Source organism: Astatotilapia calliptera, chromosome 14, assembly GCF_900246225.1.
Source record: "Astatotilapia calliptera chromosome 14, fAstCal1.2, whole genome shotgun sequence".
Taxonomy (NCBI): Eukaryota; Metazoa; Chordata; class Actinopteri; order Cichliformes; family Cichlidae; genus Astatotilapia; species Astatotilapia calliptera.
Genome location: NC_039315.1, coordinates 21470792 through 21759149, shown reverse-complemented (window position 1 = coordinate 21759149; position 288358 = coordinate 21470792). Strand labels below are relative to the sequence as shown.

The window sequence follows — 288358 nt, the reverse complement described above, 5'->3', positions numbered from 1 at the left end:
GTGTTTTCACATTTTTTCCCCGAGTAGATCCCAAGTATCACACGCCTTCACTATACTTTGTAAATGTAGTAGTATATAAGTTGAATAGTGTAAATTGTCGGTAGGTGTTAGGATGCCATGTCATCAGGGACGAGGAATGGAAGTTTTTTATTTGCTTTAAAACCAAAAGTTATTAAAATAGAAATTCAAATATGTTTATGTGTCGGTTTTCAGTTTTTAAATTGCTTCTGGCGATGACAGATATCAGAAATAATACCGGCTTTTGACTGGGGTGCTGTTGGTTAAGATGACAGAAAGACTACAACAGCCTCATGTCACATGAGTGTCTGCTGAGGTTTAGAAGAATCCTCAGACCTGGTGCTCTCTCCCCTCCTGTGCGCTCTCTCTCCAGTAAGCGCAAGCAGTCATGTGTCTCAAACTCATGTGAGGGAGATTTGAGGCCCAAGCTCCTGTACACAGAAAGCTTTTTATTATGAGCCAAAGATGAGGGTCTCCCTCAGAGAAAACTGCCACAGGTCTTGCACTGTACTCATTGTGCTTCTTACACTCACCTAAAGGTTATTAAAGCCTTCAAGATGGAAGATTATCTCAAGTAAATACGCTACGTACAACCTTTTCTTGAAATATTTATGACTGCGTCTCACTTTTATGAATCTAAGAAAAAACTCACCCAGCTCTGTTATGGGATTTGGTAATGAGCTACAGTTTTCTCATGCAACAGATGTAATAAATCACTCGCTGTTCTGTGCATTTACCAAGATAAACAACTTCGACCTTTTTATCTTTGTCTCCCATTTTTCTATGCCATGCTGCCAGTGTAGCAGAGCTAACTTCACAAGCCTAGATCATGTACACATAAGAGGAAAAACCTTTAGGGTTTTGTTTCTTTGTCTTTGACTTCAGATAATTTTCAGTCTTTTGAACTTTCGTGGATTATGTTGAACTGCAGACTTACACTATTGCTGCCTTTCTATGAGCCTAAAAGGCCCCTAAGTAGTACCTATTTTGAGGAGTGAGGTTAAATATTAGCAAAGATACAATATTTGCAAACAGCTACACAGAGACATAAGTAGAAACACCCAAAGATACCTGATCTGATCTGTTGTAAAGAGATACTTAAGTTTTCTAGTGGGGCTTTTTCAAACATCCTCTATAATGTACTTGCCCAGAAAGCAGTGTGTTTGAGAAGGCCAGGGGCATAATTTTCTGCTCGACATACTCCAATGGCCGACCTGTTTCAACAAGCATCTGCCCCTAGATAAGTCCTTGAGCAAACCTTTCTGCCTCCCACCTGTTCTGCATCTGACCTTGTGGTCTGATCCATCTGTTCAAAAACAAAAAACAAAAACCCAAAACACTGCTGTGGGACTCAAAACCCTTTTTCTTGGCATCTTCTCTTGGATGCCACGATGAGTAGACCAGTTTGATTTATGGTTATTCCACAGTGTGGAAGTGTCTTGATTTTATTCTGCGGCTGCGCAGCTGAATCTGATGGTTCTTCAGCAGAAATTATGGATGGGAAAATGTGTGTGGATACAAGATTCCAACAGGGCTTATCAAATTAATTTGACCCTCAGGAATTTTTTTTTACAGACAGTTTCACAAGCAGGCACGCACAGACTCCAGAGCCATGTTTCTTTCTCCCATTCTGCCTCTTTTCCATCTGTCCCTGCTTGTCTTGTAATGGAATGGAAAAAAAAATTGTGTGTCTGAAGTATCGGATGCAGGTGAAATATGTAAAGAACGCATCCATAAATACACCCAAAATGAGAAAATGGTAACATTGTTTATGTTTGCTGATAAGGTGACAGCTTTGATAGACCATTGTTATACTGATCTGTCGAAAATTTCACGATGTGCTTTAATAAAGTATGAAAAATTTAAAATGCATCACAGTGACAACAAGCAATAATATTATATGTGTGTGTGTCACTTTGTGTGCACGTCTTTCAGGTCAGGAGAGGTTTGGCAACATGACCCGTGTGTATTACCGTGAAGCCATGGGTGCATTCATCGTGTTTGATGTCACACGGCCTGCCTCCTTTGAGGCTGTCACAAAGTGGAAAGAGGATTTGGATTCCAAACTGACACTTGCCAACGGGAAGCATGTAGCCACTGTTCTTCTGGCCAACAAATGTGACCAGGGTCGGGATGTACTGACCAATAACGGAATAAAGATGGAGCAGTTCTGCCAGGAGAACGGCTTTGTGGGATGGTTTGAGACTTCTGCTAAGGTGAGAAAGATGACAAACAGACACACACACGAATACACGTACACACACAGTGTTTTAACTACAAGGAAACAAAGAGCAGCCTTCAACAGAGCTCTGAGGTTCAATCCCCGTGTGTCAGCAAGTCTCCTCAGAGGTCCTTGGGAAGCAGCTGACTCCTTGACTCTATCAGACCTAGCACCTGATTACCCTGTGGAGATGCCACCACAGAGGCACATTCAGGATGTGAAGAGATCCTTTAAAAGTGCTGAGTTTAACAGTCCCAGTCTGTTCAGTATTTGCATATCAATCACAGAGCCCTGCTGCTTTTGCACAAGAGTCTCACAGTCGACGTTCCTTCTGTGTTATTCCAGGTCAGCTGCACTTGCATCAGGTGCTCTGTTATCCAGACAGGATGTCCAGGAGTGTTGAGGGAATATACTGGCACACTTTTTTCCACTGACTGCACAAACCATAAAAAAGTGCTTATTCTTAAGCTTACAGAGACTGTGATGCAATTTATAAAAATTATATTTTTAACCAAAACGTAACTTTCAGCTAAAATACCTAAACTGCTTACAAAATATAGTTTGTTACGTTTGCTATATTCAGTCAGTCTGAAGCCTTTGTAACAAAATTTTAGACTGGACTGACAGCATAGCAATAATATTTAAAGATGAACAGAAGAAATGGGATAATATATTTAAATACTGAGCACAAATAAGAAATAAAAGACAGTAAAAGTTTGATTCAAGGCTCACTCATGACGACAGAAAATAAAAATGCGGTGGGTGCAACACACAGTGACACAGTAACACACTCAGACCTGAGTATGGCTGCTAGGAATCTCACAGCTGGGTGGTAAGAGGAGAAAATAGACTGAGGTGTGAGAAAGCTTAGCCATATACGGCACTGAAAGTTCAAATAAAACTTAACAAAAACAATCAGCCACTTAACCATATACAAAATCTGTTCTCACTTTTGTTTCTTTATACAAATATTTGTACAAATCTGTGAGGTCCACAGCTGCCACAGGCCCGAAATAGATTATACTCAGTATTCTCAGCAAAGCATTATTGTCCTCTATAGTTTTAGTTGTTGTATAAATGCCATTTATACCATTAGAAAACAAAATACAATCTCTAAAATATTGTAATTGTATAAAAAGAAAAGAAAAAAAAGACCACCAAACAAGTTAATGAAGCTTTATAAAAACAATGACGATAACATCTACAACAATAATTGTTTCAGGGGAAGAATGATTAAAAAAAACACACAGAGATAAACTGAGTATTAACTTTGCTCAAAGCCTGACATTGCAAAACAGTCGCACCTAATAAATCATCTGTCATCTTTTTTTTCACTAACCATAAATATAAATAATAATCCATCACAAATGTTAAGTAGTTCAGAGCTTAATGCCTCGAATGTTAATTGGAAACACTATATTTTACTCAGCTGATAACTGACTTTTTTGGAGCTCAGTAAACTCCAAAATTTGCAACAACAGTTTTTATTGTGAAAAACTCTGCGGAAGGAAAGAAGTGAAGCTGGCACATGATATATAATACATTTTACTTGAGCGGCACACTGCTAGATCATCAGGATATTAAAATATTAAGCACACGACTGCTGCTGCTGTAGACTTTACATGTAAGAAAATTGCATCTTTCTCATCTTTTTTCACGCTCAGCAGAACTTTTGAGTTGTATTCCTGTGGGTGGAGAAGCTTTGTAGATGATGACTTTCCTTAGAGGATCATTTAGCTGGAATGTTAAACTAGGCATCCCAATTCCTATATGAAGAAACTTTTTGGTATCATTTGTTTTATTCATCAAACTAAGGTAAAATTCCTCCTAACTAAACTTTGATAACCGGATCATGAAAAAAAGGGAAAAATGCAGCTTATTTAAATTTATATTGAAAGAGTAGCAGGGCAGGGTGAGAGACACTTCTGGAAGTTATTTCTGTTTTTATTAGAGACCTCATTTGACTACGATGACATTTCCTTTCTGAGCTACTGCAGTATCCATCAATCACACACTGTGTCATCACTGAGTTCATCTAGGTTTTTTAATTCTTTCTAAGATTAGGATAGAAAGACTCTAATGTTGAGAATTTATATAAATTAGAATTCAGGCCTGCATAATGCAGGTCTTTCTTGCATATGTAAGTGTTCCATACTGTGCAAATTGATCATTCCAGTTTTTACCTATTCCAGTATTTTTGCAATCATCTCCGATTGTTTGGGCTTTCTCTGTTTTCTCTGTATTATTGTAGAGTATTTACTTTGCAATACAAAGTGCCTTGAGGTGACTGTTGTTGGTATATGGTGCTGTATAAATATATTACATTGAAAAATATATATATTTTTAGTGTAATCACAGGTCTCATTAGGTTTTGCTGTGGATGCTTTCGTCGTCATTTTTTTGTGTGTAAAAGAGAGATGCATTGTCATTTGTCAGTGTGTCAGACCAGAGGCAACCACTCAGAGTAAATGCAAAAATCTCTTTCCAGCTTGTGTTCACATCATTATCATTCCTGCTGACTGTTTTGTTGTGTTTCTTCCACCTCTTCAGTTTAGTGACGGACCATTTGATTCACTCAATTAACTCCACAGGTTTTTCTTCCTGCAGGCGCTTTTTTCTATCTTGTTTAGTGCCTTATAACATTGATTGATCTTCTACCTTTTCATATTCTTTGTCTTTCTTTCCCCCCTCTCCTCTATCCCCCCCCCCCCCTTTTTTTTTTCTCCACTCTCTGCTTTCAGGAAAACATAAACATCGATGAAGCAGCCAACTGCTTGGTGAAGCACATCATTGCCAGTGAGAAAGACATGCTCCAGTCAGAAGTCCCAGACACCATCACGCCTCAATTAGAAAAGGACAAAGGTGGGACATGCTCCTCGTGCTTCAGATCCCAGTAGGACCTGGTAGTTGGATTCTCATTACACACAGTGTTCAGTTTGTGTGTGAGAAAGAGAACAAGGAAGAGCTCCTTTTGGCTCCTTTCGAGGTAGACGGTGTGGGTGCCAACTCCTTTCCAATCTTTAAGCTTGGGTGGGTTGGGTGTGGGGTTTGAGTGGACAGAGAGGCAGCTGGCTCAGGAAATGGATGGATTTGAGCAGAGGCATAAAGAGAGATGGGTGCAGCTGTGTGCTCTTGTCAAAGACAAGGTCACCCTCTGGGTGACTTCAGGCCTCGACACTGCCACTTCGGCTACCATGGAGACGGAGTTAATGAACACATGCACAGAAAGGTTGTGGCAAATCACAGAATATCTGTGCTGGAGGTGTGTGGAAGTAATCACTATATGGAAGCCATGGTCGCTGCTCCTCTTTCTCTCTTCTTACTGTCGTCTCTGTTCTTTTCCTCTGCTCTCATTTTTCTCCTCTGCTTGTTTGTAATTCCTAACCCGTACCTGACGGCACGTTTGGTTTGTCACATTTTTCATGCTTCTTTCACAAGCAAGCAGAGAAAGCAAGTTAAGAATTTTTTCTCACCGACTCTCTCCCAAGCAATTCCTTCTCAATGCTAATAAGACCACAGCCACATTACATGGCTCCTTCAAATATGGCTTCATTTATTTTTAACTTTTCATGTTCATCCACTATTTCCAGTGAAGCACTGTAAAGCAGATTATTGCAATTAAAGTGCCTTTTTTAAAGCATTTTATTTAATATCTGCAGTAGAGATATTCACTATATATTATTTACAAGCCCTCTTAATGGTGCACATTTCTCTTTCTGTTCAGCCCTAATTAAGAATTGAACTCATTTCAATTTCAGCACTTTTAAAAATAATGCTGAATGTGTGTTAATGCCCATTGTATCCCTTATTTCTATCCAGTGGTTTTCTATTAAATTTCTATCCCACTGTGATTTCTTTTATTTGTAATGTTTGTAATTATGGGATGAATGCAAACATGTATACAACTATGTACATATTATATACAGCAAACTGAGGCAGATTATACAGTAGAACCAAAGATGTATCCAGTTTTCAAAATGTTCATGTGAATAAACCGTGGCTTTACTGACGACTAGCTGTTTGTCTTCTTATTATAACATTAAAAAGTCTGTATACAACAACAAACATGGTTTAACATTCATTCTATGCACTATGATCAAGGTATAAATGACTGGATCCTAACAATTCAATAAATTAAGGATCGTGAGGGAGATGTCAGTTAAGAAGTCTGCTCATATGCTTCGCCGTGCAGTCCTGGGAGGAGGTATAACCAGACAATACAGGTTTCTGGGTTAGGTGGCAGTAACCTCTTGTTGGCAAAACAAGAAGCCTGGGCTGTGTCTAAGCAGCACATCTGACAAACCATCACTGTCAGCCTGCAGCAGTGTTTTGCTGACTATTCACACAGCCAGTGTCCTCTGGTCTGATGTGAAAAAGGGTAAATATTTGCTGTGCCACAAGAAGAATCACTCATCAGCACTGGTGATACTTGTCTTTACTGACAACAGTGGACATTGAGACTCCCCCCATCCTGCTCCACAAGGCTCTATCCTTCCTCTAATGGAATACAAAAAAAGGCATGTAGAAGAGAATTTGGTGAACGAAGTGCAAATAAAGTCACTCGGCCCAGATCAGGAGGCCTTTAAAGGCCAAGCTTAATGTAGTTTTTCTTTGTGTTTATTCTTTAAAATGGCAGATACTACAATGATTGACATGAAACCAGTTATTCAGAGTATCTGGAATCAGAGCATGCTGTAATAGATCACCGTGCACTGATTCCACCGGAGCCTATCCCAGCTGAAGTCCTATCAGGTCGCCATCTGAAATTAAATATAACAGCATGACAAACCTGGTGTCAAGCAACTCCAGGATTTAACTGATGATACAAATTTGTGATTGCATTTACTCCCCTTTGTATCATGTCTTGTAGTAAATGAAAAAGAGAATTATTGGTCATGCAAAAACCACACCTGTACTTTGTGTGTCATTCAGTTCTTTTGGTTTTAACAGTTTCATGCATTATGCTCATCTAACAGAAAAAGAATATTTTCCCAGACATCTAATGCAGATTTTATACTAGAAAAACTGGGTTTACATTTACAGAACAGCAGCTAAGGCGGGGCTTCATAGGACAGCAAGAAAAAAGAACAGAACTTCCTTTAAAACATCAACTAATGAGTTTATATGCCATTTGACTACATGATTAATTAAAGCTGATGTACATTCTTTGTTGTTCATTTGTACTGCACAAGGAACTGAACTCTGACAGCAGTTTTCAACAGCATAGCATTTTAAATTCACATGTTTAGTGTATCAAATCAAATCAGGATCACTGATGCAGTTCAAGCATACCTCATAACTATGCTTTGAATTGTATTTTTCACACTTTAACAGGAGATCACAGACATTTCTTTTGGAGCAGGGATTTTCTCACTGTTTATGTAACACCCTGTGATAAGATTTCACAGTGAAAAGTTCAAACTGGTACATAATAGTTCTCGTGCATTGTTTTTGACCCATCATGTGACTGCTGCATACACAGAGGATTCCAATCCTCAGAGACGTTAAAGAAACAGTTTTTAATCAGATTACAGCATCTGGTCAACAATGGGCAAAGAAGGGCACTGATAAGAGAACCCTCAAAACAGAGGCGTTTTTATAAGTGGCAGTCACTGACATTTCCTCAACTTTTCTTGCTTTTTTCACTACTTTTTGAATTTTCTGGGGCCATTTTAACTACTGGTAGAATGATGTGAAACCTGGATGCTACAGAGATAGCACACATAGTTAAACTCCAGGATGTTATCATCAACATGTGCCATTGTCAGATGGTTTGCTGTGTCACCCAACACAGTCTCAAGAGCTTGGAGGAGATTCCAGGAGTCAGAAAGTTACTCTAGGAGAGCTGGACAAGGCTGTAGAAGATCCTTAGCACGACCGCTATCTGCTCCTTTGTGCAAGAGGAACAGGATGAGTACTGCCAGAGCTAAAAAAAATAACCTCCTGCAGTCCACTGTTGTGAATGTCTCTAACCAAACAATGAGAAACAGACTGCATGAGGGTGGCCCGAGGCCTGATGTCTTTAAGTCCTGTGCTCACTGCCCACAACTGCAGAGCCCACAACTGGTATTTGAAATAGAATACTACAATTGGCAGGTCCACAGTGTGCCACAGATGAGGACAGGCTCACCTTTAGCATGTGGCAGACGTAAAAGTGAGAAGCCGTGGAGAACGTTATTCTCCCTTTAGCATTGTTCAGCATGATTGGTTTGGTGGTGGGTAAGTGATGATCTGGGGATATCCATGGAGGGACACAAAGACCTCTACAGGCTAGGCAACAGAACCCTGACTCCTAAGTAAAGCGCTATACAAATACAGGCCATTTACCATGAGGAAGAACACCTCTGGACATTATGTTTCAGACCATCTGATGCTACCAGGCTGCGCCTTATTTCCTGATTACTGCATGCTGCATGTGACTGTATGGGAGTTGTTCTAACCCACTTTAACCCCCTTGGCCATGTAGCTTGTGAAACATTTGCTTATATCTTATTAAATTCAACCGGAAAGCCAAAAGAGCAAAAAGGGAACATTTTACTAGAGCTCACAACACAAGTTGTTTGGTGACTTATTTCTAAATGAGCCTTTAACCCCACAAATCTAAGCAACCATAGAGTTGATGTTTGTGGTTATTTTTCATGAATTCATTTTTCAGCACTTTTCTCCTGAAACTCACTGTCTAATTATCTCCCTCTAAAGATAACATTTTGAGCCTCGTTTAACACTGTGGTTTCTTCTAATCCTTGGGAGACAAAGACGCCGTCTGTTGTCTAGCGCTTCTCTCTCCATTGCATATTGGTTTAGAGGTTAGGCCACGCGCTGCAGGAAGATGGTGTCACTTTCTAATTTTCAATAATTAGATCGGATTTTCAGCGTTGATGTAATAATTTGAGAGAGAAACCACGAGGAAGCGGAGGGGAGAGGTTAGGCGCAGGGTAGAGTTGTGTGCGAATTTTTTTCTTTTCTTCTGACTCAGAAGCCAACCCCTTCTCTGTACACCCACACTCTCTCTCTTCTCTCTCTCACACAGTCAAACGCACACATGCCCAGATGATCAGAAGATTTCACAGCTTTATCTCTCGCTTTCTGCTAGTCTCTAAGGCAACAAGCTACCAAGAAAGTCATAGCTTTGTTTCTCTTTACAGACTGACTCTGCCCTTGTAGTTCTCCTCTATTTCTTTTCCAATGTTACACAAAAAGGAAAAAGTAGAGGGAATAAGGAGGAAGGGATGAGGAGGAAATGGGCTGCATGTGATTTCAGGTTGGCGTAAAGTCTCTCTTTAGTCGTGTTATTTACACACTCACTAACACAAACATGCACGCTCTATTTTCACACCAATACACCAACCTGCTTCAAAAAAGTAGTGATGCTGTGTCAACTGCATGCAAAACGAGAACGCAAGAAGTTGCATAACATATATACGTATACAATTTCTAAACGGAGATTGATTTATATAGTTAGTTTGTTAGTTTTGCAAAACGTGCTCGTTCTGGATTAATTGCTGGAAAATGTTTGGGCATGTTTGCCACCGTGTTACATCACTTCTTTTGTTAGCAAACCTCTGTAAACATTTGGGAATTAAGTTGAAGTTTTGAAAGCAAAACATTTTCCCATTCTTACTTGATTTCAGCTGCTCAACAGTTTCAGACGTCCTTTTTGGTGTTTTCCAGTTGGTAATGTTCCAACTGTTTTCAGTGAATGACAGGTGAGGTCTGACTCTTCTGCTACAGAGCCATGCTGCTGTCAGCAGGATAATGAGCAGAATGTTTTTTGGTGTTGCATGCATTAATGCACACATATATTGTCATGGATAGTCCAAAGGATCCACAATTTGGACCCTGAGATTTTTTTTTTTTTTTTTGGGGGGGGGGCGGTATTTTATTTTGTTTTACTTTATTATTGTTAAGTGTTTGTATTGTAGCCTCTAGCTTAAGTTTACAGGAATTTCTTCTTCGGCTTGCAAAGCAACAAATCCCACAGAGGTGTAAAAAACTGATGTGCATTCAACTTGGCAACGTGTTGTCAGGTGAAAAATCACCCTCAAGAGATAAAGGATATTCATACTGTATACAGTATAAGTATAAATAAATTATAAATGCTGCAATAAAGCAGCCACAGAAAAAATACAGGCATAGAGCTCAGTTGTAGTGCTACTACATAATCGATAAACACTGAGAGAGGTGTTGGAAGTGGAGGCTGTGGCAGGCTTACTTTGGCTGTGAATTAAACACACAGTAAAAGAAAATCAATAGTAGGAGCCAGGAGAGACTCTGGATGAATGAAAATAGTGGCTGCACCTCCAGCTCTGATCTTTGTGTGTTTCTCTCTCTCTCTCTCTCTCTCTCTGTGTGTGTGTGTGTGTGTGTGTGTGTGTGTGTGTGTGTGTGTGTGTGTGTGTGTGTGTGTGTGTGTGTGTGTGTGTGCCCGTGTCTGTGTGACCTCACAGTAGCAAAAGTTTCAGTGAATTTAAAATATAGTGCTATGTGGACTCTCAAAGACTTGCTCCGAATGACTAATCATTCACAACCAGTTCAGCCTGAGAGTGAATCTGATTCAATACTAGACTTAGTGCACTCTCCCTGTGTCTCTCTGTCTCACACACACACACACACACACGCACACACACACACACACACACACACACACACACACACACACACACACGCACACACACACACACACACACGCACACACACACAATTGATTAAACTTGAGGATTTGTTTACACATCATAGGATAGCAGATCCTATTTGAAATGTCTGCATGAGGTTTGTCTGCGCTTTTCCTCGCCAGCACTCGTTTCAGTGCTTTTAGAATTGATGGCATTTTTAAGGAGCTGTTTTGTTTGCTCTTCAGAAGAGCATTCGTATGTCAGTGAAAATCAGAGGATGGCCTCTTAGAAAATTGTCATTTGTGCAGCAAATGAGCTGAATTGATTCATCTGACATGGTTGCGTTAAACCGAAGCTATGAAATGAGTCAAGCAGTTGGGGAGAAAGCTTTTGTCTGCACACAGGGTAAAACAGTGGTAACGTGGAGAAATGCATTTTCTGTCTGTAGCAGTGGAGCTGGCTTACTTGTTGGTCAACTGCATCATCGGTCCACAACAGCATACTCAGACAAATTGCTGCACTCACTACACAATTACCTGGCAGCATGTTTTGGAAAATGTTGGGCTTCACATTGTTGCTCTGCTCCCTTTGTTGAGATAAGAAGTAAAGGCCACTTAAATGACAATGCACACAAGCACAGCCAGAAGTACTGTAGGAATTTTTAGTTTGTGTGACTTTGCAGCTGGTGAAATACAGAAACAAAGCGTCTAATATCGAGCCAGCTAGGCCAAAAATAAATAATGCATAGATAAAGTTATCCATGCCGACCAGTCTGTAACTGAATAGAAAGCTTGTTCAGACTGCAAACAACTGCCCACCGAAGGCTTCTTTTGTTAGAGTCATAAACCTGGACACTTACAGAGGCCACAGAGCTCTGTCTTAGCAAGACAAGTGCTCAGATTGTGAGTACAGCAAGCACCACATCAGCCAGTGAGCAGGTCACCTCTATACATGTTATGAAATATGAGATTTTTTTATACTGTCACACCAATCTCTTTTAGCCTCCTTAGACCCAAACTCTTTCATGGCTCGCATTTTTAATTTCTCTTTGATATTTGGGCATATTGGGACCCGATGAATGTAAAAACAAAGAATTACCTGTTTTTTGGGGGGTTTTTTCCCTGATTTTTGTTTCTAAGAAACTATGAGGATATTCGTTTAAAATTTCGATCGAACAGTAGCAGTATAATGTCCTCATAAGTGGATATCAGGCCCTTGTAGAACAAAATTGACTATTTTGGTTTAAATAACCCAAAATGTGATGTCCACATATGTGGATGCCAGGTACTAGGAGGTTAAACATCACCATTTATTGTTTTACAATCTGTGGCTTGAAACAACAAATATTACTTTTGCTGGTCTCTTCTCAGACAGCTTACTATGCAACTGGATCAGTGCCTGGTTTGGAAAGCTGACAATTTTCTCTAAGATGCAAATTCTGTCTGCGATCCATCCTAACTCAGAGATCACCAGAGGGACTGACAGAGCCTTTGTGTTTAAAAAAAAGAGAAGCTTTGTAAAGTTGCTCAGAGATTAGGTTGGTCAACCCACACCAAGAAAAAAATGAGGTCCTTCTTGTGCTGATTCAGCATTGTCCTCATGTTTCTACCTACGTTTCCCTTTGATACTCCATAGTCAGGTAGAATGGCCTCTCTCTACAGCCCACACATGCGTAAATGTATAAGGCGATGCTGCCTTTGTAGATTACTGACTTCTTCTGGGTATTTTGTTGCCTTTATTCCCAGCATACACTGTTTCTCACGCGGAGAAGAAGATTTATGGGAGAAAATAACGCTTTCAAGGATATTTGTTTCTCATCCAGAAGTGCATTAGTGGAGTGATGACGTGTCCGACGTGTCTCATTAATCCCGGAAAAACAAAATAAAAGAGAGAATAAAAGGGCCCCTGATGGTTCTTGCTAAAAATAAATGCATTGTACATGCATGGCTGCATTTTAAGAGGCATTAGTGGTGTTCAAGACAAGTAAGTTATATATTGCCTTTCCCTGAGATAGATTTGCCATCACTGCATATGGTTCTGTTACGCAGAATTTACTACTCCACAGGCAGTCCGAAATCAGCACCTTGGACAGCAACCAAGAAACATGGGGCTGTCTGATAGTGATGCTAGTACATGTATTATGCTGTTATGATGTATTAATTTTAAGTATAATAGCAATTTAGTATATAAATAAAGTGTTTTTGTTCCTTAAAGTTCTGAAATGTCTTTAATTTATGTCAGAATAGATTTATTGCTTTTCTCTTATAATTGCAGGAAGTTAATTGCTGCTGCTGCTTATTGTCCATCAGATTCTTCTCTCTGCTGCTGCATTTGTCATTCAGTTTTTGCATCTCAGTGTGTGTGTGTGTGTGTGTGTGTGTGTGTGTAGCTGCAAAGTGTTTGCTGTCTGTCTTTGCCTTGGCAGGGAAAAGACTAGGTGGAAAATTGGTCAGCAGTGCCCTTCCTCTCTGTGCCAACTGTGTCTCCTCTAGTGGATGTGTACAGAACAGCATGTGGACAAAATCTCCACATTAATGTCACCTTGTGCATATGTGTGTGTGTGTGTGTGTGTGTGTGTGTGTGTGTGTGTGTGTGTGTGTGTGTGTGTGTGTGTGTGTGTGTGTCTGTCTGTCTGTCTGTGTTTGTGTGTCTGTCCATATTTTTACATGCATGAAAAACTCTGTTTATAGTTGTACTCTGGAGTCACTGTGTATGTCTGCAGACAGAGTTCAACAGCTGCGGTCCTCTCTGGTGCCTTACAGCGCTATCTAGCAGTGCATGTGCAGCACTGCATACCAACAAGCACACTCCCAACTCATGGATTAATCTAACGACGCAAAAATGCAGGCATACACAAACAGAAAGGAAGCCATGTTAATAAAAGGGTTATGGCTGTAAAGGTTAGGGAATTGAGCAAAACAAAGAAAAGAAAAGGACATTGAAAAGATTCTTGCATATTGCACTTTTAGCACTTGACATGTATATCTGATATTTCAACCTAAATTCTTAAAGCATGGAAATGACTCACTTGATCTTCTTAAAGGTAGCAGACAGAGTACAAGGAAGCGCAGATGTTGATGTGATAGAAGGTGGACTGCATGGATGGACGGATGGATGGCGAGTGGGAGGATAGAAAGGAGGGAGGTAGGTGGATGAGAGGTAAGTTGCCAGCCAGCGTGGGAGTTTGAGGCCATGTTTAAGAGTTGTGTCTGTAAGCAAACGTGTGTGAGTGCATGTATGTGTGTTTGTGTGCGTATGTGTGCGATTTCGCTCTGTGTGGGCGAGCGAGCATGGGACGAAGCGATGGCTCACAGAGAGGCAGTTGTCATGGCAACAGAGGATGTCGTCTTGTTCTGCGAGATCTCAGCTGTCCCAGAATCAAACAGACCTCACTCCTCTCTTTTCTCTCTCTGCAATACTTAATCTGTTTCTCCTGTTTTTGAATACTTTATTTTTATTTTAAAAAAAATGCCAAAACACCCACTCTCTCCTTTCTTCCTTGCCCTCCTCTTATCCCCTTCTCTCTTCTGTGACGTTCTCTATATCCCTTTTTCGCTGCCTCTTGCCCCATTTCCCTGCATTCTACAGTCACTAGTTCTCCTCCTCCCACTCACTTTCACTCCTCCTCTCCCACATAGCCGTAACAGATATAAATAGAGGTAATAAATTGCAGTGAATGTGCTGGGGTGTGCATTTATGTGTGTGTGTGTGCGCTCGTGTGTGTACTGAACTCTATACATGTTGCACACATGACACATTAATTTACAGCCATGCTGATTTCCAATTACCAAACAAAAAACAACAGCAGCAAAAAATAAAATAAAATAAAATAAATACTGATGGAACTTTACTCAATCTTAAATTTCACTGGTTTTTCACTAAGGGGCAAAAATACTGCACATATAACAGTAACAATTTAAAGAACAAAAAAACATCAAAATGCTGTTGGGTTTCCTTACACAAACATAAAAATACCACACATACATAAATTATTAATATTATATATATTGGTAATAACTTTATACCAATTTTGTGAGAACTTGGTGGAGACCAAAACAGAGCTGAAAAAAGACTGATTGTGATGTGTGTATTGATTGCACCATGATTTTGTGTAAAGGGACAACTGGAAATTGGTACATTTGGCTCCTCCCTTATTTCCCAAATTTCCACCCCAGTAGAGGATGCATTCATTTGATATAACACAGATGTGAGATGCCCTCACCTTTATTTGGACTTGGGATTTTTGTGTGTCCTTCCAAGTGTCATTTTTTTGTATGAACAAAAGAATCCACGTGGGTTGCCATTATCACACCAGAGGCAACTATTATTGCCCTCAGACCAGCCAGAAAAGCCATTTAAGTGCATACATGCATGCTGACTGTATCAGCTTAAAGACTAATGTTACACAAACTACACTTCAGTATTCACTTTTAATGATTCACTGGTTTATAATTATACTATATAAACTGAAAGAACACACATACATAAAAAACAGGGGTGGGAGAGCTACAGGGAGTGAGAAACATAGTGGATCATGGTCATATGATCTGTACTGTGAATTACATTTAAGGTCAAGGACTGTACCTTGGTCAGTTAAAAGATCGAATCTCTTCAAAGCCTTATCTTTTATAACTGATTTGTAAAATATTTGTATGTGGATCTGTTACTTGTATCCACATTAAGATGAATGTTTCAGTTTTTCATGATAACCTGAATGTGACAACTCTGAAAGTCCACAAAAGTCCTCTCACAATTGTGCAATGGCACAATTAGAATAATACTGCACTCTGTATACAACAGGATTCTTTTGATAAAAATCACAAAAGGTAAAAACATTCAAAGGAACTTGTGTATCTTTAACAGCATAATTGAGCATTGTGATTGGGTGGCGAGAAGCCAATAAGAGCAAGAGGGGGCAAACTAAGGAGTCACAGAGTCAGACAGCAATTGAAAATTATGTTAATTTATTTAAAATAAATATTAAATTCCTGCCCACTAAAACACGAATCTTATCAAAAAATAACAAATAAAGGTTTTTTTTTTTTTTTTTTTTTTGTTTTTTTTTGGGGGGGGGGGGGGGGGGTGTTACTGCCCAAGGCAGTAAAAATACAAAAATAATGAAAATAAAATTGCACAATGTCCCAGAGTAAAACCCATCTCAGCAGCTCAGCAGTGTAACAGCAGTACGCTCAGTCTTTCATGTTCAGTTCTCTATCTTTCTAAATCATCTATTACTGTTGGCTCTGTCTCCTCCTCTTGGCCAGATGCTCATCCTGAAGAAACAACTCCATGACCTCCATTTCCAATTGAAGATTTCCATTTTCTGTGGCCATTAAGCTGTGCCTCTCTGCCAACCCCTTGCTTTGCTAGTACGGTGGCCTCCTGTCTCCATTTAAACACAGTAGACTAAGCATTTGTGAACTGTTTTGTTAACTTGGAAGATGTGTGTACGAAGTAAAATGCCAAAAATTTTTAAAAATGTAAAACATGCAAAAAAGTCCACACCAATAAAACCAAACAATAAATCACGGGATAAAATACAAAAATTGCCTCTGCTGGGTGACACGCATAACTGCAACTGTGCAAAGAAAAGGTCTCTAGGAAGGTGCGGATGTGATCAGATTCCTCTCTTAGCCTTAAAGTACAAGCACAAAATAGATCATAAAATAATTAATCAGTATATAAATGACGACTAATTAATGTTAGACATTATTAATTAGTCATGATATTAATTACTAATAAAGTAGTGCAGCCACCATGACAGTAAGTTCATTTTTATACCACTCTATTCATCTTTCATTTACACTGTATTTAGTTACACAGCGTTTTTATTGAAAAGTTTTGGGAGACATCCACATCCTTGCCACATGAGCTACATCCTATGACAGCTGGGACAGACTCTCTTCTATCCAATCCTTCTAATCTCTTCTAAAAAAAAAATGGATGAATGTACTTAGGAAGCAAGACAAATAAATACTTCTGTACAACCTGTTTCCCACATTTACTTTTCCCTGGTGGCTCTTACCTTATGTATTTCTTAATCACCTCTCAGTCCTTTACTCACACACAGAGGCAAGTAATATGCCATGTGATTTATGGTTTTATTAGCATCAGTATGTGTCCCTGGGTGTGGAAATAAGGTGGAAAAACAGAGCAAACAAATGAGCCCAGCTGAGACCTGACCCTACACTCATCTGTCCATATCCATTGGGGGAAAGAGATAGGAGAGATAATAGAAAGGCATTAGAAGATAAATGTGAAATATATGACAATTTCTAATCAGAGCTTATCAACACAAGACAGGAATTCCCAAGATTTATCTTAAAAAGACAGCGCTGCCAACTGAGGTGGTTTCAGGTTGCCATTTATGTCCCAAGGTCACTCTGTCTAAAAGGTTAGAGGTCGTACCTGAAGACTGGAATATGACCACATCACGTCTATCAGTACTTACAAGTGTTAAGCATTTCATTGAAATCAACATGTACATAATGAATGTGTATCCATACCATTATCGTAACTGCCTACACAATATCATGGTCAATGTTTTCGATCAGCTACAAACAGAAAAAAAAAAGCTGCATTAATGTGAGTATTTAACCCTGTAGGAGAGGCTAGTAAAGAGAAATCAGTGAAATGGAGCCGCAAGCTGTGAGCAGTTCTAGAAGAATAGTGAAGCTGAGGTGTGATGAGGATGTGACGAAGAGATAGTGATGATGATGATAAATGGAAAGGGGAAGAGAGAGTACCATTGGGGGAAGGTTGGATGTGCTTTGAGAGCTCCAGTGTGTTGGTATGGCCTCTCCACACATCTGTCTCCTCATCCCATGGGGGGGGGCATTGCAAAAGCAGTTGCAACAGGGCATGTGTGTCCTCACCTCTCCCCTCCAAACACAAACATCTGGCTCATCACACAGGCCATATGCCTTGTAAGCCCTTACTCATCTCTATCCTCCTGCCTCACTTTCATGTCCTTTTCTCTTTCTGTCCCCCATCTCGTTGCCTTTGATGAAGTGCCAGGAGCTGGCACATGCTCTTTCTCCACAGCTTTATGGGCACACTGTCTCCCTCCGTAACTGTCCACACTTACACACACACACACACACACACACACACACACTGAGGAGACAAATTAGCTGTCTAATATGGTTTTAAGGACCTTTAAAGCATTTATTAGAGTTGGATGTCTCGAGACCACTTTTACGTGGTCTTGGTCTTGTCTTGGTCTCGCTGTCTCAGATCGACATAGTGGTCGGGAGATTTGGAGTCGACAGTATCCATGACACACAATGTAATGTTCGATAATGTGTCATGCACAAAAGCTTCAGCTCTAAAAGCCGTGCTTAGAGAATGCTTTCTAGTGAATCAGGAGAGTCGACTCCCATTGAGCGAGAGCCAGCTTCTCACGTCATTTTTTTTCGCTGCTCAGCTCTCACACAGTGGCTCAGCTATGCTCCAGTCCCTCCATATTGTGGCCAATCACATGCGAGGATATAGGATAATATCATTATGTGAAAAACTGAGATGGTGAGAAATGCGACAGTCAAGTGGAGCGTCTGTCTGTCCTCTCAGTAAGTGAGTGAGACAGTAGACAGCGGTGAGGAGGGCAGCAAAAACACATAAATATGCCTCACACCCGTAAACGAAGCAGCATCTGGCTGCAGTTTAAAGACTTTCTTGTCTCTGTCTCGGTCTTGGTCTTGACTCGGTCTGTCTTGGTCTTGTCTTGGTCTCGATACCCTCTGGTCTTGGTATTGTCTTGGTGTTAGTTTAGGTGGTCTTGACTACAAGTCTAGCATTTATCTCTTACTGCAGGTAGCAGCATGCCCTAATCATTGTCTCACTGACAGATGAGAGAATACTACTTATCACTATAGTTAACTAACTAATGTAGACCACATTAACAACAACAGTCTCTTCCACATCGATATAAAGCAACAGCTTGAAGATAAAGAGGTTGGTAGAATTAAAAACATGAGGCTTCTTTATCAGTAACTCAATTTGCAGAGTAAAATCTGTTATGCTGTTTTTCACTCAGTACGGATTTACTCAGTTGCTAGATTTTGTTGTATACTCACAAGGATACATCTACATGTCCTTTTATACTTTTCAAAAATATATTATGATGTTTATGTGAGACATCACATTAACATCAAATTTATTTGTTAGCTGAATTTATTGAACATGTTTTTATCAAGGCAGTGTCCTCACTTGACTTCTTTGTCTTTCATCCCCTCAGAGTCACAGCTCATTGCTGCAACCAAACAGCTAGATCAGGGGTGTCAAACATAAGGCCCGGGGGCTAGAATAGGGCTACCAAAGTCTCCAATTTGGCCCACTGGACGACTTTGGAAAATGTGAAGGAGGGGGTAAATTCGAGACTTTGAAATGTATTGTCACAAGTCCAGCACCTTTTCCTACTGATAAAGACACTACTTCATGGCCATTCATAATAACCAGATGAATTAGGTAATAGATAAACAACTAAATTACAGAAAATGACTTTTACAGAGGGTTTAAAGTAAAAGAAAAAAATCTGTCAGTTAACAAAAAATTCAGTGCTTGTTCCACCAGGAGTTAACAGATATTTTTTTTCTGTAATTTTACACATTTATTTCTTGTTGGTTGGGCCCAAAGCAGCATCTTTATCATGTAGAAAAAAATGAGATGTATTGATAAAATTGCACTTATATTAACATATTTCCAGTAATACATACATAGTTAAACTTCTTTACACCAACAGAAGGTTGATGTAAAACGTGGTCAGACTCACTTAAGATCAAATCAGGCTGTACTTGGTTGACATTCTTGCTCTAAATAAAGCAGGGTTTTTTCCGACCCGGGACCTGTGATTCGATGTGAACACGTTTCCTGTTATTTTCCACAAATCCTCACCCAGTTGTGTGTTGTGAGCCCATTTTTAATGAATTTAAGAGGAAAAGCGGATTGGTTATATAACTGAGAGTTTTGTGAATGAACAAAGACAGTAAGCTCAGTGCATGGGATCACTCAAACAGATGAGTAACAACAGTGAGCTCACTGACGGTCACAAGTTCGTCTCCAAAACAGAACACTTCTGTGTTAATGTGCTTAACGGTGTCCAAAAACATTGTCGGTTTGTGGGCTGAAGTGTTTTAATACCAACATACTGTATGCCGTTCTGCTGCTGAAATGTCAGGCAGACTAACTTCATCTGATCATGCAGAAATACACATTGCACCTGCTTGTTAGTTTTTGTAGTTACTGGTGGCCAGTTTTACTCTCCGTGGGTTTTGCTTTTCCGTAGTTACTTTTAGAATGGCTCATCAGTTGTATGCATGGACTGCAAAGTTCACATCTAATTAAAAAAAAACAAAACAACAACAACAACAAAATTGGCTCACAAAAATGGTATAATCAGTGTGAGCTTTAAATATCATATGTGTGAGAGCTTTTCACACCTGAAATTAGCTCTCCTCCTGTAATGCCTGATGGAATAAATTATACCACTCAGATGAACAAACATGCAGACACATATTTATCAGCAGGCAGATGGACATGAAGGGAAAAATGAAGATGTGCTTGAGCACACACATCTCTTATATATCTCAGGAATCGATCTAAGCCATGTACCTGTCTAAAAGAGGATTTAAACCACAAGTCTACAAGCAGTCTGTCACGCTGCACTGCCCAGCACACAGACGTGGGCACACACACAAACACTCAAACTGTCTATTCTTTACCATCATCCACATTCATCCATAATGCATGAAGCCTGTGTCTGGTTATTGGAAGTAGAGAGAGAGAGAGAGAGAGCGTGTTTATCCTATCCTGTGGGTGTGAGCCTGTGCGTGTTTGACAGAAAAAGGCAGCATAACAAGAAGAAAAAGTTTCACTCGTCTTAAACGAGAACTAGATATACCTCTACTACGTTCACATGCACTCTCTCTGGCTCTCTGTTGCGCACACAATCTTTCAGTGACTGCTTCCTCCTTTTGTCCTGTCACTCCACCTGTCTCCTGCAGCGGTTTCCCTGGGGACCCAGCCAGCAGTGACCACTAGAAAATAGATTATATCCTTAACACTTTCCCTGCCAGTGACTCAAGACCTCCCAGAATTTTCTTGTTCAATACGTACACATAGGCACATTGAAAGAAATTTAGAGTTTTAACACCACTGCATGGTGTGAAATTACTCATTGCCAGAATATGTTGTCATCGATGGGGATAGTGTTAACCAGCCACGATGAGAAGATGGGAAGAAAACTGAGATTGAGAGAAGAGCGAGCAACATGGCTGAGATGGAGGGACAGGATGAAGCAGGCTAAGTGTAGGGGAAAAGGTATAAAGGAAATATCAGGTGAAAAGAGGAGCAAGAAGAGTCCTCAATGAAGAAGTGGTAAAGGTCTTAAATGGTTCATTAAAACTAGCCTGAACTGTGTTAAAATTGGGGAAAGACGAATGTGCGAATGAGAGAGAATGAGCAGAAGAAAAGTGAGGATAAGGGAATAGTCAATACTGAAAGTGTAAAGTTAAGGAACCATAATGTGGTCACTTTACCTTGTGATACTAAAGAGCTCCACTGTCATTTGTAATATTGCTTTAGGGCTACCAGTATTATAGCTAAAAATGTAAAGTTTGAGGGAAACAGGCCACGCAGCCATTAAACATTAAACAAAAAAACATTTATATAGATGAACCATGATGTGGACGCATCTTTCACGCTCTCCCTCCCTTATCTTCCCTGCTGCTGCTTCTATGTCTTTGTCTAGTCTAGTCTCGTCTAACTCTAACCCTAAAAGAGTTTCTCAGCCTTGGTCTCTAAAACCTAAAGAATTATGGATTTGATCAACTGGTCCCGTAATGAGATTCACACCTTCCTGGGCTTGGGAGAGCCCGATTGTCCTGTGGAGACGTTTGCTGCCGGACACTCGATGGTCGGTTGCGTTGTGTGTCTGGCGACACTCTCGATGGAGGACATTGAATGACATCTACCAATTCAGAACCACAATAACAAAGTTCTGGCTGATTGGAGCTGACTCGGACCTGGCTTATCTAAGAACAAGAAGCGGCTACAGCTGTTCAAAACCCCATAAGGCTGGCCGACATGTAGATGTTGGGCAGGACTGTGAGTACTCAGACTGTATTTTGAACGCAATATGGATAAGATCTTGGAGAAGAAGAACAGGAATTGAGAGAATTGGTGACCAGTGATGGACACTAGACCAACTGTTAAAATTGGATGCAGTTGTTCGCGCTAAACCCAAACATTCACCATCTTCACTCATGCGGCTATCCCACTGGCGCCAGCTGAAGGCCTGCCAAGGTCGAAGCTGACTGGAACAACAAAAATTCTCCATGATAACAGGACTGTTGTCAGAACTCGTTGTACCTCCTTCAAGGCCACCTGGGTCCACTGGAGACTGTTGATCTTTGCTTAACGTGGAGACACTTTCTCTCAGCTGAACACGGGATACACACCCACACACACACGAAACATGTAGACTGATACTGATACGCCCTCACTATCACCACCCCTCCCCCGAATCCAACGCCTCCACCCATGCTTACCTCCCGTCCGATTTGGACAGCGGATCAGCTGGAGGCGCGATTGAAGATTGCAGCGGTCCCAGATCAGCTGTACACACTGGAATATTCTCCCATGTTGCTTGTCTGCGTTTTGTTGTGTTATGGTGTGTTGATATCTGTGCATTCCTGGATTATCCTTTTGTGTTACACATTTCAATGTTTTTTTTTCCCTTGCTACGTAGCCTGACCTGTCTCCCAAAGTGATGTTTGTGTATTTTATGTATGGTCGGCAAGGTCTGTCATCTCGGTTGTGGGCAACTGCAACTGACAAATAAAGGCTATCTCATCATCTCATCTCGAAAAGTCAGGAGATCATCAAAAAAAGATGAATCTTATCCTGAAAACTTTTAATAATTTGTACAAAATGAATGACAAACATGCAGATAACACCTACAATATACAATACAATATACAAGACTACACTGAGAGACAGACAGAATATAACACATGGAACTCAATGCTAAACATGAGACACAAATCCTGAAACACAAATAAACAGAAACATGGAATCCCAACAGTAATAATAATAATAATCATAGCACCCAAAAAACACAACAATCATTCAAAAATAACCAAAACATCAGAACTCAAAATACTGATCCAGAACCGTGACAGACATTTAAGGCAACAGTAAACATTAAACTGTTTGCCCATCATATGTATGAAAAATGGATGAAGCAACTTTCAGAAATTCGTTTCTGGACTATTATTTTGAAGGCTCGCGTGTGGTTTTTGGTTGTTACTATGTTGATTTTTTTAAACTGCTCTGTTATTGAGTGAAGACGGGCTGATGCTGCTGCTAGCTACTGTAGCTTGCATGTTAATTCTAGCTGCATCTATATTAGTGAAAACTGAACAGCTGACTCCAGCATTACAATTGGATGTAGTAGCAACTCTTCAACCGCAAAGTAACTCTGCTATTTAAAGTAGACTCCAAATGTGACCATAGTTTACAAATAAGTATTATCCAGTTTTGAAGAAGAGTTGGAATTAGCTTTCAAAACCACAAACTCATCAGGAAAATGCTTACCGACTCCAGTGATACAGTGGCTAGCACTGCTTAATGGCAAGCAGGTCCTGGGTTTGAATTCAGAAATTGCCTGGGACTTTTCTGTGAAGGGTTTGCATGTTCTCCCCATGCAGTTAGTGGGGTTAGGTTAATGTGTGAATCTAAATTGCCCATGAGCATTAATGGTTGTCTGTCTCTCTGTATTAACGCTACTGCCAACCTGTCCAACCTCTCACCCTGTGGATGGCAGCTGGGATAAGTTCCCCAGTAACCCGAATTAGATATGCAGAAGCGAATAGATAGATGGATGACTAAAATCCAGTGAGGAATGGGTATTTTTGTCATGGTTTGTGTAGGATTGATCCCAATTTTCCATTGGAACAAATGCAAGTTTAAGACACTTTGCAATTTTTGCAGTTTTAAAGACCTGGAGTCTTTATTTCATATCCAGTCTATGGCTCATCATAATATGTATTATGTTTTGCAAGCATTTAAAGATAGCGTGACTAATTAAGAATGACAATCAATGTCTATTGTATTGAATGTACAGAATAGATTTATAAGAGAAATGAGAAGTAGCTTAAATATAAAAGAAAAGGCATGATGTGCTTGTAAATGGGTATGTGCGTTTGTCTCTATGCATCCATTTTTGTTCAAGTGAGTGAAAGTAGGTTTCTTGACATTTTACTTATACTGACATTAAAGACTTGTCTGACATTTAAATTTCCCATTGATTTTTGCAGACAACTCCACCGCTGCTGTACAATAAGACTGATCACCCACCTCAGTATGTGCTTTTGCTCTTAAATGCATGACAGCGATTATGTATACCTACAAAAGGCCAGAACCAGATATAAGAGTGACCTAATATGTAACGTTTATTGTTGCTTCTGCTTGTTAATGTTTTCAATCCAGTTGCATACATGCGTGTGTTCATCATACTGGTGAATGATATTCAAACTACTTATTGCTTTCAAGATCATACCCTTAACTTAAGTTAAGAAGAAGAAAATACAGTTTTAGTTTGACAGAAGGATGAGGAAAGCATCTACAGAGTTTGAGCAGAACAGCATTAGATGAAGCAGAATATGATGGTGAACATGGTCACATAAACTGGCTAAGAGGACATTGTATGCACTTTGCTCTGTGGAAAAGTGCCTACATGCAGAATGTCATGCTCAGCGTGCTACTGCTGGACCACACAGCACTGGTGGTTTATAAATGCAATTAGTGCCAGAGCTCCTTGAGCTGGTGATTTACTTTGCAGTGGTTTAACAACACCTGAAGCCATATGTTGTGGACACAGGCATGAATCACTGTAAGAAATGTGTAGCACTTTCCATTGATCACCCTTTGGTGACGAGTCAGTTCAGACAGTTGGGAGGCTTCAGGTTGGAACCTATCAGCGATTTTAGAATGAATGAGCATGTTAATGTTGGGGATTTATTCATCTATGTGGGTTTCATGAAGCAGACACTACTGTACATCCAACAGATGCTCACTTGTTTTTTTGAAGATGTTATACACCTGGGTTATTTTGTGAAGTTCAAATAATATACATTAGAATTCGTTCATATCTATAGACTATTCATATGTTTGTTAATCTTCCTGTATTCTTCGGCCATTTTCTCAGCAAGAATAACTAACATGCTGCTGCAAATTCAGCAGTGTCAGCGTCTATATCAGAGAGCTGTCAGCATTCCTGTATTTAGATGCTGCTACCAGATAAACCCAAACCAGGAAAATGCTAACAAACTGAATGATTCTCATGGAAGTATGTTAGTATTAAAAAATGAATAAAAAAAATAACAATGATGAGGGAATCCATTATTAAATCTAGGCTGAGTAGTCAGTTAAGTGATTGGTGAAATCTATACATTATTTGTTTAGGTAATACTTAGTTTCATGTATGAACTAGTCTCCACTCATGCACAAAAAAAAGACAAATATTATTATTTTATTTAAGTTTTCTGAAACAGATGCCATGTGATGGTATATACCACAGGATTTATTCTATAGCAACACTCGAGCTACTTTTTTTTTTTTTTGTCGTACTCTGCTTTTTTTTCTTTCTTCAATTAAACTGACACAGAAATACTCCATTAATCTGATACATTGTATTGTTCACCAGCAGAGATCAATCACTGGTTGCTGGAGGAGCAGCGAAGTTATATGAAAAAGATGGTGAGACCTTGGGTTACTCTGTGCTTTTTTTAAAAATTCTTTTTTTCTTTCTTCTTTTTAGCTTCAGATGTAATGATAAAGGTGAGTCAGCCTACATGGACAAAACTATGCACTAATTGCTGCAAACCATTTTGTTCAGAGTGGGTAACAAACCAAACCAAAAAGAAGATCAACATTTTTCTCTGCTGTATAATTGGGCTTCCACAAAACAACATTTAAATTTAAATTTAAAACCATGCTTAAAGTAGAGTACACGTGTTTTTTTTTCTTATTTAAATATGTTTACAGAGCACTGACAATTCACATTTAAACATCTGTGTTTAAATTTTAAGTTACATATTAAATAAGGGGAAACTGAAAAGCTGCTAAGTGATTGGCTGAGTCTTACAAAAAGTTCATATTTTTCACACAACTTACGAATATTTAATCCCTGCAAGGCAGCTTCAAGTCTTTGGCATCACATTGTTACTGTAGAAAATGAATTCCCAGAATTTCCTGAAAAACAGGACCTCAGTGTGCTCAGTTGTAGTAACACTTCCCGTGTCCACCCACGTGAATATTCATGTAATAACTGGGTATGCAGTCCTTTACTATTTCATTTCTGTGGATCATTCATACTTCTAGCTTCACATTTAAACATTTCGTTGCTGAGTTTGTAAAAGGATCCCTGTACACGAAGAAATAACCAGACATTTAGTTTCGTAGTACAAGTAAAAGTATTAACTGCATTTCTTTTTTTTGTTTTGTTTTTTGCAGCAGCTGTCATACTCTCCTCCCGCTGCGCTCTATATATCCACCCAGATGGCAGCAAAGACTTTAAATGCTGCAGACTTCCTCATTTGATCATAATGCATATCATTATGTATCAGCAATGAAAATACCACCTGAAGTAATCCATCCATCATCCACCCATTCATCCATCTGCTCATCTAATTCATGGTTGAGCTGGAGCCCATCCCATAATGTGTTTTTCTAAAGTTATGTCACTACACTGTAATGTGAGACATTTTATTGCCTCAGCATCTGAAAATAAAGTGGTTGTGAATGTTGGTGGATTATTGTTTTTACTGTCGCTGGTTTGACATCAAACACCTCAGGCTTTCTCCTAGCAGGAGTGCAATGAATGGTCACTGGGACAAAGTACTCCATGGTGTTGTCTTTGAGCTAGAAACCTTTTCCTCCTGGACAACTCCATAGTTGCATTGCTGGGGGAAGAAGGAGCACTGAAGCTCTCACTTGTATTGTTATATTTTCCCAAAGTCACTGGTGGGAAGTGTTTATGGTTTTATCACAGTGATATCAGTGGCTTTCTTGGCCTAAGAACACACCTCTGTATGTGTCTCATATCACTGTACTTCCAAAGGCACAAGCACAGGCTTGTACTTAGGGATTGCACGAAAGAGTAGGATGAAATATATATATTTCTATCTCTACATTTCTGTAGGCAAATGGTTAACAATAATTACAATACTTAAATTAATGCAAACATAAAATATTATTAGAGATAAAATTTGTCATTTAAGTATATCTTTTACAGATCAAGCAAATGAATCAATAGCAGTAATTACTTATTAATTTATCATTTTAGTAAAAAGATAAAGGTGCCTAAAAGACCTTCAGTGCTTTTTTTTTAAACTCCTAAAACAAAATCCATCTTTTCTTTCACCAGAAAAACGGCAGCTGAGCATCCATACTTACACTGGTTAGTGTTCAGAGCCCAAATCCCTCATATTTTCTATATTTTCAGACATTGTAATATTTTGTATCACTGAACAAAAAAAAAAAAAGAGTCTCTTTTCTTTTTTTTCCCCTCTCAAAACAAAACCCATTCTTCTCTCATTTACTGTGGAATTGAGGCCACACAGTGGCATTATATCCACTGACAGTAAACAAAGAGATTGTCCATTACCTGGCCACAATGGCCCAGCTGGTTTCTGGCTGAAAATATATTTTTACAAGTATTTTTTTTACAGCCCGCTAATAAGAATGTTGCCAGCTGTGATATTTGTGGGAAGACAGTCTGCTACAGTCATAATACCACAAATCTGATCAAATATAATCAGAAGAAAGGGCACAGCAAACTGTTACCAAGCAGAGAGCAAGAAGAAGCCACAGTAGGACCAAAATGAATTTAATTTAAATTCAGTAATTTATATTTCTAAGAAATAAAAGAATATCCAGGGCTGAATGGGAAACTACTGCAATCACTTATCAGATAGTTTGCAATGACACTTTTCATTTTTGCATGTCAACCATCTCTAATTTCATCCTGTTATTTTACATTCTAATTACCAATAAATGAAAAACCCTCACACCCCTGCAGCATTGCGTTTAGTTTAAAAAACCCTCCTGACTATACACCACTGAAAAGCAATTTGATCCTGTTGTATTCAATATAATGTGAGACTAGCCACTGATGGGGGGACTTTGGAGCTGACTTTAACTAGTGTGCACTCTGGTTTTTTGCACTTGTACTGCCTCTGTGAATGTCTGATAATCAGGCAAATTATCAGACATTGTTGTTTCCTCTGCACCACGTCAGATTCACATACACTAAATGCTGCTAGTCATGACTCTGACATATTCTTTCCTTTTGCTCTACCCCTGATGAGTCCACTCAGAAATGGCTCTTCCTCAGTGAGCACCTACGGAAGTAAGCGATGTAAGTCACATGCAGAATTATACAAATACAATTGTTGGGCATCACATGCTTTTAAATGGGAATCCATCCATCTTCTGCCATTTGTCCAGGTTTGGGTAGCAGGTGCAGCAGCCTAAGCAGAGACTTGCAGACTTCCCTCTTGAAGCACATCACCTAGAAGGCATCCAGGTGGCAGTCTAGTCAGATGCCTAAACCACCTCAGCTGGCTTCTTTTGATATGGAGTAGTGGCTCCATTCTGATCCCTTCTGCAATGACCCACCTCCTCACCATGGCTAAGTTTAAAATTAAAATATAAAATTCTCAAATAGAATTTGTAAAAAAAAAAAAAAAAGTGTCCTGCAAAAAGGGCGTCTGTCAAATAAGAATGTTTGAGCACTAATTAGGTCTATCTTTGCTCATCCCCTGCTGGCCAATTTAAAGAATGCAGGTTTATGGCCCTTCTGCACTGAGCACACTTCTCAGACCAAGAAGTGTTGTCCATAACCTTTGTTCTTTGTGTAAATGCTAAAAATCAGTGTTTCATTATAGCAGTCTTGTGAGCTAACTGATTAATTTACTCTAAACACAGTATACAGTCTTAACATCACACTACCTAGAAAGCTTACCTGTAAATATGTATGGAGGGTGACCTGAACAGTGTGCACTGCACTCTACCATCTACCATCTGCCTCATCAATCTTTGACTGCCCCCCCCCCCCCCCCCCCCCCTCTCTCTCTCTCTCTGGGGCATTTTATGATCAAGTGATTGTTTAACTTCAGGTTAAACATTGTAGATGCAGGTGTTTCTGTATAGAGAGATGCCGCTACTTGTAATTTCAATTACACCATTACATGTGAAAATTATATTTACAAGCCTCGCCTGTTCAGTTCCATTTAGTTATACATGGCTCATCTTTTGAAGCATTTACTTGCAGCTGATGTCAATTATTATTCATGAAACCTTGAAAAGCTAAGATTTGTAATTTTTTATTCTGCAACCCACAGACCGACTCCACAGACCAGGAAACAGAATCCTTTATAGGTGATTGATTTGCTCACTTCACAGGAAACAGTTGGACCTTTCTTAGTGGTAAAAGGACAGATGTTACTAATAACAGCAATGACCTATTCAACTGTTCCAGCACATGTTTTTCACATTAGACTTCGAGTAGGGGAGGCACAGGTGTATTAATGAGGCCTCGCTACATTTGCTTTGGGGCGGTCTGGCTTTTTTTTTCAGTGCTGGGCCACTGTTGAGGCTTACTGGGTCAATTAGTGGAACTTTGCCATCATTGGTTACAGCTGTGCTTTATATCTTTTACTGAAGAACAAGCACGTTGAAAAATCTAAACTGTAATAACTGTATTGTTTTCACTAGTGATGTTGACAAGAGGATATTTAGATCTAGATTGTGAAGAGCAATGAAAACACAGCAAGCATACACTCTGTATGATGTGGCTCCAAAATGACTTGGTATTTGTCTGTTATTTGTTGCCAATAGCTACATGTAATACTGCATTCAATTACTTAGTCTTGTAGCTTTGGGTGAGTCGCAAGATGCACAAACTGCCATCATATACAGTGGGCCAAAAAAGTATTTAGTCAGCCACCGATTGTGCAAGTTCCCCCACGTAAAATGATGACAGAGGTCAGTAATTTGCACCAGAGGTACACTTCAACTGTGAGAGACAGAATGTGAAAGAAAAATCCATGAATCCACATGGTAGGATTTGTAAAGAATTTATTCGTAAATCAGGGTGGAAAATAAGTATTTGGTCAATAACAAAAATACAACTCAATACTTTGTAACATAACCTTTGTTGGCAATAACAGAGGTCAAACGTTTACTATAGGTCTTTACCAGGTTTGCACACACAGTAGCTGGTATTTTGGCCCATTCCTCCATGCAGATCTTCTCGAGAGCAGTGATGTTTTGGGGCTGTCGCCGAGCAACACGGACTTTCAACTCCCGCCACAGATTTTCTATGGGGTTGAGGTCTGGAGACTGGCTAGGCCACTCCAGGACTTTCAAATGCTTCTTACGGAGCCACTCCTTTGTTGCCCGGGCAGTGTGTTTTGGATCATTGTCATGTTGGAAGACCCAGCCTCGTTTCATCTTCAAAGTTCACTGATGGAAGGAGGTTTTGGCTCAAAATCTCACGATACATGGCCCCATTCATTCTGTCCTTAACACGGATCAGTCGTCCTGTCCCCTTGGCAGAAAAACAGCCCCATAGCATGATGTTTCCACCCCCATGCTTCACAGTAGGTATGGTGTTCTTGGGATGCAACTCAGTATTCTTCTTCCTCCAAACACGACGAGTTGAGTTTATACCAAAAAGTTCTACTTTGGTTTCATCTGACCACATGACATTCTCCCAATCCTCTGCTGTATCATCCATGTGCTCTCTGGCAAACTTCAGACGGGCCTGGACATGCACTGGCTTCAGCAGCGGAACACGTCTGGCACTGCGGGATTTGATTCCCTGCCGTTGTAGTGTGTTACTGATGGTGACCTTTGTTACTTTGGTCCCAGCTCTCTGCAGGTCATTCACCAGGTCCCCCCGTGTGGTTCTGGGATCTTTGCTCACCGTTCTCATGATCATTTTGACCCCACGGGATGAGATCTTGCGTGGAGCCCCAGATCAAGGGAGATTATCAGTGGTCTTGTATGTCTTCCATTTTCTGATGATTGCTCCCACAGTTGATTTTTTCACACCAAGCTGCTTGCCTATTGTAGATTCACTCTTCCCAGTCTGGTGCAGGTCTACAATACTTTTCCTGGTGTCCTTCGAAAGCTCTTTGGTCTTGGCCATGGCGGAGTTTGGAGTCTGACTGTTTGAGGCTGTGGACAGGTGTCTTTTATACAGATGATGAGTTCAAACAGGTGCCATTCATACAGGTAATGAGTGGGGGACAGAACAGCTTCTTACAGAAGACGTTACAGGTCTGTGAGAGCCAGAGATTTTCCTTGTTTGAGGTGACCAAATACTTATTTTCCACCCTGATTTACGAATAAATTCTTTACAAATCCTACCATGTGGATTCATGGATTTTTTTTTCACATTCTGTCTCTCACAGTTGAAGTGTACCTCTGGTGCAAATTACTGACCTCTGTCATCATTTTAAGTGGGGGAACTTGCACAATCGGTGGCTGACTAAATACTTTTTTGCCCCACTGTAAATGACTGCAACTCAGAGACAGACTCCAAAACCTAATTATGTCAATCACTTAGACTCATGGTTACACAGTCACTTACACTGCTCAGTCTCCCAGAAACCTTTCTTGGTGATGTCTGCATAGCACTATTTATGTGTAACATCTAATCATGGTTTTTAGATGGAGCTTCTTTATTAAATGGCAAACTCTCGCATGACATCCAGCAGCATCCTTGAATTTACTAACTAATCAAAATTCAGTTCAAGATATGTTCATTTCCTTTTTAAGAATCACGTAGCCCGAAGCAGCTTTTGAGACATTTTCTTTATTTATCCTGAATAAAATCTTTTCAACACAGAGTAAAAAGCAATGCCCTTCATGTAAGTTCAATTAAATGCTTTTTTTTCTTTTCATTTTACCTAGTTTTGTTGCCATTTCAAATGAAACTGCCATTAATACTTTGACTGCTTTACCTTAGGCAGTTTTTGTGACATACTTTTCACATTGACCTGTTGGATTAATGCCAAGAAATAAAAATAAGCCCCATAAATGTCCTCAATTCTTTATTTCACTTGGTTTTTGCTTAGGGATATGGTTAGATTATTATTAGGAGAATTCATGAGATTTGAGGCCTGTACTTATCAATTTACAGATCCTTCTTTGATAAATCAGTAGCTTTAATAGCACTTTTTTTTTACATAAACCAGGAGAATATGATACATCCAATCAAACATTTCTCTGGAATGAAAGGTCAACCTACTTTAAGAGGATCACATGGATTAAGCAACAGTAATTATACCAGTTAAATTGTCTTTGTTGTAGCAAGAGACTTTTACATGAGGAAACGTCCCAACTGCATGCCAAACTGTCCCTTCAAAGCATATGTTACACTGCTGTAGCCCATTTTCTGCTGTAACTGAGAACAAACACCAAAAACAACAACAAAAATAACCTTTGACAGTCCCTAACATATTAATAGTACCACTATAACAATCGAAAAATATGGCTGGGAGCTGAGAGGCAAACAAAATTACTTAAAAGAGTAAGATGTGCAGTGGAATAGAACAAAACTAAAAAACACTAATTCAGAGAAAAAAGCGATATTTGTTGGATTTCTTTCTTAAGTACAAATTCTTGGAAAGAGCTCATGTGTCCATTAGTCATGTGAATGATAAAATGCATTATGGCTGCTTTCATCTTCCTTATCTGATTGTGTTTGTTTTGTGACTGTAGTGTCTTTGAGTTTTAATTTGTCTGTGCATGGTCCCACATTTCCATATTGGAGTGACTGGGTGCAGCTGTAGTGTGTTAGACCAGTTCTAATAAGCAGGGCACAGCAAGTCCCGGATCATAGGCTTTAGATAATTGTCTCCTTCCTATGCGGGTGTCCAACGAAGTAGAAAGGCTGCAGCACAAAATGACCCACTAGTGAACAAACAAACGTACACACCCACAAATGCTGTCAAATATGCGACGGTACAAAGCTTACTAATACAGCCCGACATTCAGGCACATAAGCTATTCAAACCGGATGAAAGAATATGGGAATTAAAGGTTTACAGTTGAGAGAACACACACGTCTGATCCATTTCATTTACTAACTGTTCAGATTTTCCAAATTGTACTTCAGGTTTAGTTTAGAGTCTCTGAAGGCACATCGGAGTCATCTAATTAATATGTAGAAATGCTAAGTCAAAATTTATAGTTGACTTTACTGTTAGCTTGACTTTTTCTTAAGGGTCAGATTATGAGCCGTAGCATGAAGTAACAGTACGGCACAGTAAAAAAAGCACACTACAGATGTGATGATTGCTTTGAGACTGTTGATGGAGAAGTATCGAGAAGGCCAGAGGATGTTGCAGTGCAGAGAGAAACTATGATGCATGACGAAGTCAGGAGTGCCAAAGAAGTATGTGAAGATGGTGTGGGACATGTATGAGTACAGCAAGACAGTCATGAAGTGTGCGGTAAGGGTGGGGGTGGGATTACATCAGGGATCAGATCTGCACTCCTTTATTTGCAATAGTGATGGACAGGTTCACAGATGAGGTCTCTGTGGATTATAATGTTTGCAGATGACACTGTGATATGTGCTGAGAGCACTGAGCAGGTGGAAGAGGGGATGGAGAGGTGGAGGTATGCTCTGGAAAGAAGACAGAATACAGATGAATGAGAAGGAGACAGGTGGAAATATGAACGTCTAAGGAGAAGCTGTAGTAAAAGTGGATGGGGGCAACCATTGAAAGCAACAGACATTACGTAATAGAGATGAAGAAGAGAGTGCAGGTGGGGTAGAGTGGATGAAGGTGAGTGTGAGGGATTATAGGGAAGGCTTAGGAGTTGGTAGTGAGACCTGCTGGTCAGAAAAACTAATAGGAAGCAAACCCTGACAGGCTCTTGAATTTAGATTATGTATGAGTCATTTCCAGTCAGCCAGTCTGCCAAACTGACTGTCTAATTGACGAAAGCAACGGACTCATTATTTTGTTTTGGTTTTCAGGCTTTTCGCTGCATTTTTTTCTCTGACTTTGTCTTTAACACTGCCCCTCTTTTTCTCAGTCAGTTTCCCCTTCTGTTTCATTTCCTCTCTTCCTGCTCTTCCATCTCTCCCCCATCATTTTTCAGTCTGTTTTTCTGTCGGATATTCCCTGCTGCCCCACAATCCATCAGTGTGAGCGTGACTAAATTGAACCGTTGACATTTCTAAAGTTGACAAATGTCCTACTAAAATAACACGGAATCATTCAGCCTTTCACCCGCACGAGACCACTTTTTTTCCCACTGTCACACATTTGCTTCTCCTCTCATACAAAAACCACTGTACACAACGGATTACACCTCTGAGGGTTCATTATGTGCATATTAGAAAAAGTGCTAACACAGTTGCTTTCTTGTGTAACAGTCATTATCCTCCTGATTACATTGGACCGGTGAAAGCGTTCACCCGTGTGAATTCGCTCACTAGCTCACCAGTGTAATAAGGTAGGTAATAATATGGCATATATTATTCTGATAAATCCCTACAAAACCAGCCATTTAAAACACATTCTCAGCCGCTGAAACGTTCAGGCGCTTTGAAGGGTAAGTAAATAATTTGTACAGTTCAAATTTTGGCACATCTAATAAGGATTTCATTGTAGCAGTAATTGTAGTAGTATTAGTAGTAATATTGTAGTTATATTAGACCATGTAGTCAATGAAAAACCTAGACACCAAAAATCCAAGTTTACATCTTAACAACGTTACTTTTGCGTTCAATTGATCCTTTATTGGTTGCAAATTTTCTTATTTCAGAAAGAAAATAAGAAAATCTTGATTTTTTCATTATTTCATGTTAGCAGGCAATCCACACAGTGCCACCAGACAAGACTGCTGTTAGGACCAAATGGAATATAACCAAGTACATTTACTCAAGTAATTTACAGATGTGTACTTTATTTAAATATTTCTAATACTACTTTCTGCTTTTACTTAAATGCTTACTCAAGTTTCTACATATTTTAAAGCTTTATTTTGTTATTCATTTTCAAAATAACTTGCATTAACATAGCTCAAGCTATGAAGCATCCAATAATCCAATAATATAACATGTATGATTCTGAAAACTGCCATCCTGAGAATGTTTCCCATACGTACTTTGAATATATTTTAGTTATGCAACTTCTGCTTTACTTCAGTAGGTTTGTAACTTGTATATAAGTTAAATCTCTAAATACATTGGAAAACTATAAAAACTGTTATCCAACATGTATATAGATTATGCCCAGTGTTCCCCGTGGTCTTTGTTCTTCTGCCACAGCATTTAATAAATCCTAGAAACGCCTCTGTACAGGCCTTTAAGTTCAAGTCGTTCATTTACACACATTTAGAGAAACAAGCAATAGCGACGCTGAGAAAAGTGACACTGACAGTGGCACGGTGACATCTAGTGGTGAATGATGGTTTGACATGAAAGCAGCATAATTCATACAATCACAAATCATCAAATGTGTAAAGAGCAGATTTCATGAAATCTGGTACTGTGTCAGATGTTTTACAGCTTAAATGTTATGAGATGTTATCACTTTGTATTATTATACTGATATTATCATAGGGCAGTAAACACTGAAAGCCTAAAGAAAGATTTTTCCGTGCAAAGTCAGTGACATGTATGGAGGGTCTAAATAAGAATTTAAGCGCTCTTTAGGATGAATGTAGTTCCATCAGCAAAAAAGAATACTTACAATACTCTACTGCCAGATTATTATTGACATTACAATAAAAAATACACTCTACATGTTCCAATTTCTGGTCTGACCTTAACACACAGAGTATGGTTTTGTTAGCCAGAAAAATAAATTCCAATCTTTCACACTCATTGCCACGTAAAAAAGAGCTCTCTGTTTCAGCTTGATGGCAAATAATTTGCCAATCTGCCTCCTGGCCAGGCTTTTGGATTTCAGTCTCAACTCGTTAGCATGTTTGGCCCGAGAACCAGGATTTACAAATTCTTCTTGCATCGAATTGGCTCTTAGGCCAGGACACCTACGTCACCCAGAATCCCCAGGAGTGGCCATTACTCAAAACTATTCATACAACATAGATGCTCGGTAGAATGGGAAAATGATTTCAACATTGCTGAGAGTGAACAGCTGCAACCTTCTGCTGCTGGACGATGACAGATTTCCTTTCCTCTCTTTATCTCGCTCACTTCCTTTTGCGTTACTCTCTCTTCTCTAATTTTGTCAGTTTGATGTCGCTTTTCTTTCACTTCTCGCATTTGACTTGTTTTTCCCGACCCTGACTTCTAACTTTAGCCTTTTTCTCCCTTCACTTTACTGTGATTTCTTACCCCTCTTTACATACCGGTACACACACACACACATACTGTACATACACAATTACACACAAGGGAACCCGACTCTGAAAATACATCTCCAAGAATAATGGCTGAAGAATTTTATTAGGGCCCTTTCACATTTCATGTGGAAAAGAATTCTAACATGCTGTTCGCTAACATAGTGTGTGTAGCACTCGGTCTGTATGTATGGTTATTTCGTCCAAATGTCACCAGGAGAGTGGATATACAGAAAATATGCTCTAGAGCTGTCACTTGTGAGGAAATGTCACAGTCAGAAGTGGAATTTCTGTTATTTTAAGGCTTGAAAATTAGCATTTAGGGTGAGCTTCTCCCATTGCAGAATTTTGCTCATGACAAGCTGCGGTGTCTCTAAACAACCAAAGAAATGTGGAAACCAACGGGTAGATGGAGAAGCGTGGAGATTGAATGACCTGTGGCATTCACTGGGGGAAAAAAAGAAAGAGAAAAAATTGGGAGGCTGTGTGCTCGAATGCACCCTCGAGTGAGAACACACATGAACTCACTATACAAAAACCACCATATAGGGTATAAATTTGAGAGAATTTAACTCCTCCTCTTGCTTGTCTGTGTTTGTGAATGCACATGTCAATGTGTGAACATGCATGTGCGTGTACTCTCACTCTCTCTGTCTGCATGTACCGGTGTGTGTATGTGTGTGCTTTAGAGGAGCCACATCTGGAAACAATAGAGAAGGAGATGCTGTCACTTTCCCTTTACCTCAGGCTTTCGAGTGTGTTCTTAAAGAAACACTCAGTTCACTCACAGTAAATTACAGGAAGGCAATCTGAGCTTCAGACTTAGATATTTGGACTCTCTCGCTTGCCGACGCACACACAGATGCTCTCGGGCACATACACACATTCATTCAGACAGTCTAACATGCCCAGAATTAATCAGTTTCTCCAGATGTAATTTTACCCCTGCACCAGTAAATTGCAGCCTTGCTTGTATTAAGTGTAATTGTAAAGCCAAATTACAGCAAATTTTGAAGTGAGAGTCTGTGTGTGCTTCTGCAAATACTCCTGTGTGTGCTGTAAACGTGTGCGTGTGTTGGAGGGGTTGAAAGTTCATAGCTGATAAGATGTGATTGATGGTAAAGTCGTGTTTACACAGCATAATCACTATGTTTACACTGTGGATTCAAATGGAATTTAGTGGATATAGAGCATTACTTATCCTAACCCAGAGTGAATGTTAAAAAGAAACGCAAACTCGATAAAAGACCTAATAGGGTTGCGTGCCGGCAAATAATTGCGCAAATTGTAAATGCACTTGTGTCTGAAAGACCATTAAAATTGAATTTGCCTCATTAGACAAGAGGTGGCAGCATTGTTCAACCCAGTAAGTAAACACATCCCAGAGGACGTGCAAGGATGTTATACTGCATGGGCCAAAAGCAAAACAGTAAAGCAGTTATCCATGGGTTCACTCATTCACACTACTTTTAAGTGGCCTTTATGAGTCATGGACTGTCTGTTTGTTTATACAAAACTACAATTTTATATGATAACAATCTTACATTTTAAATGTCTTACCATTACAATAGTATGCTCACTAACTGCACTCTATGACCAAACTCTACTCTTCTGTACATAACACTTACTTTTTTTAAGTTAATTTATTCACAACAGACGGGAAAGCATTTTTCAGTCACCTCAAATATAAAATTCTGCTTTGGTTATTCGAGTGATGACGATTTGAAAATAGGAAATATTTACCGTTTTACTTCTTTTGGAATATTTGTCTGTAATTTGAGTATCTTTGTGTTCAGGTAAAGGTTTACCTTTAAGCTTTAAAGAAACTGGAGGGCAATTTTCATTTTTTTTTCCGATGTGCAACGAAAAATGTCACTACAATGAAATCAACACTCATCAAAGTCAGAGGCACACATATACCCCGTCAGCATGTCAGAAAACAATTTTTTTTATTCTTCTGATACAAAACTGTTTTAAATAACAAACACATTTTAAAATTTGTTGTCATTTTTTTTACAAGGATAAATTAGCAATTTCATTATAAAACATTGACGATACTGACTTTTCAACACAGGGGTCAGTCCAGACCTTAAAGGCTGCGATCAGTGCTGGTGAACTGTCATTCATTCATATCGGGGTTTCTGGCAAACATTTAACAAATCGGTATAATCAGTGGTTCTCAATCTTTATTAAGCTTGACACATACGCACTGGGTTTCAAGGCACATTCTGTGATTGTTTGGAAATGTTACCTGAAGCTCAGTGTGGTCATAGGGTAGACCGCCAAAACATTCGCAGGGAAACTACATTAGCTCAGAGGGGAGGTGGTCAGAGGTTAATTTAATTCACTTTGAGTGAATGTAATGTTTGTTTGACTTTGGAAATGTAATAAATGTGCCAGGCTGCGCTGGTTTAAGAAACTTGAGGGGGTTCTAGGTTTCACCACAACCATTAAAAGTTGTCTCTTAATGTTAAAAAATGGCTCATATTTAACATATTTTGGGGCAATTGAATCCCCACAATGATTTTCTGTCCAATTCTAAACATTAAGCCAAAAACAGGGGTACGTGTGAGGCACTACAGTTACAGAGGACACACAGGAAGACAAAGCTCCAGGTCTTATATATTTCAACTGTTTGAAACAGACATTTCCTTATTCTTCTCAAATATGGAAGGCAAAATGTGACAGATATCACATATACTACAGATATAAAGGCTTGCAGAACTGCAAGAATGTTGCTGGGAAGATTGTCATGCAAATATACGGGACACAGGAGAAAATATCAGAATTTGGTAAATACAGCTCCAATCCAACTTGAGAGACAATAACTTGTTTTAGTCATCCATGAAAATGTGAAATACAATGAGCAATAATCTCTTCCTTTGAGGGTTTGATTGTCTGGGAAATTAGCCTTATAAAAAACACAGTCTAGGCAGAGAGACGGAGAGAGAGACATGATGTGACATTTATAGAGAAAGAAAATATACACACCAACAGACCAGAAAAGAAAAGCACACAAAAGAAGATGTTTGATTCCTGATACTGACCAAAATATAGTCATAAGTGAGCTGATGAACAAGATTTGTGGACAGAGAACCACGAGTACACTTTTATGTACAAAGGTTTTGGACAGTTTAGATGTTCAGATGAAGAGTAATGTCAAAATATCATGTCAGGCATTTACTGGTCCTACATTCAATCTGCAGCAGCACAACGAGAATCAGGAAGGACTCTCATCAGTGGCTAAAAGAATTGCTCTAACCTCCACATATCTGTGCCATTCAGGGATAATGTGATTAAACAGGAGGAATAAAAGAATTAAAATCCATCTAAGGACTCAGGTATGACACGTATCTTCATGCAGCATATACTGGGCGTAACTATACTTATGACAACTGGTGCTGTTTTAGCCCACAAATATGCCCCTTTGGGGCCCATGTGGGGTCATTGCGGACCCGTAGAACCCACAAGGAGGTCAGTGCAGGTTTTTTGTAGGTACACCAACTATAGCTTGCCCACAAAAAAAACACATGGGGATTCAAAAGGGCAAATCTGCTATGGGCCCAATATAAGCTAGCCATCATGGGCTACACCTGGGTTATTTTCTGGTCAGCCATCACTGGGATACCCACAGAATTCCCTTTTTTGGGACCCAAAGGGGCAAATGTCCCATTGGCCCCACATGGGCTTACTTACATTTACCTCACATTTGGGGGGGGTTGTGTGTTTTGTGGGCCACAGCGCGTAAAACTGCTGTGGGCCCTGCGTGGGCACACCCACATGGGGTCCGTGGAATAGCCGTGGTTGCTCTGTCCACACAGTTTACCCACAGCTACAGTCCACAATTCACCCTCTGTGGGTCCACACCTAATACAGACCGCTTGTCTTCACTTTACTTTTATTGCCAAACATTTTGACAGTGATATCTGTGTGAGCACATGCATGTCTCTGTGACGGCCCTTTGCTGTTGCGTAATGTGTATTATGGCAAGTGATTGTCTAATAACCTCAAATTCTCTAACCGTAACCCTGCCATAGAGACAATATTTGGGTAAGAACAGAGAGAATAATTTAATTTCCTGAATTTCATGGCGACTTGAGAGCATATACGGATTTCCAGGAAAACTATACACATCACTGGAAGTTAGCCGAGCTCCTCGTAGAAAAGCACAAATTCCTTCATTTCCCAGGACATCTTAGCAATTACAAATTTATGGGGCAATAAAAGTCACAGCTGGTATTACCAGGATTCATTGCGGTGTGGTGACTACCTCAAAATGTTTTCTTTTCTTTGCACCTACATCTGACCAAACTCTCCCCATCAATGAGGCTGTGCATATAAATGTGTTGTATAATGATTCACTTTCAGTCTTACCAATGCTTTCCCAACCCTTCACATATTATATCTCTATAGTGCATAAAACAGCTTAGAGCTGGTTTCCCAAAAAATTCTGAGAATAAAATTAACTGTTCTCTTGAACTGAAAAAAGTATAGTTCCCCAAAAAAGCAGAAAAATATAACCAAATAAGGCAGTGTATCAGATTCTCAGTACACTTTGTCTGATACGCTCAATGTGGAGGGGGTTTTAAAGGTATCGGGTGCTTCTTGGAAACTTCAGCCCACACCTATATGATACCTGCTCCAGTGTAAAATTTAAAACTTGAAGGAGACCCTAAAAGGACACAATGGCGTTAGGGTTATTTGTATTCAGCAGGTTCAGTCTCTTCTGCTGAGGCTCTGGAGAAAAGAGCGACAGAGAGGTAGACGTGGTGCTGTACAGCTTATTGGTGTCCGGTCTGCTTGATGATGCTTTAGTTCTGCCTTTTCCATCTCTCTTTTTCCTTAATTTGTTTTGCTTTCTCCAGCTCTCTGAGCAAAGGAAGTCTATCAAGGTAGAGAGGCTATTGTTGCTACTAATGTATGACTCTCATCTTGTCTCCTTCATAGAGGCACATGGTCAAGGACTGTCTTTACTTTGATGATGCAATTACATCCAGAGGCTGTTTTGGTGATATTCCTGCAACGTTCCTGTGCCACATTTGCAATCTCCGTCTCATCTATTGATTATCTGACCTCCTTCATTCGTCAGAGTGAGTTTCTGTACATGAGAGAGAAACAAGCAGAACTCCATTCCTGTCCATTCTCTCCTTCTTTCTCCTCAGACCACCGTCTCATTGCCTTTCCCTGGTTTGATCCAGCTCTCGCCCGGTGCCCTCTTGCCACCTCGGCTCGCTCTGCTGTCCCTGAGCAGGCGCGCAGAGCAGCGCTGCCAGGTGTGGAGGGTTTTTGCTGACCAGATCCACATGCCCGACGTGATGCCCACAAGCAGTGACATGAAGATTCGAAGCATCTCTGATGCCACATATGAGTCCTGGGTGCTGGCCCTGAACTCCCCCCAGTTAGAGAGTTGGTAAAGATAACAGCCAATAACGGTGGATGCTGGAACGGTGTAAAGAACAGAAAACACTCCAATCTTCACCATTAAACGCTCCAGCTTGTCTGTTTTGGCACCGTCCTTCTGCAGATTGGAGCGAATCTTGAAAAGAGCCACAAGGCCAGCACAGATGAACAGAGTGCCTGAGGAGGAGGGAGGAGGACATGTGAGGACCACCAGATTGAAAATTGTAATGAGAAACTGAGTATGTTAAAGAAACGCTGAGGAAGAAGAACAAAGTAGAAAATAAGGAAACCCAACATAAGCAGATGAATGAATACCAATATTATGCTTTAATTACCTATAAGCAGGTACGTGGCCAGTGGTGCAACCACAAAGCCTGTGAGTGCTTCCTGCTGCTGGTTGCCAACATAGCAGAGCCCAGTCAGGTCATCTGCATCCACCAGTCTCATGATGAGGATGACAATGGTTTTAACTGCTGGAATGGCCCATGCAGCTATGTGGAAATAGGAGCTGTGCATTTCTATAGCCTCATGGCCCCACTTTAGTCCTGCAGCCAAGAACCAGGTGAGGGTCAGGATTACCCACCTGGAAGAGAGAGCAGACAAAGGAGCGATATAAGCAACACATTTTCCTCATGGGTACACTTATCAGATTATCTTTTTCTTTTTATAGTGAATAGAAATCATCTGTTTCTAGAAACTAAGATACTTAGAAAAAACCATAGGCTCCTGATTACTGTTGGAACGACACATAATTTTTCATTTATGTAACTTTTTCATAACCAATCAGGTGGATATGGCCAGTCCTCAATTATAATTAAGTTATCCTGACACCGGCTAGCCATGAGTTGCATAATACAGGGTTATGATCATATTTTAGGAGAGAGTGAAGTCATTGGTCTGTTGCTTTTCCAAATAAGGAAGAGTGTAGGCAAACAGGAAAGCAGGGCCCAAGCAAAAAGGAAGAAAAACAGCTGTAACAGCAGTGTTTCCATTGCAGGACAGATTTAAGAAGTGTCACTTTTACCTTTGCATGTGTCGGAAATGAACCCAAATGGTACATGGGTTATGAGACAGGGCAGTAAGACTTTAAGGAAAACAGGATGCAAGTCTCATATTCCAATTGTTCTAGCAAAAGGCATTCCCAGCTGCTGATGACAATGATTAAACTGGGGAAAAGAGATGAAGGATTTATAAAAACTCAGTGTTTATTTGCACTAACCAGAGAGAGGACGCCATGCCAAAGAAATAAAGGAGGAGGAAGACTATGGAACAGCCGGTGCTCTTTAATCCTTCTTGTACCAGAATTGGCACTGCTGCAGCATCCAGATCGCAGGAAACACGTTCCCTCCCAAGAGTCAGTCGTACCTGTTAAATGACATAGAACAGAAAGGGAAAAGAGGTGAGGCTGAATTAATCCCAGAATAAAGTAAAAAGAGAACGAATCGTCTTTCTTTCTAAATGCAAAGAGGCAGAGCTGGAGATTACTGAATTATCTCAACGCAGTGATGAATCAAAAAGGGCTTTTAGTATTTAATCACTGATGTAACATTTTGAAAACTCAAAAACAAACTGTACTCTTGTTGGATTATGTTCAACTGCTGGCCCTGGTACTCTACAACATTTTTATAAAATATAAAAAATAATCAATATCCAAAAACTGGTCCATAAGGTGCTCATCTGATTATTTTTGATGAAATAGCTTTATTGATTTGCTCACAACAAGTGAAATTAAATAGATCAAAATTATTACTAAACCTCCTGCTTACCAGGTAGGCTACGCTGTACAGGTTACAGCACATGGAGAGAAAGATGATGGGCCTTTCTGGGTAGGAGAAACGCTGAGAATCCAAGAGAAAGGTCAGGACTGTCAGAGTGGTTGAGAGGAAGCACAGCACAGCCCACACTGCCATCCACGCATCCGTGAACACTTTGGCCCCTCGCCTGTAGAGCCCGCTATCGTAGCCGCACTGCAGCGTACAGCTTTCAGTCTGTTTAAGCCAAGTATATTGGTCAGGTGCAGATCCCAGGGCGTGACACTCCTCTTGGTGGGGAGGATGGCGGACGGGCTGGTATGGAGGGTCTTCATCCCCTGGACCCTCCATACACATGTGGTTGTGGTCGTTTTGAGGTGGGAAGAGGCTGCAATTGAGCTCCTGGGCAGAAAACATAATGGGTAATGTCAGTAATGGATTTAAACGTTTCTTGGTTTTCCACATTGCTAAACTATATCCTGAACTTCTATTTTTTTAAGACATGCATGATGTCTTTGATGGTGATACGACTCACCTCAGGCCATATGAAGCCAAACTCGTGGAGCACGGGGAGGCATTTTTTCTTGACCGACAGACACATGCTGCCACATGGACCAATAGGGATGGGAACCTTGTCTGTGCACATTGGCACATAAACTGAGCACAAGAAGAACTGTTGGAAAGTGGAGATAAAGAAATACATGTTTAACATGTGATCCTTTGTGAATGTAATCAAGTTTGGCAAACTATGTTTTCTGTGATGAGATTTAAAATCATGGAGCAGGGAGTGACTGCAAAGCAACTTTTGATAGAAAAAGCAATGTCACACAGACAATATATTAGTCTAATACTAATATACTGGCACATATGCACTTCTCTTTGGGGAGATTGTTCACAATACTCTCATCGATGTCTGCAGTTGTGTTAGGGAACCACAGCCAAGTAGGTGCATGGTCAAGTTGTGTCTAATTTGTCAAACACATTGCCGGAAGTTCAGGAACAATGGCCACTCATCATTTTCCTGTTCAGCATAACTCAAACATAAGGTATGGGCAGAAAAATGAAGGACAACCAACATAAAGCTTCTTACTTAAGGTGTTGGTCCATTACATGGCTGTCAGAAGTGCTTCAATAAGCCTTGGCACTGATTCTTCAAGTGGAGGCATGGAAACTACTCTTCTAAAGGATTTTCACTCATTGGTTATTTTTAATGATGCTAATGGGGAATGCTGTCTAAAACATCTGTCCAGAATCTCCACAGATGTTCACCTGGGTTGGCACCAAGTGACTCTAAACCCCCAGTATATTATTCAAATCATTTTCACTCTAATCAAATTATTCAGATACCCTTTCTTCACTTGAAAAGGCCAATACTATCAAGATAGAAGTGTTTCATCATAATATAAAGGGGATCCCTCGGAACAACTCTGAGTTGGAGTGACCCTTCCCTCCAAGGCCTCTTCAGAAGCAGGACAAAAGCTAATGCGCCACACCCAACAACAGTTAATAATTTATAAAATGAATACAAGTTGAACTGTAGTGAAATAAGAGCCAGCATGATATCATCTGTAAATGCTTGTTTATTTTCAACCACAATAATCATTATCATTCAACTTGGCCCTTTTATAGTCCAGCTCAAGTGGGCCTCTTTGGGGTCCACCCGACAGCTCGAGAACCACGGCTCAAAAGGGGACAAGTGGACGCTAATGATGCCAGCAGCACTCCTCCCATAGAATTCTCAAAGCAGTGAACTCTAGAGGGCTTTTTCATCCTCTGTGAAGTATAAGGAATATATATGAATATGTATATATGAATATCAGAAGTTTTTGCCCATTAAAAACTGGCACTAGTATTGGCCCCAAACCCCACTAGCAGGCTCCAATTCCAATTCATCTAGAGCAGGGGTGTCAAACTCAAATACACAGTGGGCCAAAATTCAAAACCGAAACAAAGTCGCGGGCTAAGGTTAATATTTATTGAAATATATTTATTCCTCCAGATATAAGAATGAAGCTTTTCTTATGGACTCAAACACGTTTTGCTGAAAAACTGAATATGGAACAAGCAAAGCTTAATACTAAACAATATATATATTAGCTGTATAATACTAGTAGGCCAGCTCTAATAGTCATTTGTATGGCTTCGCCAAATTTGGCCCGCAGGCCAGAGTTTGACACCTATGATCTAGAGAAAGTGAAAGCAACAGTATACTTAAGCCAGTTTCAATTAAACACTGAAATTGCAGTAGGAGCGCAACAGTTATCCAATCTTATGTCATAATTTTTAAGACTTTGATCCACTTCAATCAAACTGTGAAGCACAAGGTAAATTGTGTCATTTGTGTGGTGTATTTTAGAGGAGTGAAAACAGTGCTGTGGCCCTGCAGGCTTTCTGTATATTACAACTGGATTACAGCTGCTAACTGTACAGTACTCCCACATGTGTCTCCTCCAGCTACTTGCATATACATCTCGCTATCCTGCTGCTTTTTCTGCTCCGACTTTCATTACATTGCATCACCTCTTCTATTAGTAGCTCTCTATTTTCACCTCTAATAAGGAATGCCACATCTTGAGTCAAGACAGAGAGAGTCAACACTAACCTGCTCCAAGGTTACGCATACAAATCCGTACCATCAAAAACAATCTGTGATGATTACAGCAGCGAGGGCATGTGCCGTGTAATGCTGCATGATCCCCCTGATCTAAGCCTGAGTTTTATTCTGTCCCATGGCAATAGTTTTGAAATAGATATCTAAGTCAGTGTTATAAAGATAGTGAACAGTCTGGAGTCACATTTGACTGTGTGCAGACATTCTGGCAGCAGTGAGGGAAGAAGTACTCTGGGGTTACAGAGGGTAGCAATTTTAAGTGATTTCATGCATTTATAGTGAAATCTGTTTGAAGCCAGAGTGTAAAATTGTACCAGGCTCATGATATGAAAACACACAGAAGCAGAAAGTGCATTTCACTCAGCTACCATGAGATAACGGAAACAAGCTCTAGGCACTTGGAGTGGTTAAAAAAAAAAGTGCTGGAGTAAAAGGTTTGATGCTGTTTTTCCATTTGAAAAATATCAAAATATGTATTGGGCCACAGCAGGAACTACATGTTACAGAACTGCAGCCTTGATCCAGTTATAAACAAATCGCAGCTTGAAATTGGCCCTTGAACGGAGCCCAAATGAAACATGAATCCAACAAGGGTGTCAAGGTTGGGAAATAAATATCAGGGAAATGTTATACAACTCTTAGTGTCTGTGAGAATTTACTGGCGGGGAAAAGTTAAAATTGTTGCCTCTGTGCACTGAAGCATGTTTGAGATATAAACAAATTTAATATACATTGAATGACTGAGCTACTGTTCTGCTACATATCTACAAGCAGACAATGTTGACTTGTCTTCTGATAATGAATCAGCGACTCGTTACCACGGCAATATCAAAATCACTAATCCGAGTCTAAGAAAACGTCCTTTAAACTCTCAGCTTATTACACTGTTCCCTGCTCAGCATCTGGGTTGTCATGTAGTTTCACTGGTCTGGCCCAAAGTGGCCTTTATGTGGCCAACAATGTAAAATGAGTTTGACATCCCTGTTATAGTGTTTCTCACCAAAAACAGAGAATGTCTGCTCTTGAATTTTATTGAAGACCTGCCATCCTGAATAATTGTGACTTGATAAAATGCAGTCAACCCAGATGTTGTAATATTGTCTTGGTTTGACTAAAGCATTCAAAGAAGTTCATGAGACATACAACACATGTTATACTTCAAATAATTCTCACGGTGGGCTCTGCATACTCAAGCGGTGACAGTAACCTCACATATTCTGGGTGTTTTCCCTGACTCTTGGTAACCTGAGTCCTGTCACTTCACTGCGAAAAGCTACTCCGGTTACTACTCAGGAAGCCTCCCATTAGAGCAAATGTTAAATGATACGGTTCCTCTTTCTCCTTTCTCCCTCTTTAGCATCTGTGTGTGTGTGTGAGAGAGAAACTGGGTTGTCAGCTAAACTCACTGGACAATTTACAACTGGAGGAGGACAGTTTGGCTTCATACTGCAGTTGCTTCTTGTTCTGTGTGGTTGTCTAGTACACACTGTATGCTTCTTAAGCAGTGTATTAATTTAACATGCCAAAATATTTTTTTACCCCTATTTCCCAACAGCTGCACACAGCAATAAGTCACTCTAACGCTGTAATAAAATCACATGCCACTCCAGACAGGGCAGTGGACTTAAAATAAGGACCGAGGGAGGAAAAAAGCACTTGGAAAGGTGTGGGCTTGGTTTCATGTCAGTGTACGGGGATGTCTAGACGATCTGGACATGCTTGCATGCCTTTGAAACTGGGCGTCTCTAAATAAAAGGAATAAAAGCAAATTATAGAAAAATGTAAACACCACTTGTCCACACTGAAACTTGCCATCTCTAAAAGAAATCTCTGATGTGCCACCAGCTGCTCCAATAATTGAAAATGAAATGACACATAATTGGTCCAATCTTTTTCTTTTTTCCTTACATGGTGCAGGAGTCAAACAAGCAGCATTTGTTTTATGACACTGAGGGCATCATTGTTAACAAGACAGTGCAGTATATAGCACTAAAGACTCAGCTGTTGCTGTGAGGGGCATGAACTCAGAATGTCAACAGACAGAGGGGGCATTTTCAATGAATTTAGCATGACAGCCTGGCACAACAGGAAAGGAAGGAAGGCACGGAGCCCCCAACTCCCGCCCGATCCTCTTGACTTCGTGGGAATCAACCCATGTTATGGCCCTCATTATCACCGGGGCCATCAGTCTGATCAGTTCGCGGTGCTGCAGCTCTGTCATGCGCTTTGAGACAAACACACTGCTTTCTCTCTTTGACGCACGCAAATAAATATAGCGGAGATTCCAGACTGAGCCATGCTTTTTTTAGACCAGGCTTGTTCCTAAATTTGTGCACGTTAATGGTGTATTATTATCATCATCATTATTATTATATTTGCATGCTGGTTATTCTACTTTGTTGTGGTGGCTTGACATCAGTCGCTACGATTTGCATGGGTCCACTACCTTGAGTTGACTTGAGCAGCCGTACTGAATGAGCGGCGTGAACGTGGTCAGTTGCAGCTCTGCGTCCGACTGCAGAACGTTGCCGACCAGGTTGGGCATCTTGGTGACGTTGTAACCGAGACCCTGGCACATGCTGATCCGGATCGGGTCGCAGGTCATCTCCTCCACCTCATCGCCAAAAGCCCTGACCAAGCAGAGCGGAGCGACCAATCCGGATAAGAGAAGCACTGCTGACCCCGTGAGCGACACCATCATCCCGGGCATGGTCACCCTGATATTGAGCGGCTGCCCCTCTGTAAATGTTGCCACAGTTATTATCTCGTCAAACACAGTCGGGTTAAGTCGCCCTGGAACCTAGAGCGGCGTTTGTAGTCCAGCTGGAGCGGAGTGCGTGTTCGTCCGTGCGCTCTGGGAGCTACACAATCCCACTCTGAGCCATTCAATAGATTCAAATATCCTGAACGCAGCAGTGGATCATTGCGATATCAAAAGCGCGTGTTTTCAATTAAAATAACGTGCGCACTTGCAGTTTGAGAAACAAACAAACAAAACTGCATCTTGATAAATCCTCAAGTCCTTCTTATGACGTCTCCCGTCAGTAACTCCGTGTGGGAAAGCGCAGCGGACCGACAAAACATACAGCGGGACTGATTTTATGCCTACTGCTTCCAAGCGTCCAGCATTAAACTTTATTGTGTCTGTGAAGGGAGACTATTTTCCTCGTCCAGAGAAAAGCCGACCAATCCAAGCACAGGAGTTGGGTTTCCCTGACCAACCCCTGGCCAGGTGGGCGGGATCCAAGAGAAAAATAGAAGAGCGAGCTTCATCCACTCCCCTCTCCCCTTTATACTCTCTACCCCCTCTCGCTCTTTCCTTTCCTTCAGCATTTTGCCTTCTCCCGACTCATTTCCTTTTTCATGGTTTTCTTTTCTTTTCTCATTCTTCTCACTGTGTTTCCTCTCCGTTCCCCCTAAAAAGAAAATGAGAAGCATTCCCCAGCTAATTCTGACAATATCCAGAACGTGTATTTTGACCGGCTGATGTGGTCTACATATAATTTTATTGGCTGTATTTTTAGAAAATATGCATCTGAAAAGTAGATTTAGTGTGTGTGTGTGTGTGTGTGTGTGTGTGTGTGTGTGTGTGTGTGTGTGTGTGTGTGTGTGTGTGTGTGTGTGTGTGTTTATATTTAAAGTCCTTAATTGTCTTTTAAGGGCATCTGGCACGTCACCACAGGTTCCACTCCCCTTCTCTAAAGGCTTGTCAGCTCTAAGTGCTCATGACATTGTAATTGAAAATAGGGCCTTAAGTGATGCTGAAGCATTGGAAATCTGTTTTGCATTGCAGTGAATGCACATACTGGACAGGTTTTGTTTGCAAGTGGCACCCAGGGATAAGGTTTCTTTTTCTTCTTTTTTTTTACAGCATGATACTAGCGGTGAAGAGTGTTGCTTTGGATTTTCTGTGTTGTTAAGTGGCCTTGGGTGAGAAAGGGCTTGGATATGCTTGCAAATATTTTGGGAGAAAAGATGCTTGATGTGTGTGTTCTTCAAAGTAACATGCAGAGTTATGACAGCTTAAAGAATATCTCAGATGTAATCCAACTCAGAAAATTCAGATGCAATTGCAGACTAGCAGATATGCAGTACTCGGGCTTTTCTGCAAAGTTATGATTCTCTAGTTAAATTCCATCTATGTGCAAGGACTGCTGTAGTTCTGTCATTTAAATATGTACCACGTCCAAGCATTATTTATCAAGGTTCAGGAGTTAACCTATTGAAACAACTGAATACACACCCTTTCATGGACACAAATAAAAAAGTTCGCCCTGACCCCAAATATGTGTCTGTTTAAGCTCTACTATCTACGCACACAAAGTAAACATTATCAACAAAAACTGGAACACACAGGACGAGAAAAGAACAGTAAAATTGCACAGATAGCTAATTGTGATATAATTTGACTTGAAACTTGAACTAGAAACACTTTTACACATCAGACCGTTTCTATCATATTTTATGAGATTTCCTGTCTATATCAGAGAGTTGCACAAATGCTGAAAACATGTCCAAATCAGCAGCAGTCAAGTTGACTGGTGTCATTGTGCTGCTATTCTGGCTCCCTCTTAGATCACCCCATGATAGTTTTGCAAATCCAGTGTGAAAACTGATTGCCAGCACCAATGACCTCCCCAACCAACCACCCCAACCCCCAACGCAGAAACACTCACACATTCAGAGGGGCACATATTCGCATATGCACCTTCCCCCTCTATTGCTCTTCGTCTGAACCCGAGGTCAAGACCTGAAGTAATTAGCACCGAGCTGAAACAATAGCGTGTGCCTTGGAGCTGATGGCTATCTGGGGAGTGGCTTGTGTGCATGAAAGTGTGTGTGCATGGATTCAAAAGAATGAAGTGAATGCATGGGAACTTAAAACGAAGCAAACTTGGGACCAAAGTTCTTGAGCAAAGCTTAATTTAGGAAATTGTGATAGTTCAAAATGAGACTGCTGGAAAAAGTAAGTATCCGTGAAAGCAGAGAAAAGTGGCATCAGCACACACACACACACACACACACACACACACACACACACACACACACACACACACACACACACACACACACACACACACACACACACACACACACACACACACCACCTCCCTCACCTTCCCAACAGAGTGTGAATAGCAGAAGTGAGCATGTAGCATGTTTGAATGGATGAACTAATGACTATTACACTGGGTAGATAATGACCACAGTTACCCTTTAAGCCGTAAAACTAACACATCAGACATTACACACCTACACATTCCTGAACTGACATTCAGCTGCTCAGCAAAAAAAAAAAGTAGTCCCATTTAAATATGTTTATACATGTAACTTGTATTTAAAAGAAACAGATGTGCATTATAAATATTAATACAGCTGACTGATTGCATGGGACGCAGATGTTCTGGCTGTTCATAATAAATTATTTTAGTACTTTGATAGTAGTTTTTATGAATCCACATGGAGGGTATTTTTCGAGCCATCCTGCGTCTTAGCGCAAACCACGTTCTAACCAAACCAGCAATCAGCTTTGAAAGGAAATAGGTCTGCCAATACTTTGGTCAGGCTAAGCATAACATCAACATTTACACTGAGTAGTTAATTTATAGTGACTGTACAGAAAGCAGGATTTGAAGGCTGCAGAGGTGGGACCTGGTCGAGTAAATATGTAATCAAAATCTATTAAATGCTTGTGTGGATGTGGGAAGGTGAAGAATTTCAGCCATTCAGGTCACCAGTGGCAGAAGTCGCTTCAACAACAGCATAACAGCGCAGTTCCGTTTGGTGTGTTTTTACTGATTTTGTAACAAGAAAGAATAAACCTTTAAAATGACTTTCTCAAACATACCGCATATGGTCTGTGTGCGGTTTGTTTTGCAATCCAGTAATGCTGATTTCCACTGCTGAAGGCCAAGCAAAAATAGTCAGGGCTTTCTAATTATCAATGCCACACAGTTTTCTCCAAGACAGCGTTCATGTGACTCTTTTTGCATGCTGATGCCAACAGAAAGGACTCGGTGGTGTGGTTCTCATCCCCAAATTACCCACCCCTGCTAACATTTTGATGGTTTAATGCCTAAAGAGCCCTGCCTTTGGAAGGACATGTGCCCCGGTTGGCCCGAGTTCAAACTTCCCTGAGGTCTTAACTTCCCCTAATCCCTACTCTGCACCACTGCCACCTTTGTTACTTCCACAATAACAAAAAAGTACATGTGCAGAATTATAGACACCACAGGAGGTAAGCTGGTTGGGCAAATATAATAACTGAAATGCCTCACCCACTCCCACTCCTACCAGTTTAATTCAGCTTTAGTCTTTGGTTAATAAAGGGAGAAGTGAGGGAGAAGAGACAAATTAAAGAGATGTCTTGACAGAGTCGAGTCTCTGCATCTTTTGTTGCGGTGACTGCTGGTTTTAAAATGGTTGTGCCAATGCTGAGCTGATTTATGATTACTGGTAATGAAGCTTCACTTGAGATGACAGCTGCTAAAATCAGATACAGTCTGTGAGTGGGCAGGGCACCTGCATCTGTCCTAATGATTTAATAGCAGATGTTCAGAGTGAATTAGATTTTGTTACTTACTTCCTCCATGGTTGCTCTGTTTATTTTCTGGGGGGGAAAGCACATTATAGCAGCTACACTCTCCTTTCATTTTTGTCCAAAAGACGCACCATTATACCACATGAAACCTTTAAAACAGCACTAAATACAAAATGCTTTTCCCTAAAAAATATATATTCATATACTAAAGACATCTGAGATTTGTCACAACCCTGTGAAGGCCAACTGGGTCTTACTGTGGGAATGTAACCATTCTAACCTTTCAGCTTGGCAGGCGGAGTGAAAAGCACTACCCTGAGGACAGAAAGAGAGACACAAGTGTGTATCTGTCACCAGATAGCATCTTATGGCTCCATGCCCGATCCCTTAGTCCTTGAAGTGTGGTATTAATAGGCCTGCCAACTCCTTGGAATGGTGTGAGTGTGCATAACTGAAAATGTTCGACATAGACTAGTGTGCTGCTAATGATGTGCGGCTTTGCTTCCATGAATTTAGCATTTTAAACTCCTTTGCATGCGAAAGTTTGTGTAGGGTTGGTGCTACATGTTGATGATGCTGAAGTGAGTGGTTATGTCAGTATGGGGTTCGGGGCGTTTGACAGAAGAATGTTTTTTTTACCAATTTTTTTCTTTTTCCTTACAAGTGATCTGTCCCCCGTAGGATAGTAGGTTCACATTACTCCATTGTATAATGCTATATACCACACATTCTCTTTCATCAGCGCTCCTCCATCGTAATCTAGCCCCTGACTCCAGCTCTTTACTGCCACTACCAGCCTCCTTTCAAGCTGTCAGTCTTCTCCTCCTCCTCTTTTTAGGACTGAAGTCACAAAGCTTGCAAATGACATCAAAATTTAGATGAAAAAAAATAATACTCATAATTTTAGGTCTGATATGAACAGTTTATATGTTGAAATGTTCGGTAAAACGTTTGGAGAATCATGTTCTCGGTCTTTTGGGTTGTGTGGAAGAGAAAATGTTCAGTAAATCAACAAGATCAGAAAGGGACCCTTCTAATGTTAAAATCCTGAGCTTTACAGCAAACGAAACAAGTTTACAGTCAGTTACAGTGTTGCCAATATTCAAGTTCATTGCAACAAAGTAATATGTCAGCCAGGGCAACTATATGGCTCCTTCACATAATGGATTGCATTTATATAGTGCTTTTCGAGACCCTCAAAGCACTTTACAATTCCACTATTCATGTAAAATACTCTCATTATCTCAGTTTAAAATGACATGGCCATGAATTTAATGTGATTTGTCATTTGACACTGAGGTTTTTCTCATGTCTTCTTGGCAGGATATTGGCATATATGCTGTGTGCCTGACTTATTTGCACTGTAAACAGTGGCACATGTGACCTAAATAGGGAAAAGAAATACAATCAAAATGATAAAATACGAGATTTATTTACATTTTTTTTAAATTTATACATATTATAAAAACAGCTCAGCTGTAAGGCCTCTTATAGGCAACAAGATTTATGGCAGTTTTTCCTTAAAAATTCTGTTTTTCTTCTTATCTGAGCATGGGACGTGTATATAATAATACCCTACATAAAATATTGTCATTAACTTCTGCATAAAGACTTGACCCTCACTGGCAGGATACCACTGCACACCGGGAAGTGTCTTGTCTATTCATCTTAAATTCTTAAGCCACTTTTCTGAGTGGTGACTTTAGCCCAAGGCGGCCCTGTTTGGCTTGTTTGGTGACAAGCAACAGAGTGCTGATAGATGGTTCCTGTCCGTGGCTGTAAATCGGCCTCTTGTTGGAAAGTTAACCCCTGTAACCCTGCTTGTCTGTAACAGCAGACTCCTCTCTCACAGCCCAGGGCAGCTGATGAGCTTTTCCCAGAAGTCCGATGAGCAGGTGGTAGCGGTCCAGTTGGGATGCGGACGGATGTGCTCTCTTCTTAAAAATGTCCCCATTTCTGTATATGACTGCGTGGGTGAGTATTTGGCTCAGAAGAGAAAGAGAGGGAGAAAAAAAAAGAGTAAAAAAAAATCAGCTCCTATCTTCGGAACATCTGTGCAAGCAAATGAATGCAGCTCCCTGTGATTACAGCAGTGCCGTAATAATGGATGAAAAAACATGTGTCTGTGCAGAGCATGTCAGGAGAGGTCAGCTAAGTAGGCCGGGCAAACCAATTAGGTTGCTGTTGCTGCTGAATGTGTTTCTTTGTGTTATGACTGTGTCTTTATGGTCATTATTAATTAGAAGGGAGATATATTGTGCAAACGCTTAATTCTGATGAACTGTGAACACATTCGTGCTCACAGAGAATTAGGGAGTAGTTCACCTCCTCCTCCTGACCTTTTGCAGACACAGCTGTTTCTCCTCTCCTCTGGCTGGTGACTGGGATGAGTTTTATTAATGTCCTGTAACTAAGTAACTACATAATATGGATCTCTGTGGCCCTGCTCAGTGACTGATTTATCTCCCTGCTTGCTGGGAGTGGGTGGGTCTGACTTTACAGTATTTCATGTATGAAGAGCGACATGCCTTTTTGATGAGCTGAGTAACTTCAGCATTTGTTAACTAACTGTATTCTAAAATATATTTGAGTATTGCTGCAATTTGTCCACTGCTTCTAAGTAAAGCAATCATTTTTGTGGTATGGCGATTTTTGGCAAGTGCGAGTGTTCAATCGAACACGACAAAAACCAAGCACGACTGTATGTCTGTGTGTGTGTGTGTGTGTGTGTGTCTGTGTGTGTGTCTGTGTGTCTGTGTGTGCGTGTGTGCGTGTGTTCTTGGCACACTATTCATTCATGAACTGTAGAACCACCATGACACCATAAGATGACTGCATACACCATGAGCACGTCCAATAATACCTTTTGGGTAGTTTGTGCATGTTCCCTCCGACTATTGACATTTGTGAGTCAAGGAAGAGCAGACAGAGTGATGAGTGGTTTAAAGACTCAGAGCACACACAGTAACTCACAAACACACATAAGCACACGAGTTTGGAAGAAAAATATGTGATAAGAGCAGGCGTGTGCTCGTTCTGACTATGAAGTGGAAATGTTCTGTCAATTGTTGTGTCGAAGGGCTGACATCCAACGTGCAGCTGTGCACCGGAACAGAGGTGGGGAGCGGGAGAGAGCAAAGGAGAGACTGATTTATTATGCTTAGAGGAGGAAGGTGGACACCCTGTTTTTCCAATACAGTGGGAGATATGCAGAGAGGAAAGCAGGAGCGACTTCAGAGAGCTGGAAGCGGATACAACTGCGGTGTGCACTCACAGAGAGACAAAAAGAGAAAGCAAAGAGAAGACGAATCTGTGTTTATTTCTATAACCAACTGAAAGAATAACTGTAACACAGTCATAAAAGGAATCGTTGTTTTAGTTGTTGAGTGCTCAGTGTTCTGGTTTCTACAGCAAACACACCATCATCTGCTTCTCCCTTAGTTTGTTATTCATAGACCTCTGCGCTGACTTCCTTGGCACCTGTCTCTTCCCCATCTTGTTGCTCCGCTCCCTTAAATAGAACTCGTGTCTCCAGAGGAAGAGTAAACACTAGCCCTGTCGTGGGAATACAGACAAGCACAAATACACACACAAGCATATAGCAATGTACTCATTGTTTATATCTGAGCACACATGGGGTGAGTAAATCACAAGATCAATTGTTTAGAAGTGGAAAGTGCAAGAAAAACAACAATGTAAGATAAAATGTGTATTTTATGATGCAAAATACTTCTGTTGGATATTTATATGTCAGCGTTTAGTTTGATCTGGCCTCAGTGTTTTGGACCCAAAGCAAAGATGCACTGCCTCTGGGTATGTAGGAGGAAAAGGCCATTACGCTTGTGTAGGCTGAGGCACTCCCCTGCATGTGTGCCTTTGTGATAATATGAAAACACTCATAAACAATCTGCAGCTTCAGGCATGTTTAAGTTCCACACTTTCCTGAACTTTTCTAGGTCATTTTACAGCAACACCAAAAATGTTTAATGTTAGGAATGGTGATAAGTCATTGTTGTTCCAAACTACAAGGATAAAATTGGTTTAGGAAAAAAAATAGCAAGGAGTGTTTCGAAAATAATGATTTGTAAAACGTTACATATTAACCCGGTGGGCTGTTTGTCCTGCCCACCAGGTCGTGCCGCCCCAGACTTAAGTACGAACTGTTCAGTGCTACAGAGAGCTGAACTGGTCCTAGCCTGAAGAACTGTGGTGTAATCACTGGAAACACTGTGAATGCTGACTGTTGATGTTCACTAGACAATATTGGCGCATCTTTTTAAAACCAAATGTGTGCGTCTATATCTGTGTGCATACACTGGTTCCATAACGGTTCCACCTTATTATGTACACACACGGGTTGTGGTTAGAGTGTTTCTCTTTTACATGTCTGACAAGAGTTAAAGAAGCAGCACACAGCCAGACTGTTTGATATGTGGAGTGCCTGCTAGACACAGTCCCCTCCCTCACAGTGTTGCTCTCACATAAACACAAACAGTTTTCATTCAACAGTCAGATTCCTGTTTTCGTGCCGCTCATTCAGTCTCTGGACAAGAATAACCTGAAAAGAATTCACATTCTGACACGCCCCGTCTCGGTACTGATGATATTGTCTTTTGATGCTTTTACACTCATACCTGCGTTTCAAATTCTCCACCACAGAAACCGTATAAAGCATTCAAAAGATCACAACCGTATAAAAAATGCATCTGCGGCTCTTTCTCGTTTTTAGTCAGTACCTGAGTGTGTAATGCCTCTGTGTACAGTGTAAGCGAACGTCAGTTTTGATACCTGATGTGGGTTTGTGGTCATACGTCATCCAGCATATGGTGAGTGTGAGAGTGAGTGTGTGCTTGCAAAATGCTTTATACAAACGGCTTATTCATCTTTGTTGCAATAGTGGGTGCCCGCCATAGCATTCTCACCATACCACGTCTGCTCAGTCCAGTTGTGTGTTTATGTGTCCCCTCTTTGTCTCACGGCTGCTAGCTTTACTGCAGACAGTGGCTGACAGACATAATCTTGCATGCACACTGAACCTTTCTCTGAAGACACACACACAGAGAGACACACACGCGTGCACGGACTGGAAGACAAATGATCCTTGCTGACACACAGACAGAGATGTAGACAAGCTGCTTTTCCGTTTGAATGCTCAGCCAAACCGCAAGCCGCAATTACACTTGTCCCTGTCTGTTTGACTGCGGCAGAGATAGCGTGCTGTGTATTCACTCTGTGGCAGAAGATGATGACAGACAACGTAGATGTCATGGTCTTCTTTAAAACTAATTGTAATGGTAAAAAAGATCAGTTACAGTACTACAAAACTAATTCTCAACAATATATGCATTTTTTTTGACCAGAGTAAACACAAAAACTTGGTCTTCTCCCTTTTTTTCACTCTCTCAGCATAAATCTATGTGTCACAGTGAGGAGGCTCTGTGGAATGTGTTGTATATGCTTTATAGAGCAGCGTTTCCTGGAATTAATTGGCAACGTTTTTAGAGGAGCATAACGCAGGTGCAGAGGAATTTTGGCTGAACTGGTAAAAATTTGTCAGAATAAATTGACGGAATTACAAGTGGAGTAAAACAAACTATGTGAGCAAATGGTGCGCAATAATTCATGCAGGATTTAGAAAGAGCTCAAATCCACTGGCTTTACATGACCGTTAAAGCTCTGAAATATCAACCACCGTTTTTTGGGGATAAATTATAATGAAGTTTCATAACAGCATAGCAAGGCATGTCAGCTCCCTGCCAGACACTTCCTTAGTTTCATATGTTAATGTCATGTGTTTTAAATATCAGTCATAAAGCTTTCTTTCCCCAAAAACTCCTTTCCTTCTCTTCTCTCCGTTTTCCTGTTTTTTTTCCTCGGGGTTTCCGACCCCTGACCCTCGTGAGGTCACTCATGGCAAATCATCAGATTGTTTTCCTGGCTGCTGTCAGCATCTCCCATGAATTTATTTTTTCCACTTCCCCCCCTTCAAGGTTTTAAAAAAAACAACTATATACATTTCAGGATGTGAAGTCTTTACTTTTGAAACTGTCAGTCGACAGTTGAGGATGAAAGGGTGAATCTGTACGCGTGTGTGCATGCAGTGTGTGTTGCTGCGTGTGCAAAAGTCCAGGGGGATTTTTGGCCGCAGATGTAAAAGTCATTTCTGGGCTATTTCTCTCTGGATTCTTTGTCTTTCCTCCATCGCTTTCAGACTTTATTCCCTTCCTACCAAGTTTGCTCTCATTTTGTTCTGTGTCAATTTGTCCCTGTTTGTCACTCATATTTCCATTAGCATCTCCACCTAACTTACTTTCTCTCTTTTCATAAATCCTCATTTAATTATTATTGGCTTACTTTCCCTTTTTCCCTTCGTTCTTTTAATGGCCGACTAACCCCCCCTCATCTCTGTTTTTTCTTCTTTTTCCCCCTCCTCTACTCTACTCTCCCTCTCCAAGGCCTAGTATAAGTGTATATATCTGGCAGAGTGTTTTATTGCACTGTCAGGGGGCTGGGGAGGACTAATTTCACCCATAAAAGCAGCTCGGAACAAGAAAAAAGGGGCGGCAAACGGGGATTGGGGGCAAATTTATTGGAACAGTTTGTTTTTTTAAACTGTGAACAGCTATTATTTTCCTTCTCCTCTTTCCCTTTTCTTTCCATCCTGGCAGCGGAGCGTAGTTTTCGCTCTCGCTCGCTCGCTCTTGCTTCTGCGCACACAATGAAACACTGAGACATGCTTGTGAACTAATACTGTACAATCAAAAGGTGTCTGGGAACACGAAGAAATACAAAGATTTGATTATACATTAAGATAACCACACACACACATGCACAGACTCTTTGGTGTGGTTTGGGGATGATGTGTTTGTTTGTCTTACTGAGTGCTACCGCTACCACAGACCACAGTGTATTTTGTGAGGGCAAGCCATTTTGTCTCACTGCAATTTGGCAGACAGCCTGCAATTGTCAGCTCAATGCACACAGATGTGTGTGAATATGTGTGTTTATGTGTGTATTCCCTTAGTCTGGTTCCCATAACTTAGCCCAGCCATAAGTTAAGCTTCCAAAGGAAACCCACACCCACTGAACCAGCTAAAGAACTAAAGAAAGCCATTATTAGTTGCGACAATACATCATATATGCAATATCTTGATATATATGGAAGTTAAAGGGGAACTACTATGCACGTTTCCAGCTCTATATTTTTCCACTGGACTGGCTCTCCATGGCTCACAGTTTAAAAAATGTCACACTTATCTTACACTTGGCCTTGGGGCAGCTCGTAAGTTCAACCAATGTCTGAAACAGTTTGAGCTCCATTTCCTCCATGGCACGCCTCCCTGAAAGCCCACATTGTTCTGATTGACTTATAATATTCTGTAAACATAGCCTGCATTACCTCATTACATGTTTGTGTGAAACAATGGGGGAAATGTGCTAAAATGACAACTTAATTAAGAAACTTTCAGTGTTTGGATTAACCAAAGGTAGCACGATGGGTAAAAAGTTCCTGCCGTCACTAAATAACTGCACAGTATCTCCCCGCAATGCAGATCAGCTGCACAATCCTGCACTGGGTGGGTTTTGGGGGGAAAATTTGATTTAGATGCTTGAAGATTTTGTCATCATGATTCATGTTCGATCTCCTTAGTTAAGATGTTAAACTATAACATTACACAGCCTCAGCCCACTGGCCAAGAGTCATGACTTTTCTGGCCTCAGGAGGACTCAAACAAAACATCTGTTGTCTTTGTGCTGAAACAGTAAATTCTGTCATTTTTGTTATTGGTTGTTATGTTGACTTGTGTTTTTCAGCTTGTAGATGTGGATAAAAGTATTTGGCCACAGCTCTTAATCTTTAAATTCAGGTCTTTCCAGTCCCATTGCTATAGGTGAATAACATCAAGCAACCATCCATGCTGTGTGCCTTTACAAACATTTGTCAAAGGAGTCGTTAAGAAGAGCTCACTGAATTCAAGCATGGTACTGTAATAAGACGCCATCATTCCAACGAATCAGTTTGAGAAATTTCTTCCCTTCCAGATATTCCACCATCAAGTGTAAGGGGTGTTATTGCAAAGTGGAAGTGTTTAGAAACCACAGCAGCTCAGCCATGAAGTGTCAGACCACATTAAGTTACATAGCAGCGTCGCCAAGTGCCGAGGCACAAAGTGTGTGAATAGTCACCATCGCTGTGCTGACTCAGTAATTGCAGGGTTAAAAACCTCCTCTGGCATTAACATCTGCACAAAAACTGTTCACCGGGAACTTCTTGGTTTGAACTTTCATGAATGAGCAGCTCCTGTAAGTATAATGGACAGGAGTACATCCTGGTACATTTGTCCATAAAATAGGGGAAATAATTACTTGAGCCACTGCTGAAGAAACAAACAGTCTCTAATTTTTTAAGGCAGTTTCATTATAATAGTGAAATCTCCAGATCTCAGATGGTTATGTGTGTAAAGCACACCTGCCCACAGAATCAGTGTCTTTTATCCAACCTCTCCATGGGAAAGACCAAAGAGCTGTTAAGGGATGGCAAGGACAAGGTTGTAGACCTGCACCTGGTGTGAGACTGGTCATGTGAAAGGTTGCAGATGATTCCCAAACTAATCATGTGGATTGTTAAAGAACTGAAGGCCATTAGGACCACAGTCCCCATGCACACCATTGATAACACACTACACTATACTGAACAGAAATCTTGCGAGGGTCCCCTTGCTCAATAATGAACATCTACAGGCCTGTCTCAAGTTTGCCAGTGAACATCTAAATGTTTCAGAGAAGGTTTGGGACAAAGTGCAATCATAAACAAACTCCCACCATCTTTGGAGGAAGAGAAATACTAAATATGACTAAAAGAACACCATCCTCGAAGCAAAGCGTGGAAGTGGAACCACTATCAGTACAAGATGACTTCACCACATTGAGGGCCCGATGGACGGGGCCATATACCATATAATCTTGGACGTGAGCCTCGTTCCCTCAGCCAGAACACTGAAGATGGATCATGAATGGGTTTTCCAGGAGAATGACCCAAAATACTGTATACTGCTGAGGTAACAGAGGGGTGCCTAAAGAAGAAGGACATTGAGGTCATGGAGTGGCCTAACCTGATCTCAGCACTATAGAAAATCTGTGGAGGGAGCTGAAACTGTGATTTACTGTTGGATATGGGAGATGAGTGGGCCAAAATCCCTCCTGAGATGTGTGCAAACCTGGTGGCCAGATACCAAGTCTAATAGTAATGCTTTGCTTGAGGAACAAATACTCATTTCATTCACTTTCATGCAAAAAAAACATTACTTTTATGTTTTTTGTGAGTTACAGTTGGTCAAAGAGCCAGAGAGTTTCACTTGCCTCAACCAAGCGACAACCTCCAGCACCAGAAAAAAAAAGCTGACTTGTAAGTGCCAAAGTTTAAATTTCCTGTACTGAACCTGGCTCCAAAAGTGCATCAGTCCCTGCAGACTATAACTTTGAAGTGCCCAACTTTACAACATTGAAAAAACATGTCTACATCATGGAACAAAAATTTGTTTGGTCCTGTTTGAATCCCCACCCCTATAAAAACTCTCCTAGGCATGCAGGGGGAGATCTTCAAGACTTATTTTTTATAACTCATCAACTTTCATACTGGACTTAGGGAGCACTGATTGACAGGCGTTCTATCTGCAAGGCTTCATCTCTGCTAATTGGATCCACTGAATTGGATTTGAATGCATTTGAATGGAACTGCCTGAGAAATATTACAGCCTTCTGTGTGGTGCTCTGTGCAATGAGCCTGTACAGTGTAATGCTGACATGTCCTGAGATCACATAGCTTATAGATAACTGATAACTCACAACGCGAGTCCAAAACGAATGGATGACGTCACTGTTTCTGTGTCCATGTTTTATATCGTCTATGGAATCGAGCAGACATCCTTTACCATGTTTTATAGTTTTGCCGTTACCTAATTAAAGGGCATTGCCAAAGCAGCTCTTGTTGACTGCTATAAAATGATGAAGTGCTTTAAAAATGTTTATTGTTGTGAACATTTAAGTATTCTGTAAGAATCTCATAGTTTATTGTTCTGTAGTAAAAAGAATTTGCTTAAAAAAATTGAGAAATGGGTTTCAGTATATTAGTTATTGGATCAGATATGAAAATAATACCACCCAACCATTATATGACTTTCTGAGGGTGTTTATATTTACCTGGAGGCCTGTTTGGAAGAAACACAGCTCTGTGTACCTTGTAGTATTGGTAACAATAAAATTGCATGCTGAAGTGATTAGTGAGCAAGAGAAAGAAAGCTGTACTGCTTCTCTGCATGTGCCCACTTATGCTGCCACCCAGAAGCATGAGTGCTGTTCTCAATATGCGTGTGTGAGCGTGTGTTTGGGTGGGTAGGAGTTTGGTTCAGTATAAATTGAATTCCTTGTTTCTAACTATATAAACAAGCACATGCAGTTACATTTGCAGTATTTTGTCCTTGGTTTTCCTGATTAGCTAACAGCTAAGTTACAAGGGACTTTATAATGCTGTGGTTTTCAGGCTCGTGTATTACTGAGTGTATAATGCTGGACCAAAGAAATGCAGTGCCTGAATGTGTCTGTGCGTGTTAATGAAGGCAGATTCCTGTTTGAAAGTGTGCAGATTGGGGCTTCATTTGCTATATGTACCATGTTTGTATGTTAATGGTGTCCAGCTTTAAATGCACTTTTTTTTTTATCTCATTCAGTTCAGGTATGTAAACAGATTCATGCTTGACCCTGATCACGGTGTCTTTGTTTTCCCTCAATGCCAGTTTTACAGTTTCATCATGATTCATCCATCCATCCATACATCCATATATACATATATACATTTGTCTGTCCATCCTTTTTCTGCCACACCAAATTGTTCCTGTAGGACATGTCCAAAACACCTCACCTGGTTCATGTCAAAGTAGAAGAAAGAAGATCATCAAGATTTTAGAACAATTTTTATTTTCCTCCCCACTTTCTTTATGTGAAAGTCTTTAGGGAAAAGGTCCTTTTTCTACTTGTGGAAACCCCCACAAAGCACAATGACACACTTTTGTACTGTGTGTATAATTCTTTGAAATATGAAGAATCAAGCTTAATTTTATCCTACAGCAAATTACCTCAAAGCCCGTGCTAAGCCTGCAGTCTACGGACCCACTCATTTTGTATTTCTGAATGTGTGTGTGTGTGTGTGTGTGTGTGTGTGTGTGTGTGTGTGTGTGTGTGTGTGTGTGTGTTTGGGAATGGGAGTGAAAGAGGATATCTTTTGCTGAATAGAGGTTTCAGGAAATGCCGCTATAGGAGCCCGATGTAGCTGGACTGTATAACTTGGTGTTCTCACACACACACCTACGGACACACACACACACACACAGTTTGACAGGCCGGTGTTTTATGGTCACCAGTTGGCTCAACTTAACTTTCCTTTACATGTGCCACTTGTGAACGTGTGTGTGTGCAACGTTTCCCTCTAACACAGGTCCGTGCACAAGTTGTGAGTGTGTGTGCGTGGGTGTGTGCACATGTGTGGCTATGAGGTCATTAGAAGCAATTAGCTGTGGCACTGCAGGGCTAGTTAGGAGGTTGCTGATGGATTGGAAACATCCACAAAGCAAACTCACACTTCTTCAGTTACATCCTCTCTTCTCCGCTCTCCTCTCTCACACAGTCCACACAACAATCACTTGCTGTGCTCTCAGACAAGTTTGTGTGCGTGTGTATGCCTCAGTTCAGGTAAAACTGTGTGTATAGCTGTTGATGTGTGTGTGTGTTTTTGTGTAGCTGTAAGTGGATTTGATTTCAAAGGTATGTCTTAGGCCCATTTGAATCATTAAGTATGATTAGTGGAGAGGGAAGGAGGCCTCCTACTTGCTCTTTACCCACAGAGAGAAAATGTACTACACTGTACTACCAGGTGTGCTTGTGCCAAAAAAATGAAAACAACTCTCTCTCTTTCTCTTTCTCCCTCTCGCTCTCCTGTTTTATGTCTAATGTTTTCCTCTTTCTTACCTCACTTTGTTTTTCATTTTCTCTCCACTTATTTGAAATATGTCAGCTAAAGCTGGTACACTTGATATTTTCGTATGCACACTTCAACCTGTTTTCCATCTACAGTCTACTTAAATTTCTATAAAGTGGTATGTGTGTATAACACACAGATTTGATTAAGGGTCATAAAGGCTACTAACCAAGGCTTACAAGGTTAATCCCCAGGCTCTGAGCGCTAAGAGCTCCAATCACATGAGTAATTTATACTTGCAGAAATATGGACACATTATATGCCCAAACCACTGCATTAGGACCAGTTATATACATAGAAAGAGTTAGTTTTAAGGTAAGGTAGAAAGTTAGCCTTTTGCATATTAACGATTCTTTAAAATCATTAGTCTACTGCCAAGTTCAACTTATTTGATGTCGTACAGTCTGGTTGGCAGAGGAAGAGGAAGTGGAAGAATAACATATGCGTTTACAGTGTCATCTGATACGCTGAAGTGAAAAGGGGTATCTACATCTGGATTCTTCTTATTTTCCCCAGCAATCTTCAGCTGTCTCCAGAATATTTTGGTATTTTCTCTGTGCGATCGACAATCTGAAGCTTACCTATAAGCTTCTGTGATGGAAGGGAGACATCCAGGATGGATGATTTATTTGTTGAAGTTATAAGGACTTTCTGCTCTCAATCCACATCAGTACACTGCTGTAAATCAACAGGCTGGGAACCTGTCCTGCTTGCTCTCCTTTTTCTTGTTTTGATGGAGGTTAGTGTCAGGCTTTCTTCTCTGTCTCTTTTTATTTTTGGTGTAAGTGTCACACACTTCTGGGGGATTTGGTAGGAGCCTCTCAAAGCTGCATGTCAGACAATATTGAGAACCCGCTACACCCCTTTCAAAACTTCAACTCGAATGCTCATCTGCCCGTTTGCTGTGATTGGCCAGCTGTTTGGTGATGACAGAAGATCCTGGCTGTGCCTTTCTGCAGATTTTTGCATTCAAATCCGAACACACAAGGGACAACACACACATGTGTGAACTTTGCCGTGCACTGTACACCCACATAGACTAACCACAGCATCCCGTCCTAAGGGGAAAAAAAGAAAAACACGATGATAATAAAGTAAACATGACTGCTGTTCTGCTGTGTAGGTACATTTACATTTATGCACACAGGTGCTTCTGTATAATGGCTTGTTGCCACAAATGATACAGCAGTAACTCATTGCTTTTAGGCATGTGGACGTGGTCAAGACCAACAGTTAAAGTTCAAACTGAGCATCAGAATGAGGAAGAAAGGTTATTTGAGTAACTTTGAATGGGACATGGTCGTTAATACCAGACGAGCTGGTCTGAGTATTTCAGAAATGCTGACCTACTGGGATTTTCTTGCTCAACAGTCTCTAGGGTTTACAGAGAATGGCCCAAAAAGAGAAAATTTCCAGTGAACAGCAGTTTTCTAGGCCAGAGGTCAGAGGAGTATGGCCAGACTCTTTTGAGCTGATAGAAAGTCAACAGTAACACAAATAACCATTTGGTACAACTGACCTATGCAGACTTACTTAGACTTAGATCCTCCCGCGCCGATCGGCGCATCGGGCGACAAGAGAACGCTATCAAACTCGGTCTGCCGCGACAGACCGAGTTCGATGGCGTTCTCTTGTCGCCCGATGTGCCGATCGGCGCGGGAGGATATTTCTCTCTTGTCGTTTCTGTAGCGGTAAAAAAAATTTATGGGGTCGGGTTGCTAGCCCAACGCCCGACCCTCCTCCTCTCTCATCCTGTCTTGGGACCAGCCATGGCGGAGTTATGCAGAAGAGAATCTTTACATGAAGCAGATGGACAACAGCGGCAGAAGATCACACAAGGTGACACTTCTGTTAGCTAAGGTTGGGAAACTGAGGCTGTAGTTCACGCAGGTTTATCAAAACTGGACAATGGAAGATTGAAATATGCTGCCTGGTCTGATGAGTCTTAACTTTTGCTGTGACATTTGGATGGCAGAAATAGCAAATGATAAATGAATGAATATAGTTGGACCTTATCTCACCTCCAAACAGGGTTTTGTAGAGCCCCACAGGTGTTTGCCTATATATGTATATATATATATATATTTCTCCTAACTGACCCTCAGCCTGGCAAAGCAGTTCATTTCACATTCAAAATGCACTACAACTACCAAAACACTTCATTCAGGTCTCAAATGAACACATTCCTCCAGAACACTAGCAAAGGTTGACAGCCGACAAACACACTTTGTCACCCACAAAACAATGACCTAAAAAACACTAACAACATGTAGCATTACACAGTGTTTTCCTGTGTAAAACAAGGACACATCTCTGTTTATAATTTCAATATATGTTACTGGAATGAATCAGACATCATGTATTTATGTTTATGTATTTTTATTTTTTTGCACTAAGTAATCCCAAAATACAAGAATTTGTATACACACCATCCACTGATACACATACAACAGTAATGCTAATCTACTCGGTCTCCTCCATTTGGCCACAGGTTGTCATCCACATCACATCTTATGTCATCTAGGGCAATACACCTAGGAAAGAATCTTCTGGCTGCCAGAATTGAAGGAGTTGAAAAATTGAAGGAGTAACACCTGTGTAGATGTTCATCTACAATGAGAATCAGCTGTGGCTGGTTAAACTGCATTTTTAGATTTGAAATATGTTTCAATAAAATATTGCTGTCTTTTCAAGTTTTGCATTGTGTTATTGTTTTGACCATGAGTTTAACAGTTTTGAAAACAGTATGTAAGCACATGCAAAATGTCCTGTACGTACAAAGGTTTTTGGCAGTTGTTGTGTCTGAGTGAGAAGATGATTCATGAAATTTGAGAGATGTAGTCATTGAATGCATTTTGAGCCAAAACAATGATAACTGGTCCTCAGTTTAGCCCACATAGACTTCTGTTGTGCTCACTGTGTGAGGAGTTTTGCAAACGTGACCTAAGTATTGGGAAATGTGTCCTAGCGTCTGTAAAAAACTGTAAGCTTAGTATGATTTTTTTCTTTGTTGCTCCCAGGTCACTGTTACCTTCATTCCCTCAGCTATTGGATCACTTAACACCACTTAGACAAATCCTTATGTGGTTGTACATTTTTAGACATTTCACCTTGTTATTCTATTTCTTATTTCACTTTTAATGTATTTATTTATTTATTACCTCATTGTTGTTGACATGTAACAGTTTTTGATTAGTGGTTGTGTGAGTTTGACTGTGAGATTAGGATGTGTGGGTAAGCTGTGAACAAATTCCCATTTTAGGGGGATTTGTAAAGTTAATCTCAATCTGTTTTATGTCTATTGTCACTGTTGTTGTCTTTCTACATTTCTCCCCTTGGAAAATAAAATATTTACTGTTCAAAATGTATTTAAGTAAGTTTCCTGTTGGCTGTTACATGCATTTGGTGCCTTTTCCCCACCCTTTTAACAATTAGCATCATTACACCTAATATACTCCATTCTTTATAATCATCTTCCCACTTTTGTGCTACAGTCCGCTCCACTTCTGCTCTTGCCTGTTCTCCTCGGCTGCGTGTTGTTTCAGTGCCTGGAATTTGTTTTAGGTAAAAAGCCATCGCTTCTCAGCACCACACCACACACCACAAGTAATAGTTGTTTTAAGATGTAATCTGGGGGCACTTAGGCTTGTGTATTTCTGCAGCGAGAATGTTCATGCATGTATGTTTTTTCTGCTGTGGAAGTGTGTGTGTGTTTATGTGTCAACAGCCACAGAACTGTATTCTCAAATTAGTCTGTGGTTTGTCAAAGCTTCAGAAAACAGCTTTTTTTTTCAGGCAGCTGAAAGATGTGTGTTTGTGTGTGTCACTGTGTGTGTACGTGTGTGTGGTGTGCGCCTCTCTGTTGGCTCTATGTGTAAGCCTGATCTGAGCTCGTGTAAAACTGTGAATGCTGAGAAATCAGGCAAGCGCTGAGGTCATATTGTGCTTTTGGCCAATTTCTCCTATCAGTAACAAACCCACACTCACACACACACCTACACACACACGCACACACACACACACACACACACACACACACACACACACACACACACACACACACACACACACGCAGACTCCTTTACCTGAGCTCTCTCTTTGTTTCTCTACCTTTTTGCTTTACCTTTGATCTTCAGACATTTTAGTTTTAAATCTAATCCTTACTCTTTGCATAAATGCACCATTATCAGTAGTTTACAGTAAACCCAATCCCACTGCTGTGGCCAGTTTACAGTCGTCTCTTTTTACTCCCTCCTTTTCTTTCTTCTCAGATGACTTTTTAAAAAATACAAAAAATATTACACAAATAACAAGTCCTAATTTGCTTATTTTATGCCTCTTTTTAGAGACAGTGTGTGGCTTTTTATTGTGGTGTGTGGGTGATTTTGTCTTGCATCTTTGTTTGTTTACTCACAAAAAGAAAGAAGGAGGAGGAAAAGGTGGAGGAGGGAATGGAAAAACTTCAGTTTTATTGCATGTTAACAAACAGATCTGCGTAGTTTACGACTCTTTAATGAAGGAGCGGTGCTGCTGCTCCTGCTGTGTCTCCTCAAGTGACTGTTTTCAGGAGAAGATGAGGGTTTGAGAGAATATAAAAAATAAATAAATAAAAGACCCGGAGCTGTGATTGCAGCGGTGGATGAAGCATGGATATGAAACGAAAGAATTGTGAACGTGTGTGTGTTTATATGTGTGAACATGTGTTTCAGCAGTATCTAATAGCTGCTTCATCTGGTCTTCATTTGGTAATAAATGTTTGGCTGCTTCTGTACTGCTTGCACATGTGTGTTTGTGTGAGAGTGTTTGTCACAGAGAAACCATAAGAAATGTCTGTATTGGATTCTGATGTGTCAGATGTGTCACCAGGTGTGAAGATTTGTCTACTTCCCACATTGCTGTCTGGCTTTTTCTTTCGTTATGTGATCGTAAATAAAGCTAGTTAGAATGAGAAGCTTTTTATTTACTCTGTACAGTTGCTTCCCCCAACTGGAACTCTAAAATCCCCCATCAATGAGCAAAGCATGCCAAATGTTTTGTTGCAGGATGCGAGCAAAGACACGATTCTTTATTTACTTCTGCCAGCTGAGAAGCTGACGAACCAGTGGATTAGTTATACCAGCATCAGTGCATCAGTATACTGGCTCAACATTCAGATTTTAAAATTACAGGAGTTTTTCCACCCTAGAGCATCAAATACTGTCACAAAGTTATAAATGAGGTGGGGGGGGGGGGGGGGGGGGTTCACATCAGTGCCTTTATGCATAAGCTATGGCAATATTGGACATCAATAACCAGTGGTGCTGTTTTATAGTGTCAAACATCTGCATAAGGAAGTTGGAAGGACACCAGTGGCTTTCTGTTTTGAAAAAGTTGCTTCAAGACACTAAAGCAGCTTGTTATGTGATACCGAAGAATGTAACAGCACTGAATAACCCAGGTAAATATTTAAATGGTGCCTGCTTATATTCATTTTCCTTTTTAGATTCTTATAGAGAAGTATTCTAAAATTATGTCACTGAATATTTTGAGGTCTCTCAGAGGTTTGAGCATGGGTATAAACTGTGCAATCTCCTCTACACAGATGCCCACCAGCACAGATGCTTGCAGAGCACAGGACTGGTTCTCAGGCTCTGCAGTAATTTGGGGTCAGAGTTTGGGCCTCTTGTCAATCAGCAGGTCATTAGAGCTCTTTAATGACCCCCTCCTTCGTCTTCTCTTCCTCCTCCTTCTACTGCTCCATTTACTGCTCTCCCTTCGTCTCTGTCCCTCCTACCCCTTCATCCCTGTCCCCTAACTGCACTATATTCTAATGCTTCTTGTTTATTTCTTCTCTTTCCTATATCCTCTTGTGCCATGTTTGATTTACCTCACTCTTGATTCTCTATCTCTTTTTAGAAATCCAGCAGATTATTTTCTAACGCTTTACCTTTGCCTCTCTGTTTCATTCACTACTTCTTTTCCTCCTCTTCTTATTTTGATATCTCCTCCAGGGGCAAGTGAACTGGCTGACATGGTGCAGGCCTGCACTATTTCACGTCTTGGGGTCGATTCCTTGCATTCCCTCAGATAACAAAACAGTCCGAGTCTGTTTTTCTTCTTTTTTATTTGTCATTCCCTGATTTGTCTTCCTCGCTCATTCCCTTCTCCCTGCTCACTTTTTGAACCCACTCTGTTGTCTTTCTTTACATTCCTGCATGCCTCACTCTTATGTCTCTATGACAGTGAATAATTCGGCAGCATCTATCTATTAACTGTGTGTCAGCCTAAGGGCGCTTTATCATTTGTCAAATGACATCACCCAGCAACTGACACTCAAAAAAACAAACAAAAAAAAATGTGCACAAACAAAAACTGTGTTTGGCTTTTTGTGGGTTTTTTTTTTTAATTAATTGATTTTGGATGGAGGCTGAGGACTGTAGTGCCTGGAAAATGTGTTCTTTAGACTGTTTTTGATCTGTGTATTTGATCTTTGTCTGGCTTTCCATCTTTAAAATGCTACATTTGTTTTAGGTTTTTTTAAACTATCTTTTCCAACTTCCACCTGAAAGTATCAAACCATTAAGAATGGTATTCATTGTAACTGATTGTGCAGTTCATTGGTTGCATTCAGAAGATCTCACCCACTCAAGACAAGGGTTGTGATTCTACCAAATACGCCATAGTTTGTTTCAGAAGCATCCCAGAGGCAGCTTCCTGCTCCAAATCCCTAAAACTAGGTTTATATTTTATGGAAGTCAAGCTGCTCAGAGCAGATGAGGAGGGCAGGTAATACGGTCAATTATCCCAGGAAAACACCACGTACGCAACAAGAGCGCCACTTCTGCACCTGGTAAGAAACCGAGCAAACGAAGAAACACAACTGCATTTGAGTCTCGGCGTCATGGACATGCACTGGGAGTATTACCAGGGATATCCTCATCTCAAGTGTTTCCTGACTAGCCCTGACAGTGTATGGCTATAGTTTACTTGATGTACCTACAGTCTTTTCCTAACCCTAACCGCACTGTATTTTCTGCAAATATTATAGAGCTCTGAACGTAAAAAAAAAACTTTGACCATAATCTGGGGTTTTTCCACAACCATCTATTATCAACACTCGTATCGGATGTCAGGGCTTGCTGGAAAAGTATGATAATGATCTCTCAAATCTGATTTGCAATCAGATTTTACACCGATCTCTTCCTCCATGAAGTGTAGCTTTAGTTTACCCCAAATGAGCTCCACTAGTTGAAAGATTTTTATTAAAGGCAGAATCAGAGCTGTTGGAGAAGTTGACGGGATCCTCAAAGAAGCCAGGAGAAACGCCTGCTTGAAAACTGCACTTTTCAGCTCAATTTCAACAACTAACCCAATCCAAGTTTCTCACCTTCAGTACTGAGTGAGGCGGTCTAGACGTTACAAAATGCTAAAACATATTTAGCATTTTGTACTTTGAAGGAGACATCCAATTATCTCTGTAACAATGGGAACATTTATTTTTTAAAAATGAGCACAATTAGAAAAGGGTCAAAGGGACCAGCTTGAGTGTGTGCTGAACAAGCTCTGTTTGTATTCTAAGAGCCCCGCCTCCTATCTCGACAACATGTGGAAGTAATATCAGCACAAATGTGTTTCTCATTAAAGCAGCATCAGCAGCGCGTATGAACATGGTCAGGATACACAGACAAATTAGCCCATTTCCCCCAACATGCACATGCATGCCTAAACACACACACAGCACACACACAACAGCACATGCACCCATGCATTGACACCTAAACACATGCAAGCACATACACTTTTTTATGAGCACATGCCTGCCTAATAAGCACTCAGCAAAAAAGCAACATAATGACTTTAGCTGTGTGTTGCTTAGTGTTCTGTGTTTCCTTGTAGAAGACAAACTAATTAAGCCAGGCTGCTGAAAAAGTGTAGGAATGTGCTTACAGTTTTTTACAGACGCTAGGACACATTTCTCAATACTTAGGTCACGTTTGCAAAACTCCTCACACAGTGAGCACAACAGAAGTCTATGTGGGCTAAACTGAGGACCAGTTATCATTGTTTTGGCACAAAATGCATTCAATGACTACATCTCTCAAATTTCATGAATTATCTTCTCACTCAGACACAACAACTGCCAAAAAGCTTTGTACGTACAGGACATTTTGCATGTGCTTACATACTGTTGTCAAAACTGTTAAACTTATGGCCAAAACAATAACACAATGCAAAACTTGAAAAGACAGCAAAATCCAACAGCAATATTTTATTGAAACATATTTCAAATCTAAAAATGCAGTTTAACCAGCCACAGCTGATTCTCATTGTAGATGAACATCTACACAGGTGTTACTCCTTCAATTTTTCAACTCCTTCAATTCTGGCAGCCAGAAGATTATTTCCTAGGTGTATTGCCCAAGATGACATAAGATGTGATGTGGATGAGAACCTGTGGCCAAATGGAGGAGACCGAGTAGATTAGCATTACTATTGTATGTGTATCAGTGGATGGTGTGTATACAAATTCTTGTATTTTGGGATTACTTAGTGCAAAAAAATAAAAATACATAAACAAATATTAACGAATTCTGCATGATGTCTGATTCATTCCAGTAACATATATTGAAATTATAAACAGAGATGTGTCCTTGGTTTACACAAGAAAACACTGTGTAATGCTACATGTTGTTAGTGTTTTTTAGGTCATTGTTTTGTGGGTGACAAAGTGTGTTTGTCGGCTGTCAACCTTTGCTAGTGTTCTGGAAGAATGAGTTTATTTGAGACCTGAATGAAGTGTTTTGGTAGTTGTAGTGCATTTTGAATGTGAAATGAACTGCTTTGCCAAGCTGACGGTCAGTTAGGAGGATTGTGTGAAGTGTTTTGCAAAAGTGACCTAAGTATTGAGACATGTGTCCTAGCGTCTGTAAAAAACTGTAATTATGTGCTGTTTGTCTACGTGTGTCTGTCAGTGGGGTCATGTAGAACCAGGCATAGCAAGCTTGGTATAAGAAAGATTATGAAAATCAGACTGTTTCAGCTCCACTTATTTCCCCATTGGGTGTGTGGATGAATCTACAGTATGTGTGTGTTGCATTTAAACGGAAGGGATTGGCTTCCTGTGTTCTGATTGGACAAAGTCTGAGGAAAGCCCCCTCTGGTCTCAGTCTCATTCACTGTTGTCACACTTTTCCTCCATAAAAGTGGCTATAAATATTACATGATTTATACTTGTACGTGGACAGAAAGTGCAGTGTGTGTGTGTGTGTGTGTGTGTGTGTAGGTCAGCGAGAGAGAGAGAGAGAGAGAGGGTGTGTTTAGATTCATAACTTTTATTACCTGTTCTTAAAACCTGGAATCTCAGTATAGTAACATTTTATGGTTTTCACATAAAATATGTATATGTTGATACATTTGGTGAAATAATCAGACATATACCATATATGTGTTTATCTATAATTGAACTTGGCTCACTCACTCACTCACTCACTCACTCACTGTGGGCCCTGTCAGAGTCATTGTTGATCCTGGTCCTGCTCTGGGTGAGGGATGTTTGGATATCCTCTGAATAATAGCGAGAGACGAAAGCTTGGGCGGACACTGTAAGTATGTCTGGCGTGGTATTTTTTTGGAAGTACATTTGTACTCTTGCTGAGATGAAATCTTGGCCAGAGCTGCGAAAACAGAAAGACAAAAAAGATTAATGACTGACTAAATGTCCATTTTAGGTAGTGAGACTTTTGAAATCTTAGAGGGGGAAAAAGAAAATAGGCAGACCTGCAAATTGATTCATTTTTTCATATTGTCTTTCCTGGGAGACATTCAAGAAGAATGGAATGAATTCTCATTTTTATACCCAAATTTGATCCGACACATTGAACATAAAACCACTAAAAACTCATTTTTCTTTTTAGGAATGCCTGAAAATTTCAGCATTTTTTGTAGAATAGTATGGAGTGTGTACGGATAGCAAAAAAGCTTGCACATACTGGTGGATTATCAGGGCAACATAAAAAAAATGATTTTGGTAATTTCAAAAAATGCTAAATCAGGGTGTAAAACTTTACATTTATAGGTGGTTTTATGAATTTGTTAAGCTCAATTGTTCCATAAAGCATATGTGAATGTCAGAGGATTGGATGTTCGGTGTCAGATATGTGTGGGGAAAATAAGAGGTTTCTGAAAGTATTTCACAATCACAGCATCCTAAGAATGAAAGTAAGGCTACAAATCACATAGAAATACCGACTGGAACAGTGTGATCAAAAGGCTTAAGGAGCCTGCCTGTAAAGATCAACAACAGAGACAACCTTTCCCGTTAGAGGTCATCTTCTAGGGTACGTCCAGATCGGCCTTAGCACTGCTGCAAAAATATATTACCACTTGGAAGATTCATTAAGAGCACTCCCACTTAGCCTCTCCAATGGACTCCTTCCTCGAAGGGAAGACCGTGAATTTTGTTTATTCAGACAGCACTGCAGAACTCTTACACTGAAATTTGTATACATATGAATGTATACAGGATCAAAAAAACCGAGACAAACAAGAAAACTCTGCAGTAATTTTGAAAGTTATCTGAGTGCTCACTATAATGCCATTGTAGTTGCTCAGTGAAGCTTGGGGAGGAAACCGGTTGAACCTGCTGCAGACGGACTCTGAGAAAGATGAGAGTGTGAAAGAAAAGTGACTATAGAGAGAAAGTTTAAAATGGCCAAATGTTACCCAGCTAGGTGCCTTTTCATAGCATCTAGTAATAGCTAAAAATAGTTTGAAAGTGACCGCCATGCCAACGTTATGATGTTCTTGTTAAACTCAACACAGCAAATGGGACCAACTAAGCTAACCCCAAACCCTCGGCCCCTCAACACTCAGGGTATAAAATGATGACATCACGATGAGCTGTATGGTGGCTTTCCAACATGCTAAGTTTGGCGTGCAACAAACGAGAGAGAATTTAAACATACAGAAACATTTGCAGCTTTAAATACTAGTCTATGTATTTGATGCTCTATTCACAGCCATGTAGTGACCAAATTAGCCCTATTTTTTTCAAAAAAACAAAAAAACAGCTGCATTTAATTCTTTCAATCTGATATTTCTCTCTTTGGCTGTCTTCATTCTACATTGTGTACGATTCAATTTTTTTTTGCTGTGGTGTTTCTGCCGTGTACTGATGAAGTAAAACTTTTTCGCTGGTGTATAAATCCTGAGGCTGTTGTTTGCTGCACTTTTTTTTCTCCATGTTTAATTACCTGTGGACCAGCATGAAAAAATGAGGTGTTCAGGGCTTAACAGAAGCTTAAATTAGAAGAAAATACAAAATGTCACAGCCATCTTTCATCCAATTATTTTGTACTTACTGGGGCAATAAAATTATTTCAGGTTTGTTCACAAGTCAAGATGTTGATACTAAGCCAGGGAAAACAGTTGTGCAATACCTGCTGTGGCTCTCACTTTTTCCAAGTCTGATCGAAGGATCCCGCTGATGTCATTCGGGCTTGGAGGCAGTTTAATAGAAAACCTATGCTGCAAATGGGAGTTGTGGAGTTCATGTCAACAAGAAGACAGCACTGGTTCCATTATCCAAAATACAAATATGATTCATTTCTTTGATCGGTACATGCAACTACAAGAGAGGATACTGACCTAGCATTATTTCACTGGAGCTTCTTATAGTGTCTGCTTATGAAAGAAACCGTAAAGTACAATCAAATGCAAAGTCCTCCATTGCAGCACCATCCTCTGCAGATGTGTTTTGCAGATATTGTCTACAAGGTTGACCTTTACTCTGGAAAACCTCCCAGTTTTCCTTCTCAGAGTTGACTTTACAAATCAAAAAAAGTAGAATTAATCATTTGACCAGTGATGGGAAATGCATGTGAGCAGTTTGACAAAACACAAATGCACACATGCAAATACATACGTGCACACACTTAGCAGGGGCTTTATGGTTGGAGCAGGGGCGCTGGCTTATATATTCAGTCTGCCTGTTTTCCTAATCTTTGATAGTCCCCTGACGCAGGTCTAAGCCTCGTCACTGTATTGGTTCAAAAGGGGTATTAATCACATTTGGGAAACGTGCCCAAATCCTCTTTCCTTCCTCTTCTATTGTTTTGGTCTCCTTCTTTATCTGTTGCTTGTCTTCCTCTTCTGGATTTTGTCTTCTCTTGTCTGAAACGCTTCACTATCAGCCTCTACTGCCTCGTCCAGTTTTTCCGTATCCCAGGCCTTCATGTTTGTAAGCGTGTGTTTGCGTGTAATGTGTGAGCACACATAAGTCTACGCCCCCTCCTCTTCGGGCAGTGTCTTGTACTAAATACAATGCTAAACTCGCAACAATGACACTTTACCCTGCTTCTCTTATAGCCTTCTTATAGCAGGTGGACGGGTGTGTGTGAACAGAAACCGGAGACTGAATTGTATACCTTATGGTCACATTTGTAGAAGCAGAAGTAGAACAAGATCGACAAGCTCATGAAAAAACAAACTGAAGGAAGTGGCTGATGGATATGACAGAGCTCAATAATTGTAAATGAGTACACCAAAATAGAGGAGGGGAGGTGGGTTTTATAGCCCCATCTGTCTAACTGAGTTAATGATCAAACAGATACTGGAGCTGAGTCTCACTTTAAGTCTCCCCCCCTGTCTAACGAGACAGGGGCACTCAGCCCAGACTAATGCAGCTTTTCTTCTTCCTCTTCCTCAGTCTGTTGCTTAATTAGTGGCCAAAGAGAGAGAGAGTGGGGGTGGATTGAATGAAGAAAGAATAGAGAAAGAGATTAAGAGAGCGATAACCTAACTTGTCACGGCTCCACCATTTCTTTGGCCCTGTCCATCAATTCTCACATCTTGTTTTCCTGTACACGACCACAACTTTCACTCTCTTCCTCTGCAGGAACCAGAAGTTTAGGTGGGAAAAAACAATGAGATAGTTTCTTGTAACCAGGAAAAAGTCTGCTTTCACACACAGCACCATGAATAGGGCTTGGCCAATACACAGTTTTAAAGTAAAATAGACATACATGAATACGTTTGCTCTGACAATGGCATTTCTTATTTACGTATGCACTCATTCAAATCATGTGTGACGTTGTGTCAATTACAGATGAGCCTTCTCTTTTGTTAAAAGAAGGATGCTGTTAAATGCCTCAGACTGCTGGTATAGTTCAGGCTGTACACAACTCCACTCGCCCATCAGCTCCGAGTGACAAAAACCTTGTCTTGCTTACTGCAAAGGAAGCAGATATGATTAGCCATTTCAGTTAAATAGCAGGGGAACTATGGAATTATTGGACATTCAAATCACTTGTTTTCAACCGTTTCCCCATTGTGTTCAGCAGGACGTAGCGATAGCAAAACAGCTGGAAGCACTGACGGTGAAAACCTGTGGGGATGTGATTGTTTCCCACAAAGAAACAAGCGGGAATCATTAGGAAATTGATGAGCAGAATCGATAATCCCTTTGATATCAATAAAAAATCAATTCCCTTTTCTGCTCGAGAGGACTTGGAGAGCTTGGCTTGATGATAATTGGGCTAAAATTACTCCACAGCAAGTCATCTGAGTCGGGTCGATTATGTTGTGAGTGGTGGAGCAGGAGGATAAAATGCGAGTCAGCTTTGACTTGGATGTACCTGGGGTAGGGTTTGAGGATGTGGGATTGCAACAATCTAGGTGGAGAATTGTCTGGATTTGGGTGCAGTCTGGGCATTTTAAGAAATCACTGTGCACAGTGGTGACTCCATGGTAGTTCTAACTGAAAGGCAATCCTGGCTTAGGTTGAAAAACACTTTTGTTATAGAAATATCTGCTGTAAAATGACAAAAATTGTCTTTTTTGTTCATTGAGGGGAATTATCTTAAAGGCACTGATTTCGCTAGTGCAGTTGGGTCCAGTAAGTGTTTAAAAAGAAGAAAAAAGTGATCTTTTCTATGGTGAGAGCCAATAGAAATGGATAAAAGAGTAAATCATTTTGGGTAAACTATGATCTCATGATCCAGTCTGCTCCATTCACCCCTTCTCCATCCTTCATCCTCCGATCTCTTTCTCCCCCTACTTTTCCGCTCTGCAGGATATCAATTGGTCAGACCACCTGTTGCTGTTGGCGACGGGGCCCTGACAGGAGAATGTGATTGGACGGCGAGGTCGTTAACCTCTGTGGTGAACCCTGGCAGGAGGGGGTGACGAGGACACACACTGCCATAATAAACACAAACACGTATACGCAGACGATCCCACTGACATGCACAAATACCCCCACACACCAAAATTATACACACCCCAAGGAAACCCAAACAAACACACACACATTTAAAAGCACTTTCCCCTCTCCCTCCCCCGTTCATCCTCCTCCCTTCCTCTGAAGGAGTATTTAGTAAAACAGCGATTGGCTCTATTGAGGACCAGTCTCTTTTCTCCTCTTCTCTTTGTCCTCAGCTGATTGGCAATTTGTCTGGAGATGAATCAGTTTGCTGGTTTCACAGGAGAGGCTGAATGGAATAAATTCCTAAAAGGCAAAGAATTAGAGAGCTAGTTAAGAGAGAGGGGGTAGGACAGAAAGGAGAGGGGAGTTGGGGAATGAGAGAGACATCGAGTGAACTAGAGGAAAAGTGAAAAGGGTGAATGAGAGTGCTGATTTAAATGGTGTATATAGCACTCCAAAGAATTAGAGCAGAGACAGAGTGCTTCGGGCAATTAAAACGGCTCGCTGCACCTCTGGTCCTGTTGTCATGGGTGGAGGGTCCTTTGTAAACCTCAGTGCTCAAACTATGGCTCCAAGGTCTCTGAAAACAAATGATTTTATCTAAACTCTTGAACGACTGTTGGTGGGACTTTTTTTCTTAACTGTAACATTATGTCAAAGCTAGATGGCTTAAACAGAAAGTTACAGTATTGTGCAAAAATCTTGAGTTACTCCTCATTTATACGATGCTAGGAAACTAGGAAAAAGGTGGGTGAGAAAAAGATCTATTGAAACGAGTGCAAATGTACATGGAAATACAGTATAAAGCAGCTTCTGTACAATTCTAATGAATTCAAAGTCACTATTTCACTTTTATTTTTTTGGCTCAGTCCTTGAACTCTTTTAGAAAAGCTTTCTAATTATTTCTCTCAGCAGTCGTCAGGAATAGTTATTCAGGTTTCCTGAAGGACACTCAAAGCTTTTCTTTGGATGCTGGCTGCCTTTCGTTCAGTGTTCTGTCAAGATGATCCCACACTGCTTCAATAATGTTGAAGGCCGGGCTCTGGGGAGGCCAGTCCTTGACTGATACTGTTCCACTGTGTGTTTTTCTATTCAGGTATACTTTTACTTACTTGCCAGCCTGTTTGGGATCATTGTCATGCAAAAACAATGAAGCTGCTGCCAGTCAGGTGCTTTTCAGATGGGATTGCATGGTGGATAATTATCTGACAGTACTTTTCTTCAGTCATATTTACATCAATTTTAACAAGATCCCCGATACCACTTTGCGAAGAAGCATTTTAAAATAGTTTCTTCTCCTGATTTAGTTGCCTTTTTATGTTTAAATGATTCATAGATCAGTGTTAAGTTGCAAACAAACAAAACAAAAATATTCCTTTGAAAATGGTGAGGACAGGACTAAACTGAAAATAAGAAAATGTCTCATAGACCATCAGAAAGCCGGAAGAACTATTGTTCAAGACCACTATAAAAATTACAAAGTCTCCTTAGAAGCAAAACATGAAGAAACAAGGAACTGCACAGGAAGAGTACATTCTGGAAATGTTAAAATTACCAGTACCTTTCCAGCACCAAAGGATTTCTGAGGCATTTTGAAGCTGAAAAGCATCAGAGACAGCAAGTAAGAGAAAAAAAAAGCAAAAACTAATGGCGTATTAGTTAGTGACAATGCTGGATGTGTAAATATAAAACTTCTAACTCTGTTATCACATAACTGATGAAATGAGAAACATGTGCAGTGTAATTTAACATCTAAACAACCTTTCCAGTTGTCCAGTAAATGAATCATCAGCAGATGTCTCATAACTGTGTCTTCATCTTATGTGGAGCCATGGAGCCATGGAGAGGTGGGACACATCCAGGCAGCTATGGTCGTTTTCTTCGTAAAAAAAATGTAACTGGAAAGTAACGTGTAGCCAGCATGTGATTGTAGCTGGAAACAAACCACATGTCAACATGTCAACATCACAAAAGAAAATCCACAATTACACAAGTTATGTTTTTAATTTATAGCCATATTGCAAGGTTCAAATAAAACTTCACAAATGCTTGACTGTCACAATAAGCTACCGACAAATAGTCACACTCATACTCCCATGCACACAGACACAGACACACAAACACTTCCGTTGGGATGTCCCCTATTCTGTTATTTTGGCACAGTTGACAATATAAACCTTCCTAACAGACAAAGGCTCTTCCTGAAAGGCTGTATATGATATCCTCTATCTCTGTTTTACTCACATGCACTCTCACACACACACACACACACACACACAACAGCATAAATGGACGGAGGCATAGATTTCCGCTGGGATGTCGTCTTCTTCTTTGTTTTGCGACAGTTGACACTGCCAAACTTCCCAAGAGACAGTTGCTTTAAGGCTGGACATTACATCATGACACACAAACACGTACAGCAACATTATACTGTACTCATGCACCCACACGACCATGGGTGTTTGAACAGAGTGTGATGTTCAAACTCTCTGTCACTTTGTTTTAATACTGCACAAATGACGTGATACATTTCCTGAAACCTTTCATATTTTCTCATAAGTGTAAACAGAAAACACGACGTGAAACTGGCCCAACCAGTCTCTTGAAATTTGTTTTATTCATGGACGTGGTTTTCAGATCATACAAACATACAGATGAAATTAAAAAATAAATATTTCTGAGGCTTTCTGACACTCAGCCATGTCTTAAAGAAAAGATTTGCTGTTTATAATTTTTAAAAAGCATTTTAAAATTTAAAAAATACCCAAAAATCTGTTGCAGTCACAAACATCCATCCATCCATTCGCTACCGCTTATCCTTTTCAGGGTCGCGGGAGCCAATCCCAGCTGTCATAGGGCGAGAGGCGGGGTACACCCTGGACAGGTCGCCAGTCTGTCGCAAGGCTAACACACAAGGACAGACAACCATTCATACTCACATTCACTCACAGATTCACACCTAGTGGCAATTTGGATTATCCAATTAACCTATCCCCACAAGCTGCATGTCTTTGGATGGTGGGAGGAAGCCGGAGTACCCGGAGGGAACCCACGCAGACACGGGGAGAACATGCAAACTCCACACAGAAAGACCCCGGCCTGATGGTGGAATTGAACTCAGGACCTTCTTGCTGTGTGGCAACAGTGCTAACCACCGTGCCACCATGCTGCCCCCAGTCACAAACATATTTCAGGCATTTTTCACTATAAAGATAGAATGTGATACAGTAAAAATACAGTACTGCAAAGACACAATGTATATCACAACTGATTCTGCATCACCTCTTGTTGCTACACAGGATCTGACCCCATGTTTGATCCTCCCTTTAAAGAGTAACATTATACAATTTACTTTTGGTAGAGCATAGATGTTAGCCTTTATTTTATCTGAGCCTTCTCATTGTGGGGGCCACAGATAAGTAACAGATGTACTCTGTTTTACTCTAGTTTCTACTGATGCTGATGGCATTCAAGAAATTTTAGATCATTTCTCATCTGCTGCAACTCTGTTTGTGAATGTCTCAAAAACAAACTTGCACCCAACCCTGAGAAGAACCATCCACCTGACATACTGCTCACTGGGGCAGTGCAGTCACCTACACCAACTCATCAAACATTGAAGGTGAGAGGAGAATCCTTTCAGCAGCAAAAAGCTTTAGTACATTACATAAATGACTCATGACATCAGAATGGAAAGAAAAATCAAAGTGTATAGCGTGTTTGTTCTTCCACTGTCAACCAGTAAGCTAGCCAGAACTCAACTCAGACACCTGCAGCATGTACAGCAAATAAAGCGGGAAAAGAAAATGCCACATGTTGAAGTGCTTAAATGAGCCGGGACAGTCAGTGTGTTATCCCTTAACACAGCTTCTCAGCTGCGATGGACTGGCTATGTCAGGCCTGTTCTCTACAGAGAGTTCAGCCATGGACAAAGGAAACCAGAGTAACAGAAACTCCACCTTAAAGATTTCCATCATGTGAAGAATTCTGCGATAAATGACGACACCTGTGAGGAGGATGCCTTAGACTGAAATAAATGGTCAATTCAGGCAACCGAAGAAAAGCCACATACAGAGAATGTCAAAGCACTTCCTACCAGCAAAATCAGCACATAGACGCAACCGCTGTGGAAGATACTATTGATCTGTGGGTCTTGTGGACCACAAAAGTTCCTGCCAAAAAATTATATCTCCACACTGTCATCATCGAAAGTGGACTGCTGACGTGGTTGATTAGGAGACTGCGAATGAGTGTGTGCATTTTTCCAGTGAGATACCAAGAAAACAACTCAATCACTGCAGAAAAAAGATAAATGGACTGATACTTACATGCTTTTCTGCTATGACGGACCACTCAGAGCAATTTTCACTACGAGTGTGTTTCACACACGTAGGTTTTTGTAAGCACCTTGTCTAACATTGACACACACTCTCACGGATTCAGGGTTTAGTATCGTGCCAAAGGACACTTTGACATGCAGCCTAGAGGAGCCAGGAATCAAACCTCCAACTGTCCGATTGTTAAGCAACCCACTCTACCCCCTGAGCCACAGCTGCTTCAAAAAAAAGCAAAGCACTCACTCATCAAATCTTTATGTATGTATGTAACCCCCCATGTGGAGAGATATGTGCATGTTTTAACCTTCACACAGAGGATCATCTCAAACCGACAGGTACAGTTCTGTCTCTTTTTGGCAACTCACACAACACCTACTGTCTAACTTTTAGGACACCTGAGAGTTAAGTGTTGAAACTCTAACTACACGTTTCTCCATTGTGGAATTTGATGTTTTTTTTCTGGGGCTCTTTTCTTTGTCTGTGTCTACATAGGAGTGGTAGTAATTGCACAGGTACATTTTTCAGATGTCTGCCAGTAGACCACCTCATTGGGGCTGTCAGCACATACAAGGCATGAAAACATACAGCAAGAATGAGTAAGGATGAGGGAGGAAGGAGAGGACAACAAAATTAGATGGGTACAGTGGCAGGAGAGCAGTACAAAAGGAAAAAGGTCAAGGAAAATACGGAGAAAGATGGAGAGGTGAGATGGACAAGTGACAGACAGCATGGAAGCATAAAAAAGAAGAAAGGGGGAAGAAGAGAGAGAGAAAGGAGAAAGGAAAGACGAGAGAAATAGACAGGGTGATTTAATGGAAACACACTGCTGTCATCAAGGCTAAAGCCCAAGAGATATTATACACATCCCTCATTATATATGGATTAAGCAAAGACAGACACATGGACACACACACACACAGTGCCCACACATATAACGCTTATAGCTGCACACAAAAATGTGCTCAAAAAGTCAAGCACACACATGGAAATGTTCTCATGGTCAAATTGTGATAGCCTGTCCCGATTTTGTTAACCTCTACCCTCTCTGCCTCTGAGGCATGTTTCCTAAAATGGTCAACTGAGCCTATGGAGTTACCCTCCTGTATGGAAAAAAAATCAGCACTTGGAAATCTCATCATTGCTTATCTGTGTTTGTTCAAGACCCTTTAAGGGCCTAGGCTAAGTGATGGTCTTATTATTTTAATTTTGCCTCATGCAGAAAGAAGCACTTCGTAGAGCTTTCAGATTCAAACATACAAAGTCGTGACTCATTGGTTGCCGAGTACATGAAACCGAAGAATGCATGTACAGACAGTCAAAACAAAGTCAGGCAGACAAATAGTCTGGCAAGCACCCAGCATCCCAAAGAAACCAGAGAGCCGACAGCCGACAAAATCCCCGCAGTGAGCTATTCATACTAGACATGCATAACAGTATAGGCTAGGAAGTGTGTCACGTAACTTATTTTTCATTTGAGTATCTTCTTTGGTCTGAAGTTGGGTTTTTGGTGCTGGTTGTTGGACACTGGAACGTTATTTGTAAAAATGGGATCAGTTACTCATTAAAAAAAAATTAGTGGGTTTAATGGTATGGGTTAAATCAAAAACCGAAACTCATCTTTCTCTCTTTCTCTCTCATGTCTGATGTCAAAAATACTAACGAACAGACATTAATGGTTGATTCCTCACAGGCCCTTTGAAGGCAGAAAGTCCTCCCAGGTGTCCAGCAGGCATACGTGTAACAGTGAAGTTGCAAAGAGTAGAGGTAGTGAGTGACTTTAAATGTATGAGGTCAACAGACAGATGGACAAAAAGACAGGACGCCAAGCTAAAAATGGCAAATCTGATGATACCAAGAGTTTCATCAGGAGTAACCAGGATGGACATCAGAGGAACAGCTCAGGCTGAGCAGTTTGGAGGCAAAGTTAGAGAGGGTGGGCTGAGATGGTTTGGACATGTGTGGAGGAGGGATAGTGGATATACTGGACAAAGAATACAGAACATGGAGCTCACAGGCAGGAGGAAAAGAGGAAGCCCACAGAGAAGATTCATGGATGTAGTGAAGGATGACATGCAGAGGCTAGTGTGACAGAGGGATAGGGTGAACTGGGGGCAGACGATAGAAGACGATATTGCCACAGATAAGATAAAACACGGATGTAGCTTCCAGGTCCAAAAAAACAAAAAAACAATGCAGAAGCGCTTTGGTTCTTTGATTCTCCTCAAAGAACATAGATGGTGATAGTTGTGATTGCAAAAAGACTTCCAGTCCTACAACTTGACCTCTGTAAACACTTTCCTGCTAAACTTATGAGCTCAGTAGTTTAAATCAGGGTATATTGAATTAGATTTACAAGATTTTGTAAATCTTGGTCATATTGTGGTTTAAAATGGAGGATTATTCCTGATATGCTCATTGGACAGTGACGTATGAGTGACAAGTCTTTAGCCAATAAGCAAGTGGTTTCACAGCCAACCCTCCTTAGTCACATCTGGTTTTGTCGAAACCAAAATAGTGACGGTGAAAAATGCTCAAATCTTTCATGGAAGCTCTGTCCATCTTTTATGGACATCATATATAGACTTGCAGGCAGGCTGATCTTACTATTTCAAAGTGTGGGCTGAGTTGGACTCCTGTGCTGCCGTGCCAGGGTAACACTGGTAGTCTGCCCAGTCCAAACTAAAAATTAGTTATCCACATAACCCCATGATGAGTGAGCTCTGGAGATCCTTATAGATGGATTTTGTTACCTTTTGGCAGAACAAGTTTAGCTGTCCTGTTGTCAGCCTTTCAGCTGCTAAGCAAACTGCACTGGCTGTGGTTTTATATTTGTCTTAAAGAAAGGTGAATAGTTTAAATCTAGGGCCTAAGAAAACATTGATTCATGTTTTTATTGCAGTATTTAAGATTTGTGGACATTATATCCCAAAACAGGGTCCAAAAATCGGTCCTAATTTTGAGGAACATCGCCCGTGCCAAAAATATAGGATTGTGTAACTGAAGTAAAGAACTATTTTCAGCAACAAGAAAAACATCACAGGTCTGTTTTTCAGTAAAAACATGACAACACAGAAATAACTGAGTCTGCCTGAATCCACAGAAAAAGTTCTTCAAGATGTTTGGAACCACCTGTCTGCCAAGTTCCTTGAAAACGGTGATCAAGTGGAGAAGAAATAGGGGGGGGGGGGGGGGGGGGGGGGGGGGAAGGAACATTTATAGTCAAATCAGGTTTAGATTTTTGAGTTTGCAGCTCTCTAAATCAGGGGTGTCAAACATAAGGCCCTGGGGCCAGAATTGGCCCGGCAACGACGCCACTTTGGCCCACTGGACAGCTTTGGGAAATATGAAGAATTGCATAAATTTCTGATCTTTTTGCTGTATTTTTATAATTTTTACAGCTTGTCCTGCTGATAAATAAAGATAAAGACCTCCTCCATAGTCATTTAAATACACCAATGTAGTTAAGAAACAGATAAACAGTTAAATGACAGAAAAGTTCCTGTTTTTCATTGCCTGGTATCAGTGTTGGGTAAGTTACTTTAAAATAGTAACTTAGTTACATTACTAGTTACTTCTCTCAAAAGTAACTCAGTTACTTCAAGTTACTCGTTACTTTCAAAGTAACTAGTTACTAGAGAAAGTAACTTTGGTTTTACTCAGAATTCTCTTGTTAATGTGTTTCTTCCATAACTTTGCCAGTCTTCTAGCTTGCTTACTTGCCACAGTGCACTGTGCCACCTACCAACAGAAAGGAAAAGATAATGTGCATATTTCCACGAGAGGAATCCCACGCCTGGACCGTCATTGACTGCTGCCATGATTCTAGCCTACGTCACAGCGTCATGTGCGTCTTTTACATCCAACACAAAAACTGCAGTCGTGGTGCTTTCGATTGTACTCAGAACTCGGAAATTCTGCCTTCTGAATAGGAAGATGTAGGTAACACCAGACTGCAGATGAGCTGCATACAGGGCTGGACTGGGACAGAAAATCGTCCCGGGCATTTTGACTAGAGACTGGCCCACCATTATAGCAAAAATCATAAAGCCTTTGAATGAAAACAAACACTGTTGTGACAGTGATGTGCACTGTTCTGATGGTATATATGCATCAATCTATCAATCGTTTGTTGTAAGATTCAGATAATTATTTAATAAAAGCGAGACATTTTAAATGAGAATAAGAAAGAAAAGTATTTCTTTGTGCCCCCCTTCCCCTGTTAATGCCCTACCTGGCCCCCCTGGCAACACTTTGCTAGACCCGCCCCTGCACAGTTACCAGCTGTCAGCTACTTAGAAAAGGATCCTGGTGTTATTTGTCTCTCAGAAACAGTTCATAACTTCAACTCATCCATGTCACCTAAAAGGTAAACCTGTTTCTCCAGCACCTGTTCAGCTCTGATGATCCAGTAAGGACATCTCCTGGTTTCATCTTCATGTTTCCCTCTCACCAGATAACCAAACCATATCATGACCAGCAGGTTTACAGCTGTGGCTCCAGCAAACATCAGCTGATACTAGAAATTAATATTAAATTCTAACAACAGCTGATCAAGCTTAAACGTGCTGCTGTTGTTTAGCGCGACATCCGCTGGTTTCCTCTTTCTGGCGCAAAGTGGGCGATAAACAAACAAGAGAGACGATCAGCTGATCATTGATCAGTTTCATGATTGAAGTAGAAACAGGAGAGGGAGAGAATGAGAGAAGAAGAGGCAGCTGTGCAGCAAAGACACCTCAATAAGAAACGCATAATATTTTCTCTGAATACCAGGCGGGACGGTTGGCAACTCTAATAACTTATGAACAAAATAAGGTTCAACATCATTAACTTCATAGCACCACCCAGCTGTATAGAAACTCCGTCATGCTAGCTAGCACGCAGTACAGAAAAAGTCAGAATAACGAAAATAAACTCCACCTAAACTTGGTTCATATCTGACCCAGAGAGACTCCAGGTCAGAACTTCTTACCTGAAGTTCAGTTCACACTTGGACCGGCGGCCGCCTCGGGTCTCTTTTCCTTCTGCGTCCCCTTTCCTTCATCCACCTGCTGGCCTCCACCACTTGCTAATGTTACTGAATCTGTGGAAGCTCCGCGATGCCACCACACGAAGTAACGAGTAACGACCCCATCTAAATCCCAGTAACGACTAACGCGTTCCTGGTTTTGGCATAATAACTAGTTACCGTGCTCGTTACCACAATAATAACGTAGTTACTGTAACGCATTACTTAATAACGCGTTAGTCCCAACACTGCCTGGTATGGACATTTTAGTTGAAAAAAAGACAATTTTCATCAACCAACAATAACTTTGTTTTATAAATGAACGACGGTCGGGGCAGTGATGTACCAGAGGTTTTTACTGTCATTTAAAACATTTAACACGTATGCTGTTGAACTTGAGCTTCTCTATCTTATGTTAAGATATCTCAGGAATTAAATGTGTAGTTACACGTTTTTTAAGTGGAGTTTCACTTATCCAACACAATTAAGATTCAATGTAAAGTCCCTGCTCTAAATGAACAAATATATAAATATAACCCAGATTATTATGCTTTCTTTTTTAAATCCAGTCTTACTTTTAATGCCTGTACATGCACTGATGTTCCTGACAGTGTGGTGGCAAGAAGTTGGCATCTTACCAACTCAGGTTTAGTGGCACAAAAAGTGAAGCAGTGCTGCAAATAACTGATATTATGTTTAAAAAGTGTTTTGAATTCAAATGTTTCAGAGAAGGAACATGGTATGCAAGCACAGCTCGCTTTTGGCTTAATCTTTATAACTAATAAGAGCCAAAAAGTAAATGTGGGTATAACTCAGCAATTTAAAACTTTAAATGGTCATTAAATGCTGGATGGGTGCAGATGCTAGGTGCAAACAAAGAAACATTTTAAAAGTAAATTGTATATGTGTGGATGTGTCCTGAGTGTTTCCTCTCTCCTCTCATGTTTGCCCTTTGTCGTGTTTCCACCGTGTCTTTGCTGTGTGGGGAGCAGTCAGATCAGATCATCTCTTTCACTGGCTCTTCTCCTGTTTCTCACATTATCATCCATTATCCATCTCTCCTCCGCTCTTTTCAGTCCCTTTGTCATGTGTGCCCGACTCCCCCTTTCTGTCTCAGAGAAACTCTCTCAGATTCTGCAGCGCAACAGCATCTCCCATGTGCACAGTTGCTCCATCTCCTTTTTGCATCCACCTTTTTACTACCTTGCTTTGTTTCTTCCTCCCGCTCACACAGACACACTTAGACGTATGATATCCCTCTCTCTGCCTCTTGCTCCTCTGTAGGAAACAATGCACAGGAATGGGCGTGCAGAGTGTGGAGGGGGGGTAAAGTTGCTTTTCAGAGATGTCAGGGACATCCTGTTACGCACACACACACACACACACACACACACACACACACACACACACACACACACACACACACACACACACAAAGAGGATGTCGGCCGGACAATGGATAGGTCTCAGGAGTCTTAGTGTGGAACGGAGGCCTTACCATACTTTCCACTCCTTATTCCCTGCTCTGTGTTTAAAGATCTTTTTCCACCATATTCCATCTTAAAGCATACATATTCTCTATGTCTTCAACGCCATATTTAAATGACTTTTACATCCCTTACTGTCTGTCTACCATCAATAAAAGTAACAAAGAAGCAGATTTCTGCTACATGCTCATATGTGCGGGTGTGTGTTTGAATACAGGGCAGGTGTACGAGTGTGTGAATGAGTCTTTGTGCAAGCCAGGTAGGCAAGTAAAGCTGAGACAGAGTCAGAAGTGCAGCCATGGGGTGAAGAGTTCAGACAGAGAGTAAGTAAAAAAGCAAAGGGACAGAAAAAAGAGGAAAAATACAAAAACAGTAGAAATGTTTCTGAAAGGTTCGAATGAACATGTTTGTCAGACCATGTGAAAGACATCGGTCTGGACTTTCATAACATTCAGAAGTGGAACGAGAGGATGTTTACTCAAGACGTGAAAATCAAAACAACTGCTGCTGCTGCTCAGTGTCTTTTTGTACATTTTTTAAATGAAACTGCTGTTATTGAATTTGCTCTTCCACTAATTACAAAGAATCCTCACCGAGTTTCTGACTGACTTTGCTGCAGATGAAATTCAATCACATGAAAATTTATTGACTGATTGTAAATCAGGGAAAAGTGAATCTGTACATCAATACATAACTTCACATGTCTGTGTGAAGTTGCGTATTGAAACGTTCCTTTCAGTGACTGACTGTCTCACTATAGTTTAATGAAACACTGTATTTGTTCTCACCCCCAACCAGTCGTTGGAGATGAGCCTGGTGCTGTTTAACACAGGGTCTTTACCTTACAATATAAAGCACCTTGAGTTGTGATTTGTAAATAACATTTAATTGAATTGAATGTAACTTTTTGTTCCTTGATATTAACACTATATGCAGAATAGAACATTTTTATTAGCAACAAGAGACATGCCTATTTTTACCGGTTGATCTTGGTTGTAATTTTCAGTGTTTGTTATATTTGGAAAAAACAAACATTTTCCTTCAATACCCCACAAAAAATGTTCTTTTAATATGGCTCAAGAATGCACATTAAATATCATGTGGGCATTACTGGTTGGGGAAAGTGTGGGAAATTTCAGGGACATTTTTCCTATTTTTTCTTCCCTAAAATGTATTTTTACTCTCACAGCGCTCCACAGATGCGGTTCTTTTTTTTTTCACCACGTTTCCCATTTTTGTCTTTATGTTTTCCCGGGGCACTGAGATAATGGTGGAAACTTAGTGTGAGAGTCATCTAAGCACATGCTACCAAAACACATGATTATTAGGTTTTGTTGGCTTTTTTTTTTTTTTTTCAGATCTAACGCTATGCGCGACAGTATGAGCCACGGATGAATGGAGCAGAGAGATGGGTGAGGAGAATGCAGAGAAAGAGCGTGGAAGAGCAAAAGAGAGCTCGAGAAGGAGCTGTGCCCAGTGCTATTGTCCTGTCTGTCAGTCGCTGGAGGGAAAGAACAAAGAAAACTGGTCGGCTGTGGCGTATCACATGTCTGCCTCACTCTTTCTGACTCTTTGCTCTGTTATTCACTCGCACTCTCAGTATTCACTCCAGGAGATGTGTGACTTCTCTGCATTTGTCCTGTCTTCCAACCTCCCCTCCACAATTCTTCTTCTTTTAGCCTAATCATCTCTCCTGCTGTCTCACTTTGTTTACCCCCTCCGAGATATAAACGTTCTCCTCAGAGGCAGGTGGGGTCAGAGCAGGTGGAAGGCAGGACTATAGGTAGGCACAGGAAGAAAAGAATGAGGAATGGTGGGGGGAGGAGACCCCGGACTACAGCACAGGAAAGTAGGTCGCTGCAAGGCCAGTACATCCCACACCTGTCCCTTGGTGCCAGGGAGGGGCAAATAGGAAGATTGGGGAGATGGAGAGGGACACACCTGTCCCATGAGGAGCTCACCTTTTGGAGAAATGACTGAAAGAGCTGAAAAGAGAAGAAAGGGAAAATGTAGAAAAACACACTCGTCCCCTGACTTTTGATGGGGGATGAGAAAAGCTGTGTGCTATTTGCAACAAAGGAGATAAAAAACAGAAGAGCATAGATGCTGGACAACAAAATTAGTCACTGGTAGCTCTTCACACACATTTTATTTCTCTGCCTTGGTCCACAGACCATCCTGATGATTCTCCCTGTTGTTTACTTCTACCATCTGGTTCCAAGATGGCATCTATATTCATTGGCCACCCAGCACCGTAACATGGAAAAAGTTAAATAATGAAATGTTTAACCAAATGGATCTATTGTTATGGTAACAAATCGGTGCTTGGAGAGACATGTGCTGGACTACTGCTAATTTCCATGACATAACAAACATTCTGCCTCAGCTTTCGGAAGTATAATGGCAAACTGGCCTCTTCTCTTCTCTTCTCACACTAAAAAAAATCTTTGTGGGAGATTTTTTCCCCTGTAAAGTTGAGGGAACATTTGTAGCTTCCAGAAACAGTCCAATAAAAACAGACCTCTGCCTCACTTTCTGTCATCTCTTGCTCCCTTGCTCATTTTCACTCTCTCTCTCTTTCTATTTTCTTTCAGCCCCATATTTCTATCGCAACTTGTCATCCCTTCAAAAAAAAAAAGATCATACCATTCTTGCCTCTCTTATTATGTTGAAACAGGATCACGCTGCTCCAATGTCAAGAAGTTGTACGACTGCTAGTGTGTTCTCATGCCTGGTGTTTATTCACCAAATAAAGATACCTCATAAAGGGAGTTACAAATACAATGAAAATGAAAAAGAATGTGGGACCTTGGCCCACACATTTCCAGTGGCCTTAAAGCTTGATTTGTAGTGCTAGGTTAAATCTACACTGCTGCCATGCCAGAACCATAAACCTTAAACTGCAGTCTACGTCAGCGCCTGATGTGCACCTTTCCAGAAAAGTAACTGTGCATTACACCGATGCAGCCTACAACAAGTGTAACAAGTCCACCTTGTTAGCTATATGCTTTGTAAGCATGTGATCGCAGACAAATGCAGTTAATATGAGAAATATATAACCATCCCCTCAATGATGGTTTGAAAAACATTAAACTGGTTTTCCCTGTGCAGCCCTAAATCACATGCTGGCACCCAGTCATCATGTAGTAACTCCTGTTACAGGCTCTGTTGTCAAGGCAACATGAACGTGAACAACAGCATATTTACAAATAAGTGTCCTTACTATTATTCCTGACTATTCATACTTCTATCATGCTGCTTGATGCTTCACTTGCCCTGTTTGAGGCCATGTGAAGACAAGTCCTCAGCTTCACTGCTTTTTATTGGATATTTTATTACCTGGCAAAGGAACAAGAGCTGAACATTAGCCACTTAGATAACACTGCTGTATTTGCGGTGATGTTATCATCAGTTTGCACCTGCCCTATAAGTACTGTGGAAAAGATAAAGAATAAAAGGTGGTGGTACACAGTTTTGTTGTAGTCATCGACTGCTCAGATGCCCACATTTAAACTCAAAATGCCACAGATGTGATGATAACACAAACATGGCATCACTTAAGAAGCACAAGCTGGTTTAATGTGAGCTGTTTGAGGATTACTACTTTCCTATCTGGTCTTTCTTTGAGGATCACAGCATTTCTTTGTCATGTTAATCCAGTAATTCCCTGCACTCGCTTACTGGGGCTAGATCAGAGGGTACAGCTGGGGACACCTACCTCCGAGTTGATTACTTAGGCCTCTTGTTCAGCTGACATTACACGTGTTTGATGACAAAGGGACCCACATCCCAGAGAGGCTTTAACTGGTTCATGTGTACCTCCCCAGTCATCTCTCACTTTTTCCCTTCATCGTGTCGCGTGCGATTGATAATCAGGCTTCTTCACTCAATGGTTAGAGTCATTCTTCTGAAAACCTGTTAAGATTTCGAAGAATCTTCCTGAGGGACACAAGACAAACAAAAGCGCTAATATGTCACAATGTGTTACATAATGTTTTCTAAATGTGTTTTCATATTGAACTTCTGATGCTTTCTATCAGTGGAAATTAAGATTGATATTCACATTAAGCTTCAGAGGGGAAACCCGTCTAACCTAATTATGTGAGTTTATTATGTCATGCATGACTCCACTTTAATATACAGCATGAGTGTCGAAAATCACTGGCAAACTAGTCATAGCACAATGTACCTTACCTTTTTCTTATTGACCTGCTCATTCCCTCTATCTTTTGTACAGATTACTTAGCTCTGATGAGCGTACACTGCTCTGCTTTAAAAACAAACTGATCTATCAAATAGTTGACTGATCCCAAAGAGGATGAGAGAAGTGAATTTGTTCAAGGAAAAAGAAACTTTTTTTTCATCATCATCATCATCTCTTTTTTTCTGTTCCTTGTCTTCTCCACACCTTCCTCTTTTCTTTTTCTTTAACCGCTTGTCAGTGAGGCATTTTCTCAGTTTCTTTAGCGTTTCTGTTGAACCGAACTCTTCCTTGTAAGGCCTCACTGGTTGTCTGCCACTTTATTTCAGGGGAATCGGTTTGTTTTCTCATGAGTGAGTGGGAAAAAAGGCAGATCTGGTTACAAACTACTTCAAAAAGCCCCACACACAGTACATGGAACGTAGGACATTTGAGTTTTTGTTCACTTTTCAAAACATGGGATGATTATCACATGCTTAATCCACATGGTTTGGGGGGGGGGGGGGGGGGGGGGGGGGTTGAGCTCCTGGACAGATATCATGTCATTGTTATTCACAGAGAATCCAGAAGTGTGCTCACTTTGTAATCACTCCTAAACCACTATATGTTACCAAATCTCTATTAAATCTATATGTGGGTTAAGCTACAATATTATTTTCATAACAAATCGGCTGTAACATTATGATTTCTTATTTTGAGACTTTAGGATCTCCTAGCAGATTTTAGCTCTAATGCAGAATACTAAAACTACCCTATTAGGTTACCAACGCTAGTTTCCATTGTTACTGCCCGTATACTCCCTCATACCACAGCTAAGTAGTGCCAGGCCTGTGGTAAACCCCGAGGAGAGAACAGATTTACAGAGAGAGGTTGGGTAAGGATATTGATTACAGTATATCTTTTTATTTTACCCAAATCAGGAACAAAGACGACAACGGTTTGTTGTTTTTGACACTGCAGGTTTTTCTTTTGGTATGTCTATTACTTTTAAGTGTCATACTTTTAAACATAAGGGAAAGCAAGTTATGCATAAATAAGTATACATGGTTTTATGCTGGCTGATAACATCGCCCCACTGACTCTTTGTTGACAGGAAGCATTCTAGCTTTAACCTTTCACTCCTGCCACTGACCAGATATAATCTTTTGACCCCTCGCACTTTCTTCTTCCTCTTTCCATTTGTTCTGCCACAAAATAGACAATGTGAAAGAAAATTTCCCAGCTGGTGAGAGAAGAATGTATTTGTGTTTTGTTTTTTCTTCTAAAACATTAAATTTATACCATATTCCTCATCAGTTAATAATTATTTCTCTCTATCTAGACAGACTGATAGCTGCTTTACACACATGTCTGGTAATGGTGTCAACTGCCATAAAACATAAAACAGAGCTTTGTTTAAACAGTGTGTGCCCTTCATGTGTGAGTATAGTTTGTTGTTTGCATACACTCATAACTGGAAGCAAGAAGCTTGGATGATTTGTGGGTAGTCAGTTATTTGTGAGTTTCTTGGTGTGTGTTGTCAAAAACTCTGACAGCACTTAATAGGGGGTTTAAGAGGGATTTGGGTCAGAGACGAGGAGATGCTAAAATCAGGTGTAACAGCGCAGCATGTGGAAAAGACTCACTTAGAAGTTAAGTCACATAATAATTTATTTGGTAAGCTCCAGCAGATTTTTCTTTGTGTACAGACTGTTATCAGTTGACTTGTGCTGCTACTCAAATATTCACTGCTCTTAAAAAGAAGGAATGAGCTGATGTTACACAAAATATATGGATGATTTCTAATCTTTAGAGAGTATAAAGCTAGTGTAAAAGGTAAAATGGGTGAAACAACCTTATCATTATAAATACTTTAAAAAAAATGTATGTCTGCTACTCTTAATGTAATCTATCAACAGCACCCTACATGCAACCAGTCTATTATAGTGCATCACTGTAAACTTTACCACAAGACTGCAAACTAACCAGATGAGCCTGCACTGATCTGCCTGGTATTTTCATGCAATGTACTAAATACAAGACATTTCCAAAAACACAATTTAAATAAATGTAAATATATGTGTGTTTACGATGATGTGCAGGGATGATGTTTGACTCCTATTTTGACATCTTAATTTATATGACGGACTGTTCAGAACTCCAAGGCGCTCTCTTTTCAAATATTATTCAAAATGCCTTGATGGTCATGTTTGACCTCGAAAACTCCGATGCATTTCGATGTACAAGTTTTCATCCAGGAGTTAAACACAGTTTCTGAAAACTCTAGATGTTTTCTAGTGGTGTTCCAATAATAACAATCCTCTAGCTAACAGTGGAATATACCACCAGTGGTGCCCACCAAAGGAGGAAACTTTGAAACCTTGACAGGTGAAGGAGTCCAAAGGCATTTTGAATCATATTCAAAATGAGAGCGCTTTGGAGTTCTTTGATTATTAAATCTATATCCATCCAAAGAGCACCTGAAACCAAAACAATTTAAATCCAAGAAGTGCTTCGTCTCTGTTGAGACTGTTCTGCTAGCTTCTGTCTAGTAACTCGGCCCCCACATCCACACACCATCTGCATGGAAACCTTTTCCTCCCAGACAATGGACATAACGTTAGTGCAGATAGGATTGTGGGGAGAGCTTGATTGCTTGACCTATCATGAGATGATGGCCCTTCCATATATCTGACTGACTATTAACACTGTTTTGGCCTGCCTAAAGTTGGTATGGATGTTTGCTACCCACCAGTACCCACCCAGGATTTTAGAGTTAGGGTGTTTTCAAGTGTTTTCAAGCTGTGTTTAACTTAATCAGTGTCACTGATGCCTGATCTGTACAGTTTGTGGAAGAGCAGCCATATAACTAAATATGACTTACTGTCAGTGGAAACAAAAATATAGTAATCCTGGCTAAAAATAATATTTTGGAAATATAATTTTAGAAGAAAAATGTTTCCAACCAGTCTGCAGCACAGAGAACCAAATCATTCTTATATACAAAACAACATTCATCTAAGTTTATCAGAGAAATATGATGGAAAATATGGATGTTTCTGCTCTCCCTTCCTTTCTCTCAGTGGATAAAAGCTAAGACTTAGATAGTTAATACAGAAGAGTCCAGGGTCAGTCTGTCTTTATCTAATTCATCCTCTATGTGTGTGAGTTTGTGTGCATGCCCAAATGAGAAACACTTTATCACAGAGTCGAAATAGCTCACTGTGTGTGAGCACACGGGGTGTATTAGTGTTCCAATTATTTCTGCTGGGAGTGATTAGGCTTCGAGTCTACAGGAATCCAGGGGTCATATAGGTTACCACTCCATACTCCCCTATCCCACGCACAAATACGCACGCACACACACACGCTTATACAAACATTCCTTTCCCCATAACTCAAAGTTTTACCTTTCAAACTGCATTTTCAAATAGTCACTGCAACTCTCAAGATCTAAGAAAAACAAAAGCACGAGGATTAGAGTGGCTACTGTTTCCCTAGCAGCTAATCCTCAGCCCACACTGTGGCAACATTCGGGGGAGGTGGTCTGTTGAGGGGTCAGTGGGCAGGTCAGCAGGTCATGGTCCTGTTTGAGGTGAAGCTATGGGAGAGGATGATTGAAGCACTGACATGAAGGGACTTAAATATACAGCAAAGGGAGAGTGGGGGTGGGTGGGGGCTCTTTTTTTTCTTAACAGAAGAAAAAAGCGTGGGGTAACCCTTACAATTTAATGTTCCTCACTGTACCTCCTGGAGAGAAGACAAACTACTTACTTTGAGATAAGTTAGGTGGAGACAGGGCATGGGGGGGGGGGGTAAAGAAAGACACAAAGACAGATTCAAATGGATGAGAGGAGTGAGAAGGATGTGACGGTGGATAAGGACAAATAAAAGAAGAACAGAATGGCTGACCTTTCGATTACACTGTGGTGCTTTTAAAAAGATCAGAGTGACCAAAACCTGAGATTACAACTTTAACTGCCACTCTGGCCCTGCTTACGTGCCAGCACCTTTTGATTCATAGATTTCTTCTATCTTCTTTCTTGTGTTTCTTTCTCCTTATGCACTCAAACTGACTTGCTTTCAGGTACCTGTGTGTTCACGTGAAGGAGGACAGGTTGTGCAGCAGCTGACTGAGATGACAGCATGCTCTGCATTTATGTGTGGTGAAGATACAGTGGGGAAAAATGATTTGATCTCCTGTTGAATTTGTAAGTTTGCTCACTTACAAAGAAATGACTCTAGTTTTTATAGTAGTTTCATTTTAATGGAGAGAGAGAGAGATGTATCAACCAAGAATTAAAAAAAAAACACTACACATAAAAGTTATGAATTAATTTGCATGTTAGTGAATGAAATAAGCATTTGATCCTAAAGCAAGAAAAACCTTTGTTGCCAAGCACAGCCATAAGACATTTCTTGTAGATGTCACAAGGTTCTCATACACCTCAGGAGGGATTTTGGCCCACTCCTCTTTACCGAAACTCTTTACATCCTTTAGTTTCTTGGCTTGCAGCTTTAGCTCCTTCCACAAAGTTTTCATAACATTGTGTTTTGGTGACTGGCTAAGCCACTCCATGACTTCATTGTGTGACTTTTCTTTGTATTTTGTATTTTGGGCCGTTGTCATGCTGGAAGACCCATCCACGTCCCATCTTCAGTGTTCTGGCTGAACGAAGTTCGCGTCCAAGATTTTATGGCACACGACCCCCATAATTGGACTTTGTGGTGAAGTCATCCAGTACCCTTAGTAGAAAAACAGTCTCGAAGCATAATGTTTCCACTTCCTTGCTTGACTGTGAGGACGGGTTCTTTGGGTCACACTCTGACCCACAGCACTTTCTCCCAAACATTCTCTGAATCATTTAGATGTTTACTGACAAACTTAAGGCGGGTCTGTACATGTGCATGACAAAGTACAACTGCAACAAAAACGTACATTTAATACAGCAGGGTTAAGACCTCTATCAACTTAAAGTTATGTTATTGGTTTGTTTCTTTATAATTTCAAGTATCGATGGTGTTGTGGTAAGAATTAGTACTGTTCGGCTAAGTGAAATGGAGAAAAAAACGGTATATATACACATGCACTAAAGCCTGGGAGCCTCTTAAAAGTAGCGGTGTGATGAGACAGCGATTGAAAATCCAGGTTCTTGTGACTACACAATTGTCCTTGGAACATTGCTGAGTGCACACATATATTCATGTCTGTGGAAGCCAAAAACAAGTAAAGTCATGGTTGCCTTGACTGATGTCATGGTTGCAGTGGGAGTGGTGCCTGCTGACTTTAAAAGAGTTTTGTCCTCTAATCTCTGGGCTATCTGGAGCAATTCAGGGCAACGAATGTTAAAAAAAATATTACCTTAGCTTCCATAGAGACGAGTTAAAAATAAAATCAGTGTTGGCTAAGAAGCGAGGCATAAAATCATCATTCTTGTTCTGTGTTCAAACACAATGTGTCAAGTTATAAATTATAGCCTCCACTTTGAAAAGATCGTCTACTCACGTATCTCATGTCTGTTTGCTTCCACCAGGTGTTGATGATGTACAGCTGTTTTTTTTTTAAAGGCATGAGACAACAATGACTTGTTCGCTGCCTGTTTACTTTAAAGTACACTGCAGGGGTGTTTTAAAAACATGTAAAAACAAAAAATCAGGCTTTTAGTAACAGAAAATGGCCATTAACTAAGCTTTGCTGTATATATATATACACATACTTGATTTTTAAAGCTGAGAAACGTTGCCATACCAAATGTTTAGCATCTTGTATTTCTATGCAACCTTTGGATGAGTTTCCAGCATGAAGTCATAATGATCTGGCCGTGGAGTGAGAGCATTTAAGGGTAGAAGTGTGAACATGTCTCGCCACACACCAGTGGTTAGATTCAAAGACACGGGGTTATAAAATTACAACCTCGTCTGTTTAGCGCATGCAACAACTGTTGCCAGGAAGAACACACACTTAAACTCACACACACGCTCACACAATAAAAACAGTGCAGTTTGATATGTGGTACTAGGTCAGTCCAATCCAAGTTGTATAGTTAGGTCCATGAGTATTTATATAATGATACTACACCACAACAGTAGGTTTTAAATCAGGAATCAAAATGTGATTAAAGTATCAACTGTAAGCTTTAATTGAAGGGAGTTAACAAAAACTTTGCACTAACTTTTTAGGAATTACAGCCATTTTTTATACCTATATAAAAGAAAAAGGATCAAATTCAACCAATAAACAAATTAGCTGTATAATATTTAAACCCTTATTTAAAGACATGTTCATATAAATGCTTAATGCTTCGCATAGATCATTTTCATAGAAATTCATTACCTCTTGGTAATTTTCACATTTTCTTGCTTGAATCATATTTTTGATATATCTTTGTCCCTCCATCACTCTACTGCCATTTTTTTGTTTCTGAGTAATATTTGTCTCTTCAAAGTAAGAAAAAAGTTTGATATCATGTTTGAATCCAGAATCACATGCAAAACCAAAATGGAATTTGGTTATTTATTTAAAAAGTGTCTCTTTTTTTTTAAACATGATTGCTTTTCCTCTGCCTCCAAAATAAAATCAAATATTCCAAGTATGACAGACAGACTTTTTTTTAAAAATTATGTCTTAACAAAATGCAAGTATTGTCAAGAAAGACTGGAGGAATCTTGTCTGGCCATGGATTCAGCTAAGTGACAGCAGAAGTAAGATGAGGTTGTTTTGGGTGTTGTAATCCAACTTTTGGCTGAGGCCCAGTGCTCACCTAACCAAAGTGCCTGGGAGGTGTGAAAGATCAGATGCTTTTATTGGCTAATATTTCACTTAGATACAGGAAAATGTAAGTAATGACTAATACCTTTATACATAAACAAATTTATATAAAAACAAGCTTAAAATGTTCACACGAAGCACACTATTCAAGCCTGGGTGAGAGTGAGTAGATAAAGGAGATGGAGGAGAAAAGACAGGAGCCTCCCACACATTACCTGGAGGCATATTCCCCCTCCTCCCTTTAATTCATTCTGTCATCCACCCTCTCTCCCTGCCTTGTGGCTTTGAGTAGTTGTCACTTTGCCTGTCACATTAGAAAGACAAGAGGGAGGATAAGTAATATAATACATGAAAGCTAATACTGGTGTAGGTCATAGCAGTTTATCAAGTGTCTGTCATCCTGAACGGCAGCTGCTAAAGAAAAAATCCTGTGATTAAAGCTCTTCATGGTGTTGAAGGGAAAATCCTTCACATTAGAGAAATATGCATGCTATTGCTCCCCATCCCTGTATATACTGTTACTTAAATATAAAACAGCTTACCTCACTCCAGTCTCACTGTCAGATATTTCAAAATTTCACAGGAGATGCATCACAAAATGTTATAATATGTATATTACTGGAATAGCAATCAAAGATAATTCCAGTTTACAAAGTAGGTAAGATGTGGTGTCAAAGTCTGCTATTTTTTAAAATTAATTAATTGTGGTAACTAATCATGGATGTGGTGTCATTGCTAAATCTAGGGACATTTGATGCTAAAATAACACAGGCTGACTATACCCAGCACTTTAGCAAAACATGAAACCCCTTTTTAATACCCAGCAATGCTACTGCACAGCAAAACAGTGTCTGCAAACAACTACCATAAGTTAAAGGAAAGTGCTAATTAGCTTTGCTTAGCAACAAGCAGCACCGATCAGTCAAACTCAGCCTAAAAGTAACAACTCTCCACCAGCCTAGAGCTCTAATGAGAAATCGTGCTTTGGGTCATTTTAATTTTGATGTATAGTGTAATTGTAAAGTTTGAGCTAGATTAAACGTGCTGTTGGTGTTTCAGCTGTTTTGCTTCAAATAAATAATAAAAAGTGATTAATCGAACCCGACTGCATATAGTTCATCACTAGAAATCTTTGAAGTGAACTGCACAGACTGGTTTCATTCAGCAAAGCGATTTGATATTTTGATATTTTGTTGTAGACTGCTCACACTTATCTGCAATAATGCTTCAATTTCAAATCATTGTTCTTAAGTTGATCCAGGACGTTTATATGTAATCTGTTACAACAGTAAGTACTTTATCATTCATTCTCATTTCCTCTTACATTTTTAGTTTTATGATCTTTTCTGTTGCTGTAGGATTCCCGGACCTAAGCAAATAGCTCAGGGATTATTCACATTCATCCTGCTGTGACCCGATAGTTTCTATATTTAACAGTGTTGAAAGAAACTTAAGATTAAAAACAAAAACTTATCAAAAGAAGTAGACTGCGAGCTCTTACAGCTAATAACACAAATGTGGTTTATAAATGGGGCCGATGACTGTGTGTGCAGGATAAAAGCAAAAAGAAAAAAGAGAAAGTGAGGGGAGTGAATAAAGAAAGAAACTGGTAGAGGTAGAGAAAGATGAGAGCAGTGGCAAGTCATCTGTGGTTCCCATGGTCCAGAGAATGAGCTGCTTGTGCTCACATGGTTGAATGTGTGTGTGCCATTAGAGTCCCCCCAGAGCGCTGAGACCAAAGGGGTCTCACTGTGACACCTATTATCCCCCGAAACATGACACACCACCAGGGAGGGAGACAAAAACAGAAAAGGCGCTTGAGCCCACATTTCACTTGTGTTATAGCGACTGCTTGCTTGAGCGCGTGTATGCAACTAAACACGCGTGTGCGTTTAAATGTTTCTGCATTTAGCAGCATCTGCTCCGTGTGTTAATGCGCACACATGCTGGCAGAAACTGTGACTGCACACAGACTGAGTTTATGTCTGTGTATGAACTCCCCGTGTGTATATTTCTGTGGTAGATGGTGAAATGCAGCAGATCACTGAACTGTGCCAGGTGTTTGCCTTGGCCACACTTCTAAGGCCCTGACACACATTTTACATAGTCCACGGGGGGAATGTTGTAAGGCTTTGGGGGGCTGTTGGTTTTGTATGCAGAATGAGCACAGTTTAAAGGAAAGGAATGAATTCTTTTCCCTTTCCACTAATTTAACTCACATGATTATACTTAGGTCATGGAACTATTGTAAATGTCTTGATGCATTCTCAATGATCCAGGAAAGTAAATCTCCAAAAGTTGATTCTGTTCATCTGGACATCCAGATGACTTCTTCAGTCTCAGCTGACTGCAGGTTTCCCCAAATCTTATAAATAGTACATTTGCATAATGACTGAAACCAGCCCACTGAGGAACAATGGGCTGGGAGGTCAGTCCCTTAATCTCCCACAAAACGCTACGTCCAGATGAACAGAATCAACTTTTGAAGAACTATTGTAAATGTCTTTTCCTTTCACTTTCAATTAGATTTGGTAATCCTCTTGCATTTAGTTTAAGGTGGATTTTTTTCCATGAGAAGTCTCTGAACAGGACATATTGCACAATGAGACGAGGATAGGAGCAGCAGACACAATGTGAAAATGCTAAAAACAAAAACAACAACAACAAAAAAAAAGAGGCAACTCCTAGAATGGCCACTTGGAACAAGCAAGATATTCATGGTAAAATTCCCAAATTCAGGCTAAAAACATATTTAGAACCAAGTACAACACAATTTGGTTTTTTTTTTTTTAATCTAATGTCCCCCTTTTCATAGCTGTACTCATATGTTTATATATTATCAAAGTTAAAAGTTACAGTTTGGTAGCTGCTTGATAGCTAGTAGCCTGTTTGCTAGTCCTGATGCTTTTTTTGCTATTGGTTGTGCTGTTGTCTGTACAACAAGCCATGTTATTTGTCAGATAATAGCTAGCTGACATTGCTAACATGAATTATTATAGCACCACTGATATAGTACTAATGCTATTATGTACATAGCAGGAATTGTTATTTGTCAGATAACAGTTGTCTAACATTGCTAATGTTAGCTGATGACCTAGCTGTTTCTCCAAACGTGAACAAGTCAAGACTGAAGCACTAATAATGTAAAAATTCATTTCTCAGAGCCCATAAAAGTTATACTTGGCAAATGCATTACTAACCACAAAAATCTGCATACAGCTAAATTATGGTGTGCTATTAACCATGTATGTAATGTTTGCATATGAAAGAACTTATTATTAGACTTAATTAAGTCTATTCAAGCCATGTTTGTGCTTACTTGTGCTCACACCAGTGGGCCTGTCATTAGCTTTGATTGTGTATGTGTTATTTTATGATAGTACTGCAATTTCTGTCTGCAGTGCAAATGAAGTGCAACAAATTGCCTTTTATGGTCACATTATGTTCATTAGCAAAATATCTTACCAAGAAACAGTTTGTCAGTAACTAATAAAAAAATAATAGAGCTTTCTTTGAACAACTTTTACTGCAAAAAATTGCTTCTAAATAAATAGTCACCATAAAAATTGACCCCAAGCTGGCAGAAAATAAGAAAGCATAATACTAATGTTTGACTGAATTGGCCCTTTCACATACATTGTGTAAAATATAGACCATTTTACTTATAACCACATACATGATATCATTAAACCACTACCTGTAGCTGACTTGTCTTCTTCGTGATGCGCAGAGAATCCAGAAAGAAGTAATCAGAGAACACTGCATCCATCACCCAGTTTGTCCAGTTTTGTTATGCTTACTTAACACAAGCAGAATAACGCATTTACAGGACAATATTTATTATACTTATGATCACAAGCAAATTATTGTCTTAGTTCAATTCTCAATACAGAACATGTTAAAGAACAAAATGTGAATTTGCTGTGAATGCATCTGTCTGTCTGCAAACTGCTCTCACTCAATCAGGAAGTGAATGACCAAACTTGGCGCACAGGTACATCTTAGGCCTCTGAAGGTTTTATCTGTGTCACATATGATTTCATCGTGTTACCCAGCAAACCCCTACCAACAAATGGCATTTTGTTAGCAGTTCAACACCTTATAAAAGCATCATTTCGCCTTAATTTAACAACATTAAAATCTAACATTATCTATATAAAATATTATGATGTCATCACATTGCCCAGCATAGCCCGGAGACCAAAGTGACATTTATGAAGCAGAGCAGGACATGGGCATGGATATGTACTATAAATGCTTGAATGTAGATATAGATGAATGTAATGTGGATTAAAAGGAAGATTGGTTTAAGGCGATGCTGAGTATGGAGCAGTGTTTCTTTCATAGCATTTTGGGATGCATATGCAATAACTGTTCCCACCTCCACACTCCAGCCACAAGGCTCTGAAGTTGAAAACACACCCCGTGTTGCTTAAAGGCTTGTGTGTGTGTTTGGGTGGGGTACGGTGGTTGTACAGTAGATATAAGTGGAGGCTGATTGGAGGGGGTCGACTTCAGACATTTTAAACCCTGGCTCCTCTCTTTCTATGGGCCCTATCAGGTTTCCAAAAAAGGCTGCCAGCAACAAAGCAATAGAGAGCCAGAAAAGAGATGGTTCACAAGTCAGAGGGGTGTAGAGTGGTTGCAGGGGTCAGCATAAAGGGGGGTAAAGTAGGTCTGGAGGGAGAGAGAAGAGGAGAAGGGGGGGAGAAAACAAGCAGAAATGGGGCGCAGTAGGAGGCGGGAACATATTTGAAAAAAAAAAAGTGAGGATGTGTAAAATCCTAACAGCGCATAAAGTTAAACTAGAATAAGGAATCGACAAATGAAAGGTAGAAATAGGTTGAAGAAGGCAGAGAGCTAAAAAAAGAAAAGAAGAAAGGTTAGAAATAAAAGAAATTGTGTCCCTTTTTTGAAAGTCAAAGTGCTGCCTGTTCATCCATTTCTTTCCCCCTCTTATTTTTCCTCTGAAGCCATCAAAATAATGGATTGTCACGCTAAATAGCCGGATACAAGAGGGCACAGGGGTTGCCTGAATGGGGGAGAGTTGGGAAGGAGGGGTAATTGTAGGAGGCCAAGAGAGGAGGGTAGTCTGGATAGACAGGGGGCGGACAGACTGATGCATTGGGAATGCTTCAAAGTCAATTTATTCGCTATTAAGGAGCGCAGCCAAAAACAACATGAAAGACGATAATCATTCTGATTCTGAGATTAGGTTTTCATCAGTTTTGCTTTCCAGCTTTGGTTTTGTGGAAAAAAAATGTATCAGGCTATTTTATTTCCTTTTTTTCTGATCGACGATTATGAATTTTTGATAAAGTATTTTTCTCGAGTTTGGCTCAGACATTTGTCATGCAGCACTCTCACTACATTAGAGGCACAAGGTTTTTACAAAACACAGAGACAGTCTTTGGTTTCTATCAGAATTCTACACTTTGTTCTTATGGATACAGCTTGAATAATTTTTCAATATTTTAATCTAAAAATGTGTTTTGACTGTTGCAGATAGTCAGCAGACTTTCTTGGAGCGAATCATTTTTAAAGGATTTATAAACGTTCTGGGTAAGATAGGCTTTGAATGCACAAGATAAAATTTAGTCCATCTGTAGCAACTGAATGTCTGCATATACGAGACAAACCCTCTACCCCACCTTCTTTATTATCTATTATGCGTACATTTCCATTGATTTTCTGCAGGGTGTCCTTATCTATTGTAACACTGCCTGTTATTTGACATTTTGGCTATTTGGGAACTTCTGTTAGCCAAAAATAAATCCCCCGTCCACAAAAAGATCACGTGGTCATAAGAAATTGGTCTCTATTGTCTTCCAGATGTTTCCAAATGCTATCCAGAAACCAAAGACAATATGGTGCTACAAAAAGATATATTTTTCCAGAATAATATTCTGGTGTCAGTTGTGCATTTTTTTTTTCTATATTTTAATTTTATTTATTTATTTAATTATTGGTTCTGCTTTTGCTAGACTTTGTATGGAGTTCTATTCTTTTCACCTTTGATATTACTTGCTTGTGTTTTTTTCCTTCTTTTAAAATCATGAATCACAGGGGTTCTTTGATTTATATTTGATGTATCTCAATATTGCAAAAATCAAGACATCTCAGTTCTGTTTAGTCTCCCCAATACAGTATGGCGTGCATGAGTGTTTTGACATACAGGTTTAGCTGTATAAAGCATAAAGGGAACATGAAAAAGATTGTTTATAAAAATGGTGACATACTGTAAAAGGCTTTAGGTGAGATCGTGTCAATAACACAAAAGATCTAAAGGGGCTATTAAAGTGTGAGATAAGAGAAAAAGTGTTTATTTTGCATCTGGATGGTTTCTGGAGGTTCCTGAAAGTCAATTTGCATTAAATCCATATACGGTGCTGCACCAAAAATTTCATTTTGATTGCTTCAACCGCTAGCAGGTTGCCTCAGTCACCCATAGTTTGCACAGAAGATAGCAACTCGGCTAAAAACAATAGAAGCTAATGGAGACCTTTAAAGTAAAATTTGCACCAACGTTTTCTGTTTCCAATTTACTTTTCACTTTTTAAGTTTTGCTCCAACAGAGTGAAATGGTAAGAGTTTGCAGATAAATTGGGATCTTTCATGCAAACAAAGGGGTGCCTGCAGCAACCTGCTTGTAATCAAAGCAATCACAAGAGTTTTAGTGTAGCACCCTCTTTCCAACTGATTTCACCCAGTGCCAGTGAGCAACCAGTCAAAGTTGGGATCGGGAAACACTCATTTTCCGTCACGACTGGTGGTTTCCAGATGGTCAATAAGTGCTCTTTAGGTCTGTGTCCCGTAGGCTTTAGTTGATTAACTTTTGTTGTTTCGGTTGGTTGTTGGTCAACACAGGAAGGGACGACATTCACGCAGTCAGTCAAAGGCTTTAAGACAGTACTTACATATGTCAGTCATGAGGTTGAGGTTGCATGTTCTCCATGTGTCTGTGTGGGTTTCCTCTGGCATATGTAGAGCATGAACATGGATATTAGGTGGGATGCAAAATGAGAATAGTGCTTAAATATTCAGACGAAAGTCCTTTGTGAATTTATTTGAGAAAAAGGCTGACTGTGTCTTACAGTGTAGTGTCTTTTGAGTGGCCAGTATGAATAGAACACCTCTATATAAATGCCAGGCCATTCCATTCTGTAAAAACAGTATATTTAAATTCATATCATAAACATGCAATGACTGATTGAGTAATCAACTTGGAATAACAAATACTCAACTAGGAAAAACTTTGGATTTGCACAGCCCAGCTACTTTATCAGAGCCCTTTGGCACACTCATCTGAGCGTAATGTCTGCCTACAAATTCATCTTACTCCCAGGGTTCTTTTTTTACATTGTGTTCTTCACATTTGATTTTTTCAGCTTGTGAACACTCAATCAACAGAATAAAAGAGCCAACAACAGAATTTCAACTTGTCAGCATCCTAGCCAGAACGTTAATGGTACCATAATGCTGCAAATAAAAAAATGCTGTGTCCTTCCTAAAAAAAAAATAATTGTGGTTTTCTGCTCTTTCATGCAAATACAGCATTTTATTCTATACCTTTAATAACTTACTAACTTGCATGGATGCATCAGGGGGAATTTAGGGTTCAGACACATCCTTGGGCAAGACCAGGGTGCATCGACATGAGCGAGATCGAATCTGCGTAGATGACCCGTTCTCCCTCGTGAGCCATCCTAAATACATGTACTGAGAGCTGAGAACACTTTGGGCTATTCAGTTTCTACCTTTACTTTTGGAGACTTGTTAATGTTCACAGATGTGGGTGGAAAATTCTCACAGGAACAGTTTAAAGAAAAAAAATTGATTTAAAGGAGACACAAATTACCAACGTTCCCCGCTCTCTCGTTATAAATTCTCTCACAATCTTCCTCCTCATCCTCAGGGCTCCTGATTTCCCCTGGTCTGTTTGCATATAACATGCTTTTGATTTACACCCAGTCCCCTGTGAATGTGAGTGCGGGCCTGTGTGCTCGATGTTTGTTTTTCCTCCGGCCTCGCAGTGAATGCTTGCATGTTTGGGTGCATTTATCTCTATGAATGTACATTTCTCAGCTATTCTCTGGGTTGTGAAACAGGAAGGTGAGCCTGACCACGTCCCATGGTGACGTGCTTTAACAATGTGTATTCTGCTTCCAGAAATTTGTCTCATTGGAGCAGTTGGGAGAGTTGGCCGAACATGCAGTGCATCCTCCCCCGATGCTCTGTTCTGCTATGAGAAAGATGAGATGCTGCAATACCTTTATAATGGATTGATGGTGCCTGCGGGTCTTTCAGTGATTTGAACTACAACCAAACATGGTCTCTGTGCAGACTTTCAAATGAAGATACTCCTTTTTTTTCTGGGCATTTATTCAAACGAGCATTGATTTTTCTATGTAAGGCTATGAAGCAGACCGAAGTCCTCATCAAGCAAAGGTTAGCTCTGACAAAGACCATGTGTGGTTAAAACTCAGCGCTGAAGAATCCACAGAAGAAGTATTAATCTACAGAGAATCTAGGGAGAGCGATCTTTCCCTTTGCCCCAAAACTCTTATCAAGTTTAACACCTGGTGACTTGTTGGTTCACAAAATTTATTGTTGTTTTTCACAGATTTGGATCCCGCTGAGCTTCATCTTTTTAGGGCACGCACACTTACACGAAAAAGCGGGATTTTTACGATCACACTTCAAAAGCGTTTTAGTATTTTCAGCTGTCTTCTTGTGTTTGATATCAAAAACATGGTCCACTCAGACTTAAGAATGGCTGAGAGTGATGCTTTTGCTTATTTATTATATTTGTGTTCATTTTTATGTCTCGAGGCAAGAGTTTGAGTATTATTCAAACAAGAGAATTGGCTTGCCCTTCTCGGAAGTCTTTATAGAGCTTGTTCTGAACCAAAAATTGATAGTAAACCATAGTTTTAAAAAAAACTTATAAGCATTCGCTTTAATGTTGCACGTTTACTGTTCCTTGCAGCAGGAAGGAACAGCTGAGTAAAAAGACTAGAGCTGAGAGTTAGATTTTACTGTGCTACTCTGCAACATTAAAAGTGTTTTGTACTTAACTGCAAATGTTGGCGACTTTATTCGCTATGTCAAGTACAATCGTGACATGGAGAATTGAGAGAGAGAGAAAAAAGAAAGGATCGGGGCTGAACTTTGCAAGCACTAAATATAACAAGAGCATGGGGGTTTTAAAGAAGCTGCCTCCAGCCATGCATGCTTCCTCTTCCTCTGCTCTCTCACTCTCTTGAAGATATCATCAGACCACCAAGACTAAACCTATCAGAGCATCTAGTAAATGTGTAAATCCAATAAAGGAGATAAAAAAAAAAAACATTTTTACAATTATGTCCTAAAACTGAGAGAAAAGAGTTCCTCCTGGTGGCTATTTTAGGACAAGCACAGATATAGTGCAGGTGTGTGTGTTAAGAAGGATAAGCACCAGACTGTTTATAGACCAAGCTGTTTAAATTAGGTTCTGGTCTTTTATGGATGAAATCTTCAGGAAACATGTGACTATTTAAAACACTAGCTGTGCCAATCTGACAAACTCTCATGCTGCATAGCATGGCTTAAATGTTGTATAACTAATAGCAAAAAATGTATGTAATTGTCAAGTATATTTAGGTACATAATTCTGTGCTTTTGTGTGAGAAAGCGCAATTTTTACTACCACAAAAAGTGGCAAAAAGACACTTTGATGAGCAATGTTTGGACTTAATTATGCCATGACAATGTCTCCAATTGCACCAATATATGTCTATATGTGTTTATTCAATGTGAAAAACCAAACAAGAAATAGGACTTATTTTCTGAAGATTAGAGCAAGTTGTTTTTGTTACAAGGACACTTGTATGGTGGGATTCTCAGAGTCATCTCCCCCAGACGATGTCCTTGCCTTACAAGGTTTCCCGCATCCACAATTCCATAAACCACATAAAGATCCGAGTATCTCTTTCTACAATCACTGCACCGTCTTGTAAAACTTGTTCTCAAAGTAAAGAAACACCACACTCCATTAAAAACATCTGATGAGGAAGATTAAAACAACGAATCTGCAGATAAATATTTTATACTATTTACGTCCTCTACTATATGTTATTAGCTCAAATCTAACCAATTCAAACTCCTCATGTTCATTGTTCATAAAAGAAATCCATACATGCACAAATTAGAGCTCAAAGTTCTTTTTGAGCTTGAGAAACCACAATCACCCCTCTCAACACTCACATGAGTGCACACAGACTTCCCCCTTGGGTATTTGCATACATGCGCATGAGCCTTTTCACACGATAAATGCAAGCAGTGGCAAACAAAAGTATGGGTGCAAATGCATTAGGGCAGTCATGCAAACAAAGGCTTGTGCACTGCAAACAAGTGCACATTCCCTGTCAGTCTGTTAGACGAACGTTCTCCCTTGGCCTCCCCCTTGGACATAAGTACACACACAGCAAGGGAGTGTTTGTGCAAACTCTGTCCTCTCTGGTCTATTTCTGAGGCGATGAGAAAATGATCAAAGCTATGTGACCAGACTCCAGGAATGACCTTCTAACTGTCTCAGGTGTCAATTATTGCACACATACTGCACGCACACCTTCGTTCACTAAGACAAACGTACGTGCAAGACAGATGCAAGCTCATGCACAGGGCTTCAATCTGATAAACTCTTCTAACATATGGAAACAAAATTCTCTGGTGGGTGCGTTTTTTGTTTTTTTTTCCACATTAGTGTCTGTACACCATGTCCCTCCTCAAATCCCTCAACATGTCTGGGATGTAGAGATAAATTTAAGATGAGGTTGTTGCAGGGACCCTTTGGTGTCAAGTATCCCCTGCTTGCAGAGCATTTTTCTTCGCATCTTTCTTCACTTTCAGTTGCTAATTATGTCCCCTTTAGCCCATGTAACACAAAAGCATACTTTTTTAAAACGGTAAAAGACAGCTTTCTCCCTCCTTAACTTATCACTAAGCAGTAAAAGTTAATTGCATAGTAGCTATAGAACACTGCCATCAACTGTGTTGCCTTCATATAGATTCTTGCTCCCAGAAGAGATGAAACTTCACCCAGCAACAGAAAGGGGAAAACACTTGCTGTGAAAAGAGGGTGAAGGGGGGTATGACTGAAGAAAATATGTTGTTGGCAGAGCACAGCTTAGTCAATATTATGCAGCAACAGCTACTGCCATGGTGCCATGATGAAGGGATGGCATACATCCATGCACTTCACACGCACAAAAACACACACCAAACAGCAATCATCTATGTAAAACTATAACCGACATATTAGGATTTCCCTATAAGTAAATTCGGCTCATCTACTAGCTTCTGGTCAACTGATTTGATAAAAAAAATACTAGCTCTATTTTTTTGTTTTTGTTTTTGTTTGAGGGTTGTTTTTTTTGGGGGGGGGTTTAGATTTTTCATAATTAAAGACTGGTTAAAAAGTTGAGTATGGAATGCGGTACATTTCTTACCCTCATTGGCTGCCATCTTGGCTATGTAGCTAGTTCATCATTTCAACTTGATAAGGTACCAAGAACAAAACAATAACACACATTTTTCAGGTTGTGCTAGTTTTCGTTTTACTCATATTAATAAAGGCAAGAACAAGCCAATACTCAATACACAGCTTATGGCTGCGCAGTTGTTGTATGCACTACAGAGCAATCCACAACACACATTACTAATACTTCTGGTAGTCTTTGATGTTCAGCTTTTGCAGAAACATGAAGCTGCCAAGTATCTGCAGCCAACTGGGCATCCCACCAGCCATTCCTTGATACTAGTTGCTCACTGGTCTCTCACACTATCTCCCCTCATAGAGTCTTCCCACAAGAGTGATCACCTGTCTGAGTGTTTCAGGCCGCAAACCAGTGTCTACTCCACACCTACCCTAGACAGATAGATGGCTACATAGATAGATAGGTAATATAGTCTTCTCTCTATATGTTTGCATGCATGAGTGTGCGAATGTAAAGGTCAAATCTTAAGCAGTACTATAAATATTCAAAGGAGATGTGACTCTAGTCAATGTCTGCTCAAATTTCGCTTATGCACACACACACACACTCACACACGCTCATACATATACACACAAATGCACACTGCTTTAGATATTGGGTTATTGCCTAGTTAAAAAAGCCCTCGCCAAGAGCTCCATTGGTGGATCATCATTACAGAGGGGTGTTAATAGTTCTATTGAGCTAGAAGCCAACTATTTCTCACAATACTTCACGTTCTTTCAAATCTCTGATGATAACTAATGGCTCAACCAAACCAGGCCCACACATTTGCACCAGCAATGCTTTTATCCTCCGACTAAGAAATATCTTCATTAATGCACACTCAAATAGCCCGTACTGGATTCCAGCAGTTTCAGAAACCTGCCACTAGAATTTTCAAAATGCAGAATGAGATTCTTTACTCACAAATATGGACAAAAAAAATATGGACATTCTCATTTAATGAAACACTAAAAAAAAGTTTTTCAGTTTACGAATTTGGCTTAAAAGTGACAGATTGTTGTCCGGGTCACAATTTTCCTCATCTATTTCTCTATCTCCTCCTTGCTTTCTCCTTTTATGTTAGTGTTATTTTCCCTCTCTCAGGCACCAGCCCATGGGTCACAAAGCACAGAGGTGATAAATGCTTCCAGGTCACCTCTCCTGTCTCTGGAGGTCAGAGAGAGAGGGTTTCTGCAGTGACAGCAACATGATCAGTCAGCCTCAGCACCAGAGCTGAACCTCCTGACCTGCTTGGTCCCTCACTGCGACCGCTCCAACAGCCTCGTTATGTTTCTTCTCTGAGCACCATCTACAAAACATATCTAACTTAGGGTTCTCGATGTGGAGCCCATTTCCCTCAGTGGCTCTCAGTAAGGTTGTGTGCAGGCAGCACTGAATGAAAAAGAAACTGCCGTATATTTCCTGTAGCTAGTGTAAAGAAATACAACAGTTGTATCACTATTTATTAAAAAACAATAAACTCCTACAGAAATTACACCGAAATCACAATCATTTGACATTTCCAGTTCCCCAAAACATTTCTATGTGGTTTCAAATGTGAATAAAAACAGACTGATCTGTTGATGATGCAAATCTCATAGACCCATATTTTATTCAGAACAGAAACACAGAAAACATATCTATTGTTCACATGAGAAAATGTATCATTTTAAGAAGTAATCCCTTTGAGTTGGATGGAACAACAAGCATCAGAAACATTGGAACAAGGCCATGTTTTTCACTGTGTAGCAATAGTCTGTAAAGATCTGGGAAATGAGGAGACCAGCTGATGGACTTTTGACAGAGGACTGTTGTCCCACTCCTGTCTGACTTAGGATTCTAGCAGCTCAACAGTCCTGGATCTACTTATCTCATGTTTGCTTCATGATGCGCCAGATGTTTTTAGTTGGTGGTTTCAGTTTCGTGTGGCTTGTTGAAATATGCAAGGCCTTCCCTTAAAAGGATGTTGTGTGGATGTCAGTATATGTTGCTCTTAAACCTGTATATACCTTTCAGCATTGATGGTGCCTTTCCAGATATGCCAGCTGCTAATTCCATAGGCACTAATGCACCACTGTACCATCAGAGGTGCAGGCGTTTGGACTGTTAACAAACTGGATGGTGCCTCCTCCCTTTAGTTTCCATGTGTTCCAAAAAGAATTTCAGATTTCATTCATCTGACCACAGAACAGTTTTCTACCTTGCCTTAGTCCATTTGAAATTAGCAGAGACGTGGACTGACAGCCTAACCTCAAGAAATGAACAGATTGCCGAACCTCTACCCATGTTGAAAACCTGCCTCTCTAAGATGCTCTTTTTATACCCAATCACGTTAATGACTTGTTGACCATTAACCCGATCAGTTGTGAGATGTTCCTCCAGCTGTTTCTTTTTAGTACCACTTACCTTTCCAGCCTTGTGTTACTCCAGTTCCAACTATTTTTGTTGAGGTTTGTTATTGGCATCAAATTCAAAATGAGCTCATATTTTTATGAACGTGAAGTGTCATTTTAAACCTTTGAAATGTTTTCCATCTTCTATTGGAACTGGGGTTTAAATTGGCAAGTAAAAATATAAACTAAAAGTAACACTTGTAAACATAAGACAGAAGACCTAAACAGACCACAGACTGAGTGACTAACTAGTAGGTCCTTTATAGGCATGATGGGAAATGAGAGCCATTGGTACAGCCTACAGCCTCAAATGTATGTCGGCTTGTTTATTTAAAAAGCCGACACCAAAAAAAGTGCAAGGCTAGAATGAAACAGCTGGTCTTTTAGTAAAGGGACAGACATTAAGTCACCAACTTATTAGTGTTTTGTGACAGTTTATTTACATCAGCAATATCTGCAAACATACAAACATTTTCTTGTCCAATCAGAATACTTGATTTCTGGTATTACTTGACAATACCTACAAATTGCTGTAGTATTTTGGGCACATTTATGAGCACATTACGATTACTGATACTCCAATGCAATTCTAAAGTACATTTTAAAAGTACAGTTTTGAGCTGAGTTAAGCTGTCTACATTATTCTACGTTGTTTGCCTTGCTACACTGCACTCTCTGTGTATTTAGCAAACATTACCAATCCTCCTCAAGCTGATCAGCTCCCCTCTCCTGCTGTGAATTGATGCCTTTGTGCTCCAGCTCCCTCCACTAAAACTAATCTAGTTGACTTTCATAACTAGTATAATCTGATTATAAGTCCCACACAGAACAATGTGGCAGAGGTCACAAACCACTTGCTGAGAAATGCCACAGGCCTGTGTTCTGACTGAGAGCATTCTCCATTAAGCAGTAGATTACACGCTCTGCTGCGTCACTGGAAAAACACAAAAGTCTGCTTAGATTCTTTATGATGATCATAACTCCTCTCTTTGCCCTGACTCCTAATGTGTCTATAAAGACTTGTGCTTTATAAACAAAGGGAAAACTGGATAGTTTTGCTTTCCTTGTAGGCTAGTGTGTAGTACTATTAAGTGGTTTTTGTTCATTAAACAGAACAATGGAGAAGGGAATAAACTTTTTCCTATATACACCAAGACATTTTGTTTTCTAATTGTTGTCTATTCGGTGGTTAGTTTTACCATAAAATAGTAATTTCACTTCATGCTGAACTTAAGTACCTCATATTCTTTTTCAGTACTTCAGATTGACTAATGTTTATGTTTAAACCAACTCTGACATGTGGTGTGTTTCTCTTACAATCACCAGAGAGGAAGGTCCTCCCTGGTTTGTTTGGGTTAGGCAGCAGAGGAATGAGAGGAGGGAGGACAGAGATGGGGCGGAGTGGGAGGTGAGGGGATGATGACAGGGGAAAGGGGGTGTGAGTGAGCGGGGACAATGCTCTGAATTTTAAAAAGGGGAAAAGAAAAACATGGGTGAGAAAGGGAGTGGAGGCTTGGCGAAGAGAAAGGAGAAAGGGTTGGTAAAGGAAAGAGAAGAGAAAGGTGGTAGTAGGAGAGAATGGGACAAGTGGGAGGGGGTGAGATGGCAGAGGAAAGGATGTTTCTGGGAGGATGGGAGTAGAAGAGGAAAGACTGGAGAAAGGGAAGAGTTGAGTCTTTGCAAAGAGTGAATAAAAAATGAAGGAATGGAAGGAAAAAATTGGGAAAGTTAGTGGGGAGAAAATGGAAAACAGGAGGAGGAAGGCACGGACCTTGGGGTTACATTCCTGAAGTGCAACGAGCCTGGTGCTGCTCTGCTGCGCAATGTAAACACAGGGCAGAGACGTGGACTGACAGCCTGTCACAGTGACTCATGATGAGAGAAAGTGAGAGAAAATCTGCTTCTGGAGAAATGAGAACGATAATGGGAGCAATAAAATGTAAAAAATACTGCCTGCCACTAGTACTACCCCCCAGCCTCCTGGCAGTAGTATCTTTAGGTGGGACAAATTCAGTGAAAAAAGGAATAAAGCACCTGGTGCTGTAGCAGCAGAAGACCACACCAAATGCCACTCTTATCAACCGATAACAACAAACTGTGGCTCAGCAAAATTGGCCAACAGAAGATTGGTCAAAAATGTTGGCTGGTATGATGAGTCTCAATTTCTGCTGCAACCGTTGGATGGCAGAGTCTGAAACTGTTATAAACAAAATGAAAGCATGGATCCATCCTGCCGTGTACAAACAAAGTGCTGTAATGTTGTGAAGAATAATTTCTTGGCACACTTTGGGCCTGTTAGTACCAACTGAGAATCACTGCTGACCTTCTGTATATATGTGCGAACACAGCGTACCCATCTCCTGACGTCTGCTCCAGCAGGAGAAAATGCACTCACAAAGCTGAATCATCTCAAACTGGTTTCTTTAAGATGACAGTGAGATCACTCTACTCAAATGACTTCAATAGTCAATAGATCACAATCAAATAGAGCATCTTCCAGGCAGTGTGATGATAGATTCACATCATAGATAGCATCTGATAAAGCTACAGAAGCTGTGTGATGCTACCATGTCATAACAGACCAAAAATCTCAGAGGAATGTTTGGAGCACTTTGCTGAAACTTTGCCATCAAAAATTAAGGAATTCCTGAGGGCTCAAGGGGGTCCAATGTGGTACTAGCAAGGTGTAACTTATAAAATGGCCACTAAGTATATAGTACTGTGTAAAGGTTTTAGGCAGGTGAGAAAAAATGATGCAAACAAAGAATGCTTTTAAAACGGCAGTATTAATCATTTATTTTCATCAATCAACAAAATGAAGTGAATGAACCAAAGTGAAATCTAAATTAAATCAGTATTTGGTATGACCAGCATCCATTCTTCTAGGTACACTTGCACACAGTTTTTGAAGAAACTCGGCTGGTGGTTGTTTCAAGCATCTTGGAGAACTAACCACTGATCTTCTGTGGATGTAGGCTTCCTCACATCCTTCTGTCTCTTCATGTAATCCCAGACACACTCGATGATGTGGGGGGCACACGATCACTTCCATTACTTCCTGTTCTTCTTCATGCTGAAGATAGTTCTTAATGACTTTGGCTGTATGATTGGGGTTGTCGTCCTGCTGCAGAATAAATTTGGGGCCAATAAACAATCATTTATATTTCTGAAAGTGTTCTTTGTTTGCAGCGTTTTCTCCCTCCCGCACCTGCCTAAAACTTTTGCACAGCGCTGTAGGTACAAACTTGGTGTATATACAAAAAGACAGTTCAGTGTGACGTGTACACCATATTCACTTGCATCTCCTCTCTCAAAGACTTAATAGTGAGGGAATTACCCTATTTATGGCATGTCCAGTCTACTCTACAACACCTTTCTTGTACTGGGAAGGAAAGTGCAGACACTGATATAATTACACATTAAACACTGTTTCCTTCTTAGGCAGAAGGAAGTTAACTTTGTTTCACAGGCTATCTTAAGACAAGTGTGCTTGGGATCATGAGGTATTTCAGTAACATCCAAATGCACTTGTACACATAAACCTGAAAAAACAATCATATACGTGAGCAAGAGTCAGCTCAATTTTGTGGTGCTCGTACTACATCTAGTGGCAGTTTGACTACATTGCAGCTGAAGGTGAACTTGGAGGTTTAAAGCTGCGTGTGGTGTAGTGAAGTGCGAGTGTAACTCTTCCCACAACTTCAGTTAAATTACATAACTTTTATTGGTTGAAAAGGGACACAGACAGAATTTGAAACTCTAAAAACAAAAAGAAAAGATAAATTAGGCACCGAACAAGAGTGTTTCAAGCAAATTTAGGAAATGAAAACACCCTTTAGAGAATTTTTGGTAATTCCAGGGAATGGGGAATAACAGACAGGCTCCTCTTACCAAAAACTGTAAATAGCACAAACATTTTACCGATAAATATCTTCAAGGAAGTAAAAGTTAGACTGAAATAAATATTATGCTTAATAGCATACAAAAGGTTACATGTGATAACCTGAGAACAGTCACCTGAGAAAACGTCAGAATTGTGGAGAAGACCGCAATATCCCCCATTAGGGAACGTTTAACGGCCATTTAAATAAAATACAGAAAAAACACATTTCCCTTGTATTGAACATTGCACCTTACAAGGAAATCTGAAAATACTGGAACTTACTGCACAATACACAAAATTTGCTTAAAATTACAAGTTAATCTGCACAAAATGTTCTGAATTCCAGCTTTTCTTCATCCACATTTTTTCCAGTACATGTCAGTTATTATTTCTGACCCCAATGTAGTACTATTCTATTAAAAAATAAACAAAAACAAAAAAAATCAACACTAAGATGACTGAACTTTTCTTTTTTGTTTATTAAAATAAAAAAAATATATAGTATTTACACTGTTGTTTAAAAATCTAGGGAAAAAAACATTAAAAATTGGCTACAGAAGAAATGTACAGGAGGGGATTTTAAAGTGCAGCAATGACAGTATTTTCTTTTTTTTAAATGACTCATAGTCCACAAGTGACCATTGTAGCGAGTGTGCCAGGTTCTTCCCGCAGTGGTTGGTGTAACAACAAAGTACACATATACATAGTATACAAATACAAACATACATATGTATAATTCTTCTAACTTCTTGTTTTTCGTCTATCGTCACACGGCGTCAGGAGGTATTTCTGTCACAGTTTTCCAGTATTCGACAACAACCTAACCGCACACCGCTGATAAAGTCTGTTTTTTTGCTTTTACATAGTGAAGTCAGCCATTCTCACTTTACTGACGCACTTTGCTTCACCAGTAAAAGAACAAGATATGATACTTCCTCAAACGCTAAAAGTCACAAGTGTTGAGTGTGAAATGTTAATAGCATGTAGTTCCTGGTGATGGGTCACTCACTCTTGGCGAGGCCTGGTGAGGTTATTCCTATTTTGCGTGGAACCAGCTGATCACAGTGTGTAATTGACACAGAGGAGACGATATCTGTCCCTCTAGATCCTTGAACGTGGGTTTAATGTTGTCCTTCACTGGTTCACCCCTCAAGCAGCTTCTTTTTCTCCATTTTTTTCACAAAGTGATATTTCCACCCTGGATTAAATAAAACACAGAAGGAAATAATTAGGCAGAAGGAAAAAACAAGGAAAGCGAAAGCACTATCTGTTCTAATCTACAAGCAGAAATCAAAAGTACAATTTTGATTTCTATGAAAAGTTACACAGATTACTGTGTAATCAAAGTATTATGACTACACTATTATAGACAATTAAACACTTACTTACGCCTCATTTGTATTTACTCTCTCTAGCCTCATACTGCCTCCTGAAAAACAACACAGAGCCTGCCATGAGTTTCTGCACATTTTGAGTTATTCATTCTCTTATTTTCATGTCCCTGCAGTTTTACACATGTGTGCAATTTCTGTGCTCACCTGTCCGTCTTCTCCAGCACAAAACACCTGCAATCATGACCACCACCACCAGTATACAAATGGCTGTCATAATTACTATATCAGTGCTGCGTTGATCCTGATGAGCACCTATCAATGAGAACAAATGTATCAGAATCAAGATTATTACAAAGAACCCCACATGACAAGTATTATGAAATACAGAAAAAAAGAGTTATTATATTTAATTACCCTGAAGAACTAAAACAAAAAAGTGAACTGAACTAAAAACAAGGCATGTCTGCCTTTTCTTTTCCATGCTGGGGAACTTAAAGATCAACTTAAACTATTTCATGAAAATGAACTGCCGAATGTTTTAACTGAATCGTTTTCCTTAAATCTGAATTAAACTGAATTCATTTCACAGAACTAACATAAGTACAAACCCCACTGTATGATTAAACTGTATGATTCTTGATTCAGGAAAACGTTTATAGCACACTCTTAGCATATGCAGAAAAGACTCGTTAATCTTTCTTTTTACATTGGGCACAGCAGTAATACTACACTACTACTGCTGTCAGTGCTGATATTGTGATGTTATCAACCCAGCAACCACAATGTATTCACAGTGTCACAGCTTCACTATTTTAACATGAAGGTAAATTAAAAACCACCAAGCAACTGATCAGAAAAGAAAAGGGAACAATCATTATAATTTAATATGTCAAAACATGACATATAGTAAAACTGCAAAGCTCTAAAAAACCTGGAACTTCCCCCACGCACCCACTCTGTTGTTGTATTAATAAACATATAGTAGGCTCAAACAAATTTTACATTTCCATAATACCTCAGTTTAAGAATAAATACAGCACGTAATTTTTATCACGTCAGTCTCAGCAGTAATTTGAGTTTGATTCTGCAGGAAATGCTTTGCTATTCAGTCACTTTCATTCGTCTTGCTGAAAAATGTAATCTAGTAGCCTCACATAAGTTTTAAAAATCTCAAAAATCACAAAAACTCAACCTAAACTGTTCTGTGTCAGCCACACAAATGCTGACAGAATAAGAGGATGTTGCTATGAAATAAAACAATAAAGGGGATATATGCCAAGAGATTTCCACTGGCTTTCAAACTTCCCAAAACTTGTCCAGTAGCTAATTGTGGGAACTACTTTGATAAAGAAATAATTGTCTTTTCTAAGATGAACAGGCTACTCACAGACTGAGAACTCATCCGAAGTGACGTCACCCACGGAGCAGCTGAACTTTATCTCCCCATTCGAGCAGTTATAACTCACAGCGGTGGTAATGTTATACAGAAATGTACTTGGATTTGGGGAAGAGACAGACTTCACATGTTGCCATATCTGCCTGATGGTCTCATTAGTGCTGGTAACTATAGCCTGAACTATCATGCTGGATTCTGGGTATCCATTATTTGATGTACACGTTGTCTGGCAATTCTGGGTTTCCTCGCTGCAGACTGGAGGACTGAATAAAGGCCTGCTGTACTTTGCTAGAAGAAAGACACAAGGAAAGTGATATCAGCCTGGTGTTTCCAACATGTACAAAGGGACTGGCGTATATATGAATATAAACAAAGAAAACAGCTGTTTTCTTTGTTTATATTTATATTACATGCACATACTTTACACTATTGTAACGCTTCATCTTAAAGGTCTATTCACACTGACAGTCATATAAAAATGAACTTCATGAGATGAATTGAAGACATAAATACCTGTGACACTGAGGGTTATTGAGTCTTCATTAATATGCTGCTCGTCTTTGTACCGAATGTGACATTTGTATTCTCCACTGTGTGAGACCTTTAGGTTATCCATGAACACAGATGAAGTGTTGCGATCAAACTTTGTGTTGTTCCACGTTGCTGGTACTTTTTTAGATTCATAATAACCATTAACAAAGACGTTGTCTCTTTGGAGGTAAAGTAAGTCAATGTTCTTTACTGATTTACCAGAGCAGTGAAAAGTCACATTTCCACCGACCTCCCCTTTGAGAATAGCAGCACCTCCTGTTAAAAAAAAAACAAAAAACACAAAAACAAAAAAGGAACAGGGATGAAGTTTTAGGGCATATATCTTTTATTAAAGAAAATATCTAAAGGGAGAAATGAATGCAAACAGTTTCTATTTTAGGGCAGACATGTGTTTCCATGCGGTTTTGTTTAAGCTCCTGCAGAGTTCCGCTGCATGACGCGGTAGGCTAATTTCACTTCTTCATAAGCCCCTTTGTCTTTCCTTTTTGTGCAGAATACACGGAGAGAACTTTTTTGTTTTTCCTGTTTTGAAGTGTGAGTGTTTTTGACTGATTATCTACCAACTCGTAAGAAAACATCTCTGGCTTTAGCTTCCAGATATTCAGATTTTTCTACTAATTGCATTTTCCAGCAGTTCTGGGCTGGACTGGTAGCTGGAAACTGAACAGGGGGCATTAAAGGGACTAAGACAGGAAAGCTATAATATTCTGAAGGAAGACATAGAAAATAGTTTGGAAAATGGGGTTCCTTGCTTTCTTGGTGAGAGTCAGATGAGAAGAAATAGTCAACACTCGTGTTTATACACTAAATTTGAAGCTAAACCCAAAAACCCATTAGCTTAGCTTGTGTTAGCATAGGGTGCTGCTGTAATGGCTGGTCCAGTCATGTGGATGGCAGCTTCCTATTCATTACAAAGATGTGCGAATAGCATTGATCTACATATTCACCTTTTACAAAGAAAGGAAATCTCCTAAAAAGTTTAACTTCTTCATAAGACCACTCCATCAAACTAAGAAAAAATTAAAGTTATGTAAATCTGAGTTGGGGGAGCACACGTTTTGCTTTCTTTCCTTAGCTAGTGATGTGCAACCAAGCATAATACTGTCATATCACACATTCTTATTCATGTAATAAACAACTGGTTTCTATGTTTAACCACAATGAACGAGTGCTGCTGGCAGAACTGCTCACCTGTGACAGTGAAGGGCCAAGTCAGTGTCAGAACAAGAGATAGCAGCAGATCAAGGGAAAACCTTTGAGTTCTAGGAACACAGAAAATGGTGAATCATTAAAGTGGCACGCGGAGATAAAGAATCACACACACTTTTTTTTGCATCAGTGCCTAAAGATGGCTGAGATAGCTGACAGTAACAACAACCAGGAAATAACTGAGACAGTTCAGTAAACAACATCTGTGGCCAAGCAATGATCGTAAAACACAGATAATGAACTTGGGCCAGATTTGCTCTCTTCTGTCACCAACTTCTTGAAGCTAAAATGATCACTTCTCTTTTCAGTTCAAGTAACAACACAAGCGCACACATGAGATCAGTGGGAAGGCTACAAACTCATGTCTGGATCCATAAGCTTTCACATTAACCTTACACTGATGCCCATAACTAGCTAATATAAATAATTAATAATATAATATTTAAGTAACAGGAGATATATAGGAGGAAACTGCTTTTAAAATTAGAACACCAGAAAATTACATTCCAAAATTTACTTCCTAGTAATCCTTTTGGGCCTTACTTACTGTAAGTCTTACAAGTCCAGTCACAACAGTGGCACATGGATATGTATCAGAGCAACAGTTAATAACAGGAACATGTGACTGGGTGTTAAAATATCAAAAGTGCCCTAACCACACGCTGCCTTGTGCTGAAATCATGATAGGAATGAATAGAAAATCGGAGCATTACTTACAGGAAACGATACCGGCTCCAGGTGGACGCCTGTTAGAAAGACAAACTGGTTAATCACTGAAATGAAATGTAGTGTGAGATGCCATCAAGTGGCACATGTACACCTGAACACTCAAAAATAACTTGCATGCAGTGATTTCTCACCATTTACATTTGTCAGGAGAATGATAGTTTTGTCTTAAAATATCATTAATGCTACACAAGGGCGATATCAAACACCCAGTCCTGAAACCCACCCAATCCTACCCTTTCAGTGAACTAGAATCTTATTTGAAACATTTGACTGGCTCTTTACAGTCATGTTTTGGGGGAAAACAGGCTGTCTCATCCTGAAAGAACACACCCAAATGGTTTTCAGTATACAAGAAGCAAAAGGAAAGTCCCAGTCAGTATAAGAGAGGGCTTGTTCTAAAAGGGTGTATTCCTGTACCTGCTAGGAGAAAACAACATTCTAGTTTTCTTTTACTACGCATTTGGTATCATAGGAACCAAATGCTAACCACATAAGCACATAGCTTATTACATATCCTCCCCTGTCTTATATAAATTTGGAAAAATAAAAAATGAAATATAATAAACAAATAGATCAGTTTGTTTCGTCCAACAAGAAGCACAGACTTTATTTGTTTTTGATGAACTAGTTTCACTTGAAATTGTTTCTAAAACTATTCATGAGGAAGTGATCTTTTTTTTATGTGACTTTGCTGGCAGTGATCAGAAATCTCAGGAAATTCCCACTTGGAAAATCAAATCGGGATTGTTTCAGTTGTAGGATATGGTGTAGTAGGATAAAGCACAAAAAAAAAAATCACATATGCTTCTCTCCACATTGTCAGTAAATATCTAAAGTGAAGGTGTTTTAAAGAGGCTGACCAGTGGAAACACCCCTACCCTTCACGAGTGGCCATTTAGCAGCAGTGACTGTCATAAGTTGAAACAAAAACAGAGGGAAATCCCAAAGGTCAAGTAACTGCATGGTGTATTTGGTTTCAGGAATACTGATACAAAATGAACTGTGGAAGTGATACTAATGCAGATGGATTTCTTTTTTTTAAATCAAGGACTCAAATTAAGTGACAATTTTATCCAACTCTGATGTGGCCATTGGGGGAGGGTGGTTACATTTCCCTAATGAGACATGTGAGAGTAAGCTGTGAATAGCATTTTGTTTGATATAATGTTACATAAAATAATTTACAGATCTTTGATGTTAAAACAACAGGGCACACCTCCAAACTCTAATGCAAATTACAGTACTTACAAGTATATTTAAAAATAGAATTTCTGATTCTGTGTTGCAAATCAATCTGTGAATGTATTTTGTTTTCCTTTTTTCATTATTGTATTTGCAACTTCTGCTTTATCACTACACTGCTGTGCAAACTGAACAGCATTAATCAGCAAGGCTTTGCAGTACATGGGAATTCCCCTGACGTAATGATTGGAGAGAACACTCATTCTGCTGAGCTATTCTCATACACACATACTCTCCTCTAAACCCCTTTTGTCTTACAAATTAAAAACCTCACACCTGGTTCACACAATCAGCTGAATTCATCCAAATGGAGTTTCACGACTCATCTTCTTTTTAGATTTTTTAATCTAAATGATACTAAACAACAAGCCAGACTGTAAAGGATTCTGTGGAGTGCCTCTGTTTGTCTTCTAATGCTGACACTTTCTGCATTTGACCTTTGTTTTTCCCAGAGACAGCCAAAACACAAAAGTTACTTTCTCTTTCCTTTCTCATTCTCTTAATTATTTGGGTTCATGCATGGTGGACACACTGTTTCATACTAAAGTCGTTTTCCTAGAAAGGCTGTACAGTCACACAGACATTCAGTCGTGCTGAAAAAATATCTACATATAACAATTTAAGATAAGATAAGATAACTCTTTATTGTCATTGCACAGTCATACATAGTACAGTAGTACAATGAATTGGATTTCGATATATGTATATGAATGTCTATCTGTTTATCTGTGTTAAACGCTCAGGATTTTTTCCTCTGCTTTCTCTTTGAGAGCACATCTATACTAGTCGTTACCATTACCGTCACAATTTATACTCCAGAGCTTAAACACATTTCCTGAGAAGCATTCATCCCTCTATACAGCCATCCATTTTCTTCCGGTTATCAGCTGGTTACAAAGAGTTGTATTAGCAGTATATTTTTTCTGTCCTTGATGCAGTTTCCACTTTACCATGCCATTTTTGTTCTTTTCCATCCATCCAGCTATCCACCTATCTTTCACTTTTCCGGGGGACAGGTCGCGGGGGCAGCAGCCCTAAGAGGACGCCGAGACCTCCCTCTTTCCCCAGCCACCTCCTCCAGTTTATCCGGGGGAACACCGGGGCGTTCCCAGGCCAGCCGAGAGTTTCTGTCCTGGGTCTACCCTTGAGCCCCTCTCGGACGGCTGAACTCCTCACCGTATCTCTAAGGGAGAAGCCACCCTCCTTTCGAAGAAAGCCTATTTTTGCCATTGTATCCGTGATCTCAGTATTAGTTTCAGTTGAACACTTAAAGTTTTAACTTGTATAAGGATTCAGCTCAAGCTACAACCGAACTGTTAATTTGTTCACTGCTCCTGAGGCAAGCTAGAATAAAGCAATGTAAACACCGAGACCCTGACACACATGCCTGCACACTCCGCTTCTCTGTCACTTTCACATAGCCTCGATTGTTTACACAGCAGCTTACATTATTGAGTGACTCACATTATTATTATCATCTAGCATAAGCATGAACGATGATGGTAGCCCGAATCAATTCAAACACTGTTTAAGTATGTGACATTATCAAACTTCAAATGACGCAAACACTCACCATCATGCCGCCGTGCTCTCTGTGTTAAAATGAATCGCTAAATCAATCGCTAAATCCTTCAACTAGTCTGGTATGCTGAGGGGGCGGGGGGAGGAGGAGCCACATCTCAGTTCCTTTTTCATATGCTAGTAACAACTGATAGCAGTTGTTACTAGCATAAAGGCTAAAGGCATGATCACTGACTGTTTTGAAAATGTAGTTAACGATAACTAGAAAATCTAAATCAAATCGTTGCCTCTTTCACTTGGCAAAATCAACAAGCCTTATAAAGAATTACACAGCTGTGAAGATTTTGATTGTGTGTGTGTGGGTGTGTGTGTGTCTGTGCGTGCCTGCTTTTTTATGTGGTAATACAATCAGCCTAAAACACTTCCGTATGCATCAATTTCTGGCTCATCTGAACATGTGACAGAAATTCTTCTGAAGAAATCCCAAATAGTTCTCCTGGTAACAGACTGTATAAATGAGAAATAAAGAAACTAAAGAGCAAAGTTAACCTTAGTTTATTAGCCCTTTTAAGGTATTGTTCTGGCATCGACTTTATCTGCTCCACTACATGCCAGGAACTAGAGATGGCACGATACCACTTTTTTATGTCCGATACCGATACCGATATCATAAATTTGGATATCTGCCGATACCGATATGAATCCGATATAGTGTTTTTTAATCAACAAAACTGTTTTTTAAAATATCTTGCTGCATTTTGCAAGTCTGCAAGTTCATACTTAAGTTTAAAACAACAACTACACTAAAGCTATTTTGTTATACCTGCATACAAAAAAAATATTTCATAGTTCAGCAATACTGATCAATCTAATAAACTTAGACCTACACCATCCTCCCTATTCTGGTATTTTAAAGAGTACTTAGCGTAAATATTAAGCAACCTAACTAATAGGGTTCCAACTCCCAGCAACAACAAAAATAAATAAATAAAAAATAGGGAACCACCCCTCACGCGCCACCTCATGATGCTTAATCGACGTAATCAACCTTAATTTGATGCAGTGTGAAAAAAAAATGCACAGAAATCAATTATTTTTCAAGAAATATTAAATAGATTCAACATCTTTCTTCAACAAAATTGCAGACTGCACAGATGGTACCTTCCCAAAGGAAAAAGCACTATAGCTTACTAGGGTATTAGACTTAATAGTCACTATATACAGTAATTGACTTCTATTCATTTTACATCAAATTAAAACTTTGTGTGTCAGATAATTATTTATTAAAAGCTAGACATTTTAAATGAGAATAAGAAAGAAAAGTATGTCTTTGTGCCCCCTTTTCCCTGTTAATGCCCTATCAGCCCCCCTGGCTAAACTTTGCTAGATCCGCCCCTGCACAGTTACGTCAGCTGTAGAAAAAGATCCTGGTGTAGAAAGTAATATTAAATAAATTCTAACAACAGCTGATCAAGCTTAAACGTGCTGCTGTTGTTCAGCCGCTGGTTTCCTCTTTCTGGTGCAAAGTGGGCCAAAAACAAAGATGGACTCACGACAGAAAAGCCGATCAGCTGATCATTTAAGCAGCCGGAGAGCGAGAGGCAGTCGCTCGTTAAGCTTAACGCAGGAATGCTTTACAAACATTCAGAGATGGACTTACACACTTGCTTTACTTCTCTCGGGGATAACTTTGTCGGAGATGAAATGCCGGGTTGCTAGCGAAGCTCCAAATGCTATCCAGACCACAGGTCCCGCATGCCACAGCCGCTCTATCACGTGATGCATACTGCTCCGACATGCTAACGTTCTGAGGTGAGTTACGGCGTGTTGCAAGTTTTGTGAGGTGCTTTCGTGATATTTAATGGATCGGATTACATTTTTTATTTTTCTCCGATATCCGATCCAGTCATTTAGGTCAGTATCGGACCGATACCGATACGTAATATCGGATCGGTCCATCTCTACCAGGAACATCAGTGCGCTTCAGTCACATTTCACCAAATGTAGGAAAAGGATATTTTCTTTCAGGTTGCACAGTAACACAGACATAAGCAAGCACCCCAGTTTTATTGTTGTAACACAATAAAAAAAATCACATTTTAAAAAAAGGCTTTAGATGAAACACCATGCGATATTCATTATTCATTATGATTTTCATTTTGAATCTTAGCTAACATGTGTAACTTTGTTTGACAGACTACAGTGAATGTTTCATTGTGCCACCTATGTGACTATGTACTTGGAAACCTATGTACTTGGAAACCTATGTACTTGACGTTCGCTAAAACTGGTTAACGCACACAAACACAAAGACTGTGGCTTTCTGTGTGGCCAAGTTATGGACTTTCTCTGTGGCTTTTGACGTTTTATTACAGGCAGTGACCTGTGAGTGTACAGTACACGCCCACCTCTGATTTTTCATATCATCTCTTTGACTAACCACAAAGTGTTTCACATTGACATTATGTTTTTTTGAATTCTTGCCAACTTTTCTAGAACTTCTTTTGTTTTTCTTGTTAAATAATTACAATGTGTCTGATGACACAATTATTAGTTGATTATTTCCCCATATATGACATTTCCAGGTGGACAATTTTCTCATTTCTAGTGTATTAGAAAGGTTATTGTTTAATTTAACATGTAAATGATAAAGATTTACACACAAAGCATTTCCCTTCAAGTGACCTTTAGCTCAATAAAAATTTTGTTCATACGAAATTATTTGGGATGTTTCTTGTAAAAGTTCTGTTTTCCTTTGCATTGACCTTTTCAAAACACGTTGGTTAGAGTGGCCTCGGTTAAAAGGGGGAGTGTCTAGCTGCGAGGAATAGGGGGAATACCCAAGATGGGCCGGCAATTTCTCACGAGGCCATGAGGTCACTGACACACCCATTTAGAGAAAAGAATTCTCCACAGCACCTGGCAAATATACTCTGATTTAATAACGAAACAATGTGGAAAAGATTTATCAGATAATGTGGGAATTTTTTAATGTATCCAGGGAAAATTTAAGAAACTGCAGTATTGTTTGTAAATGACTCATCCTTATGCTTTTCATTTAACATTTAGATGACAAACCTTTAATGAAAAGGAATATTATTTAATGCACATAAAATACAAAATACATTTTTCTTACAACTTTCATATCAAGATCTTCTACATACTACCTTGAAACTTTGTCTTACTTGCTTGGTGAAAAAGAAACGTGCTGGCAATGAGCACTATGTGGGAGGAAAGGCTCTAAGATTTGAAACAAGACATTAAACAAATCAGCTTGTACCATGTGTGAAACTCCCCTCACACCAAGCAAAGGCTGAATATCTCTGTTAAAATAATTTTACAGGCGTCCCTGCATAAAGCTGCATGTTTATGGCAACAGTATAAGCCATTTAAATGTGCTTATACTGCCTAAAAAAATGATGACCACGATTTACACATTTCTACCAGTCCAAGTCAGATCATCTAATTCCATCTCACCCCATCACTAGCATCCTCGTCTGTCACACCAACCTCCATCACTAAATCCATTAATCTTTTATGTGGCATTCTTTTTTTCTTCTCCTGCCTGGCAGCTCAATATTCAGCATCCTTTATCCAATATATCGACTTTCCCTCCTCTGCACCTGTCCAAACCATCTCAGCCTTGCCTCTCTAACCAGACCGCTCAGCCCGAGCTGTCCCACTGATATACTCATTTCTAATCCTGTACATTCAGTTCATTCACAATGAAAATGAAAAACAATTTCAATTCTGCCACCTTCAGCTCTGCCTCTTGTCTTTTTGTAAGTGCCACCTCTCCGAACCAAACGTCACAGCAGGTCTCACTGCCCTCTTGTAAACCTTCTCTTTCACTCTTGCTGCTATCCTTCTGTCACAAATCACCCCTGACACTCATCTCCAGCCACACCCTGTCTGCACTCACTTTTTCACCCGTCTTGTGCACTGGATGGCTGACCCCAGGTATTTAAACTCATCTACTTTTGCTATTTTGATCCACCTTTCCACCTGTCTCTCTCTCATTCACATACATGTAAGCAGCCTTGCTTCTACTGACTTTCATTTGTCTTCTCTCCAGCACATGCCTCCCCCTCTCCAGATTCTCTTCCACCTGCTCCCTATTCTCACTACGTATAACAATGTCATCTGCAAACATCATAGTTCACAAAGACCCCTGCTTGATCTCATCTGACCTCATACACTACTAATCAAATGTTTGGACACACCTTCTCATTTAATGTTTTTTTCTTTATTTTTACTACTTTCTACATTGTAGATGCATACTGATGATATCAGATAATGAAGATAATATATGAAGCAAGATATATGGAATTATGCAGCAAAGAAAAAAAAGATAACTCTAAAAATGTCTTATATTTTAGATTCTTGACAGTAACCACCCTTTGCTTTGTTGACAATACTGCAAACCCTTGCCCTTCTCTCAATGAGCTTCATGATGTAGTCATCTAAAATGGTTTTCACTTCACAGGTGGGCCTTGTCAGGGTTCATTTGTGGAATTTCTTGCCTTCTTAATGGGCTTGGGACCATCATTTGTGTTGTGCAGAAGTGATCTAATGAGTCCAAATTTGAGATCTTTGGTTCCATCCACCATGTCTTTGTGCAACGCAGAAAAGATGAACAGATGATCTCTATATGCATGGTTCCCACCATGAAGCATGGAGGAGCAGGTGTGGGGGTTCTTTGCTGGTAGCACTGTTGGAGATTTATTCAAAATTGAGGAACACTGAACCAGCATGGCTAACACAGCATCCTGCAGTAACATGCCATCCCATCCGCTTTGTGTTCAGTTGGACCATCATTTATTTTTCAACAGGACAATGACCCCAAACACACCAGGCTGTGTAAGGGCTATTTGACCAAGAAGGAGAGTGATGGAGTGCTGCACCAGATAGTCTGACCTCCACATTCACCTGACCTAAACCTGATCGAGATGGTTTGGGATGAGATGGACCACAGAGTGAAGGCAAAAGGGTCAACAAGTGCTCAGCATCTCTGGGAACTCCCTCAAAACTGTTGGAAAACCATTTCAGGTGACTACCTCATGAAGCTCATCGAGAGAATGCCAGTACTCAAAGCTGTAATCAAAGCAAAGGGTGGCGGTTTTGAAGAATCTAAAATATAAAACATGTTTTGAGTTATTTCACACTTTTTTGGTTTACTACAAAATTCAGTATTCATTCATTCATAGTTTTGATGCCTTTAGTGAGAATCTATAATGTAAATAGCCATGAAAATAAAGAAAAAACATTAAATTAGAAGGTGTGTCCAAACTTTTGACTGGTAGTGTATGTCAACCTGTCCATCATTACTACAAACAAGAAAGGGCTCAGAGCTGCCCTTGATGTAGTCCCATCCCCACTTTAAACCAATGTGTCACTTATATTGTGGCACTCACCACTATCTCTCTGTCCTCATATATGTCCTGTACCACACTCACATATTTCTTTGTCATTCTTGACATCCTCATATAGTATCACAGTTCCTCTCTTGCCACCCTGATTCATCAGTCCCACTTTAGGGTCTTTGCACGTGCTGTATTAGTAACTGAGTGATTGAAGACTGAACACAAAATTGACTTGAACTCGTATAACGGAAAAGATTGCTTTAGACAGTGATTTGAGAAATGTGTGACCACAGATTTGATTGTCAGTGTTACTAGCTTCTCAGCATTAAAGATAAGTTTGCAATTTTGTAACATACTTACTTTCATATATAACAATATCTTCATTCATGATGTAAATGCGCAACGCGATATGAGCACAGTGTGTGCCAAATGAATCAACGCAGAGTCAGTGAAAGAAACGAAACTACTTACAGAAGGGAATCCCTATTTGTGAAGTGGTTTTTGCCATGTTTACAAGTATGAGTTCCTTATCCAAGACCGAAAATGGTCAGTCTAGGATGAGTAATTTATGTCTGGCAGGGAATCTTTGTCTTAAAGAAGAAGCTAACCACATTAGATAAAACAATACTGATTCAGTTAACACAGCTTACTTACATTGTTCTTAAATTAAATTGTGTGAAAATGAAAGCACACAGCAAACGTGGAGGGGGGGGGGCAGCATACACCTAACGTCTACAATGTCCCACTTTCTTTACTAAATAAGATAAACAAACGCGTCATTATTGTTTTGAATCCTTTGCAACATTATTCTTACACAGAAGCATGCTTATTTAAGGTTTCTTACCTCAGCAACTCACACTGGCTCACAGTAGGCTACCTGACCATTTCCTAATGCTAATATAAAACCTACACTTTTTCTGCCCTCGCGGTTTCGCTCAGTTCGCTTCACGGATTGATAAGATCTTTTAGTTTGAAAATCTAAATCTGCTTGCGTAGCTTCCGGAATGTCGCCGTTGAAACAGTAGCCGAATCGCAAGTATATACTACTCTACTATTAAAGTAACAAGGCAATAAATACTATTGCATTCTAACATTTCTATGTGGTAAAACAAAGCAAAACAAACATTTAATTTAATGTGGCCGCATACGTAAATGCCGCATAAAAACTACGTAGGAATAGCTGTGTCACGTGAAACAAAATCTCGTCGTTGTTACCTGGCAACGACACTAGCATTGACGAACTCCCTTACAAACTGAGAGGGGCAATTTTGCTAAAACTTCAAACCATGGATTAAGCATTCAGAAGCTTTCGGAGTTTGGTTTCTTTTCGAGACATAACGGTATGAAACCAGATATTCTGTAGCTTGACTGTGCGCCGAAAGTGAGCCAGCGAACTGATGCACTGCACTTTAATCTACACAGGCAAGGCTAGTGTTAGCTATTAGCTGATGGTTTACTCTGCCCGTGGCCATTCCTTTGCCACAACCTGGTACTGCTGCTTTCCAGGCATAAGTCTGATTTTAAACAAAACGAAAAAAGCTAGTGGTTTGATGTGCTAACGATGTTTCAGCGCAAAAACAGCTACTAATTTAGCAGGGATGTCAGCACTGGGTCAGTTCAGCGACTCTAAATACTACCCAATAACCTCTAGCTGGACACTGAACCAGTGAATGTAAAAGGTTTCGTGGGTTTACCAACGGTAGGCTGTTCAAATAGAAATTTAGTTTGATAGTATTTGATATTAAGGCATATTTCTTGCTGGATAAAACAGCAAAAAGGCGAGATTATCCTGAATAACCATGTATATCAAAGCCGCTCGTTATGGTTACTTTTAATTATTGTTATTTTTTTATTTAGTCTCAAGATCTATGCTTGATAAGCAATACAATTGTGTTTACTCTTTAAAGACGCATTCCTTTACAATTATTTATCCCAACATTTGGATGTCTTTGCTTTCTTGCTGCCAGTATTTTAGTTCCAGCAGAAAGATGCCACATGGTTCAGATGATGTCCGCAAGAAGTTTATTCTGACCACAACTGGAAACTTCTATGGATTAAAGCCATCATCATCACTGACTGACAGCCCAGAGCTCAATAACTTCTTAGATGATGGAAATGAATTTGTCTTATCTGTCAGCAGACATGACAATGACCTTCGCTTATCAAATAAGGTAAGTTTTCTTTTAAAAAAAAAAGTTATTAAAAGGGTCACATTACACATCGATAGTTGTTGAACTGATGCAGTGTTTAAATCTATAACATCTTTCAATCTAATCCATATTTAAAAATGAATTATCAATAAATATATTAATGCAATTAATATTTATATCTCTAAATATCAACTTAACAAAGAAATTGATTTGGGTTTGTTTTTTTTTATACATGATTCACTTTCTCCAACTTATCTGGGTGTTCATCAAAGAGGCAGCAGAAGTAGAGATGTTAGACATCCCTCTCTAGATGGTTTGATTAGTCTGCCTGTCAGTGTCCTGCTCCACTCTCCCCTCACTTGTGAACAACATCCGATATACTTGAACTTCTCCACTTGAGGCAGAAACTAATTTCCAACCTAGGGTGGGCACCTTTTTCTGGCTCTGAACTGTGGTCTCTCACACAGAGGTGCTAATTGGAGGGGCAAATAACAAAATGTTATTTGACGTTCTGTACAGTTACCTTCCATGTGTTGACTTGACGGTTTAGTGCCTTTTTAATAAAAAACAACAACAACTCCATCCTTTGACACAGATTGAAGCTGTGGGGGAGACTAGAGAGAATGTGCTGGTGTTCTTCAAGCTGCGTCCCACAGTGGTCACAGAAGATAACCTTCATCACAGCCTTCTGGTTTCATCCATGCTGGAGTCTCCCATTAACACCCTCTATCAGGCTGTCAGACAGGTTTTCGCACCTGTACTGCTAAAGGTGAGTCTGTCCCTGTGCATTGAGAGGTTCCAGATATGTTACATGAAAAATCATTATCTGTAGTTAGACTAAGAAAGAAAGTTTTTTTTTTTTCTTTTTGTTTTTTTTTTTACTTTCCTTTTGTTCTCTCAAGGATGAGCGTTGGCGTTCTGCATTTGACCCTAAACTGGCTGGCCTCCTGAGTGAGCTGGAGCTGGGTCTGGGTTCAGTAGTTCGCCAGTCTGGGACACAACCTTCTGCCAAGAAGGGTTGCACAGAGGAAGATGTCTTGGGTATGCGCACATATTGTTTGCAGAGTATATTTTAGCAGAAAGGGTGTTAATGAATGGTTATGGTAGTTTTTTAAATTGTTGGATTTTGGAGCGATGTAATCATATGCATAATGAGTGGTAAAACGTCTTGCGAGTATGTGTATATCATTTTGTATATCACTGATTACGTTATGACTTTTAGACATTGTACATCATATTTCTTACACTCTGCAGGCATCCTGACTCCCAGCGATGAGTTCCAGTACTGGGCAGATCTCTCAGAGTCTGCAGAGAAGAGTAGTTTGAGAGAAAGATCTCAACATTTCACTGAGCACTTCAAACCAATACAAAAGGTATGAATGCATGTATCAAGACTTACTCATTTAAAAAATGAATACAAATAAAAATGAATACATTTATATGATGCTAAATATAGTTTTTGTACAAAGGGGGGAAGGTAATTAAACTATGAGATGAGAACTGTATTCTGTTACTGTACTAAGCAATAATTCTATAAATAAGCTGGTAAAGCAATGTTATTTACAATATGACAAATTTAGACATTTAAAATCTTTAAAGCTTAGCACTATATACGGTAAGTGCTGTTTTCAACAGTAATTTGTTACTATTACATAGCTGTTAACACACCGAGAGGAAACTAAAAATGATCACTGATCTCTTTGTGTTGCCACCAGGAATACGATGGTCTCGATAGCCTGTCTATGTCTGATGTTATGGATCTGGTGGAACAGAGCAGGGACGCTCTGGATGACATTTGGAGGCAGACTGATTACGACCCTTACCCAGAGACACGCATGGTCCGCCTCATGGATGTCATCGGTAGGACTCTCAGACACACACAAACCAAAAAGGGGAAATGAGAGAAAATATTTGCCAATGACAGTACTTACTTACTCCTTATATTACAAAGTAATAATTGGCCATATTTTGGGAACTGAAACAAATGTCCTTTTTTGTACTTGCTACGCACTGCAATTACGTACTTTATGCTAAAAATAAAATGCTTACATGCTTTAGATTGCAGTGACGTACTATCGAGGTCTCTGGGTTTTGGATAATATGTTGCCAAATATACCTGTTATGTGCCTGTGAAATCTTTTTTAAATTGTTGGTTTTTTTTTAATATGCATATGCATGTAGCAATTGTATTCTTAATCTTCTTTTTGCATTTCTTTATATCTACCTGTACAAGGCGGGGCCCTGGGGAGATTTGTCCAGAGGAAGCTGAGTGGTCTTAAAATCTTTGAGGAACCATTTGTATTAGTGAGAGAGAACCTGAGAACGGGTTTTGCCATCTGTGAACAGTGGGTTGTAGCCTGTGAGCATTTAACTGGACAGGTATGGGAAGCTTCAGAAAATGAGAAAAAATAACAGTGCATTTGGAAAATATTCACAGGGCTTCACTTGTTCTACATTTTGTCACGTTACACATTTTTAATAAATCAGCTAAAATTTCACAGAAACCTTTTTCACTTTGTCATTATGGGGTGTTGTCTGTGAAATCTTCTGGTGAAAACTGAACTTAATCAAGTTTAAAATAATGATGTAACGTGACAAAAAATGGAACAAGTGAAGCGCTGTGAATACTCTCCAAATGTACTGTATGGTGTAAGAAATATATTTTCTTCAAGCTGGAAATAGTGTGTAAAATTTGACAGATACTGTTTCTTCATTTTGTGAATTAAAAGCCAGATGAAGATGATTTGTGTTCAGTCCCGGAAACCTGTTAAATTATTTTTGTTATTTTTTCCTCAGGTGTGGAAGAGACATGCCCCCCACCCCTGGAAGGGAAACAAACACTCCCCGGAAACCCTGCAGTGCCTCGCAAACAGATTGAATGAAGTAAACTGTGGCTCTGTTCCAGAACACTTCTTGTTTACTTTAACGAGAACAGGCAGAATTTTTGTTTTGTTTTGCTTGTTCTTGCACAACCTCTTTGTTGTTTGCTTTGAATACAGCGATTAAATGAAACTTACAGACACACTTTTAATAATCAGTTTCCTTCTTGCTACTTTTTTAGACGTCACATTTAGGTGGAATTTTCCCTCGCATGTTTTCTACTGAAGAACAGAACACAAAAAAGTGTAATATAAGACCAGTAAAAGAGATTGGCCCTTAAAATAAATAGATAAATAGAAAAAAATTGTTTTGGAGCTCTTGTTAAAATACATTCAGGCCTAAGTTTTGTCATTTCATAAGTTGTCAGTCTCTTATAAAGAAGACCTGTTATTAAATAGAGTATTTGATTATTTTTGTTTTTAATTTCAGAAAGGTTTTATTAATTGAAACACATGTAGCCACTATTTCCTCTTCTTTTTTTCTGACAACTATATTTTATCTGCCCTGTTTTCCATGGATGGAACATGGATGTTTGTTACTCTACACTAAGAAGTCACAAGTCATATTGTTGACTCTTGTGAGAATGGATATTGGACACTGATGTGCACACTGTACACTTTTCTGTTTATGTTTTCCAGGTTGTGACTCTACGTGTGGTTCATGAGAAGCTGCTGTGTTTGCTACCAGGAGCGAAGCAACAGGCTCTGACTGTAGAGCGTGTTTTCGAACCATTCTCTGGGCTCAACCCTCTGCATTACAACCCTTATACAGAGGTTCGATATAAAGAACTTCACGTGTCTGTGTATCTTGTTTCTGTCATCTATATGCAACTGTTGTGGATTGTGGTAGACCGAGTGGTAGCAGTTCAAGTGAATCATTGGTATTTATCACTTCTGAAGAATCACAGTTTAAACCACATTTACCACTGAATAGGCTCTGTGTGGCAGAGACGTGCTACCAGATGGCTGGGAAAGTACAGCTGAACTGGTGATAGAAACCAAATTCCAGGAAGATATTTGGTGTGTTCAGAACCAAAGAAGGAAGATAAAGACACTAGGTGGTGGAATGAGGAAGCACAGGAAAGTATTCAAAGAAAGAGGTTGTCCAACAAAAGTCAAGTCAAGTGGCTTTATTGTCATTCCAGCCATGTGCAGTGGTACAATACACAGTGAAACGAGACAACGTTCCTCCAAGACCCTGGTGCTACATATGACATATAACAGACAATCAACAGAGGATTACATAAAGTGCAATGTGCATAAATTGAAAAAACAAAACAAAAAAACAAACAAAGACAGTCCAACACCCAACAGAACAGGATGATACAGACACAAAACAGTGCAGACACAACAGTGCAATAGAAATGTGCAAAAGATTAAGTATTGTGCAAAAAGTCACTTGGTTCATGAAGGTGTGTGTGTGTGTATGAGATTCTGCAGATAAGTGATTGGTAGTGATGTGTATGAAGGTATGTGTGTGTGTCAGTCCAGTCACTGAGTGTTCAGGAGTCTGACGACCTGGCGGAAGAAACGGTTTCGCAGTCTGGCAGTGAGGGCCTGAATGCTACGGTACCTGTTGCCAAAAGGCAGCAGGGTGAAAAGTGTATGTGACGGGTGTGTGGGGTCCTCCACAATGCCGGTGGCGTTGCAGATGCAGCGGTTACGATAAGTGTCTGTGATGGAGGGAAGAGAGGCTCCAATGATCTTTTCAGCTGTTCTCACTATCCGTTGTAGGGTAGTGCGATCCAATTTTGTGCAGTTATCATACTAGACAGTGATGCAGCTGCTCAGGACGCTCTCAATAGTCCCTCTGTAGAAGGTGGTGAGAATGGATGGTGGGAGATGGGCTTTTCTCAGCTTCCACAGGAAGTAGAGATCCTAGAAAAATTGGGATTGTCAAGAAGAAGAAGAATAGTAGACAGGTAAATGAAAAAGCTTATAGTGAATTGTATGTAAGGCTGGGTGCTAAGGAAGATTAGATTGGCTTGAAAGGATGTGCAGCAGGTTAGGATGGTTAAAGATGGAGCTGTGAATGTATTTAAAAGTGACAGGAGTGTGTTAAGAAGATGAAAAGAGTACTTTGAGAAGCTGATCAATGAAGGAAATTACAGTGACAGGAATAGATAGAGAAGGAATGATCATCATCAGTGATCATGAAGTGCAGAGGATTAATAATAGCAATCAGTGCTTACTCTGATTTTTTTGTGCTTTTATAGCCTCTTTGGAGAGCAGCAGTGGCTCAGTTTGAGCGTCTAATGGCTCCATCAGAGCAGGAGGTTGCTGGCAGACTGAAGAGCTATATAGCTGATGTACAGGACAACCCACAACAGGTAGTGAAACATCACACTTCAGCTCAGATTGTGAAATATTGTGTGGGTGTGTGCTGATGAGTTAACTTACTGGATTTGCCTGAGTGTGTATTTATTTCCCAGCTATTACAGGTATTTCTGAAACATAAGGAGCTTATAAGACGTCCCACCATCCGCAAAGAACTGCAGTCAGAGAGAGAGACCCTACTGGCGAGATTACTAGACGACAACAAGGGTACATAGTACACACACACACATACATACATACATACATACATATTTTTCTCAGTTTTTGACTTTACAGTGATTTGTCTAAACACTGGAGGATAATACAAACACCTTGAATAAATCCTGTTTATGCATGCTGTATATTTATGTGACAGTGAATGCTGAATTAATGTTGTTTTAACAATGTTATTGTCCATAACAGCTGATTTTATTGTGTAAGGCTGGGAGAAAGAAATTTAGAAAGGATTTTGTTTGAATAGAGCAATAAAATTCTATAGATGTTAGAGTGAATGTCCTGAGAGCAGTATGGTGAGTGTCTAGGAATGCTGGTATTAGTTCAGTGTTATATGTTAAATAATATGTCTAATATGTCTTCTCTCTTTTGGGAAACTAGGTGGTAATAAATTGTCACTTCTGATTTCTGACCCCCCCTCTTCTCTTTTGGTTTTCTCAGGTCTGAAAACTGACTTTGAGACACGCTGCCATGGAAGTCCTGGTGACAAGTCTGGCCCCCTTATTGGCCGAAACCTCCCTGAGGTGGTCAACAAAATAGTTTGGGTGCGGCAGCTCCTACACAAGGTGACTGGTTCATTTACAGCTGCCAGAATGGCGATGTAGAGTATGGCACCAACATGTGAGCACACCTCTCCTAACCCTACCTTACTGGCCAAATAGCACCAAACCCAGGCTTCTCCACAGCAACCCAGACTGTCAGTGGCAGCTCATAGATTTACCTGACATTAAAAAAAACTCTCAGTCAACTTTATTGTTATGACACGACATTAATGTCAAAAATTATTGCTACTGGAACTTTTATGGCCCTACACTGTAAATGCCAACAAAATGTAAGATTTACATGAGGTACTGTGTTTAAGCTGGTGATGTACCACTTACTTTTGCTTTAATGATGAACAATTTCTTGTTCATTTACTTTTCTGCATTCATAGTTCAATCAAAATTTTCAACCTCGCTGGATGAAATGCTGCCTCCACTGTTTTTTTACAGATTACTGTAGACACTTACTGCTATATCTACCTCCTGGCCTCCTCCTTACATACTGATGACAATGAAAAGCAATGTGAAGCAGCATTTTCAAATTTGGATTAATTGCTCCATAAGACCTGCCACTGATTTTCAGTCTAATTTTGTGTAATGAGGCATATTTCGGCTGTTTCTTCCTGTTCCCCTTTTGACAGCCACCCTTTCACTGAAACCGTTTCTGATGAGCCTTCAGAAGTCATTTGGGTCATTTGATAGTCCAGATGCATATCTCAGTTCCTGTGTCAGCTCTTTGCTGGATTTTTTCGTATTTGTTAAAGACAAGGCTTTCAGATACTGTTGATGTGCTGTAGATAATTTTAGGCCTCAACTTCTTGAATTTCCTAAAATATTCAAGTCCTCAAATTGCCCAGTTTCCTCAAAATGCCCAAAGATAGCAAATAAAGTTTTCTCCCATATGTAGACACAATGCTGGCTTATATATTTAGTTAGGTGCCTTTTTTATGCTGGAATAAGTCATAGGTCAGTGTTAGGAGCTTAAAAACATAAAAAAAAACTTTGAAAATGGTCAGGTACAAGGAGTGGACTGAAAATGAGTGAAAAAGCAGCTAATCTTTAAAGAAAAACTTTGGAAAAACTTCAGAAAGTCTGAAGAACAATTGCTCAAGACCACTTTAAAACATTTTGAGACAGTCTCATTCTTGAAAGCAAGATATAAATAAATGTAGAGTGCTCAAGACTTTTGTACAGTGCTATAAAACAACTGTTACATTTGCAGTTTTTTTTTGTTTCTAATATGTCAAATACAAAATAATTTCTGTGACAGTCAAAAGAAAATGTATTTTATTTTCATGTCTTTCATTCTTACAATAGGTGGAAGACTCTGTCCGCCTAGCTGAGGCTCTGCTTTCAGATCTCTCTGGGTTCAAAGGGTTCCTGCATTTCTGTGATGACCTGCTGGAGATTCTGAGGGCCTATGAACAAGAGCAGTTTGAGGACTGGTCAAGAGATATACTTTCTGAGCTGACTGACCCAAAGTCAGGGATCAGGTCTGTAATATTTTGACCTTAGGTTACAAAATCCTAGAAATGAAAGTGTAAAGAAGAACTTCAGTTGAAGCATCACAGAAGAGTATGTTGGTCATTAATATACAAGTTTGAAAGAGGCATGCAATTCTACAATGTTATTAAATCCTTTTGCAATTGTATGCTGTTTTTTTGTATTTTTTATTTAATCATTTAAAATACCCAGAGTGGAACGAATATTGGCTTGAATGGCTGTTACATTTTGCACTTCTCTATTCTCACACCCTGTATAGTCTTCAGGCCAGTAACCGTGTGATGGAGCTGGACCATGATGATGGCAGACTCAAGATTCAGTACTCAGACAGACTAGTCAGTCTGCTCAGGGAGGTCAGGCAGCTCTCTGCCCTGGGCTTTTCCATCCCAGCCAAGATACAACTGGCTGCTAATACTGCAGATAAATTCTACAGACAAGCCATTGTCCTAAAACAGGTGAGAGCGGAAGCTAAGACATGCAATATTTTTTCTTTCCTAATTTATTTATATACATTCAGTTGCCACTTCAGTTGTTACGTGCAGGAAGTCCTGAGTTACATCCTGGGTTTGCCCATTGCCCAAAAAAGGTGCTCTGTTGGATTGAGATCTGGTAATCGTGGAGGCCATTTGAGTACAGTTTATAAAGTGCCTAATCACAACAGCAGTTGCCTCAAGGCACTTTATGTTGTAAGGTAAAAACCCCCACAACAATCAGGTCAGGTGACCCCAAATGAGCAAGCACTTTGGTGACAGTGGGAAGGAAGAATTCCCTTTTAATAGGAAAAAACCTCCGGCAGAACCGGCTATGGCATTTAAATGATGATCAGTATTTAATATGGAGCCTAAGTGTGGCAAGAACATATCCTTCAGACCATCACACCACTACACCAGCACCACCGGCCTGAACCACTGATATAAAGCAGGATAGAGCCATGTTTTCATGTTGTTTACACCAAATACTGACTCTGTCATCTGGATGTTGCAGCAGAAATTGAGATTCATCAGACCAGGGAATGCTTTTTCTAATCTTCTATTGTCCAGTGTTGTTGAACCCATGAGAATTTTAGTTTCAGTTTCCTGCTACTACCTGACAGGAATGGCATGCAGAATGCTCTTCTGTTAGTAAAGCCCAATATAGCAATAAGGTTTGGTGTGATTTGTGTTCAGAGATACTCTTCTGCATACCTTGGTGGTAACAAATAGTTATTTGAGTTCCTGTTGCCTTCCTGAATTAGTCTGACAAGGTCTTTTTAGTTTGCTTGCTGGTGTTTTCTCTCTTTTAGACCAGTCTCTGTAAACCCTAGAGATGGTTGTGAAGGAAAATCCCAGCAGATCAGCAGTTTCTGAAACGCTCAGATTCAGACTTAGACTAAATTCATTGAGTTGGTGCCATGTGATTGGCTGATTAGATATTTTTGTTAAAGAGCAGTTGAGCATGTATTCCTAACATAGTAGCCAGGGTATATCTGTGTATATCTTTATGAATATCTATTGCTTTTTTTATGCTCGTACTGTTACATATTACCGTTTTCATAGGTTGCTCATTTCTACAACACCATTGACCAGCAGATGATTCCCTCTCAGAGACCTATGATGTTAAATCTTGCCCTGGCCTTTGAGCATGTCATTAAGGTACAGCACACATTTGAAAGTATTGTTTTATAATACTAATTGTATTTATTCTCTTTTCTATGTGTAATGTTATAAGAGTCAAAGTTGATGAGTTGCCAGTACCTTATTTATATATATATATATATATATGGTGAACTTTGTTCACCTTGAAAATTTGCCTGCCATCAATTTTGTGTCTTGACGTGGAGATAATCGGTCTGCTTGTCTTTGTAAGAATCCTCGTTCTCAGTCAAAGAAAACAGGAAGTAAGCTGCAGATCACCTGGGACAACCCCAAAGAGTTAGAAGTCTACATTGGCAAGCTGCAGGCTGCTGCTGAAAAACTCTCCACCGAAAACAGGAAGTTACGAAAATGGCACACTGACTTCATTGAGAAGGTGCTAGCAGAGACACAGTATTTAAATTTTTGGCCTTTAGTACAGTTCTTTGCAACAACACTTCCCCACTCAAATTGGAATAAGCAGCAAAAGTCTTACTATTCTCTTTGTTCTTCTCCGTATCTGTGGGTACATTTTTTAGGTCGTGACACTGATGAATGTTGACCTACTGAGACATCAGCAGCGATGGAAGGATGGTCTTCAGGAGCTTCGTGCTGGTTTTGCCACTCTGGAGGCTCAGGTATTGACTGGAGATGTCTTGGATGGAATGTGTCGCAGATGTTTTGCCTAATAGGATTTTTATTTTGTGCATAAAATATTTTTTTACAAATAGTTGCGTTGATTTGGCTATAATAGTAAATAAAAAAAATTAAAATACGGAAGTAAATATGTCTCCATGTTTTCAGCATGAAAACATTCTTATTTCAGGATAAATCATTCTGGATAAATAGTTAAAATATTTTTTGTATAGGAAATAAAAAGTGTGTGTGTGTGCGTTTGTGTCTGTAGGGCTTCAGGTCTGATGACATGCGGGCATGGCGTCAGCACTGGAACCATCAGCTGTACAAAGCTCTTGAACACCAGTATCAGACTGGGCTGGAAGCACTGAACAAGAACTTGCCAGAAATACACATTGATCTCACTTTCAAGTCAGTGCCCAAAATTTCACTTGTCCAGGTTTTGCTTTCTCTCTCTGCCCTCTAACTCTTGTCATCTTTTTTCCCTTCTCTGCATTTTCTCTGCATCTGCATTTTCAACTTCTCTTGTCAATAACAGCAACTACTGACTTTTCCCCACACCTCTCACTTCTCACCCTTGGTCATATCAACAGTTTTCTCTACCTCTCTATCACTTCCTCTTTCTTCTAAAAGGGTATCATCGATTAATGTGGATTTAAGAGTAAACCGTGGAATCGTTTTAATCCTGTTCTTGTTAACAGGCAGGGCCGCTTACAGTTCTCGCCACCATTTGAGGAGGTGCGTGCACGCTATTTTAGAGAAATGAAGCGTTTCATCTCGATCCCAAACCAGTTCCGAGGGGTCAGCACCCAGGGGGAGGAGCTCATCTTCAACATCATGATTGACAGGAATGCGTCTGGGTTCCTCACAATTTTCAGCAAGGCTGAGGACCTCTTTAGTCGCCTGGAAGCTATACAACACAAGTTCAAGGTGTTTTGACTTTTATAATTACTCTGAGAGTGATTTGTTATTAACTTTCCTTTAAGAGAGCCTCTGTATAGTGTTTTATGTACAAAAAAGAAAATTTGCATGTTGTGTAACTCTTTGACACCTGGACCGGATTTGAGGCTGGTCAAATTCGGACTCGAGATTTAATAACTTCCGATCAGTTATTTGGCTCAGCACTTAAATCTTTAGTATTATCATCATCATGGTTCTGACTTGATTTTAGTTTCTTTCAGCAGCGTACCATTTTATATATGTACGTATATTTAAAATAATGAAACACTTGTCACAAGTTTCTCACTGAAGCACTGCACTGAGGAATAACTGTATTGCTGTCTTTGAAAGAATGAAACCTGGATCAGTCATGGTTCTCTTTTTTTTTTTTTTTTGTACTGAAGCGCTGTTGTTTCACTGCTGTGTTCCCCTGCATACTACCATGACAGAACAGTTTATTGTCTTTTCCCTTTAGTCTGCGATCATGCATGTATAAATTGCAGGGGGAAGCCCTCCGCCCGCACCAGACTTCTCTTTTATCTCATCTTCTCTTTACTTCTCTTTTTATTTAGTCATCTGTGTCTTGATGGATGATATCGTTACTGTCACCTTTAACATAGACACCTTTAAAAATAGGAAATATGCACTGCACCCCGCCTCACTGTGATCCTGTGTGCGTGTGTGTGTGTGCGTGAGTGCAGGAGTGGGTGGTGTTGGGACAGACTGATTTAGAGAAGTTGATCGAGAAGCATTTGAGTTCTGTGCAGGACTGGGAAAGAAATTTCAAAGCCCTGAAAGCCAAGGGAAAAGAGTCAGAACGTTTACCCAGGTACACATCACGTATTAACTAATGTAATTAAACCTGGTGAAATGAAAATGATATTTATGCTTACACATAAGGACAGTAAACATTGCAAAAAGTGTATAGACTGTATTGTTATATACTGTTTATATAACTAGGTCATTCACAGATTGTTTTGATATCTTAAGTGATTTTGTTTGTTACAAGTTAATTGTTAACCGAGTCCTCTGAAGTGTTTTTCTCTGTAACAGCTTGGGAAGGTTTGTTTAATCATACCAGCAAAGATCACACATCAAATTCATAACTTTTAGAAAATGATGCACTCCAGAAAAGCCCAAGGCATTATGTTCTGTTCTCTACTAAGAATTTGTCTCACTGTCTGAGTCAGTGACCTGCTTTATCCATTTATAGTTTTACTTATTATATTTCTTTATTGGGTACAGTTTGTGCAGTTAAAAGTGAACTTACACCACAAATGTAACACTTAACAACTGCATTTCTGTCACTGGCCTCCGTTCTTTGTCAGTCAGGAGAAAGTGGACTGTATCACCGTCAACTGTGAGCCTGTAAAAGCCGCCATAGATGACCTGATTCAGAGGCTGTTTGACATGCTGCTCCTCTCACTTAGGAAATCTATACAAGGTAAACACAGACACCTTGATTTTCCTTGTTTTTTCCAGTATGTAATGTTTGTGGCAGAACGAAAACACTCTAGCCAAGCCCCCACTTTGTTTCTCTCTTTGCATCAATAAATGCTTTTATATAAAAGACATTAAGTGTATCTCACCAATGAAAAAACATTGTTTTATTTCTCTTTCTCAATTTTGTGTCTGTGTTTTGAAAATTTGTTTTCCATTTCTTCAGCTCTAAGATATCCCCTTTGCTCTCACTTTCCCTTTCCTTTTCTGTTTTCCTTTTTTGAAAGTATATTCTCTTCCTTCTTGCTTGCAGGCCACACACAAGCAATAGAAACTTTTGTGACAGAATCAATGGACGCCTTGTCCACTCGACCAGAGAGTATGGAGGAAATTGGTGCGGCTAGTGCCAAATATAACCAGATACTTGCCCGCAAACCTGAAGTAAGACACAAGCACTCCTAAACCCAGCTCGTTAGGGTTTTTTGTAAATTTCTTCCTTCCTTGTTTGTGGGTAATTTTAGAATTCAAGGTTAACTTTCATACACCTAGTAAAACATTTTGCTCCCTGTCAAAGAAATAAAAGCTTTGTCTTCCTTAATGCATTTTACAGTATGTCTCGTCATATTTCTGATTGATTTATAGCATTGGTCCTATAAGTCCACAAGGAACCGTCTAAAATTTAACCATGTCATTTGAAACAAACTGTGCTTCATGTCTATACACAGATTCTACCTCAGTTCCAATTTGCTGAGGAGAAGAACCGCTTGCTACGTGCGGTGGCTGGAGCTGGGCTGGACTCTCTCTCTTCACTCAGGGCCAAGTGGGACAAGCTGGAGCTTGTCATGGAGAGCCACCAGCTAATGGTCAAAGACCAGGTGACATATACTCATACAGACACACTTAGATCAGCTTATTGCTCCAACTGGTTTTTCAGATCCTATTTTCCTCAGAATGACTCCTTCTTTTTCATGCATGGTACTCTCTTAGGTGGAGGTGATGCGAAGTTATGCGGCCAGTCGTATCGATGTTTACAGGGCAGATCTGGAGCGGTTTAAGGCACGCTGGGACCAGCTAAAACCTAAAGATGAGATGCTTGAGACTGGTGATCATGCTGCCCTGCTTGTATGTCTTCAGACAATCAGGGACAAACAGCAAGAGTTTGAGGAGCTAGAGCTTGTGCGCACTAAGCTGCTGTACGTTTATTTTCATTCAGGTTTATTCACTAAGAGATTTAGAATGTTTAAAGTATTTGGGATTTTTATTTCCTTTATCGTGTGCCACATGAAAAACTTGTACAAGATCATTTTCAGTTATGACTCTGGTGTGAAGAGATCGCATTTAGTTCAATTACGGCCAAAAGTCTGACTCTCCTGTGCTCTCCTCAGTGAAGACTGTGCCTATTTCAATCTGGAGACTCCGTCTTTCTCTGTGGCCGAAGAGACAAAAAGAGACATGGAGGAATGCAGCCAAATGTGGGGTCTGTATGAGGAGTGGCACCAAGGGTTCTCAGAGAAGGCCCAGGAAGACTGGATATCATTCAGGTAGAGGGGGGTCATGTTTAGGGCTCATATCTAAACTTTTACGTAGAGTACTGATTATGTTTTTAATCAGTACTATGTGTTTAGTCATGTAATTGTGTGTGTTTTTTCTTTTAATTTACAGGAGTAAAACATATGTATTTGAGGAGTTTTTGTTTACTTGGCAAGAAAGACTAAGAAAACTAGAGCAACCCACTGTGATGTCTGTTAAACTACAAGGGGAAGTCGACAAATACAAGGTATATACTAGTACAGTTCAAGTAATAATATGTCGCTGCCTTCTTTTCGTATTCAATTCAAGTCTTCTTATCTGAAATATGTGTGTATGCTTTGGCTGAGTCAGATATCCAGAAAACTTATTCTGGTTCTTGTTGGCGTTTACTCAGAAAATGTCACAGCAATTAGCTGCTACATTTTCATATACAGTTTGTTTAAGTGGAAACATGACTTAAAAATGTACACAGTTCCATCCTTTCTCCTCGTTTCTCCTTTTTGAGGCAGGGTACACCCTGGACAGGTCGCCAGTCTGTTGCAGGACTAACACATAGACACAGACAACCATTCCCACTCACATTCACACATATGGGCAGTTTAGAGTTTCCATTTAACCTATCCCCACTAACTGCATGTCTTTGGACTGTGGGAGAAAGCCAGAATACCCGGAGAGAACCCACGCAAATGAGGGGTGAACATGCAAACTCCACACAGAAAGCCCCGGCCTGATGGTGGAATTGAAATCAGGGAACAGTAAGTGCTGCCCTGTCGTACCACCATGCCACCCCCGAGCGGGAATCCCAGCAAAGGTGGGATGTTCCCTCGGGGGCTGTGACGTCTCATTTGAATCTACACGGCTGTGAGGGAAATCTTTAATCTGACTTTATAAGTGATCTAATTACAAATCTTGTTTTGTTTTCTTGTTTTTTGTTTTTGTTTCCTTTTCTTTTTGTCTCAATATCTAGAACATGATTCCAGTGCTGAAGTATGTACGTGGGGACCACCTGTCTCAGGACCACTGGTTGGACATGTTCCGTTTACTAGGCCTCCCAAGAGGGATGACTTTAGAGAGACTTACCTTTAGTGATCTTCTTGCTGTGGCAAATACCATCATAGAGAAAGCAATGGAGCTCAAGGTCTGTACAAACACACTTTTGAAATTGTATATAAATGTCTTTTTTAGCGCCCTAATCTTTAGGGAATCAGAACTCAGTAATTTTCAGTAATGGCATGATAAAGATCGTAACTGATATCTATAAAGCTGCTTTGGCCTGCATTTGTATATTTGGATTGGCCCGAGTTTCGCCTTAATCATGTGTCGTGCAACATGTAGTATACATGGGGTAACGAGAAGCGATTAACACCTCACGACCAGCTCCCGATCAAGAAAATCGCAAGAAAATCAAACCTGTTTGAAATCCTGAGGGTATTAAAGCAACCTCTCACACGGTGCACGCACAAACACAGAAATGGAAGTGAAAAAGTCAGTACATCACGACTCGAAGCTGAGAAATGTTAGTCTTCCAGGTTTTTTAGAAAAAGTTGGCATGTTGGCAGATTTCAGTGATGTGTTGGAAATGTAATGAGGCAAACGGGCGGTCCAGACGCAAAACCCAATATGACTGATGCAGAGGCGTGTGTTTTTTGTGTGTGCATGTGGTGCACATTGATATAGGATCTGAACAGTCGTGCTCAGGCGGAGGTGACGATCAGAGAAGCTCTGAGGGAGCTGGATTTGTGGGGAGCTGCAGCTACCTTCACCCTCACTGAGTACACAGACAGCAGTGGGCGCACTCTCACCCTCATCAAGGACTGGAAGGATATTGTCAACCAGGTAGATGTGGAGCACACATAAAAAAAAGACATCAAGTCAGCTGTTGTGTACAAATATAAAATGCAGATTTGGTTCACAATGCCACACTGAATCTCTGAAGTTTGACTAGGAAAGTAAATTGAGTTTTTTTTTAATTGGTTAGAGTTGACCATAAATCATTTTATGAAAAATAGTCACATCTCCTGGATGGACCTTGCACCCCTCCCTGGTTGTCTGGTTCTCTTTTATGGCCCTCAAAAATCATGTTGTATATGGTGACCCAGAATTGAAAGCAGGTTGTCTGCTATTCAGAAGGTCCATGTTTTGATCCTCAGTTCCTGCAACGCTAAATTTAAGTGCCTTTAGGCAAGATCCTGAATCATCAGGACCTAGATGCCTCCATCTAGGTTTGCAGGTGTTACATTAAAAATGCGAGTGTAAAAAGGTACTGTATAAATTGCAGTTCATTTATTGTGAACTAAACTAGGAGAAGGTTGAACACAGAGATCTAATGTAGTTAGATCAGGTGCAGTTAGCCTATAAGAAATTGCTGGGCAGCACAGTGCTTGAGATAGTTCAGAGAAATAAGCTAGAAATTAGCTACTTACTTATAGTAAAAAGAATACAAATCGAGATTAAAACCCCTGAAATGTATCCACTTGTTGAAATTCACTAAAGAAGCACTTGTTTGCTAAGATGGAAATGATGGCCAAATAGGAAACTTTAGACATTTTGAACATTCAAGTGGCTAATGAGATTTTTCTGTTTAATGACTCCAGAGGGACAAACAGGCAAATCTTGGCACTTGCATCCCTTTTTGAGAAACAGCTTCAGTTATCTGCTGCGCTCATTCATCCTCATCTTGCTTTACATTTGTCCTGCTGTAGTTAATCTTTTGCCTGTCTAGATTGGATTGTTTTAGATGTTCTATATTGTTGACTATTGAATCTGCGATGGCCTCTAGATATAATTGAGCTTCATTATATCCTTGGATAGGGTGGCACAAGATTGCTGCTTCTTTCCTCTAGTTTAATTTATCAGAGGAAATTGAATAAGAAAAAGAGCCACAAAGGGATTTGCTGCAATTATACACTTTTTTTGTACTAAAGTATTGCTTTTAGTGATTTAGGCTAACGTGGTTTAAGATACTTCTTGAACACAAATGTATCTGAACATGAGCCCTGAATATACCACATATGGACAAAAGTACAAGACTGCCTACACATACAGTACAGGAGCTTCTCAGCTATGGAAACCTCATCTCAGCAAACTCAGTTTTTGTGCTGATCTTAATGCCAGAGGCGGTCTGGTCGACTTACTGAGTCAACAGAGTGAGGGCGACTTTTACGAACTATGCACCTCAGCACTTGGCACTCTGACACTTTGTGGCTGAGTTTCAGTGGTTTCTGGAAACTTCCACTTTGTAGTAATGCCACTTATTGTGAAATATTTACAAGGGTAGAAATTTCACAAGCTGACTTGTTGCATCAGTGCCACACTTGAATCCAATGAACTCTTTAGAACAGGGGTCTCAAACCAAAATGGGCTGTGGGCCACTGCTGGCACTGTCATCTCATTGGAGGTCCACTTTAGTGTTCAAGTAATACAAAAACAAACAAACAAACACAAAAACACCCACAAATATTTCCAGAAATATAGTGTTTTGCTAGTTTTCTTTAAATGTCAAATATTGTATAACAAGACAAATCTGCAAATGTGAACGTAATTTTTTTCCTCACTCTTAACTGAGGCCTTTCAACTGCTACTACTTTGAACTATCAAATAAACAAATTGTTACTGTCTTTCTGATCAAACGCGTGGCAGCACTTCTACTCTAATTTTGTTTGTATTTAACAAAATAAAAATGCAGACGTAAGTGTACACATTAGTTTTTGACTTCTAGTGAAAATTGTTTTCTTTACAAATAACTCTCTCACTGAACCAACACAGCCAATCCCTCAACATGTTTGTACTCTCTGCTCATATTGTTTTCATATTAAATCATTTTTTGCTTTTTAAAGAACTTATTTCAACATTGCATTCAGCAACAAACAAATCATGCCTACAAAAAAAGTTCAATATGTAATTGCATTACATTTCTTCACGTCAAGTAGGAGTGACGTGGGCCACAAGTGGCCCCCGGGCCGAAAGTTTGAGACCCCTGCTTTAGAATGACCCATACATAAGGTTTGTAGAGGCTTACCAAGATAGAACCCATTGTGTCTGATTGTGAAACAGTGTTATTGTTTTTAAAAAATTTTTTTTTATATAATTAGTACTTGCTTCTTTAAATGTTGCTGTCCATATTTACATGCAAATGTTGTTTCAGTACATCAGTGAAATGTTATGTCAGGCAGTTCAAATAAAAGAGCATACTTGACTCAATTGTTAGGGAGACATAGTTGACACTAAATGCCTAAATGACATCTTATGTATTAGGTATTACGTTTTCACCATTTCTCTGTCTATCTAGGTGGGAGATAATCGCTGTCTGCTGCAGTCGCTAAAAGATTCCCCTTATTACCGCAGCTTCCAGGACAAGGTCAGGTCAAGGTCTTTAAATCTATGAATAAACTTTAAGTGCTTAATTTTTTTTATGTATGGAAAAAGTACTTTTCACATACCTTTCTCAGCTTGTATTGGTACATGCAGTTTTTAAAAAACAAATTTGGTTCATTTATATATTAACATTTAATCCCTGATGAAGAAACTGTGACAAAGGTTTGAGTATTTACTCCACGTATATCCAGGTCAGTCTGTGGGAAGTTCGTCTGTCCGACTTGGATGAGTATCTGCTCAGTCTGAATGCCATCCAGAGGCGCTGGGTTTATTTGGAGCCCATTTTTGGACGAGGAGCATTGCCCCGAGAGGAAGCTCGCTTCAAACGAGTTGATGAAGACTTCAGGTACAGTGTGTGCAGCTCTGTGTAATAACACAAATGAAGCGTTTGCCCATTTAGGCACAATGGTGGCTAACACTGATACTTCACAGCAAGAACGTTCCTGATTTGGACCTTTCCTTCTGGTGTTTGAATGTGCGCACTCACTACGAGTGCATGAGTTTTCTTTGGGTAGTCTAGCTTCCTCTGACAGTTGAAAGACCTCCATGTTTGCAATGTATAGAATAAAACACTATTTGACTGTGTGGTTAAATGTGGCTTGTAGTCTGACGCACTTTGAGTGTTCAGTAAGATTAGAAAACCACTATATACTACATGTGATAATATACCATAAACTACATGTGGCTTCTCTTTTGCTGACAAATAGAAACTGGCATAACTGAACATCTTCTCGCTCCGTGTCTTAGGTCTATAATGTCAGACATCCAGAGAGACAACAGAGTTGTTTCTCTGAGTTCGAGGGCTGGCATCAGAAACTCCCTCGTCACCATACTGGACCAACTACAGCGCTGCCAAAAGTCACTCAATGAGTTCCTGGAGGTGAATACGCACGTGTGAGAAGACATTTGCTTTCTTTCACATGGGTTTCAAATATCACCACTACCTAAATGTGGTTTTGTGTCTGCATCACAGGAGAAACGGTCTGCCTTCCCACGGTTCTATTTCATTGGGGATGATGATCTGTTAGAAATTCTTGGGCAGGCAACCAACCCTAGTGTCATCCAGTCACACCTAAAAAAACTCTTTGCAGGTCAGAGACATGTGTGTTCTTACATTCTGTTGTTGCTGATGATCGTTTGCATTTATCTGCTGTCGCTCTGTCTTCTGCCTGTTTTCCCCCTTTTGTTATCTTTGTTCATATTGTTTGAATCATAACGGTTGTATTGGATAGTGAAGGTAGTCTGCATATATATTCCCTTTGCAGGCATCCACAGTGTTGTGTTTGATGAGCAATGCCAGCACATTGTCGCCATGTGTTCTTTGGAGGGAGAAATTGTGCCACTCAGAAATATTGTACACATTTACAGCCTTGTGGAGGTAAAGCTATGAATGTATATAAATGGATAAATAGTATTATCATTGTTGGAGGTCTAAGGAGGTACTTGTAGTATGTTTATCCTTTTTAAAAATGTATTCAAAGCAACACAAATGTGTATTCATTTTAAACGTTTTATATGCTTTTTCTTTGAACCTTCCTTTGTGGTTCTGCATAAACAGTTTTCCTTCATTTCTAGGTGTGGTTAAGTGAGCTGTCTGTGGAAATGAAGGAGACCCTAAAGCACTTGCTGTATGAATGTGTGTCGGCAGCAAAGAAAGGGGAAGTGGACCCCTCTCGTTATCCATCACAGGTGCACACACTCATTTATACAACTGCTTTTTAAAAATATTCTTTAAAGCTTGTGATGTAAAAGAAAATACGTTTTTTTTCTCCCCAGCATTAAACAATGTTGCATTTTTTCGTGTAGATCCTGTGTCTGGCTGAGCAAATCCAATTTACTGAAGATGTGGAAAGAGCTATAAAAGAACAAAATTTGCATCAGTTGGAGTTGGAGCTTAACAGCAAATTAGAAGTCTATACCACAGTGGACACCAGCTCTGATAACACAGGTAGGGAACACATTTGTGTTTAAGCATCGGGGAAGATAAAGTATGTGTGCCCATTCAGACAGGTGTAACGTTTCCCTGGACGGCATGAAATTCTGCACACGTGATATGGATTTTATTTAACATATACGTTTAGCTTAGTGTGTGCATACAAGGATTAAAAAAACTTACAGTTAAAAGCAATTTATAACCAACATTAATGAATAAACATCAAATCTGTGATTATTACAACCAGCCAGTTTCTTTCTTCTTCTTCTTATTTCCACTCCTCCCTTTAGGGATGGCCATAACAAGTCATCTTACTCTCACTCTATCCATAGTATCTTCTTCTGTCACACAAACCCTCTGCAGGCCCTCCTTTACTTCATGCCTGAGCCTTTTATGTGGACTTCCTCTTTTCTTTTTGCCTGGTAGCTGTCTTCAACGTCCTTTGCCCAACATATCCACTACCTCTCTTTTGCTCATGTCCAAAACAGTCTCAGCCTTGCATCTCTGACTTCATCTCCTATCCCAGCTGACACAGGGCGAGAGGTTGGGTACATGCTGGACAGGTTGCCAGTCTGTCACAGGGCTAACACATAGAGACCGACAACCATTCACACTGTCATTCACATCTGAAGCATATTAAAGCCAATCACCAACTAACCTAACCCTACTAACATGCCTGTCTTTGGAGTGCTTGAGGAAGCCGTAGTATCTGGACAGAACCCACACAGACACGAGGAGAACAAGCAAACTCCACACAGAAAGGCCCTGGCCAGATCCAGGACCATCTTACTGTTCGGCTTTGAGGCAACAGTAATCACCATGTCACTGTGTTCACTAGTGTTTCTACAGTTTTTCTTCCTCTAATCCAAGTATTCAGCTAAACGTAGATGCTAGCTTTAACATTATATATAAAGTGATACAATATAACTGATATATAATAGCAGGGCTACTTGAGTGGAGTCCTATGACCCCTAGTGGCCATATTGGCAATTAGAATTGCCAATATTGACTGGTTACGATCTCTGACATAAGGGTAATGCACAGAAAGACAGAAGAAGTTGTGATAAACAGGAACTACACAATGTTTTTTCCCCAAGAGGTCTTAAAATATTCACGTCTTTGCCCCACACTTGATGTGTGATTTTTCTCTCTCTCTCTGTGGTTATTTCTACAGCAAATTTCACAACCCTTATTTTAGTTTTTGACCTTTCTGTGAGAGTCCAGATAAACAATTGCTACTTAATATGTGTACTTAATCTACATCAGATACTGATCCAAATCTCAGGCTTGGTTGAATCTGTTGGGATTATGAGATGAGTGGGAAATTAATTCCAAATGAGTGTATCACTCATAGTCTCCTAGGAAGCTGCAAAGGGGCAGTAGTACGCTTTAAATCTGTAAGCAACATATCTGACAGGCGAATTTAATGACCCGGGGATGAATATATGGCTGCATAAAGCATAACAGCCGACTTTTGCCTCAGAACTCAAATCTGCTTTACTTTTAGATTTAAACAAGTTACTCATTCATGAGATGAAAGCGCCAACAGTACCGACATTTCACAGGACATTGGCGTTCTGGGAAATGGTCAAATTCCAAATCTCTTCTGTCATTTTCTTCATGCTTAACTTCAGCGTGTGGGCTAAATTTGCTTTTAGACTTTTTCACAAAGTTGTAGAATACCTTTTATTTTAGTACAGCACTGGATTATATTATATGGAAATATTATATTCTTACATGCACACCTTTTCCATTTATGCCTGTAGCAGTTATTTCCATGATAATACATTATTAAATTACTGGCTTCTGTGTAAAAAACCAAAATATATGGCAATGTTTCTTAGAGATTTCATTAGATAGGACTGACACGCCTAGGTGGTGATGTACTGTAATATTGCAAGTGCTGTTTCTTTTAGCTGTTAAAGAAAAAAAAGGCGGCTTTGGAGTACGTAATTCACTTCTTGTGTCAGGATGGTGCCGGGGGAAGTTTTCATTTTGTTTTCTACTGAAAATGACAAGCTGTATCAAATTGGGGGCTTTTGATAGCTGAAAAGGTTATTATGACTAAACCAGTGTAAAGGCTGCAAAGGCTCATTTTGGACTATTTTGAGTGGTCGTGTCGCTTATTAGTTTTAACTTAACTAATAATGTCTTACTTTTGCTCGTTTATGATTCATTTTGAGAGGAAATGATGGATGCAGGACACCGTTGTGAAAAGGGGTTAAAAAGGGTAAAATCCCTATGTGATGTGCTTTCTTTTAACACCAGTTTGTCTCAAGTGGTTATAAAGTGCTGGGACTGATTAAAGCAGCAAAAGTAATGGCAAGAAAGACAATCTAATTACCCAGTCTGCCTAAAATGTCCATAAATGGTAAATGGCCTGTATTTGTATAGCGCTTTTCTAGTCCCTAAGGACCCCAAAGTGCTTTACACAACCAGTCATCCACCCATTCACACACACATTCACACACTGGTGATGGCAAGCTACATTGTAGCCACAGCCACCCTGGGGCGTGCTGACAGAGGCGAGGCTGCCGGACACTGGCGCCACCGGGCCCTCTGACCACCACCAGTAGGCAACGGGTGAAGTGTCTTGCCCAAGGACACAGCAACTGAGACTGTCCAAGCCGGGGCTCGAACCGGAAACCTTCCGATTACAAGGTGAACTCCCAACTCTTCAGCCACGATCGCCTCATAAACTCCACAGGAAGTGAGGAGCCATTTGTTGGTGAGGCAAGACAGGATACATTTGGCAGGATACATTTGGCATACATTTGCTGAAGTAATTTGTATGCATCTCTAGCTAGGCTGACACTATTGATGCATACATGTCAACAAGACTATAAAAGATGCCTAAAAGGTGGCTTGAAGTGGTAAAAAGGAGTGTAGCCATAATTGATTTTGGGGGGTTGCTAGGCAAAAAAAATACACATATAAACAGACCCAGAAGCACCAGTGCTCTCTCTGGGCCTTTGTTCGGACTGAGGGAAAGCAGAAAATATTCCTGTGGTCTGACAGGTCAAATTTTAAAACTCTTAGAAATCCTCCAGGCTAAACAGAAAGGCCATCACTCACTTGTTGTAAGCACACAGTACAAAAGCCAGCATCCTCGATGGTATCAATGCGCATTAGTGCACAGGGCACGGGCAACTTGCCCATACTGAGAGGTCCTTTTAATACTGAATGACATGTATGTGGTTTCTTTGGCCTTTAAAAGAACATTTACTGCTTTCCAGCAATGTCTTTTTGGGGAGAAGGCCTTGCTTATTTCTGTTATATAAGCTCAAATGCTATTTTTTAATACAAATTACAATCCCCTGAAGTCAAGAACTGACACCTGTTTGGAATGATCACCGCTTTACCAAAAGAAAGAGAGAGAAATCCCATATCAAGCAAGAATGTAAAATTCAGGGTTACAGCTGCTGGTCTAATCAGTTCCATAAAACTTGAACAGTGATGAACTAAAGAGGTAATGCAGCACTGTTTTTAATGTTTAAATGTGTTGCCTGAGTCATACTGAAAAAAATCATATTGTTCATTTCAGAATTTCTCAGTTCTACACTGTGGTTTATTCAAATTCAATACACTATTGTAACAAATATTAACTATTTCCTGGCCTGGTTAAATCCAGCACCCTGCATTTACAGATACAATGCTCTTTTATGTCAGAAATGTGTTATTTGTGTACTTTTACAGGTTCTGACACCCTAAAATTTATGCATGTCTCCTTGTACAGAGTCTAGTGTCCTGCAATTGAAGCTGAAGGCCTTGATCCTGGATATTATCCACAACATCAGTGTGGTGAAGCAACTTAACCAGGCAGGAGTTACCACTACTGACGCCTGGGCCTGGAAGAAGCAGCTTCGGTTCTATATGGGGCCGGACCAATGCTGCCACATACATATGGTGGATGCACAATTCAGCTATACCTATGAATACCAGGTGTGATATAGTGCAAACGTGTTGTATATGCGTTCCTCTTTTCAATTACACAAATGGAACAAACCAAAACATTCAGTGATGTTTCCTGCACTCCAATTAATCTTTACTTGACATTTTGTTTTTCTAATTAAGAATATTAAACCACAGGAAATTAAATCTGCTTTCTTAGCATTCATTTTACAGCACATTGACTCGCAAGGGAGGAAAGCAGCAGACATTTTCAACAGCAAGTTGTGCCATCTGTATTAGTCTATTTTTACAGATGATAAATGACTGACATCATGTCTAATTTTATAACCATAACAAAAATTATTATATTCATGTGTAACAACCAAAAAAAGGAAACCAAATATCTAAATCTAGCCGAGGGTTTAATATTCAGGTGAAGCCCTATAACATTTTGTTCATTCTGTAGCTACTTTCAGTATGACCCAGGTAAGGTAGTATTAGGAGAACATGCATTTTCTTAATCCCAGTTTATATCAGTAATAATTACACTATAGGCAGGAGTTTGGGGGCTGGATCAGCTTTATCACAAGCTATTGTTAAACAGTTTTTGCAGTGTGGCAGGCTGCAGTATCCCGCTTATGGGAGCTGTTGTGTAGGTGTTAATCAATGTATTTGAACCTATTTTTTTTTACCTTTGGGGGGCACTGTTTATGCAGGGATAAGGAGCACGTGTAATACAGTGCCTTCTTGCATTTCCACTCTACAGTTTTTTACAACCACATCCAAACTCCCGTTTACTTTTCTTTTCTTTGCCCGTCCATCATTCATTTGTCACGTCTATCCTTTTCCATTCATTTCCTTTATTTTTTTGACAAGTTTGTTTCAGTCTCCATCGTGTCCCTTCACCCATATCTCTGATGCTGTCTGGCCACCATCACTTTCCTTTGCTGTCTTTATTCCTAATTTTAATCTTTAATCTTATCTCTTACTGCCTCCCAGGGGAATGTGGCTAAGCTGGTGCACACTCCACTGACTGATAAATGCTACCTGACTCTGACCCAGGCAATGAAGATGGGGCTCGGGGGGAATCCTTATGGGCCAGCCGGCACAGGCAAGACTGAGTCCGTCAAAGCCTTAGGAGGGCTGTTTGGACGTCAAGTGCTGGTGTTCAACTGTGACGAGGTGTATAGATGCTTCTGTGAAAAGCAAAAAATATATACAAAGCGAAAGCTACAACTAAAGACGTGGATACAATATATCCATGAATCACATATGTGCAGTAGTAGACACACACATACACTAACCTTTTGATTAGTCCACACACATGCACAAACAAAGTAGGATTGCAAATTGAGTACAAATGACAACGACTGCTTTTTTTTTGGTCTGTTTTCCAGGGTATCGATGTGAAGTCAATGGGACGGATCTTTGTGGGGTTGGTGAAGTGTGGAGCATGGGGCTGCTTTGACGAGTTTAACCGTTTAGAGGAAGCAGTACTGTCTGCAGTTTCCATGCAGATTCAGGCCATTCAAGACTCTCTCAAACACCATAAGAACACATCCGATCTGCTAGGGAAGGAGGTCAGAAAATAAACAAATGCAGACAAAAACAATAATGCTGAACACCAGGTCATTCTGATTTCTCAAGCCCACCTCAGTAATTGATGACACTTTCTCATGATATACAATTATTTTTTCTATTTTTTTAAACTGTCTTTCAGTCAAATCAGTCCCACAGTAAATTATTTATGTTTTCATATATGGCGTAAAAACTGGATTTGTCATAATTCAAGAAGGAACTGCTTAAACTTTACTAATGCCAGTTTTAAAAAATCATACCGGTAATATTGAGAAGAACATGTTCTTCCTTTCTTCATCCTCTAGGTGGAATTGGACCCTAATTCTGGAGTCTTTATCACATTAAATCCGGCAGGAAAAGGCTATGGAGGCAGACAGAAACTTCCAGACAACCTAAAGCAACTGTTCAGGCCTGTGGCCATGAGCAGGCCAGACAATGAGCTCATTGCTGAAGTCATCCTCTACTCCGAGGGCTTCAAAAATGGAGAAATACTGGGATGCAAACTGGTAGCAATCTTCAACCTGGCAAGGTAGAATTAAGTCATTTTTGGTTTGGATTAGGGTCAAATTGACATGCAATGTGCTTCACCTGTGTAGTTTGATGTCTGTGTTGTGTGTGATTTTTGTGTTTCACGTGTTATTATTAGACGGACTTTCCGTTTTAGCATTAATAGTATGCAGTTGCTTGATTTTTGTGGATAAATTACCCTTTCTGCTTCCCACCACTGACTGTTACAGACAATGCTACCGCCAACTGCGAGTGTGTGATGTGTAAAAATGTGCCTTTATTTCTTTCTCCAGAGAGTTGTTGACTCCTCAGCAACACTATGACTGGGGTTTGCGAGCTCTAAAGACAGTGCTGAAGGCCTGCGGCGGTCTCCTGCAGCAACACAGAAGGAATCGCAACAAAGAAAAGAGTAAGACCCCCTCTGGGTGTTTTTCCTTTTTTTTAATATAGATTATTTCTGTGAGGCATTTTTATTTTTTCTTCTCCAATATTGTGTCAAGAAAGTTTTGAGGGGGTGCCAGTATAGCTCACTGGGTTGAGCAGGCAACTCATATGCCACAAGGTTATTCCAGAGACCACGGTTTGATTTTGTACCGGGCCAATTGCTACATCCCTTCCCCCTGCTCTCCCCAACCTTTCTTGTCCACCTTCAGCCTGTCACATCATTACAATGGCTAAAAAGGCCAAAAATGTATTTTAAAAGAAAGTTAGGAGGAAATGGGTTCATTTTTGACTCAAAATCAAACTCTTTGCCAAGTACAAAGGGTCAAAACTTTAACAATGCAAAGTACTAGGATTTTTATAAAATACACTGTGTTTTATTCGGGTTTATAATTACACATTAATGGCAGACTTTCATTATATTCAAGCAGCACCTGATGACTTGATTAATGATTTATTTCTGTCTGAAGCAGAGGTTGTGCTAATTTGTGAAATCATTTGGTGGGGTGAGAATGAAATCTATACTTAAGAGGGAGCTGCACATAATCTGATAAATTGTCTTAAGCCACTTTAGTCAACACTGATTGAGACTACAAGTCTGAAAGTTATGGGCTGCATATTTGTTTAGCCAATTTACACATTCTTTATTCTAGTCCTACAGAGGAGTTACAGTGATGTATTGTACTTAACAAAAATAGGCATAATTAGAAAGAACATCCCTCTGGGTAGAGTTTTGAAAGTCTACTGTTGTATTCAAGACATTTCTCATCTGGAGGCTGAATTTAAACAAACAGACACACTTTTTTAGGTGTTCTTGGCTGTTGCTGTTTCTCCAGCTAACGAACTTTTTGCTATGGGCTCCTCTCACTTCCCCTGTGGGCAGCTGCTGCACAGATGCTTCAAAGCTGCCCTGGCTAATGATGACCTTGAGAGCTAAACAAAAGGCCTTAAGTTACCTCGATGCCTCATACTGGGACCACTGGTCTGTTGTTGGCAGAGGGAAACATTATGATGTGTGGTTTTCACACTCCTGACAAGATTTCCAATGAGAAATTAAAGTCAACATTTCATCCCCTGGTGTGTCACTCAGCTGGATCCAAGGGATTAGCAGTGACTTGGGGGTAATTGTGATTGGGTAAAGTTGGGCCATTTAATTAACATAAAAAGCAGCTATGTGTAAAACTTCTGCTCCTTGATGGTGAACACATATAGTATGGGATATCATCGCCTCTGTCAGTGCGCCCCAGGGTGGCTGTGGCTACAATGTAGCTTGCATATCACCAGTGTGTGAATGTGTGTGTGAATGGGTGGATGACTGGATATGTAAAGCGCTTTGGGGTCCTTAGGGACTAGTAAAGCACTATATAAATACAGGCCATTTACCAGGCCAGGCCATCATATCCCCTCATGGTATATGTCAAGAACAGAGTGCAGGTCCTCAGATTATTATTATTATTATTATTATTATTTTTTAATATCAGTTGTTCACCCTAACTCTGGGGTACACCCAGAACCTATAGGAGAAATTATATTTTCCGTATGGGAATACTTTGGGGTACAAGATCCCTCAGGAGTAACTGAGGGATCTCAAAGTGTCGAGTCTCACTGAGTGAGAGGATGTCTGGTTAGCCTGCTGCCACTGTAACATGACTTCATATAAGCAAAAGAGGATGGATAGATGTTAAAAAATATATAGTTCAATCCATTGTGTTTATTGGAGACCGGACTCTTGTCCTGGTGAAGGATCATTCAACACATCATAAATAAATATATCTCAAAGGCAAAGTAAGCGTAACTGTGCTGTCATGTAACATCCAAACCACGCTTTTAATATCATCTGATTGTTTTAATCGACTAAAGTTAAAGGAGCCCAAAAGACTATTGACACTTTTAATAATAATAACACCCTTTGTCAGACTGACATATTTGGCTCATTGGGGTTATTGAAAAAGAATCCACAAGTAAACTTGTCAAAGTTTTAGCCTCTTTAGACTTCTTAACTTCTTCATCCACCACAGAAGTAGATGAACCTGTAACAGAAATCTCGACGCAGTCTCTGATAATAAAAAAAAAAAAGTAGCAACTTTTCTAAGTCTGGTTGAAAATCTACTTTTTGGAAGTGCTGAAACTGCTATACTGATAGCAACCTTTGGACCTGAGGGATAGAAAGTTTTCGAGTTGACGTAAAGCATCGGAAGATAAGGTTACAGTTAAAAATTTGACTGGTCTGGAGATGCTTATCCTTTGCTCAACAGAGATACAATAAAAGTGCTTGGCTTATCTGTGCCTCTTTGTGTGGATATCTATTGAATGCAGCCGGATAAACACCACGAGTATACTTAAACAGAAAGCTTTAGTGTCCAGCTCTTTTTCTGTGCACATGCTGCGCTTGCCCTCTAAATATTCTAGTACGGACATGCCATGAATTGACATTTAGCTCAAGCACTTTCCCTAAAAACTTTTCTTCCCTCGGGTTTTTCACTTGTCTGTACTTTTGTCCTTCTGCATTCTCTCGTCCTCAAAACACTTTGCCAGAGCGTTGTTGTTTACCTCTTCAGCATTTCTTCCTCAGTTCCTGCTCCCTCCTCTAACCTCTTGTTAGCGCTCTCTTTCTCTGATACCTGGCTGTCGATGTTGCTCTCGTCCCGCTCGTTCGCAATCGGTGCCCTCTTTTTCTCACCCCAAAGGTCCCCTCCATGCCTCTTGTTTTCAATAACCTCCCACACTTCTACCTTGGTTTTACTCACCCTTTCCCAGATTCTATCATTCTTTCCTTTAAATCTTTCTCTTCCTCCAGCACCCACCTTTTATCTGTCCAACACACAAACACACACACACAGATTCACAGACACATTGTGTGAACCTCTTGTCTGTCGATGAGTCCCTGAGGTTTTTCCTTGTGTTTGTCTCTGTATGTAGTCTGGCCAAGTGCGCTTCTCTGCAGAAAGACAAGAGATCAAAAGTATTGACAGTGTCTTAAATCGTGACAAGTTTTGGTAATTAGCACATTTTTCACTGGGGACATTTGCAAGAGCAAACCAATACTAAACTTTCCTCACCTTGTTTTTATATCATTTTCTATTTTTTTTTCTTTTCATTCAGCATATTGCCTTTTTCATAGTTTATAGCTGTTTTATAGTGTTAACCATACTCTTATTCAAGTATTTTTTATGCTTATCCCTGTTTTGGATTGAAATTAAATTTATATTAATTTCTTTTCTTTCTCTAACTCATTTTCTCTCTCTGTCCATCTACTTGCAGTTGAAGAGAGTAGTATGGTAGTGCAGGCCTTAAGACTGAACACAATGTCCAAGCTGACCTTTGCCGATTGCTCTCGGTTTGATGCTCTGGTGAGAGATGTCTTCTCTGGGGTTGATTTCACTGACGTGGAGGACCAGATACTAACACATGCACTGGAACAAGTTTATAAGGAGGCACAGCTTGAACTTATACCCAGCCAGGTGTGTATATGAAGAATTCTAATAAACACTATGTGAACTGACGTTGTTTGTTAGAAAGATGGTATAAGAAAATCAGAGATAGTTAAATGGAGTAATTGTTGTCATTTATAGCTAAAGAAGGCATTGGAGCTAAATGAACAGCTAAGACAACGTATGGGCGTAGTTGTTGTCGGGCCAAGCGGAGCAGGCAAGTCCACACTGTGGAGGATGCTCAGGGAGGCTCTCGGCAAGACAGGAAAAGTGGTGAGTAGAGGGAGAACCTCCCCTCTTGAATTTAATGCTGTAACTGGAAAAAGTGATGTAATACAAGTCCTCTAAAATTACATTATGCACTGTCTGAGTTCCAGTGTTATTTAGCATATAAAAGAATCTAAAAAGCGACATTTTCAAAATTAAAGAAATTCTGCCTTGAGTTCTTGCCAATTCACTTTTTTTGTTTGGTAGGTGAAGCAGTACACAATGAATCCTAAGGCCATGCCCAGACAACAGTTGTTGGGACATATAGACATGGACACCAGAGAGTGGTCTGATGGCGTCCTCACCCACAGTGCCAGGAACGTGGTCAAAGAATCTCAGGGTAATAAGAGAGGGACACTGCTGGTTTGTGATTAACCAGACGTTTGACATTATTGCCCACTGAAACTGGAAAAGTGTTTGGCCATCACCAGAATCATCCAATTTCAAAGTGCTTTAATTCTGCAATGTTAAGCACTTGTGAACAAGTTTTGTATGTAAAACTTTTGAAATCAGATGATTCTTTCAGACACACCCCGTATCGTGATTAATATCCTGAATGCATGCGTTGTAAACATATGCATGTATATTTGTGTTTTCTAGAGGTGAACTCTTGGATCGTATGTGATGGCGACATTGATCCTGAGTGGATTGAGAGTCTGAATTCTGTCCTTGATGATAATCGACTGTTAACCATGCCCAGTGGCGAACGCATCCAGTTTGGACCTAATGTTAACTTCCTGTTTGAGACTCATGACCTCAGCTGTGCCTCACCAGCTACCATATCCCGCATGGGCATGATCTTTCTCAGGTCAGTCAGCCTATGCAGAAAGAGTTTTAAGCATTTATTTCTACCAAATTCCACCTTTTCAGTACTTGTCTCACTGGCATTTTACTTCCTCATATCTAAAGTGATGAGGACATTGATGTGGGTGCCTTGGTGAAGTCGTGGTTAAAGGGTCAGCCAGAAGAGTGTCACAATAATCTTGAAAACTGGCTGGGCGATTACTTCCAAAGATCTCTGGACTGGGTCCTCAAGCAGGTCAGCGTCCCACTGCTACACAGTGCATAAAAAGCAGTCACATCTTTTCATTGTTCTAAATATTAAACACATCTTTTGTTTGGAACCTGACACAGTGGTGTCATACGCACTGAGCAACTTAGAACCTTGATCAGTTAACTTCATTTATAATTACCAGTATTTATTATGATATATTTAATTGGTAACATTATGAAAGTGCAATCAAGTAACTGAAATGACTTGTGACCTTTCAGCTCAATGAACAGATCCATTTATTATTTCCTTCTAATTTACATAATCCTTACAGACTGGATTTTTCTTTTGCTCAACCGGTTTATTTGAAAATCGTAAAAGATCTTTGATCCTTACATCTGTATGCTGTTCTTTCTCTCTCCTCATCAGAATGACTTTGTGGTGGAAACTAGTTTAGTGGGCACAGTGTTCAATTGCCTGTCTCACCTCAATGCTGTGAAGGAGAGGGGCCAGTTCATCGTTGGTCTACTGAGAGGTATGGGAGGAAACCTCAACCTCAAAACACGACAGGAGTTTGCCAAAGAGGTGAGGACCTCATTTTGTTCTCGTTTGGTATCAATAGAGGTTGAATTCAAGAACAGTTTTATGTTTGGATTTAAATTGTATTCATGTCTTAATTATAACTGCTGAAAATTATAAGGATGGATAACTTGCTAATGTTTGTCTTTATGTCTTTTCACTCCTGTAGTTGCTGAGCTGGGCCAGGGAAAGCCCACCAGACCCCAGAAAACCATTGGATACTTACTATAACACTGACAGTGGTCATCTAGCAAGTTACATGTTCCAGCGTCCTGAGGGTCTCACGCTGGAGCAGTTCTCTCATACACACATGCTACCTGTGATTGAGACTCCAGGCATGCAGAGAGGTCTGCAGGGTTTCTCTCCTTGGCTCACCACACAGCACAGGCAGCCCTTCATGGTCATAGGGCCAGAGGGTTGTGGAAAGGGGTAATTACTTCTGGATCCATATACAAAAACACATTAAAAACCATTTAGCCCTTCACAAAGCCATGATTGCTGAACAACTGTTACATTACCTTCCATTATCCTGACTTAAGATCAAATGGCATTCTGCGGAAGCAATTCACAAAGGGTATTTTTTTATTCTATCCTCATGTTAGCCTTTAGTACAAAAATCACTGGTGAGGTCAGAGTGTGCAGTGTGGTTTGTGAGACAGAGGCACTCAAATAGGAATACTCAGAATGACACAATCACATAATCAACAGTGAAATCAAAGCTGCTTTTATTCAAGACTTGACCTTTCTTGTAAAGGCACTGAAAGCTCAGAATAAAGATCAAATCTTTGGGTGTGTGTGTGCGTGCTGTTTGTGCTTGGGATTGTGTACGTGTACACATCAAGTTCTGAACTGCCCCACAAGTAATTGTGTCCCTCCCCTGGGTATAAAAGAGCAAGGGTCCCTCAGTTTGCCTTTTACACTCCACTTTTGTATCTCTCAGTCTTTTCTTTTCTCATCCTCATGCCCTGCCTCACTTTGTCTGAAACGTTACGGTGCCAGTAAGGCACGGGATTTGTCAACTTAGTCTTCTGATAAAAGTACAGATTTTCTGATAATGACTGTGCATGCCCATGAACACGTCATATTTACTTTCTTTAATTTGCCTTTGAGTCAAAGGTAAACAATTTTCTTGACGTCCCAAAAATTTATTTTTTTGATTAATGTGGCAGTAACACAGATTTCATCCTCTTATCCTTTCTTGCTGTCCTTAGATCAGCTTAAAAATGGGTGAAGCTGAACTGTTTAAAACATTTAAGCATATGGATGAACTGTTGCCATCCTCTGCGCTCATGTCTCACCTCACGTACTTTGAGTTCTTGTGTGTTTCCTGACCTTATTCTGTTCGTCCTGTTCAGCATGCTCCTGCGCTACGCCTTCTCTCGGCTGCGTTCCACCCAAGTTGCTGTGGTTCACTGCAGCGCCCAGACATCATCACGCCACGTCCTACAGAAACTGAGCCAGACGTGCCTGTTGCTCAGCTCTAACACTGGTCGAGTTTTCAGACCCAAGGACTGCGAGAACTTGGTCCTTTATTTAAAAGACATCAACCTACCCAAACCGGACAAGTGGGGGACCAGCAACCTCACTGCCTTCCTCCAGCAGGTAAAAAGACAGATAAATTAAAAAGTCAGTCAATGGCTGGATGTGTTGGAAACAGTTTTGATACAAGTGCCCACTCTCAGAAACTTAGACTGTTTCATGTCCACCACCAAGCATCACAATATATATTAACCTTTCTTTCAGGTGTTGACCTATAAGGGGTTCTATGATGAAAATCTGGAGTGGGTCAGTCTTGAGAACATACAAGTGGTGGCTTCCATGTCCACAGGAGGTGCTGTTGGGACACATTCACTCACAACCCGCTTCTCTTCTATAGTACGCATCTGCACAATAGAGTAAGTACAAAACAAGCAACATATAAGTAAATACCAGTAAAACAGCACTTTGTCATTGTTCCCATCTCTCTCCGTTTCTCTGCTTGGGCTCCTTCAAACTTGACAGTGATTCATTCTTGTTATCCTACTGTTTACTTTACCTGACTTTAGTTATCCAGACAGGGAGCAGCTGCAGACTATCTACTCAGCTTACCTGCAGCCAGTTCTCCAGCACAGCCTGGGCAGCCAGGCAGCCTGGGCCAGCACAGGGAAAACACACCAGCTGGCTGGGTCTCTTGTGCAGCTCTATGAACAGGTATTGCATTTCACAGGGTGTTCATTCAAGTTTATAACCAGGTTTGTAAAAACACAGTTTTCCTGAGATGCAAAGAGCATAAAAAAGGCACAAAGAAATCTGAGTAATTCCAGATTAAAACAGTCTCTATGTGATGCAAAATCACACTGTCCAAGTCCTTGTATTTTCACAGATATCCATTTTTAACTAATGGGTGTTAGCCAAGTTCTCTCCAGTCTTTTCAAAAGCACATTAGGTTTTCACATAATTCGTGCCGGTTTTATTACAGGTACAGGCATTACATTGTAGAGACTTGTGCATAAGATAACTTGACACTCAGAAATGTGTCCAGATGAATGCTGAGATTTTGCTTTCATGATGTTAGAAAATATCAGTTAAAGAAATCTGTTGTGTTGTTATTCGCCTTCACAGTAGCTTCTTACTGTTTTATTGCAGCCACAAATGTCAGATATTCTCAGCAATTGTGACATTTTCAAGTTATTATGCATTTGTGTACGCACTTAGGGGGGAATGTTTGTTCTGTTGCTATTTTGATATTGCTCTTCACGCCATTGGATTATTAGGATTATAAATGCAGCGTAGTGATAAATGTGGAGATTCAGGTGCTTATTTTTAATCGTGTCATCTTTTTGCATATCTAGTTTGCGGTAGATAGAAATGTGTAATGAAAAGAGGTTTTATCTGTATCTATAGATATTTACTCACAGCCACTTTATTAAGTCAAAGTCAAAGTTTGTTTATATAGCACAATTAAAAGACTAGTGTACATCAAAGTGCTTCACAATAAAACGGCAATGCGGGCAGAACAAAGAACCTTATTAGGAACACAGTTTTGTCAAGTGATTGTGATGTTCAAGAAACCAGTTTGAGATGATTTGAGCTTTGTGGCATGGTGCTTTATCCTGCTGGAAGCAGCCATCAGAAGACACATACATTGTGGTAATAAAGCATGTGTACAAGGTCAACAAAGAAAATATCCCCCACATCGTTACACCACTACCATTAATAGAAAAAAACGATGGATCTGTTCTATGTTCAAAATCAATTAAGTCATTTTTCTCCCTGTTCTGATGCTCGGTTTGAAGTTCAGTATATGCCTAAATGCATCAATTTGCTGCCATGTGGTTTTTTGTGTTAACAATCAGTTAATTAAGTTGATTAATAAACTGTCTGCTGAGTGTATAATAATATAATATAATAACCCCTTTCTGTATTTTCTTCTTTCCTGTTAGGTAAAAGCCAAGTTCACAGTGGATGACCACAGCCATTATGTGTTTACACCTTGTATTCTCACAGAATGGGTTCTCAGCCTGCTGCGGTATGACCTCACTGCAGGTAACTAAAATCAAACCAAAAATAGATCGATATAAATATGTATGTGTTTTAGAAAACAGAGTAAGATTTATGAGGTTAAAATTTTTCAAATAACACAGCCCAGCCTTCTCTAAGTTAAAAACTTAGGGGACTATTTTGAGGCACTAGTCACTACACATACAAAAGCAGAAGGTTGAATTTAATGACCCACTACTAATTTCTTAGTTTATTCATATTGCTGAGTAACATTAATAATTCCATTTTAATGCCAGAATAATACAAAAAAATACAGCCCCACAGAGTTAGTTACTCGTCTGTGTTCTTTCAGCTCAGAGCCACCGTTTCTGTCTCTCACCTTTTTCCTTCTTTCTGTCGGCCTCTCTCTGATTCCTCTCTTCTCTTTCCCCAGTCCCTTTCTGCCACTCGTCTGTCTCTCACTCTTTCATCATCCTCTCCCTTTGCTGTCCTTTCATCTCTCCTTCTGTCACTCTTTCTCTCCTTCTGCAATGTGTTCCTGCTGTGATAGTGAGTCCAATCATTTATTTTAATTAAACACGTCAGCAGAGAAACTTCCCTTTTCCTGTCCTCATCAGTTTTTACTTTCTTTTTTTCTTTCTGAATTCTCTGCCCGGTTTGCTGCTTACCTTCTTTTTGGTATGTAAAAAAAAATCCTTATTCTTTATATTTCTTCTGTGGCTGCGGTGAATTTGAGCTTGAATAAAGTCCTTTAGGCAGTGTTATCTGTGCTTCCTAGTTTTATTTGATGTGTTTTAGAGGTGATGGGTTGATACTGAGACTGGATACTGTCACAGATGCTGACATATCACTTTTACAATTTCACTAAAACATCAGTGTAAAAATGCCAAAAAAATAACATATCTTTGAGGCCATTTAAGAACATCTGTTGCCGTTATGTAGAGTATCCACAAGAGAGCACTGACAAGTTTTAGATGGATGCAGCTCGTGGAGCCCATTCTGTATATACTCAGAAATTTACAAATTATAAATTAGAATTGCTTTTTGTTTGTTTTTGTGGTCATTGCTTTTTTTATTAAACAACCAATATTGTTAATTATTCATATTAACAAATATCAATATCAGTGTTTGCCTTAAAACTCCAAAATAAGCGAGGATTTATTTGCCTTACTGCTGGTGGCGGAATCATTATAAAGTGGATTTTGGAAATCAAAAGTCATGGGAATAAAAAAAAATGCAGGAAAAATTTACATTTTTTTTTTTTTTCCTGTAATGGTTTTTAGAATTTAAATTGCTAGGAAAACCCCAGAGACAGAACTGTGTCTGTGTTTGTCATGTTTCAGTATTTTCAGGCACCGTTGAAACCAGTGTTCCATAGTATCACAAATCTGGCTTGTCCCTCCAGTTTTCAGCAAGTAGCACTCTGCTGTTTTGTGGGGAAATTTATTACATATGTGTGATCCAGGGAGGTGATTTTGTCATACTGAGCATTGTCAAAAACAGCCCTTTGACTCATATTAAATCCTGAGTAATAGTGTGATTATTATGAAACTAAATGCCAGGTTTAGGCAGACTAAAATTTGGATTGTATATTTAACGTATACATTTAGCTAACACCTGGTATGAGATCACCTAAATATTTAAATTATCGGGGAAGGGGGGGGGGGTCTAACAAAATGAATAAATCTTAATTTTGTGTAAATGTGTAAAGGTCTTTTTTTAACTATATTCTGTTAAGTTTTAATTCATATATGTGTGTGTGTGTGTGTGTGTGTATCTCACTTGTTCCCTTTAGCTCAATCTAATGTGACAGACAGCGTGTTGGAGGTGGTAGCATACGAGGCCAGGAGGCTCTTCAGAGACCGACTAGTTTCCTCCAAAGACCTTCACACCTTTGATAACATCCTCTCCTCCATCATACGAGGGGACTGGAGCTCTGATGCTCTAGATAACATGACTGGTATGGGATGGCTGTGCTCTTACTTCTAAGTCATAAGCCAAATATTAGGTCTGACCATGAAAGACTATTACTGAACGAGGCTTTTAAGCAGTTAATGTCAATATTACTGGCTGGGCATGTCTGAATGAAAGCAGTATATGATTAGAGCCCTTTTTGACAGCTCTGCATATATATTTACACGTGGCAATATCTCTGTTAATGGTCTGTTTTGAATACTAAACTAGTAATGATTTTAATTATTGATTTTTTTTCCATTTGCTTTGCTTGCTTTCAGTGTGTCAACAGAGCCAACTCTGTGCCTAGTAGTATGTCTTATTCACTGATTGATAAAGTTCTGAGATTTCTTCTGGATAATACCAGAAGGTCATCTAGTGTTGTCCATGTTGTACACAAGCTTTACTTTGGACGCTGTGATATCAAAAAGATTAGAGTAAAAGATAAACCCCGACACTTCTGTTCCCTGAAGGAGAGGAACAAGGTACAGTACAACACATAAGTATGGGATATCACCCCCTTGCGTGTCCTGGCTGAAGAAACCTTTGTTCACGCCTTTAAAGCAGATGACGTGTGATGACATGCGCAAGGCCCTAGTAGATGAGGCCCTAGCGCTCTGAATTGTCGCTATCACACTAGGTGGCAAACCCTTAGCAATCAAGGCAAGGCAAGGCAAGGCAAGTTTATTTGTATAGCACAATTCAACAACAAGGTGATTCAAAGTGCTTTACAGAGACATTAGAAACAAGAACAAATAAAAAGCATGATTTAAAATTGATTAAAACAAGCAAATAAACTAACTAACTAATTAACAAACAAACAAACAAACAACAGTATATAAAATCAAAACAGATAAAATCAGAACAGTAGATAAAATCAGTAGTTAAATGTAAGTTTTGAAATTTAAGCTTAAAGTGTGGATTTGGTGCTTTATTCAAATGCAGCTGAGAACAGGTGAGTCTTCAACCTGGATTTAAATAAACTGAGTGTTTCAGCTGATCTGAGGCTTTCTGGGAGTTTGTTCCAGATATAAGGAGCATAAAAGCTGAATGCAGCTTCTCCGTGTCTGGTTCTGACTCTGGGAACTGATAAAAGACCGGATCCAGATGACCTGAGGGATCTGGATGGTTCATACTGGGTCAGGAGGTCATTGATGTATTTTGGTCCTAAACCATTCAGAGCTTTATAGGCCAGCATCAGAACTTTAAAGTCTATCCTCTGACGGACAGGCAGCCAGTGTAAAGACCTCAGAGCTGGACTGATGTGGTCCACTTTTTTGGTCTTAGTGAGGACTCGAGCAGCAGAGTTCTGAATGAGCTGTAGTTGTCTGACTGATTTTTTAGGTAGACCTGTAAAGATGCTGTTACAGTAATCAAGCCTACTAAAGATGAATGCATGGACTAGTTTTTCCAGGTCCTGTTGAGACATCAGATCTTTTATCCTTGATATATTCTTGAGGTGATAGTAAGCTGACTTTGTTATTGTCTTAATGTGTTTTTCTAAGTTTAGGTCTGCATCCATCACTACACCCAAATTTCTCGCCTGGTTTGTGGTTTTTAGATGTATAGATTGAAGTTCTCTGGTGACCTGTAATCGTTTTTCTTTGGCACCAAAGACTATTACCTCAGTTTTGTTTTTGTTTAGCTGGAGAAAATTGTGGCACAACCAGTCATTGATTTCCTCAATGCATTTACCAAGAGCCTGTACAGGGCCTCGGTCTCCTGGTGACATTGTGATATATATTTGTGTGTCATCTGCATAGCTGTGATAGTTTATTTTGTTGTTGTTTATAATCTGTGCCAGTGGGAGCATGTAAATGTTAAACAGAGGGGGTCCCAAGATGGAACCTTGGGGAACTCCACATGTGATACTTGTCTGCTCAGATGTGAAGTTACCTATTGATACAAAGTATTTCCTGTTTTCTACGTATGTTTTGAACCAGTTTAGTACAGTTCCTGAAAGACCTGTCCAGTTCTCCAGTCGTTTGAGTAATATGTTGTGGTCAACTGTATCAAATGCTGCACTGAGATCCAGTAAAACTAGGACTGACATTTTTCCACTGTCTGTATTCAGACATATGTCATTAAACACTTTGGTCAGAGCGGTTTCAGTGCTGTGGTTCTGTCTAAAACCTGACTGGAAGGCATCGTAGCAATTATTCTGTTTTAAGAAGTAACTGAGCTGTTGAGAAACTGCTTTTTCAATGATCTTACTTAAAAACGGGAGATTTGAGATCGGCCTGTAGTTGTTCATTTGTGTCTTGTCAAGATTGTCCTTTTTCAGTATAGGTTTGATTACAGCAGTTTTTAGTGATTCTGGAAACACACCTGATAATAAAGAAAAGTTGACGATCTGTAACAGGTCTGACTCTAAAGTCTTTGAGACCTTTTTGAAAAAACTTGTTGGCAGGACATCTAAACAGCAGGAGGAGGAGTTCAGTTGACCTAAGATGTCCTCCAGGTCTTTGCTGTTAATAGGTTGAAACTGTTTCATGGTGTTTAAACAGTTTTTTGGTGGACACAGTACATATCCTGGATCTGCTGTTGATGTACCAATTGCTTGTCTAATTTTTTAGATTTTTTCAGTGAAGAATTTGGCAAAGTCATTGCAGGCCATGGTCGAATGAAGTTCAGCTGCCACTGACACAGGAGGGTTTGTTAGCCTGTCAACTGTAGAAAATAAGACCCGAGCATTATGGCTGTTTTTAGTGATGATGTCAGAGAAGTAGGACCTCCTTGCATTCCTCAGTTGTAAATTATAATTGTGAAGTTTCTCTTTATAAATGTCATAATGAACCTGGAGGTTTGTTTTTCTCCATCTGCGCTCAGCTTTCCTACACTCTCTTTTTTCATTTTTCACCAGTGTGGAGTTTCTCCATGGAGACTTTTTCCTTCCAGAGATAACCTTCACCTTAATGGGAGCAATAGTGTCCATTACATTTAACATGTTAGCATTGAAGCTATTGACGAGCTCATTGACTGACCCTCTGGACAGGTCAGGTGTTAATGGGAAGACCTGGTTAAAGATCTCACTACTGTGTTCAGTTATACACCGTTTTGTGATCACTGTTGTTGATATATTTGTGTGGGCTGAGATTTTACTTTCAAAGAAAACACAGTAATGATCAGACAGGCCCACATCAGACACAGTAACCTTTGAAATGCTCAGGCCTTTGGAGATCAGTAGGTCAAGAGTGTGTCCTCTATTATGTGTGGCCTCTGTTACATGCTGAGTCAGCCCAAAGTTGCCCAGAGTGTTACTCAGGTCTTTAGTCCCTTTGTCCTGAGGGTTGTCCACATGAATGTTAAAATCCCCAGCAATAATTACACAGTCAAAATCAACACAGATCACAGACAGCAGTTCACTGAGGTCATTAAAAAAGTCTGTGCAGTATTTGGGAGGCCTGTAAACATTAAGAAACACAACTTTGGATGGGGCCTTCAGCTGTAAAGCCACATATTCAAAAGACTGAAAACTTCCAGGAGATAGCTGCTTACATTGAAATGATTCATTAAATAAGACAGCAACCCCTCCTCCTCTCCTGCTCGCCCTGACCTCACTGATAAAACTTTAGTTAGGAGGGGTCGTCTCGATGAGAACAGCTCCACTGTTACTTTGGTCCAACCAAGTTTCAGTTAAAACATAAAATCAAGGCTGTGCTCAGTGATTAAATCATTAATTAAAAATGTTTTCCCAGCTAGAGATCTAATGTTTAATAAAGCCAACTTAAGTGTTTTAGAGGTATTACTTGTCCCCTCGTGTTTGGGAGCAGTCTGTGGCACACAAGGTATGTTTACTATGTTTAAAGATCTTTTAGAGTGCAGCTCTCTGTGTTTTGACCAGGCCACATGTCTCCTGTCACCTAAAAGTACAGAAATTTTAAAACCTTCCAGTAAACAGGGTCCCAGCTTCTCCTGGGAAAAGTCATCACTGCCATAATCCTCACAGCCCGGACCCTTCACACATCACGCATCAGACTGCGGAGACAGGGCATGAAGAGGAACTAAGGGGGGCGAGGCTGGGCAATGTGACTTCGATTGCTCTGTTGAGGGTGGGGCTCGATGGCGAACCTTTGGCCGCTCTGGTGGGGGGTTTATGGGGGACAAAAAGGGATTGGGGGGGGGGGTAGATCTGAGCCCAGCATTGACCCGCTCCATCATCTCCTCAGTGAATTTCAGGTGTGGGGAGGAGGGAGAAAGGGAGGGGGAGGAGGGTGATGGCCTGTCAGGGGTTTGGGGGACTGGGGAAGGTCGTGGTCCCTTGTCCTGGTCGTTGGTGTTGTTGAGAGAGTTGGAGGCAAATAGGGACCCCTCTTCTTGCCTTAGATGTCTCTCCTTTCTGAGGCTCTTCCTCAGATGCCATGGATGTCTCTCCTTTCTGAGGCTCTTCCCAGGTGGGGGCAAATGGAGCTCCTCCTCAAGGTTTCTGCTGGGCTTTGTCTGTTCTTGGAGTACTGTTTGTTCCTCTTTATGAGATAACTCCTCGTTTATCTCAGCCTTGGCACCAAGCACGGATGGATGACGTATGGAATAAAACAAGTTGGAGGTGAACAGTTTCACCCCTGACTTGTTAAAATTAAATCCATTTGCTTTGAACAGATGCCTGCGTTCCCAAAAAATATTAAAGTTGTCGATAAAATGCACTGAGTGGTCAGCACATGCTGATATAAGCCATTTATTCAGTGTAAACAACCTGCTGAATCTCTCGTCTCCTCCTCTGACCGGCGGTACAGGTCCACTGATGAATACAGCTGCATTCAGAGAGTTTACAGTATTTAATAATCCAGTAAAGTCCCGTTTCAGAACCTCCGACTGTTGTTTGGACACATCGTTTGACCCTGTATGCAGAACAATGTTTGTCACAGTTGGATATTCATCTGCAATTTGAAGAATTCTCTCCTTCAGGTTGTTGACCATATCGTTAGGAAAGCAGAGGACTTTAGTGTTCTTACCGCACATCCTTTGTACATCCTTTACGGCAGAGTCACCCACAATCAGAGTTTCAGGCCTAGCCTTTAGCTTTCCCTGTGGCCTTTCACTTTTCAACAGATTTTCAGACCTTATTTCGCTGCTTTTAGATGGATGGTTGTCCGATATAGATCCAGGGTCCTTTGATAGTGGAGCAAATCTGTTCTGCAGTTTCACATTCAGTTGTTTTGGAGGTTTGTTGTTAACCTTCCTATTCACGGTTGTCCAGTCCTGTTTCCTCCCGTATACAGGGGTAGAAGAGCTTCTCTGTCTCGTAGGAAGTGAAGGCCAGTCGGTTTCAGAGATTTCAGCTCGCTGTGCCCTGCCTGTGATACGTCCTCCCCCTTCCAGGAGACATGATTTATGTCTTGGTTTTGCACCAAGACAGTCTAAGGGGGGATTATCACTTGAGGATTTATAATAGTGCACAGAGTCTACTTTCTTGGTCATGTTATCTGTGCTCCTTAGCTGTGTACTAGCTTGCTCATCGCCATTGTTTTGAATCAAAGGCAAGGTTGTTTCATTTCCACACAGTCCATTTACCTCCACGTTTACTTCTAAGCGATGAATTTTTGTCTCCAGTACTGCAATCTTCTGCAGGAGGCTGTGGTAGTCATCTGTGGAGAGGGAAGGCATCTTGTTGCTAGTTAGCCTAGCGGTTAGCACCTTTCCAGGCTATTGAGGCTGCTCGGTGCCCAGACGCTGTAATCAGGCTTCAGCTGTGTCTAGGCCACAGACACACGGAGCGCTGTGGACAAGGTAACCATAAAATGTTGCTGTTTCTGTTAAGAACACTCTAGTCCTAATGATCTACAAGTGTCCAGAAGTTATCGCAGGTAAGCTCACACGGAAAAAAGGGAAAAAATCAGCATAAAAATCAATAAAAATCAATATAAGAAGCAAAGCATTCAAGAGCAAAGAGATGAAGCGTCCACACTCACAAAGGGGAGGAGCCTTTGTGAGTCAAGTTTAACCTCTCAGCAGGTAAGCATGAAGGCGCCACAGATCTGGGCGCGGATGAAACACTTCTCCTCCCGCCTGAGAGAGGAGATCCCTGCGGAGAGGAAGCTGCCAAGGACTCGCTGCTAGCAGGCTTATTATCTCTGCATACCACGACCTTGTGGGCCACCAAGGGGCCACTAGAAGCAGAGAGAGAGTGACTGCCGACGCACTCTCTCTAGAACTGGAGATATCATTTCCACTGGGGGAAATGCATACAGGAGCACATCTGGCCATTGGTGCGCTAGTGCGTCCATGCCCAAGGGTGCATCGTGGTCGATTATGGAGAAGAACAGGGGGCAGTGAGTATTTACCCTGGAGGTAAAAAGATCTATTTGCGCCTTGCCAAATAGATCCCAAATCTGAGCCACTATTAAAGGGTGTAACCTCCATTCTATCACCAGAGAGAATGGAGGACCCCCCCCATGGAGAGAAGGTCTGGCCCCAGGTTCAGGTGGCCCTTAGAGACACAGCTCTAAGTGGTTGATGTGCAGCTCGTGCTGGGCTGCGGACCAGATCCCTCTCACTGATGCACCCTCACACAGCTCTCCACACCCTCTTAGGGAAGCATCTGAGGACACCATTTTGCAAAACAACACCCTCCCAATCCAAGAGCCCTGATGCAGCAGCCCGGGCTCCCTCCAAGGACGGAGAGCTAGCATGCAAGATGCGGTTACCGTCAGCCTGCTCCGGAGGTGACGCAATGCAAACAGGCGGTGAGAGAGAGTCCAGTGTTGAAACGCTCTCATCTTTAACTGTCCAAGTGGCACTATGGCGATCATAGATGACATCATGCCCAACAAATGTAATATCGTCTGGAAACGCAGTCTGCGTCCCAGCTGAAACTGAGCGAGGCAGCGATTAAACCAGCCACTCTGTTCTCAGACAAACGTGCTGGAAAGTGAGCATATTTCCAAACCGAGGAAAGAAATCAGCTGACTCGGGGTTAGCGAGCTCTTTTGAAAGTTCACAGAGAACCCCAGAGTCTGAATGTGTGACAGAACCAGCGACAGCTGTGTCTCCGCCTGCTCTCTGGAGCAAGCTATGAGAGCCCAGTCGCCTAGGTAGGCTAAGATGCGGATGCCTCTCTCTCTGAGGGGCGGTAGCGTTGCCTCGGCACATTTCGTAAAGGTGCGAAGAGCGAGCGACAGCCCGAACGGCAGCACTAGGTATTCGTAGGCTATGCCCTCGAATGCAAACCTCAGAAACTGCCTGTGTTTCGGGTGTATAACCACATGAAAATAAGCATCTGTTAGATCGATTGTTGCAAACCAATCTCCCGGGCCGACTGCATTCAAGAATTGTCTGAGTGTTAGCATCTTGAACCTGTACGTCCGTAGATATGTGTTCAAGACTCGCAGGTCAAGGATGGGACGAAGCCCTCCACCTTTTTTTGGAACAACAAAATAACGGCTGTACCAGATTTTGTCTGTCTCCGAAGTGGGGACCACTCGTATTGCTCTTTTCTGCAATAGCGCCTTTATTTAGTCTCTGAGTATCATGGCCGCCTCTGTGTCGACAGTCGTGTTTACGAGTCTCCGGAAACGAGACAGTTTGACCCGGAACCGGTAACCCATGGCAAAGGTTCGCAGCACCCACAGAGAGGGGGCGCAAGCGCGCCACTGAGGGAAGTGAGCAGCCAGCCGGCTGACCTGCAGCACTGACGGCGGGGCGTTGTTGCCCCTCAGTGTGTCTGTAGGGGACTGCACCACCTGCCTGACCTGGCTCATTCTGCCTGCAGGCTGAGCATTTGTGATTGTTTGAGAATAAACAACACTCTTTATTGACTGTAACATGGAAACATGTACATTCACACATTTTGTTGGATGCACCTTTTCTGGGGCACAACAATGAAAAACAGCAGGAACACTTGATGTGGTCACCTGAACATTTAACACACCTGAACAGGGAGTTACAACCTGAGGCATTTTGTGTGCAGGGGGTTTGTGCTTGGGAGAGTCAGAGTGTTAGGACATCGACTGGATAATCCTCGTCTTCAGACTCAGAAAGGAGAGGGTCATGCCGTGCGACAGCCAAGCGTCCCAGCACTTTTTCCACAAACATCACCCATCTTTCCAGGGTCAAGCGCCCGAGCTGGCGACAAAATGCACAGGCTTTGGGCTCCGTCAACGCTCTCCTAGTGTGGACGACCCCCAGGCAGACAGGGTAGGCATCGTGCTGTTTGCTGTCGTGCAAAGAGAAACCGCATCCCTCAGGAGGGACCATGCACATGTCATCACACGTCATCTGCCCTGAAGGTGTGAATAAAGGTTTCTTCAGCCAGGACACGCGAGGGCGTGATATCCATATCCATATCCATACTTATGTGTTGTACCGAGTGAATTGACTGAAAGGGAACCAGCTCACTGTGTTAGCAATAATACTATGTATTGTGTTTAATAATGTGCTTTACAGCAGTCTGGAAATCTGTGAAAAGATGTAGCTTTTGCTAGCTTTTGTCATAAAAATAGCACTGAAAACCCTTATAGAGAAAACTGGCTCGGTTACAAAGAGGCAGACAAATCTAATCTAAATCTTTAATCTAATCAGCTTGTAGATTGCCTTGTATCCCCAGTGAGGAATGCCTCTCCCAGACTGTGGCCACCTGGAAAACAGGGATTGCAAAAACAAAAATTTCTTGTGCACAAGTTGCTTATAAAGGCACAAACTACATTCGAGAATACAATTTGATGTCTGTTTGTTTGTCAACAACATTGTGCAACAATTACCCACCCTCATTTTAGGAAATCTGGTGAAGATGTGAATCATGGGCAAAGTAAAAACCCATCAAAGCTGATTGCAGATCTGGATCACTTTCTTTGAACTGACAAAATGGGCCATTTAGCCCTGATGGTGGATGCACTCTCTGCACTTCTGTGTTTCATACACAGTTGATTGCTAGTACAACACTGTCTATGCTGCACTTTTATTTTTTCTTAGACAACCTCCATGTAATTTAACATGTCCACTAATAGTCTGTTATTTTGTCTGTTTGCAGATGGTTTCTATGTGACATGGGGAGCGTCTGAGGGGGCTGTGATCACTCCTGGCCAGTCTCTGCCTCCTCATGGCAAACAACTGGGACGCCTGGACTCTACTGATTTAAAACAAGTTATACAGAAGGTACGCAGTAAGAGACTGTTGTTAGACTTGTTGGATTAACTGTGGACAGAAACATGTGTCTACACAGTGTTACAGCAACTATAGGGATTTTCTCTTTATTCTTCTTAGCTAAAACACTGATATGGTCCTTATGTGCAAATGCGCTAATACAATAAATCATCAGTATATCAATAGCATTTTAGACAGGATAATCTGCACTAGTGTCATATTTTGCTAAAAAAGCTTAAACTTTTTACCTAATTTAAAGTAAAAGAAATGGTACTGCCACTTTGCTTTAGTAAATTTATAAACTTCTGTTTTTGTGCTTCTTTTTTCATCGTCATGTCTAACTCTGTGTTTGCATTTCTTTGTCTTTGTTTTCTTATTTTCACTTCACTGTGTTTGCTGCTGTGTACCTCCTTCACCTGTGTGTCTGTTCCTCGTTTTCCTCTAGGGAGTCGTGCTGTACAGTCGAGATAACAGGGAGCTGGATCTTCTCCTGTTCTGGGAAGTGTGCGACTTTGTGTCCAGGGTAGATCGGGTCCTAAGCAGACCTGGTGGGTCTCTGCTTTTGGCAGGGCGCAGCGGAGTGGGTCGGCACACAGCCACGTGCCTAGTGTCACACATGCACGGATACACGTTGTTTACTCCAAAAATCTCCCGTGGTTACACCCTGAAGCATTTCAACAGTGATCTCAAGACGGTAAGTGGATTTCCTTTATTAGATTTTATCTCTTTATCTGGTTCACATTATACTTTAATAAATTGCATTTGCAAAATGCTCTTAGAGATAATCACACGTTACACACTAATCCTGCAGGCTATACGGTTCCTATTCTGAAGAACTCCCTGTTGAGCATTTGTGTGTTTTTTTCAGATTGAGTGACACCTATAATTACCATTAAAAGTGAATAGTTACTGATAAAAGAATTTTCTGTTGTTTTAGTTGATTTTTATGCATTAAATCAGTACCCATTATCATATGTTGACAGATGTCTCACTTTGCGGAGGTTTAAGCATAGACTATGTAATCTCAGCTGATGGCACTATATAATATATTTGTGTGGATACTGTGTGATTAGGTGATGCAGCTGGCAGGTCTGGAGGGCCAACAGGTGGTTTTACTATTAGAGGACTATCAGTTTGTCCACCCAGCTTTCTTAGAGATGGTGAACAGCCTGCTGTCATCAGGTATGTGTTGTGTTTATTTATGCTTTTGCCTTATTTTTTTATTTATAGAAACGTGAGTTATTGGGACTCAAGAAATTGTAGCTTCATTTAAGAGTTAATGTTTAAACTGCGATTGTCACACTGCAAATCTTAAACAGTATTTGCAATATATAGCTGGACTATGGTTTTAGATGGGTTTATGTTCTGATAGAAGAAATTATTTTGACCTTTGGGTTTAGTCAGACCAGAATTTTCTTCCTGCTCACAGACTTCATGCTAGGCTAACCATCCAACCATCCCCCACTCCAGCTTCACTCTGAGCAGACAGATCTGAGTGGTTATTGGGTGATATTGTTCATCTTGCGTACAAAGTCTTGTCAAATGACTTTCAGCTCTAATTCAAGGGGTTTACCAAAAGTATTTCATTTACTGTTCAGGAATCATTTTCAGAGTCTCAAAAGTAACTGGGCAAACTACCAAAACTTTAAATATGAGCATTGTTTTTAATGTTCAGTTTCATCTGAAAAAGTGTGCCTTGTTGGGTTGAGATCAGGTAATCATTGAACATGTTCAATGATTACCTGACACACATTTCTTTCTTCTTCTTGCAAGAAGAAGAAAGAAATGTGTGTCTCCTAAAATTATAAACTATATATGAGATGTGCATTTGAATATGGATCATACATTCAAGAATTTTCTCTGTTGTAGTTAAGTTGTAGTTCTAATGTATCCTGGGGACATTTTTCAGGTGAAGTTCCAGGTCTATATACCCCTGAGGAACTGGAGCCACTCCTCTCGTCACTGAAAGATGGTGCTTCCCAGGATGGATTCATCGGACCTCTCTACAACTATTTCTCTCACAGTCAGTATTGTGGTTTTATTGACAGCATGGTCCCTCTGTCTTTCTGTTGTTCATTGTTCCTTCATTAGGGCCTCTTCTCACTGTAAACCTCTATTATATGTGACATTTTGTTACAGAGATTGTTTTTTCTGTTTTTCTCCTTGATTATATCCGACTGTGTTCTTCTGCTTCATTGCTGCGCACTGTTGTTGGTACTGTATAAATGCTGCAATGTCACAGAGGTTGCTGCTTGTGAATCAAATCAATAACCATTATTGGCAAAGTAAAACCACTAAAGAGCTTACTCCTCACCTTTTCTCTCCAACTCTGCCAGATACAAGTTAATAAAGATGCTATTATGAATATGAATATTCTTTATTGTCATTGTCACAAGTACAATGAAATTGAAAGATGTCTCGGGTCAGTGCAACATCACGAAAGATAAATACTTAAAAACTATAATATATATTGGTATTATTAGTGATAATACCAATGCCTGTCATTGTCCCACACCGTGTCCACCTTTCATCAAAGTTTCCCGATGAATTCCCTTCACCACTGTCTCACATCCCACTCAGGAATCCAGCAGAACCTCCACATTGTTCTGATCATGGACTCCTCCAACCCTAACTTCACCATCAACTGTGAGAGCAACCCAGCTTTTTACCGCAAGTGCTCTGTCCAGTGGATGGAAGGATGGTCTGAAAGCAGCATGAAAAAGGTTAATATCAGAACAGCAAGATCAAAATGGGCATTAAATCATCAGCTGTTAATAAAGCTCACGCTAAGTGTTGCTTATGAGATTAGCAATGCACATTCCTTCCAACCTTTAAAGACAGACCTGTGTAATTCTGCTCTACTAATGTCTGTTGACCTAATACAGCAGCCCTAATAATGAATTGGTTTTCTCTCATTGTTGGAATTTTAAAATTGAAAACTTTTTTTTTTTTACTTTACAGGTTATTTTTAAAAATCAAGGTGTTGCGGTCATATTTGTGCACACACCAGTTCTTTTATAGTCACATTTGCAAATCTGGTAAACCTAAATGTGTTGCTTGTCAGATACCTGAGCTGTTGTTGGCAAAAACTGAGCAGGGAGGGGAGGAGACCGAAAGAGAAAAGGGCAGCAAGAGGAAAAGCTCAGGTAAGCACATGAACATTAAGTCACAGTTCATGAATGATTTATGATCTCTGGACTTAAAATGTTGTCAGATAGCTGATAAATGCCAATGCAGAATTGTATACACGCGAAGCTATCACCTTCACAATGTGAGTGACTTTGAAATAGGAGTGATGACAAAGTGCATTTGAGCCATTTTATAGTTGTTCATGCTGTTGGCATGATTAATCACATTGAAAAACGAAAAAATTAGAACTGGTCAATGTTGTTTAAACAAATAAATAGATAATCAGTCTCGTATTTATTTTCTATTTATCTACAGTGTAATAGTACTCACAGACTGCACAACACTTTGTTGAAGCACCTTTGGCAGCAATCAAGTCTTTTTGAGTATGATGCTATAAGCTGGCGCATCTATTTTTGGGCAGTTTTTCCCGTTCTTTGTTGTAAAACCTCTCAAGCTCCATCAGGTGGATAGGGAGGGTGTGTCGATGCATAGCCAGTTTCAGATCTCTCCAGAGATGTTCAGTCGGGTTTCGGTGTCTGATTCCCTTCAGACATGAGACTCTGCATTCAGGCCAAAGAGTTCAATCTTTGTTTTGTCAGACCAGAGAGTTTTGTTTCTATGGTCTGAGAGTCTTTCAGGCAAACTCCAGGTGGGCTATCCTCTTACTGAGGAGGGGCTTCCATCTGAACTGTCTACCATAAAGGCTTTTATTGTTATTATTGTTATTATTATTATTGTTATTATTATTATTTATTTGTTTGTTTATTTTATTTTACTCATATTTCCATTTAGTCACTACCATGTGATAAATTAAGATGAATTATCTTATTTTATTAATAGTAGTAGTATCATAAGCTTATAATACTTAGACATATTTAATGGCTCTATATTTTTAGTGTAATCAGAATGACTTTATATCAACTTTTTCTCTTTGTGCATCTTTTTTTTCACCTGTGACTCTCAGGAGGGTCTGGGCAGGGGGATCTGTGCCGATTGTTCTTGATGGTCCATGAGTCATGCCGCGAACACGGTGCAACACCGAGCAAGTACATGGCCTTTCTGCATGTTTACACCGCATTATACAGTCGGAAGCAAAAGCAGCTTACTACAAGACAGCAGCATCTGCAGGTAAAATTGCAAATCTACCCTGTGATACAGAATTATAAGTAGTATGAGTTTTACTACTTCCGTAAGAAGCAACTTATTTTTGGAACAACTGATGAGAATTGTTTATCCTAGACTTGAAAATCGATAGATCTACACATAAAATAGCTCTTGATTTGACTTTTCGTGACGATAAGGGTTTTAAAAGAGCCTTGCGGTGAAAACGACACACAGCAAATAAAAGACATGGATTAGAGAAGTTATTTGGTTTTTGGAACTGTATCCAGCCCTGATAGATGAGCTTGTGCCCAGCATTCATCCTGTGTAGTATTTTATTTAAAGTTTTACTGCAGTTTTACACACTGATATGAGAAAGTACAATTACAAAGCAACCGTAAATGTTGTTGGTAAACATTGCACACACAAATTCCATTGAATCTTTAAGAGGAAACAAGTTTGACATTACTTGTAAAGTAATACATGTTATGTCTACAGGCAGGCGTTTCTAAGCTGAATGAAGCTAAAACATTGGTTGATGAACTAAAGAGGCGGGCTGCAGAGCAGAGCGAACTGCTGAGGACTAAACAACAGGAGGCAGATTCTGCCCTGCAGGAAATCACAACCTCCATGCAGGTGTGTATGTCTGTGCTGCTGGTGCATTGTCCGCTAGTGACTGTGTATTGGGATGGGTGGATGTGGGTATACGTGTGTGGCTCAGGACAGTAGTCCTGCAGGGTTTCATGTCTTTTCTAACTTATATCTATTCTATGTCTATCTATCCAACTTCTCTCCTCTCTTCTCTTCTCTGGCTTTCTTTTTCATCTGCATTGCATTATACAAAAAACTTTCTGCCTTTCCCATGGCAATATCCTCCCTGCTGTGAAGACACTATTTATTTAGTTTGTGTACGTATGTGTATTTGTTTGTTTTGTGACTTTCCTTTCATTCTCATCTCCTGATACCCCCATTTCCATTTCCTCCTGCTGGGTCTGTCTCGAGGATGGATGGTTGGATAGATGTGTGGAGGGGGAAAAGGAGATGAACCTTGTTCATTAGTTATGATATCCTTCTATCTTTCACTCTGTGGGGATTGGGTTTGTTGAGTTAGAGGGCGGGAGGAAGAAAGGAGATGAGAAACAAAAATAAGAAAGAAAAAGAAATAACTGTCAGAGGAGTCAGTTTTGCAGAGTGATAATTAAGAACTAGACTCATCCCTTTGGTCTGTAGTAGCTATGTCGCCTGTGGGGATGGAGACAGCAGGGAGAGAAGCGAGGAACACTGGAACAACGATGGGAAGAGTGTAAACAAAATAGATGGAAGACTGACTGAGGCTTGGCAAAGATGGAAATATTAAGAGAGCCGTTAAGGAAGAATGAAAATAAGGTTTGGAGCAGAAAAGGGGAATATATGTGGCATATAGCAAGACCTGGAGCCTCGACTATGGAAGAATTATAGGGATGGGAAAAAAAGCCAATGTTGGGATTAGCTTTAGATGAAAATGTGATGTGCTAAAACTTTCAGGTTTGAAGAGGTCAGAGAGAGGACCTGTTGGAAAATGATGCGGCCAAACATTTGTCCTCACTGCTTTTTCATCATCAGTGTCACAATATTCCTAAAAAAATCCTATAAATGTAAAATACAATACAGATGATTATATAGAAATCATATATTCAGCTGCTTACTTTCAATCCTGATTAAGCCTTTTCCCCCTAACTTCAGTACATGCTAAAAGCCTGTTTTTTAATCTAGTGTACTGAACATTTTCCTTATTTTTTGGATTTTCCAGAATGCCAGTGACCAGAAGGCAGAGATGGAAAAATTGAAAGGGAAAATGGCTCAAGAAGTGTCCAAAATTGAAGAGAGAAAAGCCAAAATCGACGACGAGCTGAAAGAAGTACAGGTAAGTGGTTTGTTGCCTGTTTTTGTGAGCATGCCCATTTCTGTAAGTTACGAGAAAACATCCCCCCTTTTCAAGGCTTGCAATCCCCATTGTGCTTATCCTTCACGTACTTGTGCATCTCTCGCTGCCTTTTCCCCTGCTGCCCTCTAGCCTTTGGTAGATGAAGCAAAGCGTGCAGTTGGAAACATCAAGCCTGAAGCGCTGTCTGAGATCCGCTCCCTCCGCATGCCTCCCGATGTCATCAGAGACATCCTGGAGGGGGTACTGAGGCTGATGGGCATCTTTGACACCTCCTGGGTCAGCATGAAGAGGTGAGAGAAAAGAGATAGGAAGAACGTGTAAAGGGATGGATAGGAAGATGAAGAGTTACCCTGTTGGGAGTAATTAAATTGATGAGGATCTTCGACACCTCTCGGGTTAGCAAAAAGAGGCATTAGGAGGTGATGAGGTGTTAGAAAATGGGTGGGAAACGAGGAAGAAAAGGGAAGGATAAACAAAGCCTTTCTGCACTGCTAATGAGCGAGTGTAGGTTGTGTGCGTATATTTGGGCGGGGTGGTGCTGGGGGGGGGGGGGCAACTGTTCATGCTTAATTAAGGAAAAAAAGGCTCATATTTTAGGCTTGAATTAACATTAAACTATCTGCTTTATGGGTTAATTTGATCTCTTTCTGATGATTTCATCTGTGTTTGGCTTTAATGTTGAACTCACACATGAAAACTCCTCTCTTCTCTAGCTTTCTAGCTAAACGTGGTGTGAGGGAGGACATAGCTACATTTGAAGCCAGGAACATCACTCCTGAGATTCGCCAGAGTGTGGAAGAGCTACTCAACAGGAACAGGGCTTCTTTCGACCCTAAGGTCTGCCTACCATAGTAGCAGAATCAGAATTAGATGTACTGTTGGAGGTTGTTATTACAGCTTGATTGTTTTTTTGTTGTTGTTGTTGGTTTGTTAGTGTGTTTGTCTTCTAAAGAAGTTATTATGGCTGTTTCACTGATTTGTAATGCTACTGTTGTTTCATTCAGAATGCAAAGCGTGCAAGTGCAGCAGCTGCTCCTCTGGCTGCCTGGGTCAAAGCCAATGTCCAATACTCCCGCGTCCTAGAGAGGATAGAGCCACTGGAAAGAGAACAGGCTGGACTTTTGGAGTAGGAAAACACACAAACACAACTCTATAAAAGACCGAAAATGCTTTCAACCTGTAAAACGCTGTATGTTTAAACAAAACAAAAAACAAGAAAGTTGAAGTTCTTGATTAAAAAAATTAAAAAGTTGCTAAGTTTTGTGAAGTAATTTTGATCTAGATTGTATTATTTTAAACAAACTTGTGATCACTGACTTCATCTAATTCTACTCAACTCTAACTCACGCTCAGTTTCTCGATGCTACACATGCAATAAATGATACATAAAGTAAGTCAATAAATCAATGCGTGTGTTGTATGTGTCCAGAAACCTGAGGAAGACTGAGAGTAGGAAGAATAAACTAGAAGACCAGCTCAGCACTGTTGGAGCCAAAGTCAATGAGTTGAAAGAGAAGTATGCATCCTTCCTTCACCAATTAATCCTTCTATACTGTGTAGTTTGGGTTTTGCTTCTGGTTTTTGCGTGCTGTTGTCTTAAATTGAGATTAGGGTTGTAGTTTCTTTTAATCTTGAACTGTTGATTTGTTGATGCGATGATGAGCCACCTAAAAATGAACAACAACAGCAACAAACATGGGCAGACATTTACCAGCATCAGTGTTTACGACATCAGAGCACAACAAAGGGTCGAACTTCACACTTTACATTAGTGTCACTGAGCTCCCTGCGCTCTGTCCTCTTTAGTCTTCAGTTTTCCTCCTCCTCATCCATGTTCAATCATACAATACAATCATCTTATAACTGAAAGATGTCCTACTTTCACTACACTCATTTTCTATATGACTCTACCTGCTGTAAATGTCATAGAGGAAGCCTCACCTGTTATATTTACAGTGCATCTTATCGTCTTGGGTAAATATTACAATACATCTGCTTTCGGTTGGCTTTTCTTTCTCCTTACTTTCTCTGCAGGTTTCAGTGTCACACTGCAGAGGCAGCTAAGTTGGAGGCCGATGTGTCAAAAGCTCAGGACACGATCACTGCTGCCCAGCAGCTTATATCACAACTGGACGGAGAACACACACGCTGGAATGCACAGGTAGTTTGATGTATGGCTGTGATGATATATGTATTGGTGGGGGAGGTTATACACATTTACTCAAAAAGAGGCTCATTTGCCATGTAAGAGCAACAGGAGCCGTGAGTGTCTAAGAGCTCGTGGGTGTGTGTGTGTGTATGACAGGGGGGATGGATCCCGCTGTCTTGGGTCCCTTCTGGCTGTTTTTACTCCTCTCCACAGCATCTGTCTGCACCTTAATTAAAACACTCAATCTCTTCCTGACACGCTTGCTCGTACACACACCCTCAGTCCCACCGTCTCCCTCAAGGACTACACCAGAGAGCCAGTTTGCTCTCCACTCACGTATTACCATATACTTTCACGTGTACACACATACACTCACTTCAACGCTGTACAGTAGCTGTAGGTCACTATACATCAATACTTCTAAGCTGTTTTAGTGTTTCTCAGGAAGGGAAAACCAATGAGTCAGGTGTACACAGCTACAGTGTAAGTGAAACAGATGCAAGTTTTTAAGTAGGATGTATTAATGCAGTAGACTAGAGATCTCAAGGTCATGAAAACTTGCAACCTCAGATGTGGATATAAGTGGGGAAAAGGGTTAGCAATTAAGCCTGATGTTTAAGTATTTTACAGAGATGTGCGGGTGCGCCCGTGTTCCCCTGACATGCTATTAAAATACCTCAAAGGAATCCTGATGAACCTGGAAGTCTTTACAGCTGTGTCAGTAAAATCGGTGCAGAACAGCAAGTGTGTTCCAGGTCCTGCACTTGTGGGTTAGCATTTTTTCGTCTAGTTAAACATTTTATGTGGTCATTTGGTATTTATAACTGTGTTTAGTATTAAAGAGTCATTAGGAAGAAAACCAAACAAAAACCAAACATGTTTTGCACTGGGCCATATTAGCAACATATGAGCAATGTACCAACTTCAGTTCTCTCCTTGCTCCACCTTCTTTTCTCACATCCACACCTTTTCTCCCGATACTGCCCGTCACTCTAATGTGATTAGTTTTTATACTTTGTTCACCTACCTGTATTTTGTCCTAGATGTCCGAGATAAAGAATGAGTTGGATACGCTCCCTGTTAGAGCCTTGCTTGCGGCAGCCTTCATCACCTACCTGTCTGCAGCTTCGGAAGACCGTAGACGACAGTGTCTGGACTCGTGGATGGCTCACTCTGGACTACAGAGTAAATATATCACTAGTTCTTTTACCACACTAGCAACAGCATATGGCAAGTCCTGTCCCAAGCAGCCTACTCAGACACCGCTGCCCACACACAACATAACGGACTCTACTGTTACAACATGGAACATACAGACGTTACAGCTCCAGGGTCTTCTCGAAGAGCTTGTTTGCCATTTAACTAAATAAATGGTAATTTTAATTTTAATTTATAATGATGTTATGTTTTAATCCCAGGCTCAGAAAGCATCACAGTACTTGATAATCCTGTTTTGTGACTTTGTGTTTTTTAATGATATGATACTACATCAATAATCAATACCCCAGTAACTGATCTCCTCTTACGTTAATATAAATGCATTGAAATTGTACATGAAAAGCACTAATTATTATCTCAGTGATATTTAAACTGAGGTATGGTGACAATAAATACAAATAAAGACACAAGCCTTTTTGTTGCTTGTTTCAGAGTTTGACTTGCGATCATTCCTGTGCTCGGAGAGTGAACAGTTGATCTGGAAGAGTCAAGGGCTGCCATCAGATGATCTCTCAATGGAGAATGCACTGGTTATACTGCAGGTTAGACTAATATTTCAAATCTGCATCTACAACGTGACACAGGGATTTACTAAATATAAACACTAATTTCAGTCTCTTTTTGCCTACTTTATATAAGGATGTTATTAATACTATTTATGCATTGGCTTGCTTATTTCACATCACTGTATAAAATATTTAAAAAGACATTAAAGTACAATACAAACCCAGCATTAACATGATAAAACAAGTCTAGCTGTACCGAAAGTTGTGTCCTTGTTGCCATACGTCTGTGCTCCATTTGGTTGTATCGTGTTTGTGTGTTGTTTTTATCATCGCCACCACCAGATCAATGCACTCAAGTTGAAGGTAAGAAGTCCATCATTCATCCTTGTAGCTGTTTCCTACATAGCTAGTTTATTTATTTAGTGTTTCTTTGTCTCTCTGTTTCTCTTTTGCTTTTGTGTTTGCCTTGAAACTAGTGAGAAAGAGATGTGCTGTCACTTTATTAGGTACACCTAGAGAGTACCAGGTTGGACACCTTTTGCCTTCAGAACTGTCTTAATTCTTCGTGGCATAGATCTCGCACATCCCAGACGTGCACTATTGGACTGGGATGGTGACTGTGGAGTCCATTTCAGTCATGTGAACTCATTGTTATGTTCAAGAAACATAACAATGAGACAGTTTGAGATTATTTGACTTTTCTGACATGGCACATTGAGTTCATGCCATGTGGTTAGAAATTTGCATTAAGGAGCAGATGGACAGGTGTACCCAATAAAGTGTCTAGGGAGTATATGTACGCATACACTCTCGCAAAAATGACATAGATCATATAAAATTTTGGGGGTTCTTGGAGACATCAAATGGTCCGCTCTCTCGCTGAATGTGCCGTAACTACTTGTGGGCAAATTGTCAGTGGTTCCATGTACAAGACTTGTAGATGATTTGCCTCAGAACTGATTTGTCAGGCTCATGAGCATTCACAACCATTTTTTTCCTAAAGGCATTAGAGATCTTTTTATATTGCTGCACACTTCAGCTGGTACAAGAACAGTGGACCCTATCCGGATAGAGATTTCAAAAACACTGGTTTCAGCTTTCACTGTATAAACAAACTGTAATCATTGGTGTGTATGTGAGAGGGAGTAAGAAAGACGGCGAGAGAAAGACTCCTGTGCCTGATATAGGAAGGTGGTAAGTATGATAGCACTGTGACGGGGCTAAACCATATGCATACACACATGCAGTGCACATCATTTTCTAGGTGAGTTGTGTGCTTTATAAGTAAAACTATCCTAAAACAACGTCAGCTGAAATGTCCTGCTTTCTCCTCATTTCTGACTCAGAGTGTTGCGTGTCCATTCCTGATCGACCCATCATCCCGAGCTACAGAGTGGCTATGTACACATCTCAAACAGCACAGATTAGAGGTTATCAACCAGCAGGTAACAACACACAATCAGTAACATGTGTCGTGGAATGGAGGGTCATTAATCTGTTAGATTTTGCAAAATCCTGTGCACACACTGGTGATGTGCTTTGTTTAATTCAGTTAACCCTCATTCTAACCCGTTCTTTCTTCTTTTTCTAAGTTTTCCGTTAGACATTCTTGACTGATCAGTTTCTTCTTGTCTAATGAATCCAAGTTTCTCTTCTTTACTAGAATATCTTAATCATTTAGAAGCAAGCCTTAACCATACTTTGATCGGTCCAGGTAATGATTTTAGCAAAAAGTTATGATGATTACATTAAGTAACACTGGTGTCCATTACTTATCACTTAACTGTTACATATTAATTACTGCATTAGTGTCATCAGGTACACTGAAAACACTCATTTAATTATTTATTTTTTGTATATGTATTTAAATTGGTTGGTTTTTGCTTAATAACTTGTTAAAACTCTCTAGACGCTCTAGATGTAAATGCTTTGTTTAGAAAGAAAATATAAGATTTATTCATCTTCCAACTGTAATTTTTTTTCTTTTTTTTCTTTTTTAATCGTAATCGTACTACAACTATAATTACTCTTCCATCCACCAGATACACGAGAGAACTGTGTTACCATCCACCTCTAGAATTTAATGTAATCTCTTAGTACTGGGTGTCTGTGTGGCTTCTCTCTATAGGATAATAACTTCATGACATCCCTAGAGCTGGCAGTCAGATTTGGAAAAACCCTTATCATCCAAGAGATGGATGGAGTTGAACCTGTGCTCTATCCGCTGCTGAGGAGAGACCTAATAGCACAGGGTACTCACACATTCTCACAAGCACAAACACCAATTTCATACAAAGTTGGGCTGAAGAACTCTTTTGGGCATAATTCAGAGGCTTAAGCAACCTCAGGTTGCTGACTACTCACCTCTATCCAGGGGCTACTTTTCTGCAGCGTAGTGAAATCCCATTCTGAGGGATATTGCCTCAAAGTTTAATTAACCAATCCTGACTAGTGCATTGGGCCATCACAGTACTTCTTCTCACTCTCAAAAGCCTTACTCTGTAAAATATTAAGTAAATCAAATGGTTAAACATTGACTATTCATGTTTTATTTTATATTCAGACAAGACCTTTCCACAATACAGTCACAGTAAAGGGAAAGTTAAAAGAACTCAGCCAAAATGCAGAAGCACCCCTCATTTCTCTATAATTTACTTCAAAGTTGCCAGACTTCTAATATGTTTTAATTGGTCTTCAGTGTTTTAGTTTTGGACATGTTTTTTTTTCCACTCATTTTCAGGCCTTCTATCTTACCATTGTTTTTTGTTTGTTCGGTTGCTTAACACTGTCCTGTGAATTGTTTACAGATGACTTGATACAGAACCAATTAGAAGCCTGATGCAAAAACACATCATTTGTTTACATTTCTTTATAAAATGTCTATGTCTGCCTTTATGAAATTAATCTATGAAAAATGGAAAAGATAAAATAGTTTTACAGGCATAAAAAATAATATTTTTCTGCTAAAAAAGGTGATTATTGAAGAGCTATTTGCTGAAAACATGGCATATATCAATATGGTGTAGACTTTGTCCTTAAACAATTTGAGGAAACTACAAAGCTGGTCACAAAAGATGAAGTGGCAGGCTTTAAAAAAACAGCCTACAGCAGATGAGCAGTATCATAAAGTCATGTCATCAAGAAATAGAAAAAAGTATCCGGCAAAGACCTGACACAGGACCTCAGAGATGCATCTGGCCCTTCAGTCAATTCATCTACTGTTCACTGAAGCATCAGCAGAAATGGTCCCATTGGAACGGTGGCAATTAAGAAGCCATTCTCAAGGAAGGCAAAAGGGGAGAAAAGGCTGAGCTATGCTGAATTACTCAAGAGCTGGACAGAAATCAGTGGTAACAGCTCTATAAAACACGGTGGAGGCTCTGTCATGGTTTGGGGCTGAATTTCAGCCAGTGGTGTTGTGGATCTTATCAAAGCGGATGGATTTACAAACATAGAAAAGTACCGTCAGATCTTGATCCCCCTCAATTCCTGTGGAAGCAGTTGTAGTTTGTTTAAATTTGTATGTTGCCAGCTGTAAAACCTGCTAAGGATCAGATTGTTTTTACTATGTCCCGATACATAAAACCTTAGAATTTAAATAGTGTGTACTTAATTTTTTACCAAACTGTAGATAATGATTGAAAGCCAATAGATTCAAATTAGTGTCTCAAGCCTTACATTTTGATAGTGAGTCTTGATGTCAGTGATATTAATAACTTATTAATAACTTGCTCCTGACTTACTTTTTTTTTCAACAAACGCCTGTGAAACTTTGTACCATGTCCATTATTTTGAGTGTTAGTTATATTTGAAAGAATTAATGAGCATACTGTGGGCGAGCATTACAAATGAAAAAGAAAAGTGTGAACGAAGGAGACGGTGGATAAATAACAATAAGTGAAAAAAGAAAACAGGTTTGCTGCATTATCACACTGTGGTACATAAGAAGTAATTGCTTTCCGTGTGTCACTTCTCATTATTTGTACAATCACAGAAATGGACCTTTCAGGTAAAGTGTGGTAGTTTCTCAGTAGGAGCTCACTTATTGATTTTCCTTGAATTACCTAGTCTTTGTTCCTTGCCTTTTTGGAAAGGCAAGAGAAACAGCAAAGAGAAAGAGCACATTAGACTTTTCAGTTTTGAGGGTTTTTTCTGTATGCATGAGAATAAGATGCTGTAGAACCCTGGTGTTGTCTCATTTAGTGTCCATAGGTTTATGCAAATCTCACACATGAGAAACATGCATTCACTAGACATAAATATCTCTTATTTTACACAAGGACTAGCCTGTATGTACATAATATGATATTAAAATCCATCCATCCACCCATTTTCTTCAGTTTAAGCCTAATGAATTCTATGTAGTAAAAATATCACCAATTAATAGTCTCAAAATCTCAAAATGGTAGTTATTTTATCCACTTAATTTTCTCAAATACTTTGCAGCTGTTGGATATTAAAATTGTCCATAGAAAAAAAACATGCAGTGCAGTCCTTTGGTCATTCCATTTTATGGATGAATACTCTTTGAAATTGTCTTACAAAATTGGACAAAAAAAAGCCCCCAAATACAGCGTGTATTCATAGACGACTGGTTTTTGAAGCGTCTTCTATAGCCAGTAATACTTTAGTTTCTCCTTTTAGTTAGTTGCATTCCAATCACATATATAAAAAACAGAGGTTGAAAACATACCTGTAAAAATGATGTGTGATTCATAAGGCTCTGAATCATCCAGGGAGAGGCGGTTCGCTATTTGAAGCAGAATTGGAAAGAGCGGGGGCAGAGACAGTATGTGAAAGGGCAAGTTATCCACTTAAAAGTAGTGTTGAACAAGAAAGATTAAAGTGCTGAGACAAAAAAATTGACAGTTCTGCACTGCGGACATCTAGACGACAGAAGGGGAAGAAAGTAGAGGGAGAAAAGTAAAAGGACGGAAGGTAGGATAAAGTTAAAAGTTGATGTGAAACAAGGTACCTTGTTAAGAGACACATTTGCACATGTGCAGGTCCTAGATATGTGGTCCAGATAGGAGACAAGGTTATTGATTACAATGAGGACTTCCGTCTCTTCCTGGCAACACGGAATCCCAGTCCCTTCATCCCTCCTGATGCCGTCTCAGTGGTTACTGAGGTCAACTTCACAACAACTAGGGCAGGCTTGCGGGGACAGGTAACCCATTCAACCAGCACACAAATACAAATGCATATAAAATGTACAATGCCAGTAATTTAAAATGTACCTATTGAGCATAATCATGTCCAATAATAACTTTAAAGTTAATAACACAAATACATGGGATATATACTTGATGTGGCCATACAGTGTGCCCACTGGCTCTTTATTTGTGTGTCTGTATGTTAGTTGCTAGCCTTGACCATCCAGCAAGAAAAGCCAGAGCTGGAGACTGAGAAAACAAGGCTACTACAACAAGAGGAAGACAAGAAGATACAGCTGGCTCAGCTGGAAGAATCATTATTGGAGGTACTCATGCTAACATATACTGTGAGGGAAATATAGACAAGGATTCTACAGGGTGGGCCATTTATATGGATACACCGTGATAACATGGGAATGGTTGGTGATACTAAAGTCCTGTTTGCGGCATATTAGTATATGTGAGGGGGCAAACTCCTCAAGATGGGTGGTGACCATGGTGGCCATTTAGAAGTCGGCCATCTTGGATACAACTTTTGTTTTTTCAATAGGAAGAGGGCCATGTGACACATCAAACTTATTGGTAATGTTGTGGTGGACCACTAGAGGGCTCCACTCACACCCAGTGTTGAGGAAGTGTGTTGCTGTGTTTTGTGGCACGATGTGTTCAGTTGATGTTGGAGAGGAATAAAGAAGGAGTGAGAACTGAGAGCTCTGTGTTGTCCATACTTACCTCCACATTGGTGACCCCTGACTCGAGCATGCTACGGGCCGAAGATAACACAGACTCCGCTTTGGATGCATCAGCGGCCGCCGGTCCTCCACCTCCGGTTGCAGCTGTGGCGCTGAAACTGCCACTAGCTCTGTACCTATTTTAGGTGCTGATTTTCTGTGTGCTCATGGACTGCTTGTCGATGTTGCTAACAGACGTTTAATTGATGCTCTCTCGTTTTCTTCGCTACCCTGTTTTACTCGGGCCGCCGAGCCCCTGATTTGGGCTAATGTAGTGACCTCCGGGGATGCTTTTCAGCGTTTGCTTTTAGAGTTTCCATAGCTGTCTGTCCCTAATTTCTCTAGCACAGTAACGAAACACGGGGTGGAGCATTATATTCCCACGGTCCCACGGTGTTCGCATGTGCGCGCCGCCTCGACCCTGCGACACTGTCCATCACTCGGGAAGAGTTTGTAGCCATGGAGCGCCTTGGCATTGTACAGCGTTCAAACAGTGTATTGGCCTCTCCGCTTCACATGGTGAACCCAAATCGGATGGTCGGTGGCGGCCATGCGGAGATTTCCGCCGTTTAAATAATGCCACGGAGAATGACCGTTACCCCATTCCCCACATTCAGGATTTTTCGGCCAATCTCGCCGGAACCTCGATTTTTTTCTAAAATTGACTTGGTGCGGGGGTATCACCAGGTTCCCGTGCGCGCCGAAGACGTTCCTAAAACCGCTGTCATTACCCCCCCCCCCCCCCCCCCCCCCAAGTTTTTGCGCATGCCGTTTGGCCTGAAAGGTGCCGCCCACTTTCAGCGGCTGATGGACTCCGTTTTGCGCGGGCTGCCGTTCGTTTTTATTTACCTGGATGATATTGGTGGCCAGCTGCTCAGCGAGCCAGCACGAGTCCCATCTGCGCCAGGTTTTCCAGCGTTTGGCAGCGCACGGCCTGATCATCAACCCTTCCAAGTGCCAGTTTGGGTTGCCTGTTCTGGATTTCCTCGGGCACCGCATTTCCGTTGAAGGTGTGGTTCCATTGCCCGACAGAGTCCGGGCCATTTCGGCTTTTCCGCGTCCCACATCGGTTAAAGCGTTGCAGGAGTTCTTGGAGATGATAAATTTTTACAACCGCTTTCTTCCCAGAGCTGCCCACCTGCTCTATGCTGCCTTAAAAGGTAAAACAGACAAAGATCCCGTTGACTGGCTGCCGAACGCGTCCAGGTGTTTTCCGCAGCCAAGTCTGCGCTGGCTGACACCGCCCTTCTGGCCCACGCCGCCCTGCTGGCCCACCCATTTCCGTCGGCGGAGATCGCGTTGACCACCGACGCGTCTGACGTGGCAGTGGGTGCCGTGTTGGAACAGCAGGTTTCAGGTCTCTGGCAACCGCTCGCCTTTTTCAGTCGTACGCTCCGGGATGCCGAACACAAGTACAGTGTTTTCGACAGGAAGTTGCTGGCCCTGCACCTCGCGACACGACATTTTCGTTTTTTCCTCAAGGGTCGCAACTTTACTGCATACGTCTACCACAAACCTTTGACGTTTGCCATGTCCAAGGTCTTTGACCCATGGAGCGCACGCCAGCAGCGGCAGTTGGCGGCCATTTCAGAGTTTACCACAGACATTCAGCATGTGGCTGGTAAGTCCAATCACGTCGCTGACTGTCTCTCACGCGTGTTGGTTTCTCCGGTGTATGTCGGCGTGGACTACGCTGCCATGAGCAACATGCTGACCCGGACGTCCTTGCCCTTCAGTCAACAAAAACTGGCCACGTGCTGGAGGACACCCCTGTGTGGGACGGCGGTCCGCACCTGCTTTGCGACGTTTCCTTTTTTTTGTTTTTTTGTTTTTTTGTCTGTCCCATTTGGTTCTTTAGCCATCAGAATTGTTGTCTGAAGACCAACAAGGATACCCAATGGATTTATTTTGCCAAATGGATCATCGTGGCATTGCCGTATTGGTCCATTTGATGGACCTTTGTTTTTATTATTTATTTTATTTTATTTTCAGTTGTTACAGATGGGACAGACATGAGTGAGGGATAGGAAAGGGAGAAAGAAAGAGGAAGGAAAAGAAAAACAGAAGGGGAGAGGGACAGTGAGAAAGGGGGGAGAAAAAAAATCTCCTGGATCACCTGTTGAGAGAAAAAGAATAGAAAACAAGCAAAAAAAACCCAAAGCAACATACTAAACACAACACCATCGCATTAATCTAGCTAAGTGTAAACAGCAGTAAATACTAAATATTCAATGTTGCTGTGCAGCACGCAGGACAGACAGTGCACAATGTGCTTTGAAGTAGCAGCCAAGAAAGGTGTAATTTAAGTCTACAAACAGTGAACACCCGTGTGCACACCTGTGTGGATCAGCGTGCTTGTATTAAAATGGTTTCCACATGTAATGGTCTGCAAAAGGATGTAGAGAGCCATAGCCCCGTCCCCCAGGGCATGAAGCAGGCATGGAGGAGATCCAGGCTCCAGACATCCAGAGGCCCAAAAAACCCCCCCAAAAAAAAAAAACATCCAGAGGCCCCAGAGTGCGAGAGCCCAAGGAGGACCACTGGAGGGGCATCCGTGCCACCCTCATGGGAAGGGCTGAGGATCCCCAGACGAGGCGTCACCCAGTAGCCACCGAGCAGAAGCTAGAGGGGGCTGCATCGGTGTGTCCACCGGCTCTGCCAGCAGCCAGCTGTGCCAGAGTGAACCGAGCCGCAGGCCCAGAGGCTGGAGGCCCGAGGGCCCCCCGCACCCCGGAGGAGGCCTGACCGAGCAACAGCCGCCAGGCCCCGCCAGGTCTCCACCGGGAGTGAGCTGGTACATACCTGTGCGCCCAGCCCCGGACACCAAGAACCACCAATGCACCGACCCCTGAGGGCATCAGTCACCGGCAGGGAGTGTGGTGAGGGGAGATAGGCCTTGAAGGGCCTGGGAGTTCCCAGAGAGGTGGAGTCTAAGACCCAACCTCACATATAGACACAGAGAAACAGGCACACACAGACACAAACATGCATTCCCACCCTCATGCACACATATACAAACACTCAGCACTCACCCAACGTAAGGATTGACATAAATGGACATGTACACACAATCACACTCCCCAAACATACTCTATACCCTGGGTCCAGGTACCCTCGCCCCCAGAGGGGGAAACAGAACCCAGACCCAAGAGATGTTACCCTTCCCCCCGGGGTGGAGGCAAGCAGACCGTCCCAGGCTCCGCAGCAGCAGGGAGGCCAATCGGACAGCCAACATCTCCTCCCAGCCCCCCCGCCCCGATGGCTAGCAGAGAACGGGGGTGTGTGAAGCTTTGCGACGTTTCCACCGGCCACCCCCGACCAGTGGTTCCCCTTTCATGGCGTCGTCGTGTTTTTGACTCGGTGCATGCCCTCTCTCATCCTGGTGTCCGGGCCTCGGTCAAGCCGGTCAGCGCCAGGTTTGTTTGGCCGGACCTTCGCAAAACGGTGAAAGAATGGGCGGCGGCTTGTATCCCATGCCAACGCTCGAAAATCCACCGGCACACGCAGGCACCCCTCGAACCTTTCCGTGTCCCCGATAGGCATTTCGATCACGTTCATGTGGACCTGGTTGGTCCCTTGCCGCAGTCCCAGGGTTTCACGCACCTTTTGACTGTGGTGGACCGCACGACCAGGTGGCCGGAGGCGGTACCCCTGGCGTCCACGACAGCGGTGACGGTGGCCAGAGCATTTTTGCCCCCGTGTTTTGATACCTCTGTGTTGCCTTCAGATGACCCCAAAGATAAAAGTCTAAGGGGGTCAGATCAGGAGACCTTGGGGGTCATTCAACTGGCCCACGACGACCAATCGACTTTCCAGGAAACTGTTCATCTAGGAATGCTCGGACCTGGCACCCATAATGTGGTGGTGCACCATCTTGCTGGAAAAACTCAGGGAACGTACCAGCTTCAGTGCACAAAGAGGGAAACACATCATCATGTAGAAATTTCAAATATCCAGTGGCCTTGAGGTTTCCATTGATGAAGAATAGACCCACTGTCGTTGTACCCCATGTACCACACCAAACCATCACTTTTGTTGTTCCAACAGTCTTGGAGGGATCCATCCAATGTGGGTTAGTGTCAGACCAATAGCGGTGGTTTTGTTTGTTAACTTCACCATTCACATTCAAGTTTGCCTCATCACTGAACAAAATCTTCTGCGTGAACTGAGGTTCCTGTTCCAATTTTTGTTTTGCCCATTTTGCAAATTCTGTGCGTCGATCTGGGTCATCCTCGTTGAGATGCTGCAGTAGCTGGAGTTTGTAAGGGTGCCATTTGTGAGTAGCTAATATCTGCCGAAGGTTCGACTAATTTCACTCTCCAGTGACATGCGACGAGTGCCACGCTGTGGGCTCTTGCTTTGATCCCCTCCTCATGTGTTAACCCCTTTGACATGTCAATCGCTGTGAACAAAGAAAAACTTGTCAATAACTCATGAAAGAATAAAGTTATGTTGAAACCAAGCACACCATTGTTTTTCTTGTGACATTACCAATAAGTTTGATGTGTCACATGGCCCTCTTCCTATTGAAAAAACAAAAGTTGTATCCAAGATGGCCGACTTATAAATGGCCACCATGGTCACCACCCATCTTGAGGATTTTTCCCCCTCACATGAACTAATGTGCCACAAACAGGACTTTAATATCACCAACCATTCCCATGTTATTACGGTGTATCCATATAAATGGTCCACCCTGTACATAATGGAGTACAAAGCTATAGGTTGTTGAGTTCATAGTATTTGGATGTTGGCAAAAACATCCTCCTAGCTGTTCTGATATTTATAATTTATTTTAGTTTGGCCATTGAATATTTCCTAAAAAAAGAAGTAATATTTGAAAAAAAAATCACCCGAATAGAAGATAAAAGTCTACATTCAAATCATGTGTTGATTGCTTCGCACCAAATCTGCTTTGGTGGTGTGCAGAAGCAAATTCAGAATTATGTCAGAGCCCAAATACCTGCGGACCTGAATGTGGAGATGATGATTTCATGTTGGTGAAACCTCATTTTCTTCCAGTGTGAATGCTCAGTTTTCTCTGCACTGCAGATCTTGTTTTTGCTCCCACCCACTGATGAGGACTAAGCCTGAGGAGGGTATGGTAGACAAAATAGAACGGTGTGTACAGACTGAGCAGGAGGAGTTGCTGCTGTCGCGATCAGTTTCCCTCCCCTGAACGCTGACGCATATGTCTGATGGAGCACTTCATCATAACCAGAAGCTGTTATTGCTGAGTACTGAAGTTTAGTTCAATGAATCTGTGAAAATTGACTGACCAAATGGAAAACTTTGGATACAATGTATCCACTGGAGGGGCTGCTTTCTGATGATTTAGCCTCTGTAACTAGTGTTATCTTAATCATCAGTAACTGGGCCAGTTATTCTGTATTCTCGTCATTGCAGACAAATATGAACACAACAATTACTGACAACACAGCGTGTTCATTTTGTTCTCAACACAGATAATTTAAATAGCTACAGCCAAAGACTAAAAACAGAAAACAAACCTTCTATCATCATCATCATCATCATCATCATCATCATCATCATCATCATCATCATCCCATCATAGTTTAAAAAACTGAAAATAGCCATTGAGGAGAATGGGCAGTCTGCTTTGAGTTGACATAAAAGCAACAGTAACTCAAATAACTACTAGGCTGAATGCTCATCGCTCTTCTTCAACATTGCTAATTTGGCAGCATTATACCTGCTGCTTGTGTTAGATTTGTGCCTCACTGCTACACCATTTATTGAAATTGGCACAGGTACTCTATCCTGCAGGCATGTTTGGTCCCTCTAAGCCAGGAGGATGGCCATGACAGATGTCCACTGTGTCTTGGCATTGAATATCTCAGGCAGGCTCTGACAGATGATGTTTGCATCAACTCCAGCTGTATGCCATTAACTGAGAGGACCACGAGGCTGGCCTGGTTTGACAATACTTTACTGAGGCTGACTTGCCTTTTTCAGGGGTGTCTGCATGTAGCTCCCCTTTACCTACTCAACACCACAAGCTTGCTCAAGGCCATGCTGCTACTGATAATATCTCGAGATGAAGCCCTCAGTCCCAATAAGCATTACTTGCGGCCACAGGTTAGAATCCCTGATAATCTCCTTACCACAAGTTATACTATAGCGACTTACATGGGGCATATTGGGAACTCTTCTTCCCATGTGGTTTCAGCTCTGTCCCAGACTCTCCACGCTGCTGTGGCTGATGTCTTGACAGTGGTACCACAAAGCTCAAATCACCTAATCCTGGTTTCTAGAACATGACAGTGTACTGAAATGGCCTCCACAGTCACCAGATCACATTACAAGAGAGCACGTTGATGTGGTGGAACAGGAGATTCAATGAGCAACCATCAAATCTACAGCAACTGTTTGATGCTGTCACGTCACATGGATCAAAATCTCAGATGAATGGTTTCAGCAGCTTGTTGAATCTGTCCCATGTGGGACAGATTCAATAAAGCCACCTAATAAAGTGGCCACCTAATAAAGTGGCTAGAGTGTGTTCATAAAGACTGCTGGTTTAAGAAGATGTAGCCATAAGAGGGGGTGAGCATTGTGTGGACATGTCATTTTACACATATTGTAATGACAGTATAGAGCAAAACATCAAATTCTTCCTGGCCAAGTGCTTCATTCCAATGAAGATTCCTTCATTTCTTTACTTTCACACAACAGCTCAACAAAAGCTTCATGCATACAGTATACAGTCAGAGAAACGTGCACACATCAGCGATGGACATTGTGGAATTCACCCTAATGATCTTTTTTTTTTTTGTCTAAGGGAAATCTGTTCACACACACACACACACACACACACACACACACACACACACACACACACACACACACACACACACACACACACACACACACCAAGATGTCAGTGCTTCAGTGGTACTAGACATATAATTATTCTTGAATTGTAGGAGCATATTTGACTTGACATTTCCATGCTCTGCTGCTTTCTCATCTATTGTATTTGAATTTATTTGAATACATTTTATCACTTGGTTTCAGAGAATAGATTCCACAGGATTTAGTGGAAGACTCTTGACACCCAATGAATGCTTAAATACAACAAAATAAATAAAAACCCCACATGATGCAAACAACTTGTCTTTTCCTTGCAACTTTTATCAGATCAAAGATTTTATCCAATTGAACTCTCTCTATGTAATTTAAATTTCTCCTTATTTCCTGCTGATCTTTTGCAACTTGTCCTTTTTTGGTTGTCAGACCTTGGCTACAGCTCAGGGGAATATTCTGGAGAACAGGGAGCTAATAGACAGCCTAAACCAGACCAAAGCAAGCAGCGCCCTAATCCAGGAGTCACTACTGGAATCACATAGGCTGCAGGCTTCCTTGGACCAGGTATTTCAACCACACACACACACACAACCCATGAAAATCCTATATACTAAATACATTTTTGGGGTTCAGTTTTAAAAGGAGTAACACTTTGGGAATCAACAGTATGAGTTATGTTGGCCTTCTACACGGATGTCATACCTTGATGTTTGTGAGGCAAACTCTGACTCTTCATAGTTCAAATGGCTGTAAGTGAAAATCGAAAAGACTGTAACTTCTAATCTTTGACAGATGACTCCTGAAAGCTTCGCTAGCTGAGATATGTTCTACTTTCCAATAAATGATTTGAGACCCTGTAAAACAGTTGCTAATTAATTATTAAAACAAGATATTTAGGTAGATGTAACATGCTGTCAATTTCACAGAATGTGTACCTAAACAAGTAAGCCAAATGTATATTAAATGTAATAAAATGAGCAATATAATGCTGCAGGCATCGGACTGCACATATGTAAAAGTGTAGGCACATTGTAAATGCATTATATACTCATCCTCTAGGGTGCAGTGTTATACCAGAACTGATTTTGCACTTTACTCTTTTTTTCTTTCTTTTTTTTATGTGTGTGTGTATTTTATTATTTCTCCCCGGGTCCCATGCACCTCTTTTTTCTCTCACAGCTCCTTTCTCATTACAAGTCATTGAGTCCATCCTAATTTATCCCTCTATTCTTCCATTTTGATTGAAATAAACACCTGTAATTGCTTTTTCGCGCATGTTATGTTTTCTGCATGTCAGTGCAATTTTCTGTCTTCATCCATCCATCTGTTGTAACTCCACAACATATGTGGTCCTTCTTTCACTGTTTCCTTGTTTTGTCCCTTATTTCTTTTTGACATTGTTTTCTCTCTCTCTCTCTCTCTCTCTTTCTGTTTTTCTTTGCTTTTACTTTAGGAACGGGATGCCTACCTGCCTCTTGCAGAGAGTGCTAGCAAGATGTATTTTGTTATCACAGACCTGTCAAAGATCAACAACATGTACCGCTTCAGCCTCGCCTCTTTTCTGCGCCTCTTCCAAAGAGCTCTTCAGGCCAAGAAGGTAACTAAATACTTTTAGCTCTAACTTTAGCTAACTTTAGCTCTAACCCTTTATTGTTACTGCACAGTCATACTTTGTACAATAGTACAATGGAATTGGAGTACTGTCCCACACTGGCGGTAAAAGAAATACAAGCAGATCACCATACATAAATAATACATACATACAATACAACAAATAAAAAATATGTATACAGAAATGTATACAATGCAGCAAGAAATTCCTCACAGCTCTTACAGTACTCACTCATGTTTTAAGACACTTTTAATAATTGTGTTTAATAAACTCTTGAGGTGAAATCAGCATCAACAAAACATCTCCTTGTGACTAAACAAAAATTAGTTCAACGGATTAAAAAAAGGTTAATACCCACACTTCCAAATAGTCTCACAATCAGGGCGTAAAATTAAACTGTTTAAAATAACAGTTGACTGTTTTCAGTGTGTGTTCATGTGTTTTCAGTCGTGGCATTGTGTATTATTGGATATATGGACAATCCGTGGCTTTTTATTAATATACCAGCTAATTGATGCTTAGGCAGTTTAGTGTAGTTGATGTTTCAGTGGAGATGGACCATGTGTGTATGGATGAAATAGTATAAGTTCAGCTTCAAAGAATAGCTTTGGACATTTTGGATAATGCATTTATTTAATTTCTGGCAAAGAGTTGAGTGAGAAAGTTGACACCTCCTCTTTTCTGTCAACTAAATATGAAACTATCACCAACAGCTCATCAGCTTAGCTTAACATAGAGACTGGAAACTGTCCTAGCCCGACTCTGTCCAGCAGTAAAAAAAACAAAAACCCTCTAAACTGCTCGCTAATTAACAAGTTTTTTTTAACAGAGGGTCTCTGTGGTTGCCTGGCAACTGCTCATACACAATAGATATATATGCACACAGCTATTGGGCAGAGCTATGCACAATGCTAGCTCTGTTCAAGCGATAGCCTAAACCTCTAAATTAGCAAAGTGGCCTGGGAAGAAACGTAGAAGGAAATTTCATAAAAGCCTGTTCACTTTTTTCCAATATATAATAACAGTTCTGCTCAGTGCATTGTGTGCTCTGACCAGATAGTTCTGCTTCTTTCTTCAGTTGGCCTTTTACCTTTCGACTAGTCAGCCTCATACGTTGCCCAGGCGGTTGTTGGGCAAGTCTAATGACGTAACAACCACTAAGAGCAGAGCAACTCTTCGATTGTTCTGATCAGGCACGCACCCTCAAAGATGGAAAAAAAAAAAAAAGCGTCGCATCATTACAGATCTTCTGGGAAAGGCTGGTTCTGTGACATAGAAATTCATTTACAAACTGTTATCGGGAAAGAGACTATACGGGAAGGTCTAATTTTCTTAATTTCCATCACAGCTCAATTTACATTGATGGTAAAAAAAAAGTGGTACTTATGTAATGCATTTCTACTCAGTTGAGCACTCAAAGCACTTTCTTACTGCAAGTCTCATTGACCCAATCACACACACATTCATACAGCGCTTTTATCTACGCTTTGTAGTATTTACACACATCAGAGGGCAACTTGGGGTTCAGTAATTTGCCCAAAGGCACCAATCAGACTGGAGGACTCTGGGATCCATCCACTGTTCATCTGATAGGTAGACCCCCCCAGTGTTTCATACATTAAAAAAAAACTGCTTTGCAAACTTATTCACAATAATATAAACTGCTGTTTTTGGCATGTCCAGAGTAAAGCAGTTTTGCTACTGCTTATTTTTTTTAATACATTTATTGCTCATCAGTACAAGCATGAGTGCAAGACAATATGTTTACACTGAAGCAGACTGCAAAAGATATATGGTGTCTGTAGTTATTTAAGAATATTTTGTCTAGCTCAGTTTAGTTTTGATAAATTCAGCTTAATTTACTTTGTTACATTTTTTGAAGGATCATTTTTGTGTTCTTCTGCAACCGAGTATTTCAGCCTGACCTGTACAGCTGGAGCACATCGTGCATGTATCACACTGCTGTTTCCCATCTGAGCCCTAAGCACTGTCTGATAACCAGAGTGCACACATGCATGTGCACACACATGCACACCAACACACATAGAGTGGGTTGAGAGACTGAACACTAACTCTCCCAAATCCTGTGTGGGTTGTTAGAGCCAGTGCTGCCATCCAAGAATGTCACCAGGCAGCAGCTGGTCACTACTCTTACATGTTTCTACGTATGAGTGTGTATGTTGTCTTACAGTCAGCAGTATAGTCAGAATAGTGCACTGATTCATGGACTCTCTATCTTTGCATCCATTGGTTTGTGTGTTGAATAAGCAAGTTTAATTTGTCACAAAGTGCAGATGGCTTCTGAAATCTAACAAGAGAATTTTGCCCTCTCATGGCTGACAGACACACTTCTCTGTTTGCCTACATACATAGATTCACACAGTCACACTTTAACAAGCATACCCATGTGGAAAAGAAACAGGAAAGACTTGTGTTATATTTTAAAAAAAGAGTTTTTTTTCAAATATAACTATATAACAGAAAAAAAAATGTCACACACACCTTGAGTGGAAGCAGGTTACGAAGCCTAGATTCGCTTTTGCAAAGGTTTAAAACAGCAGAGATTCAGATAGGAGAGGCAGAAGGACACATACATGGAAAGAAAAACAGATGGGGCAGAGTCCATAAGATAAGATAAGATAAGATAAGATAAGATAACCTTTATTAGTCCCACACGTGGGAAATTTGTTTTGTCACAGCAGGAAGTGGACAGTGCAAAAGTTATGAGGCAAAAATTAGAATACAATAAGAATAAATACAGTACACAACTGTACAGAATAGAATAAAATAAAATACTATATACAGTAGAATAAAATAAAATAAATATACAATAAGATAAAAATAGAATACAAATACAAATACTATATACAACTGAGTAAAAATACAACGATGACAGAAAGGATTATTATTATAATAAGTCCATCTGGATTTTTTTTTAAATTATTTATTTATTTGTACTATTTCCATTTGTTTCTTTTGTGTCTTTCTCTATATGTGTTATTATCATGGTGTAATTGCTGCACATGCACTCCAGAATAGCCTTGAGACAATTGGGTTCCTCTGATATGACAGAAAAAAAGAACACACTAAAATAAAAATGCTGTTTTCAATTATTCTACTTTTGGTAGTACATCTAGGACACAGTTATTTATTATAAAATACAGTTACAGACACTTTTCCTGCTTGGTATTAATAAAAACTTACTTTATGACACGACATCATTTTGTAACATGAGTTTGTCCTCTTTAATGTCCAGTGTCTTCTTCTTCAGCTCATTTATGTCTGTGTGTTTGTTTGTTTTACATTTTAGGAAGAAGAGAATACTGATGCCAGGATTGCGGCATTAGGAGCCAACTTGAAGAATATGGTTTATGAGTATGTCTGTCGGTCTCTTTTCAAGGTAAAGCACATATTTATACAGAACTACAAAGCAAACGTTGTTCGGATAATTTATTTGGGTAATTTTGGTGATTTGTATGTTATCAGTGGGTAATATATAAAACAAATGGACATGGTCATGTGGGCTGTGGCATTTAAATGATGCTCTGTTGGTACTAAGGTGTTAAAATACTAAAATTAATTAATTAATATATTATGATGCCATTTGACCTCCTTTAGCTATTTAATGTTTTCATGGTTTTTACAAAATATGCTCAAAGAAGATGGATGGATAGATAGACAGCTAACAGGTGGTCATAAAATATTAAATATATATTGTGTGATGACTTGCTTAGTTTTTTTACTTACTGAAATCTAGTTAAATTCCACTGTAGAATGAATTGACTTTATGAACAGATTATGAATGTGGGTTTGTATTCTAGTTCTATTATTCTGAATGTGAGAATTTAGATACATCTCTTGACTTGGACAAGGCACTAGTTTCACTTGTAGTAGCATATATGACATATAGTCAAGGTTTTACAGTCTACCCGGGGTCTTTACCTGCTATTATTCTAGTATATACTATACTAGTAAGAGACTTTTATGGTTTTAGACTCTTTCAGCTTCATTTCTTTCTGACTTAGAGCACACACTACAAAAACATGTATACACACAGATTGACACATGCACACAGAAATGTGGCACATTTTTGTGCTTTGTGTAATCAGTCATTTTACTCTTCAACTTTGTGTGTGCACAGCTGTACAGTATCCACTGCTGCAGCACTTCAGTAGACGGGCTTGAACTTTGCAGCTTGGGGTAAATCACTTAGACATGGATGAAGAGATGAAGCATAGAGAGGGTTGGACAGAGGTCATGGCTGTTTAGATGTCTGGTCTAAACCTGAAAAATTAACTTTGCTACACGTCAAGCTGGGTCATCATCTGGTTGGTAAAAGTACAGAATATAGTAGGTGACAAGCAGAGATGTGTTAGGAAGGTTTTTGAAGATGTGGACTATGTAAAAATGCTTCATTTTCTTTTTTGATTTATTTAGGTTATTTACAGGTGGGGCGTGTGGATGTGTTGTGTCTAACAAAACACTTGCATCTGATACAAAACAAAGTGAAACTCAGTCACAATAGTCCTGTAATTACCAGGAAGCTCTCAGGAAAGTAAACCTGTGATATCCTGCCATATCTTGGTGGGGACATGTAATTGATATAATGCTTTCCCTAGCCGCTTCCCCTAATCCTTGGCCCTTAACCATAACCTAATTGCTTTTTGTCCCTATAAGGGCTGTTGGTCCCGATAAAAATAGTAACATTCCAATTTTTGGTCCCCACAAAGATATGTAAACATGGTACACAGATGCACGCACACACACACACACACATACCAGGCTCTGGTTACCTAGGTAACATTCTAATTTATTTACAACCTGTCAAATATCAACTAAGATTATCCTTCATGCTGCTCTCTTACTGGTAGTCGCTTCAATCTCTCACCTCAAAGTTAAGAAAAGTTTACTTTGTGTTGCTCAGTGCTGTCCATAGGTCACAATGCATTTCTATTGTCTCTGGTTGCCACTGCCAGCCACTTCCTGTGTGGATGCCCCTTTGGGAGCGACAAATGAATAAATAACAACTACTTGGTCCTGACAAAACAAAGCGCTGTATAATATAATTTCTTCACTATAACTCTGGTTTTGTTGCCAGTGGTGCTTAGTTTATGGGGCGATCGTGGCTCAAGAATTTGGAGTTCGTCTTGTAATCGAAAGGTTGCCGGTTCGAGCCCCGGCTCGGACAGTCTTGGTCGTTGTGTCCTTGGGCACTTCACCTGTTGCCTACTGGTGGTGCTCTTCCTTTGTCCAACCCTCAGAGGGCCCGGTGGCGCCAGTGTCCGGCAGCCTTGCCTCTGTCAGTGCGCCCCAGGGTGGCTGTGGCTGCAATGTACCTTGCCATCACCAGTGTGTGTGAATGGGTGGATGACTGGATGTGTAAAGCGCTTTGGGGTCCTTGGACTAATAAAGTGCTATACAAATACAGGCCATTTACCATTTAGTTTAAAATGCACCCAAATTAATTTATAAATAGATTCTGGAGCCCTGTGTGCACCTCCTCTTTTGCTACCATGCGTTAGATAATCATCCAATAAATACACCCAAATGATGAATAGCTGTTCTCTGACAGACTACAATCTTTGCATCTGATAGCAGTGACATCAGCTTCTATGAATAACCCGGCTGAATTGATTAACACATTTAACCTCTTTTTGCCCACTTTATAGAGCATTGAGACTTATTACGGACAAGCATGCTAATTCTAATGTGGTTGCCCTTGCCAGCTGTTAAGTGCATGAAATTAGATTAACATAAATATGTGTGGCGGTCACAGAAGCAATGTGGGTGTATTCCACTGTGAATGTTATTAGGTGCATTGTGTGTTTGTTTATTGAGTACTGTGGTACTGTTACATGCAAATGATGAGAATTCAGTAGAATCAATAGATTTATATAATGCCAGTTATGGGCCATTTATACCACCACAGACGTAAGATGTGAGCTATATTAGAAAGTCGTGACTCATTGAAGTCTTACATTAAGCATGTTCGAAATGAAAGAACTTCTTGAGAGTTACTGGTGCAACTAAGTTACTATAATTACTTTGTTTCAAACTGGTTTATTTTTTTTTATTTTACATGTATTTTTACTATTTGCCTTTATGTACGTACAGAATATATTTCAGTGTTATTTTTTCACTTTTATCATAGAGGGCTTTAAACTTGTTAAAAATTGTCCTATTTTACTTTAAAAGAAGGTGATTGTGCATCCTTCATCTAGTGTGTACTACAGTGGCATGAAAAAGCATTCGCCCCCTTCCTGATTTCATATTTAAAATTTAAATATTAGACAAAAATAACACAAGGGGGAACTTGAAACTTGAAACCTGAAAAATAACAATTTGTACTTTGAAGGCTCATTTCGTCGGTTTTGAAGCATTTGGCTGAATCTGAGCAGAAAGTATAGCCCTGTACATGTCAGAACTCAACTTTTATCACTAGTGATAAATAACCCCTTTTTTTCCCACCCTTTCTCTCTCTCTCTTTCTCTCCTTTTCTATCACTTCCTTTCATTACATCTGTGGCAGGCTGACCAGTTGATGTTTGCTATACACTTTGTGAAAGGCATGTACCCCGAACTCTTCCTCGAGAACGTGAGTCATTTTGTTTGTTCATTTTTAGGATTTTATTACCTATTCCAATGACAATCGATTGCTATGCTTTTTAGCTTTCAATGTGTTAATCTGAACTCTTCTGCTTGTTGTAGGAATGGGATGTCTTTACTGGGTCCATCGTAGGAGAAATGTTTAAGAAAGAGGTAAGAATTCAACTTTTTCTTGTAACAACAAGAAGACCACATATTTTTCTGTCTATCTAACGTCTCCCCTGTCTTGGTAGGAGTTCCCTTCTTGGATTGATCAGGAGAGGCACGGAGCAGTGGCCATTTTAAAAGTAAATGCACTGATATTGAAAATAGCAAACAAAGCATACATGCTCAGCTCGGATAGAAATGGATTTTCTTTTAAAAGTTCCATGTTAACATCATCTACCGTCTGCCGCAATATGCAGCACAGACATAACAGTAGAATATTGCCTCCTGACATGAAAAATGCATTTTTAAAGGTGTTTAAATAGATTGCCAGTGAACCAGTCCTTACCAAGCTAAAGATTGGATCTATTCATCTTACATCTCTCACCCTTTTAACTTTTGCCCCCTCTCTTTTGCAGGCTACGTTCCCGGCTCTCTACCAGACCCTCTGTTTAAGTGACTCAGACCTTTGGCTGTCCTTCTTGCAGAGCTCGCACTGTGAACAAGAAATCCCATCTTCCATTGCCAAGAAGATTACTCCCTTCCAACAGGTCAGCTTTCAATCAACTTCTTTAGCTGTGAGCCACAGAATCATTGAACACCCGCATTTGTTGGTTCAAGATGAACCTTTCAGCATAGGTCACTCCTGTTTCTGCTTAGAAACTGATTGCTGTTACAACAACAGACAGCCTGCTATTTTAAACATTTTTATTTACCCTCCAGATATAATTTGTATCTACTTCTTCTTATTTTGATAGTTATTATCATAATTACTTAAAAGGATAATATGTACAAATACATAATATTATGGTACAGAAGTTATGTATGTATATTAACTTGGCTATAGATGTAATTGTTTGTGTAATCGATTTTTGCTTTTGCATACATACAGTACATTTAAGATCTAGGTTACATAAACCTAGGACCCCAGAAAAATGTGTATTAGGTTGGCAGGTTTTTATTGAAGGTTGCTGACTGTCAACAAATGTCACAAAGTGATTGCTACACCAAAAGCTGCCTTGTGAATGCTTTGGTCACTAGCAGATTGCCGAGCTCTCCCATAGTTTGCATGAAAAATGCTGACTTGTCTGTAAACACTTGCCAAATGCCAGTTGATCACCAGAAAACTAAAAAAGGCCAGTGGGAACTTCAAAGTAAAAGGTGTGATTCACTGCTAAAACCAACATGTTTTAACAGATACAGCTATTACTGTGAAAGCAAATAGTTTCCATTTCAAGCTTGCGACACACTTTTCACAATTTAACTGTTACTTGAATATAGTTGCTGAGCACTTGCAGACAAGTTGCGATCTTGCATGCAAACTACAGGCAACTTCCAGCACCAATCACAGGGAAATGTTCAGTGCAGCACCTTTATACCTTTTTATGACCAATTTCCCTTTGCAACTACCCAAAACCTCAGACAACCGCTCACCAACCAGTTGGGGAATACAAATTACTCCTTGCAACCAGTGGCTGCCAGCAGGTTGCCAACCCTCTCTGGGCCTGTGTGACTGTAGCCAAAGTGATTGGGCAGCTTCAGATGAGGACCTCTCCCTCTAATTTCTTTTAGTATAATAAAAAAATTCTTCAATCTTTCTTTGTTTAATCCATGGTCAAATAGAAAGAAAAAAAACACCATTCCCCACCTGGTTCCAGATTGAATAAAAAAAATTACCCATTCTCAAGACAAAGAAAGACACTGGAAGCCACTTATCTGTAAAGTCAAATACATGCATTACATGCAGGTGACATACTCGTTTGCATATATATTTCATTCTAAAATATATTAAAAAGAAGATCTCAAACCCTCACCCTGTGAGTCAGACTGTGGATCTATGAATAATTTAGGGAATTACTTTTTAATACCTGACTCTTTGGAATATGTCGCATACTGCTTTGACATAAGGTTTTTGTTTTATCGGTTTGTGGGGATTTTTTTGTTTTTTTCCAGCTGTTATTGGTTCAGGCTGTCAGACCAGACCGGCTGCAGAGTGCCATGACTTGTTTTGCATCTCAAACCCTAGGTAAGTGTTTCAGATTACTACTGTGTGTTCTTTTCATATTTGCTGTGCACCTGAATATACATAAAAAATAGGTTCCCAGTTAAAAACAACAAATTCACAGTGTCTTTCATCTTTAGTGATGCTTACAAGATTTCTTTTTTGCCCTAATTAGTCAGACCAAGATCATTAAAATAAATACACCAACACTCTTTATTCTCTTCTTATGCAAAATATAATGCAGATGTTGAAAGTAAACAAACCAAAATGTGACTGAAATGATAAACTGAAGCACATTGAAATTTATTGTGATTGCTGTGAATAATGAGATATAAACATATGAAGATGTCCTCTTTTATTCCTTTCAGTAAAGTATTTTTCTGCTTTCACTCCACTATATAGAAAGGTGCTTTGTTTTTCAAGTGCACCTTCTGCTTTCACACTCTACTCAAACAAAATATTCTCAGACAAGGCTTTTATTCAGGACTTCTAAGCCGTATTTTCCCACTTGCCATCAATGGTGTGATTTTTATAGTTTTTCACAATAGTCCTTCGCATCCTCTCTTTATTTGTCTTTCATCATTGCAAGAATGTCACTGTCCTTAAGTAAATGCCACACGCACACATGCACACAAATCTCTGTCTGTGCTCTTTTTTCATCTCTCTCTCTCCTACTGACACAGACGCATCCAAAATATCTTTGTAACTCTTGTTTTGCGTCATGTTTTCTAACACGAGGATAGCCAATACCTTAGTTTCAGACCAAAACGTCAGCCAAAACAACCAAAACTATACTTGAATTCTCTGTTTGACCTGTGAAACCACACAGTGGAAATATTGCACTTAAGCAGTGTGATCTCTGGGTACAGCTTTGCTCGCTCTTTGAGGAATTCACTAGATTGTTGAATTTAAGGTCAGAGTTATGCACTGTCCTTGTGCTTATCTGTCAAAGTTTCCATCGATGACCCCCATGTCAAGTCTGAAGCACTCGTCCCTGTAGTTTGCTTTCTTAACCAAATATCTATCATAACAGAATGTCTGCTTGGTTGTGCAAACATTTCCAAGTCACCTTTGCACCGGTGCATTAAACTATCAAGGAATGGATGTGGACCCCTGTGGGTTTTCCATTTTCTGGCATTGTTGTTAATTGCAGATAAAAATTTTACACTGACAATAAAATCATTTGAATTCATTTCATTTTGTTGTCAGTTCCATATGATCAGAATGCAGTGAATATCAAACATTTCCAAAATAATTTCCTAACTGAAATGTATACTCATTTGCCACTTTGTTAGGTACACCTATTAAGCTCTAATCAGTCAATCATATGGCAGCAATTTGCATTTAGGTAAATTGCTGTATGATCACGACGACCTGCTGAAGTTTAAACTGGTCATCAAAATTGTGAGATCCAGGCCTTGAAGGTAGAGGTCAGACTTGAATGGCAAGACTGCTACAAGCTAAAGGAAACCAACAGTAATTCAGATGACCACTTGCTGCAACCAGGTTATGCAGTAGAACATCACTGAATGCATAACACATCAGTCCTTGATGCAGATGGACTAGAATAACAGAAGACCACACTGCGTACCACTCCTGTCAGCTAAGACCTGCAAACTGAGGCTGCAATTTTCACAGGATCCCTTAAATTGGACAGAAGAAGATTGGAAAACCCTGCTGGTCTGAGTAGATTTGATTTCTGCTGCGTTATTCGGATGTAGGACCAGTAATCAATATGAAAGCATGGATGCATCCTGCCTTAAATCGGCAAGCTGGTGGTGTAATGGTGTGGGAAATATTTTCATAGAAAACTTTGGGCCTCTTACTAATTGACTAATTGAGTATTGTTGCTGACCACAGCCATCCCTTTATGACCACATTGTTCCCATCTTCTGATGGTTTCTTTCAACAGCTCAAATAATCTCAAACTGCTTTCTTTGAAATGTAGTGGAACGGCAGATTCTCATCATGGATGAGCAGCTGGCAAATCTGCAGCAACTATGTGACCAAATTCTCAAAAGAATGTTGTTAAATCTTTGCCATTAATAATTAAGGCAGTTCTGAAGGCAATACTTGCAAAGTGTACCTAATAAAGGGTCCGGTGTGTGTATGTATTTTCCATCTCTCTGTCTTAGTGGTGTTATTTTCTGTTGTGGACTGAGCTTATTTCTCAAACACAAGTATCACATCTGTGTATCTATTTTTATACATAGGTAGACTTTTAAAAAAAATCACTATACAGAGTTCATCTGCACAATCCTTACACGCGCAGTAACCCACTGATAACAGTGTACTGCGTGTACAATGGATGAGGTGGATAATAGTGCATGTATATTTGAAAGAGCTTGAGCGACAGACAGATGAAAAAGAAACAGAAGAGAAGAAGATTTTGTGTCTATGTGTATGTGTTTTTGGCAGTAAATCAGTATGCTAATGAGGCATGGTCTGTAATCCTCTTACAGCTAATCTCACTCAATCCCTCCAGTCCAGGCCTGGGCACTGCTCTCACACACCCAGGCATGCCTGAGTGAATACAACAGACACACACACATAGAGACTCGGTGCTTGCTCATACAACTTCTCAAAACACACAAAACCTCTTTCACAAAAATAGTGACTTTGACAGAAAGATAATGAAATTTTTATAGAAAGACTTGAATGCTCATAATGCCAAGGATTGTATGTGAGCACCGTTCTTTCACAGTCGCTCAGTGTTTCCTCAACAGCACTGTTTGAACCACAGAGAGACCAGTACTGTCCTTTTCCAGGCTCATCTTAGCCCTGTTCTTTGATAGCATGTTGTAAAGGCCAAGGTGAACTTTGCTATTCAGACGGAGGATGCTGGTCTGCAGCATGAATACTGATTACCTGCGCACGTCAAAGGTAGTTGTGTATGTAATTGTGCAGGCCCACGTTCTGCCAATTCTCCCTTACTTTGCAGAGACACATCACAAGCCATGTGGTCGGAGAACTGTTTTTCTTAGTGTTGCCATAGCGATGCGGCAAAAGGTCACTCGGCGATGTTCTCCACTAAGACCTTGTGTATGTGCATGCATGTGTACTTCAGTGCAGCAGATTGCATTTGGCAGCAGACACCAAAAGAATGTTCAGGATGGGGCAGCTGCGCCAACCAGAGAAGACAGCACTGTGCGTGTGTGTGTCTGTTTGTGTGCGCACGCTCGTATCTGAAAGCAATATCTGCTGATACTTGCACAAAAAACATCACAGAGGAATTTCTAACACAGCCACTCGTGCTCGGCGTGCCTGGATCATTGCATGTGTGTCACTATTAACCCATATCTGATATGTGATTCAATATATTACAGCGGGATTAGAGTTTAAGTATTCTCAATAAGGGGTTGCACACCACACGCACACACACACACACTGATATAGTAAGAGCTTGGCTTCTCAACACCAGGGGGCTGAAAAGGTGTTCTTCTCTGTGTGGTGAATTCTGCTGCATACCTAGTACTCAATATGCATAGCACATCACCCTCCTAAACTTTCTCTCTCTGTCTTTCATAGTGTCTTCCTCTTATTCCCCATCTCCCTTTCTCCATTACCTCCTTCTTTCCACTTTCCCTCATCCTTCCCTTTTTTCTTTTTTACCCCAGACCTCTCTTCACATCACCACCCCTTTAGGTGCTGTCTTCCCCTCCTTCTCTCTGTCTCCCTGTCTATCTCATCTATGTCTCCTTCTAACCCATCTGCCCTCACCAAATACCGCTTTGCTGCTATGTACTAGCATTTCCCTCTATTTCTTCTTTCCTGCTGTGTTCAGCCCTTGCTCTATACATTGCTAGTATCCTCCCTGCACAATATATCCACTTACTCTGACTCTGAGTACCGTATCAAATTTGAACGTAATGTTGACACACATTTTACAGATCCTTTTTCTGACTCTTTTTGTCATCTTCCTACTCCCTTTTTCCTCCTCTGTGCAGCTATGAAAGAGCTCTCACCCCCTCCTCTGAATCTGCGGCGTCTCTACACCGAGACAATGGAATGGGAGCCAGTGTTGATCATCATCTCTCCAGGGGCAGACCCTTCCCAGGAGCTCGCAGAACTAGCAGCCGAAACTGTTGGCAGGGACAATTATCATGAGGTAGCGAATAACAGTATAAAATGGTAGAAGTCGCAGCAGATTATCAAGTGCAGGTGGATTTTTTCTTATCATAACAGCAAGATCACAACTATAGAATCTAGCCCATTCAATTTAGTCTAGCCTGGAATCTAGTAATATACTACACACCTTAAAGGGGAAAACAGAAGGTGCTACAAAATGTCCTGTTGCTAAATAGTTGTTGACATATGTTTATTTGGCATATAAGTCTGAGAAAAGATGCTCTTACACAGCTGAAGTAATACAATGTGGTTATTATCACAATTTAAAAGCTGAAACTCAGTGATAATCTCACTTGAATCAGATATGTGCCTAACTTGTGAGTTATTACAGTGTAGTAATCAAGTTTCATACCAATTTCTCTGTTTCTCTCTCACCCCTCCATCTCTCCCCCCACTTCTCCTGCTCTCCCTCTCTGTGTAGATCTCCATGGGTCAGGGGCAGGCTGATGTAGCCTTAGCTACACTCAGAGAATGCTCCCGAAATGGAGACTGGCTTTGCCTGAAAAACCTTCACCTTGTCACCGCATGGCTTCCCCTCCTGGAAAAAGTGAGTACTCTGTCTCAGTGAGTTTTTGTCTGTGTTAGTGCCAGAGGATCAGCCGTTAGCTTTTATCTGTGTTCATGCGTCTGAGTGAGGGGTTTTTTTTGTATTTTGAACTATTTTTTGGGTTAATAATGGTTGAACAATAGAACCTGAAAAGGGGTCAGTTAGTTAGTCTGAATAGATTATTTATTCATGGATAAGAACTTGTGTCAGTCAACAGCTGGACTTTATTAACTAGCTCTGCATTAATGTAAAATGATATTACATTACATCAACGTGTGTGTGTGTGTGTGTGTGTGTGTGTGTGTGTGTGTGTGTGTGTGTGTGTGTGTGTGTGTGAGGGGGGTGGCGGGGGGGTTCACTCCAGCTTGTAAGTGTTTATCTGTAATGTTACAAAACTGCTACATACAAAAACAAAGCCAAGAACACATTCTGCTGGTTGCCCAAATTTCCATATCTAAAATTACCTTCTGTCCTTTGTCTACACATACACATTTTGTATTCTGCTATTCTGCCTGCCCACAATAGACTCTTTGGTGTTGTTTATGCCGCTGTGTTTCTACATTTGTCTCTCTGGACATTTACGTGTGTGTGTCTATGTGTATATGTGTTTGGATCTTGCTTTAAGTATGTGTGGATTATCATGTTGTGATGTCTTGTATATTTTAATTTCAGGGAAGATGGGCTTTTATCTTACAATAAATAGGATTCTTTTGTGTCTTGCAAATTTTTGGTTGTTTCTTTATTTTATTTTTTCCCGGGGTTCAGTTTCATTTTTTTGTTGCTGTAGCAGGCCACATCTGTCAGATGGCAAAAAAAAAGCGATAATGGGAAGCAAAGCCCAAAGCAGACAGTTTCAAAGTTTAGCTGGTTTATTGACTCAAGGAGAGAAGATGTCATCGTGCAGAGATCCAAAAGACTGAGCAGGTTAGTCACTGGGAGAGGAGTAATTTGTAAGTCTGGGAATGATTGGTTTTAGTTATAGGAGGTTGGGCAGGCAGGCAGGTGAGTTGAGACATAGACTTCTTCAGTGAAGTTGAACAGACCTGCTCGATGGAAACAGGCGAGTTGCACTGAGTGGGGAGCCACTCTTTGGCCACTGGGGAAGTACTGAAAAGCAGGAAAACAAGAATATTACACTAAAAAATCTGCGAGAATGCTGGGGAGCCATAAAAAAGCCCGATTACCACTCTGAAGAGGCACACAACCTGGTGGACTCTGAGTGCTGGAGCCTGTCCTTAAGTAGTGGTTGTTGATAACAGTGTCGACCAACAGGTGACCAAACCGAAGAGTGGGAATCCGAGTCTCCTCCTGCCTAACCCAACGGGGACAGTGCAGGATGATAACGGTACCATATCGAGAGGAACCACTTCATGCTGTGATTACCCCCCGTATCTGTGTTTGTTTGAGCATAGCCCTCACCTGTATATGTGTGCCTGTGTGCGTGCCTTGGAGATAGCCAAGAGATCCCACGTGTCAGCTCTGCGCCCCCCTCCCTGAGTGTGACTTAAACCATGGCTTATTACAGCTCTCCTCTACTTCTTCTCCTAATATTTCACTTTGGATTTATCTGCTTGTTTTTCTATTTGTTTCCAACTCTATAACCCAGCCATCTTCTCACCAGGTTTTCACACCCCTCCCTAAATTTTACAAGTATAACTCTTTCTTTCCGTCTCTCCCTTTCTCTCGCTGTTTCATTGTTTCCCTCTTTGCGCAGCTACCGATGTAGTTGGGGCCTCAGCACTCGAGCTTGAAATGAAAAGCTGACGCAATGTGAGGAACGAGGGAGGCAAGGAGCGTAGGAAAGAATGGAGAAACTGAGGATGAAAATAGAAAAAAAACAGGGAAAATGAACTGAACCGCAACATTCTAACAAGAGAGGGGGTGTGTTTTAGTATACGCTTCAGTTTCTGTAGCTTCGTCCTTTTGCTTACCGTTTCTCCCGCTCTATGTTTTCCAGCTTCTTTTTCTTGCCCATCTGTCTCTCTGGTGTTTCCTTTCTTCACTAAAGCAGTTGGCCATTTAAAGAGATGGAAATAGAGGTGGAGAGACTGCAGAGAAGAGTGGTCAGTGTTCATAATCTGAGTTGGCAGGGCAGATGTCCTCTCATTGCTGTCTACTCATATTCTTCCACTTGTGCTATTTTCTGTCTCATTTTTTACATCAGTCACTCCATCTGTCTACTTATGGATCCTTCCCTCACTCTTGCAATCAATTTGCTTCTGTCTGTATTATTCCAGTATGAGGAAACAATGGCAAAATTTGATCCACACTTTTTATGATAAATCAGATACCGCCAGTGATGTGTTTCAGAATATCTGCTGTGATGTAATTAGTAACTGATCGAAATATGATATCTGTGTCTTTACAAGGATAATTCTTATCACTGGTGTGCTGATTCAGAGCCTATTTAGTTTATCTATTTGTGCATGAGTGGTTTGGCTTTCACACTCTGGACAGTGTGGATATATTCCAACAAAGAGAGATTTTGATTTGTGAATACTAAAATAGATTTATGCTCTCTCTAGCGTCTTCCTGCTCCTGCTTTCTATCCACACATCTACACATTTTCTTTTCCTCGTTGTTTTCTTCTTGGTCGTACACCATCCTGCAACGCTATAATCTGTTGCAGTGGAATTCTGATTGACGACGCTTCAGACAGACATATGCGTAGACACACTTACGCAATACACACCCACATACAATGGGGGACATCAAGTATTTCTTCAAGGGACATCAGTTCTTGTGGTCTTTGATTTTTTTGGGGATCATGTGAGCTGTCATGAGGATGACTTGAGCTCTAAATGATGCAGAAACACATTGATTACAGTTTGACTGTATGTGTGTGTGTGTCTGTGCTTGTATGAGATCAGATGACACAAGACCCTAAGGTGCCAGCAGGCTATTTTTAACCATGAGTCTTTGAGAAAAATAGAAAGAGATGGGGAAGGAATGTAAAGGGGAGACGTGAAAGAAAGAAAGCTAGAAATTGAGAGAGTAATGGAGTCAGGAGAAAAAAAGATGCTGAAAGAAGAAAAAGAAAAGTGAATGTGAAGTGAATGGGTTTGTCATTGTGGAGAATTTATCACAGTGCAATGATTCCAAAAGAGAAACAATTACATAAAAAGACAGACGGAAAACATGAAAGGATGAAATGTATTTACTTGAAGTATACTGCTCAAAAGTCTAGTTTAATTAGTATAATTTCCCTACATGCAGCACCTTGCAAAAGTCTTGAGGCACCTCTCATTTCTTCATATTTTGCTAGGAAAATAAGTGCAGTGATTTCTTGAAATTTGCAAACATACAATATAAAAGGTCAGTATTTGGTATGACCACCTTTATTCTGTAACACAACCTGAACTATTTTAGGCAGGCTTTCTTGTAATTTCTTTAAGTAGTCTTCAGGAATAGTTCTCCAGGCTTCTTGAAGGACATTCAAAGCTCTTCTTTGGATGTTGGCTTCCTGTTGTTCCGCTCTGTCAAGATCATTCCATACTGCTTCAATAATCTTAAATTCTGAACTCTTGGGAGGCCAATCCGTGTGTGATAATGTACCAGTGTGTGTTTTTCTATCCAGCTACGATGCATCTCCAAGCTCCTGGGTCAGATCTTTGCTTATTTTTTTTCAGATTTCTTAAGGACATAACTTTCAGATCCTATCTGTGTGCTGTAGATGTAGATCTTTTAGGCCAACCATCACTTCTCTGGTCCTCTACTCCTCTCTTTTTATTTATTTATTAATCTTGGCACACCATACCAAACTGTTTAATGACACACAGCACACCAGGCTGGTATATGCCAAGTTTTCAGCTAATAGCTCTTTTGGAATCACAGTGTTTATACAAAAATACAATTTTTATGCCTGTCAAACTGTGTTTTAGGCACTTTTCAAATATTCAGCCAAAGAAATTGAAAGTAATGAGTTTTTTCAACAATATTTTGTGCCTAAAGATACAATTTAACATTGGTTCTGTGCTAAGTTATTTTTTGCATAGACACAACACTGGCGCATTTCTTGAGTTTGGTGCCGTTTTTAGACTCTTGCACTCGTTTCATCATGTCAACCACTGAGTAAGGTTTATAGTTTGAAATATTTAAGATTTGCACAGATATGTGGGTTGGGAAGCAGTGGTGCTGGATGCATGTCATAAAACTCAGATTTCAGCATTGATTTATTGGTATATATATTAATCTATTTAATGTGCACACTCTTTTTCCTCTATAGGAGCTAAATGTGCTACGGCCCAAAGCAGGCTTCCGTCTTTGGCTGACAGCAGAAGTTCACCCCAGATTTCCCCCCATTCTGCTGCAGTCCAGCCTTAAGATCACTTATGAGGTATACACACACGCACACAAATACACATCCAATACCATAAGTTTGGTGTTTTAACCCACTGCACAAATTAGAGCTGTTCCAACACATTTTTGCAGGCATTCTGTACACATGCTTACATATCCTTATACTTATTACCACTTTTTATACAGTATCTCAAATCATCCTTGGAAACAGAATTTATCTATCTGTATCTCCCCTACTCCATATAATACGCCAGGAGATACAGAAGCCTGAAGTTTGTGTGTTAGTGACGCTGCTTTAGTGCTCTGTGTGTTTCTGATTCGAGTTGTGCTCATGGGGTTAGCTGCTTCAGCAGCCAAGCATGCTGCATGAACTTCCTGTCTGTTTCCCTATTTTCATCTTTTCTTTTTCTTCACAAACACTTGGAAAAATCTGTTAGTTTACATGTGTTTATACACATTATAACACAGTCTGGCTTACTGCAATACAAAATGTCTCGGCTCCAGGATAAGTGTTAACATTAATATCTGAAGCTATAAACTGATATATGTATGTAATATTTATTTAAATGGGTTAACTGGTTGATTTGTGCTACACCTAAACAAATATATCTAATCTACTGATTGGGTAACTTATCCAGTACATTGATCAACTTTGGCAAATTCTGTGTACGCCTTACTGGCAGTGTGCATTGTGAAACCCCCCAGATGGTGTACAAGATCTTCAGCTAAGCTGTTTATGTTTGAACAAAGTCGATGTATACTGATTGGTTTTAACTCAAATGGGCCATATTGTTGGCAGAGGAATGAAATGTTCAGAGAACTGTTTAGAGGAACAATATGTGTTGGATCATGTGGCAGATGCTTCAGCTAAATTATACCAAAACATTTATATAATTTATATTCAGTAGTTATGTGCACATGTAGTAGTTCTGTGTATAGTCTAATCTGTTCTTGCAAGAGTACCAAAGTACTCTGTGTCAAGAAGCTTCTGTTCCAGTCCTTCCTGTGGTTAATTATATGTTCAACACTGTCGAACTAAAGAATTATTTTTATATTTAATTTAGCTCTTCCTTTTTTAAATAAGTCAGTTGATGGGCTACAAATAACTTACCTTACAGTTAATAAGTGCAGAAAGGATTTTCAGCCTTCCTGCTATGATTTTTTTTCAGTGTCTCGCAGTTGTCATACTTTGCCAGATTTTTGCTACGGTCATAAGTATTTTGTGTATGAATGCATTTGTTCAAAATATTTATGTGTTTGGAGCTTAGGATGTTTTTTTATGTTTGCAATTTTAGCTTTGAATTTACATGTGAATAATGTGCAGGATTAACACCTTTCACACTTTCACTTTTCCTCCTCCAACATCTTTCTTTCACAATTCCAGGATCCTCCTGGATTAAAGAAGAATTTGCTGAGGACATATGAGTCCTGGACTCCAGAGCAGATCAGTAAAGGTTGTCTCTCGTCTCTGAAATTGATACGTCAGAGTAGAATATACATCTCTGAACTCATCATGTGTCAGCCTTTTGAGATAGCTGACAAGTAGACCTGATGCTTATATTATAAATAATCTGTCTTGTAAAATGACAGTTCACTTTCTTTGATTATAATATAAGTACGTGTTCTTGCACTAGTATAATCACTGTTTGTGATATCACTGCCTATTAGCTTTAGCAGCTTGTCATGTGAACCAGAATCACAGCTTCTGTGTTGTGACGTCGTGACTGATTGTGTGCAGGAGGTATTCTGGCCAGAGCCCAGTCTCTTTTCTGTCTGGGTTGGTTCCATGCCGTCTGTCAAGAGAGACGAAACTACATCCCACAGGTAAAATACTTAACATAATCATAGTTCTTAGTGCTTAATCGTCATGTGAGTGAGTACTCCAACCTTGTCATTGTTACTACGCACACAGCACATTTTCAAATTCCAAATCATTTGAAAATGATTTGTCCCTCTGATGAGAGAGGGTGTCTAACCCATTTAATCAAGGCGTACAAAATGATTAAACAACTTTAAAGAGGCTCTTCTGTTCAGAACTGAATGAGAACTGAAACATCTAAACAAACTTGAAGAAGTTGAGTTACCTTCTTTTTTTCAAGCTTTTAAGGACTACCATTACCTGGATGACTGAGAACCTACTCAGACACTGGACAATTAAAAATATTTGTTGTGAATAGTCAACATGGTTCTAAACTATATAAAATATAATTAACCTGATAGATGGGCCTGTAGCCGGATTAACGATTGATAAAGGATGTCACATTAGAGGGGTGGTGAAAGGTTGCTGCTATGAGTTTCTAAAATTTAGGATGACCAAAATTCATTCCCAGACCTATCAGTATCTGGAAAATACCTTTTTCAAATAGTGGTTTAAGATTAAGCCCAGTATTCAAGGAAGGCATGAAATGATGGTTAATTTAAGACAGACTTCAAACAACAAGAAATACGAAATATGTTAATATAATTAATACCTATTAAAGCAATAATAAAAAACATGAACAGATCAATTACAAATTATAAAAGAGAAAAAAGAAATGCAACATAGCAATAAAAATAATCTTTGAACACATTTTTATGTAGAAATGTTTTTCAAGAAGGGATTTAAAGCAAGTCACTGACTCTGCAAGCTTTATCTCTGCAGGCAGGTGGTTCCAAAGATGAAGGGTCACCTTTAGATTAAATCCTTGACTTTGGGACAGCCAGAAGGTACCCACCTGAGGGTCCAAGGCTCCAAACCAGCTTATATTGAATCAGCATCATTGCTGTGTAGTTCTTGGGCACAATAAATCAGTAAAATCTTGAAATCAATTGTAAAACATACAGAGATGCCATCTGTGGGACAAGGATTTTACATTAGATTCCAAAATGCATGTTCAGTGGGTTTGTAGTATTGAAGAGTATACAGTGGGAGAAATAACTACCTGATTCCCTGCTGAATATGTAGGTTTGAACATGAATGAACATTTAAAAATTGTAAACCTGAAATTAATGTGAAATAAAAACCTACAAAAAAAAAGAAATAAACAGAAAAAAGCATGACAGCTCTGTTAGGCAAACACACAAACTGAGTCTCTCTGTGTGTGTGGGTGTGTGCATGGCTGTGTGCATGTACCCATGCATGTGTAAATGTTTACATCCAGCCAATATAAGCCTTTGTAGTAACCCAGTCTGCTGGCCAACACACTGAGTTTGGTCAATAAACCCCACACTGGTGAGGCACCTGATGCTTGTCATGCATACTGCTTATAGAGCAATGTGTGTGCTATTTCTAATATAAAAGACAGTGAAGTATGGAATACTTTTGATGTTGGTGGCCAGTCGAAAGGAAATTAAATTGTCTCAACTCTGTCTTGACTCATGGCACATAGTGGAAGTAGAGCTTTTTTAGTCCATGCGAGTTCAGAATGTGTAACGTATATAAAAGCATTTAAGCAGTACTGAAGTAGGAACACGTGCTGGATTTGAGTCCTTTGAGGTGCTCTTGGAAATGGTCATCCAGGCTCCCAAAAGAAATCCAGATAAAGGCTGGAAAGCACAAATGCCCAAACTTGAGATTTTTAGGTTAAAAATGACCATGGCATGAGAATAAAGGCATCTGATATGTTATTTAAAAGCAAGTGCTTAGAGGTATTTATCAGTATTTTATTGTTTAATTTCTGTAATCACCATTTCTATAGATAAAATCTGGCTGTTTATTTTCTCAGTTTCGGGCATTGATGTATTGAGGTCATTCCATATCACTTCATCAAATCCCTCCAAATGACGATCTCTGATTTGACTGAAAACATCTTAAGGAATGATACACTTATTAATGATAATTATACAAAATTTCAGAGCCTCAGGCCAAAAATAGGAAAATGAGAGCGAATGCCATGCCAAATTTTGGATGTAATATTAATAGAAACTTGCATTTTGTAAAAACATTCTGGGAATGTCACACTGAAGATGGATGGAAGAATGTTTTATCTCATAATCAAGCTTTGTAAATAATTTACCTGATGTTGACTGTGTTTTTTTAATGTTATGCACCTTGTCTATGAGAAGCTGTAAGTAAAAAAAAAAATAAAAAATCTGCCCACCCAGCCTACCCACAACAATCAGGTTTCCACAGGCCTTCAAATCTGCTGTCAGAGACTGGATATGGAAATATTCTGTAGACTTAAAGCATCCATCTTTATATGTTAACCTGAGACACTCCTGAGAGTCCATATTCATACAATCACGTACCCTAAAATATTTGAAGGACCTAGCTCAAGGAGTTTTTTTAGATATTAGAATTTTAAAATGCCAAAATCCCAAAACAGCTTTAAAACGTGTGTAAAAACACCAATAACAATTTTTTAATCAACAACTCCAAAAATGTATTTAATTCTTGTTTTTATATTTCATGTATTAAATCAGAGTTGAAGGTTTAAAATGTCTGCATGAATGCAGAAATAACCCATAAAAATAGCTTTCGTAAAGTGACAGTCTGACATTCACTGCTACCTCACACAGCTTCAGGTGTGCGGGGGAGAGAAAGTAAGCATGTTCTTGCTCTTTTCTTAATGCAGCATTGTGACTTTTGTACCCTTTTGACGTGTACAGCTGAGTACAACATTATAAAAGAAAAAACCGAAGGTGTGTATTATTATGCTTGTTCCTTTCAAATCCTAACGAAACGAGATTCACTGGAAATCAGTCTTGGCTGATTCTTACCTTTCCTTGTTTCCTCGTGTGTCCTTATGAACCAATCAACTAAAAAAAAAAAGCTTCTTAACTTTAGAAGTGCTGGTTTGTTTGACATTAAGCAATCTGAGTACATTCTAATGAAATATAAAGATAAAAAGAGACTTCAACAAATTTAAGATGTCATTTATGTGTCAGTATATGGTACTTGATGCATTTCTCAAATTTAGGACCAATCATAGAATACCTCGTCTGCCAGCATTCCCCTTTATTTAAAATCCATTTTCCTTTCTGGCCCCCGATATTTGTTTTAGCCTGTCTGCAGTTTTCTTGTCTCTCTTTTGCTGTTTTTATCTCTCTCATTCTCTTTCTTGCTCAGTCACTGAATCTCTGGTAAGTGTTTTCATTTGAGATGGTAATGTTGTTTCTCATCCAAGAACATGATCACCTAATTACTGAAACAGTCGCAGCGCCTCTTGTCCACTCCACCATCACTCATTTTCTTCTTGCTTCATCTACTGTTCTTCTTCCCCATCTCATTTATTCTCTTGTTTTCATCCTCTTTACATGCCACTGCAAAAAATATTTCTTTTAAAAAGACAAAGGCAGTAGAATTAAAATGAAGCAAAGCGGACAGGCTTCTATTTCCAAGGTTGTGTATATTCCTAATGAAAGGGAATCTGTAAAGTTGCGTCTGTGTGTGTGTGTGTGTGTGTGTGTGTGTGTATGAATGATTAACATTTGGCCAAAGGACAACAAGCTGACTGGTTAGCTATGTCTGGTAAATTACTGATTTTATAGCACACCATCTGAAGTGCTTACAGTCAGTAAGCACAAATATAACCCATACATTAAATTAAACAGTGGCTCAATAAGCAGCATTTTCTTAATACAAAAGCCTACAAACTTGTGAATGTTGACACTTATACTGTAAGCGAATTTATTAGGCCCTGCGAAACGTGTCCCACAAAAGTCTTTGAACGCACATTCAGGCACACAATTGCTGGACAAACAACATACACTTAATCACTGAAAGATGCCCACACAGTTTTCCTCCACCTCTCACCTCATCCACCTACAGTGGGCAGTTTACAACAGGTGATTAAGTGAAGTGATGTAATCAAATTAAAAAAATAAAAATGTTTTTTCGTTTGTTTTTGTTTTTACAGAAATGGTCAGTGCTGTGAAAATGTGTGTTTTATCGACTTATTAAACTTTGTACTTTCAGTTCCATCTGGATTTTAAATTTCGATGGAGTTTTGGATCTAAATAAAGTCCAGAGGTTTTTTGTCACTTTTCATTTGTCATTTCTGTACTGACTTGTACGCTTATCTCTGATTTATCTGCAGGGCTGGACAAAGTTCTATGAGTTTTCCTTGTCAGACCTTCGTGCTGGCTTTGAGATTATCGACAGGCTTTTTGAAGGTAGGACGCTGATGAAATGTGTAAATTCAGCAGAAAGCTCTGCATTTTTGTCTGCACATGATAATCTCTTGTTTCTTTGATTGCCTTTTATGACAGTGTTTCTTTGACGACCAATTATGAAAGAGCATACCCTGGGCAATTCAGCATTCGCATCTCTGTGTTATTTACCTTCTGTGTGGACCCTGCTTTTTATTTGTGTATTTATATGTCTCGATATCTCTAAGGTGGTAAACAATTTCAGTGGGAGTTTGTCCATGGTCTGTTGGAGAATGCTATCTATGGGGGACGTATTGACAACCCGTCTGACCTCCGCATCTTGCGCTCCTACCTTGAGCAGTTCTTTTCCGCACGTCTCCTTTCATCCTCCCACTCTGCTGGACAGAGAAAAAGCAGAGGAGGATTCTTTCCACCTCAGATAAGCCTCCCAAACTCATGTGCCATATTGGTAGGTTTTTGGGAACACTCATCATGTAACACCTAGTTGTACATATACTTTTTATTAAGATATATACGTGCATTAGAAATATATGCATCTTTAAGCTTAAGGTGAAAGTTTATATAGTTTGTTTACATCTTCATGAGCCCACGTCCAGTGACAAAGAAGCAAAAACGGTTGATTAGATTCACTAGCTGGGGTTTGTGTTTAACTTCTGTCTGGTGTTAGCTTCATTTTCGCTTGGTTTATAAAGTAGCCACTACAAATAAATGTCAGCAATAACTCTCAAGTAAGTGGTTATGTGGTTCTGTTTTTCTGCTGCTCTGCTTTCTGTTTATATTTTCTTTTCCAGAAGTTAGTTCATTCCACAGAATCACTGAGAGGTCATTTGTTTAAAAAAACAATCAATATAGAAATCTATCATTTGAATTGACAGTCTATTGCTAGAATTTAGCATTTAGCAGTGAGTGATGAGGGAGATCAGTTTAGTAATTTAGGCTTTTAAAGCCCTATTCAAGGCAAATATTTGTTGTTAAAAAACCTGCATCAAACTGTTACAAACAACACACCCTAATGAGCTCAGTATTGCATTATTAATCCCATACACCCACACAGAAATCTAACAAGCATGCCACAAGATTTTACTTTTCAATTTGATATCGTTGCTTAGAAATGGAAAAATGTATTTTGTCTTAAAGCCATGATATAAATTGGCAGAATGCTTTCATTTTCTCTCTCTTTATATGGGTGTGTCAATGTGTGACCTGTATGGGTCTGCGTGTCTTCCCAGGACTACCGCAGAGTAATAGAGAATCTCCCAGAGGATGACAGGCCAGCATTCTTTGGTCTGCCTGCCAACATAGCGAGATCCTCCCAGAGAATCGTCAGCTCCCAGGTGCACCCACACACAGCAGTCTGCCTATTCACACAAGCACATGTGCTCATATCGCCTGCAGCTCACATCAGTCTTGCATGTATACAGATGAAAAATGAAAAGAAAATCAACTCGAATTGTCTTAGCGAGGTGTTGGGTCAACATGTGTCACTAGAGCAGCTTCAGTGCGCCTTGGCACTGATCCCATAAGTCAGTGGAACTCCACTGGAGGGATGGAGCAGCAATCCTGGCAGTGCTGGCGTAGACTCCACATGATAAGCCATGTTATCTCAGCGTGATTTGACAGTGTTCCAAAGAGCTCCTTGTGATGTCAGGAATACTTGGCTTTTTCCACTTTTTCAAGTGCCGCCATAGATGTACAGTTGAGGTCAGGTGACTGTCAAAAAGTCACAATCATTGAAGTCAGTCCTCCTCTTTGATCTTCAAGCAGAAGGTGCAAAGCTTTGAGGTTAGGGTCTTTATTCTGCTGCAGCATATATCCTTCTCCACAGAGAAGCTGAGCAGAAGGTGTAACACAGTTTGGAAAAATAGAGTTCAGGGCAGTCTGGTTAAAGATACCCCTTCTCTTACTGCTAACTGTTGGGCGTTTGTTTCATGTCTGTTTTCCAATCATCCAATGACAAATACCGCCTTTGCCCACTGGCTAGGGTTTTTAGTTGATTTAAATATTTTATCACCATGAATCATATGATTGCCCGTTCGCCCTGGTGAATTATAGCAGATGTTTTAATCTATTCTACATGTATTTTAACAGAATTTTACCAGTATTCGGGTGGACAAATATGCTCGCTTTATTCACATGTATGTTTATTATTATTGCAACATTCCAAAACAATGACAACGAATGAGAATATTCTCCAGAAAAGACTCAAAAGTACCGCATGCTCATAAAAAATGCCCAGTACACTTAAGCACATACCGTACTCTCATGTAATGTAACTACCTGCAAGCTGTAAGTACTCATTTAGCTATGGTTGTTGAAAGTTTGTGGGGATAGGTTAATTGGATAATCCAAATTGCCACTAGGTTTGAATGTGCGAGTGAATGTGAGTGCAAATGGTTGTCTGTCCCTATGTGTTGGCCCTGCGACAGACTGGCGAACTGTCCAGGGTGTACCCCGCCTCTCGCCCTATGACAGCTGGGATAGGCTCCAGCACCCCCCGCGACCCTGAAAAGGATAAGCGGAAGCGAATGGATGGATGGATGTTGAAAGTTTGTTGCATGTAGAATTACGTAGATGTCTCATTTAAAACTTATCAAGCATAGTCTGCTTTTGGCCTAGGAGACGAGGGATCTGGGTATTTGAGACTCAATGTACTACAGCGCCAGCTTTCACATTGACAGTAAATACAAAAACTTTTGTTCTCGTCAAGGCAACAAGTCATTGACAATTAAAAATGTTTAATATTTGGTTAATAGTTAGTTTGTAAACACTATCAGGATGTCATTAGAAGTTGCAGCTGACATTTATAAAGCTGTTTATACATTCATTACACAGTATTTATTAAACATTAAAATAAATGAACCCTGGATATTATAAAGTTGAAACTTGTATTTATGATACTTTATAATTCAGTTTAAAGAATGTATGCATTTGTTGGTGGTATGGCAGTGATAAAATCAACTGTGAACCATCTGTTTAGTTTTGATACCATATTAATATGACTTATAATTAATAAAATATTTTTCTTACATAAACTAATTGCATAAATAATAACATTGATAATATTTTTTTCCTAATTTTGTAAACCATAATTTCATTCATTTCAATATCATGTCTCATGCAAATCTCAAAATAACATTTTTCACAATATGATGATTTTTGCATGTAGTTATCATTTTAAGGAACATTTGATAACATCAGAAAGTTGACGTTTATCATCCGAACAAGTGTATGGCAATATTTTATATATTTTGCATCAGATAAGATTGATGTGTATCTGTGTTAGCTCTTGCGTTGAGCTATATAAGCAAACTCTGCAAAAGCTGCACTCAATCTGTTTTGTTCATTTACGACAATAAACCGAAGCAACTTGAGGGTTTCTAATAACATTTCAGCCGTAAATACATTTACCACTACTTCACAGATATTGAGTCTGACAGTTTGTATAGATGATTGTAGCTGATTAAAATGGATGTTGGTGTTTTTCAGCCTATGGAGCTTTGAGCAAAATCTGCATAGTAAGTTGAATCTGCCAAGTACTTTCTTCCTTTATAGAGGATGGAAAACCCTGGTGTGTATGTGTGAATGTGTTTAATGGTTTATGGTCACTGCAGATTCTGATGTAATACAGTGTAACACAGTCTCACATAAACACACAATATGTTTTATTTCAGTGTGTGTGTGTGTTAGTGTGAGTTTGAGGGAGATGAAAATCTTAAAAGACAGAAGCAGGATATAGACTGAAGGTTGCATGGCTGCATTGTTCACTGACTGTGAACATATCATTTGAATTTTGCAATATTCACATCTAATAATACAAACTATATAGTCTATGTAATATATGAATCTGTGTGTAGTGTTTGGATAGAACCTGTCTTTGGTGTTTACTTTACACATTCAGGTAATTATTTTTTTCAGGCTGAGACTTATTGATTTTTATTCTTTTACAGATTTTCTGTGAAGCAGAAAAATATGTTTTGATTTGATTCTGCCACTTGTGATATTGTGCAAATGTCGAAATGGTAGAAAGGTTGACCTATAATACATGTGAAGGAAGCTGCATAAGAGCCAGTTGTCTTTGAGGAACTGGCCTGGACTTTGGCCAGATGCTACAAAATCTATAAGAGGAAGCAAAATCCAAGATCTTTTTAACCCTAAAGGAAAGATGAAATAGTATAAATGTGACACACACACCACAATTAAACCTTGCTTGTTGCATGCACTAGAGGAAGAGTTGTTTTTTTTTACAATAGCATGTTTGTTATCATTGTCGTTTGTGCAGAAAAGAACATGTATATGTTTTTCCATTGTTTTCCATTCAAGCCTGGTATCGTTGTTAAGAATTCATTTTTGAAAATAAAGATGCTTTAGTGTAAATTGGATGAGTAACCAAAACATGAGCACATATAAGGGTTCATTTATTTTAAAGAACCAAATCATTGTTTTCGTAAGAAACATGCTGATAGAACCAAAGCAAGAATGAAATGAAAATGGAATACGTGACATTGCGATGACATTACAATGAGCTCGTTTTGCTGCGTTTTTCTGTTTGTACAAGGTATGATCTTTTTAAAATCTTGCTCATCCTACATTCAAGATCATGTTCTGGGACATATCCAGAGAGCTTTCAGCTATTTTTAGATTGCTACTGCCACTTCCTGCTTTATGCCCTCTGTGATTTTACCACTGACATCAAACTTAGAGCTAGCATCATCTTCTTGTTAAAACTGACCCAAATTTCATGTGAAGGATCGTCACTGACTGTGACCAAGCGGTTTTCTGTTGAAGATTTTGCAGTTTCCAAGCTCAAAGGCAGCATTCAGTTGACCCCCAGGATGAGACTGTCAGTGTAAAGATCTACTGTATCGTCCTGAGGAGTCTGAAGGAGAACATTCAGATGATCTTATCTTGTGCCCCTTAGAGTCCACTGAAAATACTGAAGATTTTAGGTCAGTGTCTGAGATGATGACCTTCAATGTGAGATTGGCCACATTTGCATCAGGTAGAGTCTCAGTCACACAGGTCCGGAGATGGTCAACATTGCATTAGGGACAAATGTCTATTCCCTGACCAGTTGGCGACTGGTTGCTGGCTGTCACTAGGAGAGATTTGCTGCACCAAAGTTCTCCTCATAATTGCTTTGACCGATAGCGTAATTCTGTGGTCGCTGGTGGTTTGCATTGAAGATCTCTACTGATACAGATACTGATTTCTCAGAAGATTTTTACACTTTGCATATCTTGTGATTTTAAGTGATTCCACACTGTCGGAGTTTACAAGCAAAAGATCCATTCATTCCAGGAGATGACCCAAATCCTTCTGGACTCGGATGAGTAAGGACATCCAGCATTTAAAAGAAAAAAAACAACAACTGTCAAATCAAACATGTGGAACTTCCCACTGTGGCGAAACCTTGTAAATAAGTGAACAGCTGAAAGTAGCTGCTGCTCCTTTTTTTGTGTCTTCTGATTGTAATTATCCTCAGTTCAACCACACGCAACCTTTACAGATTGTAAGGACAATCCCCATGTGGGTTTTAATACAATTAAATTCACTCATAGCGTGGTCTCCTGATCACTGGAACCACCAACCTAGTTTAATTCATACGACTCCCACAAGACCACTTATGTGAGTCTGTTACTGTGTCTCTTTCTCTACCCATCTCCCCCATATGTCATTGTCTCCCATCCTGGTGTCATTTGTCACTGTCACTTTCATCTTCTCTCTTTTTCTCTCCCTTTTCCCCAAAATGTGTCCCTTCTTTACTCTCACTGTATTTGAGTTCTGCTGTTAACCACATACACTAAAGAGGTCCTGGGGAAAAGTCTGCAGATTTTGTGGAAACCATTAAATATAAATGTCTAATCTTACCAATTACCTGACACGGGTTTGAAATGGCTTTACAAAAGGCTTGAGGTATGATTTCCTGCATTCATAGTTTTTATGCACAATGTCAAAGATAAGCACTTTGGATAAAACTAGCATGTGAAAATGTATCATTGTGCCATTACAACTACAATAACAGAAAAAAAAGACATTAAATGCAGAGAGATTTATTTCTCCAAATCTTGCATATACACATAGAAGCTCTCTCGTATACTGCTTCTGTTCATTTCTGATTATATATTTAGATATAATGACATCTGTGCCTTCTGTGGCATCTGTGATTTTCACTCTATTATGCTCAATTTATCAATCAGCTTGACTTATTAACAACTCTAAACTAGAATACTGTTATACTGAAATAATGTGAAAAACTGAGTAAATTGACTGCATGAAGTTGTGTAATGTCCAGTAACTTTTTATCCCCAGACAATTATGGCAGAAATTTCAGCTTATTAAAATCTTGGTTATCTTAATATATTTAAATTACTATTTGAATCACCTTATATTTGATATCAACCTCCTTCATATTGCTGTCAATTCAATTTTAGATTAGGATTTTTTTAATCCTACCTTCATCTCCCTCTTTGATGTACTCGAACAGACATGTGTGCAAATGCACATATATACCCTTTTCCTCCTGAGCAGAGAAGATAAAACAAATGTTAGTAAAGCGTTCTCCTGGACCAAATGAAAGTCATTTATCAGACAAGCTGCTTTACTTGTAACGCAGACATAAGTGGAAACTTGCACTATCACAAAACACACACACAGACACACTGAGTCTAGATAAAAGTACTGTCCAAGATTCTAATCCTGAAGCTAAGCTTGGCTGATTAGGTATGTAAGGAGGCGTGTTTATGGTTCTCTTTTCTTCTTCTTTTTTTCAACATTACAGGGCCTGAAACAGTGTTTTGGGTTTTACATATGGGAGTCAAAATGCATGTGCCTACTTCAAATTATATGGGTGGTGTTTTAAAAAAAATAGGCCGTTTATTCTTACAGGAGCACATGCAGCATACCACTGACTCTTTGTGTTTTAATTGTTTACAGGTAATTTCTCAACTGCGCATCCTGAGTCACTCAGTCGCAACAGGTTCAAAGTTTGACAGGGAGCTCTGGTCAAATGGACTGTCACCTATCCTGAACTTATGGAAGAAACTCAACCAGGTTAGCTGTCTTTACCATTTCATATTGACTTTTTATTGACCCATTACTTTTTGTTGCCCTTTTCCTGCAAACCAAATTGGAAAGCTGCATCTGTAGCTTTTAAAGGACTTCATTTGCCTTGATTTAGTTAACTTTAAAAAGTCAAACCGTACTAATACTGCAGCATTTCTACTGTCACTGCACATCAACAACAACTAGTTGTAATATCAGAAATGGGTGGAGGTCCAAAGTGCATGACTCTGAGGCAAATTAAATAAAAAAAGGAAAACTATTGAATGATCAAAAATTGGAGAAACACACAGTCCAGTTGGCAACAAAAAAGAACAATACGTAGATATACAGGAAGTAAATGGAGAAGGGGAGAGGCAAGGCTATATGCACAGACAGGGCAGATTGTTCACATTTGAATACAATCAAAACAGGTCAACATGAGGGTCACAGCAGAGGGAAAGACCCAAAAGCAGGAAGTAAAGCCACGGTGAGACAACTAACCTTCCAAGTAAAACAGCATTACCACAAAGACAATTAAAATAACTGAAGCATGAAGACTAACATTAAACATGAAGACAGGGGACAGGGAATACAGAAGGCAGGGGGGTAATGGAAAAACTAGGAACACAAAGGGACTTAACAAAACCAACAGACAACAAGGGTCGTGACACCTAATTAAAAGTTGTGGGAAGTAATCGGATATTACTAGTGCTGTCAAAGGCTGTCACACACAGTGGCTTGCTTGGCCAAGAAGTACTGCTGTGTGCAGTTGCTTGGAGACTGGCACGTTTTCAAATTAAAAGGACATCTGCCTCCACCTTTAACAATTTAGTCACCGTGTATCAGTCTCCTCTCTCTGCCTCTCATGCTGTCAAGCACACATGCTTACTGTCTCCTCTCTCATTTACACTTATGTCTCCTCTCTTTCTGTCTCTCTTCTTGCTCTTTCAGTCTCTTGTAGATGGAGTTGTTTTGTACTTACTGAAAGGAAAATGGTTAACTGTGTTAATTGTTGCCATTATGTCACCAGCAAGCTTTCCATAGATCACAATCAACCTCTGGCTGCTTTCAATTAACTATCCCTTTGTCATCAACCAACCTTGTTGTTTGACCCTCAGTGGATCTGAACTTCCCAGTGTGCCATTTAAATGCACGTACTTGCACGTGTGCATTGGTTGTGTGTGCAAACCTTTATGGTTTGTGGAAAATATGTGAGAGGTGTGTGTGTGTGGAAATGTACAGACACATTTATTTTTGGCAAATCATTATGTAGTCTGGAAAGACATGGGCAGAGCATGATACAGCAGAGACTGTTTATTTGGCTTTTTAGTTACATTTTTAAATGGAAACAATAGCTTAGCTCTAGTCAATCTGAATCCCGTCCAACCAGCTTTTTTCTTCATTGTCTGTCTTCATCCCTTGGTCCTGCTATCCTTCTCTTCCTCTCTTTTTTTGCCTCTTTCTCTAACTGAGTTGTTGCAAGGAAAGCGAAATAGAATCCAGGTATAGAGTGTGATGGTTCTAATAGATTACAACAAAATCCAAGCTTTTCTATTTTTTATTTGTATATTTTTTGTAACCTATTTGTATACTGTATGGTATACTTTGTATACAGAACACAAAGTGTTTATCTAATGTAAACAAGTGCTCAACCTCCACCCCTGTGTTTGCACTGTGTGGAGCAAGAAAATAAATTCTGTTTAGTAATATGATGTTACTGTAGGAATTTAGTATATGCATATATACAATGATCCATATGGAAATCCATAGATAATATTTTACCATTGTACTGTATAAGGGGGGAAAGATAGCATGCTAATGTAGCAGGAGTTCCTAAAGTGAACATACATCTTACTCTGAGTATTATGTAGACAATACATGTTGCAAATGAAATGAGAAATCAACATTAAGTTCCATACACTGAACTAGAACACATTAAAAGCCCCTCAGAAAGTCTTATGAACTCTACTGGGTGGAACCATCCCCTCATTCTGTTTCGATGATTGTGGTACAGAGCACTGTCATTTCACGTCAGTGCAATTTATATACAGTTAACTACAGATGAGAGCATTGTAATCTTGAAAGAGAGCACTCGTCAGAAAGAAATATTTTTTTCATAGGATGAAGGTGATCACGTTGAACAACTTCACATTGATGTACAGTGATCATTTCTGTATTGGAACAAGTAGACTCAAATAGCTATAGCTCTCTCATAGTTTCTCTCATGTCTCTCATCTATCAGGGCTCTACACTAATCCACCAGAAGGTGGACCCACCTACAGAGAGTCAGAAATCACCAGTCCTTTCATTCATTTCTCTGGAACAGTTCAATGCCATCCGCTTGGTCCAGGTGGGTAAAAACATTAGAAATGATAGCTACATTCAAAATGGGCTACCACATAATTACAGTATCCGAATACTTTTTTTTGGGGGGGGGGGGTTAGGTAGTGGTACCCACCGTGTTTAATTCAACATGGAGTAAAAGACTGAGACTTGTATGTAAATAAAGCTTGCTTTGTTTCTTCTGAAAAAACTGATTAAGATTAAAAGCCATGGAGATGCATAAGCTAATTTCCCTTCATTGATTGTTTAAGTATGTTACTTATCTCATGGAATAGTTTTATTCATTTCTAGACACTCACAGTTATCTGTTTGTTGGGGGGGTTAAATGAACCAAGGCAATCAGTGGAAGCAGGCTTGATCACTACCTGCATCCAATAGCCATTTGCCTCATTATGAAACATACAGTTGTGGTCAGGATCATGTGAATGAATGTCATGGTATTTTGGGGCTTGAGTGTACAGCATATATCTTTAATGAGTTTGATGACTTTAATGATTGTATTTTTTTGCACAGTATGTACTGTATGTAAACTGTAAGTGTCATCACAGAGTATACACCAGTCTCTGGCCGCACTGAGCAAGGTCATCCGAGGGACTCAACTGTTAACTCCAGAAGTCCAGAAACTGGCCACTGCCCTACTAAATCAAGAGGTAAGACAGGCAAAAGACAGAGAAACTCAACCCTAACACTCTATGTGCTATTTTATGCTTTTGAGTACATGTGTTATCTAGAGTTTTTTTAATGTTTCTCATGATGATTTATTAAATGGGGCTTAGTGCAATAAATGTGGAATACAATTGAAAATAAAATGGAAGGCCTTACCCTGATAGTATTACAAATGCACACAGAGTCCCAAATGCTGTATGCAATGCATCTTTTAACTCACATTTATCTTAAATCTTTCTACAATGCTGCTGAAGGTTTCTAACTCTTACCATAAAATACACAGTTAGCTCTGTCTTCAGTGACAGTGACAATGTAAAGTAAAGCTTTCTTTTTACCATATTGTTTTAGAGGGGGACTGCAATTCTTTTTATTCTGTGGTGAAATGAAGGCCACAGGGACAGGCCCATACACAGTATACAGAGCTGACATGTAGACATGTAGCAAACACAATATGTATCCTTGTATGTCCTCAGGCTGAGTTGGGGACAAAGGGGATATTATGAGGTAGAAAAGAAGAGACACATCCAACCTTTCACTCCTTCTGTGTGTAATCTCCAGAGAGAAGCCTTGGGCATAATTCCTGTTTCGCTGCTTGCCTTCTCTCTCTTTTTGTATTAATCAGCAGGTTTTTTTAGTCGTATCTCCGTTGCCCTCTCGACCAGCTCCAGTCTTTATCTGTCACATTTTCCAATCTTTGATTTCCTTACATTTTCTCTATCTTGCTAGCTTTTTCTTTTAATATGCAGTTATGGTAAAAGTAAAGTGCACCCTCTGTCTATTCTAAGGTTTTTATATTATCAGGACATAATAAAAAATCATGTGGTTCTTACCAGGCAAATTAGGAAAATGCAACTTCAGATAAACAACAGCAATACAACAATACAAAGGATTTGACTGTCAACTCAATGACTTCAATATGCACAGGTCCTGTGGCTTCAGAACAAGCCAAAATTATCGCCCTTCTGTCACCATTCTTGACAGTTAGTGTTTGTGCCGATATACTGTGTATGATTTTCTCCAAACAAAATTATGGCCAAACATCTCGACTTTGGTCTCATTTATTCAAAGAACAACAGATAATATTCTGAAACCTATAGAATCTATGATCCAACCCTTTTGCAGTTTCTCTGAGCATTGCACGGTGTGATTTTTGGGGGAAGTTGCTGAGATGTTCACTGATGGGAAGATTGGCAGCAATTTTGAATGTTTTCCACTTGTGAATAATCTTTATCAATAAATAGACTTTAAAATCTTTTGAATTGCCTTATAACTCTTCCTAGATTGATGGGCAACAACAAAAGCTTCTTTTAACATGCTCCAGACCAGCAAACTGCCACAACCTTTGCTTTTATAGAGGTGTTCGTTAGGGATGGGTATCGTTTAGGTTTTATCCGATACCGGTGCCAAACCGGTACTTTTGAAACGGTGCCGGTGCTCAAACAGTGCTTAAACCGGTGCTTAAAGAATGGAGAACACAAAATTGGTCCAAAAACCTCTCATGTTCAGCTGTTTTTTGTAAAAAGATAACAATGTTAGCCTTTTCTGCAGCTATGGGGCATATACAGTATCACTCTTGGCTGGAAGCAGTGCTTAAACAATGGAAAAACACAAACTTTGTTCAAAACCTCTCATGTTTAACTGTTTTCCACTTTTTCTTTGGTCATTTTAGCCTTTTTGGCCAGGGTGAAGGGAGTATCTGCCATCAAACAAGAAGACAGCCGCATGTAGCTATGATGATGTTTGCTAGTTCACCTTACATGCATTAATTTAATAACATGGTTAGCCTACTCAACGTAAATTACACACGAACAACATTAAGCTACTCACGCAGAGAAGAATGGGTGCTGCTGCCATCATCATCGTCCGTCATCATTTCTGCTACACTGGCAGGGCTAGGGGCCAGGACTCTCCTCTTCGTGTTTTTGGGGGATGTTGCATAACAGGCAACCCACCCGCAGTAGATGTGCTCGGTGTGAGGTCTCGCAGCAAGCTATCATACGGTGCATTTCTGGGCTTTTAAAAAAAACGCTATGCGTCGCCAGGTGTTTCATCGGATTTGAGGTGTTACCTCCTTTGACAGTATCACAGTATCAGCTTAAAGCACTTGTTGCAGGCTGCTGAGTTTGCATATTTTGCTGTGAAGTACAACCAGACTTTTGACCGCTTCGCCTTGGACATTTTTAATCTGTAGCTCTGCTCTAAAAGAACGTACGTACCTGGGCCCGCCTACTATCCTCGGAAACGTAAAATGATTGGCTAGAAGTGTATCACAGCTCAGGAAAAAAAAAGCACCGAAATAAAGCACCGAAATGTGCGCTGCTTTTCGGTCTGGTTACTACCGTTTATGTCAGAACTGGTGCCATCATGGCACCGGACACCGGTACCCATCCCTAGTGTTCGTACTTGCTGATGACCACTATGCATTGGTTTATTACCACCTTGCTGGTACTGACCCTCTTAATTGCTATTGAAACAAGAAGGGTCTACTTCGTTTTCCACACGTCTTCTACATTTTGGGTAGTTTGTTTGTTTTAATAAATGTCACTGTGTAATGTGTAATGCTTTGTAGTTCATCTCAGGTTATGTGTACCTTATAAGACCTACTAAAGACTGGACTTTTTATCATGTTCTGATATTTAAAATCTATTCCGAATTTCAAAATAATAAAATATGTTAGTGGTTTAAAAATATATGTAATTACAATTAAGTCAGTTATCAATGGGAACTGTACAAATGTATAAAATAAAACAAAGCCATTTGTTTTATAATTTATAATTATATCTCTAATATACATCTAATTTATATCTCAATTATAATTCGGTATCACAAAAAACCCCAAAACACTGTCCATCAGCTTTTAGCACACTATGGTCTAAATAAAAACTTTTTTTTTAAAGTCTGATTTCCACTTTTAAGTGTTTAACCTTTAACATTATTTACATTGTTTTCCTAAAAGATCATACCTTGTCGTCCATTTTAACTGACCTATGTAACTCCTCAGTGCTGTATATGAAACAGATGCAATCACAGTTTTTACACAAGTTTTATAAGAGTTCTGTTCAGCCTATTCTGAGCCTTTTCCTTTATGGCCTGTCTAAAGATTTAATTTCTGTAATATGCATAATCAAGATACTGTGTTTTACCTTTTTGTTACAGACAGAAATGCATTTTGTTAGCTGTATAGATCAGGAGAATTTTTTCAGTGTCATAACTTTTTATCATAGCTTTTTTTCTTTTTTTTATATTAAAAAAAGATCGTTAATTTTGACCCACAATATTGTTTGAAGCTCTCTGATGTGAAGCTTCTCCCAGAGAGGGAGCATTGCTTGACAATTAAATCAGAGTTTTGCCAAAAAAGATATTGCCTAGAGTATAAAAAGGTTGTTGAACCATAGAAAAAGCAGCAGCAGCTGTTATGTTTCCTGCTGCACATTTTGCAGAAACACAAAATTCTCGGCATACATCGAATTTACTGGCAGCTAAATTTTTTAACAAACACCTGATGACTTCTGTGACCCTAGCTGGCAGTATTTTTACATCACTGACAAGAAGCCCCTGAGTGAATTGGCCTAAATGCGATTCTCCCTGCAATGCTACAGTACGTGACTATAATATTTGGTTCTAACATTATTTTAAACCTCAGTATTTTAAAGAAACTTTATCACTGTCCAAGCAGTAAGTAATTACGTATGTACAGCTTCAGTTATTTATGACTATATAAAGCCAAGGTTTCCAGGGGGGCAAACTAAACAGACAATGATATTCTTCCCTCACACCAAAAGTTCAAGGCAGTTGGCTGTCCTCCATGTGCCTGACTGAGGAGTTTTTCTGTCTCACTGTGGCCAGGTTTGGTGCTGAGAAAATCACTGTTTTGGGGGGGGGGGGTTGTTTGTTTGTTTTTCTTTTCTTTTTGTTAAAGTTCTTATGTTGCGACTGGGCACTACTACTACTACAAATGTCACTGAAAATTGAACCAAACAGAAGCATTTTTACACAAGCAGAAAATTAAAATATGAGATCAGATATAGCGCTGGTAAAATAAAAGCGGGTGCTTCTTAAGGTAAGGCCTTGAATTTGTATTACACATTAAATTTTTTAAATATTACTGGAAAAAATCCTAATTACATACAACAGATACACAGTTAAGTGAGCATTTAGTGTCTTTTATAACAAAACAGAATATGAATTAGATTGGAGTCTTTACAGGAAATACTGTTGCATACAATGAGCAGATCACATGGATTAATGCCATTTTGCATTTGGGCTTCTATTATAACCGACTGTTACTAATTAACCCCATTTAAATCAGAGAAGGTTAGAATGAGCTGATGATGCGATTTATGCATTTGAAAAATGCTCCATTTATGGTTGTGATAATGTAAAAGTGTAGCAGACACAGTTCTGAGGGGATCAGCTCTGCTGCCCTTTCTCTCAGCTGTGCAGTAAAAAAATAATTACATGATTGGAAAGAACCCAAACTACCTACTTTCTGATGGGGGGCTTGGGTTGTATGAGAGTCATAAGCAGTGCTGCAAGACAGAAAAAGTGTTACCCCTACCTTCATTTGGTAGAAAGAGCATGATTATCAGGACATGGTGACCGATGAGGAAATGGCTTTTTGATTAAAGGTGAAGTAATCTCTGGTATCAGTTAGATTTTCAGTACCACTTGTAGTAATTCGCAGGCCAATACTAATAATCATCATAGTAGCTTGGGTTTGTAACCAAAAAGTAGTTATTCAACATATTATCAACACATACAGTGGGGCAAAAAAGTATTTAGTCAGCCACCGATTGTGCAAGTTCCCCCACTTAAAATGATGACAGAGGTCAGTAATTTGCACCAGAGGTACACTTCAACTGTGAGAGACAGAATGTGAAAAAAATATCCATGAATCCACATGGTAGGATTTGTAAAGAATTTATTCGTAAATCAGGGTGGAAAATAAGTATTTGGTCAATAACAAAAATACAACTCAATACTTTGTAACATAACCTTTGTTGGCAATAACAGAGGTCAAACGTTTACTATAGGTCTTTACCAGGTTTGCACACACAGTAGCTGGTATTTTGGCCCATTCCTCCATGCAGATCTTCTCGAGAGCAGTGATGTTTTGGGGCTGTCGCCGAGCAACACGGACTTTCAACTCCCGCCACAGATTTTCTATGGGGTTGAGGTCTGGAGACTGGCTAGGCCACTCCAGGACTTTCAAATGCTTCTTACGGAGCCACTCCGTTGTTGCCCGGGCGGTGTGTTTTGGATCATTGTCATGTTGGAAGACCCAGCCTCGTTTCATCTTCAAAGTTCTCACTGATGGAAGGAGGTTTTGGCTCAAAATCTCACGATACATGGCCCCATTCATTCTGTCCTTAACACGGATCAGTCGTCCTGTCCCCTTGGCAGAAAAACAGCCCCATAGCATGATGTTTCCACCCCCATGCTTCACAGTAGGTATGGTGTTCTTGGGATGCAACTCAGTATTCTTCTTCCTCCAAACACGACGAGTTGAGTTTATACCAAAAAGTTCTACTTTGGTTTCATCTGACCACATGACATTCTCCCAATCCTCTGCTGCATCATCCATGTGCTCTCTGGCAAACTTCAGACGGGCCTGGACATGCACTGGCTTCAGCAGCGGAACACGTCTGGCACTGCGGGATTTGATTCCCTGCCGTTGTAGTGTGTTACTGATGGTGACCTTTGTTACTTTGGTCCCAGCTCTCTGCAGGTCATTCACCAGGTCCCCCCGTGTGGTTCTGGGATCTTTGCTCACCGTTCTCATGATCATTTTGACCCCACGGGATGAGATCTTGCGTGGAGCCCCAGATCGAGGGAGATTATCAGTGGTCTTGTATGTCTTCCATTTTCTGATGATTGCTCCCACAGTTGATTTTTTTCACACCAAGCTGCTTGCCTATTGTAGATTCACTCTTCCCAGTCTGGTGCAGGTCTACAATACTTTTCCTGGTGTCCTTCGAAAGCTCTTTGGTCTTGGCCATGGCGGAGTTTGGAGTCTGACTGTTTGAGGCTGTGGACAGGTGTCTTTTATACAGATGATGAGTTCAAACAGGTGCCATTCATACAGGTAACGAGTGGGGGACAGAAAAGCTTCTTACAGAAGACGTTACAGGTCTGTGAGAGCCAGAGATTTTCCTTGTTTGATGTGACCAAATACTTATTTTCCACCCTAATTTACGAATAAATTCTTTACAAATCCTACCATGTGAATTCATGGATTTTTTTTTCACATTCTGTCTCTCACAGTTGAAGTGTACCTCTGGTGCAAATTACTGACCTCTGTCATCATTTTAAGTGGGGGAACTTGCACAATCGGTGGCTGACTAAATACTTTTTTGCCCCACTGTACATCGATCAGGCATGACATTAAGACCACTTACAGCTGACGTGATTAAGACAGATTTTCTCTTCATTATGGCACCTGTTAGTGGGCGGGATATATCAGTCGGGGTGCTTATGCTGACCCATATCCACTGCTGAAAGCCCCAGCAATGGCACATAAGTATCAGAACTAGACCATGGAGAAACGGAAGAAGTTGGCCTGGTCTGATGCATATCATGTGCATGACCCGGGTGTGTGTTCACTGCTCGCTTGGGGAGGAGGCACCAGGATGCAGAAAAAAGGAAAGCCAGCAGAGGCAGTTTGCTGCTTTGGGCAATGTTCTGGTAGGAAATCTTGGCTCCTGCCACCTACCTAAGCATTGTTGCAGACCTTGTACACACTTTCATTAACATATCAGGTAATCCCTGATGGCTGTGGCCTCTTTCAGCAGGATAATGTGGCATGCCACAAAGCAAAAATGGATCAGGAATGGTTTGAAGAGCACAACAACAACAAGTATGAGGTGCAGACTTGGCCTCTGAATTCCCCAGATTTCAATCAATTGAGCATCCAGGATTCAATTGAGTAAAAGGGGTGCCAATACAATATTAGGTAGGTGGTTATGATGTTATGTCTGATCGGTGTATATTGATTGCACTCCTGTATACATTTGGTTTGTGTCTCTGTTTTCTGCCACCCTTATCTTGTTAAAAAATAATAATTAAAACAGCATTTTACACTTATTTGTACCCCACAAATGGCAGTGACTTAACTTAAACCAGCACGTTTTTCCTCCTAAGACACTTCAGTGCAACACACACACATACATACACACACCCATCCCCGCAGCAGGAGAGTGAGTGAGTGAATGGTTGACTTGCAGCTGAGAGACATGCAAAGTCTCTTTTATTTCCATTATGGCTTTCATGCCTAAATACCACCAAATTCTCAATTCTCAGCCTCCTGCTGTGCATGTTTGTGCATGTGTGTGTGAGTCAAATCTTTGATCTCTGTTTAACGGTAACATACACGGCCTAACGTGTTCAGGAGTTAACATTCTTCTCTTGAGAAAGCTTTCCTTTCCCAACCCTGCAAACATTTTACATTTGTCTGTGACTTCCAAATTAAGACATTACAGATATTGCTGCACAGACAAGACTGTCTGTGGATCTGCAACAGTTACTTACATCAGGAGACAGACAGACAGTACTGTTTATGAACACAAGAGTATTTTTCACTTGTAAAGTTTAAGTTAGCATTGTAACAAGTCACAAATATATTCAGTATTTTTACAATATATAAAATAGTGCCTGAGATTTATCTCAGTATCACCCAGCTGTAACTGTTTTTGCATGTCATGACAGAAATTGAGGATGTCACCAGTGACATCACAGAAACTTAAATATAGATTGCATTTTAGCTGGACCACAGTGAGGATGTAGCTGGGCGCAGCGTGCCCTTCAGTGACTTACACATATTGTTAAATTTGTATTTTGAATCGTGTCAAGGCAACTCGACAGGGGCTGATGTTGCTGCAGTCCTCCTGCAGATTAACTGTGGCTTGGCTGCCAGCATGGTTAGGAGAAGGACATAGAGGCAGGTTCACATAGTGGCAGAGTAAACCTGCAGAGTACCCCTGTTTTGTTTTTGTTTGTTTTGTTTTTTAAAAAACATGGTTTACATCACTCTTTTGCTTATACTCATTTTTGTGATTTTTGCTTTTATTATTGCTTGCATTGACCTTTATTCTCTGTGCTTGTTTCCTCTTGTCTCAGTGTCCTTTAACATGGCAGAATAAATGGGAGGGACCAGAGGAGCCAATGCAGTACCTCAGAGCAGTCGTAACACGGGCCCTCGCCATACAGGTAACACGTGATGGATGGTATAGCAAAAAGACATAATCTGCTGTCTTTCTTTAGGAACCTGCTTTTCACCACAGTCACAAAAAGAATATTTATAAAAAGCAGACAAACATCTATTAACATGCTATGCAATACATGACAAATATAGTGCATTCTTCGTGCGTGGGTTCTCTCCAGATACTCTGGTTTCCTCCCACAGTCCAAAGACATGGAGTTAGTATAATTGAAAACCCTAAATTGCCCCGTGTGAATGTGAGTGCGAATAGTTGTGTGTGTCTATATGTTAACCCTGTGACAGACTGACGACCTGTACTAGATGTACCCTGCCTCTCGCCCTAAGACAGCTGGAATAGCCTCCAGCACCCCCACAACCCTGAAAAGGATAAAAGGAAGAGAATGGATGGATGGAAAAGTGCAAATGTTTTGAGGCTTAATGCTACAATGGGAAATGGGTGCCGAAATATATGGAAAATCAGTACATAAGGCAAAAAAAAAGAGTTGGCACAAAGCTCAGTATTTGTTATGGCCACCTTTATTCTGTAACACAGCCTGAACACCTTTAGGCAGGCTTTCTTGTAATTTCTTTAAGTAGTCTTCTGGAATAGGTCTCCAGGCTTCTTGAAGGATATTCAAAGCTCTTCTTTGGATGTTGGCTTCCTTTTGTTCTCTTCTCTATAAAGATGATTCCACACTGCTTCAATAATGTTCAAGTCGGTATTCTGGGAATGCCAGTCCATCACTGATAGTGTTCTACTGTGTGTTTCTACTCTCCAGGTATGTTTTTACTACACTGGCAGTGTGTTTGGGATCATTATCATGCTTGAAAATTTAAACTGTTGCCAATCAGACGCTTTCCAGATAGTATTGCATGGTGGTTCATTATCTGATAGTACTTTGCAGTGTTGATAATTACATAAAATTTTGGCAAGATCCCAAACCCCACTGGCTGAAATACAGCCACATGTCAGAGCTTCAATCATGTATTATAAATGGCTATATACACTCACTGTTGTCCAAATTTCTAATTTGGATCCATTACTCCAAAAGACCTATTGGCACTGATTTTCAGTCCAGTAATTTAGCATACCTAAGCATTTTCTCCCTGTTTCCCTTCCTCAAGAATGGCTCCTTGATAGCTACCCTTCCACAGAGAGCAATTCTGATGAGGCTTCAGTAGATGGATCAACTGAAGGGTCAGATGAAATAGAGGACTGTGACAGTCCTGTACTCTACTTACCCAGTTCGCTCAGGCTTTTTAACGAAACTCTATACACCGTTCCGAGATATGGCACGTTTTTGGCTAATTGTTCTTTTGGAATCACCTTGTTCGTGCAAATATATGTGTTGTCTTTTCCACTTTTGTAAATAATGTGTTGGTTCTTTGCACAGGTTTATCTCTTAATGTTAGGTGTCATTTTCTACACATGAATGAATAATAGGTCAGTATTTAAGTGGCTTGACAACCAAAAAGTAACATTTCCCTGAAAATGGTCAGGCACAAGGACTGGAGTGAAACTGAGCGTAAAAGCAGCCAATGCCCAAAGAAAAACACTGAAAGACCTTCAAAAAAATGTGAAGAAACTATTGCTTGAGATCACTTTGAAAAATGAAAAGAAATTGTGGCTCCATAGAAGCAAAAGAAAAAGGCTTTGCACCTTAGTGTGTAACAGTTGTTATCATTTAGTTTTAATTATTTCTTCACGGGCTGAAATTCACAAGAGCCCACTACTATAAGAGCACCTTTGTCCTCAACAACACATGGTATTTTCTGATGGCCTGAGTTAAAAATTGAGATGGCCTTGAGAATCCTCTGTAGTGCTGCTCTCAACGGAAGGAGACTTAAGAAGTATAAGAGTTTTCTAATCAGCCTTTGAGGGATCCATTTAAATTCATCATGCATTTATCCTACCCAGAGCTTTGTCATTCAGCAGTGATGAATATTAACAGATTTCTTTTCTAAAAATTTTAATTCCAAAGGATTTAAAGAGAACCTCGCATTTCAGAGATCATAAAATATGAAGTGGAATTCCACTTTTTATAAACGGATCTCAAAACAACAAGAGGCCTTTAAGCTGAATTTGCGGTACTTTACGTTATGACATACAGGGTGGTCTAGGCAATGTGTTTATTAAAACGCTGCCAGAAAATTTCTTGTTGTTTTCAATAGGGGTACATAAATAAAAGGGGATTATTCTATAAAAGCAGGAGGTTCTGGGAAGTGTCAGCCTTAGGTTGGTGCCAGGAAATAAGGGTTCTGGCGGAAATTCCTCTCTATCTCCGCTCAACTGTGTCTGACTGTACTTCAATATGTTCTGGCAGACTAGAATGCACACATACACCCTCACGTTCAGAAATTATTTCTGTGTGGATGCATTTCATTATCTGCGTGGGCGAGCCTCCCTGCCTCTGTCTGTCTGCTGGCCTGCCTGTCTACCCATCTGTTTGCGTGTATGTCTGCCTGATACTCGATTTTTGTTTTTTCTCTTTTTTTTGCCCTGTCTTCTAGCCTCCCTGTCTACCTACACTCCATCTGTCTTAGTATGTGTCTGTCTAGAGGCTGCGCTGTCCTTAACTGTCTGTTTCTGCCCATCAGCACTGAGTGATATCTCTGTTTGCAGCATGTCTGTATTCTATTAGCTAATCAGCGCAATAAAGGCGGACTCTTCCAGAGCTGCAGCTGTGTGGAGCTGCTGAAGAATAAAAAGCCAACAGCACAGCAGTGCACCCAGACGAACAGGACGACCTTGACAGCACTCAAATGCTTGCACACATACAGTATATACGCACAAATAGCATGAGCAACATCAGCACAACTCGGTTCGCTTTATTATTAATGCACCCAAATCTTTCTTGGTGCATGCCTCGCTTTGATTATGTGTGCCCACATGCGCCCGGTTGCAAGTGTGTACTTGTGTGTATGTGAAGCTAGGATTTATGCACATTTCTTCTTGACATAAAGCTCATCTCAGTTTATCTCTAAAGCCAGTGCAGACTGATTCTGTGGTAAAAGTGAATCTATTAATAAAAGAGATTGGATCTCTATTGGACAGATAAAATGTTTGCTCATTCTGCCTCCATTTGTCAGCATTTTTCTTCAGTTGACATTAAATCTTAGAGCTGAAGCCAATCGGGCTTAAATAATCTTTTGTATTTATAAAGTTTAAAAGCACAGTGAAATCAGTTGTGCTCTGCAACATTTACCAGTAATAAAGTATTTTTGCTTGCCACACAATTTAATAATTTTTTTTATCCCTTTTTGTTGTGACACAATAGATGGCCGACATCTAATCAAAGCAGATGTTGCTGAATATAGCAGACTGCATCAACATATTGGACGGGGCTAACAAAGCTCCAAGTCCATCTGTGCAGAGTTACACAAAGAATTATGTTTAACATCACTGTTTGTCTGGGTTAAGCATTTATTTTATTTTACTGTTTTTGCACAAAACCCAAGAATCTGGGAGTGTTTCCAGGATTATTTTTAAAGTTGGGGTGGCAAATCTTAATACTTGATTATAAATACAGTTAAGAAATTGCTGTAGAAAATATTCTGCATGGTTTTTGGTCTCATGCGCAGACCTTGTACAGATATACTTTGGGAAAAGCAGCACTGCACCTTGTTTTGTATTTAATTACTCTCTTACAAAGTGCTGAAACACATACTCATTACTTAAAAGAGAAGGATAGAAATAGAAATGGCATTACATAGAAATACCTTAATCAAGTACATTAAAACTGTACCTCAGAATAGTGCTTCAGTAAATGTACACCACTAACCCTGTCCACGCGCTCATAAAATGGCGTTGGGCTTTGCGAGGTTTGTGGGCGTGCGTCTGTATGTGTATTATGTTCCCATTAGTGCATAATTGGTGTTCCAGTTTTATCAGCTTGTTGATGCGGTGATAAAAAGGTGAGGCATTAAATGGTCTATTAGCCACATTAGGCTGTGCATTTTATTCTCTCCTTTGTAACCCTTTGGCTTCACTTTACAAATACACAATAACTGAGACAAAAATTACTCTGTCCAATTTAGGAACCATTCCACTGAAAGATACATGCTGGGTCCATGTGTTTTTGGACTGTGACATTATTTATTATTTTAGCTGTTCACCAAAATGTGGTCAAGTTACAGTTACATGATGAATATGAGTTTGAATCTCAACCTTTCACCTTTTATTTAAAGGTTTGAATGAAAATATTAGCTGAAATGTTTTTCTGAACAGTTTGGTGTTTTTAGAGGTTCAATATGTAATTGGACAAATCAACATATTAATAAATACTTTGTAAAAATCCTTTTCTTTAAATGATCCCCTGAAGTGTGGCACTCGTGGCCCTCCCCAAATAATGGTTTTCCTGCTGTGTGTGTGTATGTTTTTGGCCATTACTGCTGCTCCATTCAGTTGTTGTTGATCGACTCAGACCAGGTGATTAACTCTGCAGAATATTCCGCTAATTTACTTCTCAAAACCTGATGGATTGCAACTATTTGCCCCCTTCCTGATTTCTTCGTTTTCTTTCGTTTTTTTAATTTTTTTCATATTTGTCACATTCACCTGTTTCAGATCATCACAACAAGCTTTAATTTTAGAGAAAGATGACCCAAACAAATATACAATGCAGTTTTTAAATGAACAAAGTCCTACGCTGTGTTTATGGAAAAGTCTAATATGTTCTTTCTGTTTTGAGGCTGGTGACTGGTTTGCATCTTGTAATGAATATGCTTCTCTTTATGGTAGACCTGGATAATGATATGTCCCCTCCTGGAGACTGTCCTTCCACTCGGCTGAATGTTCTAAAGGGTTTTTTTCATAGGAAAGGACCCTGTGGTCATCTGGCACTGTTATCTTCAGTGGATGTCTAAACCTTTTTATGTTGCGGTGCTCACCGGTGTGTCCCAAATGCACTCAATTCTTGATTTGACCACTCCTAAAGTCCCTGCTACCTCTCTGTTGGATTTGTTTAGTGTATGTAGCCTGAGGACGGCCTGTTCCTCCTGCAGTGAGTGCTCCTTTGACAGCATATTTTGGATTAACCCAAACAGCTTCCACTCTTCAGCTTATATCCGGACATCTGACCTACCTAATTTATGAAAAAATGTAGCCCACACTTGGCCATAAAACAGCTTTATAATTATGTATCCAATTACATCTGAGCCTCTGTTTATAAAGACACCTACTGTGGTTCATGCACTTTTTGTTTGTGTTTGGTTTTTTTGTTCAACCCCTCCAATTAAACCTGTGCTACACTTTAAGCCCATAGTCATTATTTAACTGAAACTAGAATAAGCTCTGGTACACACACAAAAAAAACCCCAAAAGCACATGGATCTAACTGTATGTTTTATTTTATGAGAAGCACAAGCATGTAACGTAAACAAGTTTTTTAGAATTCAAATCTGTGTCGTATTTCCATGTGACATAAAACTGTGTGACGCCTTTGTGTTACAGATTTTATGCCTGCATTATGTGTTAGCTTTGAGTCTTTATTTGTAATTTGCAAAGTATTTGGGTCATTAATCTTTGCGTCTACACATCTCTCTGTTTCTGTTTCTCTGTCTTTCTTTTCATACAGAGTTGGGTGGAACGTGCAAATAGACAGGCACTCCTGTCAGACATCCTAGATCTATCTGAGCTATTTCACCCTGATACCTTTCTTAATGCTTTGAGACAGGAAACTGCCAGGTAACACACACACACACACACACACACACACACACACACACACACACACACACACACACACACACACACACTGGACACCTTCATAGGGGATTGAATAAGTGTATATATCAATGTTAAAAATACATATATTCATTTTGCTTTTTTTAAGGACCATGTCCTGTTCTATGGATAGTTTGGTGTTTGTTTCGTCATGGAGGAGTTCAATTGCACAAGCAAAACTACAAGTAAAGGTAAAGCCAGTCATCTACTGCTCATGCATGCAAACATCAGATCCTCACCTCCATCTACAGAAGAATACAATTGCTATAACCAAGGTACACTGGCTGAGTGATAATTATTGGAGGAGAAGACAGCAAGAATAGATACAGATGCAGGTAAGGAGGCAGGAGTTACAAGACTGAAGAAAAAGGAGAGACTGGGGGTAAAAGAAAAGCAAAGAATTAGCCATTGTGCCAGAACTCAACTCTTTAAGAAGGGTACGTTACCCAGAATTATGCCTGATTTTGGGACATGGGGATCACTCAGCTAACCCAAACTGCACTTTTGGAAATGTGCAAAGATCCCCCTGGTGTGAATAAAGCCTTTATTAGGGACAAGGCCGCTGCTGACAGCAGCCAGCTCAGGTCTCTGGTGCGTTTTGGATATATTGTGTAATTCTAGTCCTTTCTGACCAAACAGAACTGTGCAGCACTCCTCTCAGTCATCAGTTATTCATTTTATGCTCTGATTTAAGGGTGATATGACTGTCTTTAATATAATACTTTGAGACAATACTTCTATTACTCTCATGCCAATAAAAATTGGCACAGTTTGACATGCGCTTAGTTAAAATACACAAAGAGAGAAGGAAAGGGTGTTGGTGCTGACAAAGAGGCTGCAGCTGCAGGGAGGGAAGGGGAAAACACTCAGACGTCTGACAGAGAAAGTGAAAGGATATAATTGTTGTGAAGCAATGAGCTCTCTCTCACACACACACACAAACACACACACACACACAATATGTAAAAACATTTTCTGGATTTGTGTCTTGCTCTCACTCTCTGGGTTTTTCTTTCCCAGATTATGGTGATATAGTACTTGTATGTGTGTGTCTGATTTGACGCCAGAGTTCCCTTTATTGTCTGTCCTACTGTGGAAAATCCCTGAGTCACTAGACTGACTTCACTTGATGTCTCTTTCATGTAGTATGTAGCATGCTAGTTAATCTGGGAAGGGCTCCCACCAGTGTTCAGCGTTTAAGTCACAGAGTAGCTGTTTTCCCGTTGTTCCATTTTCGCGTGTCTGTTTCTCTTGTTCATCTTATCATTTGCATTTTCTTTGTAGATTGGAGGTCTCCAGTTGGAGGGTTGCAGTTTTGATGGTGTCCATCTTTGTGAGAACCAGCATGATTCTCCCAGCGTGTCAGCTGTCCCTACGTGCTACATGGCCTGGGTTCCACAGGTATGCATGTGTTCTTAAAAGAGAGAACCACACTGTGCAGCACCTGACAGTAATCATCTTAAATGTTTTGTTCAAGATTTCCAAAGCCCACAGCAACGTCGTCTTTCAAAACCCAAACATGTACAGTTTAAGCTAATAAATTGTATAAAACAGAATTCTTTTTGTTTACATTTTAGGGTTTTGGCAGCAATTGTTTGCAATTTTGTTTGAAAAGTGACACAAATGACTAGATCATTTTTTAAACAGTTGCCAGGTGCTCTCATGTCAGTTGACTACTCTGTTAATGAAGTACTTGTTCTTTGACCTTGGATGTTGCGTTATGGTGGAAATATGAATTTTTATCAAAATTACACAAAGTCTGGAGGACGCTCTGGGGATTTGTGCAGATGGGAGTTTTTTGCTGTTTAGGCTTCAGTCACACAGGTAGAGCCCAGCCAAATATCTGACTGATATGGCTGATATTTGCTAACATGTAACAGCTGATAAATACTAATTTAAAAAGTAATGAAGAGACGAGAGGATCGTCTTTCAACTGCGTTAGAACATTTTTCAGTGTTGATGTTGCATAGTTTGTCCAACAGAGGGCGCTATACAGCTTCAGTGTTGACATTGAGACATGTTTATTTTTAACTTGGATTGTTAATTATTTTAGTAACAATTCATAAATAACATATGAAATAAATAACATTTGACTGTTTGCCATATTTGTAAAAGACCGAATATTAGTATTGGTCTTAAAAATCTTCTGTCAGTCCCTAAAAAGAATTAGTGGTCATCGTCGGCCTCTCTGGCTTTTTATTAGCACTATTCATGTGCAACATGTCTTTATGGTCAGTTTTTAAAACCCTTCCACGTAACTACAGCCCACAGACTCTTGGTTTGCCGGACACCAAATATATGAGTGCTCCAGAAAAGAATCGCTCTGACTAAAATTTCAGTGTGGACGTCAAGCTTAGGTTTAAGAATTGTTCATAGCGAGTCATCCAAACCATGCAGCAGCATATTAATGTCTAAACTCATGTTGTAGATGGATCGTCTCAGGTCTTCTCTTGCTGAAGTTGGGTCAGTTTTTGGCGTCTTCTTCTTACCATGTGATTGCATTTGTCTCTGCCTATCGGGGACCCGCACATGAACGTTTATTGAGGGGAAAAAAGTTAATCCTCATCCTCCTTCTTTGCTGGGCTAAGAAATGGCTAATGATGTCAGACTTAAGAGGTTGACTGGGCTCTACAGGCTGGTCTTGAGACCTTTCGACTGGTTGGCGAGTAGTTGCTGTGAGATTGGTTGCAAAGAGGCTACACTGAAATGCGATTGCTTTGATCTCTCTTTGCGACTGATTTAACCTAGAGGCAGCCAGCAAGTTCCAGCAACCACTCGCCAACTGGTCTAGGAATTCACATTTTCCCTAGTGACCAGAGTTTGTCAGGTCTTCACTGACCAATGACTGAAGTTTTATATGTTTTATCTAATCAGTTACATTGCAGTGGCAGAAAGTTGTCATTTATTTGTTATCACGTTTGTGAGATATGTCAATTTTTAATCATTTAGCATGAAACTCTGTGACTATACAGTATTTGTGCATACTTACGCTCATACACTAAATTTCTACTTCATCCTAGAACTCTGTTGCTGCCTGCACTGCAGCAGAGGAGAGTATCTGTCTGCCTCTCTATACCAGCTCTGAGAGGGTGAAGGTGGTCACGCACATCTCTCTGCCCTGTGGAGCGAACCCCAACCAGTGGATACAGTGTGGAGCTGCTCTTTTTCTCAAACAGCAGTAAGAGGACGGGATCTGGTTGTGGCGAGAGTCACAGAGAGAAAAAGGATTTTCTGTGCTCAGTATCTGACCAGGGCAACAAATAAACCAGATGGATTGTTAGCACTCTGATATGTCAGGGTAATTTTTCAGTGACGCTCATAGACCAAACCTTTTAAAACACATTTGCTTTATATCATATCATTTGTATAACAGAGTACAAGGGAAAGGACCAGAGTGAAGGAAAACAGGACCAAAGAATAACTGATGCTTTCTCGGGTTGTGCTACGACACTAAAACTGAATAAAAAGCTAAAAGACAAACAGCGGTGATACTGTTAATAAACTATACATGCATTATTATTTGGATCCCAAGAAACACTACTACACTAAAACTGTCAGTAAGTCTTGCTACTTCCAGTCTCACAAGAAAATTGTGTTTATTACATATTAAAAAATGTTTTTTGCATAGGCATTGTATTCCCTGCTGTACTTTTGGACGTATTTATTCAAAATAAAGGTAAAATAAAAACCATCTTTCCTGCCTTCAATAGAATAACATTGCTAAAGTACTAAAAGAGATGTGTGTGTTTGTGCGTGGTGTTTCAGAATGGCGCTGACCCTCCGTCACATACTATTAGTAGTCAGAACTGTTTGACAGTGAACTGTACAGATCTCAGTTCACTGTGTTCTGCCTCTCCCACAGCTCTGCTGAAAGGGGCTTTACAGACATGATGCACTTCAGTGTCAGTTCTCTTTCTGTAACGCAAATACACACACATGCACAAGTTAGTCCCTAACCTCTGTGTGATTGGTTCTGAGTTGAGGTTGAACGGAGTCAGTGAAGCTGTGATGGATGGCCGCTGAGCTGCAAGTGTGGGCGTGCGATTTGGAAGGTGTGTATGGGCGCTTGTGTATGAATCCAATCATAAGCATCAAGCTTGATTGATGGCTTAATTAAGATTCCCCCCTCCCCCACTCACTTTTTCAATTTTTCTCATGCCTTTGCGCAAATGTCTGTTAATGTCAGTGTATGAAAGTGTGATCACATCTGTGTGTGTGTGTGAGGAGACGGAGAGGAGAGTTGAAATTAGGGAGGAGCGGGTATTGTGTGTGCACTGCAGTGTGACAAAATGGGAGTGAAATGGAACAGCAGGTTTAAAAAAGAGAGAGGATTGGATTTCAGCGAAACATGGCCCTCTGGGTCAGAGAGGGAGAGCGAGCGAGCGAGCGAGAGACAGACAGAAGGATGGAGGCAGAGGAGGAGAGAGGGAGGTGATGATGCAGGGACGGGAAAGAGCGAGAAAAGGGCCGTAAAACTTGGGCGAGAAAATTGAAGAGAAACAGGAAAATGAGTGTGGCTAAGGTGACAGGGTTTGGGAGGACAGGTTAAAGGGAAAGATGGATGGAGGGAGTGAGGACAAGTAGTGAGTGAGTTATGGGGAATCAACAGGGGAGGGAGAAAGTGAAACACAGGGAGCTTATAGAAAGGTTTATACCTGCTACGGTACTGGAAACACTGCCAGTTTGTCCTGTATTTCCTTAACAGCATAAAGATCTTTAATGTTTTCATTAGATTGCACTGTAACAAGTCAAAATGGGAATCTAAAGGCTGATTATTTTCTCTCTGCTCAAAAATGAGACGTTGAAATTGGATTCAAAACAGTGAGCGCTGTTTCACAACTCTTCCTCGCGTTTTGATGACTTCTAATCCTGTAGGCAGCGGTGGAAAATTAACATCAGCATTGCAGCAGAGGGGGGAGAAAAAAAAGGCTTTTGCCAAGGGCTTGTTTCCAAGGTAATGTGTTTACAGAGTTTTGTCTTTATCTCAAATTAGCATTCCAGGTTTGAGAAACTATTGTGATAAAACTCCTGCTGCGACGGTGTTCAGCAGCTGCCTTTGCAGGTTGTTTGTTTGGAGTTCTGATCACAAACCCACACGACATGAGTAATCCGGTGAAACGTCAGAGCGATGATGTAAACGCGGCACGCTGCAGATTCCTGCGATAGACAGATTTCTGATTTACCTCAGCAAAGCATTGTAATCCGTTTGTAAACCGCCACGTTTAGTGCGCGCATAGCATTCAAAAAACTCCCACTTTTCAATAATAATAAAAAAATCTTGGCCTTTTCTTTGCCTTTGTCTTGACCCGCCCTCCATTCTTCCCGAGCTTCCTCCATGACGTCCACAAGTGTTTGGGGATTTTCTGTGTTGTTTAAGCAACAATACAATAATGCTTATGTAAACCGTGCATATGTGAGACATAAACATTTTGTTTTCTGTCTGATAATGTCTCTAACGCTTGTGGGGGGCTTTTTCGTCCAAATAAACATGAGGAAATAAACAGGAATGAACAGGACCTTGTCATTTGTTTTCCTATACAATCAGGCCTCCTCAGATTGGAGTCAGGTTTGGTCTACGTTTAGTCTTCCTTTCACGGCGTGTCGAATGGTATTTTAACTTTTGGCATTCAGCATGCTAACCAGGCCAACATGTGTTGGCTCGCCATAAAACAAGGCTGATAAAATATCTGCTTCCCAGATTTTAAAATGTTAGAGACACTCCCTTATTGGGCACTTGCCATATTTTAATAAGCAGTACAGGACTGGAACCTTCATGGGCTTCACAATTTGATTCAGAAGTCTCACTGCGCTGTTTTCCCAGTAAACGACAACAGAAACGCTTCAGTGTGTCCAAACTCAACAGAGAGTTTTCTTCAGGGGTGGGAAGTGAGAGGAAGAAGCCAACACAGTCAAGCCGGATGGAAACATGCAGAAAATACACTGCAGGAGAGCAAAATGGAGGTGTAGAGAGAGATGCGAACACTACTGGCAAGGAGGCAAGAGAGGAAAAGTGGGATCTACCTGGCAGTGAGCAAGTTCGATTGACCCAAAGGCAACAGCAGCTGAAAAATATTGTACCAAGACATGTTTGCTTAATGCACGCTCTGCAGCTGTACATATAGTGTCTGTTTATCTTTAAGCGATATTAAAGTTCCTGGTGATATGAAAAGACCACTTAATACTGTCATATTTAATGCTTTGTACTATTTTATCATAGTGTCAGATCCACTGGTTTCAGACTGGGTCTGCCACACCCCTCATCACAAATACTGCCAGTTGTTACCTGTTAATTGTCCGTTATCTGTTCAATTCCAGTGTTAGTGACTGAGGAGCCAAAGATAGTGGTTTTTGATTGATTATGTAGGATATTGAGTTTTTGTTATTAAATAGTGTGTCAGGTTGTATTTTATTATTTTGGCCCTGGAGAGCTCGACACTTCCTTTTTTATCCCTCAGCATAAACATGCCGACTGGGGTGTTGTCACCATGCCGGCGGGCGGGCAGACGGGGTGGACAGTCAAGTTTGTGGAAGTGGTAACTCGAGAACAAGGCGATTAGGATTTTGAAATTGATACCATGGATTCATCTGCTAAACATCTTGGACCAGTTAGAATCTCAGTGACCTCGACCTCAAGGTGAAGGTCAAAGGTCAAGTTTTCTTGAGCATCTGTTGGGTGTTCAGAACTGCCCTTCTGCAGACCTCTAAAAGTTATCAAACCTATCTGACATTAACTGGCCAAGAAACAGCTTGTTGATCCATTGTCCCATTCATTTTGAACTTCTAAAAAAGGGGGACTGTAGATTCAAATGTCTGTAATTCTTCAACAATTCATGCAAAAAAAAAAAAACCCCAAAAAACCCAGAGCAAACAAACTTCTAAAACCCTTTGAATTAAAGCGGAAAGTCTGCACTTTAGTCTGCCCCATATTGATTGTTTGATTTACAATCCACTATGGTGGTGTTACAGAGGCTAAACTACAAAGGTTATGTCTTTGTCCCACACATTATGAGGAGCACTACTTACCTCATGCTAGCTTCCTCTCGTAATGGGCCTTTCCTTGCCACAGCGCTGCCATCCAAGATGAGAGTACAAGATATAATGAGACAATGTATTAGTGGTCAGCTGCTGCTTTAGCCAAGATGATCATTTCATTCCTCTCCTAATAACAACATAGGATCCCCAGAGCCCATTAAAATAATTGCAAGGGACCCACTGCGAAAAGGTTTAAGGCCTAAGTGATCTTAAATATATCTTATATATCCTATATATATATATGTGTAAAAGAAGCTCTGGCCTCGTGCCTTGAGAACAAATACAGTGTAATCATAGGAGGGAAAAAAAGTTCAGTATTGTAGCTAATGTAATTTCCTTTGATAATGTGTAGAGCCATTTGATTTCTGGAGCGACTGCACAGAACATGAAACAAACGTTTTCAAAGAGACATTTTCCTTTTTACATTTGTTTTTTATGTGCATAAAATAGTAATGAAAATTGTTCACTGTTCAGTTTTCTATATACATTTTGAGTGGTGACCGCAGGCTGATGGTTTTCATGATTACATGCTGATGAAGGGCACGAGATGCAGTTTTAACTACTGCCAGATATCCCTGTCCCTGTCTGAAGTCCTTTAAAATCAGTCTGTTGGCCTGTGCACGATATTACATTTAAAATATCTATAGAAAAACATGTTTTCCTCTCATGTGAGTGTCACATATGTAAAACTGTGCCTGTGTACAAACCTCTGGGAACCAGTATGAGACAGCCTAGTACAGAAAAGTTGACGGCAGCAGTTTTTTACAGTGAAAGCCTTCAGGATGTGACATGAAGCGATCTTGTTTGTTCATTGCAAAGAGTGCAGTCTCTCTTCAGTTGCCTCACAACACGTATTTTGTGTTGTGCTCCAAATGATTTCATCCTTTTTGTTTTGTTCCTGTGCAAACGTGTGAGTGAGAATGTGGGAGTATGCATATGTTCTCCTCAGTATACTGTACGATGGTTTGTGAGTTCAAGTGTGTGCATGCGTGTGTGTGTTCTAGTGTGTCCTTTCCCTGGAGAGATATCCTGCCTCCAGCATAGTCAGAGGGGCTGACAGATGACCACAAGGTCACTCATCTCCTCAATCTGTGACCCTCTCAGGAGGCACAAACACCCATAAGAGGGATTTCATTCCCCTTTTTTTCCTCTTTTTGCTTTGAATCGCTTCTATTCCTCGCTCCTCTCCTCTTCTGCTGCCTTCAGTCTCAACTTTACTTTGTTCTCTTGTCATTTGCACTTATCTTTTCCTCCTTCACACCTCTTATTCTCCCCTCTGCGGTATCACCTTTTCCCTTTTTTTTGCCTCACCTTCTGAGTTTTTTTTCTTTACAATTTCTAATTTTGCACTCCCTTCTTACGTTGTTGCCCCTTTCTCACTCGAATTAATGACCTCTGTGCAAACTATTGAGATTATTGTATTAACTAGGTTCCTTTGAAGACCTCATGCAATCTCTGATACAATATTTGAGACCTACTGTGTGGTTGAACTGGCTCAGATCAAAAGATTTCTTTTTTTTTAGGTCATGTTTTGTATGAGACTTTGTTACCTGTGCCAGGGAGATGGGGTTAAAATTTAGTGTTGTAAACTAGCTTGAAAAAATGAGATATTTTAAAGTAAAGTATGTGAGTATGAGTTTGTGTAACTGTAAATCATAAATGAACTGCTGTCCTCTGATGTTTTATGTGAGATCTTGCCAAAACTAAAAGCCAGCTCATGCAAAAATACTGACAGCTGTGGACTTGAACTCAGACCAGTCAGGTTTCTAATTTTTATACATATGAAGTGCACATATATGCATGTATGCTAGAAAAAATAACATGAGGAAAAATTGCTTTCTCAGTTGTACAGTTTGTGCATTGCAGACAATCCACATGATCAAAGGTTTTGAGCTACATGCACAAGTCCACAGAGGGGACGGGAAACAAGAAGCGACCTGCAATCACTCTGTGGTTCGTATTAATAATGTGAGCAGCATAGATTATTGATTAACTGATCAGGAAGAAAATCATCATTTTGAGTCTGCTCTGTCATAAAATGTACATAGAAAATACTCAATACTTGTGAAAAAATAAAAAGAATGACATGAAAAACATTTACTCTGCTCTCGGCTTCAGTGTAAACAATGTGATGTCTCACACTGACTGCAGTTTGGACCCATGAACGATTTCTGCCCTCTGTTAATACTGGGGAAATTTCAGACGCCCACCGCTTTGGTTCGTTTTACTCTCTGTGAATAACTCAAGGGATTTAAACTTAAATGATTTGATTTGGGGAAGTATCGCTGTGTGATCAGTAAGCAGCACTGTGGACTGCATCCTGATTTCTAGGCAGCACAGAAAACTTTCAGAAACTCTGGCAGTGGTAGCTCAGCCCTCACCCAACCTCACCCCAAGGTGTCTATGGCACATTTTAACTCTGATGCACTCTGATGCATCCATTCACTCAATTTTTCCCTACTAATTCAATTGAGGGTCACCAATTAAGGGGCTGGAGCCTATCCCAGAGGTCCTGGGGCGTGGGGTGGGGTGTAGTCAGTCTGCAGCAGGGTCAGCACGGAGACAGCAGAGTTTTTTGAGCAGAGGTTGTTTCTTTTTCTAATGGAATTTGTTCTGAATCACAATTGTTTTTATGTTATTTAATGTTTTCTTATTTAGTTTTGCTCCATTTTGTGTACAATGCTTTTTGACCACTTTTTGTAAAAGGTACTTTAAAAATAAACCTTACTTTCTTACTTACCTAGCCACTGTGGTGAGAAGCCAGATTACACACAGGTGCAGGCAGAACATGCAAACTCCACACGGGAGGGTCCCAGGATTCAAACACAAAACCTTTTGGTTAGCAACACTGGTAACAACCACACCACTGTACAGTATATTACTGTGATCCAAACAATTTAAAATAAGGATACTTCGAGGGGCGTTCTGCTCCAGAAATAATTTTTTTTCTATGAGGTATTGGCTCTATTTGACAGTCCTTTAAAAGCTTAGCTTCTATATCAGACTTAGCTTACTTATATAGGTATAAGTCATAGCTTAGTTTGGTCTTATCTAAGGAAGCCTGCTAAGATAAATTACTTTACCTTACCCAGAAAATCCTTTATCAATTTTTTTTAAAGTATCTTGTGGTTTCCTTCGATCAGTGTTTTAAAATGTTGCCAGAGCCAGTTCCTCTTACAAAATAGAAAAAAGTCACATTCGTTTTCCAAATAGCTTTGAGAGCAAATGTCCAACTATCTTCTGTTCTGACGGCTATTTGCACAGGAGCTTAAAAATATGGGTTGGAAGTTTTTTGCACTTTGCCCAGCATCTGTCTAAAGTCAGCTACAGTGGGCTATGTAGTGGTCATTATGGCCAAAATTATTGTGGTTGTAAAGACATTTTTATGAAATGCATGTACTCAATAGATGACCCAGGCTGTTGCTAAGAGCACTTAGCACCAGGGTATTATTTTGTACCTATTCAAAACAACAAAAGTTAATGGACGCCAGCACGACTTCCTGCTATAAATTCTCTTTATGGGTTGTATAGAATTGATATGAAATTAATTCATGCTAATCACAAGCTGCATTTTCAGTGTAAATGTGTTTGATGTATATCACATGAAACAAACTCGCTGAGAACTTTCAGCTGAGGTGCTGTTGCCAACATAATAGAGATGGAGTCCATTAGGGTATATAATGGTGTAATAACCTCTCAGAGGAGTGTGAAGTCACATCATCTAAATGTTTTTTTTTCCAGCAAACTGTTTCTCTGGACTTGGTTGTTCTTTTTCTAAGATCTGACACTGTTTAGAAATCCATTTGAAGGCGACGGAGACTTTCATCACAGATATTGAACTTTCGGGCAAACTATTTGCTGTGTTTTTCCCATCTATGATCGATCCCACCATCACAGGCCACACACACCATCTAAAAGCTGTTTTCTGCATTGATTTTACATACGGTCTTCAGTCAGAATCAATCAGAAATCATCTTGTGACCACAATTGGCATCTGTCCATACTGTACTGCATGTATCACTGGAACATTGAATAGCTTTTCTGTGCTCAAATTAATTGTAAGAAGCACACTGGCTCAGGGGTTAGTACTCTTGGCTTACAGCAAGATTGTCGTGCGTTTGAAACATTTCTGACAGAGCATATCCTTCACTTGCTTGCGTGGATTTTCTTTGGAAGCTCCGGTGCTGGGCACAATATCAAGAATTTGACATTTTGGTTAAATAAATGGTAAAAAAACACAATAAAGACATGTCAAACCTGAGAAGAGGTCACATAGAGTTCTATATTTGAGGCATGTGGATCACCATAGCCTAATCCTCTGCATCTCAGGTTGTGTAGCCAAACTGTATTGCAATACAGTCTGCAATAATTCTGCTAACCAGTTCAAACGAGTTTGTTCTTGCTGCATTATTGAAATGCAGAGCAAGTATGATCTTCCATCTTCGACCTACCCGGAGACCGTGCTGCATAATAAACAACAAAAAAAATGTGAGAGGTTAAAAGATGCAGGACAGAGAAGATGTAGTGTTTTAGTGGATCTGGTTGGGCCCCAGTGATCATGCACTCGCCATCTAATATTGAAGAATGTTCCATATTAGAAAGCTGACAGCAGTTAACTGACCAGCTGCACTAACCCCTCCCCTCCGCCGTTACAGCCAATGGACCAGCATAGATTAATGACCCTCCCCCACCACTCCTCAAACCCTCACCCAGTGACCAAACTGCTCCCATCTCCAATGAAGAATACCCTTGAGGAAGCTCGCAGGCACACATTCCAGTATGGATAGACACAAGCACGCACAGATCCACACACTCACCACTTAATTCAGCCTCCTCTACGGACAGCGGGCCGCTCAGTGGCCGTGTTTATGGCTTCTCCAAACCTGCAAATCACCGTGGTTACAGCTGGGCATATTTATGACCGCGGCCTGTCTACCAGCCCTTAGACAAACCGTGGATCACTGGAACAAGCGCACACGGTCACGAGTCTTACAGTGGAGACGATACACATGCTCAGACAGCATAAAAGGCCTTTGTTGTGTTCGCGTGTGACCAACCGTCACATGCAAAGAGATCCAATCTGCATGTGTCAGAGAAGCATTGCGGTATTACAGTTGATGAAATTCTTTGGATAATAGAATTTACACAAAAAAAGTGAGAAAAAAAGTGACTTAAAAGTTGAGAGCATGCAGTTATTTGAGTCTAATGAATCTGAGGTTTGTCATTGCTGGCTTGTGTAGCAGTAGAGGCTTTAAGGTGCAATATCAGACCCACTTCTTGCAGGATTTAGCAATTTATTTTGTTATTTCCACATCCAGAAACCATGATTTCTTTCTGTATTTTTTGTGGCAAACTGTGGAACTCAATAATTTTTTTCTTTTGTGATAAAAGTATCAGAAATTGCCAGCTCAAAGGGGATCTAACTTTGTAACAGAGCATGGCGCAGTGGGGGGAGTTTGCACCACCAAAGCGTTGTCATCACCTTTTTTTCCTCACCTGTGCCCATTTTGTTTCTTTGTTTGTTTGTTTTTCTATGACGCAAAATGACCTTGGCTGCTGTTATGTCAGAGAGGAGTCACAGTTGGGGAAGTTCTGTGTCAGTAACAATCAAGCAGTGAATGCCTGCTGTGGGCTGACATTGGCCAATTTGACTCATGAATTTCTGAAAGAAGAAGAGAAGTAAAAAAGCGCCTTTGTTCGGTGAACAGAATTATTGACATTATCATCTTGAACTGTCAGTACTCACCACAATACAGTCTGCTTTCCTTAGAAATATCTTTTCCCTGATATTCTTGAAGTTCTTCTTTTACATTTTAATAGCATCAAATGTCTTGTTTCTGCTCCAATTCTACTAGAACATGTTCCCTCACATTTATTTAAGGTGAGGTGTGATGATTTTGCACTTCCCACATTAGAGTAAACTCAGTTTCTTGCTCAGTAAAGGATTGTTGTGCTGTTGACACATGTAAATCATGACTATTGCGCCGCGACAACCAATCAGGAGCCTGGTGACATGGCTGTTACCTAGTTCAAAGGGGCAGATCCAGCCAAAGCCATTCATTCTGCATTCAAAATGGAGGAGAAACTAATCAGTGCTGTGGCAAATCATCCAGAATTATACGATGCTACCTATTATGCCGCCTCAGACACGAGAATTCGTGAAATTCCAAATTTATAAATCAGTTTTTGAAAACAGCACAGCTGTGCTAAATTTGGAAACATTGGACCCTAATGATCAGTAGTTTACTGATGAGGCAGCAGCTCTCCAGGGCAGAAACAATGTTCTTATGTTTCTCCTCCTTCTCCCTGAGGCTCTTCCACTCCAAGCTGGGTCCTTTTTATCCCTGTCTCTCTGTAAATAGTTAGATCTCATATATTTATGTTATTTATGTCCTTTTGTTACTGAATTTGTATATTTTATTCCTGTCTGTCTGTAAATAGTTGATGTCATATATTTATCCTTTTGTTACTGAATTTATATATTTTATCAAATAAACATTTATACTGACAAATGTCTTTGTTCTACTACACAGCAAATATTGGCACCGGACTTGACAAAAGTAGAATTTATTTCATATTACACCAATAACAAAACATACTAATACAGTGGGATGCATAAGTTTGGGCAACATTGTGAAAAGTAATTATTTTCCTGTACAAATCGTTGGTTGTCACAATAAAAATTGTCAGTTAAATACATCATATAGGAGACACACAGTGATATTTGAGAAGTGAAATGCAGTTCACTGGATTTACAGAAAGTGCAATAACTTTAAACTAAATGAAGCAGGTGCATAAATTGGCAACACAAAAAAAGAGGAATAACATAAATATGTAGTGTATATCAATGTGTGTGTCTCCTATATGATATATGTAAGTAACATTTTTTACTGTAACAGCGATTCATACAGGAAAATAATGACTGTGAACCTTCACAGACACTAATAATAAGGTTGCCCAAACTTTTGCACCACACTGTATATAGGAACATAGTGAAGACAAGTTGCAGAGTAAAAAGAGGTTAGTTTATTTTGGAATAGAGCTCCATTCATTAAGAAAATGTTAAAAAGACAGGAACACTCTTTAGAGGTTTGTGGGTGGCTCTTAAAAGAGCCGTTGTGGGGAAGTCGTTCAGACTTCAAACAGGCTACTCCTTTGGTTGCCAAGACACAGCTCCCTCTGCCGAGAAGTGAGCCATGAACTTCTCCCTCACCAGGACAGCCTCTCTGGAGGAGTTGTTTGCTGCCACACGACCCAGGCCTTGCAACGGCTCCACCACAGCAGGCGCCACACCTCCCACAGCAGGTGCCCCTCTCTCGTCCACACAGCGCAGAAAGTTGTGGAGAACACACGTTGCCTTCACACACTTCTCGGCAATTTCAGGACGGAGCTCCATGGCGCGCCGATACAACCTCCACTGTGAGGAGAGGATACCGAAGGCACCCTCCACTATCATCCTGGCCCTGGAAAGGCGATAATTAAAGACCCTCTTCTGTAAAGGGAGGAGGCGTCCAGGGAAAGGTCTCATGAGCTCACGCCGCAGCGGGAACGCTTCATCAGCCACAAAGACGTGGGGCTGGGCTCCACGGTGTTCTCCACCAGGTAGAGGCTGGTCTGGAGGCAGATGGAGAGTCCCAGCCCGAAGAGCCTGACCAAAGGTGGAGTTGGCCAGGATACCACCGTCGCTGGTCCTCCCGTACCCCCCAACATCAATGACGCGGAAGCGATGCTCTGCATCCACAACCGCAAGGAGAACAATGGAAAAAGTTCCCTTGTAGTTGTGGAACATGGATCCTGAGTTGGGGGGTGCCTTCGTCTGGACGTGCTTCCCATCCAGAGCTCCACAGCAGAGAGGGAAGTTCCAGCGCTCCTGGAATCCCTCTGCAATGGACCGCCAGTCTTGAGTTGAAGGCACAGCCATGAAATCGTCCACTAGACAGTCCCAGATGGCCGTCGCTACCTGGGGGATGATCTGGCTCACCGTGGACACACCGACTCGAAAACTGAACGCGATGGTCCTGAAGGAGTCCCCGGTGGCAAGGAACCTGGACAACAGTGTTCAAAATGAGTATTATGTGTACTTCAGTTACAAAATACATTATAGAAATTACAAAACATGAATCTTGCATAGAAAATTTTGTAAATATAAGGATAATTACATGATATATATTTGGTATAATCTGGAACAATCTGCCGTGATTTTAAACAAATATTCAACTATCCCAGAATTAAACCAGGTCTAGATGTGAAAAGGAGTGAGTATCACTACAAAGGTTAACCCACATTGGTCCTAGTACAAGTTTGATATCAGCAAACACCGAGAGCATACCTATGACACCACAGCCATGCTATCATTCAAACACTGATAACAGCATAAATCGAATTAAATCGGGACCTGATGAGACCGTCAGTGTATCACTACAAATATTGTGAAGTCGTGTCGTACCAGTTTGCTATCGGTAAACACCGAGAGCATTCACTCTTAGCATAGCACATCCATGTTAGCAGTGTATAAATGGATGGTTTAGCATATATTAGCGCAGGTATCATTACAGGACTACCGTATTAAACACTTTTACTAACCTCAGGCAGATGGACAGGCGCTCTGCTGGTGGAATTGAGCGCCTGTAATTGGTGTCTAGGCGGGCAATTCTGGGACCGACGCGGGAAAGCAGGTCCTCAAACTGGCCGAGTGACAGGCGATGATATCGCTGGAATCTGCCGTCATCCAGGCGCAGCTCCTGTAGCAAATGGTGAAACTCACCAAACTGATCACGCGTCTCGAGGACCTGATGGACCCAGGTACGGCGAGGACGTCTCTTACGCCGCTGCTCTGCTCTCCACAGTAAATAAAGAAGGGAGACTCTCTCTTCAAGCGCTAGCTCGACAGCTGCCATCTTTCAAAGATACCGGTCTAGCACAACTTCCTCCCACATCCCTCCCACATTTCCGGTTCACGCGCGTGAAAATATGATATTTTGTAGAGCTCAGCCTTCAGCTCAATCACAACTTAGCCCTACCAGTTAAAATAAAGCAACAACTTTGGCTCAAATTAACTTCTCTTAATCATGTATTGAACTTTCCTCTTTTAAAGTTGGCTTAAAACATCAGTTTTGATTGCAACTGTGTGCAACAAACTTGCAGTCTCGTTCCCTTTGAAATGGTTGCTTCAAAGAGGAGGACCGGTCTTTAACCTCTTGCAGTCAACTGATATCTTCAAAGTGCGTCAACACAGCGATAAAACGGCAATAAGACAGTCAGCATGCTGTAACTGTGGGGTAAACCCCCCAATGGTGAAATGTTCAAATACATGGAAAAACTGTTGTTGACATAACCGCTATGATACTTTGAGATTTTCACATTTTCATAGTTGGTGTAAATGTAGATACAGTTACATGTAAAGTGTTTCTGTGTGTTTGTTTCAATTGCCCCAGCGTATAAAAGAGAAAAAACACTGGGGAACAAGTAACTGATGAGCAAAAAGGACTATGTTTCCCAGAGCGAGAAGTAGGATCTTCTCTGTTCTTGCAGAGGAATTGCAAACACTCAGTAATAATTGTGAATAGCCGGTTTAGACCCCTTCATATCGTCCACTGAACCAGGCTGAGGCTAAGCCTGATACAGTCTGTGGGGAGGGAAGTAATAACCCAAGGTACTTTGTGCAGCGATGGAAGGATGTGTAACCTTGATTTATCTGCGTGAGGGGGAATTGATGGTATTACACAACTGTCAGAGGACTCGACGTGGGAGCTATCCGAATGACCTGCGAGTCCAGCGATGGGGAGGATGCTAAGAGTATTCCTGTTGCTAAACGAGCTGTAAGCCCCATGATTTGTCTGAGTTACCAGGAACCAGCAGAGAAAAGCCTCCTGTGATTATTCACAGAGGGATGAGAGTATGCATCACCAAGGTTACAGCAGATGTAATCCCTGGTGCGCCTTCATCTTTGTAGTGTTTCACAGTTCGCTGTCCCAACCGCAAATGGCAACGAGAGAGAGAAGAAGACCTGTTAGACCTCAGAGTGAAAAAGAAATGACTGGTTGGGACATCGATACATTTAGAAGAGGGGCAGTATAATCCAGTGTTTACCCATGAACTGAGAACTGAGAGAGACAGAGAAGAGTGGGAAATAGTGAAACATAGTTCGGCTCTTGCTCTTGGACAGACCAACGTTGCTTTTTCATGGATGCAGAGTTTGGCTGTGTTTTTTCTTCACTGCCACTGTGGATTGTTGGACTCTTAGTAACTACAGTATAAAGGAGCATTGATTGCCTAGGGTGAGAAACCCTGTTATAGCACTGCAAGTGAGGAAGGATGGTGTGCTCGCTTACATGCAGTACATCATACTCAGGCCTGCAACGAGTTTATTTGTGTTCACTGGGTGTTTTACTTTTTCACACAAATGTAAATGTATTTGTAAAACTAGTAATAGCTTAACTGTGTTATCAGCGCTGAATATGTTTTTTGCAGGTTTTACCAATATGCAAGTACCCTACCCGTGATTTTTAAAGCTTTTTTGGTTACCCTTTTTGCCAAGGGAAGTTTGTTTTTGTTTTGTTTAATTGATGGGAAAGTTGCATAAATTAATGCCTCAAACGAACACCAGAAACTCAATTTTTTGTGTTGCTTATGTTGGTTAAATAAATATGATCATTGTGCACAATTTGCTTTTTTTATTGCTCAGGCTAATAGGTAGATTTTTAGAAGGGGAAGGGGAAATAACATAAAACTTTGCAAATATTTTACTTTAATCTAGTTAATCTAAGCGTCTGTGGGTTTTTGTATGATAACAGTTTGCAGTGTTACAAACAGAAATGCACGTTAACTACGGTACTTGCATTTAGAGACCAGCCAGAACTTCATAGATCTGATACAGAAATTCAGAATTTCCTTCACAAATAGTGATGTAATTGCCACAGGATGGTAGTTTAACAGTGAAATCATGCAGGTGCTCTGTAACCTTTATATAGGAATATAACCAGAATATATCCATCTGATAAGGTACCTGTCGAATTGTCTTGCGACTGCAAAGTGGTTGTCAAGATTTCTGAGGTGGAAGTTTGCTCTCCTATTTTCACTTTACTGTGACTGAGCTATTAGACTTAAAGCAACATAGCACTGCACTTCAGGAAGCTCTACCCACTATATATCAAAATAAGATTGATAAATTTGCCTATTACTTTGTAAACAAACACAGCAGGCTCTCTGTCCCTCTATCCCTTTTATTTTTCCAGGAACAAAAAAAAAATGGATTGCGTTTTTTAACTAGATTGTAATATGTCAGGTGAGTTGCCCTTTAATTTATGAAGCGAGCTTGATCGAAAACCAGGTTAAAGTTAAAATAATAATGGTTATTAAATGAAATCCAGCTTTAAACAGGATTGGGGAATCCCAAATGCCCAAAATGCTTTAAAGGTTCACCCTCAAGTCATTCTCAGTCTCAGAAATCATACACATTCTTTTTCAAGACGTGTCCATTTTTTTTGATTGACTTAACAATGAATACAGTGAGGAAGGTGTCTGTCCATTGTCGTCAAACCCTTTTGTGAATTTTTCTTCTTTTCCACTGCCTGTCGTCAACCATTTCCTGACAAAATTCTAATTCCTGTGCATGCTAACATATATTATATATTTGTGTATATGAAACAATAATTATGTAGCTTTGTGTCAGACTGAGTCAGTAATGATGCTCATAACTGTTTTCTGAATCTCAGTGTAAGACACTGCTATCTTTGACTTTCGTCTATATCATCAGGATTGCATCAGCAGAGTGTTACTGAGACTTGTCCCACAGTATCTCTTCCCAATCCTCTGTCTTGAGGAACACAAAATTGTTGCAGTTGTCCCCAAATGCCTCGAAAACTTTGATATTTTATTTGTGATTAAGATATATTTAAATCATTACCATAAATCCTTCTCGCCAGTTTGCTGAATGTTGTTGGGATGCTAATATTTGAACTTCAGATAACTCAGATCAGATCAGAGTTTAGACAGCCAGCATTAAACTGTCTTTTCAGTTGTCTTTGCAATTCTGCTCAGTGCTGTAGCCAGGGAAAGATTAGCTCAGCATTCCTGTCACTAATATGCTTCATTAGTAAAGATAAACTCAGCCAAGCAGGCAGACAAGATGCAGTCTGACAAAACAGCTGAACCAGTGAAGAATGAGCCGAGAAATGTGAGTATAGACATGCAGTGAATTTAGGGTTGGATTATATTTTGGCATCTTTTGAATACATTTCAGCGATATCAAATACTGAGATGTGCAAGTATTTGTTAATAGCCTTCTTGTGGTAGGCTTTTAGTCCATCAGGCGTGGAGAAAGTAAAAAAGGTTAAATGTCAATGTCTTAGCACAGCTAAGCATTTCATTGTCACATTTCTTAGCATAAAATTGAAAATGGGAAAATATTACCGGTGCAGATAGAAGATGAAATAAGAGCATAACAAGATAAGATGAAAAGTAAGAATTAATATGATGGAAGACAAGGGCAAAACACTAAGGAGAAAGAATTTCAGGAGAGCAACATGGAGAGAGAGAAATTGATGGAAGCTGTGAGTCAGAAAAAAATAATATGCCTGAATAGGGCTCCTCTAATGGAGGAAAGAAATGGGAGAATGTTCACATCTGCCTAGAGTTAGACAAATATGGAGAAGATGGAAAGAAAAAGAGAGAGGGATAGGCTGAGGAAGATGACAACTTCTTTAAGGGAGGAGTGTGAAGTTGACTCATCGTCATCCAACACAATCTCACTCTTTCTGTTAGAAACAGATACACAGTCACAGCACACATCAAGTCTGAAAGAGTGTCAGACTGTATTGCCTTTAAAAGACTGTGCAGGGAGAGAAAATGGTGTTAATGGCTCTGAAATGCTTTTAACAGTCCTACGCACACAAGTCAGATTTCTGCCTTTCCCGTCTTGCTTTTTGCTATTACAATTCTCAGGACCTTGTCAGAAACTTAGGATGTTCCTGAGTGGTTCCACAAAGTGCTGGAAACGGCCTTTCAGCCTGTTTCTGAGTTTTGAAAAATAACTTGTGTGTCTGTGTATTGGACCTAGTAAATCCTGTAGCCATTGACAGTATCCACCTCTTCATTTCAGACAAGGTGTTTGAACTGAACTTGGTTGAGCTGAACTCAGGGTGAATGAACTTGCTTGAATTAGGCTACGCTGGCTTCTAGATCTGGATCAGCTAGATTTGCTGGAGCCACCAGTTTTGGGATCACTGCCCCCATGGTTCCAGTTACCATGGGGACCGCTGTTGCTTTCGGTCTCCATACCTTCCCTAGCTCCTCTTTCAGCCCTTGCTATTGCTTGACCTTGCATGCTCCTTCTTCACTTGTTGTAGCTAAGTCTTTCACTGCAGCCACCTTCCTCTGCTTGTCCACTGCTACTATGTCTATGACTATGTATGATTAGCCATCACCAGTTTATCTGTCTGTATCTGGAAGTCCCACAAGATCTCTGCTCAGTATTTATGCCCTGCCTGCTAGCATCTTGCACCCTGCTATTATGCATCAAGTGCCTCTGTGCTATACTGCAGTCCATCTTTGTTGAGTCACTGGTAGGATTTTGTTATATCAGCCACTTCTTCTATCTGCAGATTGCACATGTAGAATTGCATCATCAGTGTTGAAAGGTATAAACAGGCTTTAGAGCAACATATACTCCCATCTAGACAATGTCTTTTTTTCATGGAAAGCCTCGCATACTCTAACAAGACAATGGTATATATACTGCATCTATTACAACAGTATGACTTCATAGTAGACAGGTGGAGAACTAGCTTGTTTGCAGTCCAGCCCTTTCACCAAATAAAAACATTTATTTGATGAAATATTTACCAAATAAATGTTTATTTACTTTTCTGTTTTTCCTGTGACAACACTAGACTTTTACACAGCTGTTTACTTAGCAATCACACAGATAATATGGAAAACATTTATTATTATGAACATTTATTATTAATTATGGAAAAAAACATGATAAAAAGACAGGAGAAACACTTCAAACTATGAGCTGACCTTGGCGAAACAAGGTGACAAGAGTGCAAGAGAGCTCATATAGAGAGCTCATAGCTTGAGAGCTTAAGAAAGGAAAGCATATTACTCAGTGCTTTAAAGACAAAAGGAATCTTCTTGATTTCAAATTTGGTTTGAAAAGAAAGGCAACTGAGTCATGTAAAGATTACAGCTACGAGCTTTGTAAACAATGGTGGCTTTAAAAGAAAGAAAGTTGTTTTATTAGGACTTTATTCTGTATTCATAAAGCATCTCACAACAGTTGCAAACATGTCACTTTCACATGTTTTAACAAACAAACATAGTAACAAAGCAGAAACCATGTGAAATATAAAAACCCACCTACGTACCCTCTCAATCCACACTGTACCAGCATACACAACATGCAGTTAGCATATATACCGAAACCTTCTTGGTGGAAGGAATTCCGAGAGTGTCACAGCAAGTGGTTGACTGGATATAGGAGGCGGCTCAGGAGGTAGAGCGGAAGTTCAACGATTTGATCCCTGGCTATTCCAGCCGGTATGCTGAAGTATCCTCGGGCAGGTTACTGAAACCTGAGTTGCCTGTGATGGATCTATTGGAGTGTGAAATGTTAGGTAAAAAGTGCTTAGGCATAGGACACAACACTTGTGTGAGGGGGTGAATGATGCACATTGTAAGAAAAGTACTACTAGTGCCAAAATTGAGTAAAAAGCACAATATATGTATAAGTAAAAGTAAAAAGAGAGAAGGGTAATGTGCTTTTCTAAGTGACTATAGATCTTTTACCAAAATACAACTGTGTCCTTACCAGTAAATAATGCCACACTCCCCTGGGAGTATTGTGATCTGAGTAGGGGATTACCCCCTTTGAAAATCTACACTATATTGCCAAAAGTTTTTACTTATTCATCTAATTCATTGAATGCAGGTGTTCCAACCACTTTCATGGTCACAGGAAAGTAAAATTAAGCTACTAAGCATGCAAACTGCTTCTGCATATACATTTGAAAGAATGGGTCATTCTCATGAGTTCCATAGTGGTACCCTGACAGGATGCCACCTGTGCAATGAGCCCAGTCATAAATCTACCCTAAATATTCCACAGTCAGCTGGTAGTGGTATTGCAACAAAGTGGGAGCGATTGGAAATGACAGCAATTCAGCCACAAAGTGGTAGGTCAGGTAAAATCATAGAGGAGGATCAGTGAATGCTGATGTGTATAATGGGCAGTGGTTGAGAACTTTCTGCAGAGTCCATTGCTGCAGATCAATCTTCATGTGGCCTTCAGATTAACTCAGGAACAGTGCGTAGAGAACTTCATGGAATGGATTTCCATGTCCGAGCAGGTGCATGCAAGCCCCACATCACCAAGCACAATGCAAACTGCAGATGCAGTTGTGTAAGACACGCCACCACAGGACTCTAGAGCAGTGGAGACATGTTCTCTGGAGTGATGAATCACGCTTCTCTGTCTGGCAATCCAATGTGTAAAGTTTGGTGGAGGGGGGATTAGGGTGTGGGGTTGGTGTGTTTCAGATGTTGGGCTCAGGCTTTAAGTTCTGGTTAAAGAAACTTCATGCTTTTGGACATTTTTGGTCAACATACTACTGTCCGGTGTGAAAGTGTGGTTGACGGGCCTTATTTTGGTTTAGTATGCTGTACAACATCTAGGAGTAATACATTTCTCTTATTATAGCTTTAAAGGCAGATTTAATTAATGGCTAAGAACTGTATCTGTCCAGAAGCTGAAGTCTGTTCAAAGTTGCCTCATTAAAGTATAAATCTGTCATTTTTACAAGATTTCCCTCACACCGTGAATCTGTTGCTACGTCGTACATGTATGCATTAAACATCTGAATGATACGCTATGATGCGAATGAAGTCTTGCACATCACAGGTACAGCACAAAAACATCCTGTCTGCATGTTTTATCAAGTTCACCATAATCACAGTTTTCAATAAAATATGGAAGGGTGATGAATCTTGACAGCAAATTACCACAGGGGTAGATAAATCATACACCATGCCTTGTCATTTCTTAAAGCGCCGTTAAATTATATTGCCGATGTCAAGGTTTGATCAAACAACTTGGTTGTTAATACTAACCACCGCAACTGAGAATCAGCAGCTGGGCCTCGAGCTCGGTTTATCACACCACATGATTGACTCCCCGCACTGCAGAATGTGGTTGCAATTATCTTAGATAAACACATTTCACATTAGAAGCGCCAAGTCAAAAAAAGCTAAATAAACTTTTCCCGTCAAGCACATTGTATTACATTCGAATAAAAAAATGCGTGTCCCTGAGTCAGGATTCTGTACAGACATGAATAATGCTCTGCAAGTTTCCACCAACATCATCAAAAACAGGTCAGACACTCGCAGACACTCACCGTAAATTATGTAGCTGAAGGGCATTCAGGGCAGCCAGTCTGGACTTTATTTAGTGGAGTTGTGTGTGTCTCTCTGACTGCCTCTGTTTTTTAAATGTGTGTTGAGCTGAGTGCATTCATTTATCGTTATCTGCACACTGTATCTGTTGTGTGTGTGCCTGTGTGTGTGTTGTGGCTGCTGTAAGTTATGAGTTATGGCAGTCACGCTGAGGTGTCAGAGAGCAGACTTCCTTTCATAGGGCAGATAACCTGTCCGCGGGGGGGGAGGCTCGTGCATTCACACACAAACACACACGTAGATAAGCAAAATGCCATTACAGTATTCTGTAACATGCAGGCTGATTATCGCACTAAGAATAAATGCTCACATCCAGGTAATAACAGCAAACAGTGCAATAATAAACTGTAATAACAGTTATCATTACTGAAATGTAGGTAAAGCTGTCATCGAAATGACTGTGTTCTAACAATACAGATGATGGGAAACATCTTGTCTTACAATAATAAAAAGGGCATTTTTGGCTCCACCCCCACAGCTTTGTGCAATGCCCACACAGTTGGAGAATAGACTAGAGGAGGTTGTGGTCACCTAGCCCTCCAAATGGCTTTGCACAATTTGTTTGAGCTTTGAGGTCTGTCCTCTCCATCTTTTTTTTTTTTTTGGAGTTGCTTTGCACAAAAAGGATTTTGACAGCAATAAAAAGGAGGAAGTGATTGCATTTTGGAGATCTTGTCAAAAAGCCGATACTGGTGGGGAAGCATAAATTTGTTGTGCAGAGGGGAGTGTTGCTCAGAGGTGTTCAGTTTGTGCCGGTTGCTTAGGTGAAGTCGTGTCTGATTTGTTTGGCCTTGAAGACACTTCTGTTCTGGAGGAATGGTCTATTATGGGCAAGCTGTTCTGAAGATGCTTTTCAATTTTATCTTGTTAGGATCTGATGTAAAGAATTTCGTTTTTTAATTATGACAGCAACGCCAGTAAGTGTTTGCATATTTTGTACAATTGGGTATTTGCAGCATTGCACTTTTGATATAATGATAATGTGATGTTTTGTTGTTGTTGTTTTTAAATACTTTTATTAACCAGAAAACTCTTGAGATTAAAAATGTGTTTTCCAGGAATGTCCTGGGCTGACAGGGGCAGCCTTAACCTAGTGTGGTTTTCAACGGCACACTCCACACCGAAGGGCCCTACTCAGGTTTCAAACCGAGAGTTCCTTGATGTGAGGCAAAAGTGCTAACAACCGAAACTCCTGGATTACTGCTGTCTTGTATTTTTTAATTTTTAATTTTTGTTGACTTCTGGGCCAACCTCAGCAGCTCATAAGGGTTATAGAGTATAATATGAGCAGCCTGAGCTTGTAGCAGCAGAAGTAATAGAGGGTTCAGAGTCATCTGACCCAGCCCTAACTACAAGCTCTATCAGAATGCTTTGAGTCTAATCTTAAAAGTAGAGAGGGTGTCCGTCTTCTGAATCCAAAGTGGGAGCTGGTTCCACAGGAGAGCTGAAAGCTGAAGGCTCTGCCTCCCAGAACTCAGAGTCAGAAGTGAGACTGCAGTCTGAGAGCGAAGTGCTCTGCTTCGATTATAGGACACTATGAAATCTTTAAGATATGATGGGGCCTAAGTGTCTAACTGTCAAGAATAAGGATTTAAAATCAAATCAATTGAAATCAAATGAATTAAAGAATGAATAAGAATTATTATTTGCTGTATATTGATGCTACATATATTGAACAACAGTCATATTGAATCAAGTCTCCTTAGGAGACATTTCACCTTCATCCTGAAACTCTACATAACCATTATTATAGAAAAACTCCACTGCATTCTTTCACAGCACCTGCTGAAATACCAAAGCCCAAAGTAAACAGGGTCTGTAGTGCGGTTAACTTTCCCATAACATGAGTGGCTGTGTGTTTATCCCCAAAGTCAGGGAAACAACCTTGGAATGTAAAGGGTTTTTAGAAGGTAGCCAAGGATAAAGTGAGATGCTTGTTGTGTTTACTTGTGCAAAGAGCACAGATGTCTCTGCAGCTGCAGTTTAGATGGAGTTTTTATTCACTGTTTATTTAGCTGCTTATAGAGTTTTATCAAATAAGTCTCAGGCTCATTCAAGCATCATGAGGTGTACAATGCTAGAACATAAGAGCCACTGAGTAAAAAGGCTTTTTGGTGCAGATCCTTTGTATTTAAGGTAAACTCAAGACTTCAGGACAGGACATTCTTCAAGACTTCTTCAATATTAAAATGCATTCCTAGTATATGAGTTGTTGTCCTCCAAACAGCGATTTTCTTATGACAGATCTTCCATGTGATTTAGTAAAATCAAAGTTGAAATTTGGGGCAAACAGGAAGGTCCCCAACCTTTTTTGCACCATGGACCAGTTTATGCCCGACAATATTTTCACGGACTGGCCTTTAAGGTGTCGCGGAAAAATACAACAAAATAAGACTAGTACCGGTACTGAAAAAAAAGAAGAGTTATTCATAACACACATGAAAAGACCCAGGAAAACCGAGTTAACGATATAAACGATAACAAAATAACGCTGAAAACCGATAAAAACCCTGAAAACCATACATTTCACACCTGAGCCTCAACTCTCGTGGCCCGGTACCAAACGACTCATGGACCAGTACCAGTCCGTGGCCCGGGGGTTGGGGACCGCTGGTTTAAAGGACATCGATGTGATAATCTGAATGATCAGTGCTTCCCATCTGTCATTTCATGCCTCAGTCATTCACTAACATACACTGCTGCGTGTAGCTGATCAGAAATGCCTCCTTGTTAAATTTAATGACATCTTCTATCTTGATGTGATAAAGTTGTGCATATTTTAACTATAATCTATAATCAGATCATCAGTGAGTATAGACAGCACTCGAGCATTTGAAACTGAGCAATTGGGAATGTAATTGCAAACCTATGAAATTCGTTACACTGCACTGGGATTATTCAGTTTATTTTCCCTGAAAAGGAGAGACCTACCCTTGTAGGTAGGCAGGAAATGGCAGGAAATGTACTATTGGTCCACCATTGGTCCAATTTCTGTCAGTTGCTGGGTACATGTATGCAGGGTGTCCAGACAAATGACTGTGGTGATCTCTAGATTTGTTCTGTTGTTGTTTCTGGGCACATAGTAAAAGGAGTTTGCAAAGAAAAGCGTCTGGACTTCTTTAAGTTGCTTGAAGACGTTTCACCTCTCATCCGAGAAGCTTCTTCAGTTCTAAGGTCAAATGGTGGGGAGTCCCAGATTTAAACCCAGTGGGAGTATCCCCCCAAAGAGGGACAAAGGACCCCCTGATGATCCTCTAATCACATGAGCCAAGCTGTGAAAGCGGGTGTGGGACCTAATCAGCCAGGGTTTCGGGTGAGCTCAATGTGAAACCTGGCCCCACCTTGTCATGTGATTTCCTGAGGTTAGATGGCCCAGGATGTGAGTGGGGATTAAGGCGTCTGGGGAGGGAACTCAAAACTGGATTATAGATGGCAGACATCTATAATGTCTGCCATCTCCCCCCTCTTTGGGGGGAAACTCCCACTAGCTTTATATCTGGGACTCCCCACCATTTGACCTTAGAACTGAAGAAGCTTCTCGGATGAGAGGTGAAACGTCTTCAAGCAACTTAAAGAAGTCCAGACGCTTTTCTTTCCAAGCTCCTTTGACTACAATGACCTGGATGACTGAGAACCTTCAGACATATTTCTGGGCACATGTTACTACAGCTGTTGATCCCACAACAGGACTCTAGAGTGCGACCAATTTGGTCGCATATGCGACCAAATTTTTCAGTGGTGCGACTAAAAAAATATATTTGGTTGCACCTGTGCGACCAACTGTTCGGGTAGCAAAAAAAAAATAAATCTGCAACCTTCCCTGTGGTCAACAACAGACACACATTATGCCCCTATCGTGGACTAAACCAATCAGAGATAGTAAGGGGCAGGACCTCTCTGATTGGCCGCGGTCCAGTTGAAAGTGCAGGTGGAAGTGGGAGGTGAGTAGCTTGAATAAAGCGATATCAATTCATTAAATCCTGAATGGACTTTTAAATATAACTGTGTTTGGCCAGAAACGCCAGATTCTCAGATTAAAGCTCACAAAACCATTTCAACAACAACCAAACAGCAAATGAGAGCAGGTACACGGACTCCACACAAAGACGTGTTGTTGGGTGCCATCTCCAACAACGATGAGGCGGCCTACATGGATGAAGTGAAGAATCTGGCATCGTGGTGCCAGGACAACCACCTCCAGCTGAACGTCAGCAAGACCAAGGAGCTGGTGGTGGACTTCAGAAGGGGTCAGCACAGAGACTACAAGCCCATTATCATCAATGGAGCTCCAGTGGAGAGGGTGCAGTCCTTCAAGTATCTTGGTGTCCACATCTCCTCAGACCTGACATGGGCTGCCCACATTCAGGTCCAGACCAAAAAGGCTAGGCAGCGCCTGTATCACCTGCGACAACTGAGGAAGTTCAGGGTCTCTCCAAAGATCCTCAGGATTTTCTATACAGGCGCTGTGGAGAGAGCATCCTCACACAGAACATGACATCGTGGTTTGGGAACAGCTGTGTGAAGGACCAAAAAGCTCTCCAGAGAGTGATCCATACAGCAGAACGCTGCTGCAGGATTGCTCTCCCCCCGCTTCAGGACACCTACACCAGGAGATGCCGGACTAGAGCAGCGCAGATACTGAAGGACCCGTCCCATCCAGGCAACAAACAGTTCCAACTTCTGCAATCTGGTAGAAGGTTCCGCATCTTCCGGGCAAGGACAGAGAGACTCAAGAGGAGCTTCTATCCCCAAGCCATCCGTGCCCTAAACACACACACCCGCCCTCTCACATCATCTATAATTGACTGAGACAGGACTCTTCCAGACACTCTAAACCAAGGCACAATGTACATTTCAATTCCTTTAATTTTAAATATGTTTATATTGTCTATCCTGTAAAATAGTCAGATATCTATTCATATTAATGTACAGAATTCACCTGCTTGCTGCTACTACTGCACATTCACCCAGTGTATATACTATATGTGTATATATATATATATATATATATATATATATATATATATATATATATAATGTTCTTCCTCTACCCCCCCCCCCCCCCCCCCCCCCAATTTTTGCACATGTCGAGGAGCGTGTCAGGCTACATTTCACTGTGTGTTATACTTGTATAACTATGCGTGTGACAAATAATAAAGAACCTTGAACCTTGAACCTTGAACGTAAACACAGAACGGACCGACGCATCAGAATCAACTTTGTCTTTCTCGGGCGGCCCGTAGACGGACACGCTGTCAGAGCTTAGCGATTCTGATGCGTCCGGTCCGCACTGTGATTACGTCTTTTTGCGCTGATTCTGAGCTGCAGGTTCCGTCTCTCTCCAACCAAAATCCACCGAGCCAGCAGCAAAAGAAGCAGCAAACTGCGCTTCACATTTGATCAATGTCGTCATGAATTTTGCTGTTTTGCTTCCACGACTATTAAAATCACACTTCATGCACAGCTAGCTCTCTCTCTCTCTCTCTCTTTACTTCAAGAACAGTTTCCCGTCTCCAATCTGTTTTCTGTATTATTCATTCGCTTATTACCCACCAGTCTACCGTTGTTTTCAGCGCTGTGGCTGCTGTCTTTTTCTTTTTCTTTTCTTTTTTTCACTTAAATGACCTCGGACAAGAAAGCCTATTTTTTCTGTTATTCAATACTGAAGAAATTTAAACTTTATATGCAGAACATTGTAGAATATTTTTAAGGTTATCTGCTATAAAAAGCCAGACCAGGAAAATCTCCTTCATGTTTTTCTGTGTTTTATTCTCAGTTACTTTCACACAAAGGCATCTGCTGTGATGTTTACAATTCTGATGAAGTCAGTGCTGATAAATGATCAGAATTATAATATTTCTGACTGTCTGAGGCTAAGTTGAATCGAATCGGGACTTTGAAAACCGGAATCGAATGGATTATAGAAATCAGTGATGATACCCAGCCCTAGTGAGCAGCCTAAGCACGACAGAAGTGGATGTAGCTGTAATAGGAAAAGAACTATTGCTAACTTTTCTGTTAAGTTAAGGCCTGATCCTTCTGAAATTCATAGCCAGTGCTCTGACACGGTGTCATCAATCTTTGAATGCTGAAAAAGCACAGTGTATCCAGAAAAACACATTATATTGTATAAATTATTATAAAATTTGTGTGCGCCTAACTTTTGTGCCGGTACGCCTAACTTTTTAAAGTTAGGCGTACCGGTACGCCCATGGCAAAAAGTTAGTCTAGAGCCCTGCACAAGTATCACCAGAAGAAATCCTCCTCCAAACATTATCAGGCTGAGTATGGATGTGTCATCTCATTTCATGGTGGTTGCTAAATTGCTAAATTGCCATAGCTGCTGGCTGGTAGCAGGTTGTCTACCAATCAAAAAGTTTGCGATTCGATACCCGACTACTCCAGTCTACATGTCCAAGTATTGGGCAGGACACTGAACCCTGAGTTGCCTCAGACCCATTCATCGGAGTGCTTACATGGCAGACAATTTGTTAAAGCATAGAAAAGGCGCTTGTGTGAATGTGTGTGAGTCGGTGAATGAGGCTTGAAAAAAGTGATTCGGGTGCTCAGTGTATAAATAGTGTATAAATATGTATCAGTCCATTTACTATTTCACATGGTTAATATTTAGGCACCTAAATTACTTTGCAGAATTAAGAAAAGATTGTAGTTTGGACTAAAAAACATTCATTTATCTGAACATGTATTAGAGAGCTCACCTTCAAAGTTAACCGGGTAATGACTCGCCAATGGACCTGTTACATATTTTCCTATCACAAAATCCAATACTAACCCGCTGGTCTACTGTTATTGCAGTGACACCAGCACACACATTCATCTCCCTGTTAAGGTGAATCCTCATCAATTTGGAGGTCTTCTCACTTCAGTTTATCTAATACCTTCAAAAATATCTGGTCCTTTATGCTTCCCATGCGTACCTGATTTTGCTATCTGTCCACTGTGTGTGTGTATGTGTGTGTGAGTGTGGGGGGTCCTGTGTCTCCCCAGGGTTTTGGCAACCTGCTCCTCCTGGTTCTCTAGCTCTAGCATCTGTCTCCAGTCAGCTAATCAGTCACATGCTGCATTTAAACCCTGGCTCTTTCTCACACTCGTTTCCAGATCATTCTGTCACTCGCATTGCTCAGGCTCCCTCGTGAATCTCTCCTTCTCGGTTTTGTGTATTGATTTTTTGTTTTTCGTCTGAATAACCTTGGCTCTCCTGTGCCCTAGACCTTTACTTTGTGCCAGCAAGCGTCTCAGCATCAAGTGCTCCGTTCTAGTTTGGCATGCCCACTCTGCTGTACTCACAATCCTTGGCCTCTCGATCCAGCCACCCTGAATTTAAGTCGGTCTGAATTATTGTCATAAATCTCTTAAGTTAATTCCAGTGTCCCGTCTTCCATCAGTGTCCTGGGAGTTCTGGTTCAAACGTAACACAACATTACCATTAGCGTCAGCTGTACTTTGTGTTTTTGTACACATTATACCTATTAAACATTAGCATATTAGCATTTTTCACTGACAGTGGTGCACTGAGCCAGAGCTGCTAATCTGCTAATGGCCCACAGCTGGTGTGACAGTAGGATCTCAGTCCTGCTCTAAGTCCTGTCTCTGATAAATCGCATTTTTCTTTTCCAGTTTTTGGTATTAAACAGATGAGGCGCAGTGCTTCTCACATTTACCTTACCTTTACTTTGATGTGATAGGAGACATTGCTCTGTATCTTCTGGGTTTCTATTGTATGAATCTATCAACACAACCCTAGGGCTATCAAAACATTCTCAGAATACACTGTGTGCGATAGATACTCAAAGGTGAGCTATGTAGCCCCTGCTAACATGTGTTTCCTGTTTTTTTGCACCTCTTTTTTTGCCTTTTTTTGTCTGACCTAATCTCCAGGATGGGTTTTCCAGTGCACACAAAAATCATTTCTAATTTGTAGAGAAGCCACATACCACACACACACTCACGATTGTGAGATCATCAAAGTGTTCTTTTTGAAGAGCTTTCCTTCTATTATACTTTTATTGTGGTAGTCTTCACAATGTTCCCTTTGTTTATCTGCAGAAGTGTGTGTTTTTTTTTGATCAAGGCCTTTTTATTGAACAAAGAATTGCTTCCAACAACAATTATGGCAATATTAACAAACAGTCGTGCCCCCCCCCCACCCATCCAGAACAGTGTAACTAAAACCCAGCCAGAGAGGAAAGAAGAGATAAAATAAAATAAAATTACAGATACAAAGTAAATAATAAAATAAATGAACAACGGCAAGGGAAACCCCCCCCCAAAAAAACCCCAACAACAACAAAAAAACAAAAAAAAAACAAAAAAAACCCCACTCACACGCACATTAAGCAATAGTATCCGGACTTAATCTTTCAAAGTAAGTAAGAAAAGGTCGCCATGTGTCATAAAACCTCCGAACCGAACCTTTTACAGTGTAGCGGATCTTTTCCAGCTGAGTATAGTACATGACACCCTTAACCCATTGCCCATATACAGGTGGAAGTGGCTCTTTCCATTTCAATAATATCATTCTATATATCAAAAGAGTGCAGAAGGCCAGAAGATCAGAGTGTGATTTGGAAAGACTGGCATCACAAGGTGTCACCCCAAAAATAGCTATAAACGGGCAGGGTGCAATTGGAACATCAAATATGTTGGACATGGTTTCAAATATGCTTTTCCAAAAGCTACCCAGTTTTGGACATGCCCAGAACATGTGAAATAGGGAAGCAGGCTCTCGTTTGCACCGATCACATGTGGGGTCAAACCCATCCTTGATTTTGCTCAGTCTAGTTTTAGACCAATGGAGACGGTGAACAACTTTGAACTGAATCACCACATGTTTAAGGCAAATAGATGACGAAGAAATTCTATTGATTATCTTATGCCAAGTGTCATCTGCAATCCATTGGCCAAGATCACTTCCCCATCGTTCCCTAAGTGATTGCAATGTGGACAGCCTAAAATTACTTAACAGCTCATAAACATCACTTATAACCCGCTTAGCATTTGGTTTAAAATCAAAAATATCATCCAAAAGGGATGGAGGTGGACAGGACGGAAAGCAGTCAGTATTAGAAGCAACAAAATTCCTGAGTTGTAGATACCTGAAAAAGTGTGACTGAGGGATCTTGAACTTGTTCACCAGCTGTTCAAATGAGGAAAAGATATTGTCCGTGAAAAGAGCAGTCATTGATGTTATTCCAAGCTTTGTGCATATGTTAAATGCCTTGTCCATTAAGGATGGGGAGAACATGCAATGTCTATGCGGTGGTGCATTAAGAGAGAGTTCAGTCTGTTTAAAGTGCCGTCTGAGCTGATACCATAATTTCAGTGAGTGGACAACAGGAGGATTCGTGGTGAAGCTGGAGATCGGTCCCGCCACAGGTAATCTGGCACACAGCAAAGACCTCAGGGAGGATTGACTCACCGACAGCCGCTCCAGTGTTACCCATGATGATGATAAATTATCATGGTCTTTTATCCAGTACAATAATGCTCTTATATTAGCTGCCCAGTAATAAAACAAAAAATTTGGGAGTGCTAAGCCTCCTGCGCCCCGCGGTCTTTGTAATACACTCTGATTCAGCCTAGGTGGTTTTTTGTTCCAAATGAAGGAGGAGATTTGACTATTTAGATTATTAAAAAATGACTTAGTTAAAAAAATTGGAAGACACTGAAAAAGATATAGAAATTTAGGAAATATAGTCATCTTAATGATATTTAATCTACCACCCAGCGAAAGAGGCAAGGACTCCCACTTTCCAAAATCCTCCTTTAGCTTAGACAATGACAAATGTGTGTTTGATTCTGTTTTATTTGATATTCTTTCCTCAAGAGAGAGATAAACAAGAGTATGATCAGGGAAAACATGAATATTTTCAGAGCTTGGCCAGAGTGTTGAATGGAAATATGAAAACAATGATAGGGAGGCGTAAAGTCTTTTTTGTGTCTAATGTGTTCAGATCTCACTTATAATTAGTAAGAAATATAAATTCTTACAAGGAATTTTATTTCTTAACTTTTTCCCTGTTGGCTACAAACAATTTTATGATTTTATTCTTTGATAGGTAAAAATATATGATCCTAAAACTGACCTTACATCAAATTTGCAAGTAGACTGATTCTGTATTTAAAATCTGTTTTTAGATTTATTCTTCAGTTTCTCTCAGACTGTTACTGGGAGACACCGCTGAGGCTGCAGCTGAAGGAATAAGCAATATAACTGCCTCTTAAACACTAATGGAATCAGATGCTCATTATAATCCATCAGTTTCTCCCGTGTCTTAATAATAGAGTTCTGATACTGAGAAGTTGGTTAACTTATACAGGTAGCATTTTTGCTAGCTTTCTTTCCTAGCCTCAAATAGGCCAAAAATATTATTAATATAGTAGTTTTCTCCAGTCTTACTGACTCACACGCTCATAGAGCACTTTTAACTACTGTACAGTGCTTTTCTTCTTATATTGCTGCTTTGTCTGGAGCAGCTGTGTTGATTTCAGTCTGTATTATGTGTTTTACTACTCCAACCATCCATCCATCCATCCATCCATCTTCTTTCACTTGTCCGGGTCCAGGCCATGGGGACGTGCAGACCTCCTCTCCCCAGCCATCTCCTCCAACTTTGCTTTCATGATTAACTCTCTCGTACCAATGTACCTGGGATACATTTACCGGGGCCCCTCCCTGGAGCCGGCCCTTTGTGCATGGGCCCCAGCCCAAAATAACAACATAGGCCTGGCCACCTGTTGGCTTACACTTCCAGGAGTCGCTGTAAAGGCTGGGTGCAATGTATGTTGTGCAGCGGGGGGCCATGGTGGTCCAATCTCCTGTTATTGAGGCTAACTATTGGGACATGGAATATCACCTCTCTGGTGGGGAAGGAGACTGATATAGTTGATATATAGATGGGCTCACCTCAATGCACATTTTGGGCTCTGGAACCAGTCTCATGGAGAGGGGATGGACTCTGTGCCAGTCTGCAGATTCCCTCAGTGAGAGGTTGCAGGGAAGATGGGTATTCTTGCATCTCCTCGGCTTGCCACCTGAACTTTGGGGATTTTTCCTGTGGATGACAGGATTATTTCCCTGCACCATCAGGCTGGGGAATGAGTTCTGACTATTGTGTGCTTATGCAGCCTTCTTGGAGTCTAATAGCTTCATATTTTTCTAATATTATAATTTAATCTTTATTAGTGAAATCAGCAGCTCTGCCGAAAGTAATTATCCATGTTTGTGATTGGTCAGATGCTGCCAACACTACCTCTTTCATCTAAACCCGTAGAGGAAACCCTGAGCTAACTTTTGATGAGTCGATATGAGTTGATAAATAAGTTGAAATTAGTTGAGCATTGTGTATTATCCTGACTGAAGATGTTGGGGTAAGTGCATGCAGATATAAAGATGTTAAACTTATTTTATAGCACAGGCTCAGGACCAATGCATGTACACTTGAAATGTACTTTGACTCTGCAAGTAGTTTTCATCTGTAGTTGCTTGATAGGCATCCAAAAGTAGTACACAAAGCACTGTTAACACAGGCATGTGGTATAAAAGAAAAAAGCAGTTCATTAACAAATTCACATCATGTATGTTTGTATTCTGTGTCCAGGCCAAGCCTTGTCATTCTCTGAAGAGAGCATAGATCAGCAGTTACCAGATACACAGTGTGGAGCTTCACATCGAGAGTTTCATGTTGCCTCGTGCAGATTGCTCCATCCCTTCAAAACAGGGGTCCTGATCAACCGCTGGCAGCCATACAGTGACCAGGACATGACTGGCAGTGTTCCTATCTGCAGTCACTGCCAACTCTGTTTGTTGCACGGGCCGAGCCAAATACATCGCTGCCAAGATTTGAACCTGGGTGAAAGCACGTTTATTTTAGCCTTATTTCCTCACAACATGAAGGATCAGGGTGCAAATCCCCCTGGGGATTTTTGCTCTCAACATCCTGTCCCCATTAAACAAAGCAAAGTCCGTGTTCACATATACAATTCAGAGTAATTATTTGAACAGTTAGCAAGTATGTGGGAGCACTTTACGTTGTGCAGAGAATTGCAGAATTCAACTTTACAGTTAGCCCTACATTTAAGATCATTGATTCACTAATAATTGAAATATTCAGTGTTTTGGCTAAATGTGAGTGTACAGAATACTCATATATACATCTTTTAAATAATCATTAATAATAATAATTGTGTTTTTTGTTTGGCTGCAATACATGCAAATCAATAACAGAACCATCAGCAGGTCTGGCAGATCACGTTGTTTGCTTTGGGATGAGATGCTTCGTCTTATCGCCACTTTCCGCGTGAGGCTTGTTATCTGAGTATAGAAATGACTTCTTTTAGAGTTTCTGGCTTTTCTGTTTTTGAAGCTTACAAGTTTGTAACTTATGATGAATTCAAGTGAAAATGTCCTAAAGAGCATGTGTAAAAGTTATTTTTTTTGTTGCATATAAGTAACATTCTTGTCATCCAGCCTTAATCCTTTCTACATGCCACTGCTAATGTAATGTACAGGGTAGGCCATTTATATGGATACACCGTAATAACATGGGAATGGTTGGTGATATTAAAGTCCTGTTTGTGGCACATTAGTATATGTGAGGGGGCAAACTCCTCAAGATGGGTGGTGACCATGGTGGCCATTTAGAAGTTGGCCATCTTGGATACAACTTTTGTTTTTTCAATAGGAAGAGGGCCATGTGACACATCAAACTTATTGGTAATTTCACAGGTCTTAAAGGGTTAAAATT

The 288358-nt window shown here is 40.2% G+C and overlaps 5 protein-coding genes across 12 annotated transcripts in view; 2 read left to right on the top strand and 3 right to left on the bottom strand.

Annotated features, from left to right (window-relative positions):
- Nucleotides 1–6233, top strand: part of rab38a (RAB38a, member RAS oncogene family) — a 7825-nt gene extending 1592 nt beyond the window's left edge. The window contains exons 2-3 of the mRNA XM_026193680.1: nt 1954–2234; nt 4981–6233. Of these exons, the coding sequence (XP_026049465.1) occupies nt 1954–2234; nt 4981–5136 (437 nt within the window). The 3' untranslated portion in view covers nt 5137–6233. The remainder of the gene's footprint in view (nt 1–1953; nt 2235–4980) is intronic.
- A 31982-nt stretch (nt 6234–38215) lies between these two features.
- On the bottom strand, nt 38216–49173 carry fzd4 (frizzled class receptor 4). Its single transcript, XM_026192652.1, has 6 exons — nt 48455–49173; nt 43933–44070; nt 43413–43799; nt 42866–43011; nt 41982–42229; nt 38216–41823 (listed from the first exon to the last, which is right to left on the bottom strand). The coding sequence occupies exons 1-6, from the start codon at nt 48716–48718 to the stop codon at nt 41405–41407; spliced, it is 1602 nt and encodes a 533-aa protein (XP_026048437.1). The 5' UTR covers nt 48719–49173; the 3' UTR covers nt 38216–41404.
- Nucleotides 49174–118839: 69666 nt separating this feature from the next.
- Nucleotides 118840–126859, bottom strand: LOC113037023 (uncharacterized). 2 transcript variants are annotated; one of them, XM_026193724.1, is made up of 8 exons: nt 126371–126853; nt 123544–123572; nt 122809–122879; nt 121579–121872; nt 121057–121353; nt 119874–119981; nt 119725–119764; nt 118840–119533 (listed from the first exon to the last, which is right to left on the bottom strand). In XM_026193724.1, exons 1-8 carry the CDS (start codon nt 126374–126376, stop codon nt 119485–119487), a joined length of 894 nt encoding a protein of 297 aa, XP_026049509.1. In that variant the 5' UTR covers nt 126377–126853; the 3' UTR covers nt 118840–119484. The 2 variants fall into 2 exon arrangements, with proteins under 2 accessions (XP_026049509.1, XP_026049510.1); XM_026193725.1 differs by having other exon boundaries at nt 119467–119533; nt 119721–119764; nt 126371–126859.
- A 5671-nt stretch (nt 126860–132530) lies between these two features.
- On the top strand, nt 132531–255795 carry dync2h1 (dynein cytoplasmic 2 heavy chain 1). 7 transcript variants are annotated; one of them, XM_026193718.1, is made up of 97 exons: nt 132531–132717; nt 133649–133852; nt 134427–134600; nt 134734–134872; nt 135086–135204; nt 135547–135691; nt 136065–136210; nt 136628–136714; nt 137350–137484; nt 138927–139040; nt 139143–139254; nt 139702–139826; nt 141120–141295; nt 141565–141760; nt 142841–142936; nt 143151–143312; nt 143455–143553; nt 143823–143962; nt 144253–144481; nt 145192–145319; nt 145819–145934; nt 146244–146371; nt 146656–146805; nt 146918–147123; nt 147316–147471; nt 147593–147707; nt 148428–148598; nt 149138–149296; nt 151749–151817; nt 152026–152180; nt 152582–152714; nt 152808–152925; nt 153100–153212; nt 153410–153523; nt 153641–153782; nt 157504–157709; nt 158658–158840; nt 159056–159238; nt 159542–159765; nt 160037–160152; nt 163446–163645; nt 163757–163888; nt 164090–164222; nt 164483–164690; nt 164792–164921; nt 165303–165458; nt 165622–165881; nt 166808–167054; nt 167196–167347; nt 167498–167642; nt 168875–168977; nt 170728–170892; nt 179851–179975; nt 180409–180657; nt 181037–181145; nt 181873–181986; nt 182544–182686; nt 183028–183109; nt 184057–184220; nt 184692–184829; nt 185983–186096; nt 186247–186407; nt 186831–186954; nt 187122–187243; nt 187547–187633; nt 188152–188278; nt 189310–189451; nt 189917–190026; nt 190333–190353; nt 191337–191435; nt 192119–192242; nt 194997–195160; nt 195353–195472; nt 203135–203269; nt 204159–204302; nt 207628–207717; nt 210846–210911; nt 211025–211075; nt 211156–211209; nt 211486–211617; nt 213020–213092; nt 217016–217176; nt 217618–217743; nt 221969–222079; nt 223427–223496; nt 223781–223866; nt 228060–228135; nt 228360–228580; nt 229362–229466; nt 235066–235182; nt 237416–237523; nt 238065–238166; nt 246298–246387; nt 251956–252065; nt 252214–252295; nt 253389–253505; nt 255125–255795. In XM_026193718.1, the coding sequence occupies exons 2-97, from the start codon at nt 133670–133672 to the stop codon at nt 255284–255286; spliced, it is 12921 nt and encodes a 4306-aa protein (XP_026049503.1). In that variant the 5' UTR covers nt 132531–132717; nt 133649–133669; the 3' UTR covers nt 255287–255795. The 7 variants fall into 7 exon arrangements, with proteins under 7 accessions (XP_026049503.1, XP_026049506.1, XP_026049501.1 ...); XM_026193721.1 differs by lacking the exon at nt 132531–132717 and adding an exon at nt 132726–133021 and having other exon boundaries at nt 170746–170892; XM_026193716.1 differs by lacking the exon at nt 132531–132717 and adding an exon at nt 132726–133021.
- A 10261-nt stretch (nt 255796–266056) lies between these two features.
- LOC113035716 (protein ANTAGONIST OF LIKE HETEROCHROMATIN PROTEIN 1-like) lies at nt 266057–286416 on the bottom strand. The gene is made up of 3 exons (XM_026191361.1): nt 286276–286416; nt 267720–267925; nt 266057–267181 (listed from the first exon to the last, which is right to left on the bottom strand). The coding sequence occupies exons 1-3, from the start codon at nt 286414–286416 to the stop codon at nt 266284–266286; spliced, it is 1245 nt and encodes a 414-aa protein (XP_026047146.1). The 3' UTR covers nt 266057–266283.
- Nucleotides 286417–288358: the final 1942 nt, after the last annotated feature.

Excerpts from the sequence above, each read along its gene's own strand:
- fzd4 (XM_026192652.1), bottom strand. The coding sequence starts at position 48,718 with ATGCCCGGGATGATGGTGTCGCTCACGGGGTCAGCAGTGCTTCTCTTA. Across the intron at positions 43,800-43,932 it reads TTGGCTTCATATGGCCTGAG|GAGCTCAATTGCAGCCTCTT; the intron begins GTGAGTCGTATC and ends TTTTCTGCCCAG. Across the intron at positions 43,012-43,412 it reads TGTACAGCGTAGCCTACCTG|GTACGACTGACTCTTGGGAG; the intron begins GTAAGCAGGAGG and ends GTCATTTAACAG.
- LOC113037023 (XM_026193724.1), bottom strand. Across the intron at positions 119,982-121,056 it reads TTCGGATGAGTTCTCAGTCT|GTGCTCATCAGGATCAACGC; the intron begins GTGAGTAGCCTG and ends TCTCATTGATAG. Across the intron at positions 119,765-119,873 it reads GTGCTGGAGAAGACGGACAG|GAGGCAGTATGAGGCTAGAG; the intron begins GTGAGCACAGAA and ends GTTGTTTTTCAG.
- dync2h1 (XM_026193718.1), top strand. The coding sequence starts at position 133,670 with ATGCCACATGGTTCAGATGATGTCCGCAAGAAGTTTATTCTGACCACA. Across the intron at positions 134,873-135,085 it reads CACAGAGGAAGATGTCTTGG|GCATCCTGACTCCCAGCGAT; the intron begins GTATGCGCACAT and ends TACACTCTGCAG. Across the intron at positions 145,935-146,243 it reads ACTTAGGAAATCTATACAAG|GCCACACACAAGCAATAGAA; the intron begins GTAAACACAGAC and ends TCTTGCTTGCAG.
- LOC113035716 (XM_026191361.1), bottom strand. The coding sequence starts at position 286,416 with ATGGCCCCCCGCTGCACAACATACATTGCACCCAGCCTTTACAGCGAC. Across the intron at positions 267,926-286,275 it reads GGCTCCAGGGAGGGGCCCCG|GTCCTCGAGACGCGTGATCA; the intron begins GTAAATGTATCC and ends TGGGTCCATCAG. Across the intron at positions 267,182-267,719 it reads CGCCTGTCCATCTGCCTGAG|GTTCCTTGCCACCGGGGACT; the intron begins GTTAGTAAAAGT and ends ACTGTTGTCCAG.